The sequence below is a fragment of the Ovis canadensis genome, chromosome 3 (assembly GCF_042477335.2).
Source record: "Ovis canadensis isolate MfBH-ARS-UI-01 breed Bighorn chromosome 3, ARS-UI_OviCan_v2, whole genome shotgun sequence".
Taxonomy (NCBI): domain Eukaryota; kingdom Metazoa; phylum Chordata; class Mammalia; order Artiodactyla; family Bovidae; genus Ovis; species Ovis canadensis.
This window is the reverse complement of record NC_091247.1, coordinates 214,446,780-214,690,000: the sequence shown is the minus strand read 5'-3', so window position 1 is coordinate 214,690,000 and position 243,221 is coordinate 214,446,780. Positions and strand designations below refer to the sequence as shown.

At 42.6% G+C, this 243,221-nt stretch overlaps 3 protein-coding genes and 1 pseudogene across 5 annotated transcripts in view; all 4 read left to right on the top strand.

Annotated features, from left to right (window-relative positions):
* The window catches only part of LOC138437863 (scavenger receptor cysteine-rich domain-containing protein DMBT1-like), a 226,394-nt gene extending 213,100 nt beyond the window's left edge, over positions 1-13,294 (top strand). The window contains 11 exon segments of the mRNA XM_069585832.1: positions 1,084-1,176; positions 1,252-1,566; positions 2,655-2,969; positions 9,482-9,523; positions 9,617-9,931; positions 10,189-10,221; positions 10,785-10,922; positions 11,357-11,449; positions 11,709-11,756; positions 12,269-12,412; positions 12,999-13,294. Coding sequence (XP_069441933.1) covers positions 1,084-1,176; positions 1,252-1,566; positions 2,655-2,969; positions 9,482-9,523; positions 9,617-9,931; positions 10,189-10,221; positions 10,785-10,922; positions 11,357-11,449; positions 11,709-11,756; positions 12,269-12,412; positions 12,999-13,144 — 1,682 coding nt within the window. The 3' untranslated portion in view covers positions 13,145-13,294.
* Positions 13,295-25,544: 12,250 nt separating this feature from the next.
* LOC138437858 (antigen WC1.1) lies at positions 25,545-87,821 on the top strand. 2 transcript variants are annotated; one of them, XM_069585830.1, is made up of 21 exons: positions 25,545-25,674; positions 30,629-30,949; positions 38,005-38,313; positions 38,407-38,724; positions 42,412-42,504; positions 42,581-42,895; positions 44,094-44,408; positions 53,879-54,193; positions 60,599-60,907; positions 61,000-61,308; positions 70,359-70,448; positions 70,525-70,839; positions 71,935-71,969; positions 72,183-72,249; positions 81,239-81,280; positions 81,369-81,683; positions 81,935-81,967; positions 82,515-82,652; positions 83,052-83,141; positions 84,007-84,144; positions 87,553-87,821. In XM_069585830.1, the coding sequence occupies exons 1-21, from the start codon at positions 25,602-25,604 to the stop codon at positions 87,696-87,698; spliced, it is 4,086 nt and encodes a 1,361-aa protein (XP_069441931.1). In that variant the 5' UTR covers positions 25,545-25,601; the 3' UTR covers positions 87,699-87,821. The 2 variants fall into 2 exon arrangements, with proteins under 2 accessions (XP_069441931.1, XP_069441930.1); XM_069585829.1 differs by having other exon boundaries at positions 71,935-72,249.
* Positions 87,822-100,578: 12,757 nt separating this feature from the next.
* LOC138437862 (antigen WC1.1-like) lies at positions 100,579-159,318 on the top strand (annotated as a pseudogene).
* A 13,174-nt stretch (positions 159,319-172,492) lies between these two features.
* Positions 172,493-232,045, top strand: LOC138437855 (antigen WC1.1-like). 2 transcript variants are annotated; one of them, XM_069585826.1, is made up of 20 exons: positions 172,493-172,623; positions 176,368-176,688; positions 186,124-186,432; positions 186,524-186,841; positions 190,990-191,082; positions 191,160-191,474; positions 192,582-192,896; positions 198,205-198,519; positions 205,419-205,727; positions 205,821-206,129; positions 215,661-215,753; positions 215,830-216,144; positions 217,265-217,579; positions 225,926-225,967; positions 226,055-226,369; positions 226,619-226,651; positions 227,198-227,335; positions 227,723-227,812; positions 228,683-228,820; positions 231,758-232,045. In XM_069585826.1, the coding sequence occupies exons 1-20, from the start codon at positions 172,551-172,553 to the stop codon at positions 231,901-231,903; spliced, it is 4,302 nt and encodes a 1,433-aa protein (XP_069441927.1). In that variant the 5' UTR covers positions 172,493-172,550; the 3' UTR covers positions 231,904-232,045. The 2 variants fall into 2 exon arrangements, with proteins under 2 accessions (XP_069441927.1, XP_070148471.1); XM_070292370.1 differs by lacking the exons at positions 172,493-172,623; positions 176,368-176,688; positions 186,124-186,432; ... (2 more) ...; positions 191,160-191,474; positions 192,582-192,896 and adding an exon at positions 197,857-198,129.
* The last annotated feature ends 11,176 nt before the right edge of the window (positions 232,046-243,221 follow it).

Here is a 243,221-nt window from a genome sequence, read left to right as displayed (position 1 = left end):
CTCCGGGAGTTGGTGATGGACAGGGAGGCCTGGCATGCTGCAGTTCATGGGGTCTTTATGAGTCAGACACTACTGAGAGACTGAACTGAACACATAAAATAGATAAATAACAACCTATTGTATAGCATAGGGAACTCTACTCAGTGCTCTGTGGTGATCTAAATAGGAAGCAAATCCAAGGAAGAGGGGATATATATATATATGTGTCATTGTGTTTGGTCGCTGAGTTGCATCTGACTCTTTTGTGACCCAATGGACTGCAACACTCCTTTGTCCATAGGATTTCCCAGGCAAGAATACTGGAGTGGATTGCCATTTCTTTCCCTAGAGGATCTTCCCAACCAGGGATGGAACCCCATCTCCTATTTGGCAGGCAGATTTTTCTACCACTGAGTCACCTAGGAAACCCTTACATGTATATATATCGTATTAAATTTTCTGTACAGCAGAGGCTACCACAACGTTGTAAAGCAATTATGCTCAAATAAAAATTAATGAAAATAAATAAAATAAACTCTCTGTCAGGTAACTCTAAGAGCCAAATACCTTGGGAAATTTTTTAAATGTTTCTTTTCCCTCTTGTTTTCCATGAGATCTCTTTTATATAAGTGTTTTTAAAATCACAAACATTGTAGATAAAAAATTGTACAAATCCTTCAGAAAGGATTTTGTTTTGCTTCTATTTAGGGGTAGATTAAGGATAGAGCAACTTATTTAACTCATTCTTAGGGGAAAGCTTGGCTTAAAACAGGAATTGTGGCATTGTCAGGACCAGGGCTCTTCATGGAGAAAGGGAACACTAAGATTATGGCAACTTTACTGGTATGTTACAGCTTTCATCTCAGCTCCATCACTAGGTCGTTATTATTTTTATTATTATATTTTGAACTTTTTACTTTGTGTTGGGATTAGCCGATTAACAATGTTGTTACAGTTTCAGGTGAATAGGCAGGGACTCAGCCATACATATACATGTATCCATTTCCCCCCAAACTCCCCTCCCCTCCTAAAAATTATTTTGCTTAACTGAGTTTCCTGTTCTTCAACCCTCCCAACGCTCTAATCATCGATCTTTTTTTTCAGGAAACCACACCCAGGTGCTGCCCCAGTGCAATGACTCCGTGTCTGAACAAGCAGGGTCTGCAGCCTCAGAGGAGAGCGCCCCCTACTGCTCAGGTGAGGGTCCCACAAACAGAGGACCCTTCTCATTCCCCAGGTCAAGGCTTCATTGTCCCATTTCTCTCTCCTCAGACAGCAGGCAGCTCCGCCTGGTGGACGGGGGCGGTCCCTGTGCCGGGAGAGTGGAGATCCTTGCCCAGGACTCCTGGGGCACCATCTGTGATGACGGCTGGGACCTGGACGATGCCCGCGTGGTGTGCAGGCAGCTGGGCTGTGGAGAAGCCCTTAATGCCACGGGGTCTGCTCACTTCGGGGCAGGATCAGGGCCCATCTGGCTGGACGACCTGAACTGCACAGGAAATGAGTCCCACGTGTGGAGGTGCCCTTCCCGGGGCTGGGGGCGGCACGACTGCAGACACAAGGAGGACGCGGGGGTCATCTGCTCAGGTCAGCGCTCCACACTGTCCACAGGCTGGGGGAGGGGTGGGGCCCTGGAGGACGGGGGTCTGAACCCTGAGGGAGAGATGCTGAAAGGACCAGAGAAGGAGGCTTCCTCCCATGAAGCCTGTGTTTCCAGCAGACGTGAAGACGGGGTGCTTTCACTGCCTCCTGCAGCAGCTGAGATTCTGGTCTTTTCTCCTCAGTAGTGTTTCCTGGCAGAGCCTTTTCTCAGTTTTCCTTGAAACCGGGGCTCACTCTTCTGGTACATATGGTAGAGAAGTCTTAAAGCCAAGGTGCTAGTTTTTTTGTTTTGTAACAAATTACCACATAGTTAATGGTTTAAAACGACACATTTACTTCCTTATACTTCTGTAGCTTAGATGTCCAGCAGGATTCTCACTGAATGGGGATCAAGGTTTCAGTAGGGTCACATCACCTCTGAGCCTCTGGGAAAGAATCTGTTTCTTGTCTTTTCAAGCTTCTAAAAACTGCCTGCCTGCCTGCCTTCGTTCATAACCCCCTTCTGTTCATCATCAGACCAGCAATGCTCCACCTCTCTAACTGTTATCCATATTCACATCTCCCTCTAACCAGAACGAGGAAAAGTGTTCCACCCTAAAGGATAGTGAGTCTAAGACTGTGATTAGACTGTGGTCAGGTGGTTAATCCATCATATTTGAGGGTAATCTCAAGGTCCTTACCTTAATCACATCTGTAAAGTCCCCTTTGCCAGATAAGGAAACAGTCACAGGTCCATTACTCTATCTGCCTCCACACTGTCCACATCACATCCCTTTCATACACTCTTTTAGATGTTTTGTCAGGAAGCAGGAGTCAGCTCTCTCTCCCTGCAGGTGTCCAGGTTGGTCTTCCTCAGTTCATATCCACTACATCACGGTGGTAGAAATATTTAGAAAGATAGACACAAATGGACAAAGTCGGATGAAAAGGAGACAGGTTTCACTCTGGTCATCTAGTGGATTTGCTTCCTCAGCCGGGTCACAGATGAGTGCTCAAAAGTTTGGGGAGAGAGGAAAACCCAGAGCACTGTGTGGGGTGCTCACTGTGTCCTGTCTCCTCTCTTTCAATCTCAGAGTTCCTGGCCCTCAGGATGGTGAGCGAGGACCAGCAGTGTGCTGGGTGGCTGGAAGTTTTCTACAATGGGACCTGGGGCAGTGTCTGCCGCAGCCCCATGGAAGACATCACTGTGTCCATCATCTGCAGACAGCTTGGCTGTGGGGACAGTGGAAGTCTCAACACTTCTGTTGGTCTCAGGGAAGGTTCTAGACCCCGGTGGGTAGATGGAATCCAATGTCAGAAAACTGATACCTCTCTCTGGCAATGTCCTTCTGACCCCTGGAAATACAGTTCATGCTCTCCAAAGGAGGAAGCCTACATCTCGTGTGCAGGTGACTTATGTCTGTTTCTGTGTCTGTCCCAACCCTGTAGGAAGTTATTAGTGAGATTTGATATTTTAAAATCCAAGTGATACGTTTAAGTTGAGTTTATAGAATGAAGTTGGATGGATCTAATTTAAGCCACATGTTCCAAACTTGCTTTATTAAAAGTTTTTAATTGATATAATTGATATAACATTACATTGTTTGCTGTATATAACATAATGCTTATATATTTGTGTATATTGACAAATGATCACTACAGTAAGTCTAGTTATATCCATAACCATATATATAGTTAAATATTTTTCTTATATGATGAGGATGTTTAAGATGTATTTTCTCATCATCTTTCAAATAGACAGTATGGTATTCACTATAGTCACCATGCTGTAAGTTATATGTCTTCACCTATTAATTTCATAACTCAAGTTTATACCTTTTGACCACATTTGCCCACACCAAATTCTCCGCCTCTGGCAGCCACCAACTACTCAGCATCTCTGAACTTGCTTTTTGTTTTATGATTACACATATCAATGAGATTTTATGGTATTTTTCTATCTCTGTCTGATTTGCTTCACCTAACATAATGCCCTCAAGGTCCATCCTTGTTGAAACAGGCAAAATTATCTTCTTTTTTATGGGTGGATACATGTCTGTATTACATTTTCTTTATCCATTCATCCATCAGTGAAGACTTACCTTGCTTGGCTCTTGTATATATTGCTATAAAATACTATAAAGTAATGCTGTTAAAATGCTGCAGTCAATATATCAGTAAATTTGGAAAATTCATCAGTGGTCACAAGACTGGAGAAGGTCAATTTTCATTCCAGTCCTGAAGAAGGGCAATGCCAAAGAATGTTCAAACTGCTGCACAATTGTGCTCATTTCACATGCCAGCAAGGTTATGCTCAAAGTCTTTCAAGCTAGGCTTCAGCAATAAGTGAACTGAGAACTTCCAAGATGTACAAGCTGGGTTTAGAAAAGGCAGAGGAACCAGAGATCAAATTGCCAACATTTGTTGGATCATAGAGTAAGCAAGAGAACTCCAGAAAAACATCTGCTTCATTGACTAGACTAAAGCCTTTGACCATGTGGATCACAACGAACTGTGGAAAATTCTTAAAGAGATGAGAATACCAGACCACCTTACCTGCCTCCTGAGAAACCTGTTTGCAGGTCAAGAAGCAACAGTTGTAACTGGACATAAACAACCGACTGGTTCAAAATTGGGAAAGGAATTCGTCAAGGCTGTATATTGTCACCCTGTTTATTTAAGTTATATGTAGAGTACATCATGGGAAATGCCAGGCTGAATGAATCAGAAGCTGGAATCAAGGTTGCTGTGAGAGATATCAACAACCTCAGATACGCAGATGACATCACTCTATTGGAAGAAAGAGAAGACGAAATAAAGAGCTTCTTGTTGAGGGTGAAAGAGGAGGGTGAAAAAGTTGGCTTAAAGCTCAACATTCAACATTCTAAAAATTAAGATCATGGCATCTGGCCCCATCACTCCATGGCAAATAAAAAGAGAGAAGTTGGATACAGAAAGATTTTCTTTTCTTGGGCCCCCAAATCACTGCTGATGGTGACTGTAGCCATGAGATTAAAAGAAGCTTGCTCCTTGGAAGGAAAGCTATGACACACCAAGACAGAGTATTAAAAAGCAGAGCCATCACTTTGCTGACAAAGGTCCATATAGTCAAAGTTGTGTTTATTTCAGTAGTCATATATGGATGTGAGAGTTGGATTATAAAGAAGCTGATCGCCAAAGAGTTGATGCTTTTGAATTGTGGTGCTTGGATGCCACAAGTGAATTGTGAGTTCCTTGGACAACAAGGAGATCCACCTAGTCCATCCTAAAGGCAATCAACTCTGAATATTCATTGGAAGGACTGATGCTGAAGCTGAAGCTCCAGTACTTCTGCCACCTGATGCGAAGAGCTGACTCGTTGGAAAATACCCTGATGCTGAGAAAGACTGAAGGCAAAAGGAGAAGTGGGCCACAGAGGATGAGATAGTTAGATAGCATTACCAATTCAGTGGACATGAATTTGAGCAAACTTTGGGAGATAGTGAAGGACTGAGGAACCTGGCATGCTGCAGTCCATGGGGTTGCAAAGAGTCAGACACAACCTGTCAACTGAACAAATATTGCTGCAGTGAACACTGGGTTTTCAAGTTAGTGTTTCCTTCAGATAAATACCCCAAAGTGAAACTGCTAAATCATATGGCAGTTCTATTTTTAATTTTTGATGCACCTCAATACTGTTTCCATAGGGGCTGCATCAACTTACATTCCCTCTAACTGTGCAAAAACTTTCCTGCCTCTTCACATTCTCCTCAACTCCTGTTATTTCTTCTTTTTGATAAAAGCCTTTCTAGAGGATATGAGGTCATATCTCATTGTGGTTTTGATTTGTATTTTCTGATGATTAGCAGTGTTGAGCACGTTTTCATGTACCTATTGTCAAGTTGCATGTATTCTTTAAAAAAAATATTTATCAGTTTCTCCGCCCACTTTTGGAAAGTCATATTGTTTGATTTTTGCTGCTGAGTTGTGTGAGTTCCTTGTGTATTTTGGATACTAATCTTTATCAGAAATATAATATGTAAATATTTTCTCCAGTTCCATAGGTTGCTTTTTCATTTTCTTGATGGTTTCCTTAACTGGGCAGAAGCTTTGTAGCCTTATGTGGTCCTAACTGCTTGTTTTTAGTCTTGTTCCCTTTGATTTTGGTGTCAAATCCAAAAAATCCTCACGAAGACTGATGTCAATGATTTTATTTTCTGTTTTTTTTTTTTTTTCCTGTAGAAATTTTATGGCTTCAGGACTTGTGATCAAGTCTTTAATCTATTTTGAGTTAATTTTGTGTGTGGTGTAAGATAGTGGATCAGTTTCATTCTTTTGCATGTGGCTGTCAGGTTTTCCCAATGCCATTTACTGAAAAAAGTGTCCTTTCCTCATGATATGTTCTTGGCTTCTTTGTAAAAAATTAATTGACCATACAAATGTGGGTTTATTTCTGAGCTCTCTGTTGTGTTCCATTGATCTCTGTGTCCATTTTTATACCAACAACATACTGTTTTGACTAATATAGCTTTGTAATATAGTTAGAAACAGGAAGTATGACACTTCCCGGTTTATTACTCTTTCTCAAGATGCTTTGGTATTCAGCGTCTTTTGTGGTTCCATGCAAATTTTAGGATTGTTTGTCTATATCTGTGAAAATTTCCATTGAAATTTTGGTAAGGATTGCAGTGAATCTGTAGAATGCTTTGGGTAGTAATGGGCATGTTAATAATATTAGATTTCCAATCCATGAGCACAGAATATCTTTCCATTTATTTGAGTCATCTTGAGTAACTTCCATCAATATCTTATAGTTTTCAGTGTACAGGTCTTTCACCTCCTTGGTTAAATTTATTCCTAGATATTTTATTCATCTTCATGCAAATGTAAATAGAATTGTTTTCTCAGTTTCTCCTCATGGCAGTTTTGTTGTTAGTGCGTAGAAATGCAACTGATTTTTGTATATAGATTTTTCATTCTACAACTTTACTGAGTGTATTATTTCTCATATTTTTGGTGAAGTCTTTGGGGTTTCTATATATAATATCATGTAAGGGAGTCTCCTTTCTCATGACTCTGATGGCAAAGAATCCATCTGGAATGCAAGAGACCTGGGTTCAGTCCCTGGGTCGGGAAGATCCCCTGGAGGAGGGAACGGCAACCCACTCCAGTATTCTTGCCTGGAGAACCCCAGTGGGCCTGGCGGGCTGCAGCCCTTGCGGTCGCAGAGTCAGACACGACTGAGCGGCTAGCACTTCACTTTCCAATCTGCACGTAGTGTCAGTTTCGCCTCTCCCTTTCAGATTTGGATCCTGAGTTTCTTTCCATTGCCTGATGGGTCTGGACGGGGCTGCCAGAACTAAGTGGAGTAAAAGTGGTGAGAGTGGATGATTTTGTCTTGTGTCTGATTTCAGAGGAAAAGCTTTCGGTTTTTTACAGTCAAGTATGATATTAGCTGTGAACTGCTCATATGGCCTGAATTATATTGAGATGCAATCCTTCTATAACTACTTTGTAAAAGAGTTTTTATCATAAATGGATTTTGAATTTGTCAAACATTTTTTCTGCATCCTTTGAGATATGATTTTCACCTTCGTTTTCTGTATTTGGTGTATCACATTGATTAGTTTGTGAATGTTGAATTATCCTTGCATCCTTGGAACAAACATCACTTGATCATGGTGTATGATTCTTTTAGTGTATTGTCAGATTCAGTTTTCTAATATTTTGTTGAGGATTCTTGCACCTATATTTATCAGAGTATTAGCCCATAATTTTCTTTTCTTGTGGTGTCCTTATCTGGTTTTCGTATCAGAATAATGTTGGCCTCATAAAATGAGTTTGGATGTGTTTCTTTCTTCTGTTTTTGGAAGAGTTTGAGAAGGCTCCACCACTAAATATTGTTACACTGGGAACTGGGATTTTGAAAATAAATGTTGAATGAAATAAATAAATGTTGGGGATGGTGACAAATAGTTAAACCATAGCACCTTACTTCCTTCAACATTTCTCTCTCTCTGTTTCTCTCTCTCCTTCCCTCCCCCTCCACATACACAGACACACACACCCCATTCACAAGTACACAGTACACCTTGAATGGTATGCTGGCTGTTGCCTGAAACCCACCGCTAAGAATATGGCGAGAGATATTTCAAAAGCAGAGGCTCAATCCCTTCCTTGCCTCTCTTTTTTCATCTCTTTGTCTTTTCCATTTGAGGCCAAAGAGGCATTAAATTATTAGACCTTTTATTGATGATATTCTTCCTACAATTAAACACTGAGAATGGAGAGATGGTAAAGTCTTTGACCATGAAAATCAGCAACCCGCTCACAAAGGTCCTGCCACCATTTTCTCAGAGATTCTCTGCATAGAGTGGGTAGGAGGTTTGATAGGATGATCTGGAAAGAATATACAAATTTTGATACTTTACGACAGGTACTATTTACCTTTCTGTTTCTTTGTGTTGCTTTGAATTTGTATTTATTTCTCTCAGCTTCAATTCTTTTATACATACTTTTCAGTCTCTTGTTTTTATTTCTGCATCTTCTCAATACAAATTTTTCTCAGTAGGTTTTTTTTTTTTACTCTATTGCAAAAATTTCTGCCTTACTCAGTGTGTACATATATGTGTACATATATCTTAGAATTCTACTAAGTCTTTCCTGTATATTTCCTTTTTAAGAGATCCTAACCAACACTATGGGCTTTTGTGGTGGTTCAGGCAGCAAAGAAACTGGCTGCAATGCAGGAGACCTGGGTTCGATTCCTGGATAGGGAAGATCCAGTGGAGAAAGGAATGGCAATCTACTCCAGTATTCTTCCCTGGAAAATCCTATGGACAGTGTAGCCTGGTGGGCTGCATTCCGTAGGTCACAAAGAGTCAGCCACGACTAAGCAACTAACACATACAGACACATAACCAACACTGCATTGTAGATCAATTATCTTCCAATTAAAAATAAATTTAAAAAAGAGTTTCCTTTTACAACAGTAGTCTTCACTTGCCCACTTGTCACACTGAATAGTAGGTAAGAGCAGCTTATAATCTATTTAATAATTTTCCATTAAAATTACGTATGTGAGATTTTGGAGAAGGCAATGGCGACCCACTCCAGTACCCTTGCCTGGAAAATCCCATGGGTGGCGGAGCCTGGTAGGCTGCAGTCCATGGGGCCGCTAAGAGTTGGACACGACTGAGCGACTTCACTTTCTCTCTTCACTTTCATGCATTGGAGAAGGACATGGCAACCCACTCCAGTGTTCTTGCCTGGAGAATCCCAGGGACGGAGGAGCCTGGTGGGCTGCCGTCTATGGGGTCGCACAGAGTTGGACACGACTGAAGCAACTTAGCTGCAGCCGCAGCAGCAGCATGTGAGATTTTGAGTATAAATTAACTGGACTGATCACTTTTACTATGAGCTATTATCATAGGTTATTACCAGTCACTGATATTTGGTTTACTATTTCACTGATTAGCGTGAATTTAAAGAAGTTTTATTTTACTGAATTTTATTCATCTATTCATTCATTCAATAACTATTTATCAAGCCCTTATCTAGGTATTTAGAAAAGGTTTTCCATAGATACTTGTTGGATGAGTGCATACAATGTGCAGGCACTGTCCTAATAGCAGAAACAAGGCGCATATAAGATATACAAGGTCCTTCTTCTAATGGACCTTTTATTCAGAGGGGCGTATGTGTACATTTGTAGATGGCTGTGTTTATATTTGCTGTGGGGTGTGAAGACTGATAAACAAGTAAATATTTAAAGTAATTTCAGCTGGTGATCAGATGCAGTGAATGTTTCAGCCCAGGAGTTAATGAATGAGCCTGTGTTTTCATGTGTCATTTGCACTGACCCAAGGGCCTTAGATAATCTTATTTTGGGACAAGACCAACCCCAGCTATTCCTGATCCAGTGTTTCCTTCTTGTTTGCAGGAAGAAGACCCAAGAGCTGTCCAACTGCTGCCCCCTGCACAGGTGTGTCAGCCCCGCACCCGCCCCGCCCTCGTGGCTCCCAGGGGCTCCTTCTTCCCACCAGGGGAGTCACAGGAGGGGCTGCTGCCTTTTCAGACAGGGAGAAGCTCCGGCTCAGGGGAGGAGACAGCGAGTGCTCAGGGCGGGTGGAGGTCTGGCACAGCGGCTCCTGGGGCACCGTGTGCGATGACTCCTGGAGCCTGGCAGAGGCCGAGGTGGTGTGTCAGCAGCTGGGCTGTGGCCAGGCCCTGGAAGCTTTGCGAGCGGCGACATTCGGCCCTGGAAATGGGAGCATCTGGCTGGACGAGGTGCGGTGCGGGGGCCGGGAGTCCTCCCTGTGGGACTGTGCTGCGGAGCCCTGGGGGCAGAGCGACTGCAAACACGAGGAGGACGCTGGTGTGAGGTGCTCTGGTGAGCGAGGGGCTCGGGGTCCACCCTGGGTGAGCTGGGGCAGTGGGGGTGGGGCAGTGGGTTGGACTGGGCATGGTGGGGAGTGTGTATTCAGACAGTGTCCAGGTCCTGGGGCTCGGATCTAGGACGGGGGAGCTGGGAGGACGGGACACTGGTGTTGTGGAGGCTGAGGTCTGATTTCAGGCTCAGGAGGGGAAAATGGGTTTGCCTGCATTCTGGCCAATTCCCTCTCCTCACACTGCTGATTTTCTCTTTAGGTGTAAGGAAAACATTGCCCCCGACTCCAGCAGGTACTGTGAACATCCATGGGCTGGAGAGGATACTCAGGTCTGGGGACCTGTTCTGTGGCTCTCTGACAGCTCAGGAGAGGAAAGAGCCTGAGGAGCCCTGGCTGGTGGGGAGGAGCCCAGGGCGTTATGTTGGGGAACTCCTCTGCCTTGGTTCCTGGGGCCACACTTTTCTCATGACTGGGGTCCAAGGGAGACTGGTTCCTGTGTTGCAGAATCTAAGGTTCTCCCACCGGCCTCTGAGTGTTGCTCCTCATCAGCGAGGTACAGGTCCCGGGACTGTTTGCTGCTCTGTCTCCTGAAGCCCAAGGAGAAGAGATGAGCTGGGTCCTCAGAGGCTGTCTTGGCAGGGCAGCTCCCTGACAATCTCCAGCTCTGCTTTGGGGCCCCAATGGCTGGCGTGGAGCTGACCCATCTCAGGACGAGACCCGGGGCAGCCAGGTCACTGTCAGTGCACCTGTGTCTGAGGCTGGGATGCCATTGTCTGGAGTCCCTGGAAATGCTGGCACAGGGGGTTCCTCTGTGCCCAGGACCTTCTCCCCACCCTGTTGCCTTGTTCTCTTTAGGGTCCAGACCAGTTTCAAGTCCTCTCCCTGGCATCTTCTCCTTGCCTGGGGTCCTCTGCCTCATCCTGGGGTCCCTTCTCTTCCTGGTCCTCGTCATCCTGGTGACTCAGGTGTTCAGATGGAGAGCAGAGCGCAGAGGTGGGCTGCAGGGGGAACTGGGGACCAGGGAGAGTGTGTGGAGGCAGGAGATGGGGCAGGTGTGAGGAGGGGAACCTGGGCCAGGTCTCTGTTGTGAGTCTGAAGAACTCCATGCACTCCATGCTGAGCTCTAAGCGGTGAGTAGACAGATTCTTAGGACTGGGGCGTGAATCTCATAAGTCATGGCCTCTCCTATGAGAGCAGACAGAGTCGGGGCTAAGCTGTGAATTCAGGTCAGATGTGCTGACATGGTGCACGGGGTGGAAGATGATGCAGAGGTCCAGGCAGCCTCCATGTGAACATCGGGGAGATAAAGTGTGGGCCTGCTGGACCGGGGTGTCTGGGGCAGCACCTCTGACCTGCTAGAGGATCTCTCAGCCTGCTGGATCAGGGTGTCTGGGGCAGCATCTCTGATCTGCTGGGGGATCTCTCAGCCTTATCCAGCTATGAAGATGCTCTTGCTGAAGCCATGTATGAGGAGCTCGATCACCTTGTGACTCAGAAGGAGAGTCTTCTGGGCAGCCCAGGTGGGTGTCTCTGTCTGCCCTCCTGGGACCCCTGGTTGCCACACCCACTGGGTGTGGGCATTTCCTCAGCATCTGCAGACCCATACGTTCCCCAGGCTCACAGAGGTGGCTCTCCAAAGTGGCAGGATGGCCTCTCACAGCCCTGTGAGCCCCCAGCCTCTGTCTACACTGCAAGAGCCAGACCTGCCCCTTCTCAGCCTTAACTCAGGTCCCGTGGGTGTGGGAGGCTCATTCTGTGTGTTGTTTTTCTCCACTTTAGGCTTCCTGTCAGATGGTGAGGACAACAATGACTCCAGATCCGCTCCAGGTAATCGAAATGGACCTGCGTCAGCTGAGTGTTGCGGAGGAGAGTTTCCCTCCTCATAGAGAGGAGATGTAAGGGGAACAGTCTTCCTCTGATGGACCAGAGGGATCCCTTGTGTCCAGATCGGGTCTGTCCTTCTCCTTCTCTGGCTGATCTGTGAGGTCTCACATTTGGCGCTGGGCTCTCTGAGTTCTGAATCACAAGAGACACACATTGGTTTTAAAAATAACATCTGTAAACACAGTTTGTCAAAATACTTTAGTAATGCTCAATGGTGGGAGAGTTGCTTTGAGATCTATATTTTCAGTTAGGAAATATTAAGATATGTAAAGTCATGTTTTGGTTTATGGACACATCAAAATGAAACATGGTCTCAGAGAAAAAAATCTTTCTTAACAAGGAGTGACTGGTGCCTCTATTTAGCAGCTCAGAAACTCTGGGTCAGAGGGGATCTTAGGTATTTCCTAGACCAACCCACTTACTGTGGTTTCATCTGACCCCTGCTGTGCCCTCAGAAGCCCCAGATCAGAAGACCTATGCCCTTGGTGAGGGTTATGATGATGCTGAAGAGGTACCAGTGCCTGGGGCTCTTCCTACTTCTGAGGGGAGTGAGGAGGAAGTGCCCCCAGAGAAGGAAGATGGGATGAAGTCTGAGACAGGTGAGTGGGGTTAGCTAATCCCATGTAATCTTTGGTCTCTGTCCAGGAAAGGGTGAATTTGAGCTCCCCAATGTCCAGTCTCGCTACAGTTTCTCATGCGTTTGATGGGCTTCCCTGGTGGCTCAGATGGTAAAGAATCTGCCTGCAGTGCAGGAGACCAGGGTTTGATCCCTGGATCAGGAAGTTCCCCTGGAGAAGGGAATGGCTACCCACTCTAGTATTCTTGCCTGGAGAATCCCATGGGTAGAGGAGCCTGGCGGGCTACAGTTCATAGGGTTGCAAAGATTCAGACACAACTGAATAACTAGCACTTCACTGCCCCGAGACAGGTCTTCTCAGAGCTCCTGTGTGAGCACAGGTCTCCTGTGATGCAGGGTTTCCACAGGAGCTGAGGCCCCAGAGAGTAAATGGACTGGATCTGAGAGGACAGCTGGGATCCGTCCTCACTGTAACTGATGTGAAATAGTCTGAGCCCACCCCTGGGTCCCAGGGATGCTTTGTCATCACCACTTGCTTAACTTGCTTCCTCCTCACTGTCTGGCCCCCTTGTCTCTGTTCTAAATCATACCTTTCTTTCCTCTTTCAGGCTCTTCTCTAAACATCTTTAGAGAGGAAACTGATCCTGGAGAAGGAGAAGAGAGCCCGTGGCTGCTCCAGGGGGAGAAAGGGTACCCTGGGTACGATGATGTTGAACTAAGTGCCCTGGGAACATCCACAGTGACTTTTCCATGATGTTGTATTAAATACAAGATCATGCCGCAGATATTCTAACTGCCTGTATCTCAACAGAACAGTGCTGACCTGTGACTGTGTTATATGGAAATTGCTCAAAATGAAATATTCTGAATAAAGTAAAATTTTTTTTTGCTTTGTTAATTATTACCAAGTTCCATGTCAAATGCTTTTAGAGGATTGGTCCTCAAACACCATTTACCTCAAAGGAAATACACGATGAGTGCACTGTCCTGTTTTCTCACTTCCTTCAAAGGCTAGTGAGGCCATGAATTTGTCTGGGATCACAGATGCTCCGGGTCACTCTTGCTTAGAAAAGGTATCTAAACTTGGTCCACATTCACACCCTCCTTCCTAGCAAGATGCCTTTGTTGACCGAAAAGTATAGTCAGAACCTGGTAGAGTTATTTTATTTGGTGGGAATGCTTAAGACTCTAAGCCCTGAGACGGCATCTCAGTAGCTTTGAGAAAACTGCTCCAAAGCGTCAGCAGGGGAAGTCAGGCTGTATACAAGTTTGCAACAAAGGGAGCAGGGAGTCTGAACATCAAAGATCAGGTGTCAAGTTCAGGAATGTAGTGCTCTATGTGTGGGAAGATGCAAGCCTCTGGAATCACTGGATTCAATCCTTCCACATGCAGCTCAGCTATCTGGGGGCAACCCTGGTTCCCTGTTAACCTTAAGGAGCGGCAGATGGCTGCTGCTTGCATTCCCCAGCTTCTCAGCAATCACCATGGGGGGTGGCAGCATCCCCTGGATCAGTTTTGGGAGCCCTCACTCACAACTGGAGACCAGAAATCACTGATAGCTGTGACATTTCTTGTTTATTGAGGTGGCAGGAGATATTTTCATATCACAAACTCATGGAAAAAACCCAGTCCTGAACATTCCTGTATGTTCTTCCCTGAGATGTCACATCACCTGTTTTAACCTGTTCTTGGGCACCAGACTTGGATGTGAGTTTCAAAGTTGGAGTTTGCTGTTGGGATAACAGGGATACAGTTTTCCTTAACCTGCCTAAGTGTTCACGGGCCAATTAAAACTCTAACTCTAGGTAACTACCTCTGCCTTTTCATCTCTCATTCCCTAGGTTACTTGATCTGTTTATTCCTCAAGCAGATATAGATTCCTCCTTGCTCTTCTCCCGTGTCTAGTTGGTTCTCAAATCCTTATGAATCCATTCTTTCCATCCCTGCCTACTATTTCTTCAGAACGTTGCCATTTCTTGTCTGTCTAATTATCTATCCTTCTGAGCAAATTATATCCACTCAAATCTCTCTCTAAGTTGATGGATGGCAAATTGGTGCTCACCCACAGCCTGAATCCACGTGGGACAAGAGGGTAAGAAAGTGGAAACCTAGACAGAGGGGATCCAGAAGAAGGGATAGATGGGAAAATCAGGTACGTTTGTCTATTTACATTTCAAAGATGTGGATGGAGGGGCCTGATATGATTAAATTCCTAAAGGAAGAATTTCAAACTAATGGGCTTCTCTGAAAACAAACTGTTTCAAGATTGTTTTAATCTGGTTACTACTGAAAAAGTAAAGGTGATCCTGCTCTGATTCTTCAGGGTAGAGACAGCTGTCATGTAGGAGTGGCCAAGTAAAGATTACATTTCACACCCCCCCCCCAATTCCATTGTGGACATGTGGAGAGGCTGCTGAACTTATATAAGACCTGAGGGTGATGGCCTGGTTGTGAGGTGAACCCACCCAGCCCCTGGCTGATGGCTCTGCATGGTGTCCAGGGCTCCGACCTACAGTCACGCTTGCAGTCTTCATAGTTCTAGGCTGTGCTTGGGGATTAGAAGATGCCCAGGACTTCTCCCAGGGCAGCTCACATGGCTACTCACCACTGGGAAGTGATGAAATAAATGACATATGATGAAAGAAATAAAGAATACCCACCAAGAAGCTCAGGGAACTCCACCAAATGCAGATAAACAATCAAATCCAGGGAAAGAATATGAACAAAATAAGATTGAAAAATGATTATTTATTATTATTGTCTTCAATTTTTGGTTTCCCTGGGTCTTTGTTGACACCCATGGGCTTTGTCTAGTTGCGGCAAGCGGGCACGGCTCTTCTTTGTGGACAGCAGGCCTCAGCGTGGGGGCTTCTCTTGCTGTGGAGCACAGGCTCTAGGTGCACAGGCGTCAGTAGTCGTAGCATGCCGGCTCCTATTGGAAGTTTGTGGGTCCCAGAGCACAGAGTAGTTGTGCCCAGGCATTGAGTTGCTCCACAGAATAAATTCAGTTTTTTTTTTTTTTTCAGTGCAGAGTCTGAAATCATAAAAACGGAAGCAAACAGGGAGTTTGCTGATGGTTTAGTGGTTAGGATTCGATGCTTTCACTGCTGTGCCTGTATTCTATCCTGGTCAGGCAACTGTGCAATGAGGCAAAAACAGAGATCCCTCAAGCTGTGTAATGAGGCAAAAAAAAGAGAAGGAACCAAACAGAAATTGTATTGCTTAAGATTGCAATGAATGAAATGCAACAAAATAAAAAATGCTACAGAGAGCATCAGCAACAGCAGACGAATCTTTGAGGCACAAGACAAGAAAATTGAAATTAGCCAGCCAGAGGACATAGAAGAAAAAAGAAAGAAAAGGTGTGAAAGAACCTGTGTGAACTCTGGGATAACGTTCACAGTAACAACCTGCACATTATTGGAGTCTCAGAAGGAGAAGAAAGGGAGAAAGGGACAGAGATTGTACTTAAAGAAATAATACCAGATAAGTCACACATCTGATGAGACTTAGGCTTCTGAGTTCATGGAGCTAATAGGTCACCCCTCAGAGTTCACTCAAAATGATCGTCTCCAAGACACATTGTTTATAATCAAGCCAAACAGAGAATTTTAGAAGCATCAAGTTAAGAGCAAATGCTCACAAAAAAGAAATTCCCTTGAGAATATCAGTGGACTTCTGAGAAGAAACCTGTCAAGCCAGGAGAGGAAGGGATAATATATTCAAACTGATGAACGTAAACCTGCCAGCCAAGAACACTTTTCTCAGGAAGGTCGCCTTTCAGAAATGAAGACGCAATAAAGAGTTTCCCAAACAAACAACAGTTGAGGGAGCTCACCAACACAGGTTTGTCTTACAAGATTGCCGAAGGGAGTTCTTCAAGCTAAATGAAGGATGTTAATTATTACATGAAAGAAGTGAAATTATATAAAAGACTTGTAAATGTAAATGTGTAATCCAATACAGAATACACTGAATATGGTAGTGTGTTAACCAGTTAGCTCCAGTCTAGGGGAAGTATTAAAATAACTATTACTTCAGTTCAGTTCAGTCGCTCAGTTGTGTCCGACTCTTTGCGACCCCATGAATCGCAGACTCCAGTCCTCCCTGTCCATCACCATCTCCCGGAGTTCACTCAGACTCATGTCCATCGAGTCTGTGATGCCATCCAGCCATCTCATCCTGGGTAGTCCCCTTCTCCTCCTGCCCCCAATCCCTTCCAGCATCAGAGTCTTTTCCAATGAGTCAGCTCTTCACATGACATGGCCAAAGTACTGGAGCTTCAGCTTTAGCATCATTCCTTCCAAAAAAATCCCAGGGTTGATCTCCTTCAGAATGGACTGGTTGGATCTCCTTGCAGTCCAAGGGACTCTCAAAAGTCTTCTCCAACACCACAGTTCAAACGCATCAATTCTTCGGCGCTCAGCCTACTTCACAGTCCAACTTTCACATCCATACATGACCACAGGAAAAACCATAGCCTTGACTAGATGGACCCTGGTTGGCAAAGTAATGTCTCTGCTTTTGAATATACTATCTAGGTTGGTCATAACTTTTCTTCCAAGGAGTAACCGTCTTTTAATTTCACGGCTACAGTCACCATCTGCAGTGATTTTGGAGCCCCCAAAAATAAAGTCTGACACTGTCTCTACTGTTTCCCCATCTATTTCCCATGAAGTGATGGGACCGGATGCCATGATCTTCGTTTTCTGAATGTTGAGCTTTAAGCCAACTTTTTCACTCTCCCTCTTTCACTTTCATCAAGAGGCTTTTTAGCTCCTCTTCACTTTCTGCCATAAGCGTGGTGTCATCTGCATATCTGAGGTTAGTGATATTTCTCCCAGCAATCTTGATTCCAGCCTGTGTTTCTTCCAGTCCAGCGTTTCTCATGGTGTACTCTGCATATAAGTTAAATAAGCAAGGTGACAATATACAGCCTTGACGTACTCCTTTTCCTATTTGGAACCAGTCTGTTGTTCCATGTCCAGTTCTAACTGTTGCTTCCTGACTTGCATACAGATTTCTCAAGAGGCAGGTTAGGTGGTCTGGTATTCCCATCTCTTTCAGAATAGAGAAAGATATTTTGTTAGTGATATACAATATAAACAGAGGTAAATTCTGACATCAAAAACAGAAAGTGCAGGGAGGGGATTGTATGTGATTGAAATGAATTTGTTATCAATGTAATAGAGACTACTGCATCTATAAGATATTTTATGTGAACCCTGTGGCAATAAAAATGTAAAAACCTATAGTAGATTGACAGAAAGTAAAGAGAAAAAATCAAAGCACATCATTATCCAAAATAATCAGTTCATAGTTCTAACTGTTGTACAGAACAGTCGAGTTGTCCTGGTCTCTACAGCATCCTTCAGGATCAGCCCCAGAGGACTCTCCTTTCACAAAGTGAAAAAGTAATTAGTCTGTCTGTTATTATAAGCCAAAGAACTCTTTCTGCACCTCATCTCCTTCCATGTGTCTTATAGATGGTGCAGCTGTACTTTTTTAATTGCAAATTTTCATCCTGTGACTTTCCTGTGTGGTTTTTATTGAAAAACTGCCAAATCATAAATCATCCCAATACCCTGTCTCCTCTGTTGGTTCTGATTAAGACTTAATAAGAAGCCACATGTGAGTGTGTTGTGGTTTGTCTTGTGTATCCTTAGAGATAGAGATTTGCAGAGTTTGTTGTGATGTATCTGGTGGTGATATGCACCTTCTTTTTAAAAATCAAAGTTTGCCCTGTTAATTGTTGAAAGCATTTGCCTTTAAAACAAAGGTATCAATTAGCTAAATGATGTCCTCAAAACTAGTTTTTTATATTTAAGATACTTTCTTTTAAAAGTTTAGCATAGTACCATTCAGTCATTCAATAAACATTAGCTGAGAATCTATTAGTCAAGGCTATGGTTTTTCCAGTGGTCCTGTATGGATGTGAGAGTTGGAGTGTGCAGAAAGCTGAGTGCTGGAGAATTGATGCTTTTGAACTGTGGTGTTGGAGAAGACACTTGAGAGTCCCTTGGACTGCAAGGAGATCCAACCAGTCCATTCTAAAGGAAATCAGCCCTGGGTGTTCTTTGGAAGGACTGATGCTAAAGTTGAAACTCCAGTACTTTGGCCACCTCATCCGAAGAGTTGACTCATGGGAAAAGACTCTGATGCTGGGAGGGATTGAGGGCAGGAGGAGAAGGGGATGACAGAGGATGAGATAGCTGGATAGCATAACTGACTCGATGCACATGAGTTTGAGTGAAGTCCAGGTGTTGGTGATGGACAGGGAGGCCTGGTGTGCTGCAATTCATGGGGTTGCAAAGAGTCAGACATGACTGAGTGACTGAACTGAACTGAACTGAACTGAACTGAGCATCTATTAACTTATAGAGCATGGAAATACAGAGTTTATACACAGGAACAGGCTTCACTCCAATCCTGGGCCTTGGCAGGGCCTCAGCAGATGCCTGCAGCCTGTAGGAGCCTTGGAGAGCATGCCCAGATGTGGACGGATTCGATGATAAGGAAAAGAGAATCTGTTCACAGACTTTTAGATGTTAAAGGAGGAACACATTTTGCTGTGTTTCCAGTGTCTTAAGCTGGTCTCAGCTGCACCAAAGCTCCATGTGTAATAGAGCATCAGTTCATAGAGCTCAAGTCTGAGCAACCACAGCCTTTGAACTATGAGGGCCATCCCAGTGGCACTAATCTTGGGTTTAAGAGGCTTAAGAATGACAACCCACAGGAGCTCAATAGCTCTGGAGTTGGTCATTACATCAACTCTGAACAGGGGTGGATTAATCATGAAGATAATGAAGCTTCACTTTCACAGCCTCTCCTTACAACAGCCCCTTCCAAGTCCCATGAGGGAAGCCCTAGGGCTGTGCTCACAAGGATATAGATTTTGAAACAGCCATTTTCTTGAGATGAAGAAAAAATGTTCAGCAAAATCATTTCTTAACCAGATGTGAAGTAGTTTATTAAGTGCATGAAGCACTAAATCCAGGAATTAAATTTGTTCAGGACATCAAGAAAAGACTTAGGGGGCTTAGACAGTACATGGTGAATACTTGCCTTTTCATTAGTACAGGATTGGTGGAAGGTAAAAACAGGATCAAAGATGATGAACTGACTAACTCAGAGGAAAGAAGAGCTGTTTAAGGATGAAGGTCAAGGTGCTAAGAGACAAATTCGGGAAACTGAGCCTGACTGTCAGCACAGAGTGATGTAAAGGGAACAGGAGATGCACCAGGGGCGGGTGCAGCTAGACAGGACTTGCATTAGTTGTTGGTCACTCAGAAATGGTGACTGAGAAACAACCAAGCCCAACAGAGGAAGCAAGGTGAGGCCTGAGGGAGCAGCTTGGGATGAAGACACAGAAGGAAGGGGAGATCCAGGAAAGGACCTGCTTCACGTGACAGATTCTGTCTTCTTTTCATGTCTTCTTTCTCCTTTGTATCCATCAGAAGAGACTCTGCTCTGCTGCTGCAAAAAGTGACCCGCAAATCTCAGTCACATACACACACATATATATACACACACACAGACACAAATGCTCACATACATACACACTCATAAAAACACACACACACACTCACACACACACACACACTCATCGCAACCTACAGATGTTTGTGATCAGTGAGGCTCTTGCACATGTACCATCTGGAACATGCAGCCTCTGGGGAAGGAAAAAGAGACTAGAGAGTCACACTTGGGCTTTTCCGGCCTCCACTCAGAAGTGCCACAGAGACACCACCCACACTTCATTGGCCACAATGAGTCACCGGGGAGTAGAAATGCAGCTATTTGATGAGTATTGCTGTCTATCCACATCCTTCAGTAGAACTCCTGAGAGCAGTGCTGTCAGTTTTTTCTCACCTTGCAGAAGCTTCTGAGGTACAGCTTTGTGCAGAGATTGAACGTGACCTGACCCTCCGGAGCGGGCTTGAAGGCATTTTCTGTTTGGATCCTTTGGCTGGCGTGTCTCTGACTCCTTCCTCCACCTCAGTCTGTGCTGGGTGGGGTCAGTCAGATTAGTGCCCCCACCTCCCTTCCCCGCTCGGCATCACTCCCTGCATAGTGGTTTTCAGCATTTGTTCATGCATTCATTTCTTATCCAATGTCTGTTAAACTCTTTCTCTGTGTCTTTACTTGACCTTATAGAGACACTGCAGAATAAGACACAACACTTGCTCTCAAGAAGCCCCCACTTTAGAGACAATAAGAAAGTTTTTACAGATTGAAGAGACGCAGCAGTAATTTTGAGCTGGAGGAATTAGAAAGAGTTCACAGAGGTGACAACTCTGTGCATCTAAACACAGGGAAAGATACACATATTTTCTTTCTGTAGTGGGCTTGAAAATGTGTCCTCTAGAATTCAACTGGAGAAGGCAATGGCACCCCACTCCAGTACTCTCGCCTGGAAAATCCCATGCATGGAGGAGCCTGGTGGGCTCCAGTCCATGGGGTCGCACAGAGTCGGACATGACTGAGTGGCTTCACTTTCACTTTTCACTTTCATGCACTGGAGAAGGAAATGGCAACCCACTCCAGTGTTCTTGCCTGGAGAATCCCAGGGACAGGGGAGCCTGGTGGGCTGCTGTCTACGGGGTTGCACAGAGTCAAACACGACTGAAGCGACTTAGCAGCAGCAGCAGCAGCAGAATTCAAATATGAAAAAATGCAATATTCACTATTTTTATAACTGATTTCATCTTGTGCAGTAGCAAGTGGTGTTTGCATGAATTGAAAGTTGCACAAAGTTAACACAGACTCTCCCGTTTAAAATCACAGACTCTCCCATTTAAAATTTGTCCCCCAAGTTAGCTTGGGTTTATGGTAATAATTTTCTTGTCAACTCTAGTTGAAGCTCCCTGCTGACACTGGTTTTCCTGTATTTAAGGAGACATCTTCTTGTCTCTCCTCCCTCAGATGGTGTCTTGGGTGGGAGGGTTTCTTCCTTCCCAACAGCAGTGGGGAAGTGTCGTTGGTCTGCATGCTCTCCACTTAGAAGCTGCTTGTCTTTGATTTAGTAGCTTTGATTGCTCTGGTTTCTGCCATGCTCTCTGTTAGATGTTGCTGGTTGTAGACTGTAAAGGGCTGAAGAGAGATGATGGGCTGGACCTCAGCCAGCTCATGACCAAGCTCATCACATGCCCTCATGATGAAGTGGTCTTTAGTAAAGAAGCCTTTACCAACCTTGGTCTCATCCATACAAGGAACACAGATGGTGAGGTGGGTCTCCAAAACTTTGTTGTAACAAATCATTAATTGTTTCCTTTTAAAGTTATACAGTTATTTTTTAATCCAAAAATATTTTGTATATTAGTCACTCTGATTGGTCCTGAAAATGTCCCTCTACCAAGGATATTTAATTATTAATTTTCCCAGCAAAGAGATTACTGAACCTCTGAAATCTCCATATTTTCATGGTGATTTCGGCATAATAATGCTACACATTGTATTGCCTTACAATCCATGAGATGAAATAAACAGTCTAAGTTAAAGAACAGGATTCTTCCTGGTCTTTACTTCTGCACTTCTAATTTAATACAGAAGCTGTTAAACTAAATTTTTTTATAACAGAATTTCTTCCTGTTACAGTTATGTGTGGTTTGAACTGAAAATATGCCAAAAGATAAGTATATAAACATCTGGACCACATGGCCATATCTGATTAAGACCAGAACAGGAGGCTTCATGGTGTTCACCTGTCAGTGTGCTGAGGTCTGTCTTCTTTATCTTCAGATATACAAAGATGCAGCATTTATACATGTTTAGAACTGGCTCTCTCAGCACTGCTCTTGGAATGGGGCTAGCCTTGTGTCTGGTATTGCAACTGACTGCATTCATTGCAGAAATGTGTAGAAGTGAACCATACCCAGCTTATGCCATTTAGTCATATTGAAATAGCATTACAACAAGTGACACAACTTGCATTGTGCTGTTAAGTCCTCACACCAAGTTAGATTATATCTCAAAAGATTTCTTTTGATTGAAATGATTTGTGCAGAATACCTGGCTGACATTCATTCATTCAGGTATACAATAGACATCATTTAGGATTTTTAATTAGCAGGCATTGGAGATAAGGAGGTGAATAAGACACAGAACATTTATCAAGTCCATTTATAAAGTAAAATTAGCAAGTAAACAACTTAATTCATGAGGTTCACAGTTGGTAAGGTCGAGGTTCATGAGCAGTAGAACCTCTCTCTGGGGCACAGAGAGAAGGGGCGATGTGTGGAAGACTCACAACTCTGGCCCCAGTCACCGTCACAGCGTGTGGTTCCTGGGAGAGTTCTGACAGCTCCCGTCAAGGCTGCAGGTAACAGAATTGAATTCCTGTTCTAGAGTCCTGGGATTCCTGGGATGGGATGGAGAGAGGGGCCCTAATATTGCTTCTCTGCCAAGATGAGGTAGTACTGTTGATTTAGTGGTTATATCTCTTACTAATGCCAACTCATTTAATTCTAACCAAAACTCTCTCATCTATACAAAAGTATAACTCTTCTTTTACAGACAAAGCCACTATACAGAGAGTGTAAGGACCCTGTTCAAGGTCACACACATGGTATGTGGCTGAGCTCTGAGTCAGGCCGGGGCAGACTGGTTCCTGAGCCTGTTCTCCTGACGCCTGAACTTCACATGGACACAGCTAGGTTAGTGTCCTCCCTAAAGCTTTCCTCCTTCAAATCTTGGATGAGGTTAGACACTGAGATTTCCTTACGTGTCAGAAAAGACGAACCTTCATCAGAGGGTGAGTTGGTCCCTGCTGACCCTGCATCCCCAGCTCTGGGGTAGAAGGTGCTGCCTGAGCACAGCCTGCCAGTGCTGGCTTAGCCCCTCCTTCCAGCCCACTCCATCCTTATAGCAGGGTGTGGAGTCCCTAACAGTATGTTACCTGCGAGGTCTCCATCCTGAGGTGAGACCACGTGTACCTGGTTCACTAAGTGCGTCCCTGTGTCATCCTGCGGGAGGAATGCCTGGACTCCAGGAAGCGCATCCTGTATCTAGGTGTCTGTCTGGTGGTTTCTGGTGATGCTGTGGAGTGGAGTCCATAACTGGGTAAAGAGTGGTGACTCTGGGCCCCAGGGGGAGTAGAGCAACAACTCTAGTGACTGAGCATGTCCTGTTCCTACTCCAGCGCCTGAGTTTATGTTCTGGTTCTGACATTTATAATCGGTGATTATCACTCCTGTGTTAAGCATCCAGACGGAGATGGGGTTCATGTACAGATGGGGGCTTGGAAGTCAGAGGAACACAGGACAAGGAAGTGTTATAAAATAACAGGTTAATATTAACATATTTAGAGGGAGAAAATCGTGTGTTCAGTTGACTTTTCCCCCTTTCTGTTTACCTGAGTCTCAAGTAGGAAGGATGGGTATGGCAGGACAGAGAAGCTGTGTCTGCTGACCGGGATGAGGGGTCCTTCCAGTGGGGGATGTGGCAGGCCTGTGGACTGGTCCACAGCTTCCCTCCGTGTTGGCTTCATGAGACCTTCGGGTGTGGGTGGGGGAGGGTGTGACGCCGTCTCGGGGCTCTGGTGGGCACTCCGGGCATGTGTGTCACAGACGGGTCCTTCCCAAGTTTGTGCTGAAATGAAGAGAGTCAGGGTGAGGGGGCCTCAGGGTGGGTTCGTGTGGACCACAAGGTGCATCATGAGAGTCTTTAGCCCGAGGGAGTATGAGGACTGACGCAGTATGTTAGTGACCTTGAATTTCGATGGGGGAGCTCTGTCTTTCATCGTTACCGCCCTTCTCTTTGTCTACGCTCATCCCTGGGCTGCTTTCTGGAGAGCATCTGGGAGCTTCTCTAATCAGTGGGACACGGCAAGGCAGCAGTGGCCACTCTGGACATCAGCCCCTTCTGCTTGGCTCTGTGCCCTCAACCCACCTGGGCTTCCATTCTTGCCGCCACGTCCCTCTTGAGCTCAGAACGAATGATCCCTCTTCTCTTTTCTGCTTCATTTGCCTCTTCTTTGCCCCTTGCCTGCAGCCACTGTGCAGCAGAATACTTTCTATTTATCCTTCTGTCTGGGGTCAGTTCCCTTAAACAATATTTTGCATCTTCTTTAGTTATGGCTTATAACACAGGTGGGTTCTGAATCCTATCAAACCAAACTCTCAATATCCAAAGGGGGAAATCGTGAAGTTTAGAAAATGTTGATCTGTCTAAGCTACATATTTTCTTCTAGAGATTCCCACTCCTATTTTGGAGGGCCAGGGTTGAATGATGACTATTACTTTCTCTTTGTTTCCTGTAACAGCAATCTCTTTCTCTCCTGAAGCTCCATTTGTTGACTAGGTGAAAGGGGTATTTCACATAATATGAAATGCAATAAAGGGAAAGGGATTTAGCCTGTGTAAAAATCCCTTATAGGGCTTCCCCGTGGTACAGCAATAAAGAACCTGCCTGTCAATGCAGGAGATCAGGAGACATGGGTTTGATCTCAGGGTCGAGAGGAACCCCTCGAGAAGGAAATGGCAACCCACTCTAGTATTCTCGCTTGGGAAAGCCTATGGACAGAGGAGCCTTGTGGGTTACAGCCCAGGGGTCACAAAGAGTAGGACAGAACTGAGAAGAAACACACCTTCTCCAGGACCCAGTCTCTAGATCATTCTGAGAAGAGAAGAAAGACCTGCAGTCTCATTCCCTCAGCTTAATGGTTTCCACCTCACCTTCTCCATGGTCACCTGTGAATTCCTGCAATCCTTGCCCTCATTTTCTGCTGGTCCATTAAATATTCTTGTATTTCAAACCTTCTTGTAGTACTCTGCTTCCAGCCTGAGGTCAGTACTTGGAAGATCAGTGTTTGATTCCACTAGAGTTATTCCCAGCAGGCCAATCGATTCTACAACCTGACTGCAAAATCTCACACTCCTTGGGGATCAGCCAGGGTGATCAGAGGAAAGAAAGGTTTTCTACGCCAGCCCTGATTATGGGGCCTGGCTCTCAGGACCACGGAACCAGGAGGTCAAAGGACCGTGTTGCTCATATAAGGAGATGTTGAAGACGCAGAAGCTCATTGGTGTCTGAGCTTCAGAAAGTGGCTGATGCAGCCTCTGATAGTGCCTGAAATGGTGAGAGGTGTCGCTATTGGCTCTCAGGAGGGAGGGTGTAAGGGGTGGTCTATATAGACCCCGGTCGGCACCCCGACACTCCTCACAGGCTGATCCTGCAGCTGGGACTGTGACCTTGAGGACGTGGGGTCAGGATGGCTCTGAGCAGATGCCTCTCCCTGCGGGGACTCTGTGTCCTCTTCCTCGGCACTGTGGTGGGTGGTCAAGGTAAGAGCTGGCCTTCTGTCCTGGGTCCACAGCAGGGGGGTGGACGCCTTGAGGAAGGGAAAGGTGTATGGAGTTGTGGAGCCTCAGTCTTAGTGTTTTTGACCAAAAAGTAGCCACGCTGACTGTGAACATTGGTCCCTCTCCTGTGCAGGGTCCACTGGTCATAGCGGCAGATTTTACAGAGCAGTGAGGTTAGGTCTGGACCGAGTTGGGTCAGCCTGAGTCCCCTCCGCTGTCTCCCTTGTTCTCAGGGAGCTTCTAGGAGTCCAGTGGCTCCTAGTGTGTGGAAGTTCCAGCGAATGAGCTCAGCAGGGACTCTGGGCTGTTCCCACACGCTCCACGTGCCTGGTGTGTGAGCACTGCCCCTGGGTCCCCGTGTTTCTTGCGTCTGTGCTCCTGTAGGCTCTGTGCTTGTGTGTGTGTGTGTGTGTGTGTGTATGCGTGCAGGTGAGAAGTGTGGGAGGGTGTGTGTGTGTGAGGGTACGAGGAGTGTGTGTGTGTGAGTGTGTGAGGAGTGTGTGTGTGTGAGGAGTTTATGTATTTGTGTGTGTGAGGGTGTGAAGAGTGTGTGTGTGTGTGGAGTATGTGAGGAGTATGTGAGGGTGAGTGAGGGTGTGTGAGGAGTGTGAGTAGCGTGGGAGATTGTGTGTATTTGTGTGAGAATATGTGTGTGTATGTGGGAGCGTGTGAGGCTGTGTGTGTAAGGGGGATGGAGCCTGTTTCTGTGAGAGGAACGGGGCTGCTGAGCATGGACTGTGTCTGCTGGTCTGTGAAGCACTTGGGTGTCCACAGGGCTGGGTGTCACGGCCACTCCTTGTAACTGGATCAGAGATAATCGTGCCCCTGCCCATCTCTCTCTGGCTCCTCATCCCCATCCCCCAGGCTTCCCTCTGCTTGTTGACGTGTCTGCCCAGCACTGGGCTCTGTGAGAGGCTCTGCCTGCTGGCCTTGCCTGTTCCCACCAGGTGTCATTAGGGAGCAGAGAAGCCTGCATTCAGGAGAGGGGACCTCTTGTCTGTAGAGATCAGCTGATGCATAGCCTCAGGTGTATAAGTTCCCGAGTCCCTGCCCCGGTCCCTGTGACACATTTCCGGATGTGCTGGGGGCCTGGGACGGTCCTTTCCCCTCTCAGGAGCTGCTGTGACTCTGTAGGGAGCCCTTTCTCCGTGCCCTCTCCTGTCCCTCCCTGGAGCTGCTTTCCCCTGGGTGAGGGTGGAGTGTGTTACCAATCCTTCCTCATGGTCTGCAGGGTTTCTTTGGACAAATCCGCGGATCTCCTTATGGGAGTCCTCTTCGGTGACAGAACTTTTTTCTTCTCTTTAGACTTAGAATTCTCTCATTGTCTTTGCTTTTGACAGTTTACTCTGTGCGTCTTGGGAAGGTTGTTCTGAATAGAAATTTTGGGGTGACTTATTAGCTATTGAACTTAGATGTCCAGATTTCCCCGCAGGTTTGGGAAATTCTCAGTCTGTCTTTCTTTCTATGCTAGGTCTCCTTGCTGCCCGCGGGCTTTCTCTAGCTGCGGTGAGCAGGGGCTGCGCCTCGCTGCAGTGCACAGGCTTCTCACTGCAGGGGCTTCTCTTGGTGCAGAGCACAGGCTCTGGGTGCACAGGGTTCAGCAGCTGGGGCACGCTGGCGTAGCTGCTCTGTGGCATGTGGAGTCTTTGTGGACCAGGGGTTGAACCCATGTCCCCTGTATTGGGGCGGGCGAAGTAGTATTCTTATCTACTTCACCACCGGGAAAGTCCTCAGCCATTATTTCTTTTCTCCTTCACATCTCCTGTGACTCCATTCGATACATTGTTTCTCTTTATGGTGTACATATTTCCACTGCTTTCTATATTCTTTTCATTCTCTTTTTGTTTCTCTAATTGGATACTTTCAACTGATCTTTCTGCTAACTTACTGGTTCTTTTTTATTTTTTTTCTTTTCCTTGGTCAAGTTGTTGTTGAATCTCTGTACTGAATTCTTCAGTTTACTCATTGTATTGTGTTCATGCTAAATCACCTCTGTCATGTGTGACTCTTTGTGACCCCATGGACTGTAGCCCACCAGGGTCCTCTGTCCATGAGATTCACCAGGCAAGAATACTGGAGTGGGTTGCCATGTATTTCTCCAGGGTATCTTTCAGACCCAGGGATCGAACCCGAGTCTCTTACATCTCCTGTTCTGGCAGACGGGTTCTTTACCACTTGTGTCACCTGGAAAGCCCATTCATTTATTATTCAGCTTCAAAATATCTGGTTAGTTCTTTTTTTAAAAAGTGTATGTCTTTATTGCTCTTATTTTATTTGTATTAATTTCCTGTTATCAATGAATATTTGAATTTTCTTGTAACTCTCTAAGCATCTTTTGAAGTATTGTTTGGAATTCTTTGTCAGGAAATTCTTGGATCTCCATTAATTTGAGCTGGTTACAAGAGGTTTACTGTATTCCTTTGGTGGGATTTTGTTTCCCAGATTCTTCTTGATGTCTTATTCTCTTCTAGATGTCTGCAAATTTAAAAAAGCTGTCACCTCTGCCAGACTCTATGTCCTGATTTCAGTAGAAAAAGCCTTTCACTTCTGGGTAGCGGCACAGTGGAATGTCCTGCAGGGTGCCAAGTGCAGAGGCATAAGGTGGCACTGGGTCTGGGAGGGCATGAGGCTGTTTGGCTCAGGCTGCTGACATCCACAGCATTGACAACTGTGTGGTGTTTGGCAAGTGTTGAAGGGGTCTGCTGTCGCTGGAATGGTAGTTAGTGTTCTCAGCAGTGCCTCCGGTTCCAGAGCCTGGGGTTCGTGGCCAGCAGTGGCGGTGGCCAGAGCCAATGGTGTGCACACACTTGGCTTTGGGGGCCTGTTGCAGGTGCCTCTGTGGGGGAGATGATGGTTGCAGGTGCTCAGGTTGTGGGAAGGCCTAGGAAGGCAGCAAAGACTGAGACCAACACTGGCTCATTGCTCAAACTCATGTCCATTGATTTGGTGGTGCTCTCTAACATCTCATCCTGTGCTTCCTTTCTCTTTGTCCTTCAGTCTTTCCCAGCATCAGGGTCTTTTCCAATGAGTCAGCTCTTTGCATCAGGTGGCCAAAGTATTGGAGCTTCAGCCTCAGCATCCGTCCTTTCAATCAATATTCAGGGTTGATTCCCTTTAGGATTGACTGGTTTTATCTCCTTTCTGTCCAAAGAACTCTCAAGAGTCTTCTCAAGCACCAAGTTTGAAAGCATCGATTTGTCAGGGCTCAGCCTTATTTACTGTCCAACTCTCACATCCATACATGACTACTGGAATCCATCATCCGTGCTGGTTATTAATTCTTTCAGGGGTAAAATCTGCTGCATCTGTCTGCAGAGCAGGTCACTGTGAACTGTGATTTCTCCTGCCATGTGGTTGCTATTGGTCTTTGCTCTTCTTTCTTAGGCCTAGCCAGCTCTATAAGACTGGCTGAGCTTTGCAGGTCTGCGTGAAGAGAACCTGAAGCAGGACTTTCGTATGGTGCCCGCAAAGGCTAGGGACACTGGTTACTCAGCCTGCTCTTACCCTCCCGGTGAGAGAAACTCTCCTGGCACCCTTGGCACTGAGTGATTCTGGTTTGGAGGATGTAATGATGCCTCTAAAATGATAGTATCTTGGCATGGTCAAATTTCTTAGGGTACTCCAGATCTTTCTGGAGCTGTTTTTGCTACTGATCGCTGTCTAAGTTTGGTCTTTTTTAAGAGGATGGGGGCTTCTCTCTCCTACATCAGCATTTTGGTAATGGCACATTTGAGGTCTTTATTCTTTGAGAGAATGGTTTTGAGTGTAGAATTTGAGATTGGCAATTGTTTTTTCTTTCAGTGAATCTAAGGCTTCAGTCTACTCTACCCTGACATCTCTTTTTGTTCTTGGGGTTTTAGATGTTAGTATAGATGTTTCTCAATTTTATATACCTAGTCTTTATCTTAGTATTTTTCTTTCTGTCAATTTTCTGCTGTCATTTTCCATTTTAGTGAAAGTAAGCTAGGTATGGTGTAGTAAAAAAAACAAGATGTATCCTTATATAACATGTTCTGTTCACTTTGGCAGGACTTCTGCTATCGTAATTCTTCAAGCACTCAGGTTGTTGAATTCTCCACCATTGTATTATGCTCCCACTGCAATACAAGGCTGCAGTATTTGCTGCAGTAGAAAAATATAGTGGCTCTTAAATGTTTCTATGTGGAAGTGACATCATTTGTTCTGCCACTTTGTTGAATGAGCCAGATCACATGGTTATGCTTAACTTCAAATAAGTAAGGAAGTATTACTATTTCCACATGCTCACAAAAAGACAATTTTAAATGTTGCTGAACACTAGTAATGTCTCCATCTATAATGTTCCTACAAATGAACTCCTTTTTAACACAGAAACCAGAGTCGTCTTAAAACTTAATCGCTAAAGTGCCATCTGATCACTTTTGTCAAACTCCATTTGTTAGATGCGTGTTACTAGGTACATTCGAGTGTGGATTACACAAGGACATGAACACCAGGTGGCAGGAATAGCCAGGACATTTCAGAGCCTGTTCCCCAGCCCTTTGTTCCTAAGCTGGATGAGATGCTCCCTATGGACAGGGAAGGAGAGGGAGGGTTCTTCCCTGGATCCCGGGCCATGAGCTGTAACTGAGATGGGGAAGCTGGGCCCTAGGAGCCTTGGGCACATCTACAGGGAGGGCAGCATCTAGAGTCTCTGAAGCCTTGTCCTCGGTGGTGTCCCTGAAGCTGGTTCTACAAGATCGTGAGAAATACCTGGTGCTTCCCTTGCTGCTCCAGGTTCAGTGATGGCACATTGGGAGCTTCGAGTTGGCCATGGTGGGATGTTTATACCACAGAGGTCAAGAAATACTGTATCCCATGCACTCTTTCACTCCTCAGAGAACTTATATTTTAAATATTATATCACTGCAAGCCTCCTAAAATCTCTCCTGTGTCCTGTGTCTGTTCTCTCTTGTAGCTCTGGAGCTGAGGTTGAAGGATGGAGCCCACCGCTGTGAGGGGAGAGTGGAAGTGGAGCACCAGGGAGAATGGGGCACAGTGGGTGATTACCGCTGGAGATTGGAGGATGCGTCTGTGGTGTGCAGACAGCTGGGGTGTGGAGCTGCCATTGGTTTTCCTGGAAGGGCTCCTTTTGGGCCAGGACTTGGCCCCATTTGGCTTTTGTATACTTCATGTGAAGGGACAGAGTCAACTGTCAGTGACTGTAGGCATTCTGATATTAAAGACTATCGTAATGATAGCTATACCCATGACCGGGATGCTGGAGTAGTCTGCTCAGGTGAGTCCTGTCTGACCTGGGAAGGGATCTCTAGCAGGGAAAGACTCTGTCTTATCACCAGAATGGCTCGAGATTATGGATTATAGCCTTTAGAACATGCTTGGGTGAAGGGTCTGTGTGATGCATCACAGAAGGTAGAGAAGTCAGGTCAAAAGTTTCATACAGATACAGCTGCTGTGTTTGACCTCCGTGACATAGTCTCATCATGGTAATTGTTCTGTTTTCTTTGACATAACGGTCAGTACAGTGTGGCTACATGGTTGGGAGGGTTGGTCACAGGAGAGTTATAGGCAACAAGGTTTATCATACTCATAGGTCCTAAAACTCAGAGTCACACACTCCATCAGGTTGGTATGTGGAGGAGATGACAATAGAATAGGCTCAACCAAGCAATGCTGACCCCAAATGGCATGTGAAGACCCATGGATAAGTGACTATACCTGGGGTCAGGGTGCAGTTACACAAGGAAAAGGTGTGAGGGGATTTCACTGGTGCATTTAAATGTCCCTAGGTCACAGTCAGAGGAAGCCAGAAGTGGGACTCATGGCAGGGAACAGTCTCATCACCCTGGTGCACCTGATCAACTGAGTGGAGAACTCACATCACATTTGCCGAGATGTTGAGGGAGCAGGGAAATGAAGTCTTGAAGTTTACATCACAGCGGCTGCTGAAGTGCATCATGTATAAGAGGCAGTGAAGCTAAGAGGACCTGAAGTGACTCCTATGAAGTGCTCAGTGCTGTCTATGTGTTTGACCTGTGCCAAGGTGGATGCAGGAAAGACAGCAGTGAAACTAGGGTGTGAGTGGGTGGTCACAGTATTTGGCAGAGGCTTCTAGGTGTTATCATAATTATGGATTGGATGTCCAGGATATTAATCCCATCAGAGCAGCTGGACTGGAGGAAGATATTGTCAGTTATCACAGTGAGTTCCCTCAAGTAGGAAGCTGGTCTTGGGCAAGAATCACCCCGTCTGATGTGATCATGGGACAGTGGAGCCCTGAGGACATCTGCAGTAGGTCCTTAGCAGCCACAGCCAATCAGCTCTTGGGTGTTTATGTTGAGAAACATCATTGGAAAAGTGATCTTTTCTAATCTCACCTTCAGCAGATCTTTTATGATTCTAGTTGAAGCCCTTAAGAAAACAATTCTTTTCCTTTTTAAAAGGTATTTTATTGAGGTATGACTGACATACAAAACTGTGATAAGTATGCATTTGTGAAACCATTACAGCACTTGTCATAAATCTATTCATCTCATCAAAAAGTTTTCTTCCATTCTCTTTATCATTCTTATTAAAAATAATTATTGTCAAGGTGCTTGTAAATTTTAGTTGGAAACTTTTGCTTTAAGCAAACCTGTTTTCTGGCATCTCAAGTAACCTTCTTCATTGTCACAATGTCCTAATCATGGTTCTTACTGCAGATAAATTTGTGGAAACACTACAGGTGTCTCTACCATATTTTGATTAATCAGCATCTGAATGAAAATGGAGTGTGTGATGTTTGAACTTTCTGTGAAATTAGAACTCCCAATGTTATCGTCCTAAGAAGATTGACGTCTTGATATTAATTCCAGTTAAGATACACTGAACAGTAGAGAAGTGGAGAGTGCTCTGATATTTAAACCCTGATTGTGGTTTGTACTCCCTGACTACCATTGCTCTAACTTAGGCTCTCACATTTTTATGAATGGTTCCAGGTTCCTCTATTTCTCTATTTGTCATTAGTTTCCTCCCCTCGGTCTGTCTTTTTTGTATTTTCAGACATGTTTTAATGATGAGAAGTTAAGTTAAAGTGGCGGTGATGTAGTAGAGATAAGATTAGAATAGCTTGTCTTTTCATTATCTCAATCAAAATCGAACTCTTGGAGTTTCTTCTGCTTAATCTTAGGAGTCAGGTATGGAAGAGAAATTTCAGCCTCAGTAGTGGATTGTTGGAAGTGGAGTGCTGTGTTTAGGAGAAATCTAGAGTGGAAACAATGGCCAGAGAAGAAGGTAGAGAAGCTTGTTTGAAATAAGGAGGAGATTTCAATGAGGGGCTAAACAAATTGAGAAGGACTGTGGTGCAAGTGTGCTAAGTTGCTTCAGTCGTGTCCTACTCTTTGTGACACCATGGACCCTAGCCCACCAGGCTCCTCTGTCCATGGGATTCTCCAGGCAAGAATATTGGAGTGGGTTGCCATTTCCTTCTCCAGGGGATCATCCTCACCCAGGGATCAAACCTGGGTCTCCTGCATTGCAGGCAGAGTCTTGATTATCTTCTGAGCCACCAGGGACTACAGTACTGAAGTGCAGAAGTGGGAGGGGATGAAGATGCAAGGATTGCAGGAGGGGAGGTTTGGAAAGATGCAGGTCAGCTTCTACATTCACCACAGCCTCTGTGTTACACTTCCTTCCTGCCCTCATTCTTTCCCTCCCTCTCTTCTTTTATCCTGTTGTGGGAGTCATTTCTGAGCTCTGTGAAAGTGCTAGCATTGGAGGTGGCAGTTTTCTTAGAGGAAAGTTTTTATAATAGGGATTCTGTTTATTTAACAAATATAAGTTTACTCATATTTCTCTCTTTTTTTTGTATCAGATTTGGGTGAGTTGTGTTTCATAAGTAATGTGTTTTCAAGGACTAGGCCCACTTTACAAAAAAATTTTCAAATTAGAATAACACTGGTTCATCTCTCTTATCTTTAGATGTCGGGAAGATCTATAATGACATTCCTCCTTTTGTTACTGGTGGTGTTAGTTTGTGTTCCCTCTTTTCTTAATTGGTTTTGCTAGAAGATTATCCGTGTTAACGTTCTTTTTAAGAGAACCACTAATGGACCCTATTAATTTTTTTGATTTGTATTTTTCTACTTAATTGATTTCTGTACTCAGTTTTCACTCCTCTTTTTCAGTTATGATTTTCCCTGGTAGCTCAGTTGGTGAACAGTCTGCCTGCAATGCAGGAGACCCCTGTTTGATTCCTGGGTCAGGAAGATCCTCTGGAGAAGGGAATGGCTATGCACTCCAGTATTCTGGCCTGGAGAATTCCATGGATTGTATAGACCATGGGGTCACAAAGAGTCAGACATGACTGAGCGACTTTCACTTTCCAGTTATGATTTGTTGTTGCTTTTGTAGATTCTTGAGTCTTGGATCATTTTCTTCTGTTTCTATTTTTATTCTAATGTAGGCATCAAGGAAGCATCAAGGTTCTAAATTTTCTTTTAAGCATCACTTTATTTTTAAGCCACCCGTTTTGCTGGTATATAATTTATTTTGTATTTTATTACCATAAAATGTTTCTTTTTCTCTGAATGTATTCTTTGTCTTATAGTCTGACTTTGTATGATATTAATATAGATACTGTATACAGCCTTCTCTGATTTGTGTTTGCATAGTATATAATTTTTTACCTTTTTACTATGTTTCTGTGTTTATATTCAAACACATATATTTATAGACAATATATTGTTACATCTTATTTTATCTGGTCTGATGATCTTGGTTTTTATTTGGAGTACTTAAAGTATTTACACTTAATGTAATTATTGATATAATTGGGTTTAATTGTACTTACTTGCTATTTGTTTTATCTTTGTTCCTATTTTAATTTTTGAGTATATTATTTATCTTAAAACTCTATTTGCTTATTAATTGTATCAGATTTTTAGGTGATAATAAATAATGTAGAATTATTTATTTTTTAAAATATAAATTTATGTATTTTAAAATAATTTTTATTTAATTTTGGCTGTGCTGGGTCTTCTTTGCTGCATAGGTTTTTCTCTAGTTGTGGAGATCAGAGGCTCCTCTCTAGTTGCAGGCATGAGGTTCTCATTGCGGCGGCCTCTCTTGCTGTGGAGCACAGGCTCCATGGTGCTCAAGCTTCAGTAGTCATGACCCCCGGGCTCTAGAGCACAGGCTCACTAGTTGTGGTGCATGGGCTTAGTTGCTCCGTGGTATGTGGGATTTTCCTAGACCTGGGATCAAAACCGCATCTCCTGCACTGCAGATGGATTGTTCACCACTGAACCACTGGGGAAGCCCATGTTGAATTACTAATCTTTAATTACATTCCACCTTGAAATGACGTAACGTCACAACATGCAAAGTCAGTCACTGTAGTTTTCTTCCACTTTGGCCATTGGTGCTATCACTGCCACACATTCTACTTATAAATTTATTATGAATCTTATAGTTGCTAATATTTTTGCCTTAAATCTTCTAACAGAGAATCAACATTTAGCAGAGACTCTATACCATTGAGTGGATCCCTGTTTTCATTTGCTGTCATCTCCCTTTAGCTTGAAGAACTTTCTGAGGCAGTTTTGTGTAGTTGTATCTCGTGGCCTCCAATTATATCATTTTTTCATTTACTTGAAGTCGACTTAATTTTCATTCAGTTCTGAAAAATATTTTTATAGGTGATTCAATTCTAGAGTAACAAGTGCCCAACCCCAATACTTTACATATGTTTTTAGATTGTCATCTGACTTTCACTGCCTCCAGCAAAAAGTCAGTAAATAATACTTTTCCTTTTGTTCCGCTGTATATAATGAGTCAAATTTCCCTGGCTGCTCTTAAGATATTTTCGTTTGTTTGTCTGCCACTGAATTTCAGTATTTACATTGTCATGTTTTTTGAGATGACTTCATTACCTTGTTCAGGGTTTGTTTAGCTTTTTGAATCAGTGGATTTATAGTTTTCAATAAATTTGCAAAAAATTTCATTTATCTTTTCTTAATATTTTTCTGCACATCCCTTATTTTGAATCTCCAAATACACATATTTTAATTGTTTTTATATTATCCTACATGCCACTGTGTTTCCATTCATATTTCTCTGCCTTTTTACTCTCTTTGGTTCAGTTTTGATAGTCTCTATTGTTGTGTTTTACCTCCCAATTTTTTTATTCTACAGTGTCTAGTCTCCTGTGTAATTAATCCAAATAATTGTTCATTCCAATACTATATTTTGTCAGTTTTAGAAGTCTCATTTGTTTATTTTTCCTAGTTTTCCTCCCTGTTTATTTTTATTCATTAAGCATATTGATATTAGTGGTTTAAAGATCTCTTCAGCCAATTCAATCATTTGAATTGTAATTTTTGAAGGTGATTGAAATGATTATTTAAAAAAATGTGTTATGGTTTACATTTTTCCCCTTTGGAAATTCTAATAGTGTTTTGGTTGGATGTTGGGCATCACTAAGCAGTCCTTTACCAGTAAGAAATTTAGAAATAAATAATGAGAACACATCTAAGAATCAGGGTGTTGTACTTGATGAATCAAGTAAAGGTTTTTCATTGGGTTATTTTCATTCTGTTCAAAATGTGTTCCTCTGATGACCAAATGATGAACTTTGATTTTGGTTTCTCTCCTTTAGTTTTAAAAGTTCCTTGATCCCACCTTGCTGCCATATGCCCCACCTACACCCTACTTCTACAGCAGTAGCTGTCCTTTCTTATTTTCTTTTCCATTCATCTGTGTTTTTTAAGATTGTGTTTGCTTGTCTGAAGTGGGAGAGATGAAAAAGGATAGCAGCTTAAGTGGTAGATGGGAGGAGCAGAGGGTGATGTAATATGCTAACAACCTATTCAACAAGTATTTCCCAGAAATATTTACATATTTTGTCTGTGTTGAGGCTTTTTCAACTTGGAACTCTCCGAATTATGGCTTGTTTGCTCACTTCCTCCTCCTTCTCCTTCTTCTTCCTCCTTTTAGAATTGTAAAACATTCAACATGCCATTTTCTTTTAGAATTGTAAAACATCCATGAAAGAAATTAAAGACATTATTATCAATGGAAAGTCATTCTGTGCTTCTGTCCTGGAAGAAGTAATATTGTTAAAATGCCTGTACTTGTCAAAGTGATCTACAGATTTAATGCAATTCCTATCTAAATCCCAATGGCATTCTTAATAGAAACAGAGAAAACAATCTTAGGAGTGTGTGGTTTAATTTTTATATATTCATGAATTTCCTGTTTCCTATCACTACTGAGTTTCAGTTCCATTCCATTATGGTCATGAAAGAAACTTCGAATTATTTTAATATTTTTGAACTTGTTGAGACTTATTTGTAACCTAGCCTGGAGAATATTCCATGTGTGCTTGAGAAGAATGCATATTTTCCTGTGGTTAGAAGTAGTACAATGATAGTATTAAAATCAGTTAGCATTTTTTATGAGTCCTGTTTCAGAAGAAAACCTTTAATAGGAGATGATCTGGAAACTCAGCTGTATGGTAAGCTCCCACTGAGAACACACAGTCTACCAGATTCTTTGATAAATCCTAGGATTTCTAGAGAGATGGCTGGGTGTCTCTATGACTCTCTGAGTTTTCTTAACTCATCTTCTTTCCCACTGAGGTCACTGAATGAATTCATGGAATTTTTGCCATTGAGAAGACAAGATGTCATAAACATGAACTATTGATAGCGTCTATATTTCTTCTCTGGAGCCATCACCCATCTACAGGTTGGCATCCCCTCATGGATCCAGCCTCAAGACTTTCCCTCACCTAAGTCGCTTGAAGACTAGTTCCTGGGAGAGAAAATTGATCAGAATATTAGCCCCACAAGTTCCAGGAAAGCTTTCTAAGCCTTTCTGGATTCTAGGTCTCTAATCTCATAGCCCATGTCCCTCTGGGTGAGTTCTCTTCTGCATGTTTCTACTTTCAAGTGCCTGCATATTATACATTATCCTTGGATTTGTAGGTTCTAGGCTGCTAAATGAGAAATTCACTTCTTCAACCAATGCTAAAAGATGTGTTTCCAGTATTCAGCCATTCCAATGATCTGAATTGGGCTCTGTGGTTTCTAGGCTCCTAGACCAAGGAATTCAGATTTCTAACCAGTCTCAAGGTTCTTGGGATTCTGCCATTCTAAAGTGACCTTGTAATCCTCCTGGATTTCTCTTTAGAAACCTGCTCATGAAAATTCAATTATGACACTAACTGTCAAAGACTCTCTTCATGCTCCACTCCTAAAAAGAAAAAACTTTCACTCCACTGCCTGTGACGTGCGGTTTCCAGTTGCCCAGTTAGTACCATGAACACTCACTGGTTTTGTTGTTTCCTCTTAGGATTTGTGCGTCTGGCTGGAGGGGATGGACCCTGCTCAGGGCGAGTAGAAGTGTATTCTGGAGAAGCCTGGATCCCAGTGTCTGATGGGAACTTCACACTCCCCACTGCACAGGTCATCTGTGCAGAGCTGGGGTGCGGCAAGGCTGTGTCTGTCCAGGGACGTGAGCTCTTCAGAGCGTCCAGGGCTTGGGTCTGGGCTGAAGAGTTCAGTTGTGAGGGGGAGGAGCCTGAGCTCCGGGTCTGCCCCAGAGTGCCCTGTCCAGGGGGCACTTGTCACCACAGTGGAGATGCTGAGGTTGTCTGTTCAGGTGAGATGCAGGTCAGGCCTTTCACCTCTGTGACCACCCTGCTCAGGTGAGAAAGTCATGTGATTTTGCTGAAACTCTGTCTTCTTCTACCAGCATACTCAGAAGTCCGGCTCATGACAAACGGCTCCTCTCAGTGTGAGGGGCAGGTGGAGATGAACATTTCTGGACAATGGAGGGCGCTCTGTGCCTCCCACTGGAGTCTGGCCAACGCCAATGTTGTCTGTCATCAGCTCGGCTGTGGAGTCGCCATCTCCACCCCCAAAGGACCACACTTTATGGAAGAAGGTGATCAGATCCTAACAGCCCGATTTCACTGCTTGGGGGCAGAGTCCTTCCTGTGGAGTTGTCCTGTGACTGCCCTGGGTGGTCCTGACTGTTCCCATGGCAACACGGCCTCTGTGATCTGCTCAGGTAAGAGCAAGGGACAAGGGCTACTGGTGCTCAGGATGCTCCTGGAGTGAAATGTCCGCAAGAGCAGAGAGGGAGGGAAAACGGACTTCAAAGTCAGATATTTTGTGGTGAAATATGGATCTTCTCATTGTTCCTTCATTTTTCAGGCCAGGGCAAGAAGTGTGAGGGGGAATAATATATTTTTAAGCTACATTGTTGTTTACATGTCATCATAGATAACAATGTATGAGCAGTAAGTACAGACCTCAGTATGAACCCCAGGCCAGAGCAGCAAAGAGAATGTCTCCAGCATCACAGTCCTTGTCGTCTCCTCTCCTCAACAGGGAAAAGCACTTACCGAACTTCTACTGACGTAGAGAGTTTTATCAATGTTTGAACTTTCTATAAAATGATGCAGTATGTTGCAGCTTTTGTATCTAATTTCTTAGACTCAAAATTATGTTTGGGATTCACTCATGATGTTGTATATTGTAGCACTTTATTTAGTTTTATTTCTGTAGAGTATGCCTTTGAATGATCACGTCCATGTACTGATCAATTCTACTGACAGTATAAATCTGAGTTGTTTCCAGTTCTTGACTATTACAAATATGATACTACAACTTACCATGACAATGTCTTTGGATGCAAATATGTGTTACTTACTTTCCATGTTTAATGCTTGGTCTTTTATTTTCTCTTTCTTAATCAAATGGTGTCCTTTGATGAACTCATTTCTTAATCTTATGGAAACATAACTTGCTAACTTTTCCCTGTACATTTAATGCTTCTTATAGCTTTTAACAAAGAATTTTTGCCTACTACAAGATCATAAAAACATTCTCCATGAGTGTCTTATGGAAATTGTATTATTTTTCTCTTGGATATAATTGTGCATTCCTTCTGGGATTGATATCAGTGTAAGATAAGGTCAGGTTTCATATGGACATCCAACTGACTGAATCTTTTTCTGAAAAGACTCTTTCCCCCACTTCAGTGCCGCCTTTGTTATAAGCAGAAGGGCAAGTATGTCTGTCCTTTTTAAGACTCTCTATTCTGTTCCATGTTATCATTTGTCTATCCTTGCACCAATACTGCATTTTCTTAATTATAACTTTGTTGTTGTTGTTGTTCAATCGCTAAGTCATGTTTGACTCTTTGTGACCCCATTGACTACAGCTCATCAGCCTTCTGTGTCCTTCACTATCTCCCAGAGTTTCAAACTTTGTAGTAAGTCTTAATAATTTTAATTTACAAGAGTTACTTTATATTAACTCTTCTAACTTTGTTGCTTTTCTTACCAACTGTGATGGTCATTCTTGGTTGCTTATATTTTGTATGAATTTAGAAATCAGCTTGTCATTTTCACCAAAAGAAAAGCTTAAGGGTATTTTCATTCAAATTAGATTTAAAAATTTGAGAGGAGACAAAGAAATTTCAGGATGATTGACATTGACAATGTTGAGTTTTCTAAATCATTGACATAATACATCCCTCCATTCAGTTAGATCTTGAATTTTTCTCAGAGATTTTGCCCATCTTCTACTAGGATTTCTCCTAGGTATTTTATTTTTGATATTATGAGCATTTTTGTGAAAGTGTCCTGGCAATGAATTCTCTTTGAGTTGTTTTCATCTTTTAATGTTTTAAATTTTGATGTCATTTGAGACATTAAAATGTTGAGAAAGTAATATAAAAATTCCCTTATGACCTTTACTTGGGTTTCTAAACGTCAATATCAATATTTCGCTTTAATCTCTGTGTGTGTGTGAGTGTCTTTCCTTCTCGATTCCCCTTCTGCCCCATTTTTTTCTGAATATGTAAAATCTTTCTGAATTAAGTTGAAGACATGATGTTCCTTTACCCTTAGGACACTTCTGGGAATTTCCTTACAGAACCAGAGTTCAGTCAAGTCTTTAAATGACTTCAGCCCCAGGTGACAGCTAATTGCAGCACTGAAAGACCCGAGTGAAAGCCTGCCAAACCGTTTTTTTCTGATTAATGACTCAAAATATAAGCAATATGAAGTATATATTCTTTTCCTTCAGCTAAAAGTTTTGTCTTTTCATATTGATCAAATTGCTAACATCTGTTGAATCACAGAAAAAACAAGAGAGTTCCAGAAAAACATTGACTTCTGCTTTATTGACTATGCCAAACCTTTGACTGTGTGGATCATAACAAACTGTGGAAAATTCTTAAAGAGATGGGAATACCAGACCACCTGACCTGCCTCTTGAGAAATCTGTATGCAGATCAAGAAGCAATAGTTCGAACTGGAGATGGAAAAACAGACTGGTTCCAAATAGGGAAAGGAGTATGTCAAGGCTGTATGTTGTCAGTCTGCTTGTTTAACTTATATGCAGAGTACATCATGTGAACTGCTGGGCTGGATGAAGCGTGAGCTGGCATCAAGATTTCTGGGAAAAATATCAATAACCTCAGATATGCTGATGACACCACCTTCATGGCAGAAAGCAAAGAGGAGCTGAAGAGCCTCTTGATGAAAGTGAAAGAATAGAGTGAAAAAGCTGACTTAAAACTCAACGTTCAAAAAACGAAGATCAAGGCATTCAGTCCCATTACTTCATGGCAAATAGATGGGGAAACAATGGAAACAGTGACAGACTATTTTCTTGGGCTCCAAAATCACTGTAGATGGTGACTGCAGCCATGAAATTAAAAGACATCTGCTCCTTGGAAGAAAAGCTATGACAAACCTAGACAGCACATTAAAAAGCAGAGACATTACCTTGCTGACAATTGTCCTTTTAGTCAAATCTATGGCTTTTCCAATAGTCATGTATGGATGTAAGAGTTGGACCATAAAGAAGGCTGAGTGCCAAAGAATTGATGCTTTTGAACTGTGGTGTTGGAGAAGACTGTTCAGAGTCCCCTGGACAGCAAGGAGATCCAACCAGTGGATCCTGATGGAAATCAGTAATGAATATTCATTGGAAGGACTGATTCTGAAGCTGAAGCTCCAATACTTTGGCCACCTGATGAGAATAACTGACTTGGAAAAGACCCTGATGCTGTAAGATTGAGGGTGGGAGAAGAAAGGGATGACAGAGGATGAGATGGTTAGATGGCATCACCGACTTGATGGAGATGAGTTTGAGCAAGCTCTGGGAATCGGTGATGCATAGGGAAGCCTGGTGAGCTGCAATAAATGGACACAAAGAGTTGGACCTGACTGAGCAACTGAACTGAACTGAGCTAAATTTTGGGGGAAAATCTTCTATACAACAATGTAACCAGAACTCAGACTGCAAGGAGATCCAACCAGTCCATCCTAAAGGAGATCAGTCCTGGGTGTTCACTGGAAGGACTGATGAAGCTGAAACTCCAATACTTTGGTCAGCTGATGCAAAGAGCTGACTCATTTGAAAAGACCCTGATGCTAGGAATGATTGCGGGCAGGAGAAGAAGGGGAGGACAGAGGATGAGATGGTTGGATGGTATCAGTGACTCGATGGACATGGGTTTGGGTGGACTCAGGGAGTTGGTGATGACAGGGAGGCCTTGTGTGCTGCGGTTCATTGGGTCCCAAAGAGTCAGACACGACTGAGCACCAGAACTGAAGTAAACTGAAGTAAACAGCTTTCATCTTGGGCGCCATCACTAGGTCATTATTAATTCAGTTTTAACTAATTCAGTTTCCTGTTCTTCAACCCTACCAGACTTCTGATCATTGTTGTTTTTCAGGAAACCAGACCCAGGTGCTGCCCCAGTGCAACGACTCGCTGTCCGAACCAGCAGGCTCTGCGGCCTCAGAGGAGAGCGCCCCCTACTGCTCAGGTGAGGGTCCCACAGGACAGAAGACCCTTCTCATTCCCCAGGTCGACGCCCCATTGTCCCATTTCTCTCTCCTCAGACAGCAAGCAGCTCCGCCTGGTGGACGGCGGCGGTCCCTGCGCCGGGAGAGTGGAGATCCTTGACCAGGGCTCCTGGGGCACCATCTGTGATGACGGCTGGGACCTGGAAGATGCCCGCGTGGTGTGCAGGCAGCTGGGCTGTGGAGAAGCCCTCAATGCCACGGGGTCTGCTCACTTCGGGGCGGGATCAGGGCCCATCTGGCTGGACGACCTGAACTGCACAGGAAAGGAGTCCCATGTGTGGAGATGCCCTTCCCGAGGCTGGGGGCGACACGACTGCAGACACAAGCAGGACGCGGGGGTCATCTGCTCAGGTCTGCGCTGCACACTGTGCACAGACTGAGGGAGGGGTGGGGCCCTGGAGGACGGGGGTCTGAGCCCTGAGGGAGAGATGCTGAAAAGGCTTCCTCCCATGAAGCCTGTCTTTCCAGCAGACATAAAACGAGGTGCTTTCACTTCCTCCTGCAGCAGCTGAGGATCTGGTTCTTTCTTCTCAGCAGTGTTTCCTGGCAGAACCGTTTTTTACAGGTTTTCTTGAAAGCAGGGCTCTCTCTCCAGTTACATACAAAAAATTTAAACCCACGGTATTAGTTTCCGTTTGCTTCAGTAACAGTCTACCAATTAGTGGTTTAAGACAACATATATTTGTTTCCTTAAACTTCTGTAGCTTAGATGTCCAGCAGGGATCTCACTGGGCCTGGATCAAGCCTTCAGCAGGGCTGCATCACTTCTGCGGCTCTGGGGAGAATCTATTTCTTGTCCTTTCAATCTTCTAGATAAAAAAAAAAGTCACACAGTTGTGTCTGACTCTTTGGGATCCCATGGACTGTATCCTAATCTGCCCCCCTGTCCATGGAATTCTCAAGCTTCTAGAAACCGCCTACATCCCTTGGTTCACAGCCCCCTTCATCCATTATCAGACCAGCAATGCTGCAGGCCTCCAGATGTTATCCAGAGTCACATCTCTCTCTCCAGGCAGAGCTAAGAAACATATTCCATGTTTAAGGATAGTTCATCTAAAGATGTGCTTAGACTGGGCTCACATTTTTAATACAATATTCTAGCTTAATCTCACCATCCCAATGTCCTTATCTTAATCATACCTGTAAATCCCTTTTGTCAGGTGTTGTAACATATTCACAGGTTGCAGAGATTGGGATGTGGACATTTTGGGGTTAATTATTTTGCCTATCTCCCGAATATCCACATCACATCCCTTAACATACTCTTCAAAGATTTTGTTAGGAAGCAGAATTCAGCTGCCTCTCCCTGACTAGTACCCACAGTTTGGTCTTCCTCTTAGTTCATATCCACTACACCATTGTGGCAGAAATAGAAGGACAGACACAAATGGACAAAGTCAGTTAAAAGGTAGGCGATGTCAATCTTGTCATCTAGTGGGTATCTCTTGAACATTCAGAGATGAATGTTCACCATTTCCAGAAGAAAGGAAAACCTAGAACATCCTACAAAGTTTTTACTGTGTCCTGTCTCCTCCCTTTTCAATCTTAGAGTTCCTGGCCCTCAGGATGGTGAGCGAGGACCAGCAGTGTGCTGGGTGGCTGGAAGTTTTCTACAACGGGACTTGGGGCAGTGTCTGCTGCAGCCCCATGGAAGACATCACTGTGTCCGTGATCTGCAGACAGCTTGGCTGTGGGGACAGTGGAACCCTCAACTCTTCTGTTGGTCTCAGGGAAGGTTCTAGACCCCAGTGGGTGGATGGAATCCGGTGTCGGAAAACTGACACCTTTCTCTGGCAGTGTCCTTCCGACCCTTGGAATTACACTTCATGCTCTCCAAAGGAGGAAGCCTATATCTCGTGTGCAGGTGATTTACTGTCTGTTTCTGTGTGTCTGTCCCAACCCTGTAGGATGCAGTGAGATTTGGTGTTTTAAAATCTAAGTGATGAGTTTAATTTGGGTCCACAAAATGACATTAAGTGAAAATGTTAGTTGCTCAGTCATGTCCGAAGCTTTGTGTCTGCATGGACTATAGTCTGCCAGGCTCCTCTGTCCATGGAATTCTCCAGGCAAGAACACTGGAATGGGTTTCCATTCCCTTCTCCAGGGGATCATCCTAACCTAGGTGTCGCAATTGAGTGTCCCACACTGCAGTCAGATTCTTTACTGTCTGAGCCACCAGAGAAGCCTAAATCAGGTAAGGATGGAACTAAGTTTATCCACATATTCCAATCTTACTTGTTAAAATATTTAATTGAGATGGAATTCTTGTAACATTATATTAGTTCTAAGTGTAAAACATAGTGTTTATATTTTTGTACATCACCGCACATACAGTAATATCCATCACCACATGTAGTTACAATTTTTTTTCTTATGATCCCACAGGTAAGAATTTGCATACTGCAACTAAGACCCAGCACAACCAAATAAATAATTAATTTTAAAAGAGAGTATTATTCTCTTCATAGGCTTGACATAAGAACATGTATCATTTTTTTTTTTTAATCCACATTAGGGCTTCCCTGGCAGCTAAGCTGGTAAAGAATCTGCCTACAATGCAGGAGACTCTGGTTTGATTCCTGGGTCGGAAAGATACACTGGAGAATGGAGAGGCTACTCACTGCAGTATTCTTGGGCTTCCTTGATGACTCAGCAGATAAAGAATCTGCCTGCTGCCTGTGGGAGACCTAGGTGTGATCCCTGGCTTATGAAGACCCCTGGAGAAGGGAAAGGCTACCCACTCCAGTTTTCTGGCCTGGAGAATTCCATGGACTGTGGGGTCGTTAAGAGTTGTACACGACTGAGTGACTTTCACAAACACTATATACAAAAATATTGTCTTTTTTCCTATATTACAGTTTTAAGATATCTTTCATGACAATATTTTTTCTCTAGAATGTTTTAAAAATTTTTATTTATTTATGGGAACTCTCTATAAACAAACATCACTTCAGTTCAGTTGCTCAGTTGTGTCAGCTTCAACATCAGTCCTTGCAATGAACACTCAGGACTGATCTCCTTTATGATGGACTGGTTGGATCTCCTTGCAGTCCAAGGGACTCTCAAGAGTCTACTCCAACACCACAGTTCAAAAGCATCAATTCTTTGGTGCTCATCTTTCTTTACAGTCTTATAAACAAACATCACTTACTCTTTCTTAAATATTTTTGTAAATATTTCCTCTATTTTTTGCATATATGTTTAAGGTTATATATGTGAATGGAGGGGGTTATGTTATCAAATCTATAATAGTTTACTTTTTTGACTTCTGCCTTTAATGAAATGTTTCATATACAATTCTTAATCTCAAAATAACATTGAATCAAGTTTTATTTTCTGCAAATAAGTTTAAAGTTCCACTAAAGAATATTCAAAACCTAATTTTGATTTCATTTATTTATCTGAATTTATTTTACTGTGTGTGATTGTGTAACATCATCTCCAGGTAAAAATTATATTTTAGATATGTGAAGGCTTCATCACAAAATAAAAACACATTGCTTCATGATTTCATGGATAGGATGTCAAAAGTACAGGCAACAAAGCAAAAATAGACAAGGGGGAATATATCAAACTAAAAGGCTTCTTCAAGCCAAAGGAAACATCAACAGAGTGAAAAAGCAAGCTAGCACAAACTATATAAGGTGTTAATTTCCAAACAAATAAGGAACTCCTGCAACTCAAGAAAAAAAAATCCAAAACCTAATAACTCAATTAAAAAATTGGCCAAGGCCTTGAATAGACATTTCTCTAAAGAAGACATACAAATGGCCAATGGGTATATGAAAAATGCTTGACATTGTCAATCATCAGGAAAATGTAAATCAAAACCAGAAAGAGATATCATCTCACACATGTCAAAATGACTGTTTTTTTAAAAAGACACTCAAGTGTTGACAAGGCTGTGGAGAAATTGACACTTTCTGTGTACTTATCCACATTAAATGTATAAATTGTATTAATAAAGCTATGCAATCCAGGGGCTAAATCTCTGGATTTTCACTGCCATGGGTCCAGGTTCAATCCCTGACCTGGGAACTAAGATCCCACGGGCCACAGCACGGCCAAAAAATAAACAACAACACAAAAACTATGACCAAAAAGTCTGTATGATTCACAGTGATGTCCCTTTTCGTTCTTGGTGTTGTTAACTTCATTTACTCTCTGCTCTTCATTAGTATTAGTCAGTGTTCCTCAATTTTCAATGAGCCACGTTTAAAGGGGTTTCTTCTATGTTTTCTATCTTATGCCTACCTTGTTTTCCATTCATTTTTGTTCCTTTTTAAATTAACCCCAATGTTCTATATTCTTTGGGCTTTCTCATCTCCTAGTTTCTTACTTGGAAGCTTATATTTTTTCCCCTTCCGTCTTTCCTCTTCTCTAAATCTAGGGTATAAATTTTCCTTAGGCACTACTTGAGTTCCATTAGAAGAATTTATGATAATATCATTATTTTGTGTTTATTACCATTATGATTATATCTTTATTATCATTATTTCACAATATTTGGTTAATTTTAAATTTTTTCCCAGACTCAGGTGTTTTTTGGAAGAGTGTTGCTGAATTTCCCAAAGTAGGGATGGCTAACAATATTTTCCTTTTAATTCTTAATTTTATTCCACTGTGGTCAGAGTAAATACTCTATGAATTCAAAGAGTGAAAGATTTTGTCCCGTTATGTGGTCGTTTTGGTAAACGTTCCTAGTGCATTTACAGTAATGTGAACTCTTGCGTTGTTGGGTGCATTGCTCTATGTGTTACTTAGTTAAATGTGCTGACTATGTTGTTGTACATCTACTGTATCCTTTGTTTTTTGTATGTCTGCTCTGTATGCTATTGAAAAAGATACAGTAAAAATCCCCCATTTTGATTGTGATTCTGCCTATTTCTTCTTTTCATTCTGTCAAGTATATTTCAAAGCTATGTTCTGTTACCTTTCTTGAATTTTGATGTCTAAATCTTTATTAAGGGTGCATCTTATTATAATCATGAAAATTCCCTCCTTAATTCAATTAGTGTTATTTTCAGTTCAGTTCAGCCACTCAGTCATGTCCGGCTCTTTGTGACCCCATGGACTGCAGCACGCCAGGCCTCCCTGTCCATCACCAACTCCCGGAGTTCACTCAGACTCACATCCATTGAATCAGTGATGCCATCCAGCAATCTCATCCTCTGTCTCCCCTTCTACTTCTGCCCCCAATCTTTCCCAGCATAGGGGTCTTTTGAAATGAGTCAGCTCTTCACATCAGGTGGCTAAAATACTGGAGTTTCAGCTTCAGCATTAGTCCTTCCAGTGAACACAAAGGACTGATCTCCTTTATGATGGACTGGTTGGATCTCCTTGCAGTCCAAGGGACTCTCAAGAGTCTTCTCCAACACCACAGTTCAAAAGCATCAATTCTCCATTACTCAGCTTTCTTCACAGTCCAACGCTCACATCCACGTATGACTACTGGAAAAACCATAGCCTTGACTAGACAGACCGTAGTTGGCAAAGTAATGTCTCTGCTTTTCAATATGCTATCTAGGTTGGTCATAACTTTCCTTCCAAGGAGCAAGTGTCTTTTAATTTCTTGGCTTCAGTCACCATCTGTGGTGATTGGATCCCCCCAAAATAAAGTCAGCCACTGTTTCAACTGTTTCCCCATCTATTTGCCATGAAGTGATGGAACCAGATGCCATGATCTTAGTTTTCAGAATGCTGAGCTTTAAGCCAACTTTTTCACTCTCCTCTTTCACTTTCATCAAGATGCTCTTTAGTTCTTCTTCACTTTCTGCCATAAGGGTGATGTCATCTACATATCTGAGGTTATTGATATGTCTCCCAGCAATCTTGATTCCTGCTTGTGCTTCATCCAGCCCAGAGTTTCTTATAATGTACTCTGTATATAAGTTATATAAGCAGGGTAACAATATACAACCTTAATGTACTCCTTTTCTAATTTGGAACCAGTCTGTTTTTCCATGTCCAGTTCTGACTGTTGCTCCCTGACTTGCACACAGGTTTCTCAAGAGGCAGGTCTGGTGGTCTGGTATTCCCATCTCTCTCAGAATTTTCCACAGTTTATTGTGATCCACACAGTCAAAGGCTTTGGCATAGGCAATAAAGCAGAAATAGATGTTTTTCTGGAACTCTCTTGCTTTTTCGATGATCCAGCGGATGTTGGCAATTGGATCTCTGGTTCCTCTGCCTTTTCTAAATCCAGCTTGAACATCTGGAATTTTACAGTTCACGTATTTCTGAAGCCTGCTTGCTGAGTTTTGAGCAATACTTTACTTGTGTATGAGATGAGTGCAATTGTGTGGTAGTTTGAGCATTCTTTGGCATTGCTTTTCTTTGGGATTGGAATGAAAAGTGACCTTTTCCAGTCCTGTGGCCACTGTGGAGTTTTCTGAAATTTGCTGGCATATTTCTTGCAGCACTTTCACAGCATCATCTTTTAGGATTTGAAATAGGTCAACTGGAATTCCATCACCTCCACTAGCTTTGTTCATAGTGATGCTTCCTAAGGCTCACTTGATTTCACATTTCAGGATGTCTGGCTCTAGGTGAGTGATCGAACTATTGTGATTGTCTGGGTCATGAAGATCTTTTTTGCCCAGTTCTTCTGTGTATTCTTGCCACCTCTTCTTAATATCTTCTGCTTCTGTTAGGTCCAGATCATTTCTGTCCTTTATCAAGCCCATCTTTGCATGAAATGTTCCCTTGGTTTCTCTAATTTTCTTGAAGAGATCTCTAGTCTTTCCCATTCTATTGTTTTCCTCTATTTCTTTGCACTGATTGCTGAGGAAGGCTTTCTTATCTCTCCTTGATATTCTTTGAACTCTGTAGTCAAATGGGTATATCTTTCCTTTTCTCCTTTGCTTTTAGCTTCTCTTCTTTTCACACCCATTTGTAAGGCCTCCTCAGACAGACATGTTGCTTTTTTGCATTTCTTTTTCTTGAGGATGCTCTTGATTCCTGTCTCCTGTATAATGTCATGAACCTTCGTGTATAGTTCATCAGGCACTCTATCAGATCTAGTCCCTTAAATCTATTCCTCACTTCCACTGTATAGTCATAAGGGATTTGACTTAGGTCATACCTGAATGATCTATTGGTTTTCCCCACTTTATTCCGAATTTGGCATTAAGGAGTTCATGATCTGAGCCACAGTCAGCCCCTGGTCTTGTTTTTGCTGACGGTATAGAGCTTCTCCATCTTTGACTCCAAAGAATATAAGCTATCTGATTTTGGTGTTGGCCATCTGGTGATGTCCATGTGTAGAGTCTTCTCTTGTGTCGTTGGAAGAGGGTGTTTGCTATGATCTGTGTGTTCTCTTGGCAAAACTCTATTAGCCTTTGCTCTGCTTCATTCTGTACTCCAAGGTCAAATTTGCCTGTTACTCCAGGTGTTTCTTGACTTCGTACTTTTGCATTCCAGTCCCTGTAATGTAAAGACATTTTTTTGGGTGTTAGTTCTAAAAGGTCATGTAGGTTTTCATAGAACCGTTCAATTTCAGCTTCTTCAGCATTACTGGTTGGGGCATAGACTTGGATTGCCGTGATATTGAATGGTTTGGCTTGGAAATGAACAGAGATCATTCTATTGTTTTTGAGATTGCATCCAAGTACTGCATTTCAGACTCTTTTGTTGACTATGATGGTTACTCCATTTCTTCAAAGGGATTCCTGCCCATAGTAGTAGATATAGTGGTCATCTGAGTTAAATTCACCCATTCCAGTCCATTTTAGTGTGCTGATTCCTAGAATGTCGACGTTCCCTCTTGCCATCTCTTGTTTGACCACTTCCAATATGCCTTGATTCACGGACCTAACATTCCAGAGTCCTATGCAATATTGCTCTTTACAGCATCAGACCTTGCTTCTATCACCAGTCATATCCACAACTGGGTATTGTTTTTGCCTTGGTTCCCTACCTTCATTCTTTCTGGAGTTATTTCTCCACTGATCTCCAGTAGCATCTTGGGCACCAACTGACCTGGGGAGTTCATCTTTCAGTGTCCTACATTTTTGCCTTCTCATACTGTTCATGGGGTTCTCAAGGCAAGAATACTGCAGTGGTTTGCCATTCCCTTCTCCAGTGGACCACATTTTGTCAGAACTCTCCACCATGACATGTCCATCTTGGTTGGCCCTACACGGCATGGCTTAGTTTCATTGAGTTAGACAAGGCTGTGGTCCATGTGATCAGGTTGGCTAGTTTTCTGTGACTGTGGTTTCAGTCTGTCTGCCTTCTGATGCCCTCTCTCAGCACTACTGTCAATTAGTGTATCTTTTCTTAAAGTCTACTTTCTGGGACATTGATAAAGCTACTCCAGTTTTCTTAGAGTTAGTACATTTTTTCCATTATTTTACTTTCAACCTTTCTTTGTTTTCATACTATACGGTGATCATTTTGCAAGTAACATTTGTGTCAGTTTTGTTTTATCTTAATCCATTTACTGTAAATGCAATTACTGATATTGATGTGTTGGTATCTGCCATTTGCTTTTAATAGATCCACATGCTTTATGTTCCTTTTTCTCTCTTTTCTTTTTCTTCCTTTAGTATTAAATAAATCTGTTGCTATATCAGATTTTCCTTTTTCCTTTTGATTTTCAATAGCTTCACTAGGGAGAGTATGAAAACTCTTCCATTTATACTTTAAAAAAATTCTCTATCATTATATCTTCAGATATGACTTCTGTAGTTCTGCCTCTCTGTCTCTGTATCTCTTCTCCCTCTTCTACTCTTTCTTTTCCTTCTCATCTCTCATCTTTATGACTCATCGAAATCACTGTATGCTAAGTTCTATCTAACATTTGTTTGACTTATTCATTGACTTTTAATCGTAAATATTTTATTTTAGGTCGGCAATGGTTCCATTGCTCTTATTTATTTGATTATGATTATTTGTTAATTTTTTCATCTTTTTCCTATATATTCTCCCCTTCTCTCTTTCCCCCTAAACACATTGGTCGTAGTTAAAATCCTTATGCATTTCTATCATGTGTGTCTCTGCATTCTCTCATCTCTTTTTTTTCACTTTGGTCTTTTGGCATGTTATCCTAACTTGTCAAGTGTCATGTCATTTCTTATTGAATGCTATAAATTATATATGAAAAAGTAAGATACTCCTGATACATTTTCTAATACCTGAAAGGATTTATCATTTGTTTTGCTAGGCAGATAGGGGGTTGGGGTGTATATCACTCAAACATCCAAATATAACCTAAAACTGAGCTGTAATAAGTGTGGGTTGCAGCTTTAGTTGCACTCAGTCCACCTCTGATATTTCTGCCCCAATGACAGGGGCTTTCAGAGATTTCAGTTCAGAGCCTGGATTCTTTGGTAGCTCAGTACCCAAGAGAATGAGAAAGACTCCACTCTCTAAGTCTTTTTAGGTAGTTCTTTAGCCTCCTGCCCTTCACAGCTTATATACTGGGCAGATATTTGAGGAGAAAACGTGCTGTGTGAGAGAGGCTCTCAACACTCTAATTTTTCACTCCAGCACCAGGTAACCCCCAAATTATGCTGGCTTCCTGTCACAACAATAGTCCTCTGCTTGCCCAAGCCCAGATTCTGAATCATTAAATTATGCAAAGAATCAGCAAATTCCCAGAGAAAAAGAAGCTATAGATCCTTGGCTAACATTGAAATAACCTCCACTCTTTAGAATTTTAGCATATTTAGTCCATGTTGTCGGAGAAGGCAATGGCACCCAACTCCAGTACTCTTGCCTGGAAAATCCCATGGACGGAGGAGCCTGGAAGGCTGCAGTCCATGGGGTCGCTCAGGGTCGGATACGACCGAGTGATTTCACTTTCACGCATTGGAGAAGGCAATGGCAACCCACTCCAGTGTTCTTGCCTGGAGAATCCCAGGGACGGGGGAGCCTGGTACGCTGCCGTCTATGGGGTCACACAGAGTCGGACATGACTGAAGTGACTTAGCAACAGTAGCAGTCCATGTTGTGTCAACAAATGTTGAATACTTTTACTGTTTCTTAAAAAACATTTTCCAGCTTTTTAAGTTGTATCCAGCAAGACCCAGCAAAACACATTGGCCTGCTGTAAACTCCTCCATTCTCTGTGGATGTGGAAAATTTTAGGTTTAATTCTCTACTTCATCATTTACTTAAAGTGCAACACTGATAGACATTCTTTAACCTTTCTTTACAGCACTTTATGTTTAAAAGGAGAGGAGAATACAGTGAGCCTGTTAATGCTATTTGTTCAAGGGTTGCAGCAATGTGACCTATTTCTGCTCTGTGATGGAGCTAGAAGGTTTTGCTGGTGGCTCAGCTGTAAAGAATCCACCTGCAATGCAGGAGACACTGGTTAGATCGCTGGGTCAGGAAGACCCCCTGGAGGAGGGCATGGCCACCCACTGCAGAATTCTTGCCTGGAGAATCCCCTGGTGGGCTACAGTTCATAGGGTCTTAAAGAGTTGAACATGACTGAAGTGACTAAGCAAACATACACACTATTTCCCCCTAAAGATCACATAACTCCAAAATTTGAATAACAGAGATTCTTGACACAAAGTCCAAGGAGGGATTATATTTTTGGGGGAGAAGAAGCAACATTCTATGATTCCCAGTGGAATCTGTCCAGTGTCGATGTTCCCTGACATCATCTCTCATGCGAAGCTGTCCAGTGTACTCAAAGAGATCACATTGTTTGAAAGTAAGTATCCAGATCTGAAGTCTGAAGCTTAGAACTGCAAATGAAATATTCTGGGGGTAAACCAAGATATCACAGAATCCATTTATTTTTCAGTTTTGAATGACTGTACTAGGGGGAAGTAGTCTAATGGTAGAGAATTCATGGCTGCTACCTAAGGCATCTGATAAGGCCAGTTCCTGACTCCATTCCCTTTAATCAACCCCTTTAACTCAGGTCAACTACGTCAAAATGTGTGTGCTTTGAAAGGAATCCATCCAGCTGCCAACTCATTCCTGTGACTCTGAACTCATTTAACTGCTCTGGGTAGACAGACTAACATTTCCTGTAAATCTTTCTCTGATGCTGTGCAGAACTCTACAGATCAGAATGTTAACTCTGATAGGACCTTGTACTACCTGCTGTCTCAGACTACTCACTAGAGTGTTTTCAACTTAATATTTCCTGTTTTATTTTCTTCCTATTTTTCAACCTTATTATTCTCTTGCCACTGGTATAAAAAACCAGCCCCAGCTGCTGCCCCCGTGCAATGACTCCGTGTCTGAACCAGCAGGGTCGGCAGCCTCAGAGGAGAGCGCCCCCTACTGCTCAGGTGGGGGTCCCACAGGACAGAAGAGTCTTCTCAACCCCTGGTGTCATCACCTCATGTCCCATTTCTCTCTGCTCAGACAGCAGACAGATCCGCCTGGTGGATGGAGGTGGTCGCTGCTCCGGAAGAGTGGAGATCCTTGACCAGGGCTCCTGGGGCACCATCTGTGATGATGGCTGGGACCTTGACGATGCCCGCGTGGTGTGCAGGCAGCTGGGCTGTGGAGAAGCCCTCAATGCCACTGTTTCTTCTTACTTCGGGAAGGGATCAGGGCCCATCTGGCTGGATGAAGTGAGCTGCAGAGGAGAGGAGTCCCAAGTGTGGAGGTGCCTTTCCTGGGGATGGCGGCAACACAACTGCATTCATGAAGAAGATGCAGGCGTCGTCTGCTCAGGTATGGTCAGTTCTTTGTCCACCGGCTGAGAAAATGGAAAGTTCCAAGAAAGCTGGTGTCTGATCAGCAGGGCAATGGGAGATAGGTGGGCTAGAGAGGACTGAGACGCCTACCCATCCTCCCTGAGTGCACTGTGGCTGTGACTGATGAGCTTCATTTACTTCCCTCTTATAAGTCTCTGCTATTCTTTCTTCTCCAGTGGACTTACCTGACTCTAAAATAGCTTTATTTATTCTCCCAATTAAAATAAATCCTCATATTTTTTTTTTCATAACTCACTTTTTAAAGAGTGTAACATTTGCTAACTGCCACATACACATTCTCTTTGCACAGGGAGGCTATGAGAAGGAAGGACAAAAATGAGGATATACTTTCCTGGGTGGAGTTGTTTCTGTACAAACAATGTGAGACATTATTTTGCACTAGACTAGTAGGAGTGGAGGTCACTCTTACTGTAGAAAGATATCATTTACATATATAGAGATGATCCCTAAAGGGTTATCATTTAACAAGTCAGAGATTCTTATGGATTTGTGGCAGATTTCAAGTTCCTTTGCAAATTTAGACATAAATGTTCATAGTTCTTTGATGGTAGAACTAGAGAACTGTGAATGAAATGCTCCGAGTCATACATTCTTTCACTGTTACTAGAACAGTCTCTCTCCCCGATTCTTCCTTTAAGATATCTGTACAAATGCAAACTTCAGAGGAACACTTAGCCATGCACTGGCAAGTCAAAGGTGGAGGTAATAAAACATGAATTTGTGTGTTTTATGATAAGAGATTATGTAGTTTATATTTAATGATTTCATTGATATAGACATGTGTTTAGGGGCTTATTTGGAGCAAGAGGACAAATGTAATTTTTGAAGAAGGTGGAACAGGTTTTATAGTAGCTGGGAGGAAGGGGAATGGCAATGGGAGCTGATGAAGGCAACTGTGAGGTTCTCTGAGCAGCACTGAAGGTCCAGGTGTGGTGTGGAAGATGCTATGTGTGCCTAAGGACACAAGATGTCTACACAGCAAGAGACCAGACAAGGATATATCTTTATTATATTTAGTATCTTTACTCATTCACATCCACCTTCTATTTCATTATTTTCTTGGAATTTTCACACACTTATTCTTCCACGTAAATTTTACAATCAAGTAGAAAATAAAAAAGAAATAATATATCTCAGAAGTCTCTATCCTAATATATCCTAAGACTTTCTTGATTATCCAGCACATATTTAAATATTTAACTTTTATCGGGGTATATAAAACAGAATACAAGAAATACTTCTCTCTTTTTCTTTCTAAATTTTTAATCTCGTGGAATTAATATGACAACACTCAACAATCTCAGATATGCAGATGACATCACCCTAAATGGCAGAAAGTGAAGAGGATCTCTTGATGAAAGTGAAAGAGGAGAGTAAAAAAGCTGCCTTGAAACTCAGCATTCAAAAAACTAAGATCATGGCATCTTGTCTCATCGCTTCATGGCAAACAGATGGGGGATAAATGGAAACTGTGACAGACTTTATTTTCTTGGGCTCCAAAATCATTGTCGACAGTGACTGCAGTCATGAAATTAAAAGATGCTTGCTCCTTGGAAGAAAAGCTATGACAAACCTAGACAATATTTTAAAAACAGAGGCATTACTTTGAGACAAATGTCCATCTAGTCAAAGCAATGGTTTTTTCAGTAGTTATGTATGGATGTGGGAGTTGGACCATAAAGACGGTTGAACACTGAAAAACTGATGGTACTGAACTGTAGTGTTGGAGAAGACTCTTGAGAGTCCCTTGGACTGCAAAGAGATCAAACTACTCAATCCTAAAGGAAATACAACCCTAAATAGTCACTGAGAGGACTGATGCTGAAGCTGAAGCTCCAAAACTGTGGCCACCTGATATGAAGAACTGATTCACTGGAAAAGACCCTGATGCTGGGAAAGATTGGAGGCTGGTGGAGAAGGGGATGACAGAAGATGAAATGGTTAGATGGCATCACTGACTCAATGGACATGAGTTTGAGCAAACTCAGGGAGATAGTGAAGGAGAGGGAAGCCTGTCATTCTTCAGTCCATGGGGTAGCAAAGAGTCAGACATGACTGAGTGGCTGAGCAACAACAACAACAACAACCAGTCAAATAAAAATGGTTTATCTAGAATGTGTAGCCTGTGACCAAACTCCCAGCCGGAATAGATTAGGAGTCCTGACCTGGGCCTCTCTGGGGAGATGTAAATGGATAAATAATAAAAGGCAAGCAGATCATCCTGTCTCTCATCATTCCTTCTTGTATGAGTGGTCAAGCTAACCCTTCAGTTCTTTAATTTCTGCAGTGCCTTTTCTGTTCTCTCCTGCTCTTTATGCTGCTGCTGCTGCTGCTGCTAAGTCGCTTCAGTCATGTTCGACTCTCTGCGACCCCATAGACTGCAGCCCACTGGGCTCCGCCGTCCCTGGGATTCTTCAGGCAAGAACACTGGAGTGGGTTGCCATTGCCTTCTCTGCCTGCTCTCTATAGTATATTTTTATTCTGTTACATTATTCTTTTTGAGGCTTCAAAGTTCACAAACTTATACAATCAGAATCCTTCACCAGAACAAATTCCACCATGTACATAAATACTTATGAGCCCACTCAGAAACCAGGAAAATGATTTTAAAAGTTGTTCTTTATTGTGTGCAGGTCTTTTTTCCTATTGGATTACCTTTTCTCTATCCAAAATAGGGTCCCTGAAGGATGAAATCATGATCACAAGTTTTTTTCTCTGGTCTCCCTCTCATGCTCCATCCACTCCCTGTTTAACCTGCCACTCACTCCACCTCACTCCCTACAGAAGTTCCTTCCTTTTGGAGTCTCCTTTGAGTCTCATCTATTTGTAGTTGTTAATCTTTTTTTTTCTTTTCTGCGTTGGGAGAAATGGGAAGGGGAGCAGGGTTATGTGGCAAATTAGAGGAGCACAGGGGATAAAAAGTGTTAAAATCTTGTTGAACGAGTCTTTTTTTCCCCCAAATCTTTCTATGTTTTATTCTTATTGAGGCTTTTGCAATTTAGAAATCTCTACAGTATATATTAAAAGATGCTTACTCCTTGGAAGGAAAGTTATGACCAACCTAGATAGCATATTAAAAAGCAGAGATATTACTTTGCCAACAAAGATCCGTCTAGTCAAGGCTATGGTTTTTCCAGTGGTCATGTATGGACATGAGAGTTGGAGTGTGAAGAAAGCTGAGTGCCAAAGAATTGATGCTTTTGAACTGTGGTGTTGGAGAAGAATCTTGTGAGTCCCTTGGACTGCAAGGGGATTAACCAGTCCATTCTAAACGAGACCAGTCCTGGGTGTTCATTGGAAAGACTGATGCTGAGGCTGAAACTCCAATACTTTGGCCACCTCATGCAAAGCGTTGACTCATTGGAAAAGACTCTGATGCTGGGAGGGATTGGGGGCAGGAGGAAAAGGGGACGACAGAGGATAAGATGGCTGAATGGTATCACTGCCTCGGTGCACATGAGTTTGGGTGAACTCTGGGAGTTGGTGATAGACAGGGAGGCCTGGCGTGCTCTGATGCATGGGGTCACAAAGAGTCAGACACGTCTGATTGACTGAACTGAACTGAAAGTATATATGGCTTGTTTGCTGTCCTCTCTCTTCCTCTCATTCTCCTTTTTTATAGCTTGCTGGCTTCTTATCTCAGAAATCCAAATAGGAAAGGCATATGCAGTTAGCATATAGACAAGATTAGAATACATTAAATTATCATTACTCTTTCACATTTTCTGAGAATCTCATGTCTAGTATGAAGTAATCAACTAACTCAATAGTCTTACATAATCCCACTGAGACCTCACTTTCTCCCAGGTGTCTTGATAAATCCTAGGTTTTCAAGAAATATGGCTAGGACCATTCCCTGCCTTTCCTATGACTCTCTGATCTTTTGTCATTTCTAAACTTACCTGGCTGTCTGGGGAGGCCTTACAAATAGCTGTGAAAAGAAGAGAGGCGAAAAGCAAAGGAGAAAAGGAAAGATATAAGCATCTGAATGCAGAGTTCCAAAGAATAGCAAGAAGAGATAAGAAAGCCTTCTTCAACGATCAATGCAAAGAAATAAAGGAAAACAACAGAATGGGAAAGACTACAGATCTCTTCAAGAAAATTAGAGATACCAAGGGAACATTTCATGCAAAGATGGGCTCGATAAAGGACATAAATGGTATGGACCTAACAGAAGCAGAAGATATTAAGAAGAGATGGCAAGAATACACAGAAGAACTGGACAAAAAAGATCTTCACAACCCAGATAATCACAATGGTGTGATCAATCATCTAGAGCCAGATATCCTGGAATGTGAAGTCAAGTGGGCCTTCGAAAGCATCACAATGAACAAAGCTAGTGGAGGTGATGGAATTCCAGTAGAGCTATTTCAAATCCTAAAAGATGATGCTGTGAAAGTGCTGCACTCAATATGCCAGCTAATTTGGAGAACTCAGCAGTGGCCGCAGGACTGGAAAAAGTCAGTTTTCATTCCAATCCCAAAGAAAGGCAATACCAAAGAATGCTCAAACTACTGCACAATTGCACTCATCTCACATGCTAGTAAAGTAATTTTCAAAGTTCTCCAAGCCAGGCTTCAGCAATATGTGAACCGTGAACTTCCTGGTGTTCAAGCCTGTTTTAGTAAAGGCAGAGGAACCAGAGATCAAATTGCCAGCATCTGCTGGATCATGGGAAAACAGATAGAGTTCCAGAAAAACATCTATTTCTGCTTTATTGCCTATGCCAAAGCGTTTGTGTGGATCACAATAAACTGTGGAAAATTCTTCAAGAGATGGGCATACCAGACCACCTGACTTGCCTCTTGAGAAATCTGTATGCAGGCCAGGAACCAACAGCTAGAACTGGACATGGAACAACAGACTGGTTCCAGTTAGGAAAAGGAGTCCGTCAAGGCTGTGTATTGTCACCCTGCTTATTTAACTTATATGCAGAGTACATCATCAGAAACTCTGGACTGGAAGAAACTCAAGCTGGAATCAAGACTGCTGGGAGAAATATCAATAACCTCAGATATGCAGATGACACCGCCCTTATGGCAGAAAGTGAAGAGGAGCTGAAAAGCCTCTTGATAAAAGTGAAAGTGGAGAGTGAAAATGTTGGCTTAAAGCTCAACATTCAGAAAATGAAGATCATGGCATCCGGTCCCATTACGTCATGCAAATAGATGGGTAAACAGTGGAAACAGTGTCAGACTTTATTTTTTTGGGCTCCAAAATCACTGCAGATGGTGACTGCAGCCATGAAATTAAAAGACGGTTACTCCTTGGAAGAAAAGTTATGACCAACCTAGAGAGCATATTCAAAAGCAGAGACATTACTTTGCCAACTAAGGTCTGTCTAGTCAAGGCTATGGTTTTTCCTGTGGTCATGTATGGATGTGAGAGTTGGACTGTGAAGAAGGCTGAGCGCTGAAGAATTGATGCTTTTGAACTGTGGTGTTGGAGTAGACACTTGAGAGTCCATTTGACTGCAAGGAGATCCAACCAGTCCATTCTGAAGGAGATAAACCCTGGGATTTCTTTGGAAGGAATGATGCTAAAGCTGAAACTCCAGTACTTTGGCCACCTCATGTGAAAAGTTGACTCATTGGAAAAGACTCTGATGCTGGGAGGGGTTGGGGGCAGGAGGAGAAGGGGATGACAGCAGATGAGATGGCTGGATGGCATCACTGACTCGATGGATGCAAGTCTGAGTGAACTCCAGGAGTTGGTGATGGACAGGGAGGCCTGGCGTGCTACAATTCATGGGGTTGCAAATAGTTGGACATGACTGAACGACTGAAGTCAGCTGAACTGAACTGAACTGAAACTTACCTGTAGACAACTTCTTTCACAATTAGATTATAATACCTGCACTCAGATCCAGCCCATGTGATTTTCCCTGTCCTCAGTGACTTGAATATTGGCTCAGAGAGAAAACTGGCCAGTGTTTTAGCCCCAGAAATCTCAGGATGGTCCTCTAAACTTCTGTGGCTCTGAGGTCTCTAACCATTTGAATCCCATGGACCTTTTTCACTCTCAGTTCAGCTCTGTACCAACGTTTGAATGTTTACCAAGGTGCAGTTTCTTTGGGCACTGTAGTTTCCAGGCCCCCAGATAGGAATTAACATTTGTAATCAAAATATATATTCTCGAGATTCAGCCATTCCGAACTGATCCTTCAATCCTTCTGGATATCTCTTCAGAAACTTGCTCATGAAAATGCAGTTTGACGATGACTGTCAAATTCTCTCTTCTTATCCCCTCTTATTCCACTGTTGGAAAAAAAGCTTTCACATCACTGCCTGTGAGATGTTGTCTGCAATTGTCCAGCCAGGTTCATGAACACTCACTGGGTTTGTTGTTCTTTGTTTCTCAGGATTTGTGCGTCTGGTTGGAGGGGATGGACCCTGCTCAGGGCGTGTAGAAGTACGTTCTGGAGAAGCCTGGACCCCAGTGTCTGATGGGAACTTCACACTCCCCACTGCCCAGGTCATCTGTGCAGAGCTGGGGTGTGGCAAGGCTGTGTCTGTCCTGGGACATGTGCCCATCAGAGAGCCTGATGGCCAGGTCTGGGCTGAAGAGTTCAGGTGTGAGGGTGAGGAGCCTAAGCTCTGGTCATGCCCCAGAGTGCCCTGTCCAGGGGGCACTTGTCAGCACAGTGGAGCTGCTCAGGTTGTCTGTTCAGGTGAGATGCATATCAGGACTTAACCTCCGTGTACAATCAGTTCAAGCTAAAAAGAAATCAGATTTTGCTGAAATCCTGTCTTTTTCTATCAGTGTACACAGATGTCCAGCTCATGACGAATGGTACCTCTCAATGTGAGGGGCAGGTGGAGATGAACATTTTTGGGCGATGGAGAGCGTTCTGTGCCTCCCACTGGAGTTTGGCCAATGCCAATGTTGTCTGTCGTCAGCTCGGCTGTGGTGTTGCCATCTCCACCCCGAATGGGGCAGAAGGCAGTGATCAACTCTCGAAAGCCCGATTTCACTGCTCAGGGACTGAGTCCTTCCTATGGAAATGCCCTGTGACTGTCCTGGGTGGTCCTGACTGTTCCCATGGCAACATGGCCTCTGTGATCTGCTCAGGTAAGACAGGGAAGGGCTACTGTACTTAGGATGCTCCTGGGGTGAAATGTCCCCAGAGCAGAGAGTAAGGGAAACAGGCTTTAAAAGGAAGATATTCTGTAGTGAAATCATGGAACTCAGGTTTCCTCTGCTTATTACTCAAGAATCCAACACTGAGAGACAAGCGTGGGGTAAATTTAAAGATAGCATTATTGAGAAAACTAGCAGTTCTGAGGAGACAGAGGACTAAAGTACCAAAGAACCAGCTCCCCCTTGCTGATCAGGGACAAGAGTTTTTAAACGGGAATTTCAGGAGTGCACAGGTGGAGGTAGGGGACAGGTTACCTGCAGAATAGCACAGCTAGCTCCGACAATCATCTTGGAATAGGTCTGATTGGTGTCACCTTTATTGTTTGAAATGCAGTTAATCACCAGTTCTAGTGCTGGTCTGTTCCCACTTCCTTGCAGCCAATTCTTGGAATTGTGTAAGGTGAAGATTATGGGCTTCCCTGTTGGCGCAGATGATAAAGAACCTGCCTGCAATGCAAGAGACTCAGGCTTGATCCTGGGTTGGGAAGATCCCCTGGAGAAGGAAATGGCACCCTGCTAGTCTGGGCATCATGTATTTTCTTCTACCACCTGGTTGGAATTTCAGCATCTGCAAAACAGCTCAAAGGATATGGCTCAGAATGTTAGCTATATCCATGAGGAGAAACTAAAAATCCTTGACTTTGTTTAGGGTTAAACTATTATTATTTTGTCCTATTTGAGTGTTTTCCTTTGTTTCTGAATTTTTTTCATTTCTGTGATTAAATTTATTCTTTGGCTAAGGTTTTTCTACAGACAGAAGCAGGTGGAGGACATGAGGGTGGTCTGTCCTGAGAAGGCTCCGTAAGGTCCTGCTCCATAGAATTCTCATTGTTCACTTATTTTTTCAGAGGAAAGAAGTGCTAAGAAATGCTAAGAAGTGCTATGTCAGGGAAAGAAATGCTTGGATGAATAATATTTTTATGAAACATTATTATTTAAGGATAATAATAGAGAACAAAGTACAAACAATAAGTGTATATCTAGGTCATGTTCCCCAACCCAGATCTACAAAGAGAACATTCACAGCACCACAGAATCACTGTTACCTCCCAATAGCTGTGTCCTCCTCTCCAGGGAAGACTGCTTACCTAAGACTTGTACTGCCATAGAATATTTTCTCAGTTTTTGAACTTTATGTATAACCATACAGAATGTTTTCTTTCGTGTCTAATTTTTTTGATTTCAAACTGTGTTTGAAATTCACTCATGATGTTGTTTATGGCAACACTGTATTCATTTTTATTACTATAGGATATTCCTTTGAATGAGCACATGACCATGCATTGATCCATTCAGCTTGTGGCAGAGCTTTGAGTTTGTTGCCAGGTTTTGACTATTACAAACACAATGGGGCAAATTACCATGATGATGACTTTTGGAACAAATATTTATTATGTTTTTTTGTGTTTAATTCTATCTTATATTTTTATTTGCTTAATGGTATGGTGTACTTCAATGAGCCAAGTTACTAATCTTAAGTTTGAATTATTACCTTTTTTACTGTACATGTAGTGCTTCTTCAGTCAGTCAGTTCCGTTCAGTCACTCAGTCATGTTCAACTCTTTGCAACCCCATGGACTACAGCACATCAAGCTTCCCTGTCCTTCATCATCTCCTGCAGCTTGCTCAAGCTCATATCCTTTGAGTTGGTGATACTACGCATCATGTCATCCTCTGTCATCTCCTTTTCCTCCTGCCTTCAGTATTTTTCAGCATCAGGGTCTTTTCCAATGAGTCAGTTCTTCCCATCATGTGGCCAAAGTATTAGAGCTTCAACTTCAGCATCAGTCCTTCCAATGAATATTCAGGACTGATTTCCTTTAGGACTACTGGTTTAATATCCTTGAAGTCCAAGGGACTCTCAAAAGTCTTCTCCAACACCATAGTTCACAAGCATCAATTCTTCAGTGCTCAGCTTTCTTTATGGTCCAACTCTCACATCCATATATAACTACTGGAAAAACTATAGCTTTGTTGGACCTTTGTCGGCAAAGTAACTTCTCTGCTTTTTAATATGCTATCTAGGTTTGTCATAGCTTTTCTTCCAAGGAGCAAGCATCTTTTAATTTCATGGCTGCCATCATCATTTGCAGTGATTTTGGAGTCCAAGAAAATAAAGTCTGTCACTGTTTTCATTGTTTCCCATCTATTTGTCATGAAGTGATGGGACCGAATGTCATGATCTTCCTTTTCTGAACGTTGAGTTTTAAGCCAACATTTTTACTCACCTCTTTCACCTTCATCAAGAGGCTCTTTAGTTCCTCTTCACTTTCTGCCATAAGGGTGGTGTCATCTGCCATCTGTCATCTGGTGTCATCTGAGGTTACTGATATGTCTCCCGGCAATCTTGACTCCAGCTTGTGTTTCATCTGTCCCGGCATTTCGCATGACGTGCTCTGCATAGAAGTTAAATAATCAGGGTGACAATATACAGGCTTGACGTACTCCTGTCTCAGTTTTGAACCAGTCCATTGTTCCAGTCCATAGAGCTCCTTATATCCTTCTAGAAACAACTTTGTCTACTCCAAAATCACAAAAATGTTCTCTGAGAGTATCACAGAAGTGTAATTACCTTTCTTTTGCATATAATTATACACTGCTTCCAGAATTGATAACCGTGTAGCCTAAGGGTCAAGTGTCATGTTTTCATATGGGCATCCAGCTGACTCAAAATCTTTTTCTGGAAGACTGTTTCCTACTGCAGTGCCACCGTTGTTGATAAACGAAAGGGCACATATGTCTGGGTACTTCTTTTAGACTCTCTATTCTGTTCCACTGTGTCATTTGTCTATCCTTGCACCTGTACTACATTTTCTTAATTATTGTAACTTTATAGTAAATCTTGAACCTTCCCTAGTGGCTCAGATGGTAAAGAATTTGCCTGCAAGGCGGGAGACCTGGGTTTGATCCCTGGGTTGGGAAGATCCCCTGGAGAAGTGCATGGCAACCCACTCCAGTATTCTTGCCTGGAGTCTCCCCATGGAGAGAGGAGCTTGGTGGGCTATAGTCTATGGGGTCACAAAGAATCGGACAGGACTGAGTGACTAAGCACACATAGTAAGTCTGGGTAACTTTAATTTAAAGAAGTTATGTTGTTGCTGTTCTTCCTAACTGCCTTGGTCATTCTTGGTTTTTGTATTTTGTATACATTTTTGAACTGAAGCTCCATACTTTGGCACTTGATGTGAATCGCTGACTCATTAGAAAAGACCCTAATGCTTAGAAAGATTGAAGGCAGGAGGAGAAGAGGACAACAGAAGATGAGATAGTTGGATGGCATCACTGACTCAATGGACATGAGTTTGGGTAAACTCTGGGAATTGGTGATGGATAAGGAAGCCTGGCGTGCTGCAGTCTATGGGGTTGCAAAGAGTCAGACATGACTGAGTGACTGAACAACAACAGAAATTTTGAATCATCTTGTCATGTTTCACACACACACAAAAGCATCAGGGAATTTTATTGAGGTTAGCTTTAATCTGTATATAAATGAGAGAATGGTTTATTTTGACAACATGAGTTTCCCAATTCATTGTCAAAATATATCCCTTCATTCAATTAGGTCTTGAATTTCTCTCAGATGTTTTGCACATCTTTAACTAGGTTTTCTCTTAGGCATTTTACGGGTTTGATGTTACTAGTATTTCCTTTAGTGAAGGTTTTCTGGGAATGAATTCTCTCTGAACTTTCACTGGATTCCCCAAATGTTAGGTTAGTATTTTGCTTTAATCCTTCTTTCTTTCTTTCTTTTCTCTCCCTCTGTCTCTCACTCTAGTTTTCTCTCTCTTTCTCTGTTTTGCTCTAGCTTTCCCTCTCTCTCCTCCTTTTCCCTTTCCTGCCCCAATTCCCCCTTGAGTATGTAAAATCTTTCTGGATTAAGTTGCAGACAGGATGCTCCTTTATCCCTCCCCCCCTCCCCCCCAACAACAACAAAAAATACTTCAGGGAATTTCCTTATATAACCACAGTTCAATCAAACCTTTAGAGATATCAGCCCCAGATAACATCTAAGTGCAACCACATGAGAGACCCCAAAGATAGAACTGCCAAGTTGAGTTTTCCCCAAATTACTGACCAGGAAATTATGATCAAAATTAAAAAAAAATTCCTTCAACTGCTAAGTTTGGGGAGAAATTTTGTTATACAGTATTGTTAACCAGGCACTTACCATGTAACCAATTTTCTATACAGAGGAATATTTATCCTCTCATCTTCCATTTTACTATTGCTAATTTATATTGATCTAATGTGCTGATAGACTCATTCTCTAGTTCTTAATTTCAGCTGTAGAATTTTCATTTGTTTTTGTTATCATTTCTCTGCCAAGACACACATCTTGTTAATTAATTATTTGAAGACTTTAATCCTGGCTATTTAAATTCTCTGTCAGACTATAAAACTCTTAGAGGAAAACATAGGCAGAAAATTCTTTGACATAAATTTCAAACACATCTCTTTTGACCAATCTTCTAGAGTAAAGAAAATAAAAACAAAAATAAACAAGTAGGACCCGATTAAACTTGAAAGGTTTTGCATAGCAAAGGAAACCATAAACAGAACAAAAAGACAACTGTCAGATTGGGAGAAAGTATTTGCTACTAAAACGAACAACTAACAAGCGACTAATCTTCAAAATGCTCAAACAACTCAATATAAACAAACCAAACAACCCGATTGAAAAATGGGAAAAAGACAGACATTTCTCCAGACATACAGATGGCTAACAAATATATGAAAAGATTTTCAACATCACTAATTACTCAGTTCAGTTCAGTTCAGTCGCTCAGTCATGTCTGACTCTTTGCGACCCCATGAATCGCAGCATGCCAGGCCTCCCTGTCATCACCAACTCCCGGAGTTCACCCAGACTCACATCCATTGAGTCAGTGATGCCATTCAGCCATCTCATCGTCTGTCATCCCCTTCTCCTCCTGCCCCCATTCCCTCCCAGCATCAGAGTCTTTTCCAATGAGTCAACTCTTCGCATGAGGTGGCCAAAGTACTGGAGTTTCATCTTTAGCATCATTAATTACTAGAGAGATGCAAAACTGCAGTCAGGTATTACTTCACGCCAGTCAGAATGTCTATCATTAAAAAGTCTACAAACAATAAATTCTGGAGAGAATGTGCAGAAAAGGGAACCCTCCTACATATGGGTGTGTAAATTGGCACAACTACTATGGAGAACAGTATGGAGGTTCCTCAAAAAACTAAAAATAGAACTGTCGTATGACTCAGCAATCCCACTCCTGGGCACATACCTGGAGAGAACCATCATTCAAAAAGACACATTCATCCTGGTGTTCACTGCAGCACTATTTACAACAGCCAGAACATGGAAGCAACCTAAATGTCCCTCACAGGAGGAGTGGATAGAGAAGATGTTGCACATATATAAAATGGAATATTACTCAGTTGTAAAAGAATAAAGCTGCGGAATTTGCGGAGACATGGATAGACCTAGAGACTGTTATGTTCGGTTTAGTTCAGTTCAGTCTCTCGGTCATGTTCGACTCTTTGTGACTCCATTGACTGTAGCACAAGAGGTCTCCCTGTCCATCACCAACTCCCAGAGATTATGCAAACTCATGTTCACTGAGTTGGTGATGCCATCCAACCATCTCATCCTCTGTTGTCCCTTTCTCCTCTCACCTTCAGTCTTTCCCAGCATCAGGGTCCTTTCAAATGAGTCAGTTCTTCACATTAGGTGGCCAAAGTACTGGAGCTTCAGCTTCAGCATCAGTCCTTCCAATGAACCTTCAGGACTGATTTCCTGGTTGGATCTCCTTGCAGTCCAAGGGACTCTCAAGAGTCTTCTCCAACACCACAGTTCAAAAGCATCAATTCTCCATTACTCAGCTTTCTATATAGTCCAACTCTTACATCCATACATGACTACTGGAAAAGCCATAGCCTTGACTAGACAGACCTTTGTTGGCAAAGTAATGTCTCTGCTTTTTAATATGCTGTCTAGGCTGGGTCATAACTTTTCTTCCAAGGAGTAAGTGTCTTTTAATTTCATGGCTGCAGTCACCATCTACAGCGATTTTGGAGCTCAAAAAAATAAAGTCAGCCACTGTTTCAACTGTTTCCCCATCTACTTGCCATGAAGTGATGGGACTGGATGCCATGATCTTTGTTTTCTGAATGTTGAGCTTCAAGCCAACTTTTTCACTCTAGTCTTTCACTTTCACCAAGAGGCTCTTTAGTTCCTCTTTACTTTCTGCCATAAGGTGGTGTCATCTGCATTTCTGAGGTTATTGATATTTCTCCCAGCAACCTTGATTCCAGCCGGTGGTTCATCCAGCCCAGCATTTCTCATAATGTACTCTGTATATAAGTCAAATAAGTAGGGTAGCAATATACAGCCTTGATGTACTCCTTTTCCTGTTTGGAGCCAGTCTGTTGTTCCATGTCCCGTTCTAACTGTTGCTTTCTGACCTGCATACATATTTTTCAAGAGGAAGGTCAGGTGGTCTGGTATTCCCATCTTTTTTAGAATTTTCCACAGTTTCTTGTAATGTACACAGTCAAAGGCTTTGGCATAGCCAATAAAGCAGAAATAGATGCTTTTCCGGAACTCTCTTGCTTTTTCAATGATCCAGTGGATGTTGACAATTTGATCTCTGGTTCCTCTGCTTTTTCTAAAACCAGCTTGAACATCTGGAAGTTCATGGTTCACGTGTTGGTGAACCATGACTTGGAGAACTTTGAGCATTACTTTGCTAGTGAGATGAGTGCAATTGTGCGGTAGTTTGAGCATACTTTGGCATTGTCTTTCTTTGGGATTGGAATGAAAACTGACCTTTTCCAGTCCTGTCGCCACTGCTGTGTTTTCCACATTTGCTGGCATATTGCAAGCAGCACTTTGACAGCATCATCTTTTAGGATTTGAAATAGGATTGTTATGTAGAATGAAGTAAATCAGAAAGAGAAAAACAAATACTGTATAACATCACTTATATGTGGAATCTAGAAAAATGGTAGAGATGAACTTGCTGCAAAGCAGAAATAGAGACACCAACATAGAGAACATCATATGGATACTAAGAGGGGAAATGAAGAGTGGGATGAATTGGGACCTTGAGATTGACGTATATGACATATACACACTATTGATGTGCTGTGCTGTGCGCTTAGTTGTATTCAACTCTTTGCAACCCCATGGACCATAGCCCGCCAGGCTCCTCTGTCCATGGGGATTCTCCAGGAAAGAATTGTGGGTGAGTTGCCATTCCCTCCTCCAGGGGATCTTCCCAACCCAAGGATCAAATCCAGGTCTCTTGCATTGCAGGCGGATTCTTTACTGCCTCAGCCACCAGACTCAGAAACCCTACACTATTGATACTAATTATAAAATAGATATTGCCTGGGGAATCCCATAGACATGGAACCTGATGGGCTACAATCCATAGTGTCACAGAGTCAGACACAACTGAAGTGACTTAGCATGCACACACACATAAACTTTGCCAACCAAGGTCTATCTAGTCTAGGCTATGGTTTTTCCAGTGGACATGAATGGATGTGAGAGTTGGACTATAAAGAAAGTTGAGCACCAAAGAATTGATGCTTTTGAACTGTGGTGTTGGAGAAGACTCTTGAGAGTCCCTTGGACTGCAAAGAGATCCAACCAGTCCATCCTAAAGGAAATCAGTCCTGGGTGTTCATTGGAAGGACTGATGTTGAAGCTGAAGCTCGAATACTTAGGCCACCTGATGCAAAGAGCTGACTCATTGGAAAAGACACTGATGGTGGGAAAGATTGAGGGCAGGAGGAGAAGGGGACGACAGAGGATGAGATGGTTGGATGGCATCATCGACTCGATGGACATAGGTTTGGGTGGACTCTGGGAGTTGGCGTGCGGTTGGGTGGTAGACAGGGAGGCCTGGCGTGCTGCAGTTCATGGGGTTGTAAAGAGTCGGACACTACTGAGTGACTGAACTGAACACATAAAATAGATAAATAATAACCTATTGTAGAGCACAGGGAACTCTACTCAGTGCTCTGTGATGATCTAAATAGGAAGCAAATCCAAGGAAGAGGGGATATTTATTTATATATGTGTCATTGTTGTTTGGTCGCTGAGTTGCGTCTGACTCTTTTGTTACCCAATGGACTAGCCTGCGACACTCCTTTGTCCATATGATTTCCCAGGCGAGAATACTGGAGTTGGTTGCCATTTCTTTTCCCAGAGGATCTTTCCAACCAGGGATGGAACCCCAGTCTCCTATTTGGCAGGCAGATTTTTTTTTTTACCACTGAGTCACCTAGGAAACCCTTACATGTATATATATCGTATTAAATTTTCTGTACAGCAGAAGCTACCACAACGTTGTAAAGCAATTATACTCAAATAAAAATTAATGAAAATAAATAAAATAAACTCTCTGTCAGGTAAGTCTAAGAGCCCAATACCCTGGGAAATTGTTTTAATGTTTCTTTTTCCTCTTGTTTTCCATGAGACCTCTTTTTTTTAAAAAATTAATTATTATTATTATTTTTCTTTGTGTTTTTAAAGTCACAAACACTGTAGATAAAAAGTTGTACAAATCCTTCAGAAAGGATTCTGTTTCGCTTCTTCTATTTAGGGGTAGATTAAGGGTAGAGCAACTTATTTAACTCATACATAGGGCAAAGCTTGGCTTAAAACAGGAATCATGGCATTGTCAGGAGGCGCTGTTCATAGAGAAAGGGAACACTAAGATTATGGCAACTTTACTGGTATGTTACAGCTTTCATCTCAGCTCCATCACTAGGTCATTATTATTATTATTACTATTTTTGAACTTTTTGCTTTGTATGGGGTTTAGCCAATTTACAATGTTGTTACAGTTTCAGGTGAACAGGCAGGGACTCAACCATATATATACATGTATCCATTTCCCCCCAAACTCCCCTCCCCTCCTAAAAATTATTTTGCTTAACTGAGTTTCCTGTTCTCCAACCCTTCCAACCCTCTAATCATCGCGTTTTTTCAGGAAACCACTCCCAGGTGCTACCCCAGTGCAATGACTCCATGTCTGAACAAGGGTCTGCCGCCTCCGAGGGGAGCGCCCCCTACTGCTCAGGTGAGGGCCCCACAAGACAGAAGACCCTTTTCATTCCCCAGGTCAAGGCCTCATTGTCCCATTTCTCTCTCTTCAGACAGCAGGCAGCTCCGCCTGGTGGACGGGGGCGGCCCCTGCGCCGGGAGAGTGGAGATCCTTGACCAGGGCTCCTGGGGCACCATCTGTGATGACGGCTGGGACCTGGACGATGCCCGCGTGGTGTGCAGGCAGCTGGGCTGTGGAGAAGCCCTCAATGCCACGGGGTCTGCTCACTTCGGGGCGGGATCAGGGCCCATCTGGCTGGATGACCTGAACTGCACAGGAAAGGAGTCTCACGTGTGGAGGTGCCCTTCCCGAGGCTGGGGGCAGCACGACTGCAGACACAAGGAGGACGCGGGGGTCATCTGCTCAGGTCCACGCTGCACACTGTCCACTGTGTGGACAGTGGAGGGGAGGGGAGGGCCCAGGAGGACGGGGGTCTGGCCCTGAGGGAGAGATGCTGAAAGGACCAGAGAAGGAGGCTTCCTCCTATGGAGCCTGTGTTTCCAGCAGACTTGAGGACCAGGTGCTTTCACTGCCTCCTGCAGCAGCTGAGACTCTGGTCCTTTCTCCTCAGTAGTGTTTCCTGGCAGAGCCTTTTCTCAGTTTTCCTTGACATCGGGGCTCACTCTTCTGGTACATATGGTAGAGAAGTCTTAAAGCCAAGGTGCTAGTTTTTTTGTTTTGTAACAAGTTACCACATAGTTAATGGTTTAAAACGACACATTTACTTCCTTATACTTCTGTAGCTTAGATGTCCAGCAGGAATCTCACTGAATGGGGTTCAAGGTTTCAGTAGGGTCACATCACCTCTGAGCCTCTGGGAAAGAATCTGTTTCTTGTCTTTTCAAGCTTCTAAAAACTGCCTGCCTGCCTGCCTTCATTCATAACCCCCTTCTGTTCATCATCAGACCAGCAATGCTCCACCTCTCTAACTGTTATCCATATATTCATCTCCCTCTAACCAAAACGAGGAAAAGTGTTCCACCCTAAAGGATAGTGAGGCTAAGACTGTGATTAGACTGTGGTCAGGTAGTTAATCCATCATATTTGAGGGTAATCTCAGTCCTTACCCTATTCACTTCTGTAAAGTCCCTTTTGCCAGATAAGGAAACAGTCACAGGTCCATTATTCTATCTGCCTCCACACTGTCCACATCACATCCCTTTCATACACTCTTTTAGATGTTTTGTCAGGAAGCAGGTGTCAGCTCCCTCTCCCTGCAGGTGTCCAGGGTGGTCTTCCTCTCAGTTCATATCCACTACATCATGGTGGTAGAAATATTTAGAAAGACAGACAGAAATGGACAAAGTGAGGTGAAAAGGAGACAAGTTTCACTCTGGTCACCTAATGGATTTGCTTCCTCAGCCGGGTCACAGATGAATGTTCACAATTTTGGGGAGAGAGGAAAACCCAGAGCACTGAATGGGGTGCTCACTGTGTCCTGTCTCCTCCCTTTCAATCTCAGAGTTCCTGGCCCTCAGGATGGTGAGCGAGGACCAGGTGTGTGCTGGGTGGCTGGAAGTTTTCTACAACGGGACCTGGGGCAGTGTCTGCCACAGCCCCATGGATGATGTCACCGTGTCCATCATCTGCAGTCAGCTTGGCTGTGGGGACAGTGGAAGTGTCAACACCTCTGTTGGTCTCAGGGAAGGTTCTAGACCCCGGTGGGTAGATTTAATTCAGTGTCGGAAAACTGATACCTCTCTCTGGCAGTGTCCTTCTGGCCTGTGGGAATACAGTTCATGCTCTCCAAAGGAGGAAGCCTACATCTCCTGTGCAGGTGATTTATGTGTTTCTGCGTCTTTCCCAACCCTGTAGGAAGTTATTAGTGAGATTTGATATTTTAAAATCTAAGTGATGGGTTTAAGTTGAGTTTATAAAATGAAGTTTGGATGGAGCTAATTTAATCTATATGTTCCAAACTTTATTAAATTTTTAAATTGATATAACTGATACAACATTATATTTTTTGCTGTGTACGACATAATGCTTATATGTTTGTGTGTACTGCTAAATGATCACTACAGTAAGTCTAGTTATATCTCTCTATATGGATCCATATATATAGTTAAATATTTTTCTTACATGATGAGAATGTTTAAGATGTATTTTCTTGCCATCTTTCAAATAGACAATACACTATTCACTATAGTCACCATGCTGTATGTTATATCTCTTCACCTATTAATTTTATAATTCAAATTTATACCTTTTGATTACCTTTGCCTGCACCAAATCCCCCACTTCTGGTAGCCACCAACTACTCAGCATCTCTGAACTTGCTTTTTGTTTTAATATTACACATATAAATGAGATTACATGGTATTTTTCTTTCTCTGTGTGATTTGTTTCACTTAACATAATGCCCTCGAGGTCCATCCATGTTGTTGAAACTGGCAAGATTTTCCTCTTTTTAATGGGTGGATATAAGTCTATATTACATTTTCTTTATCCATTCATCAGTGAAGACTTACATTGTTTGACTCATATATATTGCTATAAAATACTAAAAGGTAATACTGTTAAAGTGCTGCAGTCAATACGCCAGCAAATTTGGAAGATTCATCAGTGGCCACAGGACTGGAGAAGGTCAGTTTTCATTTAAATTCAAAGAAGGGCAATGCCAATGAATGGTCAAACTGCCTCACAATTGTGCTCATTTCACATGCCAGCAAGGTTATGCTCAAAGTCTTTCAAGCTAGGCTTCAGCAGTAAGTGAACTGAGAACTTCTGAGATGTACAGCTGGGTTTAGAAAAGGCAGAGAAACCAGAGATCAAATTGCCAACATTTGTTGGATCATAGAGTAAGCCAGAGAATTCCAGAAAAACATCTGCTTCATTGACTACATAAAGCCTTTGACCATGTGAATCACAATGAACTGTGGAAAATTCTTTTTTTTAATTTTATTTTTACTTTATTTTACTTTACAATACTGTATTGGTTTTGCCATACATTGACATGAATCTGCCACGGGTGTATACGAGCTCCCAATCCTGAATCCCTCTCCCACCTCCCACCCCATCATCTCTCTGGATCATCACCATGCACCAGCCCCAAGCATCCTGAATCCTGTATCGAACATAGACTGGCACTTCATTTCTTACATGATAGTATACATGTTTCAATGCCATTCTCCCAAATCATTCCACCCTCTCCCTCTCCCTCAGGGTCCAAACGTCTGTTCTATACATCTGTTCTCTCTTGCTGTCTCGCATACAGGGTCATCATTACCATCTTTCTAAATTCCATATATATGTGTCAGTATACTGTATTGGTGTTTTTCTTTCTGGCTTACTTCACTCTGTATAATTGGCTCCAGTTTCATCCATCTCATTAGAACTGATTCAAATGAATTCTTTTTAATGGCTGAGTAATACTCCATTGTGTATATGTACCATAGCTTTCTTATCCATTCATCTGCTGATGGACATCTAGGTTGTTTCCATGTCCTGGCTATTATAAACAGTGCTGTGATGAACATTGGGGTACATGTGTCTCTTTCAGTTCTGGTTTCCTTGGTGTGTATGCCCAGCAGTGGGATTGCTGGGTCATAAGGCAGTACTATTTGCAATTTTTTAAGGAATCTCCACACTGTTTTCCATAGTGGCTGTACTAGTTTGCATTCCCACCAACAGTGTAAGAGGGTTCCCTTTTCTCCACACCCTCTCCAGCATTTATTGTTGTAGACTTTTGGATCACAGCCATTCTGACTGGTGTGAAATGGTACCTCATTGTGGTCTTGATTTGCATTTCTCTGATAATGAGTCATGTTGAGCATCTTTTCATGTGTTTGTTAGCCATCCATATGTCTTGTTTGGAGAAATGCCTATTTAGTTCTTTGGCCCATTTTTTGATTAGGTCGTTTGTTTTTCTGGAGTTGAGCTGCATATGTTGCTTGTATATTTTTGAGATTAGTTGTTTGTCAGTTGCTTCATTTGCTATTGTTTTCTCCCATTCAGAAGGCTGTCTTTTCACCTTGCTTATATTTTCCTTTGTTGTGCAGAAGTGTTTAATTTTAATTAGATCCCATTTGTTTATTTTTGCTTTTGTTTCCAGTATTCTGGGAGGTGGATCATAGAGGATCCTGCTGTGATTTATGTCTGAGAGTGTTTTGCCTATGTTCTCCTCTAGGAGTTTTATAGTTTCTGGTCTTACGTTTAGATCTTTAATCCATTTTGTGTTTATTTTTGTGTGCGGTGTTAGAAAGTGATCTAGTTTCATTCTTTTACAAGTGGTTGACCAGTTTTCCCAGCACCACTTGTTAAAGAGATTGTCTTTACTCCATTGTATATTCTTGCCTCCTTTGTCAAAGATAAGGTGTCCATATGTGTGTGGATTTATCTTTGGGCTTTCTATTTTGTTCCATTGATCTATATGTCTGTCTTTGTGCCAGTACCATACTCTCTTAATGACTGTGGCTTTGTAGTAGAGCCTGAAGTCAGGCAAGTTGATTCCTCCAGTTCCATTCTTCTTTTTCAAGATAGCTTTGGCTATTCGAGGTTTTTTTGTATTTCCATACAAATTGTGAAATTATTTGTTCTAGTTCTGTGAAAAATACTGCTGGTAGCTTGATAGGGATTGTATTGAATCTGTAGATTGCTTTGGGTAGTATACTCATTTTCACTATATTGATTCTTCCGATCCATGAACATGGTATATTTCTCCATCTATTAGTGTCCTCTTTGATTTCTTTCATCAGTGTTTTATAGTTTTCTATATATAGGTATTTAGTTTCTTTAGGTAGATATATTCCTGAGTATTTTATTCTTTTCGTTGCAATGGTGAATGGAATTGTTTCCTTAATTTCTTTTTCTACTTTCTCATTATTAGTGTATAGGATTTCAAGGGATTTCTGAGTGTTGATTTTATATCCTGCAACTTTACTATATTCATTGATTAGCTCCAGTAGTTTTATGGTGGAGTCTTTAGGATTTTGTATGTAGAGGATCATGTCATCTGCAAACAGTGAGAGTTTTACTTCTTCTTTTCCAATTTGGATTCCTTTTATTTGTTTTTCTGCTTTGATTGCTGTGGCCAAACTTCCAGAACTATGTTGAATAGTAGTGGTGAAAGTGGGCACCCTTGTCTTTTTCCTGACTTTAGGGGAAATGCTTTCAATTTTTCACCACTGAGGATAATGTTTGCTGTGGGTTTGTCATATAAAGCTTTTATTGTGTTGAGGTATGTTCCTTCTATTCCTGCTTTCTGGAGAGTTTTTATCATAAATGGATGTTGAATTTTGTCAAAGGCCTTTTCTGCATCTATTGAGATAATCATATGGCTTTTATTTTTCAATTTGTTAATGTGGTGGATTACATTGATTGATTTGCAGATATTGACAAACCCTTGCATCCGTGGGATAAAGCCCACTTGGTCATGGTGTATGATCTTTTTAATATGTTGTTGGATTCTGATTGCTAGAATTTTGTTGAGGATTTTTGCATCTATGTTCATCAGTGATATTGGCCTGTAGTTTTCTTTTTTTGTGACATCTTTGTCAGGTTTTGGTATTAGGGTGATGGTGGTCTCATAGAATGAGTTTGGAAGTTTACCTTCCTCTGCAATTTTCTGGAAGAGTTTGAGTAGGATAGGTGTTAGCTCTTCTCTAAATTTTTGGTAGAATTCAGCTGTGAAGCCATCTGGACCTGGGCTTTTGTTTGCTGGAAGATTTCTGATTACAGTTTCAATTTCCATGCTTGTGATGGGTCTGTTAAGATTCTTAAAGAGATGAGAATACCAGAGCACCTTGCCTGCCTCCTGAGAAACCTGTATGCAGATCAAAAAAAGCAGCAGTTGGAACAGGGCATGGAAAAACTGACTGATTCCAAATTGAGAAAAGAGTTCATCAAGGCTGTATATTGTTATCCTGTTTATTTAACTTATATGCAGAGAACATCATAGGAAATGCCAGGCTGGATGAATCACAAGCTGGAATCAAGATTGCTGTGAGAAATATCAACAACCTCAGATACACAGATGATACCACTATAATGGCAGAAAGTGAAGAGGAACAAGAAAGCCTCTCATTGAGAGTGAAAGGAGAGTGAAAAAGCTGGCTTACAGCTCAACATTCTAAAAACTAAGATCATCAGCACTTCATGGCATATAAAAGGGGAGAAAGTGGAAACAGTGATAGATTTTCTTTTCTTGGATTCCCAAATCACTGCTGATGGTGACTGCAGCCATGATATTAAAAGAGGCTTGCTCCTCTGTGACAAACATGGACAGAGTATTAAAAGAGACACCGCTTTGCTGACAAAGGTCCATGTGGTCACAGCTATATTTTTTCTAGTAGTCATCTCTGGACGTGAGAGCCGGGTTATAGAAGAAGCTAAAAAGAGTTGATTCTTTTGAATTGTGGTGCTTGGATGCCACAATTGCATTGAGAGTCCTTTGGGCAGCAAGGAGATCAAACCAATCAATCCTAAAGGAAATCAACCCTGAATATTCATTGAAAGGACTGATGCTGAAGCTGAAGCTCCAATCCTTTGGCCACCTGATGAGAAAAGCTGACTCACTGGAAAAGACCCTGATGCTGGGAAATATTGAAGGCAAAAGAAGGGGGCCACAGAGGATGAGATAGAGAGCATCACCAGTTCAGTGGACATGAATTTGAGCAAACTTTGGGAGTTAGTGAAGGACAGAGGAGCCTGGCATGCTGCAGTCCATGGGGTTGCAAAGAGTCAGACACAACCTAGCAACTGAACATATGTTGCTGCAGTGAACATTGGGTTTTCAAGTTAGTGTTTTTGTTTCCTTCAGATAAATACTCCAAAGTGAAATTGCTAAATTGTATGGCAGTTCTAGTTTTAATTTTTGATGCACCTCAATACTGTTTCCATAGGGGCTGCCTCAACTTACATTCCCTCTAACTGTGCAAAAGCTTTCCTGTCTCTTCACATTCTCCTCAACTCCTGTTATTTCTTCTTTTGGATAAAAGCCTTTCTAGAGGATATTAGGTGATATCTCATTGTGGTTTTGATTTGTGTTTTCTGATGATTGATATTGTTGAGTGCATTTTCATGTATTATTGGCAAGTTGTATGTATTCTTTTAAAAAATGTCTATTCAGGTTTTCTGCCCATTAAAAAAAATCAGATTGTTTGTTTTTTTGCTACTGAGTTGTATGAGTTCCTTGTATATTTTGGATAATAATCCTTACCAGAAATATAATATGCAAATATATTTTTCCAATTCCATAGGTTGCTGTTTCACTTTGTTGATGGTTTCCTTAATTGGGCAGAAGCTTTTTAGCTTTATGTCATCACAACTGCTTGTTTTTACTCTTGTTCCCTTTGCTTTTGGTGTCAAATCCAAAAAATCATCACAGAGACTGGTGTCAAGGATTTTATTTTCTGTTTTTTTCTGTAGAAATTTTATGGCTTCAGGACTTGTGATCAAGTCTTTAATCTATTTTGAGTTAATTTTTGTGAATGGTGTAAGATAGTGGTTCAGTTTCACTTTTTGAAAGTGGCTATCCAGTTTCTCCAATGCCATTTACTGAAAAAACTGTCCTTTTCCCACTGTATATTCTTGGCTTCTTTGTCAAAAATTAATTGACCATAGAAATGTGGGTTTATTTATGGACTCTCTATTCTGTTCCATTGATCTCTGTGTTCATTTTTATACCAATGACATACTGTTTTGATTAATATAGCTTTGTAATATAGTTTGAAATCAGGAAGCATGACACCTCTAGCTTTGTTATTCTTTCTCAAGATTGCTTTGGTATTGAGCGTCTTTTATGGTTCCATGCAAATTTTAGGATTGTTTCTTCTGTATCTGTGAAAATTTCCATTGGAATTTTGATAAGGACTGGAGTGAATCTGTAGATTGCTTTTGGTAGGGGCATGTTAATAATATTAGATCTCTCAATCCATGAGCACAGAATGTCTTTCCATTTATTTGAGTCATCTTCAGTTTCTTTCATCAATGTGTTTATAGTTTTCAATGTACAGGTATTTCACCTCCTTGGTTAAATTTATTCCTAGACATTTTATTCATTTTCATGCAAATATAAACAGAATTGTTTTCTCAGTTTCTCTTACAGCAGTTTGTTGTTAGTGTAAAGAAATGCAACTGATTTTTGTATACAGATTTTTCTTCTACAGCTTTACTGAGTGTATGGTTCTCATATTTTTGCTAAAGTCTTTAGTGTTTTCTACATATAATATCATGTAAGGGGGTTTCTTTCCTCATGACTCTGATGGTAGAGAATCTGTCTGCAATGCAAGAGACCCGGTTTCAGTCCCTGGGTCAGGAAGACCCCCTGGAGGAAGGAATGGCAACCCACTCCAGTATTCTTGCCTGGAGAATCCCAATGGACAGAGGAGCCTGGCAGGCTGCAGTCCTTGGGGTTGTAAAGAGTCAGACACGACTGAGTGACTAACACTTTCACTTTTCAATCTGCAAATAGTGTCGATTTTGCCTCTTCCTTTCAGATTTGGATTTTTTTTTAATTGCCTGATGGATCTGGATGGGACTGCCAAAACTAAGTTGAATAAAAGTGGTGAGAATAGACGTTTTTGTCTTGTGTCTGATTTCAGAGGAAAAGCTTTCGGTTTTTTTACAGTCAAGTATGATGTTAGCTGTGTACTTTTCATATAGCCTTAATTATGTTGAGATGCAATCCTTCTATACCTACTTTGTAAAAGAGTTTTTACTGTAAGTGCATGTTGAATTTGTCAAACACTTTTCCTGCATCCTTTGAGGATATGATTTTTACCTTCATTTTGTTTATTTGGTGTATCACATTGAATAATTTGTGAATGTTGAACTATCCTTGTATCCTTGGAACAAATATCACTTGATCATGGTGTATGATTCTTTTAGTGTATTGTCAGATTCAGTTTTCTAATATTTTGTTGATTATTTTTGCACCTGTATTTATCAGAGTATTAGCCCATAATTTTCTTTTCTCATGGTGTCCTTATCTGGCTTTGGTATCAGACTAATGTTGGCTTCAGAAAATGAATTTGGAAGTGTTCTTTTCTTCTGTTTTTGGAAGAGTTTGAGAAGGCTCCACCACTAAATGCTGTTACATTGGGAATTGAGATTTCAGCAATAAATTTTGAATGAAATAAATAAATATTGGCGAGGGCGACAAATAGTCAAACCAGAACACCTTATTCCTTCAACATTTCTCTCTCTGTTTCTCCTTCTCCTTCCCTCCTCCTCCACATACACACACACACAGACACACACCCCATTCAGGTACACCTTCAATGGTATGCTGGATGTTGCCTGAAACCCATAGCTAAGAGAATGTGGGATCAGATACTTCAAAAGCAGAGGCTCACTCCCTTCCTTGCCTCTCTTTGCTTATCTCTTTGTCTTTTTCATTTGAAAGCCAAAAAGGAATTAAACTATGGGACCTTTTATTGATGATGTTTTTCCTACACTTAAACCCTGTGAATTGAGAGGTGGTAAAGTCTTTGACCATGAAAATGAGCAACCTGCTCACAGAGGTCCTGCCATCGTTTCCTCAGAGGTTCTCTGCATAGAGCGGGTAGGAGTTTTGATAGGATGATCTGGAAAGAATATATAAATGTTGATACTTTATGACAGGTACTATTTACCCTTCTGTTTTTTAAAATTTATATTTATTTCTGTCAGCTTCAATTCTTTTATATATATTCTCAGTCTTTTGTTTATTATTTCTTCATTTTCTCAATACAAATTTTTCTCAGTAGGCTTTTTAACTATTGCAAAAATTTCTGGCTTACTCAGTGAGTACATATATGTGTCCATATATCTTCTCAGAATTCTACTAAGTCTTTCCTGTATACTTCCTTTTTAAGAGATTCCTAATCAACACTATGGGCTTTTCTGGTGGCTCAGACAGCAAAGAAACTTCCTGTAGTGCGGGAGACCTGGGCTTGATCCCTGGGTAGGGAAGATCCAGTGGAGAAGTGAATAGCAATCCACTCCAGTATGTTTGTCTGAAAAATTCTATGGACAGAGGAGCCTGGTGGGCTGCAGTCCATAGGGTCACAAAGAGTTGGACATGATTGAGAGACTAACACACACACACACATAACCAACACTACATTGTGGAGCAATTACCTTCCAATTAAAAATAAATTTAGAAAAGAGGGGTTCCTTTTACAACAGTAGTCTTCACTTGCCCACTGTCACACTGAATAGTAGCTAAGAGTAGTTAACAATCTATCTAATAATTTTCCATTAAAATTATGTACATGAGATTTTGAATATAAATTGACTCTGTGCTTTTGGACATTATTTTTAAAATGAACTATTATCATAGACTGTTACCTTTGGCTTATATTTGGTTTACTATTTCACTGATTAGTATGAATTTTAAAAGAGAAATTTTATTTCACTGAATTTTATTTGTCCATTCATTTAATAAATATTTGTCAAGCCTCTATCTAGGTATTTAGAAAAGGTTTTCCATAGATATTTGTTGAATGAGTGCATACAATGTGCAGGCACTGTCCTAATAGCAGAAATATGGCACATATACGATATACAAGGTCCTTCTTCTAATGGAACTTTCATTCAGAGGAGAGTGTGTAAATTGGTAGATGTCTGTGTTTATATTTGCTGTGGGGTGTGAAGACTGATAAGCAAGTAAATATTTAAAGTAATTTCAGCTGGTGATCAGATGCAGTGAATGTTTCAGCCTAGGAGATAATGAGCCTGTATTTTCATGTGTCATTTGTACTGGGTCAGACTTTAGATAATCTTATGTGGGGACAGGACCACCCTCAGCTGTTTCTGATTCAGTGTTTCCCCATTGTTTGCAGGAAGAAGACCCAAGAGCTGTCCAACTGCTGCCTCCTGCACAGGTACGTCAGCCCCGCCCCCTCCCCTGTGGCTCCCAGGGGCTCCTTCTTCCCACCAGGGCAGTCACAGGAGGGGCTGCTGCCTTTTCAGACAGGGAGAAGCTCCAGCTCAGGGGAGGAGACAGCAAGTGCTCAGGGCGGGTGGAGGTCTGGCACAACGGCTCCTGGGGCACCGTGTGCGATGACTCCTGGAGCCTGGCAGAGGCCGAAGTGGTGTGTCAGCAGCTGGGCTGTGGCCAGGCCCTGGAAGCCGTGCGGGCTGCGACATTCGGCCCTGGAAATGGGAGCATCTGGCTGGACGAGGTGCGGTGCGGGGGCCGGGAGTCCTCCCTGTGGGACTGTGCTGCGGAGCCCTGGGGGCAGAGCGACTGCAAGCACGAGGAAGATGCTGGTGTGAGGTGCTCTGGTGAGCGAGGGGCTCGGGGTCCACCCTGGGTGAGCTGGGGCAGCGCGGGGGCAGTGGCTGGGCCGGGCATGGTGGGGAGTTTGTGTTCAGACATCCTGGGTGCTGGGGCTCTGATCTAGGATGGGGGAGCTGGGAGGACTGGACACTGATGTTGTGGAGACTGAGGGGTGATTTCAGGCTCAGGAGGGAAAAAAGGTTTGCCCTGCATTCTGACCAATTCCACTTCCCCACTCTGCTGTTTTTCTCTTTAGGTGTAAGGACAACATTGCCCACGACTACAGCAGGTACTGTGATCCATCCACGGGCAGGGGAGAATACTCAAATACTGGGGACCTGTTCTGTGGGCTCTCTGACAGCTCAGAAGAGGAAAGAGTCTGAGGAGCTGTGGCTGTTGGGGAGCAGCCAGGGCATTACACTGGGGCAATCCCCTGCCTTGATGTCCAGGGTCAAATGTTCTCATGCCTGGGGTCCAAGGAAGTCTGGTTTCCATGTTGTAGAATCTAAGGAACTCCCACTTGCCCCTGTGTGTTGCTCCTCATCAGTGAAGTGTAGATCCCAGGACTGTTTGATGCTCTGTCTCCTGAAGCCCAAGGAGAGGCGATGAGCTGGGTCCTCAGAGGCTGTGTCTGCAGGGCAGCTCCCTGACAATCCCCAGCTCTGCCTCGGGGCCACACTGGCCAGAGTAGAGTTGACTTGTCTCAGGATGAGATCCCAGGGAGCCCTGACACTGTTGAGGCTGAGATGCCATTGTCTGGAGCTCCTGAAAATGCTGACACAGGAGATTTCTCTGTGCCCAAGACAATCTCCAGCCCTTTTTCCTGTTCTCTTTAGGGACCAGACCAGCCTCGAATCCTCTCTCTGGTATCTTCTCCCTGCCTGGGGTCCTCTGCCTTATCCTGGGAGCCCTTCTCTTCCTGGTCCTCATCATCCTGGTGACTCAGCTGCTCAGATGGAGAGCAGAGCGTAGAGGTGGGCTTCCCCCTGGTCCCCAGGGGGAACTGTGAACCAGGGAGAATATGGGCAGGCAGGAGATGGGGCAGGTGTGCGGAGGGGAACCTGGGCCAGGTACTGTTCTGAGTTGCAGACTCCATGTGCTCCGTGCTGAGCTCTAAGGGCTGAGTAGACAGAGGATCTTAGGACTGGGTTGTGAACTCTCATAAGTCATGGCCTCGCCTGTGAGACCAGACAGAGTTGGCGCTGAGCTGTAATCAGGGTCAGACAAGGGGAGAAAGTGCTGACATGGTGCACAGTATAGCAGATGATGCTGAGGTCCTGGCAGCTCCCATGTGAGCACCAGGGAGGTGAAGGTGGGCTGGCTGCATCGGGGTATCTGGGGAAGCTTCTCTGACCTGCTGGGTGATCTCTCAGCCTTATCTAGCTATGAAGATGCTCTTGCTGAAGCCGTGTATGAGGAGCTCGATTACCCTCTGACACAGAAGGAAGGTCTGGGCAGCCCAGGTGAGTGTCTCTGTCTGCCCTGCTGGGATCTCTGGTTGTCACCACCCACTGTCTGTGCACATCTTCTCAGCATCTGCAGACCCCATGTGTGCCCCAGGCTCACAGAGACGGCTCCTCCAGAGAGGCAGGATGGCCTCTCAGAGCCCCGTGATCTCCCTGCCTCTGTCTGCACTGCAGAAGCCAGGCCTGTCCCTTCTCAGCCTTAACACAGGTCCCGTGGGTGTGGGGAGGGTCATTCTGTGTGTTTTGTGATGTTTGTCTCCGCATGAGGCTTTCCCATCAGATTCTCACGGACTAAACTGCCATATTACACCAGAGATGGTGAGGACAACAGTGACTACAGGTCCACTCCAGGAATTAGAGGTGGACCTGCTTCGGCTGGGCTTTGCTGGGGGAGAGTTTCCCTGAGAGGAGATGTAAGGGGAATTGTTTTCCTTTGACGGACCAGAGGCATCCCTTGTATCCAGATGGGGTTCATCCTCCTTCTCTGGCTGTTCTGTGATGTCTCACATCGGGGCTGGTATCTGTGTCCAGATTCACCACAGGCACAGAATGTTTTTTAAAAAATAACATCTGTAAAGCACAATTTGTCAAAGTCCTTTAGCAATGCTCAAGGGTGGAAGAATTGCTTTGAGATATGTCGTTTCCATCAGAAAATATTAAGATATGTAAAATCATGTTTTGGCTTATAGACACAGCAAAATGAAACATGGTCTTAGAGAAAAAAGTCTTCTGAAACAAGGAGTGACTGGTGCCTCTATTCAGAAACTCAGAAACTCTGGGTCAGAAGGTATCTTAGGTATTCCCCAGAACAACCCACTTGCTGTGGTTCATACACTCCCTTGTCTGTTCTTGGAACCCCCAGATCAGAGGACTGATGTCCCTGCTGAAAATTATGATGATGCTGAAGAAGTACCAGTGCCTGGAACTCCTCCTGCCTCTCAGGGGAGCGAGGAGGAAGTGCCCCCAGAGAAGGACAATGGGGTGAGGTCTTCTCAGACCGGTGAGTGGGGTCAGTTGATCTCCTGCAATCTTTCTATCTGGAAAGAGTGAATTTGTGCTCCTCAATGCCCAGCCTCCCTAGAGATTCAAAACATAGGTAATCTCATACATTTGGTAGCATCATCTTGACCATATGCCATATTTAGTGCTGTCAGACTCCTTGCAAGGAGTGAGGAATCACTCTGCTTTTGGCATTTATGTCTCTATAATGTGACATAAACTTATCACTTTATATGTGATATACTTGCATGAAGATTTACAGATTAGGGAATTTCCTGGTGGTCCAGAGGTTAGGATTTTGCACTTTCACTGCTAGGGCCTAGGTTCAACCCTGGTCAAGGAACTAAGATCCCGCAAGCATTGTGTCATGGCCGAAAGAGAAACTTATCGATTAATTGAGCATGTTTTTCCAGTAGTCATGTATGGATGTGAGAGTTGGACTGTGAAGAAGGCTGAGCGCTGAAGAACTGAAGCTTTTGAACTGTGGTGTTGGAGAAGACTCTTGAGAGTCCCTTGGACTGCAAGGAGATCCAACCAGTCCATCCTGAAGGAGATCAACCCTGGGATTTCTATGGAAGGAATGATGCTAAAGCTGAAACTCCAGTAACTTGGCCACCTCATGCAAGGAGTTGACTCATTGGAAAAGACTCTGATGCTAGGAGGGATTGGGGGCAGGAGGAGAAGGGGACGACAGAGGATGAGATGGCTGGATGGCATCACTGGCTCAATGGACGTGAGTCTAAGTGAACTCCAGGAGTTGGTGATGGACAGGGAGGCCTGGTGTGCTGCAATTCATGGAGTGCAAAGAGTTGGACATGACCGAGCGACTGAACTGAACTGAAAAGAAATCTATGTGCTGAAGAGTTGATGCTTTTGAACTTTAGTGTTGGAGAAGACTCTTCAGAAACCCTTGGATGGCAAGGAGATCAACCCAGTCAATATAAAGGAAATCAATCTTGAATAGTCATTGGTAGGACTGAGCTGAAGTAGAAGCTCCAATACCTTGGCCAGCTGATGTGAAGAACTGGCTCCTTAGAAAAGACCCTGATGCTGGGAAAGATTGAAAGCAGGAAGAGAAGGAGATGACAGAGGATGAGATAGTTGGATGGCATCACCGACTCGATGGATATGAATTTGAGCAAGCTCTGGGAGTTATTGATAGACCCGGAAGCCTGGTGTGCTACAGTCCATGGGGTCACAGAGAGTCAGGCATGACTGAGTGACTGAACTGAACTGAACCAAATTCAAAGGTGGAACTAGTGTTTTAATAATATCTTTGCACTGTCGCATACATGAAGACAAACCATTCAATATCACAGTAATCCAGGTCTATGCCGAATCAGTAATGCTGAAGAAGCTGAAGTTGCCATTCTAGGAAGACCTACATGACCTTTTAGAACTATCACCTAAAAAAGATGTCCTTTTCATTATAAGGGACTGGAATGCAAAAGTAGGAAGTCAAGAGGTACGTGGAGTAACAGCCAAATTTGGCCATGGAGTACAAAATGAGGCAAGGCAAAGGCTAATAGAGTTTTGCCAAGAGAACGCACTGGTCATAACAAACACCCTCTTCCAAGAACACAAGAGAGGACTCTACACGTGGACATCATCAGATGGTCAGTACCAAAATCAGATTGATTATATTCTTTGCAGCCAAAGATGGAGACGCTCTATACAGGCAGCAAAAACAAGACCGGGAGCTGACTGTGGCTCAGATCATGAACTCCTTATTACCACATTCAGACTTAAATTGAAGAAAGTAGAGAAACCCATTAGACCATTCAGGTATGACCTAAATCAAATTCCTTATGATTATACAGTAGAAGTGACAAATAGATTCAGGGGATTACATCTGATAGGCAGAGTGCCTGATGAATTATGGACGGAGGTTCGTGACATTGTACAGGAGGCAGGGATCAAGACCATCCCCAAGAAAAAGAAATGCAAAAAGGCAAAATGGCCTCCTAGAGGCCTCCTCACACATTAGGAAGCCTTACAAATAGCTGAGAAAAGATGAGAAATGAAACCAAAGGAGAAAAGGAAAGATATATCCGTTTGAATACAGAGTTCCAAAGAATAGCAAGGAGAGATAAGAAAGCCTTCCCCACTGATCAATGCAAAGAAACAGAGGAAAACAATGGAATGGGAAAGACTAGAGATCTCATCAAGAAAATTACAGATACCAAGCAAGGGAATATTTCAGGCAAAGAAGGGTACAATAAAGGACAGAAATGTTATGGACCTAACGAAAGTGAAGATATTAAGAAGAAGTGGCAAGAATACAAAAGAACTATACAGAAAAATCTTCATGACCCAGATAATCATGATAGTGTGATCACTAACCTAGAGCCAGATATCCTGGAATGTGAAGTCAGTGGGCCTTAGGAAGCATCACTATGAACAAAGCTAGTGGAGGTGATGAATACCAGTTGAGTTCTTTCAAATCCTAAAAGATGATGCTGTGAAAGTGCTGCACTCAATATGCCAGCAAATTTGGAAAACTTAGCAGTGGACACAGGACTGGTAAAGGTCAGTTTTCATTCCAATCCCAAAGAAAGGCAATGCCAAAGAATGCTCAAACTACCACACAATTGCACTCATCTCACACACTAGTAAAGTAATGCTCGAAATTCTCCAAGCCAGGCTTCAGCAATATGTGAACCGTGAACTTCCAGATGTTCAAGTTGGTTTTAGAAAAGGCAGAGGAACCAGAGATCAAATTGCCAACATCTGCTGGATCATTGAAAAAGCAAGAGAGTTCCAGAGAAACATCTATTTCAGCTTTATTGACTATGCCAAAGCCTTTGACTGTGTGTATCCCAATAAACTGATATTTCAGTAGCTGCAAGAAGATACTCATTCTCTAGAAAAGAGTATTTCTCCATCTGAGGGCCTGTGTAGTTCCTGGGGAGGAGATATTTGTGGCTGCACCTATGATACTATTTGTCGACATTTGGAAACAGGAGTCAAGTCAACTAAGAGCAGACTTGGGTTGTGAGTGAGGAATTCAGATTTTTCCTGTTTCCAGTCTCCCTCTTATTGTGAATTTGCATCTATCACCTGTGAAAGGAGAACAATTTAGATTCCTTTTTATGATTCTTACCATTGCTGGGCATCTCCTTTGTACTGTGTTGCCTGGAAGCAGGCCTTCCAGAGCCCCTGAGCACAGGTCTCCTGTGATGCAGGATTTCCAGATGCACTGAGGCCCGGGAGACCACATGAACTTGATTTGAGAGGACAGCTGGGATCCATCCTCACTGGGACTCATGTGAAATAGCCTGAGCCTCCCTCCCCACACCTGGGTCCCAGGGATGCTTTGTCATAAGCACTTGCTTGACTCCCTTCCACCAGAGGGTTCTGTCCCATCCTCGTGTCTCAGTTCTAATCAAACATCTCTTTTCTATTTCAGGCTCTTGTCTGAACTTCTCCAGAGAGGCTGCTGATCCTGGGGAAGGAGAAGAGAGCCTCTGGCTGCTCCAGGGGAAGAAAGGGGACGCTGGGTACGATGATGTTGAACTCAGTGCCCTGGGAACATCCCCAGTGACTTTCTCATGATGCTGTATCAAATATGAGATGAAGCCTCAGATATTCTAATTGCCTGTATTTCATTAGAGTAGTGCTGACCTGTTATTGTGTCATATGAAAATTGCTCAAAATGAAATATTCTGAACAAATTAACTTTTTGCTGTGCTCTTAATTTAGCAAGTTCCATGTCAAATGATTTTAGAGGATTGGCCCTCAAATGCCATCTTCCTCAAAGGAAATGCAAGATGAGTGAGCTGACCTGCTTTCTCACCTGTCTTAGAGGCTAATGAGGGCATGCTCACAAGTGCTCCAGGTCACTCTTATTTAGAAAAGGATGTAAACTTGGTCCATATTCACACACCCCTTCCTAACAAGAGGAACTCATGGGGGAAAAGAAAAACCCAGTTCTAAACATCTCTGAGTTTGTAACTTGTTCTTGAACACCAGACTGGGTGTGAGCTTCAAAATGGAAGGTTGGCTGGTGGGAAAGAATGGATACAGCTTTCCTTATGCTGCCTAAATATTCACAGGCCAATTAAAAATCTAACTGTACATAGCTACCTCTTCCTTTTTCATCTCTCATTTATTCCTTTAGTGGATACAGACACTTCTTTGCTCGTCTCCCATGTCTATTTGATTTTCCAAACCTTCTAAATCCATTCCTTCTTCTCCATCTCTTCCTACTATTTCATCAGGATGCTGCTATTTCTTATCTCTCCAAGGATCTCTCCTTCTAAGTGAATTATATCAGTTCATATACATCTTCAAGTTGATGGAAGGCAGCTTGGTGCTCACCCACACCCTGTATTCAGGTGGGACAAGAGAGCAAGAAAGTGGAGACCTAGGCAGAGGGGATCCAGAAGAATGGATGTAGGTAGAAAGATCAGGAACATTTGGCTATTTATGTTTCAGAGATATGGATGGAGGCATCTGACATGACTGATCTCTTAGAGGAAGGATTTCAGACCAAGAGGTTTCTTTGAAAACATCTATTTTTTAGATGTTTCAAGATTGTTTTAATCTGGTTACTACTGAAAATGTAATTGTGATCCTGCTGTGACTCCTCAGGGTAGAGAGAGCTGTCATGAAGAAGTGGCAAAGTAAAGATTACGTTTACACAGCGCCACCCCTGTAACCGCCCCCCCTCCCGCACCCCCCACCTCCTGGCCAATTCCACTGTGGACATGTGGGGAATTGCTGAACTCTTATAAAACCTGAGAGTGCTGGCCTGGTTCTGAGCTGGACCCACCCAGTTACTTGGTTGATGACTCTGGATGGTTTCTAGGGCTCCACCCTACACTCACGCTTGCAGTGTTCATAGTTCTAGGCTGTGCTTGGGGATGGGAAGATGCCCAGGGCTTCTTCCAGGGCAGCTCACATGGCTATTCACTTGGGAAGTGATGAAATAGATGACATATGATGAAATAAGGCACACATGCAAGAAGCTCAGTGAACTCCAAGAAAACACAGATAAACGATTAAATTCAGGAAGACACTATATGAAGAAAACAAGACTAAAAATTATCATCATCATTATTATTGTTTTTAATTTTTGGTTGCACTGAGTCTTTGTTGCTGCACATGGGCTTTCTCTAAATGCAGCAAGCAGGTTTCTCTATGTGAGGGCTTCTCTTATTGTGAACAGGTTCTAGGCATCCAGGCTTCAGAGGTTGCAGCATCACCTCCTATTTGTGATTTGCAGGTCCTAGAGCTCAAGCTCAGTAATTGTTGAGCTAGGGTGTTACTTCACAGAATAAATTCAGATTTTTTTAAACAGAGATAGAAATCATGAAAAAGGAAGTAAACAGGGAGTTTGCTGATGGTTTTGTGGTTAGGATCGATGAATTTGCTGCTGTGATGTGGATTCAATCCCAGTAGGGGAACTGAGATCCCTCAAGCTTTGCAGTGAGGCAAAGAGAATAATAGAAGGAACAAAACAGAAAAATGAACCAAGCAGAAATTCAGTTGCTTAAGATTCAGTTCAGTTCAGTGGTTCAGTCGTGTCCGACTCTGCGACCCCATGGACCTCAGCACGCCAGGCTTTCCTGTCCATCACCAACTTCTAGAGCTTGCCCAAACTCATGTCCATTGAGTCAGTGATGTCATCATCCATCCGTTTCATCCCCTGTCGTCCCCTTCTCCTCCTGCCCTCAATCTTTCACAGCATTAGGATCTTTCCTAATGAGTCAGTTCTTCACATCAGGTTGTCAAAATATTGGAGTTTCAGCTTCAGCATCAGTCCTTCCAATGAATATTTAGGACTGACTTCCTTTAGGATGGACTGGTTGGATCAGTTGCTTGAGGCAACAATGAATGAAATGCAACAAAATGAAAAATGCTGCCTAGAGCATCAACAACAGCAGAAGACCCTGTAACTCAGAAGGCAGGACCATTGAGATTACCCAGCCAGGGGACAAAGGAAAAGAGGAATGACCAAGTGTGGAAGAACCTGTGTGAACTGTGGGGCAACATTCACAGAAACAACCTGCACATTATTGGAGTCCCGGAAGGAGAAGAGAGGGAGAAAGGGACAGAGATTGCACTTCAAGAAATAATACCAGAAAAGTCCCAAAGCTGATGAGGTTTAGACATCCAAGTTCATGTAGCTAATAGGTCACTCCTCAGAGGTCATTCAAAATGATCACCTCCAAGACACATTACTTGTAATCAAGAAAAAGAGAGAATTCTATCAGCAGCAAGAGAAAAGTAAATGCTCACAAAAAAGAAATTCCCTTAAGAATATAGTGGACTTCTTAGTAGAAACCTGACAGTTCAGGAGAGAAAGGATGATATATTCAGTCTAAGGAAAAAAAAAAACCTACCAACCAAGAATAATTTTCTCAGGAAAGTTGTTTTTCATAAATGAAGACGATATAAAGACTCCCGATATGAAGTCAAATCATGAATACCCTGTTGGCGGAAATAACACCTGATGGAATTCACCAACATTAGGCTTGTCTTACAAGATTGTTGAGGGCAATTCTTCAGACTTAATGAAGGATGCTGATTTTTATATGAAAGAAGTAGAAATATGCAACAGACTTGTAAACGTAAGTGCTGAACCCAATTCCGCACACTCTAACGCTGAAATATGGTAGTGTGCTAACCAGTCAGCCTCAGTCTAAAGAAAGTATTAAAATAGCTATAGAGAAAAATATTTTATTAGTGGATACACAATATAGAGAGAGGTAAATTGACATCAAAAACAAAATGCGTAGAAGGTGATAAAAAGGTAGAGCTTTTGTATGTCATTGGAATTAACTTGTTATCACTGTAGTATATACTGTTGTCCCTCTAAGATGTTTTATGTGAGCCATGTGGCAACAAAAATGTAAAAACCTACAGTAGATTCACAGAAAGTAACAAGAAGGGACTCAAAGAGCAACATTATCCAAAATTAGCAGTTCACAGTTCTAACTGTTGTGCAGAACAGTTGAGTTGTCCTGGTCTCCACATCATCTTTCCAGATCAGTCCAAGAGGACTCTCCTTCAAAAAGTGAAAGACTAATTAGGCTGTCTGTTATTTTAAATTTTTATTTTTACTTTATTTTACTTTACAATACTGTACTGGTTTTGCCATACATTGACATGAATCTGCCATGGGTGTACATGAATTCCCAGTCCTGAACACCCCTCCCACCTCCCACCCCATATCATCTGGCCCCTCATCTCCTTCCTATTGCAGCTGCACTTTTTTAATCGCAAATTTTCTTCCTCTGATATTGCTGTGTGATTTTAATGAAAAAACTGCCAATGATAAGCCATATGAATATCCTGTCTCCTCAGCTGGGTTTGATTAAGACTTATTAAGAAGCCACATGTGGTACTTTGTGGTTTGTCTTGTGTATCCTCAGAGATAGAGATTTGCAGTGTTCGTTGTGACATATTTGTTGGTGATAAGCTGCTTGTTTTTGAAAATCAAATCTTGCCTTGCTTATTGCAAGAAACAAATGCTTTAAAAAGATATTAGCTAAATGATGTTCTCAGAAGTATTTCTTTATATTTAAGACAATTTCTCGTCAACATTTAGTACAGTGCCACTCAGCCATTCAATAAATATTAGCTGAGCATCTGTTAAGTTATAGAGGGGGGAAATACAGAGCTTATACACAGGCACAGGCCTCGCTTCAATCCTGGGCCCTGGCAAAGCTTCAGACAATGCCTGCAGACTGCAGGCACCTTGGTTAGCATGCGCAGATTGGGAAGCATTCGATGACAAGGAAAAGAGATCTGTTCACAGAGTCTTTGATGTTAAAGGAGGAACACATTTTGCTGTATTTCCAGTGTTCTTAGGCTGGTCTGCGGGCAGGACTCAGCTGCACCAAAGCTCCACATGTGACAGAGCCTCAGTTCATAGACTTTGAGTCTGAGCAATCACTCAGGCTTTGAACTCTGAGTGCCACCCCAGAGGCATAACCTTAGGTTTCAGTGGTTTAAGAATCACTGTCCACAAGAGCTCAATAGCTCTGCAGTTGGTAATTGCATCAGCTCTGAGCAGAGGTGGGTGAATCATGAAGTTAATGAAGCGTGTTCTTCAGAGCCTCTCCTTGCTCCACTCCCTTCCAAGTCCCAAGGGGGCCCTAGGGCTGTGGTTGAAACAGAGAGGACTCTATGATCCTTGCCCCTCACCGTGTCTTCTGCCTGCCTTTTGCCTGTGGAAAACTTTAGTCAAAGGATATGTTTAATTGGAGAAGCGAGAAACGTGGAAACAAAGGAAAACATTCAGAGGAGACTAAATAATAATAATGTAGTCATTAAGCACAGTAAGGACCTTTAGTTCTTTCTCAAGGGTTATAGATGATATTCTGAGCCATGTCCTGGGAGCTTCTTATAGATACAGAACACCAGGTGGAGCAGTGACTACATGATGACCAAGCTGTACCCAGGACTTGAGCATCCACAGTTCTGAGAACTGATCGCAAAGAAATGGGAGCAAAAGATTAACTGTACCTAAAACAACCAGCGGATGTTTTGGATGGAGTATGAGCAAGCTCTAGGAGTTGGTGATGGACTGGGAAGCCTGGTGTGCTGCAGCCCATGGGGTCGCAAAGGGTCGGACTCGACTGAGTGACTGAACTGAACTGAAAACAACCAAGATGATGCTATTCAGACCACTGATGACCAATGTGAAGATGCCTGTAAGAGATGACTGTGCTGTTTCTGCATATAACCTCCCCCCACCCCAGCTCTGTCTATAGAAGCGCTCACCCTCTTCTTGTCATGGGGTGGGCAGAGTCGGCCCTTGTACAGATGTCCACCACCCTCCCCGCCAGTTGCTGGCATCTGAAATAAAACACTTTCCTTTCCACCAAGCTGGCCTGTATACTGGCTTTTGAGCGGTTAGCAGCCGGACCCCTCACACGTAACTTTTGGTTACATGGTCACAAGGAGATAGGTTTTGAACGTGCCATTTTGTTCAGTTGAGGGAAGAAAACCTCAGAAAAATTATTTCTTACCCAAAGGTGAAGAATTTAATTACATGGAGAACTAAATCCAGGAATCATATTTGTTCTGGAAATCAAGAAGAAACAGAAGAGGTTTGGAAAGTACATGCTGCTTTTTCACTAGTACAGGATTGGTGGAATGTAAAAATAAGATCAAAGATGATGAACTGACTAACTCAGAGCAAAGGAGAGCTGTTTCAGGATGAAGGTCAAGATGCTCAGAGACAAAAATGGGGAAATAGAAACACAACTGTCGGCACAGACTGATGTAAACGGAAGAGGAGCTGCGCCAGCTGCGGACACTCTAAAACAGAAGTTTAGATCTAGTTGTTGGTCAATCAGTTGGTGGCTAGGAATCAACCAAGCCCCAAAGAGGAATCAAGGTGAGACCTGAGGGAGCAGCTTGGGGTGAAGACACAGAAGGAAGAGGAGATCCAGGAAAGTACCTGCTTCATGGGACACATTCTGTCTTCCTTTCAAGTCTTCAGAATAGACTCTGATCTGAGGCTGGAACAACTGACTCCCAAGTCTCAGAAGGAACACACACGTGCATCCACACACATTCATGACCAACCTGCAAACGTGCTGTGGGCAGTGAGGCTCCACAGGCTCACACGTGTACCACGTGAAACACGCAGCTTCTGGGGCAGGAAAGAGAGAAACTAGAGAGTCACACGGGGTTTCCATGCCTCTGCTCAGAAGTGACACAGGTGGCAACACCCACGCTTCATTGGCCAGAATGAGTCACTGGGAGATAGAAAAACAGCTATTTAATAAATATTACTATTGATGCCACATCCTTGGTAGCAATGCTGTCAGTTTTTTTTTTTTTTTTTCTTGCCTTGGTGAAGTTTCTGAGGTACAATTTTGTGCAGAAAGTAAAAGTCATTAGACCGTCCCCAGAATGGGATATGAAGACCTTCTGTATCTGGTTCCTTCGTCTGGTGTGTCTCTGGCTCCTTTCTCCACTTTGTCTGTGCTGAGTGGGAGTAGTCAGATTCGTGTCTCCCCGGCCCCCACGCTCCCCACTCAGCATCACTAACTGCAGGGTGATTGTCAGCATTTGTTTATGCATTCATTTCCTTATTTATCCACTATTTGTTAAGCTCTCTCTATGTGTCTTTACGTGATTTTAAAGAGATATTGAAGAGTAAGACACAATACTTCCTCTCAAGAAGCCCCCACTTTAGAGACAGTGAGCAAGGTTTTACAGATTAAATAAACACAGCAGTAATTTTGACCTGGAGGTATTAGAAAGAATTCACAGATGTGACAACTCTGTGCTTTTAAAAACAAGATTTATGAATTTTCTTTCTGTAATGGGCTTAAAAATCTGTCCTCTAGAATTGAAATAACATAAATGTAATATTCTCGATTTTTATCACTGATTTCATCTTGTGCACTAGCAAGGCATGTATGTGTGGATTGAAAGTTCCATAAAGTTAACACAGACTCTCCCATTTAAAATTTATCCCTCAACTTAGTTCGGGTTCATGGTAATAACTGTCTTGTCATTTCTAGTTCAAGCTCGCTGCTAAGACTGGTTTTCCTCTATTTCAGGAGGTGTCTTCTTGTCTCTCCTCCCACAGATGGTGTCTGGGGTGGGAGGGCTTCTTCCTTTCCAACAGCAGCAGGGAAGGCCCCTTTGTCTGCATGCTCTCCACTTAGAATCTGCTTGTCTTTGATTTAGCAGCTTTGATCTGCTCTTGTCTCTGGTATCTGATGTTGCACTATGGAGGAATGAATGAGGCCAGTTCAGTGCCACACTCTTTGTTTGATGTTTCTGGTTATAGACTGTAAAGGGCTGAACAGAGATGATGGGCTGGACCTCAGCCAGCTCATGACCTTGCTCTTTCCCTCATGCTCTTCTGATGAAGTGGTCTTTGGTAAAGGAGTCTTTACTAACCTTGGTCCCATCCATGCAAGGAACGCAGATGGTGAAGGAGGTCTCCAGTGCTTTGGTGTAACAACTCAGTTAATAATTTTCCTTTAGAGTTGTATATCTCTTTTTTTTTCAGATTTTATTTTATTATTATCATTAATTTTTTCTTTACAATATTGTATTGTTTTGCCTCTTTTTAAAAATATAAATTTATTTATTTTAATTGGAGGTTAATTACTTTACAATATTGTGTTGGTTTTGCCATACATCAACATGAATCCGCCACAGGTATACATGTGTTCCCCATCCTGAACCCCCCTCCCTCATCCCTCCCAGTAATGATTTGGGAGAATGGCATTGAAACATGTATACCTCTTTTTTTTTTTTTAGTTTTTTATTTTTTAAATTTTAAAATCTTTAATTCTTACATGCGTTCCCAAACATGAACCCCCCTCCCACCTCCCTCCCCATAACATCTCTCTGGGTCATCCCCATGCACCAGCCCCAAGCATGCTGTATCCTGTGTCAGACATAGACTGGCGATTCAATTCTTACATGATAGTATACATGTTAGAATGCCATTCTCCCAAATCATCCCACTCTCTCCCTCTCCCTCTGAGTCCAAAAATCCGTTATACACATCTGTGTCTTTTTTCCTGTCTTGCATACAGGGTCGTCATTGCCATCTTCCTAAATTCCATATATATGTGTTAGTATACTTATACCTCTTTTTTAATTTAAAAATATTTTGTATTTTAGTCTGTCTGATTGGTCCTGAGGAAATTTTCCTCAAGCAAGCAGGTTTAATTATTAACTTTCCTAGCAAAGAGATTACTGAACCTCTGACCACCATGTTCTCATGGTGGTTTGGGAATAATAATGCTATATGTTGTGTTGTTTAGAATCCATAAGGACAAATAGTTAGCCTAAGTAAAAGAACAAGATTCTTTCTGCTCTTTACTTCTGTACTTCTAATTCAACATGGAAGATGTTTAAATTTTTTTATAACAAAATTTCTTCCTGTTACAGTTGTGTGTGGTTTGAATTGAAAATATGCCAGGTGATAAATACATAAACATCCTGACCACTCGGCCGTATCTGATTAAGACAGAACAGGAGGCTTCATGGTCCTCACCTGTCAGTGTTCTGTGGTTTGTCTTCTTTATCTTCAGATAGAGAGAGAAATTTGCAGCGTTTATGCATGTTTAGAGCTGGCTCTCTCAGCACTGCTCTTGTACTGGGGCTAGGTTGTTTCTCCTTATTGCAATTTACTGCATTCATTGCAGAAAGGTGTTGAAGTGAACCACATATAGCTCATACCATTTAACAGTATTGAAACATCATTAAAATGAATGATGCAGCTTGCACTGTGCTGTTGCATCCTCACAACAAGTTAAATTATTTCTGAAAAGATTTCTTTTTGATTGAAATGATTTGTGTAAAATACCAGGCTGCCATTCATTCATTCAGGTATACAAGAGACACCATTACGATTTTTAGTTAGCCAAGCATTGGGGATATGGAGGTGAATTAGACACAAAATGTTTTACCAAGTACATTCAAGTTTATAAAGTAAAATGATTAAGTAAACAACTTAATTCACAAAAGCTCACCAATGGTAAGGTCGAGGTTCTTGAGCAGTTACATGGGGCACAGAGAGAAGGAGTGATGTGTGGAAGACTCACAACTCCGAATGGCACCAATGACCATCACAGCATGTGGCTCCTGGGAGAGCTCTGACAGCCTCAGTCAAGGCTCTAGGTAACAGAATTGCATTCCTGTTCTAGAGTCCTGGGATTCTTGGGATGAGATGGTGGGTGATGCCCTAACACTGCTTCCCTACTACTACGTGTGTGTGTGTGTGTGTGTGTGTGTGTGTGTGTGTGTGTTAGTCGCTCAGCTGTGACCAACTCATTACCACTCCATGGACTGTGGCCCCTCCAGGCTCCTCTGTCCATGGGATTTCCCCAGAAAGAATACCGAAGTGGGTTGTCATTTCCTTCTCCAGAGGATCTCCCTGACCCAGGGATCGAACTCAGATCTCCTGCATTGCAGGCAGATTCTTTATCATCTGAGCCATCAGGAAAGCAGGTTAACAGTAGTACATACTACTACTACTTTGTGCTACTGCTATTGCCTGGAAAGTTCCATGGACAGAGGAACCTGGCATGGGTTCGCAAGGTGTTAGCCACGAGTGAACACATCAGCATGAGCACATGTACTACTGTTAACTAGTGTTGTCATATTACATAATAATGCCAACTCACTTAATCCTCACCATAATCAGTCATCTTGGTAGGATCATAACCCTCCTTTTACTAATCAGAGAGTGTAAGAACCCTGTTCAAGGCCCACACTTGGCATGTGGCTAAACTGTGAGTCAAGACCAGGCAGTCTGACTCCCGAGCCTGTTTTCCTGACCCCTGTACTGCACTCTCTCATGTTCATTGTGGACACAGCTGGGTTAGTGTCCTCCCTAAAATTTTCCTCCTTCAAATCTTTGATGATATTGGATACTGAGATTTCTTTCTGTGTCAGAAATATGTAGCTTCATCCAAGGGGGAGTCGGTCCATGTTGACCCTGCACCCCCAGCTCTGGGGTAGAGGGTGCTGTGGGGACAGGCTGCCAGCCCTGAGTTTGCCACTCCTTATAGCCTACCTCTTTCTATAAAGTGTCTGGAGCTGCTAACAGCATCTTCCCTGTGAGATCTCCATCCCAAATTGAGACCATGTGTAACTGGTTCACTAAACACATCCCTGTGTCATCCTGTGGGAGGGATACTGGACCCCAGGAAGCATGTTCCGTGTTCTAGGTGTCTGTCTGGTGGTTTCTGGTGATGGTGTGGAGTCCATACCTGGGTAAGGCATGATGACTCTGGGCCCAGAGGGAGTAGAGCATCAGTTCCAAGTGACTCAGCAGATCCTGGCCTTACTTCAGCAACTGAGAGTAAATTTTTATTTTGATATTTATAATCAGTTTTTATCATCAATCTGTTAAATGTCCAGATATAGAAGGAGGTGGGGTCAGGTACAGTCATGGGGCTTGAGAGTGAGAGGACTAGATGACAAGGAAGTGATTCTTGCATCAGTGATGGGTAAATATTAGCCCATTTAGAGGAAGAAAAGCATGTGTTCAACTGTCTTTTCTCCCAAGTCTCAATAGGAAGGACAGGCATGGTGGGACAGAGAAGTTGTGTCTCCTGACTGGGATGAGGGGCCCTTCTGGTGGGGGATGTGGCAGGGCTGTGGCCTAACCTAGAGCTGCCCTCAGTGTTGGCCCTACTGAGACCTTAAGGGGGCCGTAGGTGGCTCTTGAAGCTGTCTCTAAGCTCCGGTGGGGACTCTGGGCCTATATGTCACAGATGCTTCCTTCCACGTCTGTGCTAAAAAGACAGAGTCAGGGTGAGGGGGCCTCAGGTTGGGCTGTGTGGACCACAGGGCTGCATCATGGAAATCTTGAGCCTGAGGGGGCATGAGGAAAGGGGGCAGCACATTAGTGACCTTGAATTTCGATGGGGGAGCTCTGTCTTGCATCCCTTATGGCCCTTCTGAGTCTCTCTATTCATCCCTGGGGTACCTTCTGGGGGAGCATCTGGGAGCTTCTCTGATGAGTGGAAACAGAACAAGGCAGCAATGGCTACACTGGACATCATCCCTTCTGCTTGGATCTGTCCCCTCAACCCACCAGGGCTTCCATTCTTGCTGCCACCTTTCCTCTTAAATGCAGAACAGAGGAGGTGGGTTCATCGGTGGTTTCAGGCAGCATGAACCCCCTTCTCTTCTCTGCTTCACTCACCCCTTCTTTGCCCCGTGCCTGCAGCTATCATGTAGCAGACTTTCTATTTCCTCATCTCTCTGGAGCTGTTCCCTTAAATTATATTTTGCATCCTCTTTAGTTATGGTTTAAAATACAAATGTATCCTGAATCTTATCAAACCATACTCTCAGCATATAAAGGGGATACATGTGAGGTTTAGAAAATGTTAGTCTTTCTAAAGCATAATTTTCTTATTTTCATTGTTTAGTCACTTAGTCGTGCCCAACTCATTTCAACATGGTGGACTGTAGCTGGCCAGGCCATTCTGTCCGTGGAATTCTCCAGGCAAGAATACTGGAGTGGGTTGCCATTTCCTTCTCCAGGGGATCTTCCCGACCCAGGGATTGAATCCACATCTCTTGCTTTGTGGGGAGATTCTTTCCTGTTGAGCCATCAGTGAAGGCTCCTGTTTTCTTCTAGAGATCCCTGCTCCTATTTTGGTGGGCTAGAGTTGAATGATGACTCCTACTTTCTCTTTGTTTCCTTTAAGAGCAATCTCTTACTCTCTGTCAGCATCATTTAGTGACTAGCTGAAAGAGATACTTCACATAAAATGAAATGCAATAAAGGGAAAGGGATTTAACATGTCTGAATGTCCCTATAGGGAACCCGCCTGCCAATGCAGGAGAAGCAGATTGGATCCTTGAGTCAGAAAGATCCCTTTAGAAGGAAATAGCAACCCCCTCCAGTATTCTAGCCTGGGAAATCCACTGGATAGAGGAGACTACAGTCCATGGGTTGCAGAGTCAGACATGACTGAGCATGCAGGCACTTGCTCCAGGACCCAGTCTCCAGATCATTCTGAGAAGGGGGAAAACCCTGCAATCTCATCCCCCCAACTTGATGGGTCTCACTTCACGCCTTCACAGTCACCTGTGAATTCCTGTACTCCTGGTCCTCGTTTTCTGCTGACCTGATAAATACACTCGTATTTCAAGGTGTGCTTCTCAAAAACGTATATATGCACCTATATGCATATATATGCTTCCCTGGTGGCTCAGAGGTTAAAGCGTCTGCCTCCAATGTGGGAGATTCAGGTTTGATCCCTGGATCAGGAAGATCCCCTGGAGAAGGAAATGGCAACCCACTCCAGTATTCTTGCCTGGAGAATCCCATGGACCGAGGAACCTGGTGGGCTGCAGTTCACGGGGTCACAAAGAGTCGGACACGACTGAGTGACTTTACTTACTTACTTACTTACTTATGCACATATTGATTTTCAATTTATAATAATTCACTGAGCTGAAAATTTATGCTTTGGGAACTTTTTTGTATGTATGCTATACATCAAATTAAACAGCTAAAAACTAAAAAAAAATAAAATAAAATAAAATAGACTCATTGTAGTTCTCTGCTTCCACCCTGAGCTCAGTGCCGGGGAAGATCAATACTTGATTCTACAAAAGTTATTCTCCATGGGTCAACAGATCCCACACCCAGACCCTGTGAGATCTCACAGTCTTCAGATATTGACCAGGGTGATCAGGGGAGAGAAAGGCACTCATGATTTTTGATGAACCGTTTCTACCCAGTCCCAGTGGTGGGACCCAGCTCTTAGGACTACAGAAGCAGGAGGTTAAAGGACCGTGTTGCTCATATAAGGAGATGTTGAAGATTCAGAAGCTCATTGGTGTTTGAGCTTCAGAAAGTGGCTGATGCAGCCTCCAATAGTGCCTGAAATGGTGAAAGGCGCCGCTATTGGCTCTCAGGAGGGAGGGTGTAAGGGGTGGTCTATATAGATCCCAGTAGGCACCCTGACGCCTCCTCACAGGCTGATCCTGCAGCTGGGACTGCGACCTTGAGGACGTGGGGTCAGGATGGCTCTGGGCAGACGCCTCTCGCTGCGGGGACTGTGTGTCCTCCTCCTCCGCACTGTGGTGGGTGGTCAAGGTAAGAGCTGCCCCTCTGTCCTGGGTCCACAGCAGGCAGGTGTCTGGAGTTCTGGAGCTGAGCCTCAGTGTTTCTGACCAAAAAAGAACCATGCTGATGTGAATACTGGTCCCTCTCCTAAGGGGGGGGGGGTCCATTGGTCGTAGCGGCAGATTTTACAGAGCAGTGAGGTTTTGTCTGGACTGAGCTGGGTCAGCCTGAGTCCGTCCACTGTCTCTCTTGTTTTCAAGGAGCTTCTAGGGTCCCAGTGGCTCCCAGTGTGTGGAAGTCCAGCGACTGAGCTCACCGGGGACTCTGGGCTGTTCCCACACGCCCCACATGCCTGGTGTGTGAGCACTGCCCCTGTGTTTCTGTGTCTTCACTCCTGTAGGCTCTGTGATTGTGTGTGTGTGTATGTGTGTATGTGTGCAGGTGAGGAGTGTATGAGGGTGTGTGTGTGTGAGGGTATGAAGTGTGTGTGTGTGTGAGTGTGTGTATGTATGAGGGTGTATGTGGGTGTGAAGAGTGTATGTGTTTGTGGAGTGTGTGAGGAGTGTGCAAGTGATGTATTAAGGTGTATGAGGAGTATGTGTGGGTGAGTGAGGGTGAGTGAGGGTGAGTGAGGAGTGTGTGAGGGTGTGTGAGGCTGTGTGTGTGTGGGGGGGAGTGTGTGAGCCTGTGTGTGTGTGTGGGGGTGCAGTGTGTGAGGCTGTGTGTGTGTGTGAGGGGAGGTGGAGCCTGTGTGTGTGAGAAGAACAGAGCTGCTGAGCAGGGACTGAGTCCGTTGGTCTGTGAAGCACACAGGGTGTCCACAGGGCTGGGTGTCACGGCCGCTGCATGTAACTGTTTCAGGGATAATCGTACTTCCGCCTGTCTCTCTCTGGCTCCTCTCCCCCATCTCTCGGGCTCCCCTCTGCTTGTTGCCATGTCTGCCTAGCACTGGGCTCTGTGAGAGGCTCTGCCTGCTGGCCTCACCTGTTCCCACCAGGTGTCCATTAGGGAGCAGAGAAGCCCACATCCAGGAGACGGGCCTCTTGTCTGTTTAGTTCAGTTCAGTCACTCACTTATGTCTGACTCTGTGATCCCATGGACCGCAGTACACCAGGCCTCCCTGTCCATCACCAACTCCTGTAGTCTACCCAAACTCATGTCCATTGAGTCAGTGACGCCATCCAACCATCTCATCCTCTGTCGTCCCCTTCTCCTCCCACCTTCTCTCTTTACCAGCTTCAGGGTCTTTTCAGATGTGTCAGCTCTTCACATAAGGTGGCCAAAGTATTGGAGTTTCAGCTTCCACATCAGTCCTTCCAATTAATGACTTATCCCTCTGTTTGTAAAGATCAGTTGACGTGCAGCCCCACGTATATAAGTTCACAAGTCCCTGCCCTGGTCCCTGTGACTCATTTCCTGACGTGCTGGGGTCCTGGGAAGGATCTGCTGTGACTCTGTAGGGAGCCCTTTCTCTCATGCCCTCTCCTGTCCCTCCCTGGAGCTGCTTTCCCCTGAGTGAGGGTGGAGAATGTCACCAATCCTTCCTCATGGTCTGCAGGGTTTCTTTGGATAAATCTGCTGATCTCCTTATGGGAGTCCTCTTGGGTGACAGAATTCTTTTCTACTCTTTAGACTTTTGGAATTCTCTCTTTCTCTTTGCATATGAACAGTTTACTCTGTGAGTCTTGGAGAAGGTGGTTTTGGATTGAAAATTTGGGGTGACTTATTAGCTTCTTGAACTTAGATGCCCAGATCTTTTCCCAGGTTTGGAAATTCGCAGCCTGTCTTCCTGTTTTAATTATTCACTTTTGGCTGTGCTGGGTCTCCTTGCTGCCTGCAGGCTTTCTCTAGCTGCGGTGAGCAGGGGCTGCTCCTTGCTGCAGTGCACAGGCTTCTCACTGCAGGGGCTTCTCTTGGTGCAGAACACAGGCTCTGGGTGCACACGTTTCAGCAGCTGGGGCACGCTGGCTTAGTTGCTCTGTGGCATGTGGCATCTCCTGGACCAGGGATTGAACCCATGTCCCCTACATTGGCAGGTGGATTCTTAACCACTACACCACCAGGGAGGTCCTCAGCCCTTAATTCTTTTCTCCTTCACTTCTTCTGCTGTGACTCCAGTCCATACATTGTTTCTCTTTATGGTGCCCACTGGCTTTCTATATTCCTTTCATTCTCTTTTGGCTCCTCGATTTGGATGCTTTCAACTAATCTTCCTTCTAACACATTGATTCTTTTGTCTTTTTCTTTCCCTTGGTCAAGTCTGTTGTTGAGTCTCTGTGTTGAATTCTTCAGTTTGCTCATTGTATTGTGCATGTTATGTCGCCTCAGTCATGTCTGACTCTTTGTGACCCTGTGGACTGTAGCCCCCCAGGCTCCTCATCCACAGGATTCTCCAGGCAAGCATACTGAAGTGGGTTGCCATGCACTCCTCCAGGGGATCTTCTGGACCCAGGGATTGAGCCCGAGTCTCTTACATTTCCTGCACTTGCAGACAGGTTCTTTGCCACTAGTGCCACCTGGGAAGCCCATTCATTTATTATTCAGCTTCAAAATATCTGGTTGAAGAATTGAAGAAGTGAAAGTCACTCAGTCATGCTTGACTCTTTGTGACCCCATGGGTACACAGTCCATGGAATTCTCCAGGCCTTACTGGAGTGGGTAGTCTTTCCCTTCTCCAGGGGGTCTTCCCAACCCAAGGATCAAACCCAGGTCCTCAGCATTGCAGACTGATTCTCTACCAGCTGGGCCACAAGAGAAGACCAAGAGAAGACTGGAGTGGGGAGCCTATCCCTTCTCCAGCAGATATTCCTGACCCAGGAATTGGACCGGGGTCTCCTGCATTGCAGGTGGATTCTTTACCAACTGAGCCATCAGAAAATCGCAAATATTTGGTTAGTTCTTTGTTTGTTTTTAAAATAGTCTTCTGATGCTGGCAAAGATTGAAGGTGGGAAGAGAAGGGGATGACAGAGGATGAGATGCTTGCATGGCATCGCTGACTGAATGGATATGAGTCTGAGTAAACTCCAAGAGTTGGTGATGAATAGGGAGGCCGAGCGTACTGTAGTCCATGGGGTCTCAAAGAATCATACGACTGAGAGACTGAACTGAACTGAACTGAACACTGGTAATGTCTCCATCTATGATGTTCCTACTAATGAACTCCTTTTTATATGCAGAAACCAGAGTCATCTTATGACTTAATCACTAAAGTGACATCTGATCACTTTTGTCAAATTTCATTTGTTAGATGCGTGTTACAGGTACATTGGAGTGTGGAATTACACAAAGACATGAACACCAGATGGCAGGAATAACCAGGACATTTTAGGGCCTGTTAGCCAGCCCTCTGTTCCTAGGCTGGATGAGATCCTCCCTATGGACAGGGAAAGAGAGGGAGGATTCCTCCCTGGTTCCCGGACCATGAGCTTAACTGAGATGGGGAAGCTGGGCCCTAGTAGCCTTGGGCACATCTACAGGGAGGGCAGCATCCAGACTCTCTGAAGGCCTGTCCTCAGTGGTGTCCCTGGAGCTGGTTCTACAGGCTCCTAAGAAATACCCGCTGCCTCCCTTCCTGCTCCGTGTTCAGTGATGGCACATTGGAGGCTTAGAGTTAGCCATGGTGGGAATGCTTATACTACAGAGGTCAGGAAATACTATATCCCATGCACTGTTTTGCTCCTCAGAGAGCTAATGTTTTAAATATTATGCAACTCTAAGTCTCCTAAAATCTTTCTGTGTCGTGTGTCTCTTTTGCAGTACTGGAGCTGAGGCTGAAGGATGGAGCCCACCGCTGTGAGGGGAGAGTGGAAGTGAAGCACCAAGGAGAATGGGGCACAGTGGTTGATGGCATATGGAGCTTGAAGGATGCATCTGTAGCGTGCAGACAGCTGGGGTGTGGAGCTGCCGTTGGTATTCCTAAACAGGCTTATTTTGGACCAGGAATTGGCCCCATTTGGCTTTTGTATACTTCATGTGAAGGAGTGGAGTCAACTGTCAGTGACTGTAGGCATTCTAATATTAAAGACTATCGTAATGATAGCTATACCCATGACTGGGATGCTGGAGTAGTCTGCTCAGGTAAGTCCTGTCTGGTCTGTGTGGGGATCTCTAGCAGGAAAACCCTTTGTCTTATCATCAGAATGACTCGAGATTATGGATACAGCCTTTAGAACATACTTGGGTGAAGGGTCTTTGTGATGTGTCACAGGAGGCAGAGGTGAGGTCAAAAGTTTCATACAGATTCAGCTTCTGAATTTGACCTCTGTGACACAGTCTCAGCATGGTAATTGTTGTGTATTCTTTGACACTGATGGGGGGTGTGTCGTAGGAGAGTTGTAGGCAACAAGGTTTATTATCCTCATTGGTCCTAAAAGTCAGAGTCAGCACACTCCATCAGGTTGGTATGTGGGTGATGTGCCAATAGAACAGCCTCAACCAAGCAATGGTGACCTCAAAAGGGCATGTGAAGACCCATGGACAAGTGACCATACCCGAAGTCATGGTGCAGTTACACAAGGAAAATGTGTGAGAGAAATTCAGTGGTGCATTTAAATGTCCATAGGTCACAGTCAGAAGAGGCCAGAAGCGGGACTCACGGCAGGGAAAATCTCATCACACTGGTGTACCTGATGAATCGAGTGGGGAGCTCACATCACATTTGCAGGGATGTTGAGGGAGCAGGAAAATGCACTCTTGAAGTTTACAACACAGCAGCTGAAGTGCATTATGTATAAGAGGCAGTGAAGCTAGGAGTTCCTGGGGTTCTCAAGGCAAGAGGACTGAAGTGGTTTGCCTTTCCTTCTCCTTGGACCATGTCTTGTCAGAACTCTCTACTAAGACCCGCCTGTCTTGGGTGGCCCTACATGGCATGGCTCATAGTTTCCTTGAGTTAGACAAGGCTGTGGTCCATGAACTGTGAACTTCCAGATGTTCAAGCTGGATTTAGAAAAGGCAGAGGAACCAGAGGTCAAATTACCAACATCTGTTCGATCACTGAAAATTCAAGAGAGTTCCAGAAAAACATCTACTTCTATTTTATTCACTATGCCAATGCCTTTAACTGTGTGAATCACAGCAAACTGGAAAATTCTTCAGGATACGAGAATACCAGACCATCTGACCTGCCTCCTGAGAAATCTGTATGTAGGACAAAAAGCAACAGTTAGAACAAAAGATTGGTTCCAAATCGGGGAAGGAGTACATCAAGGCTGTATATTGTCACCCTGCTTATTTAACTTATATGCAGACTGCATCATGAGAAATGTTGGGCTGGATGAAGCACAAGTTGGTATCAAGATTGTCTAGGGAAATATCAATAACCTTAGATGCAGATTATATCACACTTATGGCCGAAGGCAAAGGACTAAAGAGCCTCTTGATGATAGTGAAAGAGGAGAGTGAAAAAGTTGGCTTAAAAACTCAACATTCAGAAACTAAGATCATAGCATCTGGTCCCATCACTTCCTGGCAAATAGATGGGGAAACAGTGGAAATAGTTAACGGGCTGTTTTTTTTTTTTGGCTCCAAAATTACTGCAGATGGTGACTGCAGCCGTGAAATTAAAAGACGCTTGCTGCTTGGAAGAAAAGCTATGACCAAACTAGACAGCATATTAAAAAGCAGAGACATATCTTTGCCAAAAAAGACCAGTCTAGTCAAAGCTATTGTTTTTCCAGTAGTCCTGTATGGATGTGAGAGTTGGACTATAAAGAAAGCTGAGCAACAAAGAATTGATGCTTTTGAACTGTGGTGTTGGAGAAGACTCTTGAGAGTCCTTTGGACTGCAAGGAGATCCAACCAGTCCCTCCTAAAGGAAATCAGTCTGGAACATTCATTGGAAGGATTGATGCTGAAGCTGAAACTCCAGTACTTTGGCCACCTGATGTGAAGAACCGACTCATTGGAAAAGACCCTGATGCTGGGAAAGATTGAAGGTGGGAGGAGAAAGGGATGACAGAGGATGAGGTGGTTGGATGGCATCACCGACTGAATGGATATGAGTTAGAGAAAACCCCGGGAGTTGGTGATAGACAGGGAGGCCTGGCATGCTGCAGTCCATGGTGTCGCAAAGAGTCAGACATGACTGAGGAACTGAGCTGAACTGAATTGAAGCTAAGAGGACCTGATGTGACTCCTAAGAATTACTCAGTGCTTCTAGTTGTTATCACAATTGCAGATTGGATGTCCAGGTTATTAATCACATCAGAACACCTGGACTGGAGGAAGATATTGTCAGTTATCACGGTGAGTTCCCTAAGGTAGAAGACTGAACTTAGGATAGTATCACCCCATCTAATGGGATGGTGTGACAGGAGAGCCCTGAAGACATCTGCAGTAGGGCCTTAACAGCCACAGCCAATCAGCTCTTGGGTGTTTATGTACAGGAAGATCATTGGAAAAGTGATCTTTTCTAATCTCACCTTCAGCAGATCTTTGATGATTTTAGCTGATGCCCTTAAGGAAACAATTCTTTTCCTTTTAAAAAAATACTTTATTGAGCTATGTCTGACATACAAAACTGCTGGATAAGCATGCATTTGTGAAACCACTACAGCACTTATGTCATAAATCTATTCATCTCTTCAAAATGTTTTCTTCCATTCTCTTTATCACTCTTATTAAAAGTAATTATTTTCAAGGTGAATTTGAATGTTAGTTAGAAACTTTTGTTTTAAACAAACCTGTTTTCTAGCATCTCAAATAACCTTCCTCATAGTCGCAATGTCATAATCATGGTTCTAACTGAAGATAAATTTGTGGAAATACTACAGGTGTCTCTATCATATTTTGATAAATCAGCACCTGAGTGAGAATGGAGTGTGATGAAACTTTGTGTGAAATTAGAACTCCCAATGTTACCCTAAGGAAACTGATGTCTTGTTATTAATTCCAGTTAAGATATACTTAGATAATTGGAAGTGCTCTGCTATTTAACAAAGTTCTGTCTAGTCAAGGCTATGGTTTTCCAGTGGTCATGTATGGATAAGAGTTGAACTGTGAAGAAAGCAGAGTGCCGAAGAATTGATGCTTTTGAACTGTGGTGTTGGAGAAGACTCTTGAGAGTCCCTTGGACTGCAAGGTGATCTAACCAGTCCATTCTAAAGGAGATTAGTCATGGGTGTTCATTGGAAGGACTGATGCTAAACCTGAAACTCCAATACTTTGGCCAGCTCATGTGAAGAGTTGACTCATTGGAAAAGACTCTGATGCTGGGAGGGATTGGGGGCAGGAGGAGAAGGGGACGACAGAGGATGAGATGGCTGGATGGCATCACTGGCTCAATGGACATGAGTGTGGGTGAACTCTGGGAGTTGGTGATGGACAGGGAGGCCTGGCCTGCTGTGATTCATGGGGTCGCAAAGACTCAGACACGACTGAGCGGCTGAACTGAACTGAACTGAACTGAACTAAAATTTAAACCCTGATTGTGGTTTGTACTCCCTAGCTACCATTGCTCTCACATTTTTATGAACGATTCCAGGTTCCTTCTATTTCTCTTTTAGTCGCTAGTTACCTCCTCCTGGTCTGTTTTTTCTGTATTTTCAGACAGATTTTAATGATGTGAAGATAAGTCAAAGTGGTGGTGATGTAGCAGAAATAATGTGTTTTCATTATCTTAATCAAAACTCTTGGAGTAGTTCTGCTCAACCTTAGGAGTCAGGTACGTTAGAGAAATTTCCGCCTCGGTAGTGGATTGCTGGAAGTGAAGTACCATGTTTAGGATAAATCTAGAGTGGAAACAATGACCAGAGGAGAATGTAGCGAAGCTTGTTTGAAATAACGAGATTTCATGGAATTCACGTGAAAGATCTGGGAGGGAACACACAAATTTTGAAGGACTGTGGTGCAAGCATTCCAAGTTGCTTCAGTCCTGTCCTACTCTTTGTGACCCCATGGACCCCATGGATTCTCCAGGCACGAATACTGGAGTGGGTGGCCATTTCTTTCTCTAGGGGATCTCCCTCACCCTGGGATCAAACCTGGGTCTCCTGCATTGCAGGCAGAGTCTTGATTATCTTCTGAGCCACCAGGGACTACAGTACTGAAGTGCAAAATGGTGAGGGGATGAAGATGCAAGGATTGCAGGAGGGGTGGGTTGGAAAGATGCAGTCAACTCGTACATTTACCACAGCCTCTGTGTTATACTTCCTTCCTGCCTCCATTCCTTCCCTCCCTCTTTTCCTTTATTTTGCTGTGGGAGTCATTTTTGAGCTCTGTGGAAGTGCTAGCACTTGTAGCTGGCAGTTTCCTTAGTGGAGAATTTTTATAATATGGATTCTGTTTATTTAACAAATAAGTTTACTCATATTTTTCTCTTATTTTTTTGTATCAGATTTTGGTGAGTTGTGTTTCACAGGTAATGTGTTTTTAAGGACTTGGCCCATTTTACAAAAATTTTCAAATTAGTAACACTGGGTCATATCTCATATCTTTATATGTTGGGAAGATCTACAATGATATTCCTCCTTTTGTTACTGGTGCTGTTTAATGTGTTCCCTTTTTTTTTTCTTAATTGGTTTGCTAGAAGATTATCCATGTTAATGTTCTTTTTAAGAGACTCACTAATGGACTGTATTGGTTTTCTTGATGGTGTATTTGCTTTCTTCTTAATTGATTTCTATGCTCAGTTTTCATTCCTCTTTTTCAGTTATGATTGTGGTTGTTTTTGTAGATTCTTGAGGTGGAGTCTTGGATCATTTCCTTCTGTGCCTATTTTTATTCTAATGTAATCATCAAGGAAGCATCAAGGTTCTAAATTTTCCTCTAAGCATCACTTTATTTTTAACCCACCAGTTTCAATACTATATAATTTCTTTTATATTTTATTATCATAAAATGTTTCTTTTTCTCTGAATGAAGTCTTTGTCTTATAGTCTGACTTTGTATGATATTAATTTAGATATTTTATGCAGTTTTCTCTGATTTGTGTTTGCATGGTCAGTAATTTTTACCTCTTTAGTATGTTTCTCTGTTTATATTTAAACACACAAAAGTTTGTAGATAGTATATTGTTTGTCTTATTTTATCTGATCTGATTATCTTGTTTTTTATTTGGAGTACTTAAATTATTCACATTTAATGCAATTATTGACATAACTGGGTTTAGGTGTACTTGCCTGCTATTTGTTAGAGAAGGCAATGGCAACCCACTCCAGTACTCTTGCCTGGAAAATCCCATGGACGGTGGAGCCTGGTAGGCTGTAGTCCATGGGTAGCTAAGAGTCAGATGCGACTGAGCAAATTCACTTTCACTTTTTGCTTTTATGCATTGGTGAAGGAAATGGCAACCCACTCCAGTGTTCTTGCCTTGAGAATTCCAGGAACGGGGGAGCCTGGTGGGCTGCCATCTATGGGGCTGCACAGAGTCGGACATGACTGAAATGACTTAGCAGCAGTAGCAGCAGCAGCTGCTATATGTTATCTCTTCGTTCTTATTTTAATTTTTGAGTATATTTTACCATTTTAATTTAAATACTGTATTGGCTATGTTCTCGTCTAGGAGTTTTATAGTTTCTGGTCTTATGTTTAGATCTTTAATCCATTTTGAGTTTATTTTTGTGTGTGGTGTTAGAAAGTGATCTAGTTTCATTCTTTTACAAGTGGTTGACCAGTTTTCCCAGCACCACTTTGTCTTTACTCCATTGTATATTCTTGCCTGCTTTGTCAAAGATAAGGTGTCCATATGTGTGTGGATTTATCTCTGGGCTTCCTATTTTGTTCCATTGATCTATATTTCTGTCTTTGTGCCAGTACCATACTGTCTTGGTGACTGTGGCTTTGTAGTAGAGCCTGAAGTCAGGCAAGTTGATTCCTCCAGTTCCATTCTTCTTTCTCAAGGTTGCTTTGGCTATTCGAGGTTTTTTCTATTTCCATACAAATTGTGAAATTATTTGTTCTGGCTCTGTGAAAAATATCGCTGGTAGCTTGATAAGGATTGTATTGAATCTGTAGATTGCTTTGGGTAGTGTCCTCATTTTGACTATATTGATTCTTCTGATCCATAAACATGGTATATTTCTCCATCTATTAGTGTCCTCTTTGATTTCTTTCATCAGTGTTTTATAGTTTTCTATATATAGGTCTTTAGTTTCTTCAGGTAGATATATGCCTAAGTATTTTATTCTTTTCGTTGCAATGGTGAATGGAATTGTTTCCTTAATTTCTTTTTCTACTTTCTCATTATTAGTGTATAGGAATGCAAGGGATTTCTGAGTGTTGATTTTATATCCTTCAACTTTACTATATTCATTGATTAGCTCTAATAATTTTCTGTCTTTAGGGTTTTCTACGTGGAGGATCGTGTCATCTGCAAACAGTGAGAGTTTTACGTCTTCTTTTCCAATTTGGATTCCTCTTATTTCCTTTTTCTGCTCTGATTGCTGTGGCCGAAACTTCCAGAACTATGTTGCATAGTAGCGGTGAAAGTGGGCACCCTAGTCTTGTTCCTGACTTTAGGGGAAATGCTTTCAATTTTTCACCATTGAGGATAATATTTGCTGTGGGTTTGTCATATATAGCTTTTATGATGTTGAGCTATGTTCCTTCTATTCCTGCTTTCTGGAGAGTTTTTATCATAAATGGATGTTGAATTTTGTCAAAGGCCTTTTCTGCATCTATTGAGATAATCATATGGCTTTTATTTTTCAATTTGTTAATGTGGTGGATTACATTGATTAATTTGCGGATACTGAAGAATCCTTGCATCCCTGGGATAAGCCCACTTGGTCATGGTGTATGATCTTTTTAAGGTGTTGTTGGATTCTGATTGCTAGAATTTTGTTGAGGATTTTTGCATCCATGTTCATCAGTGATATTGGCCTGTAGTTTTCTTTTTTTGTGGCATCATTGTCAGGTTTGGTATTAGGGTGATGGTGGCCTACTAGAATGAGTTTGGAAGTTTATCTTCCTCTGCAATTTTCTGGAAGAGTTTGAGTAGGATAGGTGTTAGCTCTTCTCAAAATTTTTGGTAGAATTCAGCTGTGAAGCCGTCTGGACCTGGGCTTTTGTTTGCTGGAAGATTTCTGATTACAGTTTCAATTTCCATGCTTGAATTGAAAGAAACACATGCACCCCAATGTTCATCGCAGCACTGTTTATAATAGCCAGGACATGGAAACAACCTAGATGTCCATCAGCAGATGAATGGATAAGAAAGCTGTGGTACATATACACAATGGATTATTACTCAGCCATTAAAAAGAATACATTTGAATCAATTCTAATGAGATGGATGAACCTGGAGCCGATTATACAGACTGAAGTAAGCCAGAAAGAAAAACACCAATACAATATACTAACACATATATATGGAATTTAGAAAGATGGTAATGATAACCCTGTATGCGAAACAGCAAAAGAAACACAGATGTATAGAATGGACTTTTGGACTCTGAGGGAGAGGGAGAGGGAGAGGGTGGAATGATTTGGGAGAATGGCATTGAAACATGTATACTATCATGTAAGAAATGAATCGCCAGTCTATGTTCGATGCAGGATACAGGATGCTTGGGCTGGTGCATGGGGATGATCCAGAGAGATGATATGGGGAGGGAGGTGGGAGGGGGTTCAGGATTGGGAACTCATGTACAGCCATGGCGGATTCATGTCAATGTATGGTAAAACCAATACAGTATTGTAAAGTAAAATAAAGTAAAAATAAAAATTAAAAAAAAGAATACACTCCCCCCAGAATAAATACTGTATTGGTTTATTAACCGTATCAGATTTTTAGGTGATTATAATGTTTAATTTTTTTAGTTTATAGTAATTTTTATATTTTGCTGGCTGGGTCTTCATTGCTGCATGGGCTTTTCTCTAGTTGTGGAGATCAGAGGCTACTCTCTAGTTGCAGGCATGAGGCTCTCATTGCAGTGGCCTCTCTTGCTGTGGTGCACAGGCTCTATGGGGCACAAGCTTCAGTAGTCGTGGGCCCTGGGCTCTGGAGCACAGGCTCACTAGTTGTGGTGCAAGGGCTTATTGGCTCTGTGGTATGTGGGATTTTCCTAGACCACGGATTGAATCCACGTCTCCTGCATTGTCAGGTGGAGTCTTCACCACTCAATCACCAGGAAAGCCCAACATTGAATTATTAATCTTAAATTACATTTTACCTTGAAACGATATTACGTCACAACATGCAATGTTAGTCACTATACATTCCTTCTACTTTCTTATTCTTGTCATTGGTGCTATCATTGTCATAATTCTATTTATAAATTTATTATAAATCTTATAGTTTGTTGCTAATATTTTTTGCCTTAAATCCTCTAATAGAGAATCAACATTTAGCACAGTCTCTATAGCTTTGAGAGGATCCATGTTTTCATCTGCTGTCATCTCCCTTTAGCTTAAAGAACTTTCTGAGGCAGTTTTGTGTAGTGTGTATCTGGTGGCCTCCAATTCTATCTTCTCTCATTTACCTGAAATAATTTCATTTTTTTAAGATATAAATTTATTTATTTTAATTGGAGGTTAATTACTTTGCAATATTTTATTGGTTTTGCCATACATCAACATGAGTCTGCCACGGGTATATCATTTTAATTTTCATTCAGTTTTGAAAAGTATTTTCATAGCTGATTCAATTTTAGCATAACAAATGCCCAATCCCAATACTTTAAATATGTTCTTACATTGTCATCTGACTTTCATTGCCTTCAACAAAAAGTCGGTAAATAATACTTATCCTTTTGTTCCCTGCAGATAATGTGCCAAACTTCCCTGGCTGCTCTTAACATATTTTTGTTTGTTTCTTTACCAATGTATTTCAGTATTTACACTGTCAAGTTTTCTGAGAACAGCTTCATTATCTTGTTTGGGGTTTGATTAGCTTTTTGGATCAGTGGGTTTACAGTTTTCAATAACTGGGAAAATGTCATTTATCTTCTCTTAATATTTTTCTGCATATCCCTTAATTGAATCTCCAAATACACATATTTTATATATTTTGATATTATCCTACATGCCACTGTGTTTCCTTTCATATTTTTCTGCCTTTTTACTCTCTTTGGTTCAATTTAGATAGTCTCTACTGCTGTGTTTTACTTTCCAGTTCTTTTATTCTGCAATGTCTAGTCTCTTGTGTAATTAATCCAAATAATTGTTCATTCCAATACTATATTTTTCAGTTTCAGAAGTCTCATTTGTTTATTTTTCCTAGTTTTTCTCCCTGTTTATTTTTATGCTTCATTAAGCATATTGGTATTAGGGTTTTAAGGAGCTCTTCAGCCAATTCAATCATTTATGTAATTTCTGAAGCTGTTTTAAATGATTGTTTTTTTTAATATAAACTTATTTATTTTAATTGGAGGTTAATTACTTTACAATATTTTATTGGTTTTGCCATACATCAACATGAATCCGCCATGGGTATACACATGTTCCCCATCCTGAACCCTCCTCCCTCCCCATACCATCCCTCTGGGTCGTCCCAGTGCACCAGCCCCGAGGCTCCAGTATCAGGCATCGAACCTGGACTGGTGATTCATTTCTTATATGATATTATACATGTTTTAATGCCATTCTCCCAAATCATCCCACCCTCGCCCTCTCACACCGAGTCCAAAAGACTGTTCTATACATTGGTGTCTGTTTTTCTGTCTGATTGTTTTTAAAAAATGTGTTATGGGTTACATTTCTCTCTTTTGAAATTCTAATAATTGTTTGGTTGGATGTTGGGCATCACTAAGCAGTCCTTTACCAGGAAGAACTTCAGAAGTAAATAATCAGAACACACCCAGAAATCAGGGAATTGTCCTTGATGAATTAAATAAAGTTGTTTCATTGGGTTATCTTCATTCAGTTCAAAATGTGTTCCTTTGATGACCAAATGATGAACTCTTATTTTGGTTTTCCTCCTTTAGTTTCAAAACTTCCTTGATCCCACCTTGCATGCCATATACCCTACCTACACCCTACCTCTTCAGCAGTAGCTATCCTTTCTGATTTTCTTTTCCATCCATCTGTATCCTTTAAAATGGCGTTTGTTTGTCTGAAGTGGGAGAAATGAGAAAGGATAGCAGTTTAGGTGGTGGACGGGAGGAGCAGAAGGTGATGTAGTATGCTAACAACGTATTCAACAAGTGTTTCCCACAAATATTTGCATATTTATCCATATTGAGGCTTTTTCAACTTGGAACTCTCCAAATTATGGCTTGTTTGCTCATTTCCTCCTCCTTCTCCTTCTTTTTCTTCCTTCTTTTTGACAACATGCCATCTTCTTTTAGAATTGTAAAACATCCGTGAAAGAAATTAAAGACAATATGATCAATGGAAAGTCATTCTGTGTTTCTGACCTGCAAGAATTAGTATTGTTAAAATGCCTGAACTTCTCAAAGTCCTCTATAGATTTAATGCAATTCCTATCTAAATATCATTTTTTATATAAATAGGAAAACAATCTTAAAATATGAGTGTGTGCTTTAATTTTTATATATTTATGAATTCCTGTTTTCTGATCATTACTGAATTTTAGTTCCATTCCATTATGGTCATGTAAGATACTTGGAATAATTTTAATATTTTTGAATTAGTTAAGGCTTATTTGTAACCTAGCCTGGAGACTATTCCATGTGTGCTTGAGAAGAATGCATATTTTTTTGTGGTTAGAATTAGTACAATGAAAGTATTAAAATCAATTATTATCAGCCCTTAGCATTTTCTGTGAGTCCTGTTTGAGGAAAAAAAAAAAAACCCTTTAATAGGAGACGATGTGGAAACTCAGCTATCTGGTAAACTCCCACTGACAACACACTCTCCCCAAGATTCTTTGACAAATCCTAGGATTTCAAGAGATGGCTGGGACTGTCTATGACTCTCTGAGTTTTCGTAACTCATTTTCCTTCCCACTGAGGTCACTGAAGGAATTCATGAAAGTTTTTAGCATGAAAAAGTATCAGAAAGACAAGATGTGATGACATAAATGTGAATTAATGATAGTGTCTATATTTCTTCTCTGGAGCTGTCACCCAACTACAGGTTGGCATCCCCTCATGGATCCAGCCTCAGGACTTTCCTTAACCTAACTCACTTGAGGACTAGCTTCTGGGAGAGAAAACTGGTCAGAATATTAGCCCCACAAGTCCCATGAAAGCTTTCTAAGCTTGTCTGGATGCTAGGTCTCTCATGTCATAGCCCACGTCCTTCTGGGTGGCTTCTGGTCTGCATATCTCTATGTTCAAGTTTAAGTGCCTGAAAATTATACATTATCCTTGGATCTGTATGTAGGTCCTAGGCTGCTAAGTGAGAAATTCACTTCTCCAACCAATGCTAAAACATGTGTTTCCAGTATTCAGCCATTCCAATGATCTGAATTGACCTGGTAATCCTCCTGGATTTCTCTTTAGAAACCTGCTCATGAAAATTCAATTATGACACTGTCAAAGACTCTATATGCTCCACTCCTAAAAAGAAAAACTTTTACCCCACTGCCTGTGACATGTGGTTTCCAGTTGCCAAGTCAGTACCATGAACACTGACTGCTTTTGTTGTTGTTTCCTCTTAGGATTTGTGCGTCTGGCTGGAGGGGATGGACCCTGCTCAGGGCGAGTAGAAGTGTATTCTGGAGAAGCCTGGATCCCAGTGTCTGATGGGAACTTCACACTCCCCACTGCCCAGGTCATCTGTGCAGAGCTGGGGTGTGGCAAGGCTGTGTCTGTCGAGGTACATGAGCTCTTCAGAGCATCCAGTGCCCGGGTCTGGGCTGAAGAGTTCAGGTGTGAAGGGGAGGAGCCTGAGCTCTGGGTCTGCCCCAGAGTGCCCTGTCCAGGGGGCACTTGTCACCACAGTGGAGCTGCTGAGGTTGTCTGTTCAGGTGAGATGCAGGTCAGGCCTTTCACCTCTGTGAACACCCTGCTCAGGTGAGAAAGTCATGTTAATTTTGCTGAAACTCTGTCTTCTTCTACCAGCATACTCAGAGATCCGGCTCATGATAAATGGCTCCTCTCAGTGTGAGGGGCAAGTGGAGATGAACATTTCTGGACGATGGCGAGTGCTCTGTGCCTCCCACTGGAGTCTGGCCAATGCCAACATTGTCTGTCGTCAGCTCGGCTGTGGAGTCGCCATCTCCACCCCCAGAGGACCACATTTGGTGGAAGGAGGTGGTCAGATCTTAACTGCCCAGTTTCACTGCTTGGGGCTGAGTCCTTCCTGTGGAGTTGTCCTGTGACTGCCCTGGGTGGTCCTGACTGTTCCCATGGCAACGTGGCCTCCGTGATCTGTTCAGGTAAGAGAGAGGGAGGGGCTACTGGTACTCAGGATACTCCTGGAGTGAAATGACTCCAAGAGTAGGGAGTGAGGTTAAATGGGCTTCAAAGTCAGAGATTTTGTGGTGAAATATGGATCTTCTCATTGTTCATTCATTTTTAAGGTCAGGGTGAGAAGTGTGAAGGGGAATAATATATTTTTAAGCTACATTGTTGCTTACATGTAATCATAGAAAACAATGTAGGAGCAGTAAGTATAGACCTCATAATGAAGCCCACCCCAGAGCAGCAAAGAGAATGTCCCCAGCACCACAGTCACTGTCGTCCCCAGTATCTGTGTCTTCCCTCCTCAACAGGGAAAAAAGCGCTTACCTAACTTCTACTAACATAGAGAGTTTCATCAATGTTTGAACTTTATATAAAATGATGCCGTATGTTTCATCTTTTGTATCTAATTTCATAGACTCAAAGTTATGTTTGGGATTCACACATGATGTTGTATATTGTAGCACTTTATTTGTTTTATTAGAGTAGAATATGCTTTGAATGATCACATGGCCATGTACTGATCCATTCTACTGACAGTATTCAGTTCAGTTCAGTCACTCAGTCGTGTCCAACTTTGTGACCCATGTTCGCAGCACGCCAGGCCTCCCTGTCCATCACCATCTCACGGAGTTCACTCAGACTCATGTCCATCGAGTCCGTGATGTCATCCAGCCATCTCATCCTCCCTCTGTTGTCCCCTTCTCCTCCTGCCCCCAATCCTCCCAGCATCAGAGTCTTTTCCAGTGAGTCAACTCTTCACATGAGGTGGCCAAAGTACTGGAGCTTCAGCTTTAGCATCATTCCTTCCAAAGAAATCCCAGGGTTGATCTCCTTCAGAATGGACTGGTAGGATCTCCTTGCAGTCCAAGGGACTCTCAAGAGTCTTCTCCAACACCACAGTTCAAAAGCATAAATTCTTCGGTGCTCAGCCTTCTTCACAGTCCAACTCTCACATCCATACATGACCACAGGAAAAACCATACCCTTGACTAGACGGACCTTAGTCAGCAAAGTGATGTCTCTGCTTTTGAATATACTATCTAGGTTGGTCATAACTTTCCTTCGAAGGAGTAAGTGTCTTTTAATTTCATGGCTGCAGTCAGCATCTGCAGTGATTTTGGAGCCCAAAAAAATAAAGTCTGACACTGTTTCTACTGTTTCCCCATCTATTTCCCATGAAATGATAGGACCAGATACCATGATCTTCATTTTCTGAATGTTGAGCTTTAAGCCAACTTTTACACTCTCCTCTTTCACTTTTCAAGAGAAGAGGCTTTTTAGTTCCTCTTCACTTTCTGCCATAAGGATGGTGTCATCTGCATATCTGAAGTTCTTGATATTTCTCCCGGCAATCTTGAGTCCAGCTTGTGTTTTTTCCAGTCCAGCGTTTCTCATGATGTACTCTGCATATAAGTTAAATAAGCAGGGTGACAATATACAGCCTTGATGGACTCCTTTTCCTATTTGGAACCAGTCTGTTGTTCCACGTCCAGTTCTAACTGTTGCTTCCTGACTTGCATACAGATTTCTCAAGAGGCAGGTCAGATGGTCTGGTATTCCCATCTCTTTCAGAATTTTCTACATTTTATTGTGATCCACACAGTTAAAGGCTTTGGCATAGTCAATAAGCTGAAATAGACGTTTTTCTGGAACTCTCTTGCTTTTTCCATGATCCAGCAGGTGTTGGCAATTTGATCTCTGGTTCCTCTGCCTTTTCTAAAACCAGCTGGAACATCCGGGAGTTCACGGTCCACGTCTTGCTGAAGCCTGGCTTGGAGAATTTTGAGCATTACTTCAGTAGCATGTGAGAAGAGTGCAATTGTGCGGTAGTTTGAGCATTCTTTGGCATTGCCTTTCTTTGAGATTGGAATGAAAACTGACCTTTTCCAGTCCTGTGGCCACTGCTGGGTTTTCCAAATTTGCTGGCATATTGAGTGCAGCACTTTCACAGCATCATCTTTCAGGATTTGAAATAGCTTTACTGGAATTCCATCACCTCCACTAGCTTTGTTCATAGTGATGCTTTCTAAGGCCTACTTGACTTCACATTCCAAGATGTCTGGCTCTATATTAGTAATCACATCATCATGATTATCTGGTTCGTGAAGATCTTCTTTATACAGTTCTTCCGTGTATTTTTGCCACCTCTTCTTAATATCTTCTGCTTCTGTTAGGTCCAGATCATTTCTGTCCTTTATCGAGCCCATCTTTGCATGAAATGTTCCCTTGGTATCTCTAATTTTCTGGAAGAGATCTCTAGTGTTTCCCATTCTGTTGTTTTCCTCTATTTCTTTGCACTGATCGCTAAGAAGGCTTTCTTGTCTCTTCTTGCTATTCTTTGGGACTCTGCATTCAGATGCTTATATCTTTCCTTTTCTCCTTTGCTTTTCACCTCTCTTCTTTTCACAGCTATTTGTAAGCCCTCCTTAGACAGCCATTTTGCTTTATTGCATTTCTTTTCCATGGGGATGGTTTTGATCCCTGTCTCCTGTACCATGTCACGAACCTCATTGCTTCTTTTGTCAGGCACTCTATCTATCAGATCTAGGCCCTTAAATCTATTTCTCACTTCCACTATATGTATAATCATAAGGGATTTGATTTAGGTCATACCTGAATGTTCTAACAGTTTTCCCTACTTTCTTCAATTTGAGTCTGAATTTGGTAATAAGGAGTTCATGATCTGAGCCACTGTCAGCTCCTGGTCTTGTTTTTGTTGACTGTATAGAGCTTCTCCATCTTTGGCTGCAAAGAATATAATCAGTCTGATTTCGGTGTTGACCGTCTGGAGATGTCCATGTGTAGAGTCTTCTCTTTTTTTTCCAGTTCTTGACTGTTACAAATATGGAATGACAACTTACCATGACAATGTCTTTGGCAGCAAATATGTGTTACTTATTTCCATGTTAACCCTTGGTCTTTTATTTTCATTTGCTTAATCAAATGGTGTCTTTTGATGAACTCATTTCTTATGTAAGTATAACTTACCAACATTTTTCTGTACATTTAATGCTTCTTATATTCTTTAAAGGAGAAGGAAATGGCAACCCACTCCAGTATTTTTGCCTGGAAGATCCTATGGACGGAGGAGCCTGGTAGGCTGCAGTCCATGGGGTGGTTAAGAGTCGGAGACAACTGAGCGACTTCACTTTCACTTTTCACTTTCATGCATTGGACTGGAAATGGCAACCCGCTCCAATGTTCTTGCCTGGAGAATCCCAGGGACAGTGCAGCCTGATGGGCTGCCGTCTACTTGAAGACTGTAAAAATATTCTCTAAGAGTATCTTATGGAAATTTTATCATTTTTCTCTTGCATATTATTGTGCATTCCTTCTGGGATTGATATCTGTGTAAGATAAGGGTCAGGGTTCATATGGACATCCAATTAACTCAGAATCTTTTTCTGAAAAGACTCTTGCCCACTGCCGTGCTGCTTTCGTTATAAGCAGAAGGGCAAGTATGTCTGCCTTATTTGAGACTCTCTATCCTGTTCCATGTTATCATTTGTCTATCCTTGCACAAATACTGCATTTTCTTAATTATCATAACTTTGTAGCTGTTGTTGTTCAATTGCTATGTCATGTCTGACTCTTTGTGACCCCATGGACTACAGCACACCAGGCTTCCCTGTCTTCACTATCTCCCTGAATTTCAAACTTTGTAGTTAGTCTGAATAATTTTAATTTACAAAGTTACTTTATATTAACTCCTCTAATATCATTGCTTTTGTTACCAACTGTGCTGTTCATTCTTGGTTGCTTGTATTTTGCATGAATTTAGAAGTCAGCTTGTCATTTTCACCAAAAGAAAAGCTTAAGTGTATCGTTGAGATTAGACTTAAAAATTTGAGAGTAGACATAGAAATTTGAGGATGATTGACATTGACAATGTTGAGTTTTCCAAATCATTGACATAATACATCCCTCCATTTGGTTACATCCTGAATTTCACAGATTTTCCCCATCTTCTACTAGGACTTCTCCTAGGTATTTTAGTTTTGATGTTATGAGTATTTTTGTGAAAGTTTCCTGGCAATGAATTTTGTTTGACTTGTTTTCACCTTTAATTCTTTCAATTTTGATGCATGTTGAGACATAAAAATGTTGGGAAAACAATATAAAAATTCCTTTATGACCTTTACCTGGGTTTCTAAATGTTAGTATCAATATTTTGCTTTAATCTGTGTGTGTGTGTGTGTGTGTGTGTGTGTGTGTCCTTGCTTCTCTGTTCCCCTTCTGCCCCATTTCTTCCTGAATATGTAAATTCTTTCTGAATTCAGTTGAAGACATGATGTTCCTTTATCCTTAGACCAGTTCTGGGAATTTCCTTACAGAACCAGAGTTCAGTCAAGTCTTTAATGACTTCAGCTCCAGGTGACAGCTAATTGCAGCACTGAAAGACCCCACTGAAAGACTGCCAAACTGAGTTTTTTCCTGATTAATGACCCAAAGTTATAAGCAAAATTAAGTACATATTTTTTTCTTCAGCTACTAAGTTTTACCTTTTCATATTGATCAAATTGCCAACATCTGTTGGATCACAGAAAAAGCAAAAAAGAGTTCCAGAAAAACCTCTACTGCTTCATTGACTCTGCCAAAGGCTTTGACTTTGTGGATCACAACAATCTGTGGAAAATTCTTAAAGAAATGGAAATACTAGACCACCTACCTGCCTCCTGATAAATCTGTGTGCAGGTCAAGAAGCAACAGTTAGAATTGGACATGGAACAACAGACTGTTTCCAAATTGGGAAAGGAGTACGTCAAGACTGTATATAGTCACTCTGCTTATTTAACGTATATGCAGAGTACATCGGGTGAAATGCTGGGCTGGATGAAGCACAAGCTGGAATCAAGATTGTCAGGAGAAATATCAATAATCTGAGATATGCTGATGACACCACCCTTATGGCAGAAAGTGAACAGGAACTGAACTTTCACTCTTGATGAAAGTGAAAGAGGAGAGTGAAAACGCTGGCTTAAAACTCAACATTCAAAAAACAAAGATCATGGTTTCTGGTCCCATCATTTCATGGCAAATAGATGAGGAAACAATGGGTTCCTCAGACTATTTTCTTGGGTTCCAAAATCACTGCAGATGGTGACTGCAGCCATGAAATTAAATGATGCTTCCTCCTTGGAAGAAAAGCTATGACCAACTCAGACAGCATATTAAAAAGCAGAGACATCACTTTGCTGACAAAGGTCCATCTAGTCAAAGCTGTGATTTTTCCAGTAGTTATGTATGGATGTAAGAGTTGGACCATAAAGAAAGTTGAGCACCGAAGAACTGATGCTTCTGAACTGTGGTGTTGGAGGAGACTCTTGAGAGTCCCCTGGACTGCAAGGAGATCAAACCAGTGGATCCTAATGGGAATTAGTCCTGAATATTCATTGGAAGAACTGATGCTGAAGCTGAATCTTCACTACTTTGGCCACCTGGTGAGAAGAGCTGACTCATTGGAAAAGACCCTGATGGTGGGAAAGCTCGAGGGCAGGAGGAAAAGAGGATGACAGAGGATGAGATGGTTGGATGGCATCACCGACTTGATGGACATGAGTTTGAGCAAGCTCCAGAAGTTGGTGAAGAACAGGGAAGCCTGGCAAGCTGCAGTTAACTGGGTCACAAAGAGTTGGGCATGACTGAGGGACTGAACTGAAGTGAACAAAGTTTTTTGGAAAAACTGCCATACAACAATATAATCAGAACTCTTGCTGTGTGACCTGAATTAATTGAAGAATATCCTCTGATTTTGCATTTTGATGTTTCAACTTTATGCTGAACTAATGTGAGGCTACACTTATTCTTTAGTTCTTAATTGCAGCTAACAAGTTTTTCAGCTCTAGAAGTATTTGGTTTTTGGTATCATTTCTCCGCAAAGATGCACATTTTGTCAATTAATTCCATAAGCACTTTAACCGTGGCTACATATATTCTGGTCAGGTAACTCTAGCAGCCGAACACCCTGGGAAATTCTTTCTAATGTCTCCTTTTTCCTTTCCGTTTTTCATGAGGTCTATTTTATATAAGTGTTTGCTCTAAAGATATACATTGAAGAAATTGTAGAGATCCTTCAGAAAGAATTTTGTTTTGCTTTTACTTAGGGATAGATTTTTTTAGGGCTTCCCTGGTGGCTCAGAGGTTAAAGTGTCTTCTTCCAATGCGGGAGACCTGGGTTTGTTCCCTGGGTCGGGAAGATTCCCTGGAGAGGAAATGGTAAGCCACTCCAGTATTCTTGCCTGGAGAATCCCATGGACTGAGGAGCCTGGTGGGCTGCAGTCCATGGGGTCACAAAGAGTCGGACATGACTGAACAACTTTACTTACTTACTTAGGGATAGCTTTGGGCTTCCCTGGTGGCTAAGAGGGTAAAAAATCTGCCTGCAGTGTGGAAGACCTGGGTTTGATCCCTGGGTTGGGAAGATCCCCTGGAGGATGGCTTGGCAACCCACTCCACTATTTTTGCTTGAAAAATCCTATGGCAGAGGATACTGGTGGGCTCTAGTCCAAGGGGTTACAAAGAGTTGGACATGACTGAGCGACTAAGCACAGCACAGGGATACATTTAGGGATACAACTTACTTAACTCATTCTTACAGCAACACTTGGGTTAAAACAGAAACTGTGGTACTGTCAGAAGCAGAACTCTCCAGGGAGAAGGTGAACACTAAGGGTATGATAACTTTACTGCTGGGTCACAGCTTTCATCTTAGGCTCCATCAGTAGGTCATTATTTTCCTTAATTCAGTTTCCTGTTCTTCAACCCTTCCAGACTTCTGATCATTGTTGTTTCTTCAGGAAACCAGACCCAGGTGCTGCCCCAGTGCAACGACTCTATGGCAGAACCAGCAGGCTCTGCTGCCTCAGTGGAGAGCACCCCCTACTGCTCAGGTGAGGGTCCCACAGAACGGAAGACCCTTCTCAACCCCTGGGGTCACTGCTCCATTGTCGCATTTCTCTCTCCTCAGAAAACAGACAGCTCCGCCTGGTGGACGGGGGTGATCCCTGTGCCGGGAGAGTGGAGATCCTTGACCAGGGCTCCTGGGGCACCATCTGTGATGACGGCTGGGACCTGGAAGATGCCCGCGTGGTGTGCAGGCAGCTGGGCTGTGGAGAAGCCCTCAATGCCACAGGGTCTGCTCACTTCGGGGCAGGATCAGGGCCCATCTGGCTGGACGACCTGAACTGCACAGGAAAGGAGTCCCACGTGTGGAGGTGCCCTTCCCGGGGCTGGGGGCGGCACGACTGCAGACACAAGCAGGACGCGGGGGTCATCTGCTCAGGTCAGCGCTGCACGCTGTCCACAGGCTGGGGGAGGGGTGGGGCCCTGGAGGACGCGGGTCTGAGCCCTGAGGGAGAGATGCTGAAAGGACCAGAGAAGGAGGCGTCCTCCCATGAAGGCTGTCTTTCCAGCAGATGTGAAGACAAGGTGCTTTCACTTCCTCCTGCAGCAGCTGAGGTTCTGGTCTTTTCTTCTCAGCAGTGTTTCCTGGTAGAGCCTTTTCTCACAGTTTTTCTTGAAAGCACGGCTCTCTCTCCAGTTACATAGAAAAAATTTAAACCCACGGTACTAGTTTCTGTTTGCTTCCCTAACAATTCACCAATTAGTGGGTTAAAACAGCATGTATTTATTTCCTTGCTCTTCTCTAGCTTAGATGTCCAGCAGGGGACTGGGCTGGGATCAAGGCGTCAGCAGGGCCGCATCACTTTTGCGGCTCTAGGGGAGAATCTGTTTCTTGCCTTTTCAAACTTCTTGAAACGACCTTCATTCCTTCCTTCACAGCACCCTTCATCCATTATCAGACCAGCAATGCTGCAGGCCTCCAACCATTATCCAGAGTCACATCTCTCTAGCCGGAGCTAAGAAAAGTATTCCACGTTTAAGCATAGTGGGTCTAAGGATGTGATTAGACTGGGCTCACATTGTTAATACATCATCTCCCCATCCTGAGGTCCTTACCTTAATCACATCTGTAAATCCCTCTTGTCAGGTATGGTAACATATTCACAGGTTGCAGAGATTGGGATGTGGACATTTTTGGATTAATTATTATCCCTATCTCCCTAATATCCGCATCACATCCCTTTGACATACTCTTTAAAGATTTCGTCAGAAAGCAGGATTCAGCTGCCCCTCCCTGCCTAGTGCCCATGCAGTTTGGTCTTCCTCTCAGTTCATATCCACTACACCATTGTGGTAGAAATAGAAAGACAAACACAAATGGACAAAGTCAGTTAAAAGGGAGGCGATGTCAGTCTTGTCATCTAGTGGGTATCTCTTGAACATTCAGAGATGACTGTTCACCATTTCTAGAAGAAAGGAAAACCTAGAACATCCAGCAAAGTTTTTACTGTGTCCTGTCTCCTCCCCTTTCAGCCTTAGAGTTCCTGGCCCTCAGGATGGTGAGCGAGGACCAGCAGTGTGCTGGGTGGCTGGAAGTTTTCTACAACGGGACCTGGGGCAGTGTCTGCCGCAGCCCCATGGAAGACATCACTGTGTCCGTGATCTGCAGACAGCTTGGCTGTGGGGACAGTGGAACCCTCAACTCTTCTGTTGGTCTCAGGGAAGGTTCTAGACCCCAGTGGGTCGATGGAATCCGCTGTCGGAAAACAGACACCTCTCTCTGGCAGTGTCCTTCTGACCCTTGGAATTACACTTCATGCTCTCCCAAGGAGGAAGCCTATATCTCGTGTGAAGGTGACTTACTGTCTGTTTCTGTGTGTCTGTCCCAACCCTGTAGGATGCAGTGAGATTTGATATTTTAAAATCTAAATGATGAGTTTAATTTTCATTCACGAAATGATAAAAAGTGAAAATGTTAATTGCTCAGTTGTGCTCTTTGTGACCACATGGACTGTAGCCTGCCAGGCTCCTCTGTCCTTGGGATTCTCCAGGCAAGAATGCTGGAATGGGTTACCATTCCCTTCTCCAGGGGGTCATCCTGACCCAGGTATGAAATCTGGTCTCCTACACTGAATTCAGATTCTTTACTGTCTGAACCACCAGAGAAGCTTAAATGAGGTAAGAATGAAACTAATTTAATCCAGATATTCCAACCTTGTTTGTTAAAATTTTTAATTGAGACGTAATTCTCGTAACATTATATTAGTTCTAAGTGTAAAACATAGTGTTTATGTATAAAATCACTACACATACAGTAATATTCATCACCACATGCAGTTCCAATTTTTTTCTCTGATGATCCCATAAGTAAGAATTTGCATGCTGAAACTAAAACCCAGCACAACCAAATAAATACTTAATTTTAAAAGAGAGTATAGTTTTCTTCATAACATCATATTTTATCCACATAAGGGCTTCTGTGGTAGGTCAACTGGTAAAGAATCCGCCTGCCATGCAGGAGACCCTGCTTTGATTCCTGAGTCTGGAAAATCTGCTGGAGAAGGATAAGCTACTCACTGCAGTATTCTTGGGCTTCCCTTGTGACTCAGCTGGTAAAGAATCTGCCTGCAATGTGGGAGACCTGGGTTTGATCCCTGGGTTGGGAAGACTTCCTGGAGAAGGGAATGGCTACCCACTCCAGTATTCTAGCCTGGAGAATTCCATGGACTCTATACTCCATGGGGTTGCAAAGAGTTGGACATGACTGAGTGACTTTCACAAACACTATGTACAAAAATATTATCTTCTTTCCTATATACTGTCTTATATCTTTCATGACAATATTTTTTCTCTAGAATGTTTTAAAATTTCTTATTTATTCATAGGAACTCTTTATAAACAAACATCACTTACTGTTTTTCTTAAATATTTTTGTAAGATTTCCCCCATATTTTACATATATTTTTAAGATTGTATATGTGTATTGGTGGGTTATGTGTCAGATCTCTAATGTTTTACTTTTTTGATGTCTCCCTTTAGTGCAATGTTTCAAATGCCATTTTTTATCTCAAAATAACATTGAATCATTTTATTTTCTGCAAACAATTTTATAGTTCCACTAGAGAATATTCAAAACCTAATTTCAAATTATTTATTTATCTGAATTTATTTTATTATTTGTGATGATGTAACATCATCACAAGGTAAGAATTGCATTTTAGATATGTGATATCTTAGCTCCATCACAAAATAAAAGCACATGGTTTCATAAGTTCATGGATATGACATCAAAAGTACAGGCAACAAAGCAAAAATAGACAAGAGGGAATATATCAAACTAAAAAGCTTCCACAAAGCAAATGAAAGATCCACAGAGTGAAAAAGCAAGCTAGCACAAATTATATAAGGTTTTAATTTCCAAAAATAGTAAGGAACTCCTATAACTTAAGAGAAAAAAAACCCAACAAACTTAAAACCTAATAACTCAATTAAAAAATTGGCCAAGGGCTTGAATAGACATTTCTCTAAAGAAGACATACAAATGGCAATAGGTATATGAAAATATGCTTGACATTGTCAGTCATCAGGGAAATGTAAATTAAAACCACAAAGAGATATCATCTCACACATGTCAGAATGACTGTTTTTTTTTTTTTTTCTTTTAAAGACACTTAGTGTTGGCAAGGCTGTGGAGAAATTGACACTTTATCTGTACTTATCCACATTAAATGTATAAAATGTACTAATAAAACTATGTAATCCAGGGGCTAAATCTCTGGGCTTTCACTGTCATGGGTCCAGGTTCAATCCCTGACCTGGGAACTATGAGCCCATGAGCAACAGCACAGCCAAAAAACAAACAAACAACAGCACAAAAAGTATGATAGAAACATCTGTATGATCTATACTGATGTCCCTTTTCATTTTTGGTATTGTTAGCTTCATTTTCTCTCTGCTCTGCATTAGTGTTGCTCAGTGTTCATCAGTTTTAAATGAGCCATGTTTAAAGGGTTTTCTTCCATATTTTCTATCTTATGCTTACCTTCTTTTCCATTAATTTTTGTTCCTTTTTAAATTAACCCCAACATTCTACATTCTTTAGACTTTCTCATCTAGTTTCTTAATTGGAAGCTTCCTTTTTTTCACTTTCAGTCTTTCCTCTTCTCTAAATCTAGGCTATAAACTTCCCTTAGGCACTACTTGAGTTTTATTAGAAGAATTTATCATACCATTATTTTGTGTTTATTATCAATATTTCACAATATTTTGTAAGTTTTAAATTTATTCCCAGACTCAGGTGGTGTTTGGAAGGATCTTGCTGAATTTCCCCAAATAGAGGTGGCTATAAATATTTCCTTATTAGTTCTTAATTTTATTCCACCTGGTCAGAGTAAATATTCTGTATGAATTCAAAGAGTGAAAGATTTTGTCCTATTATGTGGTCATTTTGGTAAAAGTTCCGAGTGCATGTACAGTAATGTGAACTCTTGCGGTGTTGGGTGCGTTGCTCTATGTGTTACTTAGTTAAATGTGCTGACTATGTTGTTGTACATCTACTGAATTCTTCTTTGTGTTTTGTATGTTTGGTCTGCATGCTATTGAAAAAGATCTGTTAATAATCCCCCATTTTGATTGTGATTTTGTCTATTTCTTCTTTTCACTCTGTCAAGTATGTTTCTAAGTTATGTTCTGTTACCTTGAATTTTGTTGTCTAAAATATCTTTATTAAGGGTGCATCTCATTATAATCATGAAAATTCCCTCTGTAATTCAGTGTATCTTGGCTTAAAGTCTACTTTCTGGGACATTGATATAGCTACTCCAGTTTTGTTACAGTTAGTACATTTTTTTCCATCATTTTACTTTCAACCATTCTTTGCTTTCATAATATAAGGTGGGCATTTTGCAAGTAACATTTGTGTCAATGTTGTTTTATCTTAATCCATTCACTGTAAATGCAACTACTGATATTGATGTGTTGGTATCTGCCATTTGCTTTTAATTGATCCACATGCTTTATGTTCCTTTTTGTCTCCTTTTTCTCCCCTCCTTTTGTTTTCAATAAATCTGTTATTATTCCAGATTTTCCTTTTTCCTTTTGATTTTCAGCACCTTTACTAGGGATTTTCATACTCCTCCATTTATTTTTTTTAAAAAGTTCTCTATTGTTATATCTTCAGATATTACTTCTGCAGTTCTGTCTGTCTGTCTCTGTATCTCTTCTCCCTCTCCTCCTCCCCTTTCTTCTCTTTCTCATCTCTCATCTTTCAGTTCAGTTCAGTTCATTTCAGTTGCTCAGTCGAATCTGACTCTTTGCGACCCCATGAATCGCAGCACACCAGGCCTCTCTTTCCATCACCATCTCACGGAGTTCACTCAGATTCACGTCCATCGAGTCAGTGATGCCATCCAGCTATCTCATCCTCTGTCGTCCCCTTCTCCTCCTGCCCCCAATCCCTCCCAGCATCAAAGTTTTTTCCAATGAGTCAACTCTTCACATGAGGTGGCCAAAGTACTGGAGTTTCAGCTTTAGCATCATTCCTTCCAAAGAAATCCCAGGGGCTGATCTCCCTCAGAATGGATTGGTTGGATCTCCTTGCAGTCCAAGGGACTCTCAAGAGTCTTCTCCAACACCACAGTTCAAAAGCGTCAATTCTTCAGCCCTCAGCCTTCTTCACAGTCCAACTCTCACATCCATACATGACCACAGGAAAAACAATACCGTTGACTAGATGGACCTTAGTTGGTAAAGTTATGTCTCTGCTTTTGAATATGCTGTCTAGGTTGGTCATAACTTTTCTTCCAAGGACCAAGCGTCTTTTAATTTCATGGCTGCAGTCACCAGACTCCTCTAAATCACTATATTCTAAGTTCTATATAAAATTCTTTTAACTTATTCATTCACTTTTTAAACCTAGATATTTTATTTTAGGTTGGCAATAGTTCCTAGACATTTTTATTTATTCATGATTATTTGTTATTTTTTTCATCTTTTTACCTGCTTATTCTCTTCTTCTCTCTTTTCCCCTAAATACATTGATTGTACTTAAAATCCTTATCTGCTAAGTCCAGCATTTCTATCATGTGTGTCTCTGCATTCTCTTATCTTTTTTCACTTTGGTCATTTGTCATGTTATCTTAGCTTCTCAAATGTCATGTCATTTTTTATTGGATGCTATAAATTATATATGAAAAAGTAAGATACTCCTGATACAGTTTCTAACACCTGAAAGGATTTACCCTTTGTTTTCCTAGGCAGGTAGGGGGAAGGGGTGTGTATCACTCAAACATCTAAATATAAGCTAAAACTGAGCTGTAACAAGTATGGATTGCAGTTTTGGTAGTGCTCAGTCTACCTCTGATTTCTCTGTCCCTATGACATAGGCTTTCAGAGATTTCAGTTCAGAGCCTATATTCTTTGGTAGGTAAGTACCCAAAATAATGAAAAGGACTGCTTTCCAAGTCTTTTTATATAGTTCTCTAGCTTCCTGCCCTTCATAGCTTATATACTGGGCAAAGCCTTGAGGAGAAAACCTGCTGTGTGAGAGAGGCTCTCAAAAGTCTAATTTTGTCTCTCCAGCACCAGGTAACCCCCAGATTATCCTGGCTTTCTGTCACAACAGTAGTCCTCTGCTTGTCCGAGCCCAGATTCTGCATCATTAAATTATGCAATGAACTGGCAAATTCCCACAGAGAAAAAGAAGCTATAGATCTTGGACTAACATTGAAATAATCTCCACTCTTTAGAATTTTAGCATATTTAGTCCATGTTGTGTTAACAAATGTCGAATACATTTACTGTTTCTTAAAACACATTTTCCAGCTTTTAAAGTTGTATCTAGAAAGAGCCAGCAAGACACATTGGCCTGCTGTGAACTCCATTCTCCCTGGAAGTGAAAAATTTTAGGTTTAATTCTCTACTTCATTATTTACTTAAAGTGCAGCACTGGTAGAAATTATTCAACTTTTCTTTACCTACTTTTTTTTTTTTAAAACCTTTCCTCCTACTTTTCAACCTTATTAATTCTCTTGCCACTGCTATAAGAAACCAGACCCAGCTGCTGCCCAGTGCAATGCTGCTGCTGCTGCTGCTAAGTCGCTTCAGTTGTGTCCGACTCTTAGCGACCCCATGGACTGCAGCCTACCAGGCTCCTCTGTCCATGGGATTGTCCAGGCAAGAGTACTGGAGTGGGTTGCCATTGCCTTCTGCACGAGTGCAAAGACTCCGTATCAGAACCAACAGAGTCTGCAGCCTCAGAGGAGAGCGCCTCCTACTGCTCAGGTGAGGGTCCCACAGGACAGACGACCCTTCTCATTCTCCAGGTCAATGCCCCGTGTCCCATTTCTCTCTCCTCAGGTAGCAGACAGCTCCGCCTGGTGGACGGAGGTGGTCCCTGCGCCGGCAGAGTGGAGATCCTTGACCAGGGCTCCTGGGGCACCATCTGTGATGACCGCTGGGACCTGGATGATGCCCACGTGGTGTGCAGACAACTGGGCTGTGGAAAAGCCCTCGAAGCCATTGTCTCTTCTTCCTTTGGGGCGGGATCAGGGCCCATTTGGCTAGGCAACGTGAAGTGCACAGGAAAGGAGTCCCACGTGTGGAGGTGCCCTTCCTGGGGCTGGGGGAAGCACTACTGCGATCACAGCGAGGATGCAGGAGTCATCTGCTCAGGTATGGTCAGTTCATGCCCACCAGCGGGGAGAATGGAATGTTCCAAGAAAGCTGGTGTCTGATCAGAGGGACAATAGGGGACTGGTGGGCTAGAGAGGACTGAGACAGCTACACATTCTCCCTAAGTGCCCTGTAGCTGTGAGCAATGAGCTTCATACACTTTCCTCTTACAAGTCTCTGCTATTCTGTTCTTCTCCAGTGCTCTTACCTGACACTAAAATAACTTTGTTTATTCTTCCAGTTAAAATAAATCCTCATCATTTTTTTTCATAATTCACTTTTTGTAAGAGTGAAACATTTGCTAACAGCCACATGCACACTCCCTTTGCACAGGAAGGCTATGAGAGGCAGGGACAAAAAATGAGGATGCACTTTCCTGGGTGGAGTTGTTTCTATACAGACAGTGTGAGACATTATTTTGCACTAGGTTAGTATGAGTGGAGGCTACTCCTACTATAGGAGGATATCATTTACCTGTATAGAGGGTATCCCTACAGAGGATATCATTTAACAGATCAGAGATTCTAATGGATTTGTGCCAGATTTCAAGATTCCTTTGCAAATTTAGACATAAATATTCATAGTTCTTTGATGGTAGAGAATTGTTGATGGAATGCTCTGAGTCTTATATTCTTCCATTGTTACTAGAAAAGTTTCTCTCTCAAATTTTTCCTTTAAAATATCTGTATAAATGCAAACTTTGGAGGAACACTTAGCCATGTACTGACAAGTCCAAGGTGGAGGTAACAAAACTTGAATCTGTGTTTTATGTTAAGAGATTATATATGATATATTATATATCAATATATATGATATATATTGATGACTTCAATGATATAAGAGAATTGCATTTGGGGGCTTATTTGGAGTAAGTGGACAAATATAATTTTTGAAGAAGGTGGAAAAGATTTTATAGTAGCTGGGAGGAAGGAGAATGGCAATGGGAGCTGATGAAGGCAAGTGTGAGGTTCTCTGAGCAGCACTGAGGGGCCAGGTGTGGTGTGAAGGATATTACGTGTGGCTAAGGACACAGGATGTGTACACAGCAAGAGACCAGACGAGGATATGTCTTTACTATATTTAATATCTTTACTCACATCTGCCTTCTATTTAATAATTTTCTTGGAATTATCACACAATTATTCTTCCATGTAAATTTTAAAATCAAGTAGAAAATAAAAAAGATATACTATATCTCAGAAGTCTCTATCCTGGTATGCATAAGACTTTATTGAGTATTCAGCATATATTTGAATATTTCACATGTATCAGGGTATATAAAACAGAATACAAGAAATACCTTTTTCTTGTTCTTTCTAAATTTTCAATCTCAGGATTAATATAACAATATCAATAACCTCAGATATGCAGATGATACCACCCTAATGGCAGAATGTAAAGAGGAACAGAGGAGAGACTCTTGATGAAAGTGGAAGAGAAGAGTGAAAAAGCTGGCTTGAAACTCCACATTCAAAAAACTAATATCATGGCATCCAGTCCCATCACTTCATGGCAACGAGATGAGGGAAAAATGGAAACAGCAACAGACTTTATTTTTTTTTTTGGCTCCAAAATCACTGCAGACTGTGACTGCAGCCATGAGATTAAAACACACTTGCTCCTTGGAAGAAAAGCTATGACAAACCTAGACAGCATGTTAAAAAGCAGAGACACTACTTTGTGACAAATGTCCATATAGTCAAAGCTATGCTTTTTTTCCAGTAGTTATGTAAGGACGTGAGAGTTGGATCATAAAGAAGGCTGAGCGCTGAAGAATTGATGCTTTTGAACTGTGGTGCTGGAAGACTCTGGAGAGTCCCTTGGACAGCAAGGAGATAAAATCAGTCAATCCTAAAGGAAATCAACCCTGAATAACTCATTGGAAGGATGTATGCCGAAGCTGAAGCTCCAATACTTTGGCCACATGATAAGAAGAAATGACTCATTGGAAAAGACCCTGAGGCTGGGAAAGATTGAAGACCAGAGAAGAAGGGGATGACAGAGGATGAGATGGTTGGATGGCATCACTGACTCAATGGACATGAGTTTGAGTAAACTCAGGGAGATAGTGAAGGACAGGGAAGCCTGGAGGATTGCAGTCCATGGGGTCACAAAGAGTCGAACACGACTGAGTGACTGAGCAACAAAAACAACCAGTTAAACAAAAATGTTTTAATCAGAATGTGTAGCCTGTGACCAAACTCCCAGCCAGAGGAGGCTAGGGGTCCTGACCCGGGCCTCTCTGGGGAGATGAAAGTGGATTAATAATAAGAGGCAAGCAGATCATCCTTCCCTCATCATTCATTCTTATATCAGTGGTCAGGCTAATCCTTCAATTCTTTAATTTCTGTGGTGTCTTTTCTGTTCTCTCCTACTCTCTCTAGTCGATTTTTATTCTGTTACATCATTCTTTTTGAGACTTCAAAGTTCACATACTTATACAATCAGAGTCCTTTTCCAGGACAGATTCCACCATTACGTACATAACCATGAGCACACTCAGAAACCAGGCAAATTATTTTAAAAATTATTCTTTATGATGTGCAGGGTTTTTTTTTTCCCCCATTGGATTACCTTTTCTCTGTCCAAATAGGGTCCCTGAAGGATGAAATCATGATCATGAATCTTTTCCTTGGTCTCTCTCATACTCTATCCACTCCCCATTTAACCTACCACTCACCCCACCTCACTCCCTACAGAAGCTCTTCCCTTTTGGAGTGTCCTTTCCATCTATTTGTAGCTCTTAAGATCATGTCTTCTTTTCTGCATTGGGGGAATTGGGAAAGGGTAGCAGTGCTAGGTGGCAAATGGGAGAAGCACAGGGGATAAAAGGTGTTAAAATCTTGTTGAACAAGTATTTCGTTTCCAAACCTATGTTTCAACACTATTGAAGTTTTTGCAGTTTAGAAATCTCTAAAATATATACGACTTGTTTGCTCTCTGCTATCTTCCCCTCACTCTCCTTTTTCATAGCTTACTGGCTTCTTATCTCAGAAATACAAATAGGAATGGAATATGCAGTTGGCATATAGATAGGGTTCAGTTTGGTTCAGTTCAGTCCAGTTCAGTCGCTCAGTTGTGTCTGACTCTTTGCGACCCCATGAATCGTAGCACACCAGGCCTCCATGTCTGTCACTAACTCCCGGAATTCACCCAAACTCACGTTCATCGAGTCGGTGATGCCATCCAGCTATCTCATCCTCTGTCGTCCCCTTCTCCTCCTGTCCCCAATCCCTCCCAGCATCAGAGTCTTTTCCAATGAGTCAACTCTTCGCATGAGGTGGCCAAAGTACTGGAGTTTCAGCTTTAGCATCATTCCTTCCAAAGAACACCCAGGGCTGATCTCTTTTAGAATGGACTGGTTGGACCTCCCTGCAGTCCAAGGGACTCTCAAGAGTCTTCTCCAACACCACAGCTCAAAAGCATCAGTTCTTCTATGTATTCTTGCCATCTCTTCTGCTTCTGTTAGGTCCATACCATTTCTGTCCTTTATGGAGCCCATCTTTGCATGAAATGTTCCCTTGGTATCTCTAATTTTCTTGAAGAGATCTCTAGTCTTTCCCATTCTGTTGTTTTCCTCTAAATACATTAAATTATCATCACTCCTTCACATTTGCTAAGATTCTCATGTCTAGGATGAAGTAATCAACAAACTCAGTTGTCTTGCATAATCCCATTGAGACTTCACTTTCTCTCAGGTGTGTTCATAAATCCTAGGTTTTTAAGAAAGATGGCTAGGATCATTCCCTCCCTCTCCTATGACTCTCTGAGTTTTCATCATTTCCAAACTTATCTGTGAACAACTTCTTTCACAATTAGGTTACCTAATTGTGACCTAATGCCTGCACTCAGATCCAGCCTGCATGATGTTTCCACCCCCAGTGACTTGAATATTGGCTCAGAGAAAACTTCCCAAAATTCTAGCCCCAGAAATTTCAGGATGACCTTCTAAACTTCTCCAGCTCTTAGGCCTCTAACCTCTCGAATCCCATGATCTTTTTTCACTCTCATTTAGTTCAGCTCTGCACTCAAGTTTGAATATTTTCCACTGGGCAGTTTCTTTGGGCCTTGAAGTTTCCAGGCCCCCAGATAAGAATTAACATTCCTAACCAATATATATTCTTGGATTCAGCCCTTCCAAACTGACCCTGCAATCCTTCTGGGTATCTCTTCAGAAACTTGCTCATGAAAATGCAATTTGACAATGACAGTCAAATTCTCTCTTCTTATCCCCTCTTATTCCACTTTCCCACCATTGCCTGTGAAGTGTTGTTTCCAGTTGTCAAGCCAGGTTTATGAACACTCACTGGGTTTGTTGTTCTTTGTTTCTCTTAGGATTTGTGCGTCTGGCTGGAGGGGCTGGACCCTGCTCAGGGCGAGTAGAAGTGCATTCTGGAGAAGCCTGGACCCCAGTGTCTGATGGAAACTTCACACTCCCCACTGCCCAGGTCATCTGTGCAGCTTTGTTGAGGAAAGCTTTGTCTGGGGAGGCCTTACAAATAGCTGTGAAAAGAAGAGAGGTGAAAAGCAAAGGAGAAAAGGAAAGATATAAACATCTGAATTCAGAGTCCCAAAGGATAGCAAGAAGAGATAAGAAAGCCTTCTTCAGTGAACAAGGCAAGAAATAGAGGAAAACAACAGAATGGGAAAGACTAGAGATCTCTTCAAGAAGATTAGAGATACCAAGGGAACATTTCATGCAAAGATGGGCTCGATAAAGGACAGAAATGATCTGGACCTAACAGAAGCAGAAGATAGTAAGAAAAGGTGGCAAGAATACACAGAAGAACTGTACAAAGAAGATCTTCATGACCCAGATAATCATGATGATGTGATCACTAATCTAGAGCCAGACATCCTGGAACGTGAAGTCAAGCGGGCCTTAGGAACCATCACTATAAACAAAGCTAGTGGAGGTGATGGAATTCTAGTAGAGCTGTTTCAAATCCTGAGAGATGATGCTGTGAAAGTGCTGCACTCAATATGCCAGCTAATTTGGAAAACTCAGCAGTGGCCACAGGACTGGAAAAGGTCAGTTTTCATTCCAATCCCAAAGAAAGGCAATGCCAAAGAATGCTCAAACTACCACACAATTGCACTCTTCTCACATGCTACTAAAGTAATGCTCAAAATTCTCCAAGCCAGGCTTCAGCAAGATGTGGACCGTGAACTTCCTGATGTTCCAGCTGGTTTTAGAAAAGGCAGAGGAACCAGAGATCAAATTGCCAACATCCGCTGGATCATGGAAAAAGCAAGAGAGTTCCAGAAAAACATCTATTTCTGCTTTATTGACTATGCCAAAGCCTTTGACTGTGTGGATCACAATAAACTGGGGAAAATTCTGAAAGAGATGGGAATACCAGACCGCCTGACCTCCCTCTTGAGAAATCTATGCAGGTCAGGAAGCAACAGTTAGAACTGGACGTGGAACAACAGACTGGTTCCAAATAGGAAAATGAGTCCATCAAGGCTGTATATTGTCACCCTGCTTATTTAGCTTATATGCAGAATACATCATGAGAAACGCTGGACTGGAAGTAACACAAGCTGGACTCAAGATTGCCAGGAGAAATATCAATAACCTCAGATATGCAGATGACACCACCCTTATGGCAGAAAGTGAAGAGGAACTAAAAAGCCTCTTGATGAAAGTGAAAGAGGAGAGTGGAAAAGTTGGCTTAAAGCTCAACATTCAGAAAACGAAGATCATGGCATCGGGTCCCATCACTTCATGGCAAATAGATGGGGAAACAGTGGAAACAGTGTCAGACTTTATTTTTTTGGGCTCTAAAAGCACTGCAGATGGTGATTGCAGCCATGGAATTAAAAGATGCTTACTCCTTGGAAGAAGGGTTATGACCAACCTAGATAGTATATTCAAAAGCAGAGACATTACTTTGCTAACTAAGGTCCGTCTAGTCAAGGCTATGGTTTTTCCTGTGGTCCTGTATGGATGTGAGAGTTGGACTGTGAAGAAGGCTGAGCACCGAAGAATTGATGCTTTTGAGCTGTGGTATTGGAGAAGACTCTTGAGAGTCCCTTGGACTGCAAGGAGATCCAACCAGTCCATTCTGAAGGAGATCAGCCCTGAGATTTCTTTGGAAGGAATGATGCTAAAGCTGAAACTCCAGTAGTTTGGACACCTGATGCGAAGAGTTGACTCATTGGAAAAGACTCTGATGCTGGGAGGGATTGGGGGCAGGAGGAGAAGGGGATGACAGGATGAGATGGCTGGATGGCATCACCGACTTGATGCACATGAGTCTGAGTGAACTCCGGGAGATGGTGATGGAGAGGGAGGCCTGGTGTGCTGCAATTCATGGGTCGCAAGGTCGAACACAACTGAGCGACTGAACTGAACTCTACTTGTTGAAGAAACCAGCAGTTCTGGGGAGACAGAGGACTAATGTACCAAAGAACCAGCTCCTCCTTGCTGATCAGGGGTGAGTGTTTTTCAATGGGAATTTCAGGAGTGCACAGGTGGAAGTCGGGGACAGTTTACCTGCAGAATAGCACAGTTAGCTCCGACAATCATCTTGCAATAGGTCTGATCAGTGTCACCTTTATTGTTTGAATTACAGTTAATAATAAGTTCTAGTGTTGGTCTGTTCCCATTTCCTTGAGGCCAGTCTTGGAATTGTGAAAGATGAAGATTATGATTTTCCATGTTGGCTCAGGTGGTAAAGAACCTGCCTGCAATGCAAGAGCCCTGGGTTTGATCCCTGGGCTGGGAAGATCCCCTGCAGAAGGAAATGGCACCCCGCTAGTCTGGTCATCATGTAATTTATTGTTACCACCTGTTTGGGATTTCAGTATCTGAAAAATAGCTCAAAAGATATGGCTTAGAATGTTATCTATACCCCATGAGAAGGAACTAAAGGTCCTTGAATTTGTTTAGGGCTAAACTATTATTATTTTGTCCTATTTGACTGTTTTCCTTTGTTCCTGATTTTTTTTTTTAAATTTCTGTGATGAAATTTATTCTTTAGCTAGGTTTTTCTACAAATAGAGGCAGGTGGAGGACATGACAGTGGTCTGTCCTGAGAAGGCTCTGTAAGGTCCTGCTCCATAGCAGTCTCATTGTTCACTCATTTTTTCAGGAGAAAGAAGTGCTAAGAAATGCTAAGAAGTGCTATGTCAGGGGAAGAAACAGCTAGATGAATACTATTTTTAATGAAACATTATTATTTAAGGATAATAATAAAGAACAAAGTACAAACAATAAGTGTATACCTAGGTCATGTTCTCCAACCCAGATCTACAAAGAGAACATTCACAGCACCACAGAATCACTATTGCCTCCCAATAGCCATGTCCTCCTCCTCTCTAGGGAAGACTGCCTACCTAAGACTTGTACTGTCATAGAATATTTTCTCAGTTTTTGAACTTTATGTAAAAGCATACAGTATGTTTTCTTTTGTGTCTAATTTCTTTGACTCCAAACTGTGTTTGAGATTCACTCATGATGTTGTTTATGGCAACATTTTATTCATTTTTATTATTATAGAGTATTCCTTTGGATGATCATATATCCATGCGTTGAACCATTCAACTAATAGCAGAGATTTGAGCTTATTTCCAGTTCTTGACTATTACAAATACAATGGTGCAAATTACCATGCCGATGGCTTTTGGCAAAAGTATTTATTATGATTTTTGTGTGTTTAATTCTTGGCCTTATATTTTTATTTTCTTAATGGTATGCTGTACTTCAATGAGCCAAGTTACTCATCTTCGGTTTGACCTATCAACTTTTTTTCTATCCATGTAGTGCTCTTTCAGTCAGTCAGTTCCGTTCAGTCACTCAATCATGTCTGACTCTTTGCAACCCCATGGACTGCCAAGCTTTCCTGTCCTTCACCATCTCCTGGAGCTTGCTCAAGCTTATATCCATTGAGTCGGTGAAACCATCCAGTCATCTGATTCTCTGTCATCTCCTTCTCCTCCTGCCTTCAATCTTTCTCAGCTTCAGGGTCTTTTCCAATGAGTCAGTTCTTCCCATCATGTAACCAAAGTATTGGAGCTTCAGCTTCAGCATCAGTTCTTCCAATGAATATTCAGGACTGATTTCCTTTAGGATTGACTGGTTGGACCTTCTTGCCACCCAAGGGACCGTCAAGAGTCTTCTCCAACACCACAGTTCAAAAGCATCAGTTCTTCGGTGCTCAACTTTCTTTAAGGTCCAACTCTCACATCCATACGTGATTACTGGAAAAATCATACCTTTGACTAGATGGGCCTTTGTCAGTATGTCTCTGCTTTTTAATATGTTGACTAGGTTGGTCATAGCTTTTCTTCCAAGCATCAAGCATCTTTTAATTTCATGGCTGTAGACATAATCTGTAGTGGTTTTGGAGCCCCAGAAAATAAAGTCTGTCCCTGTTTCCCCATCTTTTCGCCATAAAGTGATGGGACCAGATGCCATGATATTAGTTCTTTGAATGTTGAGTTTTAAGCCAACATTTCCACTCTCCTCTTTCAGTTTCATCAAGAGGCTCTTTAATATCTCCCCACTTTCTGCCATAAGGGTGGTGTCATCTGCATATCTGAGCTTATTGATATTTCTCCCAGCAATCTTGACTCCAGTTAGTGCTTCATCCAGCCCAGCATTTCACATGATGTACTCTGCATATAAGTTAAATAAGCAGAGTGATAATATACAGCCTTGATGTACTTCTGTCTCAGTTTTGAACTAGTCCACTGATCCAGTCCCTAGAACTTCTTATATTCTTCTAAAATGAACTTTCTCTACTCCAAAATTACAAAAATATTCTCTGAGAGTATCTCACAGAAGTGTCATTACTTTTTTTTTTTTTGCATATAATTGTACATTGCTTCTAGGATTGACATCTGTGTAGGATAAGGGTCAAGTGTCCTGTTTTCATATGGGTATCCAGTTGACTCAAAATCTTTTTCTGAAAAGACTATTCCCCACTGCAGTGCCACCTATGTGATCAGCGAAAGGGGACAAATGTCTGAATACATTGTTTAGACTCTCTATTCTGTTCCACTGTATCCTTTGTCTCTCCTTGCACCTGTACCACATTTTCTTAATTATTGTAATTTTATAGTAAGTCTTGAACCTTCCCTGGTGTCTCAGAGAGTAAAGAATTTGCCTGCAAGGCGGGAGACCTGGGTTTGATCCCTGGGTTGGGAAGATCCCCTGGAGAAGGGCATGGCAACCCACTCCAGTATTCTTGCCTGGAGAATCCCCGTGGACAGAGGAGCCTGGCGGGCTACAGTCTATGGGGTCACAAAGAGTTGGACATGACTGAGTGACTAAGCACACAGAGTAAGTCTGGATAACTTTAATTTAAAGAAGTTATGTTGTTGCTTTTCTTGCCAACTGCTTTGGTCAGTCTTGGTTTTTGTATTTTGTATACATTATTGAGCTGAAGCTCCAATCCTTTGGCCACCTGATGCGAAGAGCTGACTCACTAGAAAAGACCCTGATGCTAGGAAACACTGAAGGCAGGAGGAGAAGGGGATGACAGAGGATGAGATGGTTGGATGGCATCACTGACTCGAAGGAAATGAGTTTGAACAAGCTCCAGGAGTTGGTGATGGACAGGGAAGCCTGGTGTGCTGCAGTCCTTGAGGTGACAAAGAGTCAGACATGACTAAGTGACTGAACAGCAACGTAAAGTTTGAATCAGCTTGTCATGTTTCAGACATACAAAAGCACAAGGGAATTTGATTGAGGTTAGATTTAATCAGTATATAAATTCGAGAATAACTGACTTTGACAACGTTGAGTTTCCCTATTCACTGACAAAATATATCCCTTCATTCAGTTAGGTCTTGAATTTCTCTCAGATGTTTTGCACATCTTTAACTAGGTTTTCTCCTAGGCATTTTATGGGTTTGATGTTATTAGTATTTCCTTTAGTGAAGGTTTTCAAGGAATGAATTCTCTCTGAACTTTACCTGGATTCCCCAAATGTTAGATTAGTATTTTGCTTTAATCCTTCTTTCTTTCTTTTCTCTCTCTCTCTCTTGCTCTAGCTTTCCCTTTTTCTCCTTATTTGTTCCCCTCCTGCCCTGTTTTTCCCTGAGTATGTAAAATCTTTCTGGATTAGGTTGCAGACATGATGTTCCTTTATCCCTCCCTCCCAACAACAACAAAAATACTTCTGGGAATTTCCTTACATAACCACAGTTCAGTTAATCATTTAGAGATGTCAGTCCCAGATGACATCTAAATGCAACCACATGAGAGACCCCAAAGATAGAGCTGCCAAGTTTAGTCTTTCCCAAGTTACTGACCCAGGAAATCATGAGCAAAATTTAAAACTAAATTTCTTCAACTACTAAGTTTTGGGGGAAATTTTGTAATATAGCATTATTAACCAGGCACTTACCATGGGACCAGCATTTGTAAATAGTGGAATATTTATCCTCTGATTTTCCATTTTACTATTTCTAGTTTATGTTGATCTAATGTGCTGATTTCGGTGTTGACCATCTGGTGATGTCCATGTGTAGTCTTCTCTTGTGTTGTTGGAAGAGGGTGTTTGCTATGACCAGTGCATTTTCTTGGCAGAACTCCATTAGTCTTTCCCCTGCTTCATTCCACATTCCAAGGCCAAATTTGCCTGTTACTCCAGGTGTTTCTTGATTTCTTACTTTTGCATTCCAGTGCCCTATAATGAAAAGGACATCTTTTTTGAGTGTTAGTTCTAAAAGGTCTTGTAGGTCTTCATAGAACCGTTCAACTTCAGCTTCTTCTGCATTACTGGTTGAGGCATAGACTTGGATAACTGTGATATTGAATGGTTTGCCTTGGAGACGAACAGAGATCATTCTGTCATTTTTGAGATTGCATCCAAGTACTGCATTTCAGACTCTTTTGTTGACCATGATGGCTACTCCATTTCTTCTGAGGGATTCCTGCCCACAGTAGTAGATATAATGGTCATCTGATTTAAATTCACCCATTCCAGTCCATTTTAGTTCTCTGATTCCTAAATGTCGACGTTCACCCTTGCCATCTCTTGTTTGACCACTTCCAATTTGCCTTGATTCATGGACCTGACATTCCAGGTTCCTATTCAATATTGCTCTTTACCACGTCGGACCTTGCATCTATCACCAGTCACATCCACAGCTGGGTATTGTTTTTGCTTTGGCTCCATCCCTTCATTCTTTCTGGAGTTATTTCTCCACTGATCTCCAGTAGGATGTTGGGCACCTACTAACCTGGGGAGTTCCTCTTTCAGTATCCTATCATTTTGCCTTTTCATACTGTTCATGGGGTTCTCAAGGCAAGAATACTGAAGTGGTTTGCCATTCCCTTCTCCAGTGGACCACATTCTGTCAGACCTCTCCACCATGACCCGCCCATCTTGGGGTTGCCCCGCAGCCATGGCTTGGTTTCATTCAGTTAGAGAAGGCTGTGGTCTTAGTGTGATTAGATTGACAAGTTTTCTGTGATTATGGTTTCAGTGTGTCTGCTCTCTGATGCCCTCTTGCAACACCTACAATCTTACTTCGGTTTCTCTTACCTTGGGCATGGGGTATCTCTTCATGGCTGCTCCAGCAAAGCTCAGCAGCTGCTCCTTACGTTGGACGAGGGGTATCTCGTTACTGCCGCTGTTCCTGACCTTCAACGTGGGAGAGCTCCTCTAGGCCCTCCTGCACCCGTGCAGCCACCACTCCTCGGGTTGCTCCTCCCGGCCGCTGCCCCTGACCTCGGGCGTGGGGTGGATCTTCCTGGCTGCTGTCCCTGGCCTCGGGCACGGGGTGGCTCCACAGAGCCACTGCGCCTGGCCTTGGGCACGAGATGGCATCTCTTGGCTGCCCCTGACCTCGGACACAGGGTGTCTCCTCCCGGCTGCCACTGACCTGAGACACGGGGTAGCTCCTCTAGGCCACCACCCCTGATCTCGGACGCAGGGTAGCTCCTCCAGGCCGCTGCCCCTGACCTTGGACTTGGGCAGCTCCTCTCAGCCATTCCTGCACTGTCACAGCCTGGCATTCTTGGCAGCTGCCCCTGACCTCAGACATGGGGTAACTCCTCTCGGCCGTGCTTAGTGCACCAGGTCGCAGCCACCTGTGCGTGGCTCTACACATGGGCATCACCAGATGGTCAACACCATTATTCATTGCAGCCAAAGATGGAGAAGCTCTATACAGTCAACAAAAACAAGACCAGGAGCTGACTGTGGCTCAGATCATGAACTCCTTATTACCAAATTCAGACTCAAATTGAAGAAACTAGGGAAAACAGCTAGATCGTTCAGGTATGACCTAAATCTAATCCCTTATGATTATACAATAGACGTGAGAAATAGATTTAAGGGCCTAGATCTGATAGAAAGAGTGCCTGATGAACTATGGAATGAGGTTCATGACATTGATCAGGAGACAAGGATCAAGACCATCCATATGGAAAAGAAATGCAAACAAGCAAAATGGCTGTCTGGGGAGGTCTTACAAATAGCTGTGAAAAGAAGAGAGGTGAAAAGCAAAGGAGAAAAGGAAAGATATAAGCATCTGATTGCAGAGTTCCAGAGAATAGCAAGAAGAGATAAGAAAGCCTTCTTCAGCGAACAAGGGAAAGAAATAGAGGAAAACAACAGAATGGGAAAGACTAGAGATCTCTTCAAGAAAGTTAGAGATACCAAGGGAACATTTCATGCAAAGATGGGCTCGATAAAGGACAGAAATGGTTTGGACCTAACAGAAGCAGAAGATATTAAGAAGAGGTGGCAAGAATACATGGAAGAATTGTACAAAAAAGATCCTCATGACCCAGATAATCATGATGATGTGATCACTAATCTAGAGCCAGACATCTTGGAATGTGAAGTCAAGTGGGCCTTAGAAAGCATCACTATGAACAAAGCTAGTGGAGGTGATGGAATTCCAGTAGAGCTATTTCAAATCCTGAAAGATGATGCTGTGAAAGTGCTGCACTCAATATGCCAGCAAATTTGGAAAACCCAGCAGTGGCCACAAGACTGGAAAAGGTCAGTTTTCATTCCAATCCCAAAGAAAGACAATGCCAAAGAATGCTCAAACTACCGCACAATTGCACTTATCTCACATGCTAGTAAAGTAATGCTCAATATTCTCCAAGTCAGGCTTCAGCAAGACATGAACTGTGAACTTCCTGACGTTCAAGCTGGTTTTAGAAAAGGCAGAGGAACCAGAGATCAAATTGCCAACATCCGTTGGATCGTGGAAAAAGCAAGAGAGTTCCAGAAAACATCTGTTTCTGCTTTATTGACTATGCCAAAGCCTTTGACTGTGTGGATCACAATAAACTGTGGAAAATTCTGAAAGAGATGGGAATACCAGACCACCTGACCTGCCTCTTGAGAAATCTGTATGCAGGTCAGGAAGGCACAGTTAGAACTGGACATGGAACAACAGACTGGTTCCAAATAAGAAGAGGAGTCCGTCAAGGCTGTATATTGTCACCCTGCTTATTTAACTTATATGCAGAGTACATCATGAGAAATGCTGGACTAGAAGAAACACAAGCTGGAATCAAGATTGCTGGGAGAAATATCAATAACCTCAGATATGCAGATGACACCACCCTTATGGCAGAAAGTGAAGAGAAACTAAAAAGCCTCTTGATAAAAGTGAAAGAGGAGAGTGAAAAAGTTGGCTTAAAGCTCAACATTCAGAAAACGAAGATCATGGCATCTGTTTCCATCACTTCATGGCAAATAGATGGGGAAACAGTGTCAGACTTTATTTTTTTGGCTCTAAAAGCACTGCAGGTGGTGACGGAAGCCATGAAATTAAAAGATGCTTATTCCTTGGAAGAAAAGTTATGACCAACCTAGATAGTATATTCAAAGCAGAGACATTACTTTGCCAACTAAGGTCCATCTAGTCAAGGCTATGCTTTTTCCTGTGGTCATGTATGGATGTGAGAGTTGGACTGTGAAGAAGGCTGAGTGCCAAAGAATTGATGCATTTGAACTGTGGTGTTGGAGAAGACTCTTGAGAGTCCCTTGGACTGCAAGGAGATCCAACCAGTCCATTCTGAAGGAGATCAGCCCTGGGCTTTCTTTGGAAGGAATGATGCTAAAGCTGAAACTCCAGTATTTGGCCACTTCATGCTAAGAGTTGATTCATTGGAAAAGACTCTGATGCTGGGAGGGATTGGGGGCAGGAGGAGAAGGGGACGACAGAGGATGAGATGGCTGGATGGCATCACTGACTCGATGGACATGAGTCTGAGTGATCTCCGGGAGTTGATGATGGACAGGGAGGCCTGGTGTGCTGCAGTTCATGGTGTCACAAAGAGTTGGACACGGCTGAGCGACTGAACTGAACTGAACTCAATGTGCTGTTACACTCATTCTCTAGTTCTTAATTTCAGCTGTAGAATTTTTTTTTTACAGGAAGCTTTCTTTTATTCTGTAAATTTGTCTCTATTTTTCAAAATTTAATACCATGCATACCCCACTATTATTAGAGAAAAATAATAAACACTGTTCTTGTTTGTTTTTGTTATTTTTTTTTCTGCCAGGATGCACGTCATGTTAATCAATTCTTTGTGCACTTTAATCATGGCTATTTAAATTCTGTGTCAGACTATAAAACTCTTAGAGGAAAACATAGGCAGAAGATTCTTTGACATAAGTTGCAACAAGATATTTTTTGATCAAATTCCTAAAGAAAATAAAAACAAAAAAACAGGATCTAATTAAACTTAAAAGCTTTCACATATCAAAGGAAACCATAAACAGAACAAAAAGACATCTCTCAGAAAGGGAGAAAATATTTGCAAATGAAGTAATTAACAAGGGTTAATCTTCAAAATACACAGACAACTCAATCAACAAACCAAACAATCCAATGAAAAAATGGGAAAAAGACCTAAATAGACATTTTTTTCTAGACATACAGATGGCTAACAAATACATCACTAATAATTAGAGAGATGTAAGTCAAAACTTCAGGCTGGTAATACTTCACACCAGTTAGAATGTCTTTCATTAAAAAATCCACAAATAAATCCTGGAGAGGATGTCCAGAAAAGGGAATCCTCCTACATATGAGTATGTAAATTGGTACAACTACTGTGGGTTGCCATGCCCTCCTGCAGGGGACATTCCAACCCAAGGATCAAATCCAGGTCTCCCACATTGCAGGCGGATTCTTTACTGTCTGAGCCACCAGACTCAGAAGCCCTACACTATTGATACTAAGTATAAAATAGATATTGCTTGTAGAATCCCATAGCCATGGAGCCTGATGGGCTACAATCCATAGTGTCACAGAGTCAGACACTACTGAAGTGTCTTAGCATGCATGTACACAGAAATAGATAAATAATAACTTTTTATAGCACAGGGAACTCTACTCAGTGTTCTGTGGTGACTAAAGAGGAAGTAAATCCAAGAAAGGGGAGATGTGTGTGTGTGTGTGTGTGTGTTTATAAATATAAATAGATAGATAGATATAGTTGTTGTTGTTTAGTTACTGAGTTGTGTCTGACTCTTTTGTGACTTCATACACTGCCATGCTCCTTTGTCCATAGGAATTCTTAGGCAAGAATACTGGAGTGGATTGCCATTTTTTTCTCCAAAGGCTCTTCCCAACCCAGGGATGGAACCCCAGGCTCCTGTTTGGCAGGCAGATTCTTTGCCACTGAGTCACCTGGGAAGCCCATATGTATGTGTATAACTTACTAAATTTGCTGAACAGCAGAAGCTACCATAACATTGTAAAGCAATTATAGTCAAATAAAAATTAATAAAATAAAATAAATTCTCTGTCAGGTAACATTAAGAGCCAAATACCCTGGGAAATTTTTTAATGTTTCCTTTTGCTCTGGTGTTCCATGAGATCTCTTTTATATAAGTATTTTTAAAACCACAAACATTGTAGATAAATAAGTGTACAACTCCTTCAGAAAATGCTTTGTTTTGCTTCTTCTATTTAGGGGTGGATTAAGGATAGAACAACTTGTTTAACTCATTCTTAGGGCAAAGCTTGGCTTAAAACAGGAATCATGCCATTGTCAGGACCAGGGCTCTTCCTGGAGAAAGGGAACACTAAGATTATGGTAACTTTACCAGTATGTTCCAGCTTTCATCTCAGCTCCATCACTAGGTCATTTTTATTATTATTATTATTTTTCTTTTGAACTTTTTACTTTGTATTGGTGTATAGCCGATTAACAATGTTGTTATAGTTTCAGGTGAACAGCCAGGGACTCGGCCATACACATACATGTATCCATTTCCCCCAAAACTTCCCTCCCCTCCTAAAAATTATTTAATTTAACTGACTTTCCTGTTCTTAAACCCTCCCAACCCTCTAATCATCGCTGTTTCTTCAGGAAACCAGACCCAGGTGCTGCCCCAGTGCGACCACTTTGTGTTTGAACCAGCAGGATCTGCGGCCTCAGAGGAGAGCGCCCCCTACTGCTCAGGTGAGGGTCCCACAGGACAGAAGACCCTTCTCATTCTCAGGTCACCGCCCCATTGTCCCATTTCTCTCTCCTCAGACAGCAGGCAGCTCCGCCTGGTGGACGGGGGCGGTCCCTGCGCCGGGAGAGTGGAGATCCTTGACCAGGGCTCCTGGGGCACCATCTGTGATGACGGCTGGGACCTGGACGATGCCCGCGTGGTGTGCAGACAGCTGGGCTGTGGAGAAGCCCTCAATGCCACGGCGTCTGCTCACTTTGGGGCGGGATCAGGGCCCATCTGGCTGGACGACCTGAACTGCACAGGAAATGAGTCCCAGGTGTGGAGGTGCCCTTCCCGGGGCTGGGGGCGGCACGACTGCAGACACAAGGAGGACGCGGGGGTCATCTGCTCAGGTCAGTGCTGCACACTGTCCACAGGCTGGGGGAGGGGTGGGGCCCTGGAGGACGGGGTCTGAGCCCTGAGGGAGAGATGCTGAAAGGACCAGACAAGGAGGCGTCCTCCCGTGGAGCCTGTCTTTCCAGCAGACGTGAAGACGAGGTGCTTTCACTGCCTCCTGGAGCAGCTGAGATTCTGGTCCTTTCTTCTCAGTAGTGTTTCCTGGCAGAGCCTTTTCTCACAGTTTTTCTTGAAATCAGGGCTCACCCTTCTCGTGCATAGAGTAGAGAAGTCTTATAGCCACTGTGCTAGTTTTTGTTTGTTCTATAACAAATTGCTCCATTGTTCGTGGTTTAGAACATCATATTTATTTCCTTACACTTCTCTAGCTTAGATGTCCAGCAGGGATATCACTGGTTGGGATCAAGGTTTCAGCAGGGCCACGTCACTTCTGAGCCTCTAGGAAAGAATCTGTTTCCTGTCTTTTCAAGCTTCTAGAAGCTGCCTGCCTTCCTTCACTCATAACCCCCTTCTGTTCATCATCAGACCAGCAACACTCCACCTCTCTGACCATTATCCATGTTCACATCTCCCTCTAACCAGAACGAGGAAAAGGATTCCACTTTAAAGGATAGTGAGTCTAAGAATGTGATTAGACTGTGCTCAGGTGGTTAATCTGCCATCTTTCAGGTGACTCTTACCATCCCAAGGACCATACCTTAATCACATGTGTAAAGTCCCTTTTGCCAGATAAGGAAACACAGACACAGCTTCCATGTAGACACCTGTGGGTCCATTATTCTATCTGCCTCCACACTGTCCACACCGCATCCCTTTCATACCCTCTCTTAGATGTTTTGTCAGGAAGCAGGAGTCAGCTCCCTCTCCCTGCAGGTGTCCAGGTTGGTCTTCCTTTCAGTTCATATCTACTACATCATGGTGGTAGAAGTATTTAGAAAGACAGACACAAATGGACAAAGCCAGGTGAAGAGGAGACAAGTTTCACTCTGGTCATCTAATGGGTTTGCTTCCTCAGCCTGGTCACAGACGAATGTTCACAGTTTTGGGGAGAGAGGAAAACCCAGAGCACTGAGTGGGGTGCTCACTGTGTCCTGTCTCCTCCTTTTCGATCTCAGAGTTCCTGGCCCTCAGGATGGTGAGCGAGGACCAGCAGTGTGCTGGGTGGCTGGAAGTTTTCTACAACGGGACCTGGGGCAGTGTCTGCCGCAGCCCCATGGATGATGTCACCGTGTCCATCATCTGCAGTCAGCTTGGCTGTGGGGACAGTGGAAGTGTCAACACCTCTGTTGGTCTCAGGGAAGGTTCTAGACCCCGGTGGGTAGATTTAATTCAGTGTCGGAAAACTGATACCTCTCTCTGGCAGTGTCCTTCTGGCCCGTGGAAATTCAGTTCATGCTCTCCAAAGGAGGAAGCCTACATCTCCTGCGCAGGTGACTTATGTCTGTTTCTGTGTCTTTCCCAACTCTGTGGGATGTTATTAGTGAGATTTGATATTTTAAAGTCTAAGTGATGGGTTTAAGTTGAGTTCATAAAATGAAGTTTGGATGGAGCTAATTTAATCTACATGTTCCAAAGTTTATTAAATTTTTAAATTGATATAACTGATACATTATATTTTTTGCTGTGTAAAACATAATGCTTATATGTTTGTGTGTACTGCTAAATGATCACTACAGTAAGTCTAGTTATATCTCTTTATATGGATCCATATATATAGATCCATATATATAATTAAATATTTTTCTTACATGATGATAATTTTTAAGATGTATTTTCTTGCCATCTTTCAAATAGACAGTGCAGTATTCACCATGTTGTATGTTATATCTCTTCACCTATTAATTTTATAATTCAAATTTATACCTTTTGATTACCTATGCCTGCACCAAATCCCCCACCTCTGGCAATCACCAACTACTCAGCATCACTGAACTTGCTTTTTGTTTTAATATTACACGTATAAATGAGATTATATGGTATTTTTCTTTCTCTGTCTGATTTGTTTCACTTAGCATAATGCCCTCGAGGTCCATCCATGTTGTTGAAACTGGCAAGATTTTCCTCTTTTTTATGGGTGGATATAAGTCTATATTACATTATCTTTATTCATTCATCAGTGAAGACTTACATTGTTTGACTCAAATATATTGCTATAAAATACTGATGGATCTGGATAGGACTACCAAAACTAAGTTGAATAAAAGTGCCTGATGGATCTGGATAGGACTACCAAAACTAAGTTGAATAAAAGTGGTGAGGGTAGACATTTTTGTTTTGTGTCTGATTTCAGAGGAAAAGCTTTTGGATTTTTACAGTCAAGTATGATGTTAGCTGTGTACTTTTCATATGGCCTTAATTATGTTGAGATGCAATCCTTCTATACCTACTTTGTAAAAGAGTTTTTACTGTAAGTGGATGTTGAATTTGTCAAAAACTTTTTCTGCATCCTTTGAGGATGTGATTTTTACCTTTGGTGTATCACATTGATTAATTTGTGAATGTTGAAATATCCTTGTATCCTTGGAGCAAATATCACTTGATCATGGTGTATGATTCTTTTAGTGCATTGTCAAATTCAGTTTTCTAATATTTTGTTGATTATTTTTGCACCTGTATTTATCAGAGTATTAGCCTGTAATTTTCTTTTCTCATGGTGTCCTTATCTGGCTTTGGTATCAGACTAATGTTGGCTTCAGAAAATGAATTTGGAAGTGTCTTTTCTTCTGTTTCTGAAGAGTTTTAGAAGGCTCCACCACTAAATACTGTTATGTTGGGAAGTGAAATTTCAGCAATAAATTTTGAATGAAATAAATAAATGTTGGCGAGGGCAACAAATAGTCAAATATAGCACCTTATTCCTTCAACATTTCTCTCTCTGTTTCTCTTTTTCCTTCCCTCCCCCTCCACACACACACACACACACACACACACACACACACTCCATTCAGGTACACCTTGAATGGTATGCTGGATGTTGCCTGAAACCCATAGCTAAGAGAATGTGGGATCAGATATTTCAAAAGCAGAGGCTCACTCCCTTCCTTGTCTCTCTTTGCTCATCTCTTTGTCTTTTTCATTTGGAGGCCAAAGAGGCATTAAACTATGAGACCTTTTATTGATGATGTTTTTCTTAAAATTAAACCCTGTGAATTGAGAGGTGGTAAAGTCTTTGACCATGAAAATGAGCAACCTGCTCACAGAGGTCCTGCCATCGTTTCTCAGAGGTTCTCTGCATAGAGTAAGTAGGGGTTTTGATAGAATGATCTGGAAAGAATATAGAAATATTGATACTTTATGACAGGTACTATTTACCCTTCTGTTTTTTTAATTTATATTTATTTCTGTCAGCTTCCATTCTTTTATATATATTTTCAGTCTTTTGTTTATTATTTCTGCATCTTCTCAATAAAAATTTTTCTCAGTAGGCATTTTTTAACTATTGCAAAAATTTCTGGCTTACTCAGTGTGTACATATATATGTCCATATGTCTTCTCAGAATTCTACTAAGTCTTTCCTGTATATTTCCTTTTTAAAAGATTCCTAACTAACACTACGGGCTTTTCTGGTGGCTCACACAGCAAAGAAACTGCCTGCAGTGTGAGAGACCTGGGCTTGATCCCTGGGTAGGGAAGATCCAGTGGAGAAGTGAATGGCAATCCACTCCAGTATGTTTGTCTGGAAAATCCTATGGACAGAGGACCCTGGTGGGCTGCAGTCCATAGGGTCACAAAGAGCTGGACATGACTGAGTGACTAGCACACACACACACATAACCAACACTACATTGTGGAGCAATTATCTCCCAATTCAAAATAAATTTAGAAAAGAGACTTTCCTTTTACAACAGTAGTCTTCACTTGCCCACTGTCACACCGAATAATAGGTAAGAGTAGTTTATAATCTATCCAATAATTTTCCATTAAAATCATGTACATGGGATTTTGAATATAAATTGACTCTGTGCTTCTGGACTGGTTATTTTTTAATGTAAACTATTATCATAGACTGTTACCATTAATTTATATTTGGATTACTATTTCACTGATTATTATGAATTTAAAAAAGAAATTTTATCTCACTGAGTTTTATTTGTCTATTCATTCATTTAATAAATATTTATCAAGCCTCTATCTAGGTATTTAAAAAAGGTTTTCCATAGATATTTGTTGAATAAGTGCATACAATGTGCAGGCACTGTCCTAACAGCAGAAACAAGGCTCATATAAGATACACAAGGTCCTTCTTCTAATGGAACTTTCATTCCGAGGAGAGTGTGTAAATTGGTAGATGTCTGTGTTTATATTTGCTGTGGGGTGTAAAACTGATAAACAAGTACATATTTAAAGCAATTTCAGCTGGTGATCAGATGCAGTGAATGTTTCAGCCCAGGAGATAATGAGCCTGTGTTTTCACATGTCATTTGCACTGAGCCGTGAACCTTAGACAATCTTATGTGGGGAAGGAACATTCTCAGCTGTTGTCCTGACCCGCTGTTTCCCTGCTGTTTGCAGGAAGAAGACCCAAGAGCTGTCCAGCTGCTGCCCCCTGCACAGGTACATCGGCCCCGCCCCCTCCCCTGTGTCTCCCAGGGGCTCCTTCCTCCCACCAGGGCAGTCACAGGAGGGGCTGCTGCCTTTTCAGACAGAGAGAAGCTCCGGCTCAGGGGAGGAGACAGCGAGTGCTCAGGGCGGGTGGAGGTCTGGCACAGCGGCTCCTGGGGCACCGTGTGCGATGACTCCTGGAGCCTGACAGAGGCCGAGGTGGTGTGTCAGCAGCTGGGCTGTGGCCAGGCCCTGGAAGCTGTGCATGCCGCGACATTCGGCCCTGGAAATGGGAGCATCTGGCTGGACGAGGTGCGGTGCGGGGGCCGGGAGTCCTCCCTGTGGGACTGTGCTGCGGAGCCCTGGGGGCAGAGCGACTGCAAGCACGAGGAGGATGCTGGTGTGAGGTGCTCTGGTGAGCGAGGGGCTCGGGGTCCACCCTGGGTGAGCTGGGGCAGCATGGGGGGCAATGGGCTGGGCCAGGGATGGTGGGGAGTTTGTGTTCAGACATCCCAGGTGCTGAGGCTCTGATCTAGGACGGGGGAGCTGGGAGGACTGGACACTGATGTTGTGGAGACTGAGGGGTGATTTCAGACTCAGGAGGGAAAAGGTTTGCCTGCGTTCTGGCCAATTCTTCTTCCCCACACTACTGTTTCTCTCTTTAGGTATAAGGACAACATTGCCCAAGACTACAGCAGGTACTGTGATCCATCCACGGGCGGGGGAGAATACTCAAATACTGGGGACGTGTTCTTCGGGCTCTCTGACAACTCAGAAGAGGAAAGAGTCTGAGGAGCTGTGGCTGTTGGGGAGCAGCCAGGGCATTACACTGGGGCAATCCCCTGCCGTGATGTCCAGGGTCAAATGTTCTCACGCTCGTGGTCCAAGGAAGTCTGGTTCCCATGTTGTAGAATCTGAGGAACTCCCACCTGCCCCTGTGTGTTGCTCCTCATTCGTGAGGTGTGGGTCTCAGGACTGATGCTCTGTCTCCTGAAGCCCATGGAGAGGAGATGAGCTGGGTCCTCAGAGGCTGTCTCGGCAGGGCAGCTCCCTGACAATCCCCAGCTCTGCCTCGGGGCCCCACTGGCCAGAGTGGAGCTGACTTGTCTGAGGACGAGACCCCAGGGAGCCCTGATACTGTCTGAGGCTGAGACGCCATTGTCCGGAGCTCCTGAAAATGCTGACACAGGAGATTTTTCTGTGCCCAAGACTATCTCCAGCCCTTTTTCCTGTTCTCCTAGGGACCTCAAGTCCTCTCCCTGGTATCTTCTCCCTGCCTGGGGTCCTCTGCCTCATCCTGGGAGCCCTTCTCTTCCTGGTTCTTGTCATCCTGGTGACTCAGCTGCTCAGATGGAGAGCAGAGCGCAGAGGTGGGCTGCAGGGGGACCTAGGGACCAGGGAGAGTGTGTGTAGGCAGGAGATGGGGCAGGTGTGAGGAGGGAACCTGGGCCAGATACTGTTCTGAGTCTGCAGACTCCATGTGCTCCATGCTGAGCTCGAAGGGCTGAGTAGACAGAGGTTCTTAGGACTGGGGAAGGAACTCTCATGAGTCATGGCCTCTCCTGTGAGTCCAGACAGAGTTGGTGCTGAGCTTTAATCAGGGTCAGACAAGGGGAGAAGATGCTGACATGGTGCACGGGGTAGGAGACGATGCTGAGGTCCTGGCAGCTCCCATGTGAGCACCAGGGATATGACAGTGGGCTGGCTGGATCGGGGTATCTGGGGAAGCTTCTCTGACCTGCTGGGTGATCTCTCAGCCTTATCTAGCTATGAAGATGCTCTTGCTGAAGCTGTGTATGAGGAGCTCGATTACCTTCTGACACAGAAGGAAGGTCTGGGCAGCCCAGGTGGGTGTCTCATCTGCCCTCCTGGGATCTCTGGTTGTCACCACCCCCTGGCTATGCACATCTTCTCAGCACCTGCAGACCCCATGTGTGCCCCAGGCTCACAGAGACGGCTCCTCCAGAGAGGCAGGATGGCCTGTCAGAGCCCTGTGATCTCCCAGCCTCTGTCTACACTGCAGAAGCCTGGCCTGTCCCTTCTCAGCCTTAACACAGGTCCCGTGGGTGTGGGGCAGGTCATTCTGTGTGTTGTGTGATGTTTGTCTCCACACGAGGCTTCCCGTCAGATTTCTCACTGACTAAACTGTCATATTACACCAGAGATGGTGAGGACAACAGTGACTACAGGTCCGCTCCAGGAAAGAGAGGTGGACCTGCTTAGGCTGGGCTTTTGGAGGAGAGTTTCCCTCAGAGGAAATGTAAGGGGAGTGGTTTTCCAGTGATGGGCCTGGAAGGGACCAGGGCATCCCTTGTGTCCAGATGGGGCTCTTCCTCCTTCTCTGGCTGTTCTGTGATGTCTCATGTCGGGGATGGTATCTCTGTGTCCAGAAACACCACAGGCACACAATGTTATTAAAAAATAACATCTGTAAAGCACAATTTGTTGAGGTCCTTTAGCAATGCTCAAGGGTAAAAGAGTTGCTTTGAGATATGTAGTTTCCACCAGAAAATATTAAGATATGTAAAAACATGTTTTGGCTTATGGACACATCAAAATGAAACATGGTCTTAGAGAAAAAAGTCTTTTGAAACAAGAAGTGACTGGTGTCTTCATTCAGAAACTCAGAAACTCTGGGTCAGAAGGTATCTTAGGTATTCCCCAGAACAACCCACTTACTGTGGTTTCATACACTCCCTTATCTGCTCTTGGAACCCCCAGATCAGAGGACTGATGTCCCTGCTGAAAATTATGATGATGCTGAAGAAGTACCAGTGCCTGGAACTCCTCCTGCCTCTCAGGGGAGTGAGGAGGAAGTGCTCCCAGAGAAGGACATTGGGGTGAGGTTGTCTCAGACAGGTGAGTGGGGTCAGTTGATCTCCTGCAATCTTTCTATCTGGAAAGAGTGAATTTGTGCTCCTCAATGCCCAGCCTCCCTAGAGATTCAAAACATAGGTAATCTCATACATTTGGTAGCATCTCTTGACCATATGCCATATTTAATGCTGTCAGACTCCTTGCAAGGAGTGAGGAATCACTCTGCTTTTGGCATTTATGTCTCTATAATGTGACATAAAGTTATCACTTTATATGTGATATACTTGCATGAAGATTTATAGATTAGGGAATTTCCTGGTGGTCCAGAGGTTAGGATTCTGCACTTTCACTGCTAGGGCCTAGGTTCAACCCTGGTCAAGGAACTAAGATCCCGCAAGCATTGTGTCATGGCCAAAAGAGAAACTTATCGATTAATTGAGCATGTTTTTCCAGTAGTCATGTATGGATGTGAGAGTTGGACTGTGAAGACGGCTGAGCGTCGAAGAACTGAAGCTTTTGAACTGTGGTGTTGGAGAAAACTCTTGAGAGTCCCTTGGACTGCAAGGAGATCCAACCAGTCCATTCTGAAGGAGATCAGCCCTGGGATTTCTTTGGAAGGAATGATACTAAAACCGAAACTCCAGTAACTTGGCCACCACATGCAAAGAGTTGACTCATTGGAAAAGACTCTGATGCTAGGAAGGATTGTGGGCAGGAGGAGATGGGGACGACAGAGTATGAGATGGCTGGATGGCATGACTGACTCGATGGATGTGAGTCTGAGTGAACTCCGGGAGTTGGTGATGGACAGGGAGGCCTGGTGTGCTGCAATTCATGGGGTCACAAAGAGTCGGACATGACTGAGCGACTGAACTGAACTGAAAAGAAATCTATGTGCTGAAGAGTTGATGCTTTTGAACTTTAGTGTTGGAGAAGACTCTTCAGAAACCCTTGGATGACAAGATCAACCCAGTCAATTAAAGGAAATCAATCTTGAATAGTCATTGGTAGGACTGAGCTGAAGTAGAAGCTCCAATACCTTGGCCAACTGATGTGAAGAACTGACTCCTTAGAACAGACCCTGATGCTGGGAAAGAGTGAAGGCAGGAAGAGAAGGAGATGACAGAGGATGAGATGGTTGGATGGCATCACCAACTCGATGGATATGAGTTTGAGGAAGCTCTGGGAGTTGTTGATAGACAGGGAAGCCTGGTGTGCTACAGTCCATGGGGTCACAGAGAATCAGGCAAGACTGACTGAACTGAACTGAACCAAATTCAAAGGTAGAACAAGTGTTCTAATAATATCTTTGCACTGTCACATACATGAAGACAAACCATTCAATATCACAGCAATCCAGGTCTACGTCAAATCAGTAGTGCTGAAGAAGCTGAAGTTGCCATTCTAGGAAGACCTACATGACCTTTTAGAACTATCACCTAAAAAAGATGTCCTTTTCATTATAAGGGACTGGAATGCAAAAGTAGGAAGTCAAGAGATACCTGGAGTAACAGCCAAATTTGGCCACGGAGTACAAAATGAGGCAAGGCAAAGGCTAATAGAGTTTTGCCAAGAGAACGCACTTGTCATAACAAACACCCTCTTCCAAGAACACAAGAGAGGACTCTACACGTGGACATCATCAGATGGTCAGTACCAAAATAGATTGATTATATTCTTTGCAGCCAAAGATGGAGATGCTCTATACAGTCAGCAAAAACAAGACCAGGAGCTGACTGTGGCTCAGATCATGAACTCCTTATTGCCAAATTCAGACTTAAACTGAAAAACATAGAGAAACCCACTAGACCATTCAGGTATGACCTTACTCAAATTCCTTATAATTATACAGTAGAAGTGACAAATAGATTCAGGGGATTAAGTCTGATGGGCAGAGTGCCTGATGAATTATGGACGGAGGTTTGTGACATTGTACAGGAGGCAGGGATCAAGACCATCCCCAAGAAAAAGAAATGCAAAAAGACAAAATGGCCTCCTCAGAGGCCTACTCTGAGGAGGCCTTACAAATATCTGATAAAAGATTAGAAGTGAAACCAAAGGAGAAAAGGAAAGACATATCCATTTGAATATAGAGTTCCAAAGAATAGCAAGGAGAGATAAGAAAGCCTTCCCCACTGATCAATGCAAAGAAACAGAGGAAAACAGTGGAATGGGAAAGACTGGAGATCTCATCAAGAAAATTACAGATACCAAGGCAATATTTCATGCAAGGAAGGGTACAATAAAGGACAGAATTTTATGGACCTAACAAAAGCAGAAGATATTAAGAAGAGGTGGCAAGAATACCCAGAAGACCTATACAAAAAAATCTTCATGACCCAAATAATCATGATAGTGTGATCACTAACCTAGAGCCAGATATCCTGGAATGTAAAGTCAGTGGGCCTTAGGAAGCATCACCACAAACGAAGCTAGTGGAGGTGATGAATACCAGTTGAGTTCTTTCAAATCCTGAAAGATGATGCTGTGAAAGTGCTTCACTCAACATGCCAGCAAATTTGGAAAACTCAGCAGTGGACACAGGACTGGAACAGGTCAGTTTTCATTCCAATCCCAAAGAAAGGCAGTACCAAAGAATGCTCAAACTACCACACAACTGCACTCATCTCACACACTAGTAAAGTAATGCTCGAAATTCTCCAAGCCAGGCTTCAGCAATATGTGAACCATGAACTTCCTGATGTTCAAGCTGGTTTTAGAAAAGGCAGAGGAACCAGAGATCAAATTGCCAACATCTGCTGGATCATTGAAAAAGCAAGAGAGTTCCAGAGAAACATCTATTTCAGCTTTATTGACTATGCCAAAGCCTTTGACTGTGTGTATCCCAATAAACTGATATTTCAGTAGCTGCAAGAAGATACTCATTCTCTAGAAAAGAGTGTTTCTCCATCTGAGGGCCTGTGTAGTTCCTGGGGAGGAGATATCTGTGGCTGCACCTGTGATACTATTTGTGGACATTTGGGAACAAGAGTCAAGTCAACTAAGAGCAGACTTGGGTTGTGAGTGAGGAATTCAGATTTTTCCTGTTTCCAGTCTCCCTTTTATTGTGAATTTGCATCTATCACCTGTGAAAGGAGAACAATTTAAATTCCTTTTTATGATTCTTACCATTGCTGGGCATCTCCTTGGTATTGTGTTGCCTGGAAGCAGGTCTCCCAGAGCCCTGAGCACAGGTCTCCTGTGATGCAGGATTTCCACATGCACGGAGGCCCGGGAGACCACATGAACTTGATTTGAGAGGACACCTGGGATCATTCTTCACTGGGACTCATGTGAAATAGCCTGAGCCTCCCTCCCTACACCTGGGTCCCAGGGATGCTTTGTCATAAGCACTTGCTTGACTCCCTTCCACCAGAGGGTTCTGTCCCATCCTCATGTCTCAGTTCAAATCAAACTTCTCTTTTCTATTTCAGGCTCTTGTCTGAACTTCTCCAGAGAGGCTGCTGATCCTGGGGAAGGAGAAGAGAGCCTCTGGCTGCTCCAGGGGAAGAAAGGGGACACTGGGTACGATGATGTTGAACTCAGTGCCCTGGGAACATCCCAGGGTGACTTTCTCGTGATGCTGTATCAAATATGAGATGAAGCCTCAGATATTCTAATTGCCTGTATTTCAGTAGAGTAGTGCTGACCTTTAATTTTGTCATATGAAAATTGCTCAAAATGAAATATTCTGAATAAATTAACTTTTTGCTGTGCTGTTAATTTAGCAAGTTCCATGGCAAATGGTCCCCAAATGCCATCTTCCTCAAAGGAAATGCAAGATGAGTGAGCTCACCTGCTTTCTCACCTGTCTTAGAGGCTAATGAGGACATGATCACAAGTGCTCCAGGTCACTCTTATTTAGAAAAGGATGTAAACTTGGTCTACATTCACACACCCCTTCCTAACAAGAGGAACTCATGGAGGGAAAAAATAACAATTCTAAACATCTCTGAGTTCTTGAACTCAGAGTAACTTGTTCTCTGAGTAACTTGTTCTTGAACACTAGACTGGGTGTGAGCTTCAAAGTGAAAGGTTGGCTGGTGGGAAAGATTGGATACAGCTTTCCTTATCCTGCCTCAATATTCACAGGCCAATTAAAACTCTAACTGTACATAACTGCCTCTTCTTTTTTCATCTCTCATTTATTCCTTTACAAACACCTCTTTGCTCGTCTCCCATGTCTATTTGATTATCCAATCCTTATGAATCCATTCCTTCTCCATCTCTTCCTACTGTTTCTTCAGGATGCTACTATTTCTTGTCTCTCCAAGGATCTCTCCTTCTAAGTGAATTATATCAGTTCATATACATCTTCAAGTTGATGGAAGGCAGCTTGGTGCTCACCCACACCCTGTATTCAGGTGGGACAGGAGGGCAAGAAAGTGGAGACCTAGGCAGAGGGGATCCGGAAGAATGGATGTAGATAGAAAGATCAGGAACATTTGGCTATTTATGTTTCAGAGATATGGATGGAGGCATCTGACATGACTGATGTCTTAGAGGAAGAATTTCAGACCAAGGGGCTTCTTTGAAAACATCTGTTCTTCAGATGTTTCAAGATTGTTTCAAGTTTGCTTTAATCTGGTTACTACTGAAAATGTAATTGTGATCCTGCTGTGACTCCTCAGGGTAGAGAGAGCTGTCATGAGGAAGTGGCAAAGTAAAGATTACGTTTACACAGCACTACTTCTGCCACCCCCTCTTCACCGCCCCCCCTCCCCCACCTGGCCAGTTCCATTGTGGACATGTGGAGAAGCTGCTGAACTAATATAAAACCTGAGAGTGCTGGCCTGGTTGTGAGCTGGACCCACCCAGTTTCTTGGTTGATGACTCTGGGTGGTTTCTAGGTCTCCAACCTCCACTCATGCTTGCACTCTTCATAGTTCTAGGCTGTGCTTGGGGATGGGAAGATGCCCAGGGCTTCTTCCAGGGCAGCTCACATGGCTATTTACTTGGGAAGTGATGAAATAGATGACATATGATGAAATAAGGCACACATGCAAGAAGCTCAGTGAACTCCAAGAAAACACAGATAAACGATTAAATTCAGGAAGACACTATATGAAGAAAATAAGATTTAAAAAAATTATCATCATTATAATTGTTTTTAATTTTTGGTTGCACTGAGTCTTTGTTGCTGCACATGGGTTTTCTTTAAATGCAGCAAGCAGGTTTCTCTGTGTGAGGGCTTCTCTTATTGTGAACAGGTTCTAGGCATCCAGGCTTCAGGGTTTGCAGCATTGCCTCCTATTTGTGATTTGCGGGTCCTAGAGCTCAAGCTCAGTAATTGTTGAGCTAGGGCTCAGTAATTGTTGAGCTAGGGCTCAGTAATTGTTGAGCTAGGGTGTTACTTCACAGAATAAATTCAGATTTTTTTTAACAGAGATAGAAATCATGAAAAAGGAAGTAAACAGGGAGTTTGCTTATGGTTTCATGGTTAGGATTCGATGCATTTGTTGCTGTGGTCTGGATTCAATCCCACTAGGGGAGCTGAGATCCCTCAAGCTTTGCAGTGAGGCAAAGAGAATAACAGAAGGAACAAAACAGAAAAATGAACCAAACAGAAATTCAGATGCTTAAGATTCAGTTCAGTTCAGTGGTTCAGTCATGTCCGACTCTGCGACCCCATGGACTGCAGCACGCCAGGCTTCCCTGTCCATCACCAACTCCTAGAGCTTGCCCAGACACATGCCCATTGAGTCGGTGATGCCATCATCCAACCATTTCATCCGCTGTCGTCCCCTTCTTTTCCTGCCCTCAATCGTTCACAGCATTAGGGTCTTTCCTAATGAGTCAGTTTTTCGCATGAGGTTGTCAAAATACTGGAGTTTCAGCTTCAGCATCAGTCCTTCCAATGAATATTCAGGACTGATTTCCTTTAGGATGGACTGGTTGGATCAGTTGCTTAAGACTACAACGAATGACATGCAACAAAATGAAAAATGCTGCCTAGAGCATCAACAACAGCAGAAGACCCTGTAACTCAGAAGGCAGGGCCATTGAGATTACCCAGCCAGGGGACAAAGGAAAAGAGGAATGACCAAGTGTGGAAGAACCTGTGTGAACTGTGGGGCAACATTCACAGAAACAACCTGCACATTATTGGAGTCCGGGAAGGAGAAGAGAGGGAGAAAGGGACAGAGATTGCACTTCAAGAAATAATACCAGAAAAGTCCCAAATCTGATGAGATTTAGACATCCAAGTTAATGTAGCTAATAGGTCACTCCTCAGAGGTCATTCAAAATGATCATCCCCAAGACACATTACTTGTAATCAAGAAAAAGAGAGAATTCTGTAAGCAGCAAGAGAAAAGTAAATGCTCACAAAAAAGAAATTCCCTTAAAAATATCAGTGGACTTCTGAGTAGTAACCTGACAGTCCAGGAGAGAAAGGATGATATATTCAATCTTATGGAAAAACAAACAAACAAACAAACACTCTACCAAGCAAGAATAATTCTCTCAGGAAAGTTGTTTTTCATAAATGAAGACAATATAAAGACTTTCCCGATATAAAGTCATATCATGAAAATCCTGTTGAGGGAAATAACAGTTGAGGGAATTCACCAACATTAGGTTTGTCTTACAATATTGCTGAGGGCAATTCTTCAAACTAAGTGAAGGATGCTGATTTTTTATGAAAGAAATAGAAATATGCAACAGACTTGTAAATACTGAATTCAATTCATCATTAATATGGTAGTGTGCTAACCAGTTAGCTTCAGTCTAAGGTATTAAGATAACTATAAAGAAAAAATATTTTGTTAGTGGATACACAATATAGAGAGAGGTAACTTGACATCAAAAACAAAATGCGTAGAAGGGGATAAAAAGGTAGAGCTTTTGCATGTCATTGGAATTAACTTGTTATCAGTGTAGTATATACTGTTGTCCCTCTAAGATGTTTTATGTGAGCCATGCGGCAACAAAAATGTAGAAACCTACAGTAGACTCACAAAAAGTAACAAGAAGGGACTCAAAGTGCAACATTATCCAAAATTATCAGTTCACAGTTCTAACTGTTGTGCAGAACAGTTGAGTTGTCCTGGTCTCCACATTATCTTTCAAGATCAGCCCAAGAGGACTCTCCTTCAAAAAGTGAAAGACTAATTAAGCTGTGTGTTATTTTAAGCCAAAGAAATCTTTTGGCCCCTCATCTCCTTTCTTAGGTCATATTGATGGTGCAGCTGTACTTTTTTAATCGCAAACTTTCTTCCTGTGATATTGCTGTGTGATTTTAATGAAAAAACTGCCAATGATAAGTCATATGAATATCCTGTCTCCTCAGTTGGTTTTGATTAAGACTTATTAAGAAGCCACATGTAGGTACTTTGTGGTTTGTCTTGTGTATCCTCAGAGATAGAGATTTGCAGTGTTCGTTGTGACATATTTGTTGGTAATAAGCTGCTTGTTTGTGAAAATCAAATCTTGCCTTGCTAATTGCAAGAAACATATGCCTTTAAAACAAAAAAATTAGCTAAGTGATGTTCTCAGAAACATTTCTTTATATTTAAGACAATTTCTCTTCAACATTTAATACAATGCCATTCAGCCATTCAATAAATATTAGCTGAGCATCTATTAAGTTATAGAGAGGGGAGATACAGAGCTTATACACAGGCACAGGCCTCTCTCCAATCCTGGGCCCTGGCAAGACCTCAGACAATGCCTTCAGACTGCAGGCTCCTTGGTTAGCATGCCCAGATTGGGAAGCATTCAATGACAAGGAAAAGAGATCTGTTCACAGAGTCTTTGATGTTAAAGGAGGAAGACATTTTGCTGTGTTTCCAGTGTTCTTAGGCTGGTCTGCGGCCAGGACTCAGCTGAACCAAAGCTCCACTTTCAATAGAGCTTCAGTTCATAGACTTTGAGCAATCACTCAGGCTTTGAACTCTGAGTGCCACCTCAGAGGCACTAACCTTAGGTTTCAGTGGTTTAAGAATCACCACCCACAAGAACTCAATAGCTCTGCAGTTGGTAATTACGTCAGTTCTGAGCAGAAGTGGATTAATAATGAAGTTAATGAAGCGTGTTCTTCAGAGCCTCTCCTTGCACCAGCCCATTCCAAGTCCCAAAGGGGCCCTAGGGCTGTGGTTGAAACAGAGAGGACTCTATGATCCTTGCCCCTCACTGTGTCTTCTGCCTGCCTTTTGCCTGTGGGAAACTTCAGTCAAAGAATACGTTTAATTGGAAAAGCGAGAAACGTGGAAGCAAAGGAAAACATTCAGAGGAGACCAAATAATAATAATGTAGTCATTAAGCACAGTAAGGACCTTTAGTTCTTTCTCAAGGGTTATGGATGATATTCTGAGCCATGTCCTGGAGCTTCTTATAGATACAGAACACCAGGTGGAGCAGTGACTACGTGATGACCACACTGTACCCAGGACTTGAGCATCCACAGTTCTGAGAACTGACCACAAAGACATGGGAACAAGTCCACCCCAGCACTAAAGATGAACTGTACCTAAAACAACCCATGGGTGTTTTGAATGGCATCACCGACTCAATGGACATGAGTTTGAGCAAGTTCCAAGAGTTGGTGATGGACAGGGAAGCCTGGTGTGCAGTGCTGTAGTCCATGGGGTAGCAAAGAGTCAGACATGACTGAGCAACTGAACTGAATTGAAAGTAACCAAGATGACACTAGTCAGACCACTCACGACCAATGTGAAGATGACTGTACTATTTCTGCATGTAACCCCCCTCCCACTTTGGCTATAAAACTCTCACTGCCTACTTGTCATGGGGGGTGAACGTTGGCCTTTGAACAGATGTCTGCCACTACTCCTGCCAGTTGCCGGCGTATGAAATAAAGCAAACTTTCTTTTCCACCAACCTGACCTGTTTACTGGCTTTTAAGCAGTGAGCAGCCAGACCCCACACATATACCTTTCGGTAACATGGTCACAAAGAGATAGGCTTTGAATGTGCCATTTTCTTCAGTTGAGGGGAAGAAAATTCAGCAAAATTATTTCTTACCCAAAGGTGAAGAAATTAATTAACTACATAGAGCACTACATCCAGGAATCAGATTTGTTCAGGAAATCAAGAAGAAACTGAAGAGGTTTAGAAAGTACATGCTGCCTTTTCATTAGTACAGGATTGGTGGAAAGTAAAAATATGATGAGCTGACTAACTCGAGCAAAGGAGAGCTATTTAAGGATGAAGGTCGAGATGCTAAGAGACACATCTGGGAAAGTGAGCCTGACTGTCAGCACAGAGTGATGTAAAGGGAACAGCAGATGCACCAGGGGCCGGTGCTCTTAAACAGGACTTAGATCTAGTTGTTGGTCAACCAGAAATGGTGACTGAGAACCAACCAGGCCCAAGAGAGGATGCAAGCTGACCACCTGAGGGAGTATCTTGGGATGAAGACACAGAGGAAGAGGAGATCCAGGAAAGTACCTGATTCATGTGACAGCCTCTGTCTTTTTCTCAAGTCTTCCTTCCCCTTTGGATCTGTCAGAATAGACTCCGTTCTGCTACTGGAACAACCGACCCCCAAATCGCAGAGGCGACACACACACGCGTGCACACACGCGTCACCAACCTGCACACGCACCGTGGCCAGCGAGGCAGCGTCAGCTGGCGTGCGCCCCACTGGGAGCACACAGCTTCTGGGGCAGAAAAGAGAGAGGCTAGCGAGTCACACGGGGTTTTCAGGTCTCCACTCGGAAGAGACACGTGTGGCACCACCCACGTTTCATTGGCCAGAATGAGTCACTGGGAGCTAGAAAAACAGCTATTTGATGAGTATTATTGTCAATGCCACATCCTTGGTAGCAATGCTGTCAGTTTTTTTCTTGCCTTGGTGAAGTTTCTGAGCTACAGCTTTGTGCAGAAATTAAATGTGATTGGACCCTCCCCAGAGTGAGATTTGAAGAAGGTGTTTTCTATCTGGTTCCTTGGTCTGGTGTGTCTCTGACTCCTTACTCCACTTCAGTCTGTGCCGAGTGGGATTAGTCAGATTCGTGTCTCCCTATCCCTTTCCCGCTCAGTATCATTAACTCCTGGTGGTTTTCAGCATTTGTTCATGCATTCATTTCTTTATTTATCCACTATTTGCTAAGCTCTTTCTTTTTTATTTTTTAAAATATAAATTTATTTATTTTAATTGGAGGTTAATTACGTTACAATATTGTATTGGTTTTGCCATACATCAACATGAATCTGGTAACGATAACCCTGTTAAGATCTTTCTATGTCTTTACTTGACTTTAAAGAGATATTGAAGAGTAAGACACAATACTTGCTCTCAAGAAGCCCCCACTTTGAAGACAGTGGACAAGATTTTATCGATTAAATAGGCACAGTGGTAATTTTGAGCTGGGGAAATTAGAGTGCATTTAAAAATGAGAAGATTTATGAGTTTTCTTTCAGTAGTGGGCTTAAAAATGTGCCCTCTAGAATTCAAATATACATAAATGTAATATGCTCTTTTTATCACTGATTTCATCTTGTGCACTAGCAAGGGATGTTTGTGTGGACTGAAAGTTCCATAAAGTTAACACAGACTCTCCTATTTAAAATTTGTCCCTCAACTTAGCTCGGGTTCATTGTAATAATTGTTTTGTCATTTCTAGTTCAAGCTCCCTGCTCCGACTGATTTTTCTCTATTTACGGAGGCACCTTCTTGTCTCTCCTCCCACAGATGGTGTCTGGGGTCGGAGGGCTTCTTCCTTTCCAACAGCAGTGGGGAAGGGTCCTTGGTCAGCATGTGCTCCACTTAGAATCTGCTTGTCTTTGATTTATTAACTTTGATCTGCTCTTGTCTCTGGGTATCTGATGTTGCACTATGGAGGAATGAATGAGGCCAATTCAGTGCCACACTCTTTGATGTTTCTGGTTATACACTGTAAAGGGCTGAACAGAGGTGATGGGCTGGACATCACCAGCTCATAACCTTGCTTTCCTTCATGCCCTGGTGATGAAGTGGTCTTTGGTAAAGGAGTCTTTCCGAACCTTAGTCCCATCCATGCAAGGAACACAGATGGTGAGGCAGGTCTCCAATGCTTTGGTATAACAACTCCATTAATATTTTTCCATTAGAGTTGTATGCCTCTTTTTTAATTAAAAAAATATTTAGTATTTTAGTCACTCTGATTGGTCTGAGGAAATTTTCCTCAAGCAAGCAGGTTTAATTATTAGCCTCTGAAACCACCATATTCTCATGGTGATTTGGGAATAATAATGCTACATGTTGTATTGCTTTAGAATCCATAAGGACAAATAGTTAGCCTCAGTAAAAGAACAAGATTTTTTCTGCTTTTTACTTCTGCACTTCTAATTCAAGCAGAAGCTGTTCACATTTTTTATAACAAAATTGCTTCCTGTTACAGTTGTTGTGTGGTTTGAATTGAAAATGTGCCAAATGATAAATTCATAAACATCCTGACCACTTGGCCGTATCTGATTAAGACCAGAAGAGGAGGCTTCATGGTCCTCACCTGTCAGTGTTCGGTGGTTTGTCTTCTTTATCTTCAGATAGAGAGAGAAATTTGCAGCGTTTATACATGTTTAGAGCTGGCTCTCTCAGCACTGCTTTTGTGCTGGGGCTTGGTTGTTTCTAGTTATTGCAATTTACTGCATTCATTGCAGAAAGGTGTTAAAGTGAACCGTATATAGCTCATACCATTTAATAGTATGGAAATATCATTAAAACAAACGATGCAGGGTGCATTGTGCTGTTACATCCTCACAAGTTAAGTTATTTCTCAAAAGATTTCTTTTTGATTGAAATGATTTGTGTAAAATACCAGGCTGACATTCATTCATTTAGGTATACAAGAGACATCATTACGATTTTTAGTTAGCCAAGCACTGGAGATGTGGAGGTGAATTAGACACAAAATGTTTTACCAAGTACATTCGAGTTTATAAAGTAAAATGATTAAGTAAACATCTTAATTCACAAAAGCTCACCAATGGCAAGGTCGAGGTTCTTGAGCAGTTACATGGGGCACAGAGAGAAGGAGTGATGTGTGGAAGACTCACAACTCTGAATGGCACCAAGGACCATCACAGCATGTGGCTCCTGGGAGAGTTCTGACAGCCTCAGTCAAGGCTCCAGGTAACAGAACTGCATTCTTGTTCTAGAGTCCTGGGATTCCTGGGATGGGATGGTGGAGATGCCCTAACACTGCTTCCCTACTACTACGTGTGTGTGTGTGTGTGTGTGTGTGTGTGTGTGTGTGTGTGAGTGTGTGTGTTAGTCACAACTCATTGTGACTCCATGGACTGTGGCCCCTCCAGGCTTCTCTGTCCATGGGATTTCCCAGGAAAGAATACCGTAGTGGGTTGTCATTTCCTTCTCCAGAGAATCTCCCTGACCCAGGGATCGAACTCAGATCTCCTGCATTGCAGGCAGATTCTTTATCATCTGAGCCATCAGGAAAGCAGGTTTACAGTAGTACATAATACTACTACTATGTGCTATTGCTATTGCCTGGAAAGTTCCGTGGACAGAGGAACCTGGCATGGGTTCGCAAGGTGTTGGCCACTACTGAGCACATCAGCATCAGCACATGTACTACTGTTAACTGGCGTTGTCAGATCACATGCTAATGCCAACTCACCTAATCCGCACCAAAATCAGTCATCTTGGTGGCGTCATAACCGTCCTTTTACTAATCAGAGAGTGTAAGAGCCTGTTCAAGGCCCACACTTGGCCTGTGGCTAAACTGTGAGTCAAGACCAGGCAGTCTGACTCCCGAGCCTGTTTTCCTGACCCCTGTACTGCACTCTCTCATGTTCATTGTGGACACAGCTGGGTTAGTGTCCTCCCCAAAACTTTCCTCCTTCAAATCTTTGATGAGATTGGATACTGAGATTTCTTTCTGTGTCAGAAAGATGTAGCTTCATCCAAGGGGGAGTTGGTCCATGTTGACCCTGCACCCCCAGCTCTGGGGTAGAGGGTGCTGTGGGGACAGGCTGCCAGCCCTGAGTTTGCCACTCCTTATAGCCTACCTCTTTCTATAAAGTGTCTGGAGCTGCTAACAGCATCTCACCTGTGAGATCTCCATCCCAAGTTGAGACCACGTGTACCTGGCTCACTAAACACATCCCTGTGTCATCCTGTGGGAGGGATACTGGACCCCAGGAAGCATGTCCTGTGTTCTAGATATCTGGCTGGTGGTTTCTGGTGATGGTGTGGAGTCCATACCTGGGTAAGGAATGATGACTCTGGGCCCAGAGGGAGTAGAGCATCAATTCCAAGTGACTGATCAGATCCTGGTCTTACTTCAGCAACTGAGTTTAAATTTTGATTTTGATATTTATAATCGGTTTTTATGATTAATCTGTTAAAGGTCCAGATATAGAAGGAGGTGGGGTCAGGTACAGTCATGGGGCTTGAGAGTGAGAGGACCAGATGACAAGGAAGTGATTCTTGCATCAATGATGGGTAAATATTAGCCTATTTAGAGGAAGAAAAACATGTGTTCAACTGTCTTTTCTCCCAAGTCTCAATAGGAAGGACAGGCATGGTGGGACAGAGAAGTTGTGTCTGCTGACTGGGATGAGGGGTCCCTCTGGTGGGGGATGTGGCAGGGCTGTGGACTAACCTAGAGCTGCCCTCAGTGTTGGCCCTACTGAGACCTTAAGGGGGGCCATGGGTGGCTCTGGAAGCTGTCTCTGAGCTCCGGTGGGGACTCTGGGGCCTGTGTGTCACAGATGCTTCCTTCCACATCTGTGCTGAAAAGACCGAGTCAGGGTGAGGGGGCCTCACGGTGGGCTTGTGTGGACCACAGGGCTGCATCATGGGAATCTTGAGCCTGAGGGGCCATGAGGAAAGGGGGCAGCACATTAGTGACCTTGAATTTCAATGGGGGAGCTCTATCTTGCATCCCTTATGGCCCTTCTCAGTCTCTCTATTCATCCCTGGGGTACTTCTAGGGGAGAACCTGGGAGCTTCTCTGATGAGTGGAAACAGAACAAGGCAGCAACGGCTACACTGGACATCATCCCTTCTGCTTGGATCTGTCCCCTCAACCCACCTGGGCTTCCATTCTTGCCACCACCTTTCCTCTTAAATGCAGAACAGAGGAGGTGGGTTCATCGGTGGTTTCAGGCAGCATGAACCCCTTTCTCTTCTCTGCTTCACTCACCCCTTCTTTGCCCCCTGCCTGCAGCTATCATGTAGCAGACTTTCTATTTCCCCATCTCTCTGGAGCTGTTCCCTTAAATTATATTTTGCATCTTTTTTAGTTATGGTTTAAAATACAAATGTATCCTGAATCTTATCAAACCATACTCTCAGCATATAAAGAGGGTACATGTGAAGTTTAGAAATCTTTAGTCTTTCTAAAGTAGAATTTTCGTGTTTTCATTGTTTAGTCACTTAGTTGCGCCCAACTCATTTAGACACGTTGGACTGTGGCTGGCCAGGCCATTCTGTCCACGGAATTCTCCAGGCAAGAATACTGGAGTGGGTTGCCATTTCCTTCTCCAGGGGATCTTCCCGACCCAGGGATTGAATCCACGTCTCTTGCTTTATGGGCTGATTCTTTCCTGCTGAGCCATCAGTGAAGCCCCATGTTTTCTTCTAGAGATCCCTGCTCCTATTTTGGTGGGCTAGAGTTGATTGACGACTCCTACTTGCTCTTTGTTTCCTTTAATAGCAATCTCTTTCTCTCTGTCAGCATCATTTAGTGACTAGCTGAAAGAGATACATCACATAAAATGAAATGCAATAAAGGGAAAGGGATTTAACACGTCTGAATGTCCCTATAGGGAACCCGCCTGCCAATGCAGGAGAAGCGGATTGGATCCTTGAGTCAGAAAGATCCCTTTAGAAGGAAATGGCAACCCCCTCCAGTATTCTTGCCTGGGAAATCCATTGGACAGAGGAGGCTGGCGAGCTACAGTCCATGGGTTGCAAAGAGTCAGACACGACTGAGCATGCAGGCACTTGCTCCAGGACCCAGTCTCCAGATCATTCTGAGAAGGGGGAAAACCCTGCAATCTCATCCCCCCAACTTGGTGGGTCTCACTTCATGCCTTCACAGTCACCTGTGAATTTCTGTACTCCTGGTCCTCATTTTCTGCTGACCTGATAAATACACTCGTATTCCTTCTTCTTTTTCTTTTTTTAGAACTAATTCAAATGTATTCTTTTTTTTTTAATTTTTAGTTTTTTATTTTTTAAATTTTAAAATCTTTAATTCTTACATGCATTCCCAAACAAATGTATTCTTTTTAATGGCCGAGTAATACTCCATTGTGTATATGTACCACAGCTTTCTTATCCATTCATCTGCTGATGGACATCTAGGTTGCTTCCATGTCCTGGCTATTAGAATGGCATTGAAACATGTATAATATCATATATGAAATGAATCACCAGTCCAGGTTCAATGCATGACACTGGATGCCTGGGGCCGGTGCACTGGGATGACCCAGAGGGATGGTACAGGGAGGGAGGTTGGGGCGGGGGGGGGGGGCTCAGGACTGGGAACATGTGTATACCCGTGGTGGATTCATGCCAATGTATGGCAAAACCAATACAATACTGTAAATAATTAACATCCAATTAAATAAATAAATTTATATTAAAAAAACATACCCTTGAACAACCAATGAATCAAAGAAGGAATCAAAATGGAAATTAAAAAAATTTTGAAACACATGACATGGAAACAGAATATACCAAAACTTGTGAGATGTAGTAAAAAGCAGTTCTAAGAGGGAATTTTATAGTGAAAAACACATATTAACATAGGTGAAAAAATATTTCAAGTAAATAACTACACACATCAAAAATCTAGGAAAAGAGCAAACTAACCCCAAAGTGAACCAAAAGAAGGAAATAATAGAGATAAGAGCAGAAATAAACACTAGAAAAACAATTTTAAAAGATTAACAAGACTAAGCTGTTTTTATTTTCATTTTTTTGCATTATGTGTATGTTTTATTTTATTTTATTTAAAAAAAATTTTTATTTTTACTTTATTTTACTTTACAATACTGTATTGGTTTTGCCATACATTGACATGAATCCGGCACGGGTGTACATGATCTCCCAACCCTGAACCCCCCTCCCACCTCCCACCCCACACCACCCCTCTGGATCATCCCCGTGCACCAGCCCCAAGCATCCTGCACTCTGCATCGAACATAGACTGGTGATTCGCTTCCCACATAATAGTATACATGTTTCAATGCCCTTCTCCCAAATCATCCCACCCTCTCCCTCTCCCGCAGAGTCCAAAAGTCCGTTCTATACATCTGTGTCTCTTTTGCTGTCTCACATACAAGGTTATCTTTACCATCTTTCTAAATTCCATATATATGAATACACTCGTATTTCAAGTTGTTCTTCTCAAAAACATTTATATGCGTATATACACATACCTATGCACATATTGATTTTCAACTTATAATAATTCACTGAACTGAAAATTTATGCTTTGGGAACTTTTTTGTATGTATGCTATACATCAAATTAAACAGCTAAAAACTTAAAAAAAAATAGACTTCTTGTAGTTCTCTGCTTCCACCCTGAGCTCAGTGCCGGGGAAGATCAATACTTGATTCTACAAAAGTTATTCTCCAGAGTCAACAGATCCCACACCCAGACCCTGTGAGATCTCACAATCTTCAGATATTGAGTAGGGTGATCTGGGGAGAAGGAAAACACTCATGATTTTTGGTGCACCTTTTCTATCCCAGTCCTGGGTCATGGGGCCCGGCTCTCAGGACCACGGAAGCAGGAGGTCAAGGACCGTGTTGCTCATATAAGGAGATGTTGAAGATTCAGAAGCTCATTGGTGTTTGAGCTTCAGAAAGGGGCAGATGCAGCCTCCGATAGTGCCTGAAATGGTGAGAGGTGTCGCTATTGGCTCTCAGGAGGGAGGGTGTAAGGGGTGGTCTATATAGACCCCAGTCGGCACCCTGACGCCTCCTCGCAGGCTGATCCTGCAGCTGGGACTGTGACCTTGAGGACGTGGGGTCAGGATGGCTCTGGGCAGACGCCTCTCCCTGTGGGGACTCTGTGTCCTCCTCCTCGGCACCGTGGTGGGTGGTCAAGGTAAGAGCTACCCCTCTGTCCTGGGTCCACAGCAGGCAGGTGTCTGGAGTTCTGGAGCTGAGCCTCAGTGTTTCTGACCAAAAACCATGCTGATGTGAATATTGGTCCCTCTCCTATTGGGGAGGGGGTCCATTTGTCGTAGCGGCAGATTTTACAGAGCAGTGAGGTTTTGTCTGGACTGAGCTGGGTCAGCCTAAGTCCCCTCCACTGTCTCCCTTGTTCTCAGGGAGCTTCTAGGAGTCCCAGTGGCTCCCCGTGTGTGGAAGATCTAGTGGCTGACCCCAGCGGGGACTCTGGGCTGTTCCCACACGCTCCACATGCCTGGTGTGTGAGCACTGCCCCGGGTCCCTGTGTTTCCTGTGTCTTCGCTCCTGTAGGCTCTGTGATTGTGTGTGTGTATGTGTGTGTATGTGTGCAGGTGAGAAGTGTGTGAGGGTGTGTGTGTGTGAGGGTGTGTGTGTGAGGGTGTGAAGAGTGTGTGTGTGTGAGGGTGTGAGGGTGTGTATGTGTGAGGGTGTATGTGGGTGTGAAGAGTGTATGTGTTTGTGGAGTGTATAAGGAGTGTACAAGTGATGTATTAAGGTGTATGAGGAATATGTGTGGGTGAGTGTGGGTGAGTGAGGGTGAGTGAGGAGTGTGTGAGGGTGTGTGAGGGTGTGTGTATGGGGGGGAGTGTGTGAGCCTGTGTGTGTGTGTGAGGCGAGGTGGAGCCTGTCTGAGTGAGAGGAACAGAGCTGCTGAGCAGGGACTGAGTCCGTTGGTCTGTGAAGCACACAGGGTGTCCACAGGGCTGGGTGTCACGGCCGCTGCATGTAACTGGATCAGAGATAATCGTGCACCTGCCTGCCTCTCTCTGGCTCCTGTCCCCCATCTCTCGGGCTCCCCTCTGCTTGTTGCCATGTCTGCCTAGCACTGGGCTCTGTGAGAGGCTCTGCCTGCTGGCCTCACCTGTTCCCACCAGGTTTCCATTAGGGAGCAGAGAAGCCCGCATCCAGGAGAGGGGCCCTCTTGTCTGTTCAGTTCAGTTCAGTTCAGTTCAGTCGCTCACTGGTGTCTGACTCTGTGATCCCATGGACCGCAGCACACCAGGCCTCCTTGTCCATCACCAACTCCTGGAGTCTACCCAAACTCATGTCCATTGAGTCGGTGACGCCATCCAACCATCTCATCCTCTGTTGTCCCCTTCTCCTCCCACCTTCTCTTTTTCCCAGCTTCAGGGTCTTTTCTGACGTGTCAGCTCTTCACATCAGGTGGCCAAAGTATTGGAGTTTCAGCTTCCACATCAGTCCTTCCAATGAACGACTTGTCCCACTGTCTGTAAAGATCAGTTGATGTGCAGCCCCATGTGTATAAGTTCCCAAGTCCCTGCCTTGGTCCCCATGACTCCTTTCCTGATGTGCTGGGGGCCTGGGACGGTCCTTTGCCCTCCCAGGATCTGCTGTGACTCTGTAGGGAGCCCTTTCTCCGTGCCCTCTCCTGTCCCTCCCTGGAGCTGCTTTCCCCTGAGTGACGGTGGAGTGTGTTACCAATCCTTCCTCATGGTCTGCAGGGTTTCTTTGGACAAATCCGCTGATCTCCTTATGGGAGTCCTCTTGGGTGACAGAACTTTTTTCTTCTCTTTAGACTTAGAATTCTCTCTTTCTCTTTGCATTTGAACAGTTTACTCTGTGAGTCTTGGAGAAGGTGGTTTGGATTGAAATTTTGGGGTGACTTATTAGCTTCTTGAACTAGGATGTCCAGATCTTTCCCCAGGTTTGGAAATTCGCAGCCTGTCTTCCTGTTTTAATTATTCACTTTTGGCTGTGCTAGGTCTCCTTGCTGCCCGCGGGCTTTCTCTAGCTGCGGTGAGCAGGGGCTGCTCCTCGCTGCAGTGCACAGGCTTCTCACTGCAGGGGCTTCTCTTGGTGCAGAGCCCAGGCTCTGGGTGCACACGTTTCAGCAGCTGGGGCACGCTGGTGTAGCTGCTCTGCGGCATGTGGCATCTTCCTGGACTGGGATTGAACCCATGTCCCCTACATTGGCAGGTGGATTCTTAACCACTACGCCACCAGGGAAGTCCTCAGCCCTTAATTCTTTTCTCCTTCACTTCTTCTGCTGTGACTCCAGTCCATACATTGTTTCTCTTTATGGTGGCCCACTGGCTTTCTATATTCCTTTCATTCTCTTTCGGCTCCTCGATTTGGATGCTTTCAACTAATCTTGCTTCTAACACATTGATTCTTTTGTCTTTTTCTTTCCCTTGGTCAAGTCTGCTGTGAATCTCTATGTTGAATTCTTCAGTTTGCTCATTGTATTGTGCATGTTAGGTCGCCTCAGTCATGTCTGACTCTTTGTGACCCTGTGGACTGTAGCCCCCCAGGCTCCTCATCCACAGGATTCTCCAGGCAAGCATACTGAAGTGGGTTGCCATGCGCTCCTCCAGGGGATCTTCCGGACCCAGGGATCGAACCCAAGTCTCTTACATATCCTGCACTTGCAGACAGGTTCTTTACCACTAGCGCCACCTGGGAAGCCCAGTCATTTATTATTCAGCTTCAAAATATCTGGTTGAAGAATTGAAGAAGTGAAAGTCACTCAGTCATGCTTGGCTCTTTGTGACCCCATGGGTACACGGTCCATGGAATTCTCCAGGCCTTACTGGAGTGGGTAGTCTTTCCCTTCCCCAGGGGGTGTTCCCCACCCAAGGATCAAACACAGGTTTCCCATATTGCAGACTGATTCTTTACCAGCTGAGCCACAAGAGAAGACCAAAATACTGGAGTGGGGAGCCTATCCCTTCTCCAGCAGATATTCCTGACCCAGGAATTGAACCGGGGTCTCCTGCATTGCAGGTGGATTCTTTACCAACTGAGCTATCAGAGCATCACAAAATATCTGGTTAGTTCTTTAAAAAAAAATAGTGTTCTGATGCTGGGAAAGATTGAAGGTGGGAAGAGAAGGAGACAACAGAGGATGAGATGCTTGCATGGCATCACTGACTGAATGGATATGAGTCTGAGTAAACTCTGGGAGTTGATGATGGACAGGGAGGCCTGGCATACTGTAGTCCATGGGGTCTCAAAGAAAGAGACATGACTGAGTGACTGAACTGAACTGAACTGAACTGAACACTGGTAATGTCTCCATCTATGATGTTCCTACTAATGAACTCCTTTTTATATGCAGAAACCAGAGTCATCTTATGACTTAATCACTAAAGTGACATCTGATCACTTTTGTCAAATTCCATTTGTTAGATGCATGTTACAGGTACATTGGAGTGTGGAATTACACAAAGACATGAACACCAGATGGCAGGAATAACCAGGACATTTTAGAGCCTGTTACCCAGCCCTCTGTTCCTAGGCTGGATGAGAGTCTTCCTATGGACAGGGAAAGAGAGGGAGGATTCCTCCCTGGTTCCCGGACCATGAGCTTAACTGAGATGGGGAAGCTGGGCCCTAGTAGCCTTGGGCACATCTACAGGGAGGGCAGCATCCAGACTCTCTGAAGGTCTGTCCTTGGTGGTGTCCCTGGAGCTGGTTCTACAGGCGCCTGAGAAACACCTGGTGCCTCCCTTCCTGCTCCGTGTTCAGTGATGGCACACTGGGGGCTTAGAGTTGGCCACGCTGGGAATGTTTATACCACAGAGGTCGGGAAATACTATATCCCATGCATGGTTTTGCTCCTCAGAGAGCTAATGTTTTAAATATTGTACCACTCTAAGTCTCCTAAAATCTTTCCTGTTTTGTGTTTCTTTTGCAGTACTGGAGCTGAGGCTGAAGGATGGAGCCCACCGCTGTGAGGGGAGAGTGGAAGTGAAGCACCAGGGAGAATGGGGCACAGTGGATTATACACAATGGAGCTGGAAGGATGCATCTGTAGTGTGCAGACAGCTGGGGTGTGGAGTTGCCATTGGTATTCCTAAACAGGCTTATTTTGGACCAGGAGTGGGCCCCATTTGGCTTTCATATACTTCATGTGAAGGGGTGGAGTCAACTGTCAGTGACTGTAGGCATTCTAATATTAAAGACTATCGTAATGATGGCTTAATCCACGACTGGGATGCTGGAGTAGTCTGCTCAGGTAAGTCCTAAATGGTCTGCGTGGGGATCTCTAGCAGGAAAACCCTTTGTCTTATCACCAGAATGACTCGAGATTACGGATACAGCCTTTAGAACATGTTTGGGTGAAGGGTCTTTGTGATGTGTCACAGGAGGCAGAGGTGAGGTCAAAAGTTTCACACAGATTCAGCTTCTGGATTCGACCTCTGTGACACAGTCTCAGCATGGTAATTGTTCTGTATTCTTTGACATATGGTCAGTAAGGTGTAGCTACATTGTTGTGGGAGGGGGATGTCATAGGAGAGTTGTAGGCAACAAGGTTTATTATCCTCATTGGTCCTAAAAGTCAGAGTCACACACTCCATCAGGTTGGTATGTGGGTGATGTGCCAATAGAACAGCCTCAACCAAGCAATGGTGACCCCAAAAGGGCATGTGAAGACCCAGGGACAAGTGACCATACCCGAAGTCATGGTGCAGTTACACAGGAAAAGGTGTGAGAGAAATTCAGTGGTGCATTTAAATGTCCCTAGGTCACAGTCAGAGGAGGCCAGAAGTGGGACTCATGGCAGGGAAAATCTCATTACACTGGTGTACCTGATGAATCAAATGGAGAGCTCACACCATATTTGCAGGGATGTTGAGGGAGCCTGAAAATGCAGTCTTGAGGATTACAACACAGCGGCTGAAGCACATCACGTATAAGAGGCAGTGAAGCTAGGAGTTCCTGGGGTTCTCAAGGCAAGAGGACTGAAGTGGTTTGCCTTTCCTTCTCCATGGACCATGTCTTGTCAGAACTCTCCACTAAGACCCGTCTGTCTTGGGTGGCCCTACATGGCATGGCTCATAGTTTCCTTGAGTTAGACAAGGCTGTGGTCCATGAACTGTGAACTTCCAGATGTTCAAGCTGGATTTAGAAAGAACTGAGGAACCAGAGGTCAAATTGCCAACATCTGTTTGATCACTGAAAATGCAAAAGAGTTCCAGAAAAACACCTACTTCTACTTTATTGACTATGCCAACACCTTTAACTGTGTGAATTTCAACAAACTGGATAATTCTTCAAGATATGAGAATACCAGACCATCTGACCTGCATCCTGAGAAATCTGTATGTAGGTCAAGAAGCAACAGTTAGAACTGGACATGGAACAAAACATTCGTTCCAAATCGGTGGAGTACGTCAAGGCTGTATGTTGTCACCCTGCTTATTTAACTTCTTTGCAGAGTACATCATGAGAAATGTTGGACTGGATGAAGCACAAGGTGGAATCAAGATTGTCGGGAGAAATATCAATAACCTTAGATGCAGATGACATCACACTTATGGCCAAAGGCCAAGAACTAAAGAGCCTCTTGATGATAGTGAAAGAGAAGAGTGAAAAAGTTGGCTTAAAACTCAGCATTCAGAAACTAAGATCATAGCATCTGGTCCCATCACTTCCTGGCAAATAGATGGGGAAACAGTGGAAATAGTGACAACTTTTTTTTTTGGCTCCAAAATTACTGCAGATGGTGACTGCAGCCGTGAAATTAAAAGACGCTTGCTCCTTGGAAGAAAGGCTATGACCAACTTAGACAGCATATTAAAAAGCAGAGACATTTCTTTGCCAACAAAGACTGGTCTAGTCAAAGCTATGGTTTCCCCAGTAGTCCTGTATGGATGTGAGCGTTGGACTATAAAGAAAACTGAGCACCAAAGAATTGATGCTTTTGAACTGTGGTGTTGGAGAAGACTCTTGAGAGTCCCCTGGACTGCAAGGAGATCCAACGAGTCCCTCCTAAAGTAAATCAGTCCTGCACATTCATTGGAAGGACTGATGCTGAAGCTGAAACTCCAGTACTTTGGCCACCTGACGTGAAGAATGGACTCATTGGAAAAGACCCTGATGCTGGGAAAGATTGAAGGTGGGAGGAGGAAGGGATGACAGGATGAGGTGGTTGGATGGCATCACCGACTGAATAGACATGAGTTAGAGTAAACGCCGGGAGTTGGTGATGGACAGGGAGGCCTGGCATGCTGCAGTCCATGGTGTTACAAAGAGTCAGACATGACTGAGGAACTGAGCTGAACTGAATCGAAGCCAAGAGGACCTGATGTGACTCCTAAGAAGTATTCAGTGCTACCTAAGTGTGTTTGACCTATGCCAAGGTGGATGCAAGAAAGACAGCAGTGAAACTAGGCTGTGAGTGGGTGCTCACAGTATTTGACAGAGATGCTTCTAGTTGTTATCACAATTGCAGATTGCATGTCCAGGTTATTAATCACATCAGAACACCTGGACTGGAGGAATATATTGTCAGTTATCACAGTGAATTCCCTAAGGTAGAAGGCTGGACTTAGGATAGTATCACCCCATCTAATGGGATGGTGGGACAGGGGAGCCCTGAAGACATCTGCAGTAGGTCCTTAACAGCCACAGCCAATCAGTTCTTGGGTGTTTATGTACAGGAAGATCATTGGAAAAGTGATCTCTTCTAATCTCACCTTCAGCAGATCTTTGATGATTCTAGTTGATGCCCTTAAGGAAACAACTCTTTTCCTTTTTAAAAAGTACTTTATTGAGGTATGTCTGACATACCAAACTGCTTGATAAGCATGCATTTGTGAAACCACTACAGCACTTATGTTGTAAATCTATTCATCTCTTCAAAATGTTTTCTTCCATTCTCTTTATCACTCTTATTAAAAGTAATTATTTTCAAGGTGAATTTGAATGTTAGTTAGAAACTTTTGTTTTAAACAAACCTGTTATCTGGCATCTCAAGTAACCTTCCTCACTGTCACAATGTCATAATCATGGTTCCACCTGAAGATAAATTTGTGGAAATACTACAGGTGTCTCTACCATATTTTGATAAATGAGCATCTGAGTGAGAATGGAGTGTGTGATGTTGAAACTTTAAATTAGAACTCCCAATGTTACCCTAAGAAAACTCATGTCTTGTTATTAATTCCAGTTAAGATATACTTAGAAGTAGAGACTTGGAAGTGCTCTGATATTTAACAAAGTTCTGTCTAGTCAAGGCTATAGTTTTCCAGTGGTCATGTATGGATGTGAGAGTTGGACTGTGAAGAAAGCAGAGCACCAAAGAATTGATGCTTTTGAACTGTGGTATTGGAGAAGACTCTTGAGAGTCCCTTGGACTGCAAGGAGATCCAACCAGTCCATTCTAAAGGAGACCAGTCCTGGGTGTTCATTGGAAGGACTGATGCTAAAGCTGAAACTCCAATTCTTTGGCCAGCTCATGTGAAGAGTTGACTCATTGGAAAAGACTCTGATGCTGGGAGGGATTAGGGTCAGGAGAAGGGGATGACAGAGGATGAGATGGCTGGATGGCATCACCGACTCGATGGATGTGAGTTTGGGTGAACTCCGGGAGTTGGTGATGGGCAGGGAGGCCTGGCATGCTGTGATTCATGGCGTCGCAAAGAGTCAGACACGACTGACCGACTGAACTGAACTGAACTGAACTGACTGAACTAATATTTAAACCCTGATCATGGTTTGTACACTCTGACTACCATTGCTCTAACTTAGACTCTCACATTTTTATGAACAGTTCCAGGTTCCTCCTATTTCTCTTTTGGTCACTAGTTTCCTCCTCCTGGTCTGTTTTTTCTGTATTTTCAGACATATTTTAATGGTGTGAAGATAAGTCAAAGTGGTCGTGATATAGCAGAAATAAGATTAGAATAGCATGTGTTTTCATTATTTTGATCAGAACTCTTGGAGTTTCTTCTGCTCAACCTTAGGAGCCAGGTATGGAAGAGAAATTTCAGCCTCAGTAGTGGATTGCTGGAAGTGAAGTATCGTTTAGGATAAATCTAGAGTGGAAACAATGACCAGAGGTGAATGTAGAGAAGCTTGTTTGAAATAACAAGATTTCATGGAGTTCATGTGGAAGGTCTGGGAGGGAACACACAAACTGTGAAGGACTGTGGTGCAAGCGTTCCAGGTTGCTTCAGTCCTGTCCTACTCTTTGTGACTCCATGGGCCATAGGATCCTCCAGGCACGAATACTGGAGTGGGTTGCCATTTCCTTCTCCAGGGGATCTTCCTCACCCAGGGATCCAACCTGGGTCTCCTGCATTGCAGGCAGAGTCTTGATTATCTTCTGAGCCACCAGGGACTACAGTACTGAAGTGCAAAATGGTGAGGGGATGAAGATGTAAGGATTGCAGGAGGGATGGGTTGGAAAGATGCAGGTCAGCTTGTACATTCACCACAGCCTCTGTGTCACACTTCCTCCCTGCCCCCATTCTTTCCCTCCCTCTCTTCCTTTATTTTGCTGTGGGAGTCATTTCTGAGCTCTCTGGAAGTGCTAGCATTTGTAGCTGGCAGTTTTCTTAGTGGAGAATTTTTATAATATGGATTCTGTTTATTTAACAAATAAGTTTACTCATATTTTTCTCTTTTTTTTGTATCAGATTTTGGTGAGTTGTGTTTCACAAGTAATGTGTTTTTAAGGACTTGGCCCATTTTACAAAAAATTTTCAAATTAGTAACACTGGGTCATATCTCATATCTTTATATGTTGGGAAGATCTACAATGATATTCCTCCTTTTGTTGCTGGTGCTGCTAATGTGTTCCCTCTTTTTCCTTAATTGGTTTGCTAGAAGATTATCCGTTTTAATGTTCTTTTTAAGAGAATCACTAATGGACTGTATTGATTTTCTTGATGGTGTATTTGCTTTCTTCTTAATTGATTTCTATGCTCAGATTTCTTTCCTCTTTTTCAGTTATGATTGTGGTTGCTTTTGTAGATTCTTGAGGTGGAGTCTTGGATCATTTCCCTCTGTTTCTATTTTTATTCTAACGTAATCATAAAGGATGCATCAAGGTTCTAAATTTTCCTATAAGCATCACTTTATTTTTAACCCACCAGTTTCAATACTATATAATTTCTTTTGTATTTATCATAAAATGTTTCTTTTTCTCTGAATGAATTCTTTATCTTATAGTCTAACTTTGTATGATATTAATTTAGATATTATATACAGTTTTCTCTGATTTGTGTTTGCATGGTATGTAATTTTTACCTCTTTAGTATGTTTCTGTGTTTATATTTTAAACACATGAAAGTTTGTAGATAGTATATTGTTGTGTCTTATTTTATCTGGTCTGATTATCTTGTTTTTTATTTGGAGTACTTAAATTATTCACATTTAATGTAATTATTGACACAATTGGATTTAAGTGTACTTGCCTGCTATTTGTCGGAAGGCAAATGGCACCCCACTCCAGTACTCTTGCCTGGAAAATCCCATGGATGGAGGAGCTTGGTAGGCTGCAGTCCATGGGGTCGCTAAGAGTCAGACACAACTGAGCAGATTCACTTTCACTTTTTGCATTTATGCATTGGAGAAGGAAATGGCAACCCACTCCAGTGTTCTTGCCTTGAGAATCCAGGGACAGGGGAGCTTGGTGGGCTGCTGTCTATGGGGTTGCACAGAGTCGGAAACGACTGAGGTGACTTTGCAGCAGTAGCAGCAGCAGCTGCTATATGTTATATCCTTGTTTTTATTTTAATTTTTGAGTATATTTTACCAATTTAAATTATATTTCAATTTAAATACTGTATTGGTTTATTAATCGCATCTGATTTTTAGGTGATTATAATGTTTAATTTTTTTTAGTTTAAAGTAATTTTTATTTTTTGCTGGCTGGGTCTTCACTGCTGCATGGGCTTTTCTCTAGTTGTGGAGATCAGAGGGTACTGTCTAGTTGCAGGCATGAGTTTTCTCATTGCGGTGGCCTCTCTTGCTATAGTGCACAGGCTCTATGGTGCACAAGTTTCAGTAGGTGTGGCCCCTGGGCTCTGGAGCACAGGCTCGCTAGTTGTGGTGCACGGGCTTAGTTGGCTCTGTGGTATGTGGGATTTTCCTAGACCACGGATTGAACCCACGTCTCCTGCATTGTCAGGTGGAGTCTTCACCACTGAACCACCTGGGAAAGCCCAGTGTTGAATTATTAATCTTCAATTACATTTCATCTTAAAATGATATTATGTCACTACATGCAATGTCAGTCACTATACTTTTCTTCCACATTCCTTTTCTTGTCATTGGTGCTATCATTGTCATACATTCTATTTATAAATTTATTATGAATCTTGTAGTTTGCTGCTAATATTTTTGCCATAAATCTTCTAACAGAGAATCAACATTTAGCACAGTCTCTATAGCTTTGAGAGGATCCATGTTTTCATCTGCTGTCATCTCCCTTTAGTTTGAAGAACTTCCTGAGGCAGTTTTGTTTAGTGTGTGTCTGGTGGCCTCCAATCTATCATCTCTCATTTACCTGAAATCATTTTATTTTATTTTTTTAATATAAATTTATTTATTTTAATTGGAGGTTAATTACTTTACAATATGGTATTGGTTTTGCCATACATCAACATGAGTCTGCCACGGGTATATCATTTTAATTTTCATTCAGTTTTGAAAAGTATTTTCATAGCAGATTCAATTTTAGGGTAACAAATGCCCAATCCCAATACTTTAAATATGTTCTTACATTGTCATCTGACTTTCATTGCCTCCAACAAAAAGTCAGTAAGTAATACTTATCCTTTTGTTCCCTGTATATAATGTGTCAAACTTCCCTGGTTTAACATATTTTTGTTTGTTTGTTTACCAATGAATTTCAGTAATTACATTGTCAAGTTTTCTGAGAATGGTTTCATTATCTTGTTTAGGGTTGTTTAGCTTTTTGGATCAGTGGGTTTACAGTTTTCAATAACTTTGGGAAAATGTCATTTATCTTTTCCTAATATTTTTCTGCACATCCCTTAATCTGAATCAGCAAATACACATATTTTATATATTTTTATATTATCCTACATGCTACTGTGTTTCCATTCATATTTTTCTGCCTTTTTACTCTCTTTGGTTCAGTTTAGATAGTCTCTACTGCTGTGTTTTACTTTCCAGTTCTTTTATTCTGCAATGTCTAGTCTCTTGTGTAATTATCCAAATAATTGTTCATTCCAGTACTATATTTTTCAGTTTCAGAAGTCTCATTTGTTTATTTTTCCTAGTTTTTCTCCCTGTTTATTTTTATGCTTCATTAAGCATATTGGTATTAGGGTTTTAAGGAGCTCTTCAGCCAATTCAATCATTTCTGTAATTTCTGAAGCTGCTTTAAATGATTTTTAAATATAAATTTATTTATTTTAATTGGAGGTTAATTACTGTACAATATTGTATTGGTTTGGCCATACATCAACATGAATCCGCACACGGGTATACGCGTGTTTCCCATCCTGAACCCTCCTTCCCTCCCCATACCATTCCTCTGGGTCATCCCAGTGCACCAGCCCCGAGGATCTAGTATCATGCATAGAACCTGAACTGGCAATTTGTTTCTTATATGATATTATACATGTTTCAATGCCATTCTCCCAAATCATCCCACCTTCTCCCTCTCCCACAGAGTCCAAAATACTGTTCTATGCACTGGTGTTTCTTTTTTCTCTGATTGTTTTTAAAAAATGTGTTATGGGTTACATTTCTCTCTTTTGAAATTCTAATAATTGTTTGGTTGGATGTTGGGCATCATTAAGCAGTCCTTTACCAGGAAGAACTTCAGAAGTAAATAATCAGAACACACCCAGAAATCAGGGAATTGTCCTTGATGAATTAGATAAAGTTGTTTCATTGGGTTATCTTCATTCAGTTCAAAATGTGTTCCTTTGATGACCAAATGATGAACTCTTATTTTGGTTTTCCTCCTTAAGTTTCAAAACTTCCTTGATCCCACCTTGCATGCCATATACCCCACCTACACCCTACTTCAGCAGTAGCTATCCTTTCTGATTTTCTTTTCCATCCATCTGTATCTTTTAAAATGGTGTTTGCTTGTCTGAAGTGGGAGAAATGAGAAAGGAGAGCAGTTTAGGCGGTAGATGGGAGGAGCAGAGGGTGATGGAGTATGCTAACAACCTACTCAATGAGTGTTTCCCACAAATATTTGCATATTTATCCATATTGAGGCTTTTTCAACTTGGAACTCTCCAAATTATGGCTTGTTTGCTCATTTCCTCCTCCTTCTTCTTTCTTTTTGGCAACATACCATCTACTTTTAGAATTCTAAAACATCCATGAAAGAAATTAAAGACAATATGATCAGTGGAAAGTCATTTTGTGTTTCTGGCCTGAAAGAATTAGTATTGTTAAAGTGCCTGTACTTCTCAAGTGCTCTATAGATTTAATGCAATTATATCTAAATACCATTCTTTATAGTAATAGGAAAACAATGTTAAATATGAGTGTGTGGTTTAATTTTTATATATTCATGAATTCCTGTTTTCTGATCATTATTGAATTTTATTTCCATCCCATTATGGTCATGTAAGACACTTGGAATAATTTTAATATTTTTGAATTTGTTAAGGCTTATTTGTAACCTAGCCTGGAGACTATTCCATGTGTGCTTGAGAAGAACGCATATTTTTCTGTGGTTAGAATTAGTACAATGATAGTAGTAAAATCAATTATTATCAGCCCTTAGCATTTTCTATGAGTCCTGCTTGAGAGAAAAAACCTTTAATAGGAGACGATGTGGAAACTCAGCTATCTGGTAAACTCCCACTGACAGCACACTCTCCCCAAGATTCTTTGGCAAATCCTAGGATTTCAAGAGAGATGGCTGGGACTCTTTCTCTATGACTCTCTGAGTTTTCTTAACACATTTTCCTTCCCACTGAGGTCACTGAAGGAATTCATGGAATTTTTTAGCATGAAAAAGTATCAGAAAGACAAGATGTGATGACATAAATGTGAATTAATGATAGTGTCTATATTTCTTCTCTGGAGCTGTCACTCATCTACAGGTTGGCATCCCCTCATGGATCCAGCCTCAGGACTTTCCTTAACCTAAGTCACTTGAGGACTAGCTTCTGGGAGAGAAAACTGGTCAGAATATTAGCCCCACAAGTCCCATGAAAGCTTTCTAAACTTGTTTGGATGCTAGGTCTCTCATGTCATAGCCCACATCCCTCTGGGTGGCCTCTGGTCTGCATATCTCTATGTTCAAGTTTAAGTGCCTAAATATTATACAGTGTCCTTGGATCTGTATGTAGGTCCTAGGCTGCTAAGTGAGAAATTCACTTCTCCAATAAATGCTAAAACACGTGTTCCCAGTATTCAGCCATTCCAATGATCTGAATTGGGCTCTGTAGTTTCCAGGCTCCTAGACCAAAGAAGTCACATTTTTAACCAGTCTCAAAGTGTATGTTCTTGGGATTCAACCACTCCAAACTGACCTTGTAATCCTCCTGGATTTCTCTTTAGAAACTTGCTCATGAAAATTCAACTATGACACTGTCAAAGACTCTCTACATGCTCCACTCCTAAAAAGAAAAACTTTCACTCCACTGCCTGTGATGTGCAGTTTCCAGTTGCCAAGTCAGTACCATGAACACTCACTGGTTTTGTTGCTGTTTCCTCTTAGGATTTGTGCATCTGGCTGGAGGGGATGGACCCTGCTCAGGGCGAGTAGAAGTGTATTCTGGAGAAGCCTGGATCCCAGTGTCTGATGGGAACTTCACACTCTCCACTGCCCAGGTCATCTGTGCAGAGCTGGGGTGTGGCAAGGCTGTGTCTGTCCAAGGACATGAGCTCTTCAGAGAGTCCGATGGCCAGGTCTGGGCTGAAGAGTTCAGGTGTGAGGGGGAGGAGCCTGAGCTGTGGGTCTGCCCCAGAGTGCCCTGTCCAGGGGGCACTTGTCACCACAGTGGAGCTGCTGAGGTTGTCTGTTCAGGTGAGATGCAGGTCAGGCCTTTCACCTCTTTGAACACCCTGTTCAGGTGAGAAAGTCGTGATTTTGCTGAAACTCTGTCTTCTTCTACCAGCATACTCAGAAATCCGGCTCATGACAAATGGCTCCTCTCAGTGTGAGGGGCAGGTGGAGATGAACATTTCTGGACGATGGAGAGCGCTCTGTGCCTCCCACTGGAGTCTGGCCAATGCCAATGTTGTCTGTCGTCAGCTCGGCTGTGGAGTCGCCATCTCCACCCCTGGAGGACCACACTTGGTGGAAGGAGGTGATCAGATCTCAACAGCCCGATTTCACTGCTCTGGGGCAGAGTCCTTCCTGTGGAGTTGTCCTGTGACTGTCCTGGGTGGTCCTCACTGTTCCCATGGCAACACGGCCTCTGTGATCTGCTCAGGTAAGAGAGAGGGAGGGGCTACTGGTACTCAGGATGCTCCTGGAGTGAAATGTCTCCAAGAGTAGAGAGTGAGGTTAAATGGGCTTCAAAGTCAAAGATTTTGTGGTGAAATATGGATCTTCTCATTGTTCATTCATTTTTCAGGTCATGGCAAGAAGTGTGAAGGGGAATAATATATTTTTTAAGCAACATTGTTGCTTACATTTAATCATAGAAAACAATGTAGGAGCAGTGAGTATAGACCTCAGTATGAACCCCAGCCCAGAGCAGCAAAGAGAGTGTCCCCAGCACCACAGTCACTGTCGTCCCTAGTATCTGTGTCTTCCCTCCTCGACAGGGAAAATAGCGCTTACCTAGCTTCTACTAATATAGAGAGTTTCATCAGTGTTTGAACTTTATATAAAATGATGCCATATGTTTCATCTTTTTAATCTAATTTCATAGACTCAAAATTATGTTTGGGATTCACACATGATGTTGTATATTGTAGCACTTTGTTTATTAGGGTAGAGTATGCTTTGAATGATCACATGGCCATGTACTGATCACTTCTACTGACAGAGTAAATCTGAGTTATTTCCAGTTCTTGACTATTACAAATATGGTATACTACCACTTACCATGACAATGTCTTTGGATGCAAATATGTGTTACTTATTTTCCATGTTTAACCCTTGGTCTTTTATTTTCATTTTCTTAATCAAATGGTGTCCTTTGATTAACTCATTTCTTATGTAAATATAACTTACCAACATTTTTCTGTACACTTAATGCTTCTTATATCCTGTAAAGGAGAAGGAAATGGCAACCCACTCCAGTATTTTTGCCTGGAAAATCCCATGGATGGAGGAGCCTGGTAGGCTGCCATCTACTCGAAGATCTTAAAAACATTCTCTAAGAGTATCTTATGGAAATTTTATCATTTTTCTCTTGCATATTATTGTGCATTCCTTCTGGGGTTGATATCTCTGTAAGATAAGGGTCAGGTTTCATAAGGATATCCAATTGACTCAGAATATTTTTCTGAAAAGACTCTTCCCCACTGCAGTGCCTCCTTCGTCATAAGCAGAAGGGCAAGTATGTCTGCCTTATTTGAGACTCTCTATTCTGTTCCATGTTATCATTTGTCTATCCTTGCACAAATACTGCATTTTCTTAATTATCATAACTTCATAGATGTTGTTGTTCAATCGCTATGTCATGTCTGACTCTTTGTGACCCCATGGACTACAGCACACCAGACTTCCCTGTCCTTCACAATCTCCCTGAATTTCAAACTTTGTAATTAGTCTGAATAATTTACAGGAGTTACTTTATATTAACTCCTCTAATATCATTGCTTTTGTTACCAACTGTGCTGTTCATTATTGGTTGCTTACACTTTGTATGAATTTAGAAGTCAGCTTGTCATTTTCACCAAAAGAAAAGCTTTAAGGGTATCATTGAAATTAGATTTAAAAATTTGAGAGTAGACATAGAAATTTGAGGATGATTGACATTGACAATGTTGAGTTTTCCAAATCATTGACATAATACATCCCTCCATTCGGTTACATCCTGAATTTCAGAGATTTTCCCCATCTTCTACTAGGACTTCTCCTAGGTATTTTCGTTTTGATGTTATGAGTATTTTTGTGAAAGTGTCCTGGCAATGAATTCTCTTTGACTTGTTATCATCTTTTAATTCTTCCAGTTTTAATGTATGTTGAGACATAAAAATGTTGGGAAAACAATATAAAAATTCCCTTTATGACCTTTACCTTGGTTTCTAATTGTTGGTATCAATATTTTGCTTTAATCTGTGTGTGTGTGTGTGTGTGTCCTTCTTTTTCTGTTCCCCTTCTGCCCCATTTCTTCTTGAATATGTAAATTCTTTCTGAATTCAGTTGAAGACATGATGTTCCTTTATCCATAGAACAGTTCTGGGAATTTCCTTACAGAACCAGAGTTCAGTCAAGTCTTTAAGTGACTTCAGCTCCAGGTGACAGCTAATTGCAGCACGGAAAGACCCCACTGAAAGACTGCCAAACGGAGTTTTTTCCTGATTAATGACCCAAAGTTATAGGCAAAATTGAGTACATATTTTTTTCTTCAGCTACTAAGTTTTACCTTTTCATATTGATCAATTTGCCAACATCTGTTGGATCACAGAAAAAGCAAGAGAGTTCCAGAAAAACCTCTACTTCTGCTTCATTGACTCTGCCAAAGGCTTTGACTTTGTGGCTCACAACAATCTGTGGAAAATTCTTAAAGAAATGGAAATACTAGACCACCTACCTGCATCCTGATAAATCTGTGTGCAGGTCAAGAAGCAACAATTGGAATTGGACATGGAACAACAGACTGTTTCCAAATTGGGAAAGGAGTACGTCAAGACTGTATATAGTCACCCTGCTTGTTTAATTTATATGCAGAGTACATCACGTGAAAGGCTGGGCTGGATGAAGCACAAGCTGGGATCAAGATTGTCAGGAGAAATATCAATAATCTCAGATATGCTGATGACACCACCCTTATGGCAGAAAGCAAACAGGAACTGAAGAGCCTCTTGATAAACGTGAAAGAGGAGAGTGAAAACACTGGCTTAACATTAAAAAAAAAATTATAGTATCCGGTCCCATCATTACATTGCAAATAGATGAGGAAACAATGGAAACAGTGACAGACTATTTTCTTGGGCTCCAAAATCACTGCAGATGGTGACTGCAGCCATGAAATTAAATGATGCTTCCTCCTTGGAAGAAAAGGTATGACCAACCTAGACAGCATATTAAAAAGCAGACACATTACTTTGCTGACAAAGGTCCATGTGGTCAAAGCTGTGATTTTTCCAGTAGTTATGTATGGATGTAAGAGTTGGACCATAAAGAAAGTTGAGCACCGAAGAACTGATTCTTTTGAACTGTGGTGTTGGAGGAGACTCTTGAGAGTCCCCTGGGCTGCAAGGAGATCAAACCAGTGGATCCTAATGGGAATTAGTCCTGAATATTCACTGGAAGGATTGATACTGAAGCTGAATCTTCACCTCTTTGGCCACCTGATGAAAACAGCTGACTCATTGGAAAAGACCCTGATGGTGGGAAAGCTTGAGGGCAGGAGGAAAAGAGGATGACAGAGGATGAGAAGGTTGGATGGCATCACCGACTTGATGGACATGAGTTTGAGCAAGCTCCAGAAGTTGGTGAAGAACAGGGAAGCCAGGCAAACTGCAGTTAATTGGGCCACAAAGAGTTGGGCATGACTGAGGGACTGAACTGAAGTGAACCAAGTTTTTTGGAAAAACTGCCATACAACAATATAACCAGAACTCTTGCTATGTGACCTGAATTAATTGAAGAATATCTTCTGATTTTGCATTTGATGTTTCAACTTTATGCTGAGCTAATGTGCGGCTACACTTATTCTTTAATCTTAATTGCAGCTCTAGAAGTATTTGGTTTTTGTTATCAATTCTCTGCAAAGATGCACATTTTGTTAATTAATTCCATAAGCACTTTAACCGTGGCTATATATATTCTCGTCAGGTAACTCTAGCAGCTGAACACCCTGGGAAATTCTTTCTAATGTCTCCGTTTTCCTTTCTGTTTTTCATGAAATCTATTTTATATGAGTATTTGTTTTAAAGATACACATTGAAGAAATTGTAGAAATCCTTCAGAAAGAATTTTGTTTTGCTTTTACTTAGCGATAGCTTTGGGCTCCCTGGGTGCCTCAGATGGTAAAAAATCTGCCTGCAGTGCGGAAGACCTGGGTTTGATCCCTGGGTTGGGAAGATCCCCTGGAGGAGGGCTTGGCAACCCACTCCACTATTCTTGCCTGAAAAATCCTATGGCAGAGGATACTGGTGGGCTCTAGTCCACGGGGTTACAAAGAGTCAGACATGACTGAGCGACTAAGCACAGCACAGGGATACATTTAGGGATACAACTTACTTAACTCGTTCTTACAGCAACACTTGGGTTAGAACAGAAATTGTGGTACTGTCAGAAGCAGAACTCTCCAGGGAGAAGGTGAACACTGAGAGTATGATTACTTTACTGCTGGGTCACAGCTTTCATCTTAGGCTCCATCAGTAGGTCATTATTTTCCTTAAATCAGTTTCCTGTTCTTCAACCCTTCCAGACTTCTGATCATTGTTGTTTCTTCAGGAAACCAGACCCAGGTGCTGCCCCAGTGCAACGACTCCGTGTCTGAACCAGCTAACTCTGCGGCCTCAGTGGTGAGCACCCCTTACTGCTCAGGTGAGGGTCCCACAGGACAGAAGACCCTTCTCAACCCCTGAGGTCACTGCCCCATTGTCCCATTTCTCTCTCCTCAGACAGCAGGCAGCTCCGCCTGGTGGACGGGGGCGGTCCCTGCGCCGGGAGAGTGGAGATCCTTGACCAGGGCTCCTGGGGCACCATCTGTGATGACGGCTGGGACCTGGACGATGCCCGCGTGGTGTGCAGGCAGCTGGGCTGTGGAGAAGCCCTCCATGCCACGGGGTCTGCTCACTTCGGGGCAGGATCAGGGCCCATCTGGCTGGACGACCTGAACTGCGCCGGAAATGAGTCTCACGTGTGGAGATGCCCTTCCCGGGGCTGGGGGCGGCACGACTGCAGACACAAGCAGGACGCGGGGGTCATCTGCTCAGGTCCGCGCTCACACTGCCCACAGGCTGGGGGAGGGGTGGGGCCCTGGAGGACGAGGGTCTGAGCCCTGAGGGAGAGATGCTGAAAGGACCAGAGAAGGAAGCTTCCTCTCACGAAGCTGTCTTTCCAGCAGATGTGAAGACAAGGTGCTTTCACTTCCTTCTGCAGCAGCTGCGGTTCTGGTCCTTTCTTCTCAGCAGTGTTTCCTGGCAGAGCCATTTATTACAGTTTTTCTTGATAGCAGGGCTCTCTCTCCAGTTACATACAAAAAATTTAAACCCACGGTACTAGTTTCTGTTTGCTTTCCTAACAATTTACCAACTAGTGGTTTACAATAGCATATATTTATTTCCTTACTCTTCTCTAGCTTAGATGTCCAGCAGGGGTCTCACTGGGCTGGGATGAAGGCTTCAGCAGGGCCGCATCACTTTTGCGGCTCTAGGGGAGAATCTGTTTCTTGCCTTTTCAAACTTCTTGAAACCACCTACATTCCTTCCTTCACAGCACCCTTCATCCATTATCAGACCAGCAGTGCTGCAGGCCTCCAACCATTATCCAGAGTCACATCTCTCTTTCTAGCCGGAGCTAAGAAAAGTATTCCAGGTTTAAGGACAGTGGGTCTAAGGATGTGATTAGACTGGGCTCATATTGTTAATACATCATCTCACCATCCCGAGGTCCTTACCTTAATCACATCTGTAAATCCCTCTTGTCAGATATGGTGACATATTCACAGGTTGCAGAGATTGGGATGTGGACATTTTTGGATTAATTATTATCCTTATCTCCCTAATATCCACATCACATCCCTTTGACATACTCTTTAAAGATTTCATCAGGAAGCAGGATTCAGCTGCCCCTCCCTGAATAGCACCCACACTGTTTGGTCTTCCTCTCAGTTCATATCCACTACACCATTGTGGTAGAAACAGAAAGACAGACACAAATGGACAAAGTCAGTTAAAGGGAGGCGATGTCAGTCTTGTCATCTAGTGGGTATCTCTTGAGCAAGGTCAGAGATGAATGTTCATTATTTCTAGAAGAAAGGAAAACCTAGAAGTTCCAGCAAAGTTTTTACTGTGTCCTGTCTCCTCCCCTTTCAACCTTAGAGTTCCTGGCCCTCAGGATGGTGAGCGAGGACCAGCAGTGTGCTGGGTGGCTGGAAGTTTTCTACAATGGGACCTGGGGCAGTGTCTGCCACAGCCCCATGGAAGACATCACTGTGTCTGTGATCTGCAGACAGCTTGGCTGTGGGGACAGTGGAACCCTCAACTCTTCTGTTGGTCTCAGGGAAGGTTCTAGACCCCGGTGGGTGGATGGAATCCGCTGTCAGAAAACAGACACCTCTCTCTGGCAGTGTCCTTCTGACCCTTGGAATTACACTTCATGCTCTCCCAAGGAGGAAGCCTATATCTCGTGTGAAGGTGACTTACTGTCTGTTTCTGTGTGTCTGTCCCAACCCTGTAGGATGCAGTGAGATTTGATATTTTAAAATGTAAATGATGAGTTTAATTTGGGTCCACAAAATGATAAAAAGTGAAAATGTTAGTTGCTCAGTTGTGCTCTTTGTGACCACATGGACTGTAGCCTGCCAGGCTCCTCTGTCCGTGGGATTCTCCAGGCAAGAATGCTGGAATGGGTTACCATTCGCTTCTCCAGGGGGTCATCCTGACCCAGGTATGAAAATCAGGTCTCCTATACTGCAGTCAGATTCTTTACTGTCTAAGCCACCAGAGAAGCTTAAATGAGATAAGAATGAGACATTTAATACATATATTCCAATCTTGTTTGTTAAATTTTTTAATTGAGATGTAATTCTCATAACATTATATTAGTTCTAAGTATAAAACATAGTGTTTATGTATTTGTACATATTGGTAAATCACCACACATACAGTAATATCCATCACCACATGCAGTTACAATTTTTTTCTCTTATGATCCCACAAGTAAGAATTTGCATGCTGCAACTAAAACACAGCACAACCAAATAAATACTTAATTTTAAAAGAGAGTATAATTTTCTTCATAGCATCATGGTTTTTTATCCACATAAGGTTTTCCCTGGTAGGTCAACTGGTAAAGAATCCGCCTGCCATGCAGGAGACCCTGGTTTGATTCCTGAGTCTGGAAAATCCGCTGGAGAAGGATAGACTACAGTATTCTTGGGCTTCCCTTGTGACTCAGCTGGTAAAGAATCTGCCTGCAATGTGGGAGACCTGGGTTTGATCCCTGGGTTGGGAAGACTTCCTGGAGAAGGGAATGGCTACCCACTCCAGTATTCTCGCCTGGAGAATTCCATGGACTCTATACTCCATGGGATTGCAAAGAGTTGGACATGACTGTGTGACTTTCAGAAACACTGTATACAAAAGTATTATCTTCTTTCTTATATACTGTCTTAAGATATCTTTCATGACAATATTTTTTCTCTAGAATGTTTTAAGATTTCTTATTTATTCATAGGAACTCTTTAAAAACAAACATCACTTAACTGTTTTTCTTAAATATTTTTGTAAGATTTTCCCCATATTTTGCGCATATTTTTAAGGTTGTGTATGTGTATGGGTGGGTTATGTGGTCAAATCTGTAATGTTTTACTTTTTAAACTTCTGCCTTTAGTGCAATGTTTCAAATGCCATTTTTTAATCTCAAAATAACATTGAATCAAGTTTTATTTCCTGCAAACAACTTTATAGTTCCACTAAAGAATATTCAAAACCTAATTTCAAATTTATTTATTTATCTGAATTGATTTTACTATGTGAGATGGTGTAACATCATCACCAGGTAAGAACTGCATTTTAGATGTGTGATATCTTAGCTCCATCACAAAATAAAAGCACATAGTTTCATGAGTTCATGGATATGACACAAAAGTACAGGCAACAAAGCAAAAATAGACAAGTGGGAATATATAAAATAAAAAGCTTCCAGAAACCAAATGAAAGATCAACAGAGTGAAAAAGCAAGCTAGCACAAATTATATACGGTATTAATTTCCAAACATAATAAGGAACTCCTATAACTTAAGGGAAAAAAAAACTCAACAAACTTAAAACCTAATAACTCAATTAAAAAATTGGCCAAGGGCTTGAATAGACATTTCTCTAAAGAAGACATACAAATGGCAATAGGTATATGAAAAAAATGCTTGACATTGTCAGTCATCAGGGAAATGTAAATTAAAACCACAAAGAAGTATCATCTCACACATATTAACCCCAACATTCTACATTCTTTAGACTTTCTCATCTAGTTTCTTAATTGGGATCTTACTTTTTTTAACTTCCCTTGATTTAGACAAGAGGAAAGACTGAAAGTGAAAACAGTAAGATTCCAATTAAGAAACTAGATGAGAATGTCTAAAGAATGTAGAATGTTGGGGTTAATTTAAAAAAAAAAGGAACAAAAATTAATGGAAAAGAAGGTAAGCATAGGGTATAAATTTCCCTTTGGAGCAGGAAATGGCAACCCACTCCAGTGTTTTTGCCTGGAGAATCATAGGGACAGGGGAGCCTGGTGGGCTGCCGTCTATGGGGTCACACAGAGTTAGACACGACTGAAGTGACTTAGCAGCAGTAGCAAACTTCCCTTAGACACTAATTGAGTTTCATTAGAAGAATTTATCATACCATTATTTTGTGTTTATTATCACTATTTCACAATATTTTATGTTTTAAATTTATTCCCAGACTCAGGTGGTGTTTGGAAGGATCTTGCTGAATTTCCCCAAATAGAGGTGGCTATAAATATTTCCTTATTAGTTTTTAATTTTATTCCACCTGGTCAGAGTAAATATTCTGTATGAATTCAAAGAGTGAAAGATTTTGTCCTATTATACGGTCACTTTGATAAAAGTTCCGAGTGCATTTACAGTAATGTGAACTCTTGTGTTTTGTGCGTTGCTCTATGTGTTGCTTAGTTGTTGTACAGCTACTGAATTCTTCTGTTTTTTGTATGTTTGGTCTGCATGCTACTGAAAAAGATCTGCTAATAATCCCTCATTTTGATTGTGATTTTGTCTATTTCTTCTTTTCACTCTGTCAAGTATGTTTCAAAGTTATGTTCTGTTACCTTTCTTGAATTTCGTTGTGTAAAATATCTTTATTAAGGGTGCATCTCATTATAATCATGAAAATTCCCTCTTTAATTCAGTGTATCTTGGCTTAAAGTCTACTTTCTGGGACATCAATATAGCTACTCCAGTTTTGTTACAGTTAGTGCTTTTTTTCCATCATTTTACTTTCAACCGTTCTTTGCTTTCATAATATAAGGTGGGCATTTTGCAAGTAACATTTGTGTCAATGTTGTTTTATCTTAATCCATTCACTGTAAATGCAGTTACTGATATTGATGTGTTGGTATCTGCCATTTGCTTTTAATTGATCCACATGCTTTATGTTCCTTTTTATCTCCTTTTCCCCCCTCCTTTTACATTAAATAAATCTGTTATTATTCCAGATTTTCCTTTTTCCTTTTGATTTTCAGCAGCTTTACTAGGAGTGGGGGTTTTCATACTCCTCCATTTATTTTTTTAAAAAATTCTCTATTGTTATATCTTCAGATGTTACTTCTGCAGTTCTGTCTGTCTGTCTCTGTATCTCTTCTCCCTCTCCTCCTCCTCTTTCTTCTCTTTCTCATCTCTCATCTTTCAGTTCAGTTCAGTTCAGTCGCTCAGTCATGTCCGATTCTTTGCGACACCATGAATCGCAGCATGCCAGGCCTGCCTGTCCATCACCAACTCCCAGAGTTCACTCAGACTCACACCCATTGAGTCAGTGATGCCATCCAGCCATCTCATCCTCTGTCATCCCCTTCCCCCCTACCCCCAATCCCTCCCAGCATCAGAGTCTTTTCCAATGACTCAACTCTTCTCATGAGGTGGCCAACGTACTGGAGTTTCAGGTTTAGCATCATTCCTTCCAAAGATCCCAGGGCTGATCTCCTTCAGAATGGACTGATTGGATCTCCTTGCAGTTCAAGGGACTCTCAAGAGTCTTCTCCAACACCACAGTTCAAAAGCATCAATTATTTGGTGCTCAGCCTTCTTCACAGTCCAACTCTCACATCCATACATGACTACTGGGAAACCATAGCCTTGACTAGATGGACCTTAGTTGTGAAAGTAATGTCTCTGCTTTTGAATATGCTATCTAGGTTGGTCATAACTTTCCTTCCAAGGAGTAAGTGTCTTTTAATTTCAGGGCTGTAGTCACCGGACTCCTCTAATCACTATATTCTAAGTTCTATATAAAATTGTTTTAACTTATTCATTCACTTTTTAAACCTAGATATTTTATTTTAGGTTGGCAATAGTTCCTTAAACATTTTCATTTATTTATAATTATTTGTTATTTTTTTCATCTTTTTACCTGTTTATTCTCGTCTTCTCTCTTTTCCCCTAAATACATTGATTGTAGTCAAAACCCTTATCTGCTAAGTCCAGCATTTCTATCATGTGTGTCTCTGCATTCTCTTATCTTTTTTCACTTTGGTCATTTGTCATGTTATCCTAGCTTGTCAAATGTCATGTCACTTTTTATTGAGTGCTATAAATTATATATGAAAAAGTAAGATACTCCTGATACATTTTCTAACACCTGAAAGGATTTGCCCTTTGTTTTCCTAGGCAGGTAGGGGGAAGGGGTGTGTATCACCCAAACTCCTAAATATAACCTAAAACTGAGCTGTAACAAGTATGGGTTGCAGTTTTGGTAGCACTCATTCCACCTCTGATTTCTCTGTCCCTATGACATAGGCTTTCAGAGATTTCAGTTCAGAGCCTATATTCTTTGGTAGCTAAGTACTCAAAATAATGAGAAAGACTCAGCTTTCCAAGTCTTTTTATGTAGTTCTCTAGCTTTCTGCCCTTCACAGCTTATATATGGGGCAAAGATTTGAGGAGAAAACGTGCTGTGTGAGAGAGGCTCTCAAGACTCTAATTTTGTCTCTCCAGTACCAGGTAACCCCCAGATTATCCTGGCTTCCTGTCACAACAGTAGTCCTCTGCTTGTCGGAGCCCAGATTCTGAATCATTAAATTATGCAATGAACTGGCAAATTCCCACAGAGAAAAAGAAGCTACAGATCCTGGACTAACATTGAAATAATCTCCACTCTTTAGAATTTTAGCATATTTAGTCCATGTTGTGTTAACCAATGTCGAATACGTTTACTGTTTCTTAAAAAACATTTTCCAGCTTTTAAAGTTGTATTTAGAAAGACCGAGCAAGACACATTGGCCTGCTGTGAACTCCTCCATTCTCCCTGGAAGTGGAAAATTTTAGGTTTAATTCTCTACTTCAGTATTTAGTTAAAGTGCAGCACAGATAGACATTATTTAACTTTTCTTTACCTACTCTTTTTTTTTTAACCTTTCCTCCTACTTTTCAATCTTATTAATTCTCTTGCCACGCTATAAGAAACCAAACCCAGCTGCTGCCCCAGTGCAATGCTGCTGCTGCCGCTACTAAGTCGCTTCAGTCTTGTCAGACTCTTAGCGACCTCATGGACTGCAGCCTACCAGGCTCCTCTGTCCATGGGATTGTCCAGGCAGTACTGGAGTGGGTTGCCATTGCCTTCTGCACGAGTGCAAAGACTCCATATCAGAACCATGAGTCTGCAGCCTCAGAGGAGAGCGCCTCCTACTGCTCAGGTGAGGGTCCCACAGGACAGAAGACCCTTCTCATTCTCCATGTCAATGCCCGGTGTCCCATTTCTCTCTCCTCAGGTAGCAGACAGCTCCGCCTGGTGGATGGGGGCGGTCCCTGCGCCGGGAGAGTGGAGATCCTGGACCAGGGCTCCTGGGGCACCATCTGTGATTACAGCTGGGACCTGGATGATGCCCGCGTGGTGTGCAGACAGCTGGGCTGTGGAGAAGCCCTTGAAGCTACTCGCTCTTCCTCCTTTGGGGCGGGATTAGGGCCCATTTGGCTGAACAACCTGAAGTGCACAGGAAAGGAGTCCCACGTGTGGAGGTGCTCTTCCTGGGGCTGGGGGAAGCACTACTGTGATCACAGCAACAATGCAGGAGTCATCTGCTCAGGTATGGTCAGTTCATGCCCACCAGCTCGGAGACTGGAAAGTTCCAAGAAAGCTGGTGTCTGATCAGAGGGACAATAGCGGATTGGTGAGCTAGAGAGGACCAAGACAACTACCCATCCTCCCTGAGTGCCCTGTAGCCGTGAGCAATGGGCTTCATATACTTTCCTCTTACAAGTCTCTGCTATTGTTCTTCTCCAGTGCTCTTACCTGACACTAAAATAGCTTTACTTATTCTCCCAGTTAAAATAAATACTCATCATTTTTTTTTCATAATTCACTTTTTGTAAGAGTGAAACATTTGCTAGCGGCCACATACACTCTCCCTTTGCACAGGAAGGCTATGAGTGGGAGGGACAAAAAATGAGGATGTACTTTCCTGGGTGGAGTTGTTTCTATACAGACAGCGTGAGACATTATTTTGCACTAGGTTAGTATGAGTGGAGGCTACTCCTGCTATAGGAGGATATCATTTACCTGTATAGAGCGTATCCCGACAGGGGTTATCATTTAACAGATCAGAGATTCTTTTGGATTCGTGCCAGATTTCAAGTTTCCTTTGCAAATTTAGACATAAATATTCATAGTTCTTTGATGGTAGAGAATTGCTGATGGAATGCTCTGAGTCATATATTCTTCCATGGTTACTAGAAAAGTCTCTCTCTTAAATTTTTCCTTTAAAATAGCTGTATAAATGTAAACTTTGGAAGAACACTTAGCCATGCACTGACAAGTCAAAGGTGGTGGTAATAAAACTTGAATTTCTGTGTTTTATGTAAGAGATTATATAGTTTATATTTGATGATTTCAATGATATAAGATAATTGCATTTGAGGGCTTATTTGGAGTAAGTGGACAAATATAATTTTTGAAGAAGTTGGGAAAGGTTTTGTAGTAGCTGGGAGGAAGGAGAATGGCAATGGGAGCTGATGAAGGCAAGTGTGAGGTTCTCTGAGCAGCACTGAGGGGCCAAGTGTGGTGTGAAGGATGCTACGTGTGGCTAAGGACACAGGATGTGTACACAGCAAGAGACGAGACAAGGATATGTCTTTACTATATTTAATATCTTCACTCACATCTGCTTTCTGTTTAATAATTTTCTTGGAATTATCACACACTTATTCTTCCATGGAAACTTTAAAATCAAGGAGAAAATAAAAAAGATATACTATATCTCAGATGTCTCTATCCTGATACATATAAGACTTTATTGAGTATTCAGCATATATTTGAATATTTCACATGTATCAGGGTATATAAAACAGAATACAAGAAATACCTTTTTCTTGTTCTTTCTAAATATTTAATCTCGTAGAATTATTATAACAATATCAGTAACCTCAGATATGCAGATGACACCACCCTAATGGCAGAAAGTAAAGAGGAGCAGAGGAGAGCCTCTTGATGAAAGTGGAAGAGAAGAGTGAAAAAGCTGGCTTGAAACTCCACATTCAAAAAACTAATATCATGGCATCCAGTCCCATCACTTCATGGCAAAGAGATGAGGAAAAAATGGAAACAGCAATAGACTTTTATTTTCTTGGGCTCCAAAATCACTGTAGACTGTGACTGCAGCCATGAAATTAAAAGACGTTTGCTCCTTGGAAGAAAAGCTTTGACAAACCTAGACAGCATATTAAAAAGCAGAGACATTACTTTGTGACAAATGTCCATATAGTCAAAGCTATGGTTTTTTTCCCAGTAGTTATGTATGGACGTGAGAGTTGGATCATAAAGAAGGCTGAGCGCTAAAGAATTGATGCTTTTCAACTGTGGTGCTGGAGAAGACTATGTAGAGTCCCTTGGACTGCAAGGAGATCAAATCAGTCAATCCTAAGGAAATCAACCCTGAATAACTCATTGGAAGGATGTACACTGGAGCTGAAGCTCCAATATTTTGGCCACATGATAAGAAGAAATGACTAATTGGAAAAGACCCTGAGGCTGGGAAAGATTGAAGACCGGAGAAGAAGGGGATGACAGAGGATGAGATGGTTGGATGGAATCAATGACTCAATGGATATGAGTTTGAGTAAACTCAGGGAGATAGTGAAGGACAGGGAAGCCTGGAGCACTGCAGTCCATGGGGTCACAAACAGTCGGACACGACTGAGTGACTGAGCAACAAAAACAGCTAGTTAAACAAAAATGCTTTAATTAGAATGCGTAGCATGTAACCAAACTCCAAGCCAGGGGAGGCTAGGGCTCCTAACCTGGGCCTCTCTGGGGAGATGGAAATGGATAAATAATAAAAGGCAAGCAGATCATCCTTCCCTCATCATTCATTCTTATATCAGTGGTCAAGCTAATCCTTCAATTCTTTGATTTCTCTGGTGTCTTTTCTGTTCTCTCCTGCTCTCTATAGTAGATTTTTATTCTGTTACATCACCTTTTTTGAGACTTCAAAGTTCACATACTTATGCACTCAGAGTCCTTGACCAGGACAGATTCCACCATTACATGCATAACCATAAGCACACTCAGAAACCAGGCAAGTTATTTTAAAAATTGTTCTTTATGATTTGTAGGGTTGTTTTTTTTCCCATTGGATTACCTTTTCTCTGTCCAAATAGGGTCCCTGAAGGATGAAATAATGATCATGAGTCTTTTCCTTGGTCTCTATCATACTCCATCCTCTCCCCATTTAACCTACCACTCACCCCACCTCACTCCCTACAGAAGCTCTTCCCTTTTGGAGTGTCCTTTCCATCTATTTGTAGCTCTTAAGATCATGTCTTCTTTTCTGCATTGGGGGAATTGGGAAAGGGTAGCAGTGCTAGGTGGCAAATGGGAGAAGCACAGGGGATAAAAGGTGTTAAAATCTTGTTGAACAAGTATTTAGTTTCCAAACCTATGTTTCAACACGATTGAGGCTTTTGCAGTTTAGAAATCTCTAAAATATATATGGCTTGTTTGCACTCTGCTATCTTCCTCTCACTCCCCTTTATCGTAGCTTGCTGGCTTCTTATCTCAGAAATCCAAATAGGAAAGGAATATGCAGTTGGCATATAGTGTTCAGTTCAGTTCAGTTCAGTCACTCAGTCGTGTCCAACTTTTTGCGACCCCATGAATCGCAGCACGCCAGGCCTCCCTGTCCATCACCAACTCCCGGAGTTCACTCAGACTCACATCCATCGAGTCCGTGATGCCATCCAGCCATCTCATCCCCTGTCGTCCCCTTCTCCTCCTGCCCCCAATCCCTCCCAGCATCAGAGTCTTTTCCAATGAATCAACTCTTCTCATGAGGTGGCCAAAGTACTGGAGTTTCAGCTTTAGCATCATTTCTTCCAAAGAAATCCCAGGGCTGATCTTCAGAATGGACTGGTTGGATCTCCTTGCAGTCCAAGGGACTCTCAAGAGTGTTCTCCAACACCACAGTCCAAAAGCATCAATTCTTCGGCGCTCAGCCTTCTTCACAGTCCAACTCTCACATCCATACATGACCACTGGAAAAACCATAACCTTGACTACACGGACCTTAGTCGGCAAAGTAATGTCTCTGCTTTTGAATATGCTATCTAGGTTGGTCATAACTTTTCTTCCAAAGAGAAAGCATCTTTTAGTTTCATTGCTGCAGTCACCATCTGCAGTGATTTTGGAGCCCCAAAAAATAAAGTCTGACACTGTTTCCCCTCTTTCCCCATCAGTTTCCCATGAAGTGGTGGCACCAGATGCCATGATCTTCGTTTTCTGAATGTTGAGCTTTAAGCCAACTTGTTCACTCTCCTCTTTCACTTTCATCAAGAGGCTTTTGAGTTCCTCTTCACTTTCTGCCATAAGGGTGGTGTCACCTGCATATCTGAGGATATTGATATTTCTCCCGGTAATCTTGATTCCTGCTTGTGTTTCTTCCAGTCCAGCGTTTCTCATAATATACTCTGCATATAAGTTAAATAAGCAGGGTGACAATATATAGCCTTGACAGACTCCTCCTATTTGGAACCAGTCTGTTGTTCCATGTCGAGTTCCAACTGTTGCTTCATGACCTGCATATAGATTTCTCAAGAGGCAGGTCAGGTGGTCTGGCATTCCCATCTCTCTCAGAATTTTCCACAGTTTATTGTGATCCACACAGTCAAAGGCTTTGGCATAGTCAATAAAGCAGAAATAGATGTATTTCTGGAACTCTTTTGCTTTTTCCATGATAGAGCGGATGTTGGCAATTTGATCTCTGGTTCCTCTGCCTTTTCTAAAACCAGCTTGAACATCAGGGAGTTCACGGTTCACGTATTGCTGAATCCTGGCTTGGAGAATTTTGAGCATTACTTTACTAGCATGTGAGAAGAATGCAATTGTATGGTAGTTTGAGTGTTCTACGGCAATGCCTTTCTTTTAGAATGGAATGAAAACTGACCTTTTCCAGTCTTGTGGCCACAGGTGAGTTTTCCAAATTTGCTGGCATATTGATTGCAGCACTTTCACAGATCCATCTTTCAGGATTTGAAATAGCTCAACTGGAATTCCATCACCTCCACTAGCTTTTTTTGTAGTGATGCTTTCTAAGGCCCTCTTGACTTCACATTCCAGGATGTCTGGCTCTAGGTGAGTGATCACACCATCGTGATTATCCAGGTCATGAAGATCTTTTTTGTACAGTTCCTCTGTATTCTTGCCACCTCTTCTTAATATCTTCTGCTTCTTTAGGTCCATACCATTTCTGTTCTTTATCGAGCCCATCTTTGCATGAAATATTCCCTTGGTATCGCTAATTTTCTTGAAGAGATCTCTAATCTTTTCCATTCTGTTGTTTTCCTCTATTTCTTTGCATTGATCAGTGAGGAAGGCTTTCTTATCTCTTCTTGCTATTCTTTGGAACTCTGCATTCAGATGCTTATATCTTTCCTTTTCTCCTTGGCTTTTCGCTTCTCTTCTTTTCACAGCTAATTGTACGGCCTTCCCAGACAGCCATTTTGCTTTTTTGCATTTCTTTTCCATGGGGATGGTCTTGATCCCTGTCTCCTGTACAATGTCACGAACCTCATTCCATAGTTCATTAGACACTCTATCTATCAGGTCTAGGCCCTTAACTCTATTTCTCACTTCCACTGTATAATAATAAGGGATTTGATTTAGGTCATACCTGAATGGTCTAGCGGTTTTCCCTACTTTCTTCAATTTGAGTCTGAATTTGACAATAAGGCGTTCATGATCTGAGCCACAGTCAGCTCCTGGTCTTGCTTTTGTTGACTGTGTAGAGTTTCTCCATCTTTGGCTGCAAAGAATATAATCAGTCTGATTTCTCTGTTGAAAGTATGGTGATGTCCATGTGTAGAGTCTTCTCTTGTGTTGTTGGAAGAGGGTGTTTGCTATGACCAGTGCATTTTCTTGGCAAAACTCTATTATTCTTTCCCCTGCTTCATTCCCATTCCAAGGCCAAATTTGCCTGTTACTCCAGGTGTTTCTTGACTTCCTACTTTTGCATTCCAGTCCCCTATAATGAAAAGGACATCTTTTTTGGGTGTTAGTTCTAAAAGGTCTTGTAGGTCTTCTTAGAACCATTCAACTTCAGCTTCTTCAGCATTGCTGGTTGGGGCATAGACTTGGATGACTGTGATATTGAATGGTTTTCCTTGGAAAGGAACAGAGATCATTCTGTCGTTTCTGAGATTGCATCCAAGTATTGCATTTCGAACTCTTTTGTTTACCATGATGGCTACTCCATTTCTTCTAAGGGATTCCTGCCTGCAGTAGTAGATATAATAGTCATCTGAGTTAAATTCACCCATTCCAGTCCATTTTAGTTCGCTGACTCCTAGAATGTCAGTGTTCACTCTTTCCATCTCTTGTTTGACCACTTCCAATTTGCCTTGATTCATGGACCTGACATTCCAGGCCACTATGCATTCCAGGTCACTATGTTGCTCTTTACAACATCGGACCTTGCCTCTATCACCAGCCACATCCAAGCTGGGTATTGTTTTTGCTTTGGCTCCATCCCTTCATTCTTTCTGGAGTTATTTCTCCACTGATCTCCAATAGCATATTGGGCACCTACTGACCTGGGGTTAGAATATATTAAATTATCATCACTCCTTCACATTTGCTAAGAATCTCATGTCTAGGATGAAGTAATCAACTAACTCAGTTGTCTTGCATAATCCTACTGAGACTCCACTTTCTCTCAGGTGTGTTCAGGCTGCTAAGTAGCTTTTGTCATGTCCGACTCTGTGAGACCCCATAGACAGCAGCCCACCAGGCTCCCCCATTCCTGGGATTCTCCAGGCAAGAACACTGGAGTGGGTTGTCATTTCCTACTCCATAAATCCTAGGTTTTTAAAAAGATGGCTAGGATCATTCCCTCCCTCTCCTATGACTCTCTGAACTATTTGTCATTTTCAAACTTATCTGTGAACAACTTCTTTCACAATTAGGTTACCTAATTGTGACCTAATGCCTGCACTCAGATCCAGCCCACATGATGTTCCCATCCCCAGTGACTTGAATATTGGCTCAGAGAAAACTGCCCAAAATTCTAGCCCCAGAAATTTCAGGATGACCTTCTAAACTTCTCTGGCTCTTAGGCCTCTAACCTCTCGAATCCCATGATCTTTCTTCACTCTCAGTTAGTTCAACTCTGCACTCAAGTTTGAATGTTTACCACTGTGCAGTTTCTTTGGGCCTTGTAGTTTCCAGGCCCACAGATAAGAATTAACATTCCTAACCAATATATATTCTCAGGATCCAGCCATTCCAAACTGACCCTGCAATCCTTCTGGATATCTCTTCAGAAACTCGCTCATGAAAATGCAATTTGACAATGACAGTCAAATTCTCTCTTCGTATCCCATCTTATTCCACTGTGAAAAGAAAACCTTTCACACCATTGCCTGTGAGATGTTGTCTACAATCGTCAAGCCAGGTTCATGAACACTCACTGGGTTTGTTGTTCTTTGTTTCTCTTAGGATTTGTGCATTTGGCTAGAGGGGATGGACCCTGCTCAGGGCGAGTAGAAGTGTATTCTGGAGAAGCCTGGATCCCAGTGTCTGATGGAAACTTCACACTCCCCACTGCCCAGGTCATCTGTGCAGAGCTGGGTTGTGGCAAGGCTGTGTCTGTCCTGGGACAGGTGCCCTTCAGAGAGTCCAATGCCCTGTTCTGGGCTGAAGAGTTCAGGTGTGAGGGGGAGGAGCCTGAGCTGTGGGTCTGCCCCAGAGTGCCCTGTCCAGGGGGTACTTGTCACCACAGTGGAGCTGTTCAGGTTGTCTGTTCAGGTGAGATGCACGTCAGGATTTAGCCTCTGTGTACACTCAATTCAAGCTAAAAAAGAAATAAGATTTTTCTGAAATCCTGTCTGTTTCTATCAGTGTACACAGATGTCCGGCTCGTGACAAACAGCTCCTCTCAGTGTGAGGGGCAGGTGGAGATGAACATTTTTGGACGATGGAGAGCACTCTGTGCCTCCCACTGGAGTCTGGCCAATGCCAATGTTGTCTGTCGTCAGCTCGGCTGTGGAGTCGCCATCTCCACCCCAAACGGAGCAGAAGGAAGTGATCAACTCTGGAAAGCCCGATTTCACTGCTCAGGGACTGAGTCCTTCCTGTGGAAATGCCCTGTGACTGTCCTGGGTGTTCCTGACTGTTCCTATGGCAACACGGCGTCTGTGATCTGCTCAGGTAAGAGAGGGAAAGGGCTACTATACTTAGGATGCTCCTGGAGTGAAATTTCCCCAGAGCAGAGAGTAAGGGAAATCAGGCTTAAAAAGAAAGATATTCTGTAGTGAATGTTTAATCTTGTTAGTGAACTCGGGTTTCAGCTGCTCATTACTCAAGAATCCAATACTGAGAGACAAGTGTGGGGTAAAATTAAAGACAGCTTTGTTGAGGAAACCAGCAGTTCTGGGGAGATAGAGAACTAATGTACCAAAGAACCAAAGAACTTGCTGATCAGGGGTGAGTGTTTTTAAATGGGAATTTCAGGAGTGCACAGGTGGAAGTCGGGGACAGTTTACCTGCAGAATAGCACAGCTAGCTCCAATGATCATCTTGAAATAAGTCTGATCAGTGTCACTTTTATTGTTTGGATTACAGTTAATCATCACTTCTAGTGTTGGTCTGTTCCCATTTCCTTGAGGCCAGTCTTGGAATTGTGTAAGATGAAGATTATGAGCTTCCCTGTTTGCTCAGATGGTATAGAACCCGCCTGCAATGCAAGAGTCTCGGGTTTGATCCCTGGTTTGGGAAGATCTCCTGCAGAAGGGAATGGCATCCCACTAGTCTGGTCATCATGTGATTGATTGCTACCACCTGTTTGGGATTTCAGTATCTGCAAAATAGCTCAAAAGATATGGCTCAGAATGTTATCTAGAGCCCATGAGAAGGAACTAAAGGTCCTTGAATTTGTTTAGGGCAAACTATTATTATTTTGTCCTATTTGACTCTTTTCCTTTGTTTCTGGTTTTTTTTTTTTTTTTCATTTCTGTGATCAAATTTATTCTTTAGCTAGGTTTTTCTACAAACAGAGGCAGGTGGAGGAAATGAGGGTGGTCTCTCCTGAGAAGGCTCTGTAAGGTCCTGCTCCATAGCAGTCTCATTGTTCACTCATTTTTTCAGGGGAAAGAAGTGCTAAGAAATGCTAAGAAGTGCTATGCCAGGGAAAGAAATGCTTAGATGAATAATATTTTTATGAAACATTATTATTTAAGGATAATAATAGAGAGCAACGTACAAACAATTATTGTATACCTAGGTCATGTTCTCCAACCCAGATCTACAAAGAGAACATTCACAGCACCACAGAATCACTATTGCCTCCCAATAGCTGTGTCCTCCTCCTCTCCAGGGAAGACTGCTTACCTAAGACTTGTACTGCCATAGAATATTTTCTCAGTTTTTGAACTTTATGTAAAATCATACAGTATGTTTTCTTTGTGTCTAATTTCTTTGACTCCAAACTGTGTTGAGATTCACTCATCATGTTGTTTATGGCAGCATTTCATTCATTTTTCTTATTATAGAGTATGCCTTTGGACGATCACATGACCATGCATTGAACCATTCAACTAATGGCAGAGTTGTGAGTTTATTTCCAGTTCTTGACTATTACAAATACAATGGGGCAAATTACCATGACGATGGCCTTTGGCAAAAGTATTTATTATGATTTTTGTGTGTTTAATTCTTGGCCTTATATTTTTATTTTCTTAGTGGTATGTTGTACTTCAATGAGCCAAGTTACTCATCTTAGGTTTGACTTATCAACATTTTTTCTGTCCATGTAGTGCTCTTTCAGTCAGTCAGTTCCATTCAATCGCTCAGCCATGTCTGACTCTTTGCAACCCCATGGACTGCAGCATGCCAAGCTTTCCTGTCCTTCACCATCTCCTGGAACTTACTCAAGCTCATATCCATTGAGTCGGTGAAACCATCTAGTCATCTCATTCTCTGTCATCCCCTTCTCCTCCTGCCTTCAATCTTTCTCAGCTTCAGGGTCTTTTCCAATGAGTCAGTTCTTCTCATCATGTAACAAAGTATTGGAGCTTCAGCTTCAGCATCAGTTCTTCCAATGGATATTCAGGACTGATTTCCTTTAGGATTGACTGATTGGACCTCCTTGCCATCCAAGGGACTGTCAAGAGTCTTCTCCAACACCACAGTTCAAAAGCATCAATTGTTCAGCATTCAGCTTTCTTTAAGGTCCAACTCTCACATCCATACATGAATACTGGAAAAATCATACCTTTGACTAGATGGGCCTTTGTCAGTAATGTCTCTGCTTTTTAATATGTTGACTAGATTGGTCATAGCTTTTCTTCCAAGCATCAAGCATCTTTCAATTTCATGGATGTAGACATAATCTGTAGTGATTTTGGAGCCCAAGAAAATAAAGTCTGTCCCTGTTTCCCCATCTTTTTGCCATAAAGTGATGGGACCAGGTGCCATGATATTAGTTTTTTGAACATTGAGTTTTAAGCCAACATTTCCACTCTCCTCTTTCAGTTTCATCAAGAGGCTCTTTAATTTCTCCTCACTTTCTGCCATAAGGGTGGTGTCATCTGCGTATCTGAGGTTATTGATATTTCTCCCAGCAATCTTGACTCCAGTTAGTGCTTCATCCAGCCCAGTATTTCACATGATCTACTCTGCATATAAGTTAAATAAGCAGAGTGACAATATACAGCCTTGACGTACTTCTGTCTCAGTTTTGAACTCATTGATCCAGTCCCTAGAACTCCTTATATTCCTCTAAAATGAACTTTGTCTACTCAAAAATTACAAAAATGTTCTCTGAGAGTATCTCACAGAAGTATAATTACTTTTTTTGCATATAATTGTACATTGCTTCTAGGATTGACATCTGTGTAGGATAAGGGTCAAGTGTCCTGTTTTCACATGGGTATCTAGTTGACTCAAAATCTTTTTCTGAAAAGACTATTCCCCACTGCAGTGCCACCTTTGTGATAAGTGAAAGAGCACATATGTCTGAATACATTGTTTAGACTCTCTATTCTGTTCCGCTGTATCCTTTGTCTCTCCTTGCCCCTGTACCACATTTTCTTAATTATTGTAATTTTATAGTAAGTCTTGAACCTTCCCTGGTGTCTCAGAGAGTAAAGAATTTGCCTGCAAGGTGGGAGACCTGGGTTTGATCCCTGGGTTGGGAAGATCCCCTGGAGAAGGGCATGGCAACCCACTCCAGTATTCTTGCCTGGAGAATCTCCGTGGACAGAGGAGCCTGGCAGGCTATAGTCTATGGGGTCACAAAGACTTGGACACGACTGAGTGACTAAGCACACATAGTAAGTCTGGGTAACTTTAATTTAAAGAAGTTATGTTGCTGCTTTTCTTGCCAACGGCTTTGGTCAGTCTTTTTTTTTATTTTTTTATTTTGTATATATTATTGAGCTGAAGCTCCAATACTTTGGCCACCTGATGCGAAGAGCTGACTCACTAGAAAAGACCCTGATGCTAGGAAAGACTGAAGGCAGGAGGAGTTGAGGATGACAGAGGATGAGATGGTTGGATGGCATCACTGACTCAGAGGAAATGAGTTTGAACAAGCTCCAGGAGTCGATGATGGACAGGGAAGCATGTTGTGCTGCAGTCCTTGGGGTCACAAAGAGTCAGACACGACTAAGTGACTGAACAGCAACGTAAAGTTTGAATCAGCTTGTCATGTTTCAGACATACAAAAGCACAAGGAAATTTGACTGAGGTTAGATTTAATCTGTATATAAATTTGAGAATGACTGACTTTGACAACATTGAGCTTCCCAATTCACTGACAAAATATATCACTTCATTCAGTTAGGTCTTGAATTTCTCTCAGATGTTTTGCACATCTTTAACTAGGGTTTCTCCTAGGCATTTTATTGGTTTGATGTTATTAGTATTTCCTTTAGTGAAGGTTTTCTAGGAATGAGTTCTCTCTGAACTTTACCTGGATTCCCCAAATGTTAGATTAGTATTTTGCTTTGATCCTTCCTTTCTGCTTTTCTCTCTCTCTCTTGCTCTAGCTTTCCCTTTTTCTCCTTATTTGTCCCTCTCCTGCCCTGTTTTTCCTGAGTATGTAAAATCTTTCTGGATTAGGTTGCAGACATGATGCTCTTTTATCCATCCCTCCCAACAACATCAAAAGTACTTCTGGAAATTTCCTTACATAACCACAGTTCAGTTAAACCTTTAGAGGTGTCAGTCCCCGATGACATCTAAATGCAACCACATGAGAAACCCCAAAGATAGAACTGCCAATTTGAGTCTTTCCCAACTTACTCACCCGGGAAATCATGAGCAAAATTTAAAAATAAATTCCTTCAACTACTAAGTTTGGGGGGAAATTTTGTTATATAGCATTATTAACCAGGCACTTACCATAGGACCAGCATTTCTAAATAGAGGAATATTTATCTTCTTATTTTCCGTTTTACTATTTCTATTTTATGTTGATCTAATGTGCTGATACACTCATTCTCTAGTTTTTAATTTCAGCTGTTAACTTTTTCAGCTGTAGAATTTTCTTTTTTTTCTTTCTTTTTTTTTTTACAGGCAGTTTTATTTGTTTGTCTCTATTTTTCAAAATTTAATCCTATGCATACCCCACTATTATTAGAGAAAAATAATAAACACTATTTTCATTTGTTTTTGTTATCATTCCTCTGCCAAGATACACATCATGTTAATTAATTCTTTGTGCACTTTATTCATGGTTATTTAAATTCTCTTTCAGACTATAAAACTCTTAGAGGAAAACATAGGCAGAATATTCTTTGACATAAATTGCAACAAGATCTTTTTTGATCAAATTCCTAAAGAAAATAAAAGCAAAACAAAAAAAAATAGGATCTAATTAAACTTAAACCTTTTACATATCAAAGGAAACCATAAACAGAACAAAAAGACAACTCTCAGAATGGGAGAAAATATTTGCAAATGAAGTAATTAACAAGAGTTAATCTTCAAAATACATGAACAACTCAATCAAAAAACCAAACAATCCAATGAAAAAATGGGAAAAAGACCTAAACAGACATTTTTTCCAGACATACAGATGGCTAACAAATACAACATCACGAATTATTAGAAAGACGCAAGTCAAAAGTACAGTCAGGTAATACTTCACATCAGTTAGAATGTCTTTCATGAAAAAATCCACAAATAAATGCTGGAGAGGATGTGCAGAAAAGGGAATCCTCCTACATATGAGGATGTAAATTGGTACAACTGCTATGGGTTGCCATGCCCTCCTGCAGGGGACATTCCAACCCAAGGATCAAATCCAGGTCTCCCACATTGCAGGCGGATTCTTTACTGTCTGAGCCACCAGACTCAGAAGCCCTACACTATTGATACTAAGTATAAAATAGATATTGCTTAGAGAATCCCATAGCCATGGACCTGATGGGCTACAATCCATAGTGTCACAGATTCAGACACTACTGAAGTGTCTTAGCATGCATGCACACAAAATAGACAAATAATAACTTCTTTATAGCACAGGGAACTCTACTCAGTGTTCTGTGGTGACTAAATAGGAAGTAAATCCAAGAAAGAGGGGACATGTATCAGTTCAGTTCAGTTCGGTTCAGTCACTCAGTCGTGTCCGACTCTTTGTGACCCCATGAATCACAGCACGCCAGGCCTCCCTGTCCATCACCAACTCCCGGAGTTCACTCAGACTCACGTCCATCGAGTCCGTGATGCCATCCAGCCATCTCATCCTCTGTCGTCCCTTTCTCCTCCTGCCCCGAATCCCTCTCAGCATCAGAGTCATTTCCAATGAGTCAACTCTTTGCATGAGGTGGCCAAAGTACTGGAGTTTCAGCTTTAGCATCATTCCTTCCAAAGAAATCCCAGGGCTGATCTCCTTCAGAATGGACTGGTTGGATCTCCTTGCAGTCCAAGGGACTCTCAAGAGTCTTCTCCAACACCACAGTGCAAAAGCATCAATTCTTTGGCTCTCAGCCTTCTTCACAGTCCAACTCTCACATCCATACATGACCACAGGAAAAACCATAGCCTTGACTAGGCGGACCTTAGTCGGCAAAGTAATGTCTCTGCTTTTGAATATGCTATCTAGGTTGGTCATAACTTTTCTTTCAATGAGTAAGTGTCTTTTAATTTCATGGCTGCAGTCACATTCTGCAGTGATTTTGAGCCCCCCAAAATAAAGTCTAATACTATTTCCACTGTTTCCCATCTATTTCCCATGGAATGATGGGACCGGATGCCATGATCTTTGTTTTCTGAATGTTGAGCTTTAAGCCAACTTTTTCACTCCCCTCCTTCACTTTCATCAAGAGGCTTTTTGGTTCCTCTTCACTTTCTGCCATAAGGGTGGTGTCGTCTGCATATCTGAGGTTATTGATATTTCTCCCAGCAATCTTGATTCCAGCTTCTGTTTCTTCCAGTCCAGCATTTCTTATGATGTACTTGGCATATAAGTTAAATAATCAGGGTGACAGTATACAGCCTTGATGTACTCCTTTTCCTATTTGGAAACAGTCTGTTGTTCCATGTCCACTTCTAAATGTTGCTTCGTGATCTGCATACAGGTTTGTCAATAGGCAGGTCAGGTGGTCTGGCATTCCCATCTCTCTCAGAATTTTCCACAGTTTATTGTGATCCACACAGTCAAAGGCTTTGGCATAGTCAATCAAGCAGAAATAGATGTTTTCCTGGAACTCTCCTGCTTTTTCCATGATCCAGGGGATGTTGGCAATTTGATCTCTGGTTCCTCTGCCTTTTGTAAAACCAGCTTGAAATTCTGGAAGTTCACGGTTCACGTATTGCTGAATCCTGGCTTGGAGAATTTTGAGCATTACTTTAGTAGCATGTGAGATAAGTGCAATTGTGCGGTAGTTTGAGCATTCTTTGGCGTTGCCTTTCTTAGGGATGGGAATGAAGCTTGACCTTCTCCAGTCTTGTGCCACTGCTGAGTTTTCCAAATTTGCTGGCATATTGAGTGCAGCACTTTCACAGCATCATCTTTCAGGATTTGAAATAGCTCTACTGGAATTCCATCACCTCCACTAGCTTTGTTTGTAGTGATGCTTCCTAAGGCCCACTTGACTTAACATTCCAGGATGTCTGGCTCTAGATGAGTGATCACACCATCATGATTATCCGGGTCATGAAGATCTTTTTTGCACAGTTCTTCTGTGTATTCTTGCCACCTCTTCATAATATCTTCTGCTTCTGTTAGGTCCATACCATTTCTGTCCTTGATCGAGCCCATCTTTGCATGAAATGTTCCCTTGGTATCTGTAATTTTCTTGATTAGATCTCTAGTCTTTCCCATTCTGTTGTTTTCCTCTATTTCTTTGCATTGATCACTGAAGAAGGCTTTCTTATCTCTTCTTGCTATTCTTTGGAACTCTGCATTCAGATGCTTATATCTTTCCTTTTCTCCTTGGCTTTTCGCTTCTCTTCTTTTCAGAGCTATTTGTAAGGCTTCCCCAGACAGCCATTTTGCTTTTTTGCATTTCTTTTCCATGGGGATGGTCTTGATCCCTGTCTCCTGTACAGTGTCACGAACCTCATTTCATAGTTCATCAGGCACTCTATCTATCAGATCTAGGTCCTTAAATCATTTCTCACTTCCACTGTATAATCATAAGGGATTTGATTTAGGTCATACCTGTATGGTCTAGTGGTTTTCCCTGCTTTCTTCAATTTCAGTCTGAATTTGGTAATAAGTTCATGATCTGAGCCACAGTCAGCTCCTGGTCTTGTTTTTATTGACTGTATAGAGTTTCTCCATCTTTTGCTGCAGAGAATGTAATCAATCTGATTTCGGTGTTGACCATCTGGTGATGTCCATGTGTAGAGTCTTCTCTTGTGTTGTTGAAAGAGGGTGTTTGCTATGACCAGTGCATTTTCTTGGCAAAACTCCATTAGTCTTTGCCCTGCTTCATTCCACATTCCAAGGCCAAATTTGCCTGTTACTCCAGGTGTTTCTTGACTTCCTACTTTTGCATTCCAGTCCCCTATAGTGAAAAGGACATCTTTTTTGGGTGTTAGTTCTAAAAGGTCTTGTAGGTCTTCTTGGAACCATTCAACTACAGCTTCTTCAGCATTACTGGTTGCAGCATAGACTTGGATAACTGTGATATTGAATGGTTTTCCTTGGAAAGGAACAGAGATCATTCTGTCGTTTTTGAGATTTCATCCAAGTACTGCATTTCAGACTCTTCTGTTGACCATAATGGCTACTCCATTTCTTCTGAGGAATTCCTGCCCACAGTAGTAGATATAATGGTCATCTGAGTTAAATTCACCCATTCCAGTCCATTTTAGTTCGCTGATTCCTAGAACGTCAGCATTCACTCTTTCCATCTCTTGTTTGACCACTTCCAATTTGCCTTGATTCATGGACCTGAAATTCCAGGTCATTATGCAATATTGCTCTTTACAGCATCAGAGCTTGCTTCTATCACCAGTCACCTCCACAGCTGGGTGTTGTTTTTGCTTTGGCTCCATCCCTTCATTCTTTCTGGAGTTATTTCTCCACTGACCTCCAATAACATATTGGGCACCTCCTGACCTGGGGAGTACCTCTTTCAGTATCATATCATTTTGCCGTTTCATACTGTTCATGGGGTTCTCAAGGCAAGAATACTGAAGTGGCTTGCCATTCCCTTCTCCAGTGGACCACATTCTGTCAGACCTCTCCACCATGACCCACCCGTCTTGGGTTGCCCCACAGGCATGGCTTAATTTCACTGAGTTAGACAAGGCTGTGGTCCTAGTGTGATTAGATTGACATGTGTGTGTGTATATATATATATATATATATATATATATATATATATATATATAGAGAGAGAGAGAGAGAGAGAGAGAGAGAGAGATGTAGTTGTTCTTTAGTTACTGAGTTGTGTCTGACTCTTTTGTGACCTCATGGACTGCCGTGCTCCTTTGTCCATAGGAATTCTTAGGCAAGAATACTGGAGTGGATTGCGAGTTTTTTCTCCAAAGGCTCTTCCCAACCCAGGGATGGAACCCCACTCTCCTGTTTGGCAGACAGATTCTTTACCACTGAGTCACCTGGGAAGCCCATATGTATATGTATAACTTACTAAATTTGCTGAACAGCACAAGCTACCACAACATTGTAAAGAAATTATACTCAAATAAAATTAAATAAAACAAATTATCTGTCAGGTAAATTTAAGAGCCAAATACCCTGGGGATTTTTTTTAATGTTTCTTTTTGCTCTGGTTTTCCATGAGATCTCTTTTATATCAGTATTATTAAAACCACAACTGTGTTGATAAATAATTGTACAATTCCTTCAGAAAGACCTTTCTTTTTCTTCTTCTATTTAGGGGTGGATTAAGGATAGAACAACTTGTTTAACTCATTCTTAGGGCAAAGCTTGGCTTAAAACAGGAATCGTGCCATTGTCAGGACCAGGGCTCTTCCTGGAGAAAGGGAACACTAAGATTATGGTAACTTTACCAGTGTGTTCCAGCTTTCATCTCAGCTCCATCACTAGGTCATTATTTTTTTTCTTTTGAACTTTCTATTTAGTACTGGGGTTTAGCTGATTAACAATGTTGTTATAGTTTCAGGTGAACAGCCAGGGACTCGGCCATACATATACATGGATCCATTTCCCTCCAAACTTCCCTCCCTTCCTAAAAATTATTTAACTGATGTTTCTGTTCTTCAACCCTCCCAGCCCTCTAATCGTCGCTTTTTCTTCAGGAAACCAGACCCAGGTGCTGCCCCAGTGTGACCACTTTGTGTCTGAACCAGCAGGATCTGCAGCCTCAGAGGAGAGCGCCCCCTACTGCTCAGGTGAGGGTCCCACAGGAAAGAAGACCCTTCTCATTCCCCAGGTCCACACCCCATTGTCCCATTTCTCTCTCCTCAGACAGCAGGCAGCTCCGCCTGGTGGACGGGGGCGGTCCCTGCGCCGGGAGAGTGGAGATCCTTGACCAGGGCTCCTGGGGCACCATCTGTGATGACGGCTGGGACCTGGACGATGCCCGCGTGGTGTGCAGGCAGCTGGGCTGTGGAGAAGCCCTCAATGCCACGGCGTCTGCTCACTTTGGGGCAGGATCAGGGCCCATCTGGCTGGACGACCTGAACTGCACAGGAAATGAGTCTCACGTGTGGAGGTGCCCTTCCCGGGGCTGGGGGCGGCACGACTGCAGACACAAGGAGGACGCGGGGGTCATCTGCTCAGGTCAGCACTCCACACTGTCCACAGGCTGGGGGAGGGGTGGGGCCCTGGAGGACGGGGGTCTGAGCCCTGAGGGAGAGATGCTGAAAGGACCAGACAAGGAGGCTTCCTCCCGTGGAGCCTGTCTTTCCAGCAGATGTGAAGACGAGGTGCTTTCACTGCCTCCTTCAGCAGCTGAGATTCTGGTCCTTTCTTCTCAGTAGTGTTTCCTGGCAGAGCCTTTTCTCACAGTTTTTCTTGAAATCAGGGCTCACCCTTCTGGTGCATAAGGTAGAGAAGTCTTCAAGCCACTGTGCTAGTTTTTGTTTGTTCTATACAAGTTGCTACATTGTTAGTGGTTTAAAACAACATATTTCTTTCCTTACACTTCTCTACCTTAGATGTCCAGCAGGGATCTCACTGGACTGCGATAACAGTTTCAGCAGGGCCACGTCACTTCTGAGCCTCTGGGAAAGAATCTGTTTCCTGTCTTTTCAAGCTTCTAGAAGCCGCCTGCCTTCCTTCACTCATAACCCCATTCTGTTCATCATCAGACCAGCAACACTCCACCTCTCTGACCATTATCCGTATTCACATCTTCCTGTAACCAGAATGAGGAAAAGGTTCCACTTTAAAGGATAGTGAGTCTAAGAATGTGATTAGACTGTGCTCAGGTGGTTAATCTGCCATCTTTCAGGTTACTCTTACCATCCCACGGACCGTAACTTAATCACATATGTAAAGTCTCTTTTGCCAGATAAGGAAACACAGACACAGCTTCCATGTAGACACCTGTGGGTCCATTATTCTATCTGCCTCCACACTCTCCACACCACATCCCTTTCATACCCTCTCTTAGATGTTTTGTCAGGAAGCAGGTGTCAGCTCCCTCTCCCTGCAGGTGTCCAGGTTGGGCTTCCTCTCAGTTCATATCCACTACATCATGGTGGTAGAAATATTTAGAAAGACAGACACAAATGGACAAAGTGAGGTGAAAAGGAGACAAGTTTCACTCTGGTCATCTAATGAATTTGCTTCCTCACCTGGGTCACAGAATGAATGTTCACAATTTTGGGGAGAGAGGAAAACCCAGAGCACTGAGTGGGGTGCTCACTGTGTCCTGTCTCCTCTCTTTTGATCTCAGAGTTCCTGGCCCTCAGGATGGTGAGCGAGGACCAGCAGTGTGCTGGGTGGCTGGAAGTTTTCTACAACGGGACCTGGGGCAGTGTCTGCCGCAGCCCCATGGATGATGTCACCGTGTCCATCATCTGCAGTCAGCTTGGCTGTGGGGACAGTGGAAGTGTCAACACCTCTGTTGGTCTCAGGGAAGGTTCTAGACCCCGGTGGGTAGATTTAATTCAGTGTCGGAAAACTGATACCTCTCTCTGGCAGTGTCCTTCTGGCCCGTGGAAATTCAGTTCATGCTCTCCAAAGGAGGAAGCCTACATCTCCTGTGCAGGTGACTTATGTCTGTTTCTGTGTCTTTCCCAACTCTGTGGGATGCTATTAGTGAGATTTGATATTTTAAAGTCTAAGTGATGGGTTTAAGTTGAGTTCATAAAATGAAGTTTGGATGGAGCTAATTTAATCTACATGTTCCAAACTTTCTTTTTTAAAGTTTTTAATTGATATAACTGATACAACATTATATTTTTTGTTGTGTACAACATAATGCTTATATGTTTGTGTGTATTGATAAATAATCACTACTGAGTCTAGTTATATCTCTATATATGGATCCATATATATAGATCCATATATACCGATCCATATATATAGTTAAATATTTTTCTTACATGATGAGAATGTTTAAGATGTATTTTCTTGCCATCTTTCAAATAGACAATACCGTATTCACTATAGTCACCATGCTGTATGTTATATCTCTTCACCTATTAATTTTATAATTCAAATTTATACCTTTTTATTACCTTTGCCTGCACCAAATCCCCCACCTCTGGCAGCCACCAATGACTCAGCATTTCTGAACTTGCTTTTTGTTTTAATATTACACATATAAATGAGATTACATGGTATTTTTCTTTCTCTGTCTGATTTATTTCACTTAACATAATGCTCTCGAGGTCCATCCATGTTGTTGAAACTGGCAAGATTTTTTTCTTTTTTATGGGTGGATATAAGTCTATATTACATTTTCTTTATCCATCCATCAGTGAAGACTTACATTGTTTGACTCATATATATTGCTATAAAATACTAAAAGGTAATACTGTTAAAGTGCTGCAGTCAATACGTCAGCACATTTGAAAGATTCATCAGTGGCCACAGGACTGGAGAAGGTCTGTTTTCATTTCAATCTCAAGGAAGGGCAGTGCCAGTGAATGGTCAGATCACCTCACAGTTGTGCTCATTTCACATGCTAGCAAGGTTATGCTCAAAGTCTTTCAAGCTAGGCTTCAGGAGTAAGTGAACTGAGAACTTCCGAGATGTACAAGCTGGGTTTAGAAAAGGCAGAGAAACCAGAGATCAAACTGCCAACATTTGTTGGATCCTAGAGTAAGCCAGAGAATTCCAGAAAAACATCTTCTTCATTGACTACATAAAGCCTTTGACCATGTGGATCACAATGAATTGTGAAAAATTCTTAAAGAGATGAGAATGCCAGAGTACCTTACCTGCCTGCTGAGAAACCTGTATGCAGATCAAAAAGCAGCAGTTGGAACTGGACATGAAACAAACTACTGGTTCTACACTGGGGAAAGAGTTCGTCAAGACTGTATATTGTCACCCTGTTTATTTAACGTATATGCAGAGAACATCATAGGAAATGCCAGGCTGGATGAATCACAAGCTGGAATCAAGATTACTGTGAGAAATATCAACAACTTCAGATACACAGATGCTACCACTCTAATGGCAGAAAGCAAAGAGGAACTAAAGAGCCTCTCATTGAGGGTGGAAGAGGAGAGTGAAAAAGCTGACTTACAGCTAAACATTTAACATTCTAAAAACTAAGATCATCAGCACTTCCTGGCAAATAAAAGGGGTGAAAGTGGAAACAGTGACAGATTTTCTTTTCTTGGACTCCCAAATCACTGCTGACAGTGACTGCAGCCACGAGATTAAAGGAGGCTTGATTCTCTGTGACAAACCTAGACAGGGTATTAGAAAAAGACACTGCATTGCTGACAAAGGTCCATATGGTCAAAGCTATATTTTTTCTAGTAGTCATCTCTGGACATGAGAGCCGGGTTATAGGAGAAGCTAAAAAGAGGTGATTCTTTTTTTAAAAAAATTTTTTTAAAATTTTTATTTTTACTTTATTTTACTTTACAATACTGTATTGGTTTTGCCATACATTGACATGAATCCACCACGGGTGTACATGCGTTCCCAAACATGAACCCCCCTCCCACCTCCCTCCCCATAATATCTCTCTGGGTCATCACCCAAGCATCCTGTATCCTGCATTGGACATAGACTGGCGATTCGATTCTTACATGATAGTATACATGTTTCAATGCCATTCTCCCAAATCATCCCACCCTCTCCCTCTCCCTCTGAGTCCAAAAGTCCGTTATACATGTCTGTGTCTTTTTTGCTGTCTTGCATACAGGGTCGTCATTGCCATCTTTCTAAATCCCATATATATGTGTTAGTATACTGTATTGGTGTTTTTCTTTCTGGCTTACTTCACTCTGTATAATTGGCTCCAGTTTCATCCATCTCATCAGAACTGATTCAAATGTATTCTTTTTAATGGCTGAGTAATACTCCGTTGTGTATATGTACCACAGCTTTCTTATCCATTCATCTGCTGATGGACATCTAGGTTGTTTCCATGTCCTGGCTATTATAAACAGTGCTGCGATGAACATTGGGGTACATGTGTCTCTTTCAATTCTGGTTTCCTCGGTGTGTATGCCCAGCAGTGGGATTGCTGGGTCATAAGGCAGTTCTATTTGCAATTTTTTGAGTTGATTCTTTTGAATTGTGGTGCTTGGATGCCACAGTTGAATTGAGAGTACTTTGGGCAGAAAGGAGATCAAACCAATCAATCCTAAAGAAAATCAACCCTGAATATTCATTGGAAGGACTGATGCTGAAGCTGAAGCTCCAATACTTTGGCCACCTGATGAGAAGAGCTGACTCATTGGAAAAGACTCTGATGATGGGAAATATTGAAGGCAAAAGAAGAAGAGGGCTGCAGAGGATGAGATAGATAGCATCACCAGTTCAGTGGACATGAATTTGAGCAAACTTTGGGAGATAGTGAAGGACAGAGGAGCCTGGCGTGCTGCAGTCCATGGGGTTGCAAAGAGTCAGATACAACCTAGAAACTGGAGATATGTTGCTGCAGTGAACATTGGGTTTTCAAGTTAGTGTTTTTGTTTCCTTCAGATAAATACTCGAAAGTGAAATTGCTAAATCATATGGCAGTTCTATTTTTAATTTTTGATGCACCTCAATACTGTTTCCATAGGGGCTGTATCAACTTACGTTCCCTCTAAGTGTGCAAAAGCTTTCCTGTCTCTTCACATTCTCCTCAACTCCTGTTATTTCTTCTTTTGGATAAAAGCCTTTCTAGAGGATATGAGGTGATATCTCATTGTGGTTTTGATTTGTATTTTCTAATGAGTAATAGTGTTGAGTATGTTTTCATGCATCTATTGGCAAGTTGTATGTATTCTTAAAAAAAAAGTCTGTTCAGGTTCTCTGCCCAATTTTAAAAAATCAGATTGTTTTTTGCTACTGAGTTGTATGAGTTCCTTGTGTATTTTGGATAATAATCCTTAGCAGAAATATAATATGCAAGTATTTTCTCCAATTCCATACGTTGCTTTTTCATGTTGTTGATGGTTTCCTTAATTGGGCAGAAGCTTTTTAGCCTTATGTCATCACAACTGCTTGTTTTTACTCTTGTTCCCTTTGCTTTTGGTGCCAAATCCAAAAAATCATCACAAAGACTGGTGTCAAGGATTTTATTTTCTGTGTTTTCCTGTAGAAATTTTATGGCTTCAGGACTTGTGATCAAGTCTTTAATTTATTTTGAGTTAATTTTTGTGAATGGTGTAAGCTAGTGGTCCAGTTTCATTTTTTGCATGTGGCTGTCCAGTTTTCCCAATGCCATTTACTGAAAAAAAACCTGTCATTTTCCCACTGTATATTCTTGGCTTCTTTGTCTAAAATTAATTGACCATAGAAATGTGGGTTTATTTATGGACTCTCTGTTCTGTTCCATTGATCTCCGTGTTCATTTTTATACCAACCGCATACTGTTTTGATTAATATAGCTTTGTAATATAGTTTGAAAACAAGAAGCATGAGACCTCTAGCTTTGTTTTTCTTTCTGAAGATTGCTTTGGTATTGAGCATCTTTTGTGGTTCCATGCAAATTTTAGGGTTGTTTCTTCTGTATCTGTGAAAATTTCCATTGGAATTTTGATAAGGATTGCAGAGAATCTGTAGATTGCTTTGGGTAGTATGGGCATGTTAATAATATTAGATCTTCCAATCCATGAGCACAGAATATCTTTCCATTTATTTGAGTCATCTTCAGTTTCTGTCATCACTGTGTTTATAGTTTTCAGTGTACAGGGCTTTCACCTCCTTGGTTAAATTTATTCCTAGGTATTTTATTCATTTTCATACAAATGTAAATAGAATTGTTTTCTCAGTTTCTCCCTACAGCAGTTTGTTGTTAGTGTAAAGAAATGCAACTGATATTTTGTATACAGATGTTTCTTCTACAACTTTACTGAGTGTATTGGTTCTCATATTTTTGCTGAAGTCTTTAGTGTTTCTACATATAATATCGTGTAAGGGGGTTTCTTTCCTCATGGCTCTGATGGTAGAAAATCTGTCTGCAATGCAAGAGATCCAGGTTCAGTCCCTGGGTCAGGATGATTCCCTGGAGGAAGGAATGGCAACCCACTCCAGTATTCTTGCCTGGAGAATCCCAGTAGACAGAGGAGCCTGGCAGGCTGCAGTCCTTGGGGTTGTAAAGAGTCAGACATGACTGAATGACTAACACTTTCACTTTTCAATCTGCAAATAGTGTCAATTTTGCCTCTTCCTTTCAGATTTGGATATCTTGATTTTCTTTTTATTGCCTGATGGATCTGGACAGAACTACCAAAACTAAGTTGAATAAAAGTGGTGAGAGTAGACATTTTTGTCTTGTGTCTGATTTCAGAGGAAAAGCTTTTAGTTTTTTACAGTCAAGTATGATGAGTTGACTCATTGGAAAAGACTCTGATGCTGGGAGGGATTGGGGGCAGTAGGAGAAGGGGACGACCGAGGATGGGATGGCTGGATGGCATCACAGACTCGATGGACATGAGTCTGAGTGAACTCTGGGAGATGGTGATGGACAGGGAGGCCTGGCATGCTGTGATTCATGGGGTTGCAAAGAGTCGGACAGGACTGAGTGACTGAACTGAACTGGACTGATTATGTTAGCTGTGTACTTTTCATATGGCCTTAATTATGTTGAGATGCAATCCTTCCATACCTACTTTGTAAAAGAGTTTTTACTGTAAGTGGATGTTGAATTTGCCAAACACTTTTTCTGCATCCTTTGAGGATTTTATTTTTACCTTCGTTTTATTTTTTTGGTTTATCACATTGATTAATTTATGAATGTTGAACTATCCTTGGGACAAATATCACTTGATCATCATGTATGATTCTTTTAGTGTATTGTCAAATTCAGTTTTCTAGTATTTTGTGAATGATTTTTTCACCTGTATTTATCAGAGTATTAGCCTGTAATTTTCTTTTCTCCTGGTGTCCTTGTCTGACTTTGGTATCAGACTAATGTTGACTTCAGAAAGTGAATTTGGAAGTGTTCTTTTCTTCTGTTTTTGGAAGAATTTGAGAAGGCTCCCCCACTAAATACTGTTACATTGGAAATTGAGATTTCAGCAATAAATTTTGAATGAAGAAATAAATGTTGGCAAGGGCGACAAATAGTCAAACTATAGCACCTTATTCCTTCAACGTTTCTCTCTCTGTTTCTTTCTCCTTCCCTCCCCTTCCACATACACACACACACACACACACCCCATTCAGGTAAACCTTGAATGGTATGCTGGATGTTGCCTGAAACCCAAAGCTAAGAGAATGTAGGATCAGATACTTCAAAAGCAGAGGCTCACTCCCTTCCTTGTCTCTCTTTGCTCATCTCTTTGTCTTTTTGATTTGAAGGCCAAAGAGGCATTAAACTATGAGACCTTTTATTTTTTATTTATTTATTTTTTAATTATAATTTTTACTTTATTTTACTTTACAATACTGTATTGGTTTTGCCATACATTGACATGAATCCACCATGGGTGTACATGAGTTCCCAATCCTGAACCCCCCTCCCACCTCCCACTCCATATCATCTCTCTGGATCATCCCCATGCACCAGCCCAAGCATCCTGTATCCTGCATCGAACATAGACTGGCGATTAGTTTCTTACATGAGAGTATACATGTTTCAGTGCCATTCTCCCAAATCACCCCACCCTCTCCTTCTCCCTCAGAGTCCAAAAGTCCATTCTATACGTCTGTGTCTCTTTTGCTGTCTTGCATACAGGGTTATCATTACCATCTTTCTAAATTCCATATATATGTGTTAGTATACTGTATTGGTGTTTTTCTTTCTGGCTTGCTTCACTCTGTATAATTGGCTCCAGTTTCATCCATCTCATCAGAACTGATTCAAATGTATTCTTCTTAATGGCTGAGTAATACTCCGTTGTGTATATGTACCACAGCTTTCTTATCCATTCATCTGCTGATGGACATCTAGGTTGTTTCCATGTCCTGGCTATTATAAACAGTGCTGCGATGAACATTGGGGTATATGTGTGTCTTTCAGTTCTGGTTTCCTTGGTGTCTAATCCCAGCAGTGGGATTGCTGGATCATATGGCAGTTCTATTTGCAATTTTTAAAAGAATCTCCACACTGTTCTCCATAGTGACTGTACTAGTTTGCATTCCCACCAACAGTGTAGAGTGTTCCCTTTTCTCCACACCTTCTCCAGCATTTATTGCTTGTAGACTTTTGGATTGCAGCCATTTTGACTGGTGTGAAATGGCACCTCATTGTGGTTTTGATTTGCATTTCTCTGATAATGAGTGATGTTGAGCATCTTTTCATGTGTTTGTTAGCCATCTGTATTTGAGACCTTTTATTGATGATATTTTTCCTACAATTAAACCCTGTGAATTGAGAGATGGTAAAGTCTTTGACCATGAAAATGAGCAACCTGCTCACAGAGGTCCTGCCATCATTTTCTCAGAGGTTCTCTGCATAGAGTGGGTAGGAGTTTTGATAGGATGATCTGTAATGAATATGGAAATATTGATACTTTATGACAGGTACTATTTACCCTTCTGGTTTTTTTGAATTTACATTTATTTCTGTCAGCTTCCATTCTTTTATATATATTTTCAGTCTTTTGTTTATTATTTCTGCATCTTCTCAATACAAATTTTTCTCACTAGGCTTTTTTTAACTATTGCAAAAATTTCTGGCTTACTCAGTGTGTACATATATGTGTCCATATGTCTTCTCAGAATTCTACTAAGTCTTTCCTGTATATTTCCTTTTTAAGAGATTCCTAACCAACACTATGGGCTTTTCTGGTGGCTCAGACAGCAAAGAAACTGCCTGCAGTGCAGGAGACCTGGGTTTGATCCCTGGGTAGGGAAGATCCCGTGGAGAAGTGAATAGCAATCTACTCCAGTATGTTTGTCTGGAAAATCCTATGGACAGAGGAGCCTGGTGGGCTGCAGTCCATAGGGTCACAAAGAGTTGGACATGACTGAGCGACTAACACACACACACACATAACCAACACTACATTGTGGAGCAATTATCTCCCAATTAAAAATAAATTTGAAAAGAGGGTTTCCTTTCACAACAGTAGCCTTCAATTGCCCACTGTCACACTGAATAATAGGTAAGAGTAGTTTATAATCTATCCAATAATTTTCCATTAAAATTATGTACATGAGATTTTGAATATAAATTGACTCTGTGCTTCTGGACTGATTATTTTTAATGTGAACTATTATCATAGACTGCTACCATTAATTTATATTTGGTTTACTATTTCACTGATTAGTATGAATTAAAAAAATATTTTATTTCACTGAATTTTATTTGTCTATTCATTCATTTAATAAATATTTATCAAGCCTCTATCTAGGTATTTAGAAATGGTTTTCCATAGATATTTGTTGGATGAGTGCATACAATGTGCAGGCACTGTCCTAATAGCAGAAACAAGGCGCATATAAGATACACAAGGTCCTTCTTCTAAGGGACCTTTCTCTCAGAGGAGTGTGTGTACATTTGTAGATGTCTGTGTTTATATTTGCTGTGGGATGTGAAGACTGATAAACAAGTAAATATTTAAAGTAATTTCAGCTGGTGATCAGATGCAGTGAATGTTTCAGCCCAGGAGATAATAAGCCTGTATTTTCACATCTCATTTGCACTGAGCCATGCCCCTGATGCTAAGTGGCTTCAGTAGTGTCCAACTCTGTGCGACCCCATAGACAGCAGCCCACTAGGCTCCTCTGTCTCTGGGATTCTCCACGCAAGAACACTGGAGTGGGTTGCCATTTCCTTCCTCAATGCATGAGAGTGAAAAGCGAAAGTGAAGTCGTTCAGTCGTGCCCGACTCTTAGCGACCCCATGGACTGTGGCCTACCAGGCTCCTCCGTCCATGGGATTTTCCAGGCAAGAGTACTGGAGTGGGGTGCCATGGACCTTAGATAATCTTATGTGGGGACAGGAACACCCTCAGCTGTTCCTGATCCACTGTTTCCCTGTTGTTTGCAGGAAGAAGACCCAAGAGCTGTCCAACTGCTGCCCCCTGCACAGGTACATCAGCGCTGCCCTTCCCCGGTGGCTCCCAGGGTCTCCTTCCTCTCTCCAGGGGAGTCACAGGAGGGGCTGCTGCCTTTTCAGACAGAGAGAAGCTCCAGCTCAGGGGAGGAGACAGCGAGTGCTCAGGGCGGGTGGAGGTCTGGCACAGCGGCTCCTGGGGCACCGTGTGCGATGACTCCTGGAGCCTGGCAGAGGCCGAGGTGGTGTGTCAGCAGCTGGGCTGTGGCCAGGCCCTGGAAGCCGTGCAGGCTGCGACATTCGGCCCTGGAAATGGGAGCATCTGGCTGGACGAGGTGCGGTGCGGGGGCCGGGAGTCCTCCCTGTGGGACTGTGCTGCGGAGCCCTGGGGGCAGAGCGACTGCAAGCACGAGGAAGATGCTGGTGTGAGGTGCTCTGGTGAGTGAGGGGCTCGGGGTCCACCCTGGGTGAGCTGGGGCAGCGGAGGGGCAGTGGGCTGGGCCGGGCATGGTGAGGAGATTGTGTTCAGACATCCCGGGTGCTGGGGCTCTGATCTAGGACAGGGGAGCTGGGAGGACTAGACACTGATGTTGCGGAGACTGAGGGGTGATTTCAGGTTCAGGAAGGAAAAGGTTTGTCTGTGTTCTGGCCAATTCTTCTTCCCCACACTGCTGTTTTTCTCTTTAGGAGTAAGGAAAACATTGCCCACGACTACAGCAGGTACTGTGATCCATCCATGGGCAGGGGAGAATACTCAAATACTGGGGACCTGTTCTGTGGGCTCCCTGACAGCTCAGAAGAGGAAAGAGTCTGAGGAGCCATGGCTGTTGGGGAGCAGCCAGGGCATTACACTGGGGCAATCCCCTGCCTTGATGTCCAGGGTCAAATGTTCTCATGCCCGGGGCCAAGGACGTCTGGTTCCCATGTTGGAGAATCTAAGGAACTCCCACCTGCCCTTGAGTGTTGCTCCTCATCTGTGGGGTGCAGGTCCCTGGATGTTTGATGCTCTGTCTCCTGAAGCCCAAGGAGAGGGGATGAGCTGGGTCCTCAGAGGCTGTCTCGGCAGGGCAGCTCCCTGACAATCCCCAGCTCTGCCTCGGGGCCCCACTGGCCAGAGTGTAGTTGACTTGTCTCAGGACGAGACCTGAGGGAGCCCTGACACTGTCTGAGACTGAGACGCCATTGTCCGGAGCTCCTGAAAATGCTGACACAGGAGATTTTTCTGTGCCCAAGACTATCTCCAGCCCTTTTTCCTGTTCTCCTTAGGGACCAGAACAACCTCAAATTCTCTCCCTGGCATCTTCTCCCTGCCTGGGGTCCTCTGCCTCATCCTGGGAGCCCTTCTCTTCCTGGTCCTCATCATCCTGGTGACTCAGCTGCTCAGATGGAGAGCAGAGCGCAGAGGTTGGCTTCATGGGGACCTGGAGACCAGGGAGAGTGTGCGTAGACAGGAGATGGGGCAGGTGTGAGGAGGGAACCTGGGCCAGGTACTGTTCTGAGTCTGCAGACTCCATGTGCTCCGTGATGAGCTCTAAGGGCTGAGTAGACAGAAGTTCTTAGGACTGGGCTGTGAAGTCTCATGAGTCATGGCCTCTCCTGTGAGACCAGACAGAGTTGGCACTGAGCTGTAATCAGGGTCAGACGAGGGGAGAAGGTGCTGACATGGTGCATGGGATAGGAGACGACGCTGAGGTCCTGGCTGCCCCCATATGAGCACCAGGGAGATGAAGGTGGGCTGGCTGGATTGGGGTATCTGGGGAAGCTTCTCTGACCTGCTGGCTGATCTCTCAGCTTTATCTAGCTATGAAGATGCTCTTGCTGAAGCTGTGTATGAGGAGCTCGATTACGTTCTGACACAGAAGGAAGGTCTGGGCAGCCCAGGTGAGTGTCTCTGTCTGCCCTCCTGGGATCTCTGGTTGTCACCATCCCCTGGCTGTGCACATCTTCTCAGCACCTGCAGACCCCATGTTTGCCCCAGGCTCACAGAGACGGCTCCTCGAGAGAGGCAGGATGGCCTCTCAGAGCCCCGTGATCTCCCAGCCTCTGTCTGCACTGCAGAAGCCAGGCCTGTCCCTTCTCAGCCTGAACACAGGTCGTGGGTGTCAGGAGGGGCATTCGGTGTGTTGTGTGATGTTTGTCTCCACATGAGGCTTTCCCGTCAGATTTCTCATGGACTAAACTGCCGTATTACACCTGAGATGGTGGGGACAACAGTGACTACAGATCCGCTCCAGGAAAGAGAGGTGGACCTGCTTGGCTGGGCTTTGGGGAGGAGAGTTTTTCTCAGAGGAGACTTAAGGGGGATGGTTTTCCTTTGACTGACCAGAGGCATCCCTTGTGTCCAGATGGGGTTCGTCATTCTCCTTCTCTGGCTGTTCTGTGATGTCTCATGTCAGCGCTGGTCTCTCTGGGTCCAAAATCACAGTGTTTTAAACACAGTGTTTTTAAAAAATAACATCTGTAGAGCACAATTTGTCATAGTCCTTTAGCAATGCTCAAGGGTGAAAGAGTTGCTTTGAGATATGTAGTTTCCACCAGAAAATATTAAGATATGTAAAATCATGTTTTGGCTTAAAGACACATCAAAATGAAACATGGTCTTAGAGAAAAAAGTCTTCTGAAACACGGAGTGACTGGTTCCTCTATCCAGAAACTCAGAAACTCTGGGTCAGAAGGTATCTTAGGTATTCCCCAGAACAACCCACTTACTGGGGTTTCATACACTCCCTTGTCTGCTCTTGGAACCCCCAGATCAGAGGACTGATGTCCCTGCTGAAAATTATGATGATGCTGAAGAAGTACCAGTGCCTGGAACTCCCCCTGCCCCTCAGGGGAGCGAGGAGGAAGTGCCCCCAGAGAAGGACGATGGGGTGAGGTCCTCTCAGACAGGTGAGTGGGGTCAGTTGATCTCCAGCAATCTTTCCATCTGGAAAGAGTGAATTTGTGCTCCTCAATGCCCAGCCTCTCTAGAGATTCAAAATATAGGTAATCTCATACATTTGGTAGCATCTCTTGACCATATGCCATATTTAATGCTGTCAGACTCCTTGCAAGGAGTGAGGAATCACTCTGCTTTTGGCATTTATATCTCCATAATGTGACATAAACTTATCACTTTATATGTGATATACTTGCATGAAGATTTATAGCTTAGGGAATTTCCTGGTGGTCCAGAGGTTAGGATTCTGCACTTTCACTGCTAGGGCCTAGGTTCAACCCTGGTCAAGGAACTAAGATCCCGCAAGCATTGTGTCATGGCCAAAAGAGAAGCTTATCGATTAATTGAGCATATGTAAAAGAAAGCTAAGTGCTGAAGAACTGATGCTTTTGAACTGTAGTGTTGGAGAAGACACTTCAGAGACCCTTGGATGGCAAGGAGATCAACCCAGTCAATTTAAAGGAAATCAATCTTGAATAGTCATTGGTAGGACTGAGCTGAAGTAGAAGCTCCAATACCTTGGCCAACTGATGTGAAGAACTGATTCTTAGAAAACACCCTGATGCTGGGAAAGATTGAAGGCAGGAGGAGAAGGAGATGACAGAGGATAAGATGGTTTGATGGCATCACTGACTCGATGGATATGAGTTTGAGCAAGCTCTGGGAATTGTTGATAGACAGGGAAGCCTGGTGTGCTGCAGTCCATGGGGTCACAGAGAGTCCGGCATGACTGAGTGACTGAACTGAACTGAACCAAATTCAAAGGTGGAACAAGTGTTCTAATAATATCTTTGCACTGTCACATACATGAAGGCAAACCATTCAATATCACAATGATGCAGGTCTATGCTGAATCAGTAATGCTGAAGAAGCTGAAGCTGCCATTCTAGGAAGACCTACATGACCTTTTAGAACTATCACCTAAAAAAGATGTCCTTTTCATTATAAGGGACTGGAATGCAATAGTAGGAAGTCAAGAGATACCTGGAGTAACAGCCAAATTTGGCCACGGAGTACAAAATGAGACAAGGCAAAGGCTAATAGAGTTTTGCCAAGAGAATGCACTGGTCATAACAAACACCCTCTTCCAAGAACACAAGAGAGGACTCTGCATGTGGACATCATCAGATGGTCAGTACCGAAATCAGATTGATTATATTCTTTGCAGCCAAAGATGGAGACGCTCTATACAGTCAGCAAAAACAAGATGGGGAGCTGACTGTGGCTCAGATCATGAACTCCTTATTGCAAAATTGAGACTTAAATTGAAGAAAGTAAAGAAACCCACTAGACCATTCAGGTATGACGTAAATCAAATTCCTTATGATTATACAGTAGAAGTGACAAAGAGATCTGATAGGCAGAGTGCCTGATGAATTATGGATGGAGGTTTGTGGCCTTGTTCAGGAGACAGGGATCAAGACCATCCCCAAGAAAAAGAAACGCAAAAAGGCAAAATGGCTGTCTGAGGAGGCCTTACAAATATCTGAGAAAACAGGAGAAGTGAAACCAAAGGAGAATGGAAAGATATATCCATTTGAATACAGAGTTCCGAAGAATAGCAAGGAGAGATAAGAAAGCCTTCCTCACTGATCAATGCAAAGAAACAGAAGAAACAATGGAATGGGAAAAACTAGAGATCTTGTCAAGAAAATTACAGATACCAAGGGAATGTTTCAGGCAAAGATGGGCTCAATAAAGGACAGAAATGTTATGGACCTAACAGAAGCAGAAGATATTAAGAAGAGGTGGCAAGAATACATAGAAGAACTATACAAATAAATCTTAATACCCAGATAATCATGAAGCTGTGATCACTAACCTAGAGCCAGATATCCTGGAATGTGAAGTCAAGTGGGCCTCAGGAAACATCACTATGAACAAAGCTAGTGGAGTTGATGGAATACCAGTTGAGTTCTTTCAAATCCTAAAAGATGGTGCTGTGAAAGTGCTGTGCTCAATATGCCAGCAAATTTGGAAAACTCAGCAGTGGCCACAGGACTGGAAAAGGTCAGTTTTCATTCCAGTTCCAAAGAAAGGCAATGCCAAAGAATGTTCAAACTACTGCACAATTGCACTCGTCTCACACGCTAGCAAAGTAATGCTCAATATTCTCCAAGTCAGGCTTCAACAGGGCATGAACCATGAAATTCTAGATGTTCAAGCTGGACTTAGAAAAGGCAAAGAAATCAGAGATCAAATTGCCAAAATTTGCTGGATCATCGAAAAAGCAAGAGAGTTCCAGAGAAACATCTATTTCTGCTTTGTTAACTATGCCAAAGCCTTTGACTGTATGTATCACAACAAACTGATATTCAGTGGCTGCGAGAAGACACTCATTCTCTAGAAAAGAGTATTTCTCCATCTGAAGGCCTGTGTAGTTTCTGGGGAGGAGATATCTGTGGCTGCACCTGTAATACTATTTGTGGACATTTGGGAACAGGAGTCAAGTCAACTAAGAGCAGACGTGGGTTGTAAGTGAGGAATTCAGATTTTTCCTGTTTCCAGTCTCCCTCTTATTGTGAATTAGCATCTATCACCTGTGAAAGGATAACATTTAAATTCCTTTTTATGATTCTTACCATTGCTGGGCATCTCCTTGCTACTGTGTTGCCTGGAAGCAGGTCTCCCAGAGCTCGTGAGCACAGGTCTCCTGTGATGCAGGATTTCCACATGCACTGAGGCCCAGAAGACGACATAAACTGGATCTGAGAGGACAGCTGGGATCCATCCTCACTGGAACTCATGTGAAATAGCCTGAGCCTCCCTCCCTACACCTGGGGTGCAGGGATGCTTTGTCATAAGCACTTGCTTGACTTCCTTCCACCAGGGGATTCTGTCCCATCCTCGTGTCTCAGTTCTAATCAAACTTCTCTTTTCTATTTCAGGCTCTTGTCTGAACTTCTCCAGAGAAGCTGCTGATCCTGGGGAAGGAGAAGAGAGCCTCTGGCTGCTCCAGGGGAAGAAAGGGGACGCTGGGTACGATGATGTTGAACTCAGTGCCCTGGGAACATCCCCAGTGACTTTCTCATGATGCTGTATCAAATATGAGATGAAGCCTCAGATATTCTAATTGCCTGTATTTCAATAGAGTAGTGCTGACCTGTAATTGTGTCATATGAAAATTGCTCAAAATGAAATATTCTGAATAAGTTAACTTTTTGCTGTGCTGTTAATTTAGCAAGCTCCATGCCAAATGCTTTTAGAGGATTGGTCCTCAAATGCCATCTTCCTGAAAGGAAATGCAACATGAGTGAGCTGACCTGCTTTCTCACCTATCTTAGAGGCTAATGAGGGCATGCTCACAAGTGCTCCAGGTCACCCTTATTTAGAAAAGGATGTAAACTTGGTCTACATTCACACACCCCTTCCTTACAAGAGGAACTCATGGGGGAAAAAAAAACTAACAGTTCTAAACATCTCTGAGTTTGTGACTTGTTCTTGAACACCAGACTAGTTGTGAGCTTCAAAGTGGAAGGTTGGCTGGTGGGAAAGAATGGATACAGCTTTGCTTATCCTGCCTCAATATTCGCAGGCCAATTAAAAATCTAACTATACATAACTACCTCTTCCTTTTTCATCTCTCATTTATTCCTTTACAAACACCTCTTTGCTCATCTCCCATGTCTATTTGATTATCCAATCCTTATAAATCCATTCCTTCTTCTCCATCTCTTCCTACTATTTCTTCAGGATGCTGCTATTTCTTGTCTCTCCAAGGATCTCTCCTTCTAAGTGAATTATATCAGTTCATATACATCTTCAAGTTGATGGAAGGCAGCTTGGTGCTCACCCACACCCTGTATTCAGGTGGGACAAAAGGGCAAGAAAGTGGAGACCTAGGCAGAGGGGATCCGGAAGAATGGATGTAGATAGAAAGATCAGGAATATTTGGCTATTTATGTTTCAGAGATATGAATGGAAGCATCTGACATAACTGATCTCTTAGAGGAAGAATTTCAGACCAAGGGGCTTCTTTGAAAACATCTATTATTCAGATGTTTCAAGATTGTTTCAAGGTTGCTTTAATCTGGTTACTACTGAAAATGTAATTGTGATCCTGCTGTGACTCCTCAGGGTAGAGAGAGCTGTCATGAAGAAGTGGCAAAGTAAAGATTATGTTTACACAGCACTACCCCCGCAAACCCCCTGAACCCCCCACCCCCCGGCCAATTCCATTGTGGACATGTGGAGAAGCTGCTGAACTAATATAAAACCTGAGAGTGCTGGCCTGGTTGTGAGCTGGACCCACCCAGTTTCTTGGTTGATGACTCTAGGTGGTTTCTAGGGCTCCACCCTCCACTCACGCTTGCACTCTTCATAGTTCTAGGCTGTGCTTGGGGATGGGAAGATGCCCAGGGCTTCTTCCAGGGCAGCTCACATGGCTATTCACTTGGGAAGTGATGAAATAGATGACATATGATGAAATAAGGCACACATGCAAGGAGCTCAGTGAACTCCAAGAAAACACAGATAAACGATTAAATTCAGGAAGACACTATATGAAGAAAATAAGATTAAAAACTATCATCATCATTGTTGTTTTAAATTTTTGGTTGCACTGAGTCTTTGTTGCTGCACATGGGCTTTCTCTAAATGCAGCAAGCAGGCACTAGTCTTCTTTTTGGGCAGCAGGTTTCTCTGTGCAAGGGCTTCTCTTATTGTGAACAGGGTCTAGGCACCCAGGCTTCAGGGATGGCAGCACTGCCTCCTATTTGTGATTTGTGGGTCCTAGAGCTCAAGCTCAGTAATTGTTGAGCTAGAGCTCAGTAATTGTTGAGCTAGGGTGTTACTTCACAGAATAAATTCATATTTTTTTAACAGAGATAGAAATCATAAAAAAGGAAGTAAACAGGGAGTTTGCTGATGGTTTTGTGGTTAGGAGTCGATGCACTTGCTGCTGTGGTCTGGATTCAATGCCAGTAGGGGAACTGAGATCCCTCAAGCTTTGCAGTGAGACAAAGAGAATAATAGAAGGAACAAAACAGAAAAATGAACCAAACAGAAATTCAGATGCTTAAGATTCAGTTCAGTTCAGTGGTTCAGTCGTGTCCAGCTCTTTGCAACCCCATGGACTGACTGCAGCATGCCAGGCTTCCCTGTCCATCACCAACTCCTAGAGTTTGCCCAAACTCATGTCCATTGAGTCGGTGATGCCATCATCCAACCATTTCATCTCTGGTCGTCCCCTTCTCCTCCTGCCCTCAATCTTTCAGAGCATTAGGGTCTTTCCTAATGAGTCAGTTTTTCGCATCAGGTTGTCAAATATTGGAGTTTCAGCTTCAGCATCAGTCCTCCAATGAATATTCAGGACTGACTTCCTTTTGGGTGGACTGGTTGGATCAGTTGCTTAAGGCTACAATGAATGACATGCAACAAAATGAAAAATGCTACCTAGAGCATCAACAACAGCAGAAGACCCTGTAACTCAGAAGGCAGGACCATTGAGATTACCCAGCCAGGGGACAAAGGAAAAGAGGAACGACCAAGTGTGGAAGAACCTGTGTGAACTGTGGGGCAACATTCACAAAAACAACCTGCACATTATTGGAGTCCGGGAAGGAGAAGAGAGGGAGAAAGGGACAGAGATTGCACTTCAAGAAATAATACCAGAAAAGTCCCAAAGCTGATGAGATTTAGACATCCAAGTTCATGTAGCTAATAGGTCACTCCTCAGAGGTCATTCAAAATGATCATCCCCAAGACACATTACTTGTAATCAAGACAAAGAGAGAATTCTATCAGCAGCAAGAGAAAAGTAAATGCTCACAAAAGAGAAATTCCCTTAAAAATATCAGTGGACTTCTGAATAGAAACCTGACAGTCCAGGAGAGAAAGGATGATATATTCAGTCTTATGGAAAACAAAAACAAAAACAAAAACCTACCAGCCAAGGATAATTTTCTCAGGAAGGTTGTTTTTCATAATTGAAGATGATATAAAGACTTTGCCGATATAAAGTCAAATCATGAATATCCTGTTGAGGGAAATAATAGTTGAGGGAATTCACCAACATTAGGTTTGTCTTACAAGATTGCTGAGGGCAATTCTTCAAACTTAATGAAGGATGCTAATTTGTATATGAAAGAAGTAGAAATATGCAACAGACTTGTAAATGTGAATACTGAACCCAATTCTGCATAGTCTAATGCTGAATTATGGTAGTGTGCTAACCAGTTAGCTTTAGTCTAAAGAAAGCATTAAAATAGCTATGGAGAAATATATTTTGTTAGTGGATATACAATATAGAGAGAGGTAAATTGACATCAAAAACAAAATGCATAGAAGGGGATAAAAGGGTAGAGCTTTTGCATGTCATTGGAATTAACTTGTTATCAGTGTAGTATATACTGTTGTCCCTCTAAGATGTTTTATGTGAGCCATGTGGCAACAAAAATGTAAAAACCTACAGTAGATTCACAGAAAGTAACAAGAAGGGACTCAAAGTGCAACATTATCCAAAATTATCAGTTCATAGTTCCAACTGTTGTGCAGAACAGTTGAGTTGTCCTGGTTTCCACATCATCTTTCAAGATCAGTCCAAGAGGACTCTCCTTCAAAAAGTGAAAGACTAATTAAGCTGTCTGTTATTTTAAATTTTTATTTTTACTTTATTTTAGTTTACAATACTGTATTGGTTTTGTCATACATTGACATGAATCTGCCATGGGTGTACATGAATTCCCAGTCCTGAACACCCCTCCCACCTCCATACCCCACATCATCTGGCCCCTCATCTCCTTCCTTATGTCATATCGATGGTGCAGCTGTACTTTTTTAATCACAAATTTTCTTCCTCTGATATTGCTGTTTGATTTTAATGAAAAACTGCCAATGATAAGCCATATGAATATCCTGTCTCCTCAGCTGGGTTTGATTAAAACATTAAGAAGCCACAGGTAGGTACTTTGTGGTTTGTCTTATGTATCCTCAGAGATAGAAATTTGCAGTGTTTGTTGTGACATATTTGTTGGTGATAAGCTGCTTGTTTTTGAAAATCAAATCTTTCCTTGCTTATTGCAAGAAACAAATGCTTTAAAAAAATATTAGCTAAATGGTGTTCTCAGAAACATTTCTTTATATTTAAGACAATTTCTCTTCAACATTTAGTACAGTGCCACTCAGCCATTCAATAAATATTAGGTGAGCATCTGTTAAGTTATAGAGAGGGGAAATATAGAGCTTATACACAGGCACAGGCCTTACTCCAATCCTGAGCCCTGGCAAGGCCTCAGACAATGCCTGCAGACTGCAGCACCTTGGTTAGTACGCGCAGATTGGGAAGCATTCAATGACAAGAAAAGAGATTTGTTCACAGAGTCTTTGATGTTAAAGGAGGAAGACATTTTGCTGTATTTCCAGTGTTCTTAGGCTGGTCTGCGGGCAGGACTCAGCTGCACCAAAGCTCCACATGCGACAGACCCTCAGTTCATAGACTTTGAGTCTGAGCAATCACTCAGGCTTTGAACTCTGAGTGCCATCCCAGAGGCACTAACCTCAGGTCTCAGTGGTTTAAGAATCACCACCCACAAGAGCTCAATAGCTATGCAGTTGGTAATTACATCAGCTCTCAGCAGAGGTGGGTGAATCATGAAGTTAATGAAGCGTGTTCTTCAGAGCCTCTCCTTGTTCCAGCCCCCTCCAAGTCCCAAGGGGGCCCTAGGGCTGTGGTTGAAACAGAGAGGACTCTATGATCCTTGCCCCTCACTGTGTCTTCTGCCTGTCTTTTCCCTGTGGAAAACTTTAGTCAAAGGATATGTTTAATTGGAGAAGCGAGAAACGTGGAAACAAAGGAAAACATTCAGAGGAGTCTAAATAATAATAATGTAGTCATTAAGCACAGTAAGGACCTTTAGTTCTTTCTCAAGGGTTATGGATGATATTCTGAGCCAAGTCCTGGGAGCTTCTTATAGATACAGAACACCAGGTGGAGCAGTGACTACATGATGACCACACTGTACCCAGGACTTGAGCATCCACAGTTCTGAGAACTGACCGCAAAGAAATGAGAGCAAAAGATTAACTGTACCTAAAACAACCAGTGGATGTTTTGGATGGCATTACCAGCTTGATGGACTTGAGTATGAGCAAGCTCTAGGAGTTGGTGATAGACCGGGGAGACTGGTGTGCTGCAGCCCATGGGGTCGCAAAGAGTTGGACTCGACTGAGCGACTGAACTGAACTGAAAACAACTGAGATGATGCTAATCAGACCACTGATGACCAATTAGAAGGTGCCTGTTAGAGATGACTGTGCTGTTTCTGCATATAACCTCCCCCCACCCCAGGTCTGTGTATAGAAGCTCTCACCCTCTTCTTGTCATGGGGTGGGCAGAGTCGGCCCTGTACAGATATCCACCACCCTCCCCGCCAGTTGCTGGCATCTGAAATAAATCACTTTCATTTCCACCAACCTGGCCTGTATACTGGCTTTTGAGTGGTTAGCAGCCGGACCCCTCACACATACCTTTCAGTTAATTGGTCACAAGGAGATAGGTTTTGAATGTGCCATTTTGTTCAGTGAGGGAAAAAAAACCTCAGCAAAATTATTTCTTACCCAAAGGTGAAGAATTTAATTAACTACATGGAGAACTAAATCCAGGAATCAGATTTGTTCTGGAAATCAAGAAGAAACAGAAGAGGTTTGGAAAGTTCATGCTGCTTTTTCACTAGTACAGGATTGGTGGAATGTGAAAATAAGATCAAAGATGATGAACTGACTAACTCAGAGCAAAGGAGAGCTGTTTCAGGATGAAGGTCAAGATGCTCAGAGACAAAAATGGGGAAATGGAAGCACAACTGTCGGCACAGACTGATGTAAACGGAAGAGGAGCTGCGCCAGCTGCGGACACTCTAAAACAGAAATTTAGATCTAGTTGTTGGTCAATCAGTTGGTATCTAGGAATCAACCAAGCCCCAAAGAGGAATCAAGGTGAGACCTGAGGGAGCAGCTTGGGGTGAAGACACAGAAGGAAGAGGAGATCCAGGAAAGTACCTGCTTCATGGGACAGATTCTGTCTTCCTTTCAAGTCTTCAGAATAGACTCTGATCTGATGCTGGAACAACTGACTCCCAAGTCTCAGAAGGAACACACACGTGCACACACACATTCATGACCAACTGCAAACGTGCTGTGGGCAGTGAGGCTCCTGAGGCTCACACGTGTACCACGTGGAACACGCAGCTTCTGGGGCAGGAAAGAGAGAAACTAGAGAGTTGCACGGGGTTTCCATGCCTCTGCTCAGAAGTGACACAGGTGGCAACACTCACGTTTCATTGGCCAGAATGAGTCACTGGGAGATAGAAAAACAGCTATTTGATAAATATTACTATTGATGTCACATCCTTGGTAGCAATGCTGTCAGTTTTTTTTTTTTTTCTTGCCTTGGTGAAGTTTCTGAGGTACAATTTTGTGCAGAAAGTAAAAGTCATTAGACCGTCCCCAGAATGGGGTCTGAAGACCTTCTGTATCTGGTTCCTTCGTCTGGTGTGTCTTTGACTCCTTACTCGACTTCTGTGTGTGCTGAGTGGGAGTAGTCAGATTTGTGTCTCCCCTGATGCCAGCACCCTCCCCACTCAGTATCACTAACTGCAGGGTGATTTTCAGCATTTGTTTATGCATTCATTTCTTTATTTATCCACTATTTGTTAAGCTCTCTCTATGTGTCTTTACTAGACTTTAAAGAGATATTGAAGAGTAAGACACAATACTTCCTCTCAAGAAGCCCCCACTTTAGAGACAGTGAGCAAGGTTTTATAGATTAAATAAACACAGCAGTTATTTTGAGCTGGAGGTATTAGAAAGAATTCACAGATGTGACAACTCTGTGCTTTTAAAAACAAGATTTATGAATTTTCTTTCTGTAATGGGCTTAAAAATGTGTCCTCTGGAATTGAAATAACATAAATGCATATTCTCTTTTTTTATCACTGATTTCATCTTGTGCACTAGCAAGGGATGTATGTGTGGATTGAAAGTTCCATAAAGTTAACACAGACTCTCCCCTTTAAAATTTATCCCTCAACTTAGTTCGGGTTCATGGTAATAACTGTCTTGTCATTTCTAGTTCAAGCTCCCTGCTGAGGCTGGTTTTCCTCTATTTCAGGAGGCATCTTCTTGTCTCTCCTCCCACAGATGGTGTCTGGGGTGGGAGGGCTTCTTCCTTTCCAACAGCAGCAGGGAAGGACCCTTGGTCAGCATGCTCTCCACTTAGAATCTGCTTGTCTTTGATTTAGCAGCTTTGATCTGCTCTTGTCTCTGGGTATCTGATATTGTACCATGGAGGAATGAATGAGGCCAGTTCAGTGCTACACTCTTTGTTTGATGTTTCTGGTTATAGACTGTAAAAGGCTGAACAGAGATGATGGGCTGGACCTCAGCCAGCTCATGACCTTGCTCTTTCCCTCATGCTCTTCTGATGAAGTGGTCTTTGGTAAAGGAGTCTTTACTAACCTTGGTCCCATCCATGCAAGGAACGCAGATGGTGAAGGAGGTCTCCAGCGCTTTGGTGTAACAACTCAGTTAATAATTTTCCTTTAGAGTTGTATACCTCTTTTTATTTCAGATTTTATATTATTATTATCATTATTTTTTACTTTAAAATACTGTATTGTTTTGCCTTTTTTAAAAAATATAAATTTATTTATTTTAATTGGAGGTTAATTACTTTACAATATTCTATTGGTTTTGCCATACATCAACATGAATCCACCACAGGTATACACGTGTTCCCCATCCTGAACCCCCCTCCCTCATCCCTCCCAGTAATGATTTGGGAGAATGGCATTGAAACATGTATACCTCTTTTTTAATTTAAAAATATTTTGTATTTTAGTCTGTCTGATTGGTCCTGAGGTAATTTTCCTCAAGCAAGCAGGTTTAATTATTAACTTTCCTGGCAAAGAGATTACTGAACCTCTGACCACCATTTTCTCATGGTGACTTGGGAATAGTAATGCTATATGTTGTGTTTAGAATCCATAAGGACAAATAGTTAGTCTAAGTAAAAGAACAAGATTCTTTCTGCTCTTTACTTCTGTAATTCTAATTCAACATGGAGGATGTTTAAATTTTTTTACAACAAAATTTCTTCCTGTTACAGTTGTGTGTGGTTTGAATTGAAAACATGCCAAATGATAAATACATAAACATCCTGACCCCTTGGCCATATCTGATTAAGGCAGAACAGGAGGCTTCATGGTCTTCACCTGTCAGTGTTCTGTGGTTTGTCTTCTTTATCTTCAGATAGAGAGAGAAATTTGCAGCATTTATGCATGTTTAGAGCTGGGTCTCTCAGCACTGCTCTTGTACTGGGGCTATTTATTGCAATTTACTGCATTCATTGCAGAAAGGTGTTGAAGTGAGCCACATATAGCTCATACCATTTAACAGTATTGAAATATCATTCAAATGAATGATGCAGCTTGCGTTCTGCTGTTACATCCTCACAACAAGTTAAATTGTTTCTGAAAAGATTTTTTTTTGATTGAAATGATTTGTGTAAAATACCAGGCTGACATTCATTCATTCAGGTATACAAGAGACATCATTACAATTTTTAGTTAGCCAAGCACTGGGGATGTGGAGGTGAATTAGACACAAAATGTTTTACCAAGTACATTCGAGTTTATAAAGTAAAATGATTAAGTAAACAACTTAATTCACAAAAGCTCACCAATGGTAAGGTCGAGGTTCTTGAGCAGTTACATGGGACACAGAGAGAAGGAGTGATGTGTGGAAGACTCACAACTCTGAATGGCACCAATGACCATCACAGCATGTGGTTGGTTCCTGGGAGAGTTCTGACAACCTCGGTCAAGGTTCCAGGTAACAGAATTGAATTCCTGTTCTAGAGTCCTGGGATTCCTGGGATGAGATGGTGGGAGATGCCCCAACACTGCTTCTCTACTACTACGTGTGTGTGTGTGTGTTAGTCGCTCAGCTGTGACCAACTCATTGTGACTCCATGGACTGTGGCCCCTCCAGGCTTCTCTGTCCATGGGATTTCCCCGGAAAGAATACTGAAGTGGGTTGTCATTTCCTTCTCCAGAGAATCTTCCTGACCCAGGGATCGAACTCAGATCTCCTGCATTGCAGGCAGATTCTTTATTATCTGAGCCATCAGGAAAGCAAGTTAACAGTACTACATACTACTACTACTATGTACTACTGCTATTGCCTGGAAAGTTCCATGGACAAAGGAACCTGGCATGGGTTCACAAGGTGTTGGCCACGAGTGAACACATCAGCATGAGGACATGTACTACTGTTAACTAGTGTTGTAATATCACATACTAATGCCAACTCAATCCTCACCATAATCAGTCATCTTGGTAGGATCATAACCCTCCTTTTACTAATCAGAGAGTGTAAGAACCCTGTTCAAGGCCCACACTTGGCATGTGGCTAAACTGTGAGTCAAGACCAGGCAGTCTGTCTCTCGAGCCTGTTTTCCTGACCCCTGTACTGTACTCTCTCATGTTCATTGTGGACACAGCTGGGTTAGTGTCCTCCCTAAAACTTTCCTCCTTCAAATCTTTGATGAGATTGGCTACTGAGATTTCTTTACGTGTCAGAAAGATGTAGCTTCATCCAAGGGGGAGTTGGTCCATGTTGACCCTACACCCCCAGCTCTGGGGTACCTTCTGGGGGAGCATCTGGGAGCTTCTCTGATGAGTGGGAACAGAACAAGGCAGCAATGGCTACACTGGACACCATCCCTTCTGCTTGGATCTGTCCCCTCGGCCCACCTGGGCTTCCATTCTTGCCGCCACCTTTCCTCTTAAATGCAGAACAGAGGAGGTGGGTTCATTGGTGGTTTCAGGCAGCATGAACCCCCTTCTCTTCTCTGCTTCACTCAACCCTTCTTTGCCCCGCGCCTGCAGCTATCATGTAGCAGACTTTCTATTTCCCCATCTCTCTGGAGCTGTTCCCTTAAATTATATTTTGCGTCTTCTTTAGTTATGGTTTAAAATACAAATGTATCCTGAATCTTATCAAACCATTCTCTCAGCATATAAAGGAGGTACATGTGGGGTTTAGAAAACTTTAGTCTTTCTAAAGTAGAATTTTCTTGTTTTCATTGTTTAGTCACTTAGTCATGCCCAACTCATTTCGACACGGTGGACTGTAGCTGGCCAGGCCATTCAGTCCATGGAATTCTCCAGGCAAGAGTACTGGAGTGGGTTGCCATTTCCCTCTCCAGGGTATCTTCCCAACCCAGGGATTGAATCCACGTCTCTTGCTTTGTGGGCGGATTCTTTATTGCTGAGCCATCAGTGAAGGCCCCTGTTTTCTTCTAGAGATCCCTGCTCCTATTTTGGTGGGCTAGAGTTGATTGATTACTCCTACTTTCTCTTTGTTTCCTTTAAGAGCAATCTCTTTCTCTCTGTCAGCATCATTTAGTGACTAGCTGAAAGAGATACTTCACATAAAATGAAATGCAATAAAGGGAAAGGGATTTAACCCGTCTGAATGTCCCTATAGGGAACCCGCCTGCTAATGCAGGAGAAGCAGATTGGATCCTTGAGTCAGACAGATTCCTTTAGAAGGAAATGGCAACCCCCTCCAGTATTCTTGCCTGGGAAATCCATTGGACAGAGGAGGCTGGCGAGCTACAGTCCATGGGTTGCAAAGAGTCAGACACGACTGAGCATGCAGGCACTTGCTCCAGGACCCAGTCTCCAGATCATTCTGAGACGGGGGAAAACCCTGCAATCTCATGTCCCCAGCTTGATGGGTCTCACTTCATGCCTTCACAGTCACCTGTGAATTCCTGTACTCCTGGTCCTCATTTTCTGCTGACCTGATAAATACACTCGTATTTCAAGGTGTGCTTCTGAAAAATATATATATATATGTGCTTCTCAAAAACATATATATATGCATATATATGCTTCCCTGGTGGCTCAGAGGTTAAAGCGTCTGCCTCCAATGCGGGAGACCCGGGTTCGATCCCTGGGTCAGGAAGATCCCCTGGAGAAGGAAATGGCAACCCACTCCAGTATTCTTGCCTGGAGAATCCCATGGACCGAGGAACCTGGTGGGCTGCAGTTCATGGGGTCACAAAGAGTCGGACACGACTGAGTGACTACTTACTTACTTATGCACATATTGATTTTCAATTTATAATAATTCACTGAACTGAAAATTTATGCTTTGGGAACTTTTTTGTATGTATGCTATACATCAAATTAAACAGCTAAAAACTAAAAAAAAATAAAATAAATAAATAGACTTACTGTAGTTCTCTGCTTCCACCCTGAGCTCAGTGCCGGGGAAGATCAATACTTGATTCTACAAGTTATTCTCCATGGCTCAACAGATCCCACATCCAGACCCTGTGAGATCTCA

Coding starts and splice junctions, on each gene's coding strand:
- LOC138437858 (XM_069585829.1), top strand. CDS start 25,602: ATGGCTCTGAGCAGATGCCTCTCCCTGCGGGGACTCTGTGTCCTCTTC. Junction 72,250..81,238: donor AGCCTACATCTCCTGTGCAG/GTGATTTATGTG, acceptor CATTGTTTGCAG/GAAGAAGACCCAAGAGCTGT. Junction 82,653..83,051: donor ATGGAGAGCAGAGCGTAGAG/GTGGGCTTCCCC, acceptor GTGATCTCTCAG/CCTTATCTAGCTATGAAGAT.
- LOC138437855 (XM_069585826.1), top strand. CDS start 172,551: ATGGCTCTGGGCAGACGCCTCTCCCTGTGGGGACTCTGTGTCCTCCTC. Junction 216,145..217,264: donor CGCGGGGGTCATCTGCTCAG/GTCAGCACTCCA, acceptor TTTTGATCTCAG/AGTTCCTGGCCCTCAGGATG. Junction 217,580..225,925: donor AGCCTACATCTCCTGTGCAG/GTGACTTATGTC, acceptor TGTTGTTTGCAG/GAAGAAGACCCAAGAGCTGT.